This window comes from Schistocerca americana, chromosome 1 (assembly GCF_021461395.2).
Source record: "Schistocerca americana isolate TAMUIC-IGC-003095 chromosome 1, iqSchAmer2.1, whole genome shotgun sequence".
NCBI classification, from domain to species: Eukaryota; Metazoa; Arthropoda; class Insecta; order Orthoptera; family Acrididae; genus Schistocerca; species Schistocerca americana.
Window position 1 is genome coordinate 994159666 of NC_060119.1, and position 288358 is coordinate 994448023.

The 288358-nt window shown below is 42.3% G+C and overlaps 1 protein-coding gene across 1 annotated transcript; it reads left to right on the plus strand.

Moving 5' to 3' along the window:
* The first annotated feature begins 1106 nt into the window (after nucleotides 1-1106).
* Nucleotides 1107-202386, plus strand: LOC124548628 (delta-1-pyrroline-5-carboxylate synthase). Its single transcript, XM_047125184.1, has 15 exons — nucleotides 1107-1289; nucleotides 34789-34962; nucleotides 45698-45841; nucleotides 59206-59313; nucleotides 65989-66156; nucleotides 97713-97928; nucleotides 115180-115348; nucleotides 122273-122482; nucleotides 135497-135648; nucleotides 153259-153396; nucleotides 155832-156027; nucleotides 159606-159730; nucleotides 165051-165237; nucleotides 182929-183024; nucleotides 202027-202386. Exons 1-15 carry the CDS (start codon nucleotides 1143-1145, stop codon nucleotides 202191-202193), a joined length of 2397 nt encoding a protein of 798 aa, XP_046981140.1. The 5' UTR covers nucleotides 1107-1142; the 3' UTR covers nucleotides 202194-202386.
* The last annotated feature ends 85972 nt before the right edge of the window (nucleotides 202387-288358 follow it).

Genomic DNA, 288358 nt, shown 5'->3' on the forward strand with positions numbered 1-288358 from the left:
CCCCTAGAACTAGTTAAACCTAACTAACCTAAGGATATCACACACATCCATGCCCGAGGCAGGTTTCGAACCTGCGACCGTAGCGGTCGTGCGGTTCCAGACTGAAGCGCCTAGAACCGCTCGGCCACTCCGGCCGGCAACTAACAAGGGATGTTGCATGTATACAGAGAAGGGCAGCACGAATGGTCACTTATTTTTTATCCATGGGAGGGTGCCATAGAGATTCTGAAGAAACTGAACTAGCTGATTGTTGAAGGTAGAGGTAACCCATATCGAGAAAGCTTACTTACTAAGTTTCAACAAGCGGTTTTAAATGATGATTCTAGGAGAATGCCACAACTCCCTACGTATCGCTCCGGTAGGAATCGTGACGACAAGATTAAATTAGAGCACACACCGAGAGATTTAAACAATCATTCTTCCCGCGCTCATTTCGTGCGTGGAACAGAAGAAAACCGTAATAATTGTTACAGTGAGGCGTAGCCTCTGCCATGCACTTCAAGTGGTTTCCATATTTTACATGTAGACTTAGATGTGTACATGCCAACGCCTCAAGGAGAAGATGAGGAGGCAGAGGAGCTATATGAAGATATTAACCGGCTAATGAGCATATAAAGGGAGACTGGAATCTAATAGTGAGTGGAATCGGAACACTGTAGCAGAGGAAGGAATGTAAGTTATTAGAGAATTTAGGTTCGGTGGTAGAAATAATAAAGGAAAAAGACTGATTGATTTCTACAATAATTTTCAGATGTTTCAAGAATCTGAAGGAGAGGAATACTCTCGGAAATGGCCGGTAGACACGTGACGATACAAGCTGATTTTCATCCTGGTGAGAGAGAGAGAAATTCTGAAATCTGTTATTGGAATGTAAGGCGTACGCAGGACGCATATGGACTCAATCCACACGTCTTCGGTGTGGAGTGTACTGGATGAAGAATACACATCTGTCAGTGGACGGGAATCGTGGTGTCATCTTTCGATAGCAGGAAGAGTGGCCGAGTACGTCCGTGAGTGGTCGGTGCCGCCGTTGATAAGCGAGCGCGGCTCAAGGGTCCGCGCTACAAAAGCGGCGCCGGGGCGCAGAGTCCAGCAGTGGGTCAGCCAGCGGGCAGTAGCCAGCCGGATACAGCAGCGACACCATGTGGAGAGCGGCGCGAGCGGTCACGGCCACCGGCGGCCTGCGGGCCTCCGCCCCCACCCACGCCTCCACCCCCGTCCCCGCAGCCACCCACGCCATGGCGCACAGGGGCCACCGCACTGTCGCCCCCCGCCTCATCCTGCCGCAGGTACGAACGCGCACTGCCATGATCACACTTCAAGTAAACAAGTCGTCAAATAGTGCTAGAGATTACACTTCAAGTAAATAAGTCCTCAAATAGCGTGCTAGAACGAACACCACAGTGGCACACAGAAGCCGGATGGCATTGGAAGCTATGTAGCCTAGTCGTCTTCTTACCGGCTCATCTAGAATCGTACAACGGTATCGGATCCACTGATGGCTTACCATTTTTTAAATACGTGTAGCATTGCCATAGCTCTAGGCTACTTTAAACGGAGTGTAAACCTTGATGTTTACAGAATAGTCTACATCCACTCTTACGCTTGCACATACAAGGCCATAGTTTGGTGTGGATGTTATGTAGTGTATCAATATGGTTTTCTTGCCCCTTATACTTTACAAAATGGTGCACTAAAAGAATCATTATACATACGTCATGGTGCAAGTGATAAAGTCTCTAATTTTGCTATCTCGATCTTTACTCAAAATATAAGTGAGAGAAAAGAATTGATCTCTTGTCTTGAAACGTAATATATCAAAATTTTAAGAGTAAGTGTCTCCTTAATACGCAGGACAATCCTATAGCATCTCCATATACAGTTTGTTGCTCTTTTCTACGACGCTATGGCCCGGACTCTGAACCTCCTCTGTCTCCTCCGTTAATCCCAACTGGTTCCAGATTGAAAAACAAATATTGTTACCTGTTCGAACGTATCTGTCCTTCCAGAAAATTGTTTTGTGTAGTTCTACCATCTTCAGTAGACGAAAATAAGAAATTCTCTTGCCTTGGAAACCAAATAACATATGACGGACGAAGCAAGGAGGATATAAAAATAAGACAACTACAGGCAAAGAGGGCATTCATAGCCAAAGGAATCTATAATTATCAAAAATAGTTATAAATTTGAGCAACGAATCTGTGAGAATCTAGATTTGGAGCAAGCATTACATTGTCGAGAATTGTGAACTACGGGAAAACCGTATAAGTAGAATCAAAGAATTTGAGATATGGTACTGTAGAACGATGCTGAAAATTAGTTGTACTCATCAGAGGTTCTCGGCAGGGTCGGCAAAGAAAGGAACATATGGAAAACAAAAACGAGAAGATGAGATAAAATGAAGTAGGAAATGCATTGAGACATCAAGGAATAACTTCCATGGCATAGAGAGTAAAAACTAAAAGGGAGGGCAATGATTGTAATGCATCCAGCAAATAACTGAGAACGTGGGGTAAAAGAGCTACTGTGAGATGAAGAGATTGACACAAGAGAGGAATTCGTGGCGGGTGGCAACAAACCAGTCACACGAATGACAGGCTTAAAAAATAAATCAATAAAACAAAACCTTAAATTACTCCAGACGAAATTATATGTGGTCCGTTTGTCACTGAGTCCAGTGGCAATTAGCGACGATGTACCCGGAACCCTTGAAAGCACCAGGTGCAGAAAACGAGTCCAAAATCGGTTATGCAACACTTCTTCTTCCTGGTGTTATTTCGATTTTCTTTCGCAGATTTCAGGCCTCAAGCTCTCATCTTGAACGGAACACCTCACGTTGATAATTTCTTTTTGTTCGTGGAGCTACTCTTCTTCTACATTCCTTTTCTTGTTGCTAAAGAGGTTAAAGGTGCGATGATAACATTGTCTAAGACTGTATCACACAACACAAGTAAAGCAAATACATCCCGGCATAAACGACGTACTCTCCAACTATGAAATGTACGTCCGTATGCCGTCTTTTTAATTTATACACGAAGAAATAAACCGAAACCCGCTGTATGAAAAAAGGATTAAAAACATTTGGTATTTCATAGAAGGCTGTGTTATTTAAACCGTTTGCAAGATATTGTTCATTACACACAAAACAATTTATTTCCAAGTATCTTACGACTAGAGGCAATAAAATTTACGTGGAAACGCATGCGTCAATGCTTAGCCGTCATGTGGTGGAAATTTAATGTTTATGTTTGTGTATGTCACTGTACCCTTTGCTGAATCATGGAAAGCTATGGGAGGGGAGGGCTGGGGAGATTTGAGGAGGAGGACGAGGGAAGATGGAGGGAGGAGGAAAGCACCCACGTGAGTATACAGAATCTCCCCAGCTATAAGGCTTCACGGTGATACATTACCCACACCAACACAGCGAATGTATCGCCATACCCGAGAACTAGGCACGGTGTTGGGAGTATACGTACCTTTTGCCCATGCTACAAGACTGATAAAAAAACACCAGTATGTACTTAAACTCTTAAACGAATTTTGAAATTAATGTATGTAAAGGCGTACCACATTTCATCTACGCACAACCGATATTTATGATGACAGCAGTTCCTGTTTTTAATGCAGCCCGGTATTGTAAAGCACTCATTATTGACATTTCTGTTAGGTATTAGGACGTTAAACGCATCGAATCTCAGTTGATGTAATCGCTTAGGATTTTTTTTTAAACTGGGAATACTTGTATCGTTTCGACATCTAGTTAACATACTGACAGTTTATCTTCTTCTTTTCCTTCGGCTAAACAGCGTTTTTTGATTGGCAACTTCAGTTTCTTCATTAGTCTCTGCCACCAAGGTCAGTGTTCTCAGCGGCTTTTAAACTGCAGGAGGCAGATATGATCTTCTGGAATAAAACAAGTGAGCAGCTGTCGTCGTGGCACGCACTGACCTCTGGCTGTCTCGGGACGCAGAAGGAGCAAAATCAGCTCTTATCTTCCGCAAACAAACAGCTTAGCCTCACATACATACACACATCGCTGTTGTGCCCTGGATGATACGAGAGGAAAGTTTCCTCTGCAATGGACTTTTGTTACATCCTCTACATAATACATTTACTCACATCAACGCGAGTTCTACCTGTACAGCACCATACAAACTGGGTTAACAAAAGTATTACGGAACATTTGTCCTGCCTGCTTTTCGTTGCGTTTTTCGAGTATGGGACATGATCGTGGAAAGAAACATATAGTTTCTGTATCTTCTATGATGCTAACGTTGTAATATCAGTATGTTACGTATAAAATAAGTATTATCCATTTTGTAGTATGAATCGTTTCAGAGCGAAGACATGATCACAGAACGTTTATCCAGTGAAGTTGGGCTCGAAGTTAAATATTACTCCAATGTCACCGTATCTTTTTTCTTGTAAGTACACGGTGCCATTTCATGTTATGGACACTTCTGTGGCAGCTATCTAGAGACATTTCAATCAGTGCCACGTTTTCCAGTCTGATTGCTCAGCGTCGCCAAAAGCGTGTCAGCCGTAATCTCTGTGCAAACATATAATATCAACGGTCGTCAACAGATTAAACACCGGTAAATGCTCGAAAACGATAAGAGGGCTTCTGACTGATTGACAGTAAACCTGAACAGATAGCCAACAAGTTAAAAGTTCCGCAACAAATAAAATATTTGTCGAATTCTCATCGTCACGTCAGTTATCGATTTAAGTAGGTAATTAACATCTAACTAGCTAGAATGCGACAAATAAAGGATGAGATGGGTCATTTTAAATGACTCTTCGAAGTTTCTTAATGGCGTTATATGAAGAAACAGATGACCCATACCACAACTGAAAACTGTCACATCTATGACACTTATGTCAGGAGCGATTATATCAGTACGTTGAGAGGAAATTATGCAACAATAATGGAGAAACGCATTCTTAAATGCAAGTGAACTTAATAAGAACTGAAACTACGATGAAGCGTGCATCTTCATAATGATTACGAGGTCGACAATAGTACAATTGAGATTAGGTAGCCGGCCGGTGTGGCCGTGCGGTTAAAGGCGCTTCAGTCTGGAACCGCGTGACCGCTACGGTCGCAGGTTCGAATCCTGCCTCGGGCATGGATGTGTGTGATGTCCTTAGGTTAGTTAGGTTTAATTAGTTCTAAGTTATAGGCGACTGATGACCTCAGAAGTTAAGTCGCATAGTGCTCAGAGCCATTTGAACCATTTTTTGAGATTAGGTAAAGAGGTGACATCTGTATAAAAAAACTTAAATAAAGCACTTAAATAAATGTCACTATATACAGTACAACAGATACTAACTAGAAACAGAAAAACTAGTCATCCGATGTAGTACGATAATTTCCCGAAAGTGTTGGAATATATCAGAGTTTTTCACAGTCTCGGAGAAACATCTTCGAGCACCAATTTTACACACATCAGAAAAAGATATGCATCACCTCGATTCTGAGAGTTCCGGAACCTGTACAGAAAATTGGAACAGAGATCAACATAAAACATCATTTCCGCCGTTTTTATTGCTCATGAAAGCCACAAAATGGTTCACACGGATCTGAGCACTATGGGACTTAACATCTGAGGTTATCAGTCCCCTAGAACTTAGAACTACTCAGACCTAACTAACCTAGGGACATCACACACATCTATGCCTGAGGCAGGATTCGAATCTGCGACCACAGCGGCCGCGCGGTTCCAGACTGAAGCGCCTAGAACCGCTCGGCCACAACGGCCGGCTGAAAACCACACATTGCATGTTGTACCACCATTCAGGGAGACCTTCAGAGGTGGTGGTACAGATTTCTGTACATGCCAGTACCTCTAATACCCAGTAGCACGTCCTCTTGCATTGATGCATACCTGTATTCGTCGTGGCACAATATCCACTAGTTCATCAAGGTACTCTTGGTCCAGATTATTCCACTCCTCAATGGAGATTCGGCGTAGATCCCTCAGAATGGTTGGTGGGTCGCGTCGTCCGTAAAAATCCCTTTTAAATCAATCCCAGGCATGTCCGGTAGGGTTCATGTGTGGAGAACATTCTGACCACTCTAGTCAAGCGATGTCTTTATCCTGAAGGAAGTCATTCACAAGATGTGCACAATAGGGGTGCCAATTGTCGTCCATGAAGACGAATGCCTCGCCATTATGCTGCCGATATGGTTGCATTATAGGTCGGAGGATGGCATTCACATATCGTACAGCCATTACGGCCTCTTCCATTACCACCAGCGTCGTACGTCGGCCTCATGTAATGCCACCCCAAAACAGCGGGGAACTTCCACCCTACTGCACTCGCTGGACAGTGCGTCTAAGGCATTCAGCCTGACCGGGTTGCCACCAAACTCGTCTCCAACGACTGTCTGGTTGAAGGCATATGCGACACTCATCGGTGAAGAGAACGTGATGTGTATCCTGAGGGGACCATTTAGTATGTTTTTGGGCTCATCTGTACCGCGCTGCATGGTGTCGCGGTTGCAAAGCTGGACCTCGCCAGTTGTGAATCTTGCAGCCTACTGCGCACAGTTTGAGTCGTAACACGACGACCTGTGACTGCACGAAAGCGTTATTCAATATGGTGGCGTTTCTGTCAGAGTTCCTCTGAGCCATAATCCGTAGGTAGCAGTTATCCACTGCAGTAGTAGCCTTTGGGCAGCCCGAGCGAGGCATGTCATCGACGGTTCCTGTCTCTCTCTGTATCTCCTCCACGTCCGAACAACATCGCTTTGGTTCACTCCGAGACGCCTGGACACTTCCGTTGTTAAGAGCCCGTCCTGGCGCAAAGTAAGAATGCGGACGCCATCGACCCGCGGTATTGACCGTCTAGGCATGGTTGAACTGCAGGCAACACGAGCCGTGTACCTCCTTCCTGCTGGAATGACTGGAACTGATCGGCTGTCGGACCCCCTCTGTCTAATAGGCGCTGCTCATGCATGGTTGTTTACATCTTTGGGCGGGTTTAGTGACATCTGCGAACAGTCAAAGGGAATGTGTCTGTGACAAAATATCTAGAGTCAACGTCTATCTTCAGAAGTTCTGGGAAAAGGGTGATGCAAAAAAAAAAAATTGTTCAAATGGCTCTGAGCACTATGAGACTTAACTTCTGAGTTCATCAGTCCCCCCAAACTTAGAACTACTTAAACCTAACTAACCTAAGAACATCACACACATCCATGCCCGAGGCAGGATTCGAACCTGCGACCGTAGCGGTCGCGCGGTTCCAGACTGTAGCGCCTAGAACCAAAGGGTAATGCAAAACTTTTTTTGATGTGTGCAATTTGGTTTGAGCACCCATGTCCAGGAAACGGGTACCAGCTTCGTTTATAATTTGATGATAGAGACAAACAAAAAATGTTAACGAAATGGAAGTTCTCCTTCGACAGCAATGCAAAATGAAATCCATCACAAATTGATCATATACACACTTGTCTGCTCTTAGCACAATGGCTTTGAAATCAGATGTTTCACCACTAGCAGAAAAATGCAAAAGCATTGCGTAAACAGATCTGCATGTCAACTCAAGAAGTTTACATAGATGGTGATTTTTTTTGTGAAACAAAATAGATGGTTAAACAGTAGTAATTCTCGAGTTCAATGGTAAACGCTCTGAATTCTGAGGAAGAAACTTTCTCTAAAAGAATCCGATTGTTAAGGGGAGTACAGACATTGAAAATCAGGCTCTACAGAAATGTCTCTGCATTACGAAAAATAAATCTGAGATTGTTTTTAAATACATAGTGTTCGGAAATTGCCGATACAGGCTTCTAGAGCTTGTAGAGGGGTTTGAGTAAGTACTATTTAGAATTGGAAGCCACGTCCGTAAACGTACCGTTTCCGTGCTGCAGCTGTTTGAAAACATGTTTGCTATGTTGGTATGCAACAGGGTAGTCACGGTGGCAGTGCGAGGGGGGGTGGGGGTTACGGCGGATCGGCTGATGTCCTGACGTCGTTTCACGTCTATCCTACCTCTCTGACCTGGTTTGAGCCTCATTCGCGTGTCTGTGAGTGTGAACGGAGAGGCAAAGCTCACGATAATGGAAGAGCTGCTCGCCACCTTTGTCAATATCGTTCTCCACAACGTCCGACTCCATCGCATATACTTTTTGCCACAATTCCACAGCAACTTCGAAAAGGAGTACCCTCACCTCCAGCAGGCGTGACTGTGATGCTCCATGGAGACGCCGCAAACTCAAACTGGAAGAGACCGTACTGTATCACGTTGAAGAGAAGCCGAAACGAGTACACGAGCAATTTCTTTGACTATTAATAAGTGGAATTTTAAAACAAATGGTGTGCTGGGTTACGCCTAATCGTTTACTTGTAAAAGTGGCCACGTTACCAATATATTTACAAATGGCTATAGCACGGAAACGGTGCGATTCCGGGCAAGGGTTCCAATTCAATATATTATCTAATCGCTCCCCTCTACATGTCTGTAACGGGAATTTTTTAACACTCTGTTTAGCCTGGTGCATGAACACACAAAATTTAGAGGCTTGCCGCGCGGGATTAGCCGAGAGGTCTCGGGCGAAGCAGCCATGGACTGTGCGGCTGGTCCCGGCGGAGGTTCGAGTCCTCCCTCGGTTCTTGGTGTGTCTGTTTGTCCTTAGGATAATTTAGGTTAAGTAGTGAGTAAGCTTAGGGACTGATGACCTTAGCAGTTAAGTCACATAAGATTTCACACACACATTTAGAGGCTGTCGCGGCGGCATTAAACGACAGTTGGCTCTGTTTTGGCACAAATTTTTCACTTTTGTCCTCATTTCGATATTCTTAATCATCGTTAACAAACAAAATGTTGCACCACACTATGAAAGCAACTTTTTACGAATGTAGTACCTTCCAAAAGAAAACGACAATGAAGTACCTGTACTTCGGTTTACTCACGAGCGCAATGAGGCGAATCCCAGTTGACACTTTGTACAGTTAATGAGCTGCGTAATTAGCAACTTTTACAAACGATACGTTACCCAAAATTTCGTATACGAATCGAAATCATATATCCTTCTGTGCTATTGAAAATATGTTAATGCTGTGTAGGATCGCTATAGCTACTGCATCATTGTCCAGCAACTAACAAGGGATAATATACATGGAAATATACAAATGTTTAGGGCTACAGAAATTCAGGATCCAGTGTCACAAGTTGAAATCAATAGCATCCGAAACCGCCACGTTTGGTGGTGGTGGTGGTGGTTAGTGTTTAATGTCCTGTCAACAACGAGGTGATTAGAGACGGAGCGCAAGCTCGGGTTAGGGAAGGATTGGGAAGGAAATCGGCCGTGCCCTTTCAAAGGAACCATCCCGGCATTTGCCTGAAACGATTTAGGGAAATCACGGAAAACCTAAATCAGGATGGCTAGAGACGGGATTGAACCTTCGTCCTCCCGAATGCGAGTCCAGTGTGCCACGTTTGGTGTTTGTTTGCTATGCCACTCAACAGTGCAGCCTGACAGTTCGGTCATCACGGCATTAACATGGTCATTACTCCCTGAGGTACTTGTGGTTCCTGGGTAAACGAAGTCGACCCAGTGGCATGAGTTCCATCAGTCCACTCCACACAGTCGATGCACACAGGTCCGAATATAGAGCAATGCACCAGCATCAAAACGACATTATGAATGAAAATATATACTCTGTTAAGTCTCTACGTGCAAGATGAGGGCCATTCACTCCTCATCTATTCTGTAGTCATTTTGTTGACTCCAGTGTACGTACGTCTCAGTGTACAACACTCTTCTGTACACTGACCCCACGCATCAATCACTACTGTATATGGTACCAATAGTTGGTGTGTTATATTAAATGACGTTGCTTCCCTCGTCATTACGTAAGTAACTTGGTTAAATGTTTCATTTTTCTATTAACTTTTAGGAACTAGGCAATGAAAGTTTTGACTGGGTTAATGCTAGCTCATTTCGAAACCAACTTAACTACACCCTGTTTTAGGCAGATCCCACTTGGCACGGATAAACAGCCCGAAAACATGATAGTGAGCTCAGCTACCAAATGCCGACTCAATACCGCAATTGTCCACTGACTACTGTGTTGCCATGCTAAGCAACAACAGTCACTGCATAAAAACGGAATGTCAACGAGCCAGTGCTGAATTTGGCTAAACCAACGGTAGCCTTGCGGGGATATAGGATCCTCACACACCCTGGACCTAAAAAACTAAATTTAGTCTGGATATTTATGGCAACATAAAGTTCCAGTGTGAAATTAACTAGAAAAGAAGGGCCCCAGCAGATTGAAAGGAATCAATGGTTAAATACTACAGAATGATAAATTAATAAGCACATGAATTACATGAACTTAACAGTCACCAGACGTAAACAGAACTTAAAGAATAAGTACATATGACAGAAAAGAAAAATCTCTAACGTAGGTATACATGAAAATATGACTGAAAAAGTAACAAAAAATACAAAACAAAATAGTATGTGTCCAATATTAGAACTGTATCACCTAAATCCCTCTTTCTTCAGAAAAATAAGAAATTATGTTATCAATATAATTAAATGTGTACAACAACTAAACAACTATTTACTTATAGCAATTAATATCCTTTACAGAAGAAATTAAATCAGCACACCCTGGTCTGTCTTGCTAGTGTGTCTGTAAACAAGCTTCATTATGTTCAAAACAATGTATAATGAATTGGACAACTCCTCTAATTTGTACTATTGTGAAAGACAAACAGCAACTACTTACATAATCGCGTAACTGTGTACACAAAATACGTACTGTTCGGAAGTGAAATACAGAAATGGTAACAGCTATAAGGTTTGGAAACTAAGGAGGACAATAGAAGGCTGCAGAGCTAGATCTGTGACCCACAGTTGACGTGGCTACCTCTGAATTCGAAATATCCAGATGTAAACATACCTGGAGTTGCGCTATGTCATCTTTATCAATCACTGCACTAGGGGATATTGTGATTTATAAAGAACCAAATCAGCAACTGAAGATCTGTCGCTCCGCTCTGTGCGGCTTTGTTGACATAAGTATCAATTCCATACCACTTAAAGTAGGCAGACAACTGCACTGCATGGTCCTCGCAACTTTGACCGGCAACGCCCCTTGGCAGAAGGTAAGTCGATCGCTGGGATTGCGTGAAAGCATGTAGGGCTACTTCCACGAATCGGTTGTCTGCAATGGATCATGTTGCCGTGGCATGGTGGTGATCTATATCTGCCGTGGCATCGTGAATGAGAAAGAACAGAATCACTCCCGAGACAAAACTAGTTCCGTCACATCATAAAACACATGCGTAATAGTCGCATGTAAATTAGTACAAAGGTCTAATTTTATATACATCACTCAGTTTACTACATACTGTTTTCCGCAAAAGAATTTCTCTGAACACAAACATATTTACACCGTAGTTCACTGATCACAGGGAGCATGCTTAATCAGTTCGTTGTGCTACATTACGGGAAAGAACACTCAACTAGACAATCACATCCTAGTAAAAGCACAAAATGAAAATTTCATTCCTATAGCACTATTCATTTTCTGTTTTTTCTGTTCACTAATGGTACACCTTAATGGTCCCCATACGACGAAATTCAAAATATTATGCGCCATTATGTCTTTCTGTTAAACAGGAATTTGGCTATACTATCGTTTGAATTCTAAATTTCTTAATTTCGTCCTTTGCCCTCCAAGACTTCAAAAGCGAATTTATCAGATTTATACACAATGGTTTTCACTAACTGGTCGTGTTTCAATTTTCTAGCCAGTGGTAGCTTCTACATCTACTGTAACACCACTCATTGTCTCTCTTTGGCTGTCAACACAGTTCGCGATGGAAAATAAATAATCCCGAAGAAAATGTTGTCCGGCTCTTTCTACGGAAAACCTTACAAGGTGGCAGAACACTACTATCATGAGCTAAAATGTTCATCAAATCTTCAAAACCGGACAAGTTATTAACCCAGACCTTACATTTCTTTTTCAGTATGCTTGAAACAGTCTGTCAAGCTCCAGTAATACACACACAGCTGGATTAGATGCTGGATGATACATACATTGTTATTTGACATATCTCCTCCTCTTCAATGAATGAGTTCCACATTTTAGAAAGAAATTGTGGTTCATTCTGAAGGGATACGTTATGGGCAAATGATATTCAGAATGATACCTTTCTTTAATTTTTTATCTATGATTTTTCTATCAACTTGTCTCAGCGGCAAGCAGTGAACAAAATTTGAAAATACATCCAACAAACACTACTAAGATAGTGGAGATTTTCCACAAGACATCGGAATAGGCCTATTGAGGTCCAAAGTGATGTTTTTCCTTACTGTTTCTAGGAGAATATTGTGCCTTAATTCTTTATGGTGCACTTTTGGCTCGTTGACAAAAGCCACATTCTTTTACAATTCTTCATAGTTACTGAGACGTGTGATCTAAGATTACCTGTTTCTGAAGTTGTTGTAAACACTTCTTGGGACCAAAATTTGTGAAACTGGTATGAATACATTTAATCAGATCGTCATCATTGTGTTTTGGTACGCAAGGTCTCCATGATTCTAGTCTGTTCTGCGGTAGATGACGTCATACGGAATTTTAGTCTCCGTTTCATCTTGAAAGATTGTTTTGACAAATTTTAATATTTCATCTGCTTGCAGCTCTGTTTTGATGTTACGTATACCTGCGAATTTTTGACTCTCCAACCACGTCTCTTATAATATTGAGCTTGACCTCTCATACACATGCTTCTCGGTGCAAAAATCTTGTAACAACTGTGGAAGACGTGTCAAAAACTTTTGGTACCACATTTGTTTTGCTGGGAATGTATTGGATTTCAAAACTAAATTCCTGGAGGACGAAGGCCCAACCAGCGAGTCGATTATGCATCAACTCACACTGAAGTAAGAAGTACAGTGGCCATGGATCTATCTCCGCAATGAGATGCTGTGTGAGCAGAAAATAACGAAACTGATAGAAGCATCAAACTTCGCACTCTATCATGCTGTATCTCCTTTCTCACAATGACAAAACTCGCCTTGTGAACACCATCTTATGGTGTTGTTCCTGACCGTTCTCACTGACTATTTAGTATAAAAGTGCTCGTCTAAAGACACTGTCATCAGCCGCGTATATAAAATGCTTTATTATGATAAGCCAGTTGTAATAGTGAAGCTTCTATGAATTGCTTCTTGATTTCATCGAAAGCATCCTGTTATCGTCCCTCATGTCCAAACTGAATTATTTTGAATTAATTCCAATAATGCAGGTGATGTAGAAGATGCCAGTACTATCCACAGAATCCTATATATGACTGAAGTTGTTTTTCACAGATTGGTTCCGGAAAATTTTGAATTGCTTCTAATTTTTTCGGATCTGGCTCAATACCTACTGGCAAATGACAAGTCCTAAATATTGTAGCACATTCTTCCTCACGAGTTCTAATTTTTGCAGGCTGAGAGGGATTCCACCCAATTTAAATGTAGTCACACTTTATCCAGCACATCTCTGTGTTCTCCCCATGACGTAAATGCTATCAAAATATCGTTTACTTGTAGTATTACGTTCTCAAAAAGTTTCTTCCCAAGAATCTCGTCGATACCTTGAGCAAATGCTGCTGATGAAATGTTTAATCCTAACAGCATCGGCTTGAAAGGTTGTAACGTCCATTGTACAAGAATGTGGTGAAAGAACAGCTTCTCTCCCCCAGTTGCGGGTGCCAATAGCTACTTGACATATCCAGACACATAACCAAACTACAAAGATAACAACTGACACTGAATTTCTGCAAAATGTCTTCTATTTTTCGATCTGATTCTACTGAAGCAAATCTTTTTTTAGTTACTGCAAATATCGGATTCCAGTATTCACTGTCTGATTTCTCAATTGTATCACCTTCTATCATATACTTGATTTCCTTTCCTACGGGTTTTCTTCTAGCTAGCAGTACACGATATGATTTCATTGTCAACAATTCGTATAGTTGCATCTTAATTTGACATTGATGTTCTTTCATCGGTCCAGTTTTTCTTGAAAATATCTCCATGTGCATACATAAAATGTTTGCGAATTCTTCTATAAAGGATGTCGGGAATTATTCAGTTCATCGATCTTTTCCTGAATTTTTTACGTGATTTGTCGAACGTCTGCTTCTCAAAATGTGGACACATGGTGCTCCGATCCCATTACCTATCTTTTTCATAAAACTCCCAACTCCTAAACCCGCAGAAACTTCTTCTTCTCCAACAAATCCGACAAAATTAACTCCCAAATCTCCGTAACTATCAAAAGTACTTAAACACTGTCTCCCAAAATCAATTCTACATCATCTCTCAGTCAACCAGTCATCATCAAAAATCCAGTGCACAGTTAAAGAGTCAATGATCACTGCAGTCTCATCGAAGTATCTTTTTAATGTACAATACTTAAAGAGCGCTTGCCTAGTAACAGCGCGACTTTTATGACCACCTGCTAGAATTATATGTACACAATATTTACGGAAATACCGGTATCTCTTCTGTTTCCCGAAGCTGTTTGTATAAATTCTGGGAGATTTCAGTAGCTTTCAGTAGCATTACTTACTGAATCTTGAAATGCTGCTAGAATTAAAGCGTCATTAACATTTTGTACGTCTTTCCATCACAATTCTGTTTTAACGTTTAATTACTTCTAGTTTCCCGGCGTCCGCTTCTTTTCTCGGTGTCTGTCAGCCGTATCGTGGAGAGACAGACGAACGATCTCGAAATCTTCTGTTTTCTACGATCTGCTGGTTCCATCTTCTCGTCATTTCTACATTAATCATCTCCGGGTGCGTAAATCTGCGACTGTTCATGCCTTCATGCATCACTGTATCTCGGCAGATTATCGTTGTGTTGACTCCTCGGCTGGCGCCCAAAATTAGCTTCATGCGGTGCTTTGCATAGCTGAATATGTTGATTGCGACGTGCTGCACTTCGATTCACCTGGTGCTGCTTCATTGTCGATCTCTTTTAAATCATCAACAGCTCCTAAAAGTTCATCGAAATCATCGATGGTCACGAAGCTAAATGTTTTCTTACTTTCCATAACAAACTTTTTATCAAAATTATAATTATATAATCGTAGCTCATGGGACCGTCCAGATAACTATTCAGTATCCAATGATTTTCCGGGAAATTTCACACCGACCCATCGTTGCGGTCGCAATTGTGCAAAGAAAATAACTTCTCTTTGATGCTTCGTTGTTTCTCTCGCGACCAATACTTGTGAATGAAAGTGTTTTCGAAGTCTGCAAATGGAGTATATTGGTCAGATACAAAGTTTCCCCACGTTCGACCACCTGTGACTATGTGCCGTGTATAAATATCAATTTTTCCTGACTCATTCTGAATTTGTGCGAAAGAAGTTCTACATTGTTTTAGGAAAAGTAACTGGGTGTAATTTTACGTGCTGGCCAAAGTCCTTAAACCGTCACTGACTGAGCTCACTACCGACGATAAAATTAGTGCAGCAGCCCTCCCAGCGATTGTCTTGCATTAGCATTTCTACTTCCTGTTCATAGTGACCTGCGTGTTGCAAATTTTTACATCATCCATTGGTTCTTCCAATTCCTGTACCTCTGATTTTTTGTTCTGTTCGCACGCTTCTTTATCACAAACTACCTCACTATTTTTAATGCAATGTCAAGTAGAAGTTGTTTCACAGTTTCCTATTGTAAATTTACTTGGGCTTCTGCTTCTGTCTTCCGACAATGTGACTTAACCTCACACATATATTCAGACTGTTGCACACCGGGTGCTACATGCTTCCGTGATTTATTGAACTGAAACTGTGTCTTATTACAAACATATACTACATTTTGATCCAAAATTTTGTTCAAATCTCTTTTCAATTTTTGACTAAGCTCATTGAGTATTTTTCCCATATTGGCGCTCAGTTGTTGCTTAGTACTATCTAGTACAAATTTTGATCATCTGCCTTCAAATCTCTTAACTTTTTATCATTCTCATCTTGTTTTTTTATCTAATGTTTGCAAAATTTGCATTAATACATAATCTCTTCCTGGATTACCAACGCGCTGCTTGTCTATCGCTGCCTCTCGCGGTTCTAGGTCTGCTTTGAACTATCGTTTCCAACAGTCTTTACAATTTGGATTCCGTTAATTAATTCTGATTCATTAATGGAATCCATATAACCACTGTCCTGATTAACACTATCCTCGCCATTGATTACGTTATGATCTTCTCTCCGACTGTTATTCAGATACGTATATCGCACACGTAATTTATAATCAAAGTAACAGTTCACTGTCTATATCTTTTTCCCTGTCCAACGTTACTTGAAACACCAAGGCGCCACTGAAAATTCAAAATTCAGTCACCATACGTTGACGCTGGCTATCGGGCTCTGGATCCGAAAATTACCGCAGATGTCCGTGTATAACACGACTAGCTGGTGTCCTATATTAAACGATGGTGCTTCCTTCCTCTTTATCTCGTTAGTTTTATTACACGTTTTCTTTTGCTGGTAACTTTTAAGAAGTAGAAAATGAAAGGCTCTGCTGCTAACTGTTAAGATAGATCAAACATTGTGGATTTATGAAAGCGATAACTCATTTCAGAACCAACTTAAATACACTCAATTTTATCGAAGTTCCACATGTCATAATAAGGCATTCATCACATCACACTGAAGCCTTTAGACTATCAGAACACGGCACGGTTAACTAGCCCGAAAACATACGAGCGAGCGCGACCGTCCTGTGCCGACTCAGTACTGTCCACCCGTTTCTGTGTTGCCACACTAAGTGCACGCACAAAGCAACAACTGCCACTGTATAACAACGCAATGTCAGTGGGAAAATCCAGCATTCGGCTACACTAGCGGTAGCTGCAGTAACAAAATACATAATCTGCGATTTAGCTGAACTGTAAACTTAGGACACATGTCACAAGGAAAAACCGCTCATGTGAAACTCAGCTTGCCCATTCCTCACATGGCATACTGCGAACTATGGATGAAGGGCAACAGGCAGATTCCATATTTCTAGATTTCCGGAAAGCATTTGAAACGGTGCCCCATTGCAGGTTGTTAACGAGCATATGGAATAAGTTCAAAAATATGTGAGTGGCTTGAAAGACTTCTTAAATAATAGAGCCCATTACGTTAGCCTCGACGGCGAGTGTTCATCAGCGACAAGATTATCGTCAGTAGTGCCCCACGGAATGTGATAGGAGCGCTGTTGTTCTCTATATTCATAAATAATTTGGCAGTGAGGGAGGGCAGCAATCTGTGATTGTTTGCTAATCATGCACTGGTGTACAATAATGTATCGAAGCTGAGTGACTGTAAGTACATACAAGACGACTTAGACAAAATTTCTGATTCGTGTGATGAATGGCAGCTAGCCCTGAACATGGACAAATGTAAGTTAATGCGGATGAGTAGGAAGATCAAACCTGTAATGTTAGGATACGGTAATGCTAGTGTTCTGCTTAACACAATCAAGTCGTTTATATACCTGACCGTAACGTTGCAAAGCGATATGGGATGGAACGAGCACATGACAACTGTGACACGGAAGGCGAATGTTCGACTTCCGCTCATTGGGAGAATTTTAGGAAAGAGTGGTTCACCTACAAAGGAGACCGCATATGGGACGTAGGTGCGACGTATTCTTGAGTACGGCTCGAGTGTTTTGGATCAGTACCAGATCGGTCTAAAGGAAAACATCGAAGCAACTCGTAGGCGTGTTGCTAGATTTGTTACCGGTAGGCTCGAACAACACGTAAGTGTTGCGGAGATGCTTCGGGAACTCAAATGGGAAGACCTGGAGGGAAACCGACCTCCTTTTCGAGGGACACTGTGTAATCAAAAATATCCGGACACCTGGCTGAAAATGAGATTTACAAGTTCGTGGCGCCCTCCATCGGTAATGCTGAAATTCAATATTGTGTTGGCCCACCCTAAGCCTTGATGACAGTTTCCACTCTCGCAGGCACACTTTCAATCAGGTGCTGGAAGGATTCTTGGGGACTGGAAGCCCATTCTTCATGGAGTGCTGCAATAAGGAGAGGTATTGATGTCGGTTGGTGAGGCCTGGCACGAAGTAGGCATTCCAAAACATCCCAAAAGTGTTCTATAGGAGTCAGATTAGGACTCTGTGCAGGTCAGTTCATTATAAGGATGTTATTGTCGCGTAACCACTCCGCCAAAGACCGTGCATTATGAACAGTTGCTCGATCGTGTTGAAAGATGCAGTCACCATCCCCAAATTGCTCTTCAACACTGGGAAGCAAGAAGGTGCTTAAAACTTCAATGTAGGCGTGTGCTGCAATAGTGTCACGTAAAACAACAAGGAGTGCAAGCCCCCTTCATGAAAGACGACCACACCATAACACCACCGCCTCCGGGTTTTACTGTTGGCACTACACACGCTGGCAGATGACGTTCACTGGGCATTTGCCATGCCCACACACTGTCATCGGATCGCCACATTGTGTACCGTGATTCGTCACTCCACATAACGTTTTTTCATTATTCAATCGTCGCCCCTTACACCAAGCGAGGCGTCGTTTGGCATTTACCGGCGAGATGTGTGACATATGAGTAGCCACTCGACCATTAGATCCAAGTTTTCTCACGTACTGCCTAACTGTCGTAGTACTTGCAATAGATCCTGATGTTTTGAATTCCTGTGTGACGGTCTAAATAGATGTCTGCCTATTACACGTTACGACCCTCTTCAACTGTCGGCGGTCTATGTCAGTCAACAGACGAGGTCGGCCTGTACGCTTTTGTGCTGTATGTGTCCCTTCATGTTTGGCTTCACTATCACATCGGAAACAGAGGACCTAGGGATGTTTAGGAGTGTGGAAATCTCGCATAACACAAGTGACACCCAATCACCTGACCACGTTTTAAGTCCGTGAGTTCCACGGAGCGACCCATTCTGCTCTCTCACGATGTCTAAGGACTACTGAGGTCGCTGATATGGAGTACCTGGCAGTAGGTGGCAGCACAATGCACCTGATATAAAAAACGTATGTTTTGGGGGTGTCCGGATACTTTTTATCACATACTATACACTATTGAGAAAATTTAGCGACCGGCATTTGAAGCTGACTGTGGAACAATTCTTCTGCCGCCAACATACGTTGCGCGTAGGGAGCACTAAGATAGGATACGAGAAAGTAGAGTTCATACGGAGGCATATAGACAGTCATTTTTCAATCGCTCTATTTTCGAGTGAAACAGGAAAGGAAACGACTGGTAATGGTACAGCGTACCCTCCGCCATGCACCGTACGGCGGCTTGCGGAGTATATACTTAGATGTAGATAAGAGATATATCAACGACGGAGGATACAGGCTTATTACACGTAATAGCATGATGTTGTGGAGCCGAAACGACTCGCTGTGACAATCCATTTTCCCTGTGGAAGTCACATCGTGATACTGAGATTTTTGATAACGAGGCATATTTATTTCTTTCAAGTTTCCTCTGGGTTTTGTGACACTTCATGTACTGAGCTTGGCTACATCCTTTGCAGTCACCTGCAAAGGGCGTTACAGTCTTTCATGTACGCTATCTGTCTTCAGTATCAATTACATATCCCTGGTACAGGGTTCTAGATAACATTTAAGCGTGGATTTATTTGGAGAATCTTTCCTCATCATACAGTTTTCGCAAGTATTACTGCGTTACTCGTTTAAAGTATCCTATTTGTATATCACTTCTAAATTACTTAGCTGAACATAGGCTTTATAACCCTCTGGTAGTATTGCAATTGAAGAAAGGTCGTCATCGATGCACGTCTTGATGCTTGTCTGAAGGGTAGCTCCTTTGCTCCGTTACGTATAAAGTAAGACGCTTCTCCTACCTTGGTGTCCTCTCAACCTGTCTATCAGAATACTTAAACGCATTCTATTTATTGCCCACAAATACACCTTGTCAATATTGCACAACGTAATGATAGAATAGCTGCTTATGTTTAAGCATAGATTGCTACTTAGGATTAAGTGGCTATGCCTAATATGAAATTTTAAAGTAAGTAACTGTACGGTGGTGCATAGAAAGCAGTTTAAGTTACGGCATGTACTAAGAATATGGTCTCCCACGCACAAGTGAAAATGAAGTTAAATGTGTCAAGGAACAATCACGTAAAGTTCTGAAACGTGTTGCTATGTGTGTTGACGAGGGGGAGGGGGGGGGGGGAGGCGAGGCACTATATCAGATGAATGACGATGAACAGTAAGCTAGAGAACTAATGCTTTTGAAAGAAAAAGTTTTCTCTGCGATTCAGCTGGAGCAGTATATTGTCTTCTCATCAAGCGTTCGTAATAAACATCTATTAATCTTACCAAAAAGCGTAAAAGAATTTGTTATTTGTTACCGTATAATGTTCAGTCGAGATTAGATATTACAGAAACCACAGGCTAAAAAAGAATATTTTTCCATAAAACAATTTTTTGTCTTGTCATATTCGTTCTTAAGGCATCCACAGGTAGGTGAATTCCAACATTCAGAAGCCTGTCGTTCACGACGCGTAAATCATTCTCCATTTTCTGCCGTCGTTACCGAATGTACTTGCCGGGCGCTGAAATCGTGCGAATCGCGCTCCCTGAGGTTCTCATAATGTGATCTATTGAGCTACGCTACATTAACCACAATAATGTCGCGTTAAAGGGCTGTCGTCAATCGCCCAAACCATTACAGAAGCTCAGGAGAATTTTTTCTGAGATAGGGAAATCCCTTTTATTATGACAAAGGACCATAAATGGTCCCTCGGAGAGCATATGCACTGCAAGAAGACCCTGCTAAATCACGCAGACGGATTTGAGCAGTTGCAAGAAGACGTCGATAAGCTCTCGATCATTCTCTCAGTTGTTAGCGCCAAAGGCAAATACCAACTGTACATTTTCTGTGTATTTCTAGCATTCGTTCATATTCAGCAATACATTTTATGTGTTTTACAGAATTCAGCTCCCAACAAATGGCAATTAGAGTTTACAGTAGAAAAAGAGACTGTTTGTATGTTAACGTCTTTTGAAATGTATCGGTCAGTGCTATTTAGTTTCAATGTGTTGACGGCTTTATGTTGTATTTATATTGCTGGATATACCATTGATTACTAGTCATGTCATAAAATAACCTCTGCACTGGACTCGGTGTAATTTTCACAAAGCTTTGTTACAGATAGCTTACGTGCTAGATAATGGCTTAGTAGAGACACCTGCGAGTAATCAGAAATAAATGACGTCATAATACCACCACGTTAAGAAAAGATTTACCTTTTCTATTTCGTGTTAATGAATGTGACTATAACTGCACCTTTCTCGGATACGTGTCTTATTAATGACTCTATTGAACTCTTTAGCCGTAATTCCTCCTTTAAGAATACATATACTTCCATTCTTTACAAGGAACCTTACAGTGCCTGGTGGAAGTATTTCTGATACACCAATTACTTTCCTACCGTTTGTTGAATGTGGTCATTCCACTTTGGATCGCGCGGGAATGTTTCGCCAAGATATATGTTGTTTCTGTTTCCAGTCATTGTCGTCAATAGTATTATTGAAGGATATGCTTGAGGTTCAAAAAGGAGTGTGAAACTTCCACCCATTTACAGAATCATTTCCATAACATTTAGGTAGTATGGCACGTAGCTCCTGTACGGGAAGTCAGATGTACACTAAAAAAAAGGAAGTTAAAGGTTGGTTTAAAACAACTGTTTCGTTTATCCGATAGTTTATACCCAGGAGATTAAAAACGCATCATCTTAACAGATCTCCTGCTCTCTTTATAACTAACGTACTTGCAACTACGATGTTAAAACGCACAAAAATTTTTCTGTTATCTGATTTGTGCGCCATAAACAGCCCCACCCATGCCCGTATCAGCTAAAGCATTCAGTCGCTTCATAATACCCATATTCGGACACAATTTCTTCGCTACATGTACCTTCGATAAGGATGATGAAATGCATCCACCTGTCTTTTGGTAAGGTAGATGAATGTCATCAGAAAATTCCCCATTTAGAAAGGGAGCACTTATGGAAATTTTCGTTTCTTTAGTTACTTATCTTGACTAAGTCAGGTCCATGAGGCCCACACTTAAATCTAACAAAGACATTCTGCATAATTTGCATTACATCTGCTACGACCAGCATGTTATAAGTGATCTTGTATCTAATTCAGAAATAACTATTATGTAAAAAGAGAAATCAGTGGTAGCAGTAGCAGAAAAAGCCATGGTTAATGTTCGCTCCTCAAAAGTAGAGCAACGAAGACAAATAACTCGTACATGCAGATAGTCTTAAACTACGCCGGCCGCGGTGACCGTGCGGTTCTAGGCGCTCCAGTCCGGAGCCGCGCTGCTGCTACGGTCGCAGGTTCGAATCCTGCCTCGGGTATGGATGTGTGTGATGTCCTTAGGTTAGTTAGGTTTAAGTAGTTCTAAGTTCTTGCAGCGCCTCTCCTGGGCCCGCAACCGTATCGGTTGGACCGTAGACGACTCGAAAACCGTAGCTTGGCCAGAGGAGTCCCGATTTCAGTTGGTAAGAGCTGATGAAGGGTTCGATGTGGCACAGACACCAAGAAGCCATGGATCAAAGTGGCTCCATAACGGTGTGAGCTGTGCCTACAAAGATCATTGACTAGAAATGGTTATGATGGGCTACTTGGATACTATTTGCAGCCATTCCCAAACGACAATCGAATTTTTATGAATGACAATGCACCATGTCACTGGGCCACAATCGCTCGCAGTTGATTTGGAGAATATTCTGAACAGTCCGAGCAAATGATTTGGCCACCCTGATCGGCCGACACGAATCCGATCAAACATTTATGGGACATAATAGAGAGGTGATTTTCTCACAAAATACTTCACCGGCAGAACTTTCGCAGTCATGGACGGCTATAGAGACAGCGCGGCTCAATATACCTGCAGGGGACTTTTAACGATTCGTTGAGTCCACGCTACGTCGAATCGCTGCACTATGCCTGGCAAAAGGGAGTCCTACACGATAGTAGGAGGTATTTCATGACTTTCATCGCCTGACTAAAACACCCTTCCCAACCGAGTCACACTGTTAAGTGGCCTCACACTGCTAAGTTGTCAGTAAATAGGGCTCTATTTCGTAATCACTAAAAATAACATCACATACCATATCAATCCGTGAAGTTTCATTCAATTTGCTCCTCCTCATGTGGGTGCTTTACCTCATTTCTCATGTAGTGCACTTTAGGTGGGAAGTGTCGGGGTTAGTTATGTAGTATAGAGATTGAGAGCTGTAGTTTTTTTTGCAACATAGAAGCTAACTGTTGCTAAAAGCATTCGTTCAGTTCTTCAGGAAAGACAGTTTCTAATTTTTCATTTCTGACTATGAAGTTATGGAGATTCTTCCACACAATAGCGGATGTTGCATCATTGCACACAAAGTCGGTGCCCGCTTTCAGGATTTCTTCGTAGGGAGCACGTTGCACATGCTATCTTCGATGCAGAATCATTGAGAAATATAGAATTAACTTCAGGGCTGCCCATGGATATGTAAGTGGACCCATTTTGTTCATGTTACTTATTAACCCTCTGTTACTCGCGCGAAAATTCGTGTCATGGTAACTCGGGCGGATGACAGGTGTCATCCACAAAGCAAGCGGTCTCTTTGTATACCTTGAACGGTCTTTATGACTGATTTTATGATTTTTTACTAAATCTAAATATAATACATTTAATATTCGTACACAGTATAATATATTCTATCGTTTGAAACAGTTCGACCATTCGAAGGACAATATCTTCACCTGAATTACTGGCATTACATGGTCCGTCTGGTTGCTTACCGACGTACGGTTCTGAATTCAAAGTGTAAGCTGTTTTTACATCAACCAAAGCAAACACTTTTAACCCGTACTTTGCTGGTTTGCTAGGGACATATTGCCTTAATGGAATGGGCAGTTTCCTCTAAATGCCAAAAGCTGTTCGTCAACAGTAAGATATTCACTAGGTGAAAAATATTTTTCGTAATTGTTCGTGAATAGTTCAAGTACCTCTCTGATAGGAGCCAGCTTGTCAGTCTCTCCGCGAACACCTCTATCACGGATATTATCACACCTAAGATATCTCGACAGAAACCTGAATCGGTTTTAGCTTATGCATATATAACGTGATTCAACTCCCTTTCCCTTTGAGTTATCCCACAATTTCGATATACTCTTGCTAGAACATCTCAAAGATCCACACAGATATAACAAACCAATGAAAACTCTGATATCTATCGCATCTGTTTCTTTGGCATCCCTTTCCCTAGAGAAGATACCACCAACTTATCTGATGGATATAGTAGGGCATGTTTAGTTATTCCATCTTTCCCTAAAAGAAAAGAATCCTCTTGAGTTACTTCTTCCTGTGACTCATGTTCATCATTCTCTGGCACTTCTTGTCCTGTTTCTGAATCATGACAGCTTTCATGAACACAGTCCTCAGTCTCTGAGTCAGCACTATCACTGTGAGCATCTTTATCACTCAGCTCATTGAACCATTCCAACCATACCATTAAGATCTCTATTAAAGTCTGTCAGAGGTTTTCTTGCTTTTGACATTTCTTCCACAATCTACAAATAAAGAGAATACTAGGTAACACGGAAGGTAACTGCAGTCAGTTTCAATAAGTCCAACTTTACGCACATGAAAGATCGATTGAATATAGGAAAGCAATAAAGTAATACAGATTGTGGCAGAAGGGCTCGCGCGGATGACTGCTATCCTCCAGACTATAATAATGTTTCATAAACAATGTATCTTTAGTAACTGAAAGCCAACAATGATTGGAGCTGACTGCTGGAGAGATAACAGAAAGGTACTGAAAATGGCGCCATCTCAATCTTGCCCTGTTAGGCAAAATTGAGGGGGAAATTCTTGTGAATGACGAGTGTCATCCGCGCGAGCGACGGAGGATTAATGACTTTGAAGAAAATATTAATAGTAACCTTAGACTTTTCGCAGGTAATTCAATAGCCCGTAATGAAATCTGCCTGAAAAAAGCTAAAGGTCGGCAGTTTGCTTTACATGATTAGTGATGTAAAATTGTGCACTTCACAAAACACCAAAATGTTGCATCCTACGACTACAATATCAGAGGGTCTTATTTGGCGAAAGCTGACAGTGTTCTCTTTAAATTTTGTTTGACGTTCTGTAACCGTCTCTCGTAGTCAAGTCTCAATCACGCCCATCAAGTTCGCCTCCCTGCATGTCAGACACATGTTACGTAATACGCTATGTAATTTGCCAAATACTTAATAGCAGATCTACTTCCGATAATGACAATAGGAATTTACCGATTACTGTATGGATATGCAGGATGTGGGGAAAAATAGCGTCGCTAACAGTGCAATACTCTGTGTGATCGAGTATACTCAAAACTCTTATTGAGTTAATAAGTCTTAGTTGGAGGGGGGGGAGGGGCGGTGAGAAGTGAATGGGTGGGAAGGGGCTTATGAACTAGGTGGCTATCATTAGTCATCTCAATATTTACTGATCAAGATATTACTTTATTTGTTATCATCAATACTGAAATATTTGTAGGATACGATGCCAGGCTAAGGCTTATGAAAGCAACTATACCATATCTCATTCTAAATGAGCACTTACGAACAAGATACGTATAAAATATCGAAATATTGTAAGTAAAATAATCTAATACAGTTTGCTATGTGGGGATCGAAGGTTCAAGTAGTGATCAGAAGGGGTATGTTCGAATCATTCATACTTTAATCTCTGCAGGATCTCATCAATCCTAATATAACTCGCTAAATAATCGTCAAAATCGTACGATGGAGAGAACCAGTAAGGTAAGTGTAGGTGGACTAGTGGAGTTGACAACCAACAGATACAAGGGCACAAAAATATAAAAATCGTTAATTGTAGGGAATGTTTCACAGATAGACATGGCCATGTTATATACTCTGCAATGGTTACAAGGGACAACTATGTGGCTGGCTGATGACCAAACTGCAGTGTACTCTAAATAAATTCAGAGTACACGGATTACTTCAGAATTTCGCATGTGTGGGGGTATTAAACACACCAGAATCAAATCTAACATTTTATCATAACCACTTCTTGATAATCTTTGGCTGACAACCATGTAGGTGGCTGGTGGCCTAAATGCTACTTCGATAAATTCAGAAACCATGAAATGATTCATACACTAAGTGATCAAAAGCATCCAGGCACCCTCCCCCCCCCTTCCCCCCCCCCCCCCCCCCCCCCCCAGAAAACATTCGTTTCTCATATTAGGAGAATTGTGCTGCCACCTTCTGCCAGGTACTCCATATCAGCGACCTCAGCAGTTATTAGACATCACGAGAGAGCAGAATGAGGCACTCAACGGAACTCATGGACTTAGAACGTGGTCAGGTGATACCGTGTCACTTGTGTCATACGTCTGAACGCGAGATTTCCACACTCCTAAACATCCCTAGCTCCACTGTTTCCGATGAGATAGTGAAGTGGAAACGTGAAGCGACACGTACAGCACAAAAGCGTACAGGCCGACTTCCTTTGTTGACCTACAGAGACCGCCGACAGTTGAAGGAAGAGGAACGTACTATGTAATAGACAGACATCTATCCACACCTTCAACCAGGAATTCAAAACAACATCAGGATCCATTGCAAGTACTACGACAGTAAGGCGGGAGGTGAGAAAACTTGGATTTAGTGGTCGAGCGACTGCTCATAAGCCACATATCACGCCAGTAAGTGCCAAACGACGCCTCGCTTGGTGTAAGGACCATAAACATTGGCTGACAGAACAATGGAAAACCGTTGTGTGGAGTGACGAATAACGGAACATAATGTGGCGATCCGATGGCAGTGTGTGGGTATGGTGAATGCCCAGTGAATGTCATCTGCCAGCGTGTGTAGTGCCAACAGAAAAATTCAGAGGCGGTGGTGTTATGGCGTTGTCGTGTTTTTCATGGAGGGTGCTTGGACCCCTTGTTGTTTTGCGTGGCGCCTTGTTGCTTCCCACTGTTCAAGAGCAATTCGGCAACGGCGATTGCATCTTTCAACACGATCCAGCACCTATTCATAATGCACGTCCTGTGGCGGAGTGGTTACATGACAATAACATCTACGTAATGGACGGCCTGCACCGAGTCCTGACCTGAATCCTACAGAACACCTGTGGGATGTTTTGGAACACCGACTTCGTGCCAGGCCTCACCGACCGACATCGACACTTCACTACAGTGCAGCACCCAGTGAAGAATGGTTTGCGATTCCCCAGAAAACCTTCCAGCACCTAATTGAACGTATGCCTGCGAGAGTGGAAGCTGTCATCAAGGCTAAGGGTGGGCCAACACCATATTGAATTCGAGCATTACCGATGAAGGGTGCTACGAACTTGTAAATCATTTTCAGCTCGGTGTCTGGACACTTTTGATCACATAGTGTAATTACACATGCTTGGGACCGACAACACAGTTCGACAAGGGTTGTATTTCTGATATTTAAGTGTTTGCTTCTGAGCCAGTTTACCATGGGAAATTCAAATATACACTCCTGGAAATTGAAATAAGAACACCGTGAATTCATTGTCCCAGGAAGGGGACTTTATTGACACATTCCTGGGGTCAGATACATCACATGATCACACTGACAGAACCACAGGCACATAGACACAGGCAACAGAGCATGCGCAATGTCGGCACTAGTACAGTGTATATCCACCTTTCGCAGCAATGCAGGCTGCTATTCTCCCATGGAGACGATCGTAGAGATGCTGGATGTAGTCCTGTGGAACGGCTTGCCATGCCATTTCCACCTGGTGCCTCAGTTGGACCAGCGTTCGTGCTGGACGTGCAGACCGCGTGAGACGACGCTTCATCCAATCCCAAACATGCTTAATGGGGGACAGATCCGGAGATCTTGCTGGCCAGGGTAGTTGACATACACCTTCTAGAGCACGTTGGGTGGCACGGGATACATGCGGACGTGCATTGTCCTGTTGGAACAGCAAGTTCCCTTGCCCGTCTATGAATGGTAGAACGATGGGTTCGATGACGGTTTGGATGTACCGTGCACTATTCAGTGTCCCCTCGACGATCACCAGTGGTGTACGGCCAGTGTAGGAGATCGCTCCCCACACCATGATTCTGGGTGTTGGCCCTGTGTGCCTCGGTCGTATGCAGTCCTGATTGTGGCGCTCACCTGCACGGCGCCAAACACGCATACGACCATCATTGGCACCAAGGCAGAAGCGACTCTCATCGCTGAAGACGACACGTCTCCATTCGTCCCTCCATTCACGCCTGTCGCGACACCACTGAAGGCGGGCTGCACGATGTTGGGGAGTGAGCGGAAGACGGCTTAACGGTGTGCGGGACAGTAGTCCAGCTTCATGGAGACGGTTGCGAATGGTCCTCGCCGATACCCCAGGAGCAACAGTGTCCCTAATTTGCTGGGAAGTGGCGGTGCGGTCCCCTACAGCACTGCGTAGGATCCTACGGTCTTGGCGTGCATCCGTGCGTCGCTGCGGTCCGGTCCCAGGTCGACGGGCACGTGCACCTTCCGCCGACCACTGGCGACAACATCGATGTACTGTGGAGACCTCACGCCCCACGTGTTGAGCAATTCGGCGGTACGTCCACCCGGCCTCCCGCATGCCCACTATACGCCCTCGCTCAAAGTCCGTCAACTGCACATACGGTTCACGTCCACGCTGTCGCGGCATGCTACCAGTGTTAAAGACTGCGATGGAGCTCCGTATGCCACGGCAAACTGGCTGACACTGACGGCGGCGGTGCACAAATGCTGCGCAGCTAGCGCCATTCGGCGGCCAACACCGCGGTTCCTGGTGTGTCCGCTGTGCCGTGCGTGTGATCATTGCTTGTACAGCCCTCTCGCAGTGTCCGGAGCAAGTATGGTGGGTCTGACACACCGGTGTCAATGTGTTCTTTTTTCCATTTCCAGGAGTGTATAAACAAAACATCCTTGTCAGGGATACTTTTTATGTAATATGTATACATATATATGTGTATGTCCACAATTCTTGGCAAGCAAAGGGACGTTATAGAGAAATGTGGGTATGCTGCCACATCCAGTAGTGATGGAACATGACAATTTCTTGTTCAACAGCAGATGGGAAGAATCAGACGTCATTGGGTTATCCCCCGCCACATCTATGTCATTAAGACCCGCCGGCCGGAGTGGCCGTGCGGTTCTGACCGCTACAGTCTGGAGCCGAGCGACCGCTACGGTCGCAGGTTCGAATCCTGCCTCGGGCATGGATGTGTGTGATGTCCTTAGGTTAGTTAGGTTTAATTAGTTCTAAGTTCTAGGCGACTGATGACCTCAGAAGTTAAGTCGCATAGTGCTCAGAGCCATTTTCATTAAGACCACCTGCAATAGCTCATTAGCTCGAGCGGCGACCGCCGGCCCCTGGCTCGGCAGTAAACCTTAACGCTTCCCAGAGGCAGGTGCATCGAGTTTAGAACAGTGGTGTTAGCCGCTATGTGTGTCAATCTTAACGAGTAGGTGTTTTGGCTGACAAGAAACCGTCTCTGTCATATTTCCGAGCACAGTTGAACTTGTAAGTTCCTGTGTGTACATTGATTTGTCCTGGTGCTGAAGGTAAATTGACTACTTTTTTTTAATATATCAGCGTTTCTCTAGTTCTCTAGTATTAATGTAGAACAGGTGTATTACTGAAGAGGTATTTTAAATTTTCAGAAATGCCACGTCGTCGTGAATGTCGATATAAGCCAGACAAGTTCTGCTATATCTGTGGGAAGTTTACCTTTGCCAGAAATAGGAAGAAAATTTCAACAGTCATAAAGAAAACATATAAACATTACTTTGGAGTAGAAGTAGCAGACCAAGATAAAGAATGGTCACCACATTTCTGTTTTTCTACATGCTACTGCAAACTAATTTAGTGGTGGAAAGATAATGTGGCGTTTTTCGCTGTGCCGATGCTGTGGAGAGAGCCCAAGGACCACGTTACTGATTGTTATTTCTGTCTAACAAAAATTAAGGGTTTTACAAACAAAAAAAGTCGAAGAGGCACATTGTTTACCCGGTTCTGCCTTCAGCGAGAATGCCAATGCAGCGTTCTGACAGCCTTCCAGTACCTTCAAGAGCTCCAGGTCAAATTCGGAGTGACAGTGAAGTAAGTAGTACTGAAGAAATCACAAATGATGATCCATTATATCACTGCATAAGTGAGTCATCGCCACATTTGTTAACACAAGCAGATTTAAATGATTTAGTGCGTGATCTAGGGCTAAGTAAACAAAAGGCGCAGCTGCTTGGTTCAAGATTACAAGAATATAATCTGCTCCACAAAAGTACTAAAATCAGTGTGTTCAGGCACAGACAACATGCCTTTATTTCCTGTTTTGCAACTGATGGAGCACTGACATTTTGCAATGACGTTGCTGGCCTAATGAGAGTGCTGAACTTCACCTACATTTGACAGGAGACTTTTCATAGATACGTAGAAAACAAGTCTCAAGGGTGTTTTTCTCCCTAACGGAAATAAAATACCCTCTGTTCCAGTAGCTTACGCCAGCTTGACCAAAGAGAAATAAGAATTCGTACAAACGATGCTAAATTCATTAAAATACTATGAATACAAATGGAAAATATGTGCAGATTTCAAAGTAATTGCTATGGTACTGGGAATGCAACAAGGCTACACGAAGTATGCCTGTTTTCTTTGCGAGTGGGATAGTCGAGACAGAAATTATCACTACGTGAAAAAGAAGTGGCCTAGACGGAGATGGAAAGTGCGCGAAAACAATGTACAATGTGGAGGTCTAGTAGCTCCTGAAGATAAACTACTTCCACCGCTTCACAACAAACTTGTCCTAATGAAACAATTCGTAAAGGCCATGGATCCAACAGGCAGGGGCTTGCATATCTAGTTACCAGATTCATCCGTCCTTCAGCTGCAAAAATAAAGGAACGTGTATTTGTAGGCCCACAAATCAAGGAGGTGCAGAAAGAAGCAAATTTTGAGACACGTTTAACTGAGAAAGAAAAGAAAGCATGGAACTGTTTCATGATAGTGTCAGAAAACTTCCTCGGAAGAAGAAGAGCTGCTAACTTCAAAGAAAAGGTGAATGACTTTATCAAAGCATGTCAAGATCTGTGGTGCAATATGTCTCTGAAGGTACCTATGATGGACTCTCATCCGGACTGCTTCACAGAGAGTTGTAGTGATGTATCGGATGAACATGGCAAATGATTCGATAAAGACATTTCTGCCATAGAAAGGCGCTATGATGGGAAATGGGTACCTTCTATGTTAGCAGATTATTGCTGGAGTGTCATTCGAGAGAAGAAAGATTCACAATACAAGAGGAAAAAGTGATGTGCATTACAATACAGTGGCTCATTTTTTTGTCAATATTCTGTAATTTGTCATGCCAAATAAATGCTACAAAGCGTATACACAAAGACTGCTGTGTTATATGTAATATCTCACCCTCCATTAATGTGATGAATTTGTAACATCATAAAAATGTGAATTTGTTTATCGAATTTCACCTCATGCTTGATGAATTATATCAGAAACAGAAGAGAGAAATAAAATTGTGATTGCACATAAACTACCCTGACAGAAAAAAAACTAAAATTGTTTTTGAATTCAGCACTCGAAGTACATTTAGGATCACAATGTATTTTTTCAGAAATAGAAAAAAGTTTTTTGTAGAACAGTGTAATTTCGGACTGAGGATCACGCGGTTGATCTATGGCCAGGATACAGTCTAACATTCCCAAAGGGATCCACAATGAAAACAGAACAATTCCAACAGAAACACTCCAATAAGCGAATAGTAAGAACACAGAAACACATTGCAAATAGCACCACCCACATTACAGCTTCACAAACGGCTCGTAGTTACAAGTGTAGTGTTCATTCTCTCAGGACAAATCAATACCTACCAAATGCACAAAACTCATGAAAGTACCACAAGAAATATTTACAGTAATGAAGATTTGTGAAACCATTGTACTGACACCCTAAAGAGCTGTACTAAATTAAATGCAAACTCACAATGAACTCTTGTAACTGAGTGCTTTCCTCACTATGCGGTAGCAGTACTTGCAGAGGCAGGTCCCTTCCCTACTGAGTCGCGCCGGGAGAAGGTGCCATGTCGTTGTCCGGCTGCAATATCACCCCAATTCGGTGGTGCGGGAAAGACCTGTTGCAGACTAGCCACCTGTATCTCGCGGAACGGGACTTCGACCCTCTGTGATTGATCAGTCTCAGTGGTGACTTGGTATGATACTAGAAAAATGCAATCAGCCAACAGAGAAGATTGCTTTCAAAACATTCGTCACTCCTATATTAAGTTGGAATAACAGAGGATACTAAACGTATAGACAGAATGTTAGTACGAACCAATCGAACAGTTTCACGAAGGTGTTGAAAAAACTAAATTTGTAGACGCTTGAGGATATATGGAAGCTGTCCCGTGAAAGTGTATTGACAATATTTCTAGCAGTAGTTTTCAGTGAGATGTTCAAACAACTTATGAGAATGCAACCAGATGACTTATTCGACAACCACCAATATGTCGACAAATGCCGGCCGGAGTGGCCGTGCGGTTCTAGGCGCTACAGTCTGGAGCCGCGTGACCGCGACGGTCGCAGGTTCGAATCCTGCCTCCTGCATGGATGTGTGTGATGTCCTTAGGTTGGTTAGGTTTAAGTAGTTCTAAGTTCTAGGGGACTGATGACCACAGCAGTTAAGTCCCATAGCGCTCAGAGCCTTTTTTTTTTCTTTTCGACAAATGAACACCCCGTCATTTCCAAGGCAGAAATGCTATGAGAGAGTACTATGCAAGTATTTATTTATTTATCGTTCGGCAACATTTATACAAAGATTACTAAACTGCTACACGCCAGCATTTAAATACAGCTCTCAAGCATAAAACAACACAAAGAGTAACAGATTTTATTACATCATTCCTCACTCTCAAGAAATCTTCAAAAGAATCCTTGCAGACTCGTGCAGAACATGCTGATAAAATATGAGAAACTCACTGTCGTTCTGCACGCAAGTTACAAGAAGCTGATGAAGATCTGCCTCACTTGTCGATGATGTCTGCAGAAAATTCCATGACTAGTTTGGATACGGTTCACGGTAGTCCAAATTTCAGAGGCTGCTCAAATCCAGGGGATCTTCTGGCTGCAGAGCAGTTTCAAGCATTGTGGAGGACAGTTTTGTTGCCAGTAGTGTTTCCATTCGTCGATGGCACTGAATTCAGTTTCCAGGAGGTGAACGACTGACTGTCCGTGACATTCTTTAAGTCGCACGTGTTCTCTGGGTGTTGCTATAGGACCGTCGCATTAACTTTAAAGCACTTGTCTAAAATTTGTAGCATTCTTTACCGTTAATTATTTCGAATTAAAAATTCGTTTTTAGTCAAATATGTATATTTACTTTTTAATGGGAATTTGAATACAACTGAGGCCTTTTACTGGAAGAAAGCTCATAGGAAGGAATGGTTATTTGAGATAGGGGAGTACTTGCTTTCAATATATTTGAATGACGACCTGCTATTAAGTAAATCTTTCCAAATAACTATATATTTTAACCGACGTCTTTAATGTGGAAAACAATATTTCTGATAAACAGTTATGGGCCCTTTTCCCATAAATCAGGGTCAGGAGGTTTAATGAGCAGACATTTCTTAATATAATGTTATTTTAAGTCATAACACACGAAAATGTAACAGTAATGTTGTCTGTAATAATACCTACCATAAGGGGATCCTCGGAAAGGTACAGGAATAAGATAATAGGAAGTAAAATGATAACAAAATACAAGCATACGAATAAAATACCACTAATTTGTGCTGTGTCCACATATTATGACGGACAGTGCCTTTGGTATAGTTGCTAGCTGCTGAAGTATGTTTTCTTTCTCTCCTTCTTATTTCTCTTCATCTTCCTGTCCTGCATGGATACGTATTTTCTAAATAACGTCTGGTTGCTGGTCATAATCTGCAAGCTTATCGTGTAACCACGACTGCTTTCATCATCCATGCTGGCATCCTTTTCTTTTTCTGGTTTCGCTGGAGTAAAAGGCCACTGTTGATAGTCTCAGGTTCTTCAGTAGTCCAGTCTGCATTTCTGTTTCCAAAGCAGAAGTGATGAATATGAACCTTCGTATAGTAGTGAGCCTAGTATTGAGCTAACTGCCGACGCTCCAGGTAACCCGCTAATCAATTTCAAACAATTTTCCGAAAAAGGGGACTGTAGACCTATGGACCTGCCTTGCGAAAAGTGCTTCAATTGATTTTTTACTGGGAAAATGAAAAATTCTCTTTCAAAAAATTCAAATGGGCAGTTTAAATTGATGACAAAATGTAATATTTATCAGGAACAATTATATGAGAACGATGAAAATCTTAGTAATAAATTAATCCATTGGCCAATACTTATTGTCCAACGTATAGGCAAGTAGCCGTTTTGTAACGTGTTGATCTGTAAGCTGACACCGTTTATGAGAAAAAATATCATTCAGAGACGACACCAGTCTTTCAGAAGCCACAGAACATCCTACAAAATTTATGTAAAAAAAACAGAAAAAAAACCACTGCCATGGCAAATTGATGTATTGCTTTTATTCAAGGTTACCAATGAAAAATGAAAATATTTGAAATAACCGCGACCAAACATATACAGTAAAACTGTCATTCAGAAGGAAAATACCGGTACTGGTTTTAACCGGGTGATTTTTCCCACACATTCGTTTAGCACAGCTGGTTACGGTGTGTCGGCAGGTGCAGCCGGCGCGCCGCTGGGTGCAGACAGGCGAGCGCCGGAGACCGTCGTTCACGGACCGCAGCCAGTTCAAGTACGCGCGCCGGCTCGTCGTCAAGATGGGCAGCGCTGTCATCACCAGGGAGGACGAGAACGGCCTCGCGCTCGGCCGGCTCGCCTCCATCGTCGAACAGGTGAGCCAACAGCTGCTCTCTCCCGTTCGTCCCACTCTGTAGCACGTGTATAGGGCAAAAGTGGATATTTTATATGTAACTTCTGCAGCCACTTCTAAATCAGTTATCTAAGGCAAAACTAGTTTTAAGAGTTCACCTCGCAGTCTCAAATGTTACGGAGATCACCTGCTAGGAAGCTGTACGACATGTTGTGGTTTACATTTGGTAGACTGGTTTGACGCAGCCCTCTATATTATTCTTTCCTGTGCAAACTTCATCTCTGTAACCTGTACTGAGGTTTTCTCACCATGTATAGGTTGCAGAGATGGAGTTTGCACAAGAAAGCCTAGTATGGATGGTCAGTCAAACCAGTCTTCCAAATGTAAACCACAACAACATGTCGTACGGCTTCCTAAGAGGTGATCTAATACTATGTCAGACATCCTTTTACCCAGTGTAGTGCAGAAACTCGACGTGCCATAGACTCAACAAGTTGGCGGTATCCTGAAGTAATATTGAACCGTGTTACCCCTGTAGCCGTCCGTAATTGCGCATGTGTTGACGGGGCAGGATTTTGCGCACGAACTCACCTCTCGGTTACGTCCCATAAATGTTCGATGGGATTCACGTTGGGCGATCTGGATGGTCAAATCATTCCCTCAAATCGTCCAAAATGTTCTTCAAACCAATCGCAAAACAACGGTGGCTCGGTGACGTGGCGCAATGTCATTCACAAAAATTCCATCGTGGTTTGGGATGAAGAAGGCCATAAAGAGCTGCACGTGCTCTGCAGGTAGCCGGTTATAACCATTACGAGTCAATGATCGGTTCAGTTGGACCAGAGGACCCAGTCCATCCTATGTACAAACAATCCAAACAATTATGGAGCCACCATCAACTTGCACAGTACATTGTTGATATGCGTCCATGGCTACGCGGGATCTGCTACGCACTCAGACTCCACCGTCAGCTCTTGCCTACTGAAATCGGGACTCATATGACCAGACTACTTTTTCAGGTCGTCTAGGATCCAAACGATATGGTCACGAGCCGAGGCGAAGGCACTCGCGTCGGTCGTCTGCCGCCGTAAGCCATTAATGCCAGATTTCACCTCACTGTCCTAACTGACACTTTCGTCCTACGTCCCACATTGATTTCTGTGGTCATTACACGCAGTGTTGCTTTTCTGTTAGCACTGACAACTCTACGCAAACTGTGCTGCTCTCGGTTGTTAAATGAAGGCCGTCTGTCACTGCGTTGTCCTTAGTGAGATACGAGAATGCCTGAGATTTGGTACTTTCGGCACTCTCTTGACACTGGATCTAGGAATCTTGAATTGCCTAATTACTTTCAGAATAGAATGTCCTGCGCGTCTAGCTCCAACTACCATCCCGCATTCTATGTCTGTTAATTCCCGTTGTGCGGCTCTAATCACTTTAGAAGTCTATTCATATGAACCACACGAGTACAAATGACAGCTCAGCCAATTCAAAGCCCTTTTATGCCTTGTGTACGCTATACTACCGCCGTCTGCATGTGTGCATATCGCTATCCAATTATACCCAAGTGCATATAAATTTCAAAGCTGCTTGCTCCAGTCAAACTTTCGACTCCCTCTTCTCTCCATCAGCAAAATGATGACTTCTTCATGCCTCATGATAAGCTCTATTATTCGATCCCTTCTTTTAAACAAGCTGCGCCTTAAATACATATTCTTCTCAGTTAGTAACTTCTCACTACTTCAATGATCTATTCATTTAATCTCCAACATTGTCCTTTAGCAACACATTTCAAAATCAAAAGCTTCAACGCTCTTCTTGTCTGAACTGTTTATCATGTACGCTATACTTATTTATCCTCATCGGAGACATCCTAGCATTTAAATTTATATATAATCTTCTTGCAACATTCTCTTTTCGTAAATGCTCTTCTGCCTATTCGAAGTCTGCATTCTATATCTTCTCTACTTGGGCGGTCGTCATTTATTTTGCCGTCCAAAATAACGAAATACATATCTACTTTTTCTGTCTCTCATTTCCTAAACTAGCGTCTTCATCCTCACCTAATTTCATTTGACTACCTTCCATTACCCTTATTTTACTATTAGAAATATACTGAGTTATTCAACCGACTGACGTGATCCCAAATTCATCATTATCATGAATAAAATCATACAGAAAAGTGCCTATTTCACTTAAGTCATTGCATACTCATAGAAGTAATGTAGTCCCACAATTTATCCCTCTGCTAACAATTTTAGTGCCAAGTAAACTAAAGTGGAAGCCTCGAAAGATGTCCCACTTTTCTGCTAAGAATTTCATATAGAGTTCATTCTTCGCCCACTTCTTGTCAGGCATTGATTTCTAGCCATTTTATACTCTCTCTTTCTCTGTCTCTCTTTCGTCATCGGTCTTCTGAATGGCTTGATGCAGCTAGCCACGAGTTCGTGTCTCGCGTCCCCATCTCGGAGTAGCAGTTCCTCCACATGTGTTCAATTATTTGTTGGATGTTTACAAATTTCAGTCTTCCCAACAATTATCTCCCTCCACAGCTGCTTGTAGTACCATGGAAGTTATTCGACGTTACTGGTCTTACCGTTCCTATTAGTGTTGTACTGCTTACATGTCAATGGCACGTTAGATGGATATGCCGTATTCGGCGAATATTTACTATTTGCACGATGTACGACAGAGAATTGTCATAGCATATACCTCGATAAGTGCCAATATGATGAGGAATACCACTCAAACCATGATAAAAGGTTGCAGAACTTCATTGATACCAGTGGTAACCACTTCGAACGCCTTCTGTAAATGGACGTTCATGCCACCTTTTTGACCTTCCTTCACCTTCAAAGACCTTACTGTTACACATCATTGGATTTGTCTCGATAACCGCTATCATAAAATAAGTACCAAACTATATCATCCCATTAAAAAAAACCGTTGACATTCATATCTCTGACGCGACCCCACCTAGCAACAAAAAACTGACGTCATATGATGGCCCCCATTGTCCCATTCAACATTTGTCCCACAAATTATTCAGCTACTGTCATATTTTCGGAGTTATTCTAGGTGGCAACGGTTAGTGACTCACCCTGTGTGTTAAAATAAAAATTCTAGAATACTTTACTCTCTTTGTCATAACACAGTTTTTAACAAAAAAAACAATCCAACAGAATCATAGAGACAAATATTTCAAATTTCACTGGTCAAACTCTATTGTTACGCTCCTCGCAGCTAACATGTGTCTTATACATATTTTACATCGATTTATTTTAAGAGGTCCTCTATTTGTTCACTGAAATATCAGTACTAATAACGATGCTTCATTTAATCCATGTCAGGTTTCGAACTACCATCTGCTCCGTATCTAATGTTTCACACTCAATTTGCATACATTTGCGCCGGAAATAGAGAAACACTTCCCCAGGCATTCACGTATGCACTTGTTTGCATTTGTATAGGAGCCACTGTGTAATTGCATTTTCCAATAGACACGCCTGTCTGTCTGTATTGTTGTCTTTCTGATACCGAATGTAAGGGAGGATACACTTAATGCGAAATGTAGTTTGCCAATCATGAGTCCTACTTCAAATAAAAGAGAAACCCTCAGAGGAAACTAATATTAACGAGATCTGGTTTAGAGCAAAGAAAAATACGTGGCGTACAAATATCCGTACATCCATTTGGTGAAGATATTGACGTAAAAAAATCTACAGATCCGGTACCACAACAAGATTATTATTATGATATATATATTTCTGTTAACTGCTTATCTAATGCGGAAGGAATACACTTTGAAATTTTCATTGTCAGGCAATAGACTATGATACATCAGTAACACAATCAAAAACTAATAACCGATAATCATATTCTGCTTGCGTATATTTTAGATTTTATGCTCAGGAAGTCATGCAGATATAAAAAGAAGCGGTGTTAGCGACATCGGTCTTGGTGACTTTTGTCTTTCCACAGAGACGCGTCTTTTTATTGCGAAGTAATACTGACAGTGTATCAGTTAAGAGTGACCTCTATTAAATAAATTTTTAATATATAATGATTGAGGTATAGTCGTATGTGACCTGGAGGTTTACAGCACTGCTACGCTGATTCGCGGGATGGAATTCTGAAAACCTGGGTGTCAGGCGTAGCAGTACTTTCTTGTGTTCTAGAAATCGTCATGTTTGTGTCACACGTTTTGAAAGGAAGTTGCTGTGAAGGCACCAGAGTTAGTGTCCAGACACTCACAGACCAGACAGGGTTTGAAACTGAGGGTAACAAAGCAAAAGCATAAATGCTTAAAGAGTTTTCAAGTATTCGTTTACAAAAGGAAGCCCAGGAATATTGCCCTAATTTACTTCTCAGTCCACTGAAAGGATGAGAAATAGATAGTAGTGTCAGTGGCATTGAGAAACATCTAAAATCGTTAGAACTGAACATAGCTCCAGTTCTCGATGGACTATCTATCAGATTCTACACTGAATCTGAGGCTGAGTTAGTCCCTCTTTTAACTACAACCTACTGTGGATCTCTCGAACAAAAAATTATGACCAGTAGTTGGAAGAAAGAACAAGTTACACCTGTCTGCAAAAATGGTAGCAGGAGTGAGCCACAAAACTATCGTCCATTTTCCTTGACATCTATATAATGTAAAATCTTAGAACACAATCTGAGCTCAAACTTAATGAGCTGTCTTGAAAGGAACGACCTCTACCATGACCATCACGATGGATTCCGAAAACACAGACCATGTGAACCCAACCAGCACCTTTCTCGTATGATATTGTGACAGCCATAGAACAAGGCAGTCAGGTATATACAATAATCTTCGATTCCTGAAAAGCATTTGACTCAGTACTACATCTATACTTATTATCGGAAGTACGATCGTCTGGGGCATCAAGTGAATTTGTGACTGGATTGAGGAATTTTTGGCAGGCAGGATCCATTCGTTGACAGAAGTCGACTTAACTCCGGGTGTTCATCAGAGAAATGTGTTAGGACCCTTGCTATTCGTGTTGTACACCGCCACACACCGTCAGGTGTCTTGCGGAGTATGGATGTAGATGCATATTAATGAATTTGCGGAAAATATTGATTGAACCTCAGAATTTTCTCAGACCATGCATTTATTTGTAATGTACCATGCTGCACAGATATTCAGTCAGATTTGGGGGAAGACTGCAAAGAGGTGCAATGATTAGAAACTTTCTTTAAATGTTAACAAATGTAAAACTGGCCACTTCAAAAAATTGTAGTATCCACGAGCTACAATTGGAGTCTGTCAACTCATATAAATACCAGGGGTAAAAGTTTGTATGGATTTGAAATGGAACGACCAAATGGTGTGATTCGCAGTTAAAGCAGGACATTTTAAAGCATAAATAATTGGTGTCATGTGTGGTGTCACCGCCAGACACCACACTTGCTAGGTGGTAGCCTTTAAATCGGCCGCGGTCCGTTAGTATACGTCGGACCCGCGTGTCGCCACTATCAGTGATTGCAGACCGAGCGCCGCCACACGGCATGTCTAGAGAGACTTCCTAGCACTCGCCCCAGTTGTACAACTGACTTTGCTAGCGATGGTTCACTGACAAAATACGCTCTCATTTGCCGAGACGATAGTTAGCATAGCCTTCAGCTACGTCATTTACTACGACCTAGCAAGGCGCCATTACCAGTTACTATTGATACTGTGAATAATGTACCGTCAACAGCGACGTTCAGCATTAATGGATTAAAGTTAAGTATTCCACCAGCTACGTCCGTTTTTTCTAAATTCTAATTTCCTTGTCCTGTTCCAGACCTCACGCCAGCCTGCGTGAGCTAAAACGCGTGCCTTTCGGCTTCCTCTTGTAACCCGGTGTTGGCTCTCCTGCCAACCCACAGCATCATGTTATGGTGTAGATATGAAATATAAATATGGGGTTGTGTCGCACATCACAGCAACGTAAGCTACAGCTGTGTTCATCAGCATAAGTAACATAATTACCAAATCCCTTCCTTATTTCATAAATTCCTTTTCTCCCGAATTCGATTCAATACAGTCTCATTTCTTACTCGATATACACACTTAATCTTTGGCAGTGACATGTAGCTTCTACTCCCTTTTTGCATGAATTGACTATCGTCCATGTTTCACTACCTCAAAAAGACTGCTCTCCAGAGAAATACACTACTGACCATTAAAACTGCTACACCATGAAGAAATGCAGATGATAAACGGGTATTCATTGGACAAATATATTATACTAGAACTGACATGTGATTACATTTTCACGCAATTTGGGTGCATATATCTTGAGAAATCAATACCCAGAACAACCATCTCTGGCAGTAATAACGGCCTTGATATGCCTGGGCATTGAGTCAAACAGAGCTTGGATGGCGTGTACAGGTGCAGCTGCCTATGCAGCTTCAACACGGTAACACACTTCATCACGAGTAGTGACTGGCGTATTGTGACGAGCCAGTTGCTCGGCCACCATTGACCAGACGTTTTCAGTTGGTGAGAGACCTGGAGAATGTGCTGGCCAGGGCAGCAGTCGAAGTTTTTATGTATATAGAAAGGCCCGTATAGGACTTGCAACATGCGGTCGTGCATTATCCTGCTGAAATGTAGGGTTTCTCAGGGATCGAATGAAGGGTAGAACCACGGGTCGTAACACATCTGAAATGTAACGTCCACTGTTCCAAGTGCCATCAGTGCGAACAAGAAGTGACCCAGACGTGTAACAAATGGCACCCCATACCATCACGCCGGGTGATAAGCCAGTATGGCGGTGACGAATACACGCTTCCAATGTGCATTCACCGCGATGTCGCCAAACACGGATGCGACCATTATGATGCTGTAAACAGAACCTGGATTCATCCGAAAAAATTACGTTTTGCCATTCGTGCACCCAGGTTCGTCGTTGAGTACACCACCGCAGGCGCTCCTGTCTGTGATGCAGCGTCAAGGGTAATCGCAGCCATGGTCTCCGATCTGATAGTCCATGCTGCTGCAAACGTGTCGAACTGTTCGTGCAGATGGTTATTGTCTTGCAAACGTCCCCAACTGTTGATTCAGGGATCGAGACGTGGCTGCACGATCCGTTACAGCCATGCTGATAAGATGCCTATCATCTCGACTGCTAGTGATACGAGGCCATTGGTATCCAGCACGGCGTTCCGTATTACCCTCCTGAACCCACCAATTCCATATTCTGCTAACAGTCATTGGATCTCGACCAACGTGAGCAGCAATGTCGCGATACGATAAACCGCAATCGCGATTGATTACAATCCGACCTTTGTCAAAGTCGGAAACGTGATGGTACGCATTTTTCCTCCATACACGAGGCATCACAACAACGTTTCAGCAAGCAACGACGGTCAAGTGCTGTTTTTGTATGAGAAATCGGTTGGAAACTTTCCTCATGTCAGCACGTTGTAGGTGTCGCCACCGGCGCCAACCTTATGTGAATGCTCTGGAAGGCTAATCGTTTGCATATCACAACATCTTCTTCCTGTCGGTTAAATTTCGTGTCTTCAGCACGTCATCTTCGTGGTGTAACAATTTTAATGACCAGTAGTGTACCTTAAGAAGAATGTTCCCTACACTTAAACATGTATTTGGTGTTAGCAAATTCCCCTTTTTCATAAATGTATTTCCCGCTGTAACCAGTCTGCATCTTATATCCATTCTACTTCATTCATTATCAGTTATTTTGCGGCCCATATCTGTTACTATTAGTGTCTCATATCCTAGTATAATTCCCTCGGTATCGTCCGATTTAGTTCATCTTCATTTCATTACCCTTGTAGACTACCCCTTTCGTTCAACTGCTCTTCGAAGTCCTTTGCTGTCTCTGACAGAATTAGAATGTAACTGACGAACCTTAAAGTTTGTATTTCTTCCCCTAGACTTTAATTCGCTTTCCTAATTTTTCCTTGCTTTCCTTTATTGCTCACTCATTATGCAGAATTCATAAGATATGTTATAGGCTAGAGCCATATCTCGCTCCTTTCTTAATTACTTCTTCACTTTTACCTTCTTAGAATTTTACAACTGCAGTCTGATATCTCTGCAAGTTGTGAATAAACTTTCGCTCAATGTATTTTACTCCTTCTAACTCCAAAATTCCTAACAAATACAAATCGCAGCATCAGTATTGCGCCGGCCGCGGTGGTCTAGCGGTTAAGGCGCTCAGTCCGGAACCGCGCGGCTGACCAGTAGTGTACCTTAAGAAGAATGTTCCCTACACTTAAACATGTATTTGGTGTTAGCAAATTCCCCTTTTTCATAAATGTATTTCCCGCTGTAACCAGTCTGCATCTTATATCCATTCTACTTCATTCATTATCAGTTATTTTGCGGCCCATATCTGTTACTATTAGTGTCTCATATCCTAGTATAATTCCCTCGGTATCGTCCGATTTAGTTCATCTTCATTTCATTACCCTTGTAGACTACCCCTTTCGTTCAACTGCTCTTCGAAGTCCTTTGCTGTCTCTGACAGAATTAGAATGTAACTGACGAACCTTAAAGTTTGTATTTCTTCCCCTGGACTTTAATTCGCTTTCCTAATTTTTCCTTGCTTTCCTTTATTGCTCACTCATTATGCAGAATTCATAAGATATGTTATAGGCTAGAGCCATATCTCGCTCCTTTCTTAATTACTTCTTCACTTTTACCTTCTTAGAATTTTACAACTGCAGTCTGATATCTCTGCAAGTTGTGAATAAACTTTCGCTCAATGTATTTTACTCCTTCTAACTCCAAAATTCCTAACAAATACAAATCGCAGCATCAGTATTGCGCCGGCCGCGGTGGTCTAGCGGTTAAGGCGCTCAGTCCGGAACCGCGCGGCTGCTACGGTCGCAGGTTCGAATCCTGCCTCGGGCATGGATGTGTGTGATTTCATTACGTTAGTTAGGTTTAAGTAATTCTAAGTTCTAGGGGACTGATGACCACAGATGTTAAGTCCCATAGTGCTCAGAGCCCTTTGAACCATCAGTATTGCGTCGCGTACTGCTACATTTCCTCGGAACTGATATTCCCCGAGGTCTATTTCTAGCAGTTTTTCCAGGCTTCTGTATGTAATTCATGCCGGTATTTGGAGCCCTAACTTATTAAATCGATGTTAAGTTGTATTCATACCCATCAGCACCCATCTCCTTTGGAATCTAAGTAATTACATTTTTCTTGGTTATGGTATTTCATCTGCAACACATGTGCAGTTCAGACGTAATACACTAACGGCAAAAAAACGCAACACCAAGATGCAGTTGTGCCGCAAAACAAAAGTTGGTAAGCGTGTTTCTACATCTTAAAGATGACGTCTATTCAAATTTCGCGTCAGTAGCGTAAGAGTGGCTTTTGTTTCGCCAATATCAAGATGCAAATCAGGTTTGCTTTAAATATACTCTCTAATGGTCGTGAGCGTTAGTTACCTTTGAAATTTGGTGTGATGAGTTGATGTTAGTCAATAATGCCTTTAGGGCAAAAAAGACACCATTATTAACAGTTCGCAGAATTTGAACGAGGTCGTGTAACAGGGCTACGAAGAGGTGGATGTTCCTTCAGCGATACTGCAGAAAGACTTGGCAGGAATGTAGCCACTGTACATGGTTGCTAGCAGTGGTGTTCACGAAAATGTAAGGTCGCAAGAATGCTAGGTACCAAGCGGTCACGTTTCACTAACGAGGGATAAGACCCGTCATGTTCGGCGTATGGCTTTGGCGCATCGTACTGCATCGGCAGCAGTAAGATGAGCAGCAGTTGGCACCACAGTGACACAACGAGCTGTTACAAACAGGTTCCGATCCAGACGTCCTGTAGCGTACACTCTATAGATCCCAATCTACAGCCATTTGCGTCTTCATTGCTATCAAGCGAGAGCACATAGGACAGGGTGTTTTCTGATGAAAGCTGGTTCTGACGCGGTGCCAGCGAAGGCCGTGTGTTGCTTACAAGGATGCCAATTGAGGGCCTAGAACCAACTTGTCTGTGTGCTAGACAAAGTGGACTTACAGCTGGAGTTATGGTCTCGGATAAGATTTTCTATGACAGCATGAGCACTCTCGTGGATATCCCACGCTCCCTGACTTCAACTTTTTCGTCAATCCGGTGATTTGACGGGTTGTGCTGTCATTCACCAACGGCATTCCAGGGGATGTTTTCCAGCAGGGTAACCCTCGCCCGCTGTTGTATCCCAACACGCTCTAGAGAGTGTGCTGCTCACTAGATATGTCTCTAATTGCACATATATGGAACACCATCGGATGCCAACTCCAGCGTTATCCACAACCAGTATTACCCGTCCATGTGTTGGCTGACCAAGTGCAACAGTTATGAAACTCCATACCTGTACAACACAATGCATGCACGTTTGCATGCTTGCATTGAACATTCTGACGGTTATACCGGTACCAGCATTTCACATTGGCAATTGGTTATCTCACGCTTACATTAAGCAATGTTAATCACTTAAATATGTTACCTAGACAAATGTAATCCATAAAATTTGTTAGTATACATTACTTACCTTTTGGTGTCACGATTTTTCCTCTCATTTTAGTTTTGTCGTGAATCTCTGACTAAGTGAGGAACACTGCTTCCCTTTCTCCTATTGTGTATGTAATTCGAATCGCAGAGACACTATGACACATTTATAAGTTAATGGTGAGCGAGAGGCTGGCGTGAAGAGTTCGCGTAGAGCCTGGTAGCGCAGCTGAGTGTAGCGGTGTTCACGCGTGTGCTGCAGGTGGCCGAGTGCCAGATAGAGGGGCGCGAGTGCATCATGGTGACCAGCGGCGCCGTCGCGTTCGGCAAGCAGAAGCTGACGCAGGAGCTGCTCATGTCGCTCAGCATGCGGGAGACGCTGTCGCCCAAGGACCACACGCGAGAGGTGAGTACCCGCCGTGCGCGAGCACCAACGCTTACATCTTTGCGTAGGGCTGTGATTTCTGCTACTTTATTACAATGCTCATTGCTCTTTATGTACGTCGGCATCGACAAAAAACACTTTTCAGCACAAATGAAGGAACACCTTTTTAAAACCCCTTAAATGTCTCAAATTTCAGTGCAGACGTTTGAAGTTTGGTTCAAAGGTGCCTACAACCTTCCTCTGGAATACGAAGTTACAGTACCTGTGTTGTGAAGAAATAAGGCACAATGTTCCTTCGGGATACATGCATCTCCGAAGGAATACTGCATCTTACTTCCTCGAAACACTGTAATTTCGTATTTATCGGTCAACACTGGGCCTGCGACTTGCAAATAAAATCAAAATAAAACTTCCTGGAAGATTAAAACTGTGTGCCGGACCGAGACTCGAACTCGGGACCTTTGCCTTTCGCGGGCAAGTGCTCTGCCAGGAAGTTTCATATCAGCGCTCACTCCTCTGCAGAGTGAAAATATCATTCTGGAAACATCCCCCAGGCTGTGACTAAGCCATGTCTCCGCAATATCCTTTCTTTCAGGAGTGCTAGTTCTGCAAGGTTCGCGGGAGACCTTCTATAAAGTTTGGATGGTAGGAGACGAGATACTGGCAGAAGTAAAGCTGTGAGGACGGGACGGGAGTCGTGCTTGGGTAGCTCAGTTGGTAGAGCACTTGCCCGTGAAAGGCAAAGGTCCCGATTTCGAGTCTCGGTCCGGCACACAGTTTTCATCTGCCAGGAAGTTTCATATCAGCGCACACTCCGATGCAGATTGAAAGTCTCATTCTAAAATCAAAATATTTTATACTGTGGTCATCTGCAGCTGTGGAAAGTCATGGTTTTAAGAAGAAACATCATTCAAATAAAATTTGTGCCATGAACAGGACTAACGTTAATAAGCTGTTCGAATACAGGTGTGACACATGGATGACGACATATGGAAGTTTGGGTCTGGCCGTGAGTCGTGCTCGGATAGCCGAAGTGGTTAAAGCTACTGCTCGCGTGAAGTGGAAAATGTGTGTTCGAGTCCCAGTCACGCAGAAATTTTCACTGCCGTCATTCGTTTATACAGCTGAAAATCGTTCATATCTGCAACTACGAATACATTTCACGTCTTCCCCTGCGTGGTGTGGAGGCGTAGCGTCATGCGAAGTCACACTCGGACTCGGTGACGCTTCAAACAACAAGGACTCGGCAAATCGAAATGAAGTGCCAGAGCTCAGAAGTTCTTGTGAGTTGCAAGGTGAGTTAATGACGTCACATTGGCACAAAATTTCACCATAATTCTCCCCAACGCCACCGTGCACGTGTCACACGATGGCAAGGTCGTCACGCCCCCTCTCACCCACTCCCTTCTCTTGACGCATCTGCGATTGAGATCACAACCGCTCAAACGTTTCTTACGGGCGGCCGAAGAAAACATTTGAAACATTCCGCCGCTCAGAATCGACACGAAAATAGCTCAGGATGCGGCATAAAGAGCGTCAATGAAATCACAGCTTCACCAATCTCTACTCGCGGGTGGGGCAGCCAACATGCTCCATGCGACCGTCTGTCGGCCACTTGCGAGATCAGCTTCCTTCTCGTTACGTCTCCTTCTTAGGACAATGATGAACTGGCTGGTGAAACCGGAAAGATATTAAGCTCATTATTCTTCGAGTATAGCTTTCGCCCTGGAATATCGAAAAGAGAAAATGTGGGATGATATTAGTAAACTGCAGGATTTTTCATGATAAAATCTCAGGATAAAAATTGCCTATTAAAAAAATTAATGCTCAAATACTATTACGCACGGAAAGATGGGAGATATCAATAGTGAATCGCAGCGAAATTCTAAATACACATGGAAATATACCGCGTGAACCAAAACTGACGCACTCCTATGTCACAGTGCAACTGACTGCATACTAACGTTGAACGGCAGCGTTGACCTGGCGCACGAACGAGTAAGTGCGGGCAGTGTTTAAGACACTCAGGCCGTACCTAGGAAGATCAGAGTTCATAAATCCGACCAGATGTCCCGATTTCGGTTCGTGAACTCAGATCAGTGGTGGAACGGTTTCTTGGAAATCCCAGCACTTCAGCGTTCATCTATACCTTCCTCCCACTTAGGTAATACCACATCGAAAATCCAGTATCCTCTCTTTAGTGAACCAGCATTTCCCTAAATCATTCCTTCAGTGTTTTCTTCAATTTCGTATGATACTCATCAGAGATGCGCTGAGAGAACCAGCGTTTTCTCAACACTGTCGATGCTGAATTGTGGCCAATAGCGCGCTTGTTGTGTACGGCGTAGTGCGCCTCAAGCCAGTGGCGTCTGTGCTGTGATGGCCATTTCTGTCCTTTGTGTGCTGCTGAAAATTACCCACAGAGCGGAGGAGAGCTCTCTTCTGTCATCGTCCTCTCCTTCGCCATCGTCATCAGTCTCGCTTCTAAAACACGAGCGCTGGAAACTTGATGATCCATTTTTCGGCCTTGAGTTACTGAAAAGGCAGGATCGACGACAGCCACAGTACCTTCAGTCGAAGACGACGTAAAACTAATTTCAGTCACTAGTCATACTTTCCACTTCCACGGTGGGTAATTTGCGCTTCGACACCTGCGAAATGATTCATAACACGCCGCTACGCAGTAATTCCGCCAAAATTACCAAAAGAGACCTATGAAAGCTTATTCTGTCATACCATCAGTTTAGTTACTAGTCTGATTAACAAATTCATAAAGTATTCGTCTATTCATGTTGCATTGAAACATCGAAACGTACATATCCAATATTCTCACTTTTGACTCTATTGACTCCTTTAGCATATACACTCCTGGAAATTGAAATAAGAACACCGTGAATTCATTGTCCCAGGAAGGGGAAACTTTATTGACACATTCCTGGGGTCAGATACATCACATGATCACACTGACAGAACCACAGGCACATAGACACAGGCAACAGAGCATGCACAATGTCGGCACTAGTACAGTGTATATCCACCTTTCGCAGCAATGCAGGCTGCTATTCTCCCATGGAGACGATCGTAGAGATGCTGGATGTAGTCCTGTGGAACGGCTTGCCATGCCATTTCCACCTGGCGCCTCAGTTGGACCAGCGTTCGTGCTGGACGTGCAGACCGCGTGAGACGACGCTTCATCCAGTCGCAAACATGCTCAATGGGGGACAGATCCGGAGATCTTGCTGGCCAGGGTAGTTGCCTTACACCTTCTAGAGCACGTTGGGCGGCACGGGATACATGCGGACGTGCATTGTCCTGTTGGAACAGCAAGTTCCCTTGCCGGTCTAGGAATGGTAGAACGATGGGTTCGATGACGGTTTGGATGTACCGTGCACTATTCAGTGTCCCCTCGACGATCACCAGTGGTGTACGGCCAGTGTAGGAGATCGCTCCTCACACCATGATGCCGGGTGTTGGCCCTGTGTGCCTCGGTCGTATGCAGTCCTGATTGTGGCGCTCACCTGCACGGCGCCAAACACGCATACGACCATCACTGGCACCAAGGCAGAAGCGACTCTCATCGCTGAAGATGACACGTCTCCATTCGTCCCTCCATTCACGCCTGTCGCGACACCACTGGAGGCGGGCTGCACGATGTTGGGGCGTGAGCGGAAGACGGCCTAACGGTGTGCGGGACCGTAGCCCAGCTTCATGGAGACGGTTGCGAATGGTCCTCGCCGATACCCCAGGAGCAACAGTGTTCCTAATTTGCTGGGAAGTGGCGGTGCGGTCCCCTACGGCACTGCGTAGGATCCTACGGTCTTGGCGTGCATCCGTGCGTCGCTGCGGTCCGATCCCAGGTCGACGGGCACGTGCACCTTCCGCCGACCACTGGCGACAACATCGATGTACTGTGGAGACCTCACGCCCCACGTGTTGAGCAATTCGGCGGTACGTCCACCTGGCCTCCCGCATGCCCACTATACGCCCTCGCTCAAAGTCCGTCAACTGCACATACGGTTCACGTCGACGCTGTCGCGGCATGCTACCAGTGTTAAAGACTGCGATGGAGCTCCGTATGCCACGGCAAACTGGCTGACACTGACGGCGGCGGTGCACAAATGCTGCGCAGCTAGCGCCATTCGACGGCCAACACCGCGGTTCCTGGTGTGTCCGCTGTGCCGTGCGTGTGATCATTGCTTGTACAGCCCTCTCGCAGTGTCCGGAGCAAGTATGGTGGGTCTGACACACCGGTGTCAATGTGTTCTTTTTTCCATTTCCAGGAGTGTAGAAGAAGTAGTCACAAAGTTCTAATTATCACCTAGAAAAAACAAAGCCCTGGCACACACCGATATCTCCGCATTACAGTGACCCATTATGCCGCTAGAGGGCAACAAATTTACCGCAGCCCATTATTAAAATGGGAGTATCGTGCAGAAATTCGTTTTCGGTGTAAGTAGGCTATATAGGTTTTTATGTTGGTAACGTTACGTACTGCTCCGTATGAAAATCGATGAATGCGCTACGGGCAGTCTGCGGCTGGTTGGACTCATTGTTGGAATACTAACTATGCCTCTCAGTAGTTAGTGGCTTCAGTAGTTAGAATCTTTTATTTAGCCGGCAGTATTGGCGCTCGTTGTATTGCAGTAGTTCGAGTAACGAAGATTTTTGTGAGGTAAGTGATTCATGAAAGGTATAGGTTATTGCTAGTCAGGGCCATTCTTTTGTGGGGATTATTGCGTTGCGCTAAAAATATTGTGTGTCAGTTAAATGATGATCAGAATAAGTAAAGAGAGAAATGTCTGAGTACGTTCAGATTTGCTAAGCTGTTTGAAAAACAAATAACGCAAGAGTTTTACAAGCAGAGTAATGCATAATTTTCCAAAGGGGACGTTTCACCGGCAGCTACCTGAATGTTGCAGCGTTGCCAGAAGAATCCAGATGTCTTCTTCAGCTGTCTATATATTGGTCTGACATAGCTGAAAGAATTCGGGTGCTGCTGAAAACTAACTACTGCACCAAACTCTACTTTGTCAACGGGATGCACCGTTGAGTTTTCTTTCGTATAGCGATATGCTATGGTTGCGTGCTACGCGGATTTTGATGTGTGCCAGGACGGCAGGCATGTGTCTGCAAACAAACAATGTAATAATTGTGTAACCTTAGTTTTTCGAGGGGACGATTAAAGCGTCATGACTATTTTCCCTCGTTAGCAAAGAGCGCGAATGTTCGCGATAGTTGTATATGTTCCAAACAGTTCCAGGGTTCAGTAATAATATGGATTTCTCATTTTACGTAAGTGGGTAAGAGGACGAATACATTTTAACTGATGATCCTGTTAGCGTGAAGTAGCTGTGCTTAGCTGTTTCTTGCTTCAGCAAATCCTCGGTGCGTTGGAAAAGTGTGAGAGATTGAGGGCGCGACAGCCACTTTCTCGACTTCCCGTTCGGTGCCCCCTTGATTCATTAAGGTTCCACTTGGCCCATTCGTATTGGGATGACGGCTTATGGCCTCCAGTTAGAGCAGAGAGCAGGCGAAGAAGTTTTATGTCGGCCATTGCCCGAGAGCCAAGTTGTCGCCCGACCCCACCTGCGCTACGCGGGAAATCCATTGCGCCGCGGCGACGCGCCCCGGACAGGAGTGCTTTGGCGTGTACGTCGCCGCCGTGTCTGCGCGCGCTCGCATCACGGCTCCAGAGCCGCCCCCGCGTTTTTTTCTGGCAGCCAGAGAGGGCGGAGCCGGTAACGCTCATCTGTGACGAACGCCATCAGTCACAGCCGATGCGGTAAGAGAGTCGGGAGAGAGCTTTAGCGGCCCAGCAGGTCTCCAGGCAGTTGATTTCGACTTTCGTCTTGGCATAAAACATCTTTTTCTCAGCGACTGATCTATGAAATCTGAAAGTTTTCAAATTATTGAAGATTATATTCAACGATATTCAATAAAGAGTAGAACTAGAAATTATGAATTTATTCATAGCATTGTATTCCCAATGTTAAACACAAATCTGATCATTCCATCATCTCCAAAAAAAAAAAAAAAAAAAAAAAAAAAAAAAAAAAAAAAAAAAAAAAAAAAAACCATGAAGCTTATTTGAATTTGGCTGACTGTCCCGTATAGTGGAACATGCCCTTAGTGAATTTTTGTAGGACATCGCAACATTAACCTCCGATCTTAGCTACAGCGAAACGTGAAAAGACTGTCGGTGTGACGAGCATTTAGACGAATTATTTTGCTTGGAACACGGTGCACAGCCACCACGAAGTGTTTGACAGATAATACACCACTGGCTTCTAACACAGTATCGCAATTATGGATTAAAAATAACTAAATTTCATTTATAGTACAGTAGGAGGAATACGTTACTAAATTTATGATTTGGAGGTTAGCGGGATGTGAAATTTAGTATTGAGAGCTGGCAGCAACCACAAGGTTATCCGGTTGTGTATCGAGCCGAACTGGTAGGTTACCAAACACAATAGAAACATGAGTATCGTCAGAAGCGCCCACATGTGATGTGTGATAGGACCGTTCTTGTCCTCTACGTATACAGGGTGATCAGAAACATTCTGAAAAGCTTACAAGGGTATTGCAGATTGTACCGTATTGAGAAATAATTATTGAGAAAAAAATTGATACGTTTCGTCGTTTCCGAGTTAACTAACATTGAAGTTAGCCAGTCAGATCGTTCGGAGAACACATTCAAGCGTCCCTCCTGAGACAGTGTGCCTAGACGTGTTCTTCGTTTGGTTTCCTGAAGCCCAACAAGAGAGAGGTACAAAAATTGGACTTAGGATGGTAGTAAGGATGCTAAAAGATCAGCAGTCTCCGTGTGCTATCATCTACGCTATGAGAACAACTGACATTAATTCTATCTGTCAAGCCACTTTGAGCATGCTAACTTCAGCGCTAATTAACTCCGAAACGATGCATTCTACCGAATTTTGTTTCTTATCAACTATTTCTCAGCAAAACGTGCCGTGCAACACCTTTACAAAGCTTTCAATACTGTTTCTGGCTACCATGTTTAAATGATCTAGCCGGTAGAATGAGCATCAATCTGCGGCCGTTTGCCAATGAGATTGTGGTGTATCGGAAGGTGTCGTCGTTCTGTGGCTGTAGGAGGATACAAGATAACGTAGACAAAGCTTCTGGTTGGTGCGATGAACAACAGCTTACTCCAAATGTAGAAAAATGTCAGTTACTGCAGATGAGTAGCAAAAATAATTGTGCAATGTTGAAATAGCTCATATGTGACGTAGATGGCGTATAGAATACTAGCGTGACCCATTCTTGAGCACTACTCGAGTGTTTGGGATCAGGGCGGATCAGAGTCAGACATTGAAGCTATTAAGAGACGTGCTACTAAATTCGTGAACGGTAGGTTCGACCGACACGAAGATATTACAATTCACTATTGACAAAATTTAGAGGACCGGCATTTGCACCTGGAACTATTCCGTTACCATCAACGTACATTTCTTCTAAGGAGCATGCAGAGAAGACAAATTATGGCTCGTACTGAGGCATATAGAACCTGGTTTTTGCCGCGCTGCATTTGCGAGTGGAACAGGAAAGGAAATGACTAGTAGCGGTACAAGACATCCTTCGCCATGCACCATACGGTGGCTTGCAGAGTATCTATGTAGACGTAGATGCAGAAATTCCGTGCGGCTGCAACTATCTGCCAGAGTTCATCAGTGGCGAGTGGCGTCGTGCCATTCTCTCTGGACGACCACATGCTTTCCGTGGGTGAGAATGTGCTCAAGAACGCGCTGACTGGAGCAACATCCAAACACCCTCTATATCGAAGAGGTTCAGGGCAGTACACATAACATCTGGTCTTGGATCACCTGTTCAAAGATAACGTCACGAATATACCGAATATAGAGCACAGACACTGGCCTTAATACGTCTTAAATGTAACGTCTGCTGTCCAATTACCAGCTGTGCGAACCAGAAGTGATTGTGTCGTGACCCAACGGCACTGCACGCCATCACGCCAGGTACTGGGCCCGTACGGCGATGACGAATGCAATCTGGCAACGCTCGTTCTCCTCGAACTCTCCACACACGGTGGCGTCCATCGTGATTACGAGCACGGAACCGGGACTCGTTTGAAAAGACGATGCGGTGCTTGCCGCTCGTGTAGATGCTGATGAGGTCGGCGCGCCCTTCTGCTGCCGCGTCAGTGGTGCCGCAACACGCCGTAGTCGCATTCCGTGGTGCTCCTGTTGACGTAGCCCCCACTCACGTCGACATTGCCGTGCAGTAAACCCATTTTCTGAGTCACAATTCGATTTTTAAGGTTGCATTGAAGTGCCAATTATTTATACATAACTGGCGTCCGGGAGGTAAGGACAAATTTGAATTTTGAGCCATTTTGTCATATGACGGTTGGCAGACGTGTTTTTTTTTCTTTCATTTTTGTGACCTGCGATACCTCTCATTAGTTGTCTGGCAGCTTTTGTGTTCGTGTTTGATGTTTGTCTTCGTCATGGATCCGATGACCAGTAAGCAGCGCATTCAAGTGATAAAAAGTTATTACAAAAACAATGAAAGTCCCACGGCAAGCGTTCATGAATTGCGTGTGACACTCGGACGTAATGTTGCACTAACCGAATCATCAATTCGGAAGTTGATCCGGAAGTTTGAGACCACGAGTTCTGTTTCAGACGTTAAGATAACATGACGACCACTTCCTCTTCGAACACAGTAACACATTGCTGTCGTGCGAGACAACGTGACCGTAAGCCCCAGAAAATCGTTCCCAACGATTTAATTTACCACCAAGTTAACTGCATGAAATCCTTTCAAAATATCTGAAAATGTGTGCGTACAAGATTCAACTCTCACTAGAGGTGAGGCCTGTAGATTATGGAAAGAGACATCGAGTTGCTCGATGTGTCTTGCCTCGATAAGCGGAGAACGAGATCTTCACAAAAAGAATAATTGTCTCAGATGAGGCGCACTTCCGTCTCAGTGAGTACATCAATAAGCAGAGCTGCAGAGTTTGGGGTAACGAAAATCCGCGAGTGACAGTGGAACATGAGGTGCATCCGCAGCGCACGACTGTATACGAAGCGCCGAAGCGAATACGCCTCCAGACCACGAGTACCCAACATATCAAAGCTTTAGATTCACCAATATTTTTGTTTCACAACATGCGTCACATACTTTCCCTTATCCAACATATACTGACATTGTACTATACAAGGTGAATCACCTGAAACTTGCACCGAAAATATTGAAGAAAAGGAAAATATCATTGATGTGTGGTTTTCACAGAATAGACTGGTAGTCAGTGGCTTGTATTGTTAGCCAATAAACAGATAGTAATAATTCTTACAAAGTGTATTTTTCGTGCAAACATACACTTCTTTTAAATGGAACAGCGCCTATTGACATTAACAAAATAAAAGTAGGATAAATTAGAATGTCAGTGGTGTTTGTTGCATGATTCTAGCGTGAATCGTTTACGAGATATCGTAATTTGAAAAGTTTCCCCCCTGACACTTGTTTGTGCGTAGTTGCTAAGCACGAAGTTGTTTTGTTTGCTTACAGTCTGCTTGTGTACTCCTTGAGTGTACTGCAACTTGATTGTCAGTTGGTGTGTGATAGTTCAAGCAGTAAGTCGTCAGTAAACGATGGGATTTAAAAATGGTTCAAATGGCTCTGAGCACTATGGGACTCAACTGCTGTGGTCATCAGTCCCCTAGACCTTAGAACTACTTAAACCTAACTAACCTAAGGACATCACACACATCCATGCCCGAGGCAGGATTCGAACCTGCGACCGTAGCAGTCGCACGGTTCCGGACTGCGCGCCTAGAACCGCGAGACCACCGAGGCCGGCAATGGGATTTACAAACCACGGCCAGGTAAACTGCCGAGACATGCACTATTGTCCTGTTGACAATTCCCTTAGCTTCCTCAGGTGGAACGTCAGCATCGATCTAGTGTAAACGTGTGGTGTGGGATTGTGAACCATCAGCTCATAGGTCCGTTTTTCATAGACGGAACACTGAACGCGCACAAGTTCGAATGGTTCAAATGGCTATGAGCACTATGGCACTTAACATCTGCGGTCATCAGTCCCCTAGAACTTAGAACTACTTAAACCTAACTAACCCAAGGACATCACACACATCCATGCCCGAAGCAGGATTCGAACCTGCGACCGTAGCGGTCACGCGGTTCCGGACTGCGCGCCTAGAACCACTGGACCACCGCGGCCGGCAAGTTCGAATGGTTCAAATGGCTATGAGCACTATGGGACTTAACATCTGCGGTCATCAGTCCCCTAGAACTTAGAACTACTTAAACCTAACTAACCCAAGGACATCACACACATCCATGCCCGAAGCAGGATTCGAACCTGCGACCGTAGCGGTCACGCGGTTCCAGACTGAAGCGCCTAGAACCGCACGGCCACACCGGCCGGCCGCGCACAAGTATTGCAGGTTGCTAACAGACTATCTTCTACGAATGACAGAAGACGTGCTTCTGCAGGCTAGGGGAAACATGTGGTACCAATGTGATGGCTGCCCAGCCCTTAGTGCACGAAGTACTACACCATGTCTGCACGAATTCTTTCGAAATGGCTGGATTGGGGCAGAGGAATTGTACCTCGGCCGGCCCTTTCACCATATTTATCGCCTGTAGAATTTTTTCTGTGGGGAAAGTTGAAGGACGCTGTCTACAAGGACATACCAACTACACCCGATGACACCCACAGACGTATTACTGCCGCCTGCTCAGACATTTCTGCTGAAATGCTAGTTCAAAAAATGGTTCAAATGGCTCTGAGCACTATGGGACTCAACTGCTGAGGTCATTAGTCCCCTAGAACTTAGAACTAGTTAAACCTAACTAACCTAAGGACATCACAAACATCCATGCCCGAGGCAGGATTCGAACCTGCGACCGTAGCGGCCTTGCGGTTCCAGACTGCAGCGCCTTTAACCGCACGGCCACTTCGGCCGGCTGCTAGTTTATGTGGTCATTTTGAACTGGTCAGAATTCACATAACTAGTGTAAGCACTTGTGTTGTTGTTTAGCGAGTGCCATCACAGTTATTGTACAAGTGGCAAAGTGGATACTTTGCAAAATAGATAACTCATCAATGACTCGCACCACAATCCTGCAACAATTTCCGCTGACGTTCTAATTTTCCCTACTTTTAGTCTGTTAATGGCGATAGGTATTGTACCATTTAAAAAGTGTATGTTTGCTCAAAAATACAATTTATAAGTATTATTACAATCTTTGTATTGGCTAACAACACAAGCCCCTGACTACCAATGCATTCTGTGAAAACTGCTCACCAATAGTGCTTCCCATTTCAGCAATGTTTGCCGCGCAAGCGTTAGTTAATTCGTCCTCTATATGACCACGTTTCGTTTGAATGTACCATTGGACACTTTAATTCCGATAATTCTCTGTTCTTTTCTTTTTTACACTTAATGTAGATTTCCTTTTTAGAGGATATGTAATCTCGTTCGCTTGTAATAACTTATATATTCTGGCACACTTTGGAAGTAAATGTTACAGACAAAACAATTTTTTGTCTTAATTTTTTCCCTTGTCTTCAGTCCAGATCTGTGTGACAAAAACTAAGAATCTTCCCCAATGTAGGTATTTCATTATATTGTTCATAACATCGCGAGACTTGCGGCGTAATAATAAGCTTCTCTATATGGTCAACGGGCTACTTATGTTGTGTATTTTTCTGCTCCTCCTCCGGAATAGATACTAGTTTTCCGGTGAACACTGTGTCCGTCCTGTGGCAACTTGCACACCCAGATTTTGACATTTTGCTTCCACGTCGGGTCATTTTTCTGTCTGCGCTGTCACTTCCTTTTGCTTCATATTGACTTTAGCAGCAAACTGCAGTGGCTGAACGCAAAGGCACTTTCTGCTTGCGCTTTCCTTACTTGGCCTTAGAGGTAATAAAACAGCTCTAATTTGAGCTGTGGACTTTTTCACTTGACCGTGTAATTTCTCGCCATGGCCGCTTTGTCGAGCAATAAGTAAGTTAGGTCACAAGGAAGAAAGACCTAAAGGAAAACCAAATATCGTAAGTTCAGCAGTTACAGAAGAGCAAGCAGAATCAGTGACGGTCCACAACTGGAGAACTAGATATACCATCAGATGAACACAAATATCTGTGACTGCATGAAACGTGGATTTAGAAGAGGATAAGTGTATTGTTTTTAATTTGTTTAGTAGTAAATTTATGAAATACATGACGAAGAGGAAGACTTTTGAATTGTTGAAAACTCCACTTACTCCGCTTGGTGAAAGACTGTCTTCCCCCCAAGGCAATGCACTAACCTCATAGGTATACTTACAGTGGCCACATACAGTGGTGATAAGGGGTGTAGGACGTCAAACGGGCCGACTTCGAGAAGGAGAGGCACCACAGGACATTTTAATTTCCACTGTCTACACTTTTACAAATAAATTCATAAAACTTTGTCAGCATGGCCAGGAAGGATTCAGGATTCACACCCACAGCAGTGGAAGTTCAGAAACATGAAAAAATAATATTTTTTAAAAGTGAAATTTCATGATTTTTTTCACTTACTGTCGGCTGCATTTGTTGCCATAGGTACACTTTTCTTCATAAGTAAGAGAGATTCCTCGATGAATTTTGCACAGCCTACAAACCATACTTACAGGTGTGTGAAACTCTATAATTTATTTAATCTATGAAAAAATGAATGGGCTGTTACATTTTAAACTTCGTGTTTAGAGAAAACTCGAATTTTTTAGTTAATTATCTAAATTTTTAGCACAGTTTCTAACAGATTTGGGAAATTCTAGAGTTTCATACACCTGTAAGTATGGTTTGTATGCTGTGCAAATTTCATCGAAGAATCTCCCTTACTTACGAAGAAAAGTGTACCTACAGCAACAAATGCAGCCTATACTAAGTGAAAAAAATGATGAAATTTCACATGTAAAAAAAGTTGTTTTGTTATGTTTTTTGAACTTCCACTGCTATGAGTGTGAATTCTGAATCCTTCCTGGTCATGCTGACAAAGTTTTATGAATTTATTTGTAAAAGTATAGACAGTGCAAATTAAAGTGTCCTGTGGTGCCTCTCCTGCTCCAAGGCCGCCCGTTTCATGTCCTACCCCCCTTAATACTAACAACTGCTATCTCGTGGCCCCATCCCTATCAGCTGATTCTTCCGATATGGCGCCTTGCCACCATTTTCACTTCAAGGTGATGAAACCTGAACTGTTGTTGGGTACAATGTTATTTTGTACAGATAACTCTTTTTTTTAAGTAAAGGAGTTAGTGTGCTGATTGAAAGGACTAGTGGACAGGAACTACGTAAGTTGAGAGATCAGGGGTTCACGATAGCGGCGGCCATGTTGCAGGACGCGGGGAAGCTGCTGGAGCCGCGCGCCGCCGCCGCCGTGGGCCAGTCTGGCCTCATGTCGCTGTACGACGCCATGTTCGCGCAGTACGGCGTCAAGCTGGCGCAGGTGAGTACCGGCACGTCACGGCACCTCACTTACTCTGGGCTCGCAGCCAAGCCTCGTTACCCCTTTCCTTTATCCTCCCCAAAAACCACACGTGCCTGTAGGAGTCAGAAATAGATGTGTTACCACTAGAGCCCAGTTTTGTATGTAATACTAGGGCTATTCGGAAAGTAAGCTACGATCTATCGCGAAATGGAAACTACTTCGAAAATCAGAAATATTTTATCTGCAACAGTTAGCTACAGTTTCCAGCCACTGCTCTACATAGTCACCACTCAGACTTAGACATTTGTCGTAGCGTTGTACCAACTTTCCAATACCCTCGCCACTGAAGGCAGCCGTTTGTGCTTCCCGACAATTCTCTACGCTCATCTATACTCTGTGCGAAAATATTGTCTTCGTAGCTAGTAGTTAATGTGAGTAGAGATGAAACACGCAGGGAGCCAATTACGGGATTAGTGCGGGTGATCAAACACTTCCCGTCGAAAACGCTGCAGGAGCATTTTCATTGCCCTGTAGTTTGCGACCGAGAATTATCACAAAGTAGCAACAGTATGATAGTTCTGTAATGATGGCTGCACAACATCAGGCTAAATCTCTCAACAGGACATCATACTTTGCGAGAGACACTATTTTCTACGCATCTTTATGTGTTCACCATGCACTAAGAACTGAAAAGAGCGAAGTGATATAACCGACAGGCATACTAGAGACACTGTCGAAAATATATGTCCAAAGCTTTATTAGATTTTCACAGTGGTTTCCATTTCTTGACCGATCGGAACTTACTTTCCGGATATCCATCGTATCAAAAAGCAAAATACGTAGGCATTTATGTAATGAAAACAATTACGCTATGTATATAAACATAAAATCTTACGAAAACATGTTATGAAATGTTTAACATAGAATAATAATTTCTCCTGAAATCAATTTCTGAATTACACCATATTATCTTAATATGCACTTAACGTACCAGAAAAAGTATACTTATTGGTTGGTTGGTTGATTTGGGAACAAACAGCGAGGTCATCGGTCCCGTCGGATTAGGGAAAGATGGGGAAGGAAGATGGTCGTGCCCTTTCAAAGGAACCGCCCCAGCATTTGCCTGAAGCGATTTAGAGAAATCATAGTAAACCTAAATCATCGTGCCCGGACGTGTCTTTGAACCGTCGTCCTGCAGAATGCGAGTCTAGTGTGCTACACACTGCACCACCTCGCTCGAGAGTATATTTGTAGGGTACATTTTATAGTAATAATTTTTAATTTGAAAATAATGAATGAAAATTATTTTCGATCACGCCTGTTTATTAAAATGCCTATTAACGTTAAATAAGAAGTAAGGTGTTTTTGCTCTGCTGACTCCTGTTTATTTCTAAAGAGTTTTCTGGTTATCGGTCCATCTTCAGGGAACAACCGACTAGTGTCTGCAAGGGACACTAGTTCTTGTAACCAAACATTATAAGCAAAGATACAGTCTACTTGCACAGAATGATGTGCACCAAACTTCTTTTTTAAAGTCGTAACTTAGCGTTTACGCAGTAGACAATATTAAACACAACAAAACAATTAAAAGATACAACATTATGTAATTGTGTACTGAGTAATTAAAGTACACAGTACTGTGTATTTTAATTATTTATTCTGTTTAATATTGTCTGTTCCGTAAAGTATAATTTACAACGTTTAAAAACATCTTTTGTGCACAACGTAAATGAAGAGTGCTTAGTGTGATAGCTTCTCAACCAATGTCATGGCCTCACTAACTTTACCATTAGAACTATGTAACACATATGACTGTAGTATAATGTAGTTTAATTATTTACTGAGTTTAATCTTGTCCATTGAGTAAAACGCAATTTTCAACGTAAAAAAGAAGTCTGGTGTACAATGTTCTGTGCAAGTGCTAGTCAGTTGTTTCCTCAAGATGACCCAATAAACCGAAAACTAGTTAGAAATAAGCAAAAATAAGAAGATCAAATACAATTTATTCGTTGTTCAACCGTATTATATAGAATTGTTCTACCAAGAAATCACGGAAGAATCCATTAATAAAATTTCTGTATTCACCTAAATTACTGAGATACAATACCTCACCTTTCATTTCGAACCACAATGAAACTCCAGGTGCTCCAAATTCTCTATAGTCGTAGAATGTTTGCGATCAGAAAAGACGTTTTTTGTAGCAATAAAATGATTTTCCATATCAAAGGACGCTGGTGGTACACATTTCAGAAGATGATATATTTGTGGAGAGATGTACACTGGAGGGTCCTTCCCCACTGAGGATATTGCAGATAGCAACAAAAGTGGAGTAGCCATCATTTCTCCTCAAAACTGAATTCAAAAATAGTCACTTCCCTCTGCCCTATATCGCCCCTAATGCCAGTCACCCTGCATTTGTCATTCTCAACAATTTGTAACTACAGTGCCTGACAAAAGAACTGTAGCACACAGAAGACACTGTCAGATCCCACTGCTGCTTCATACACGTACACAGCAGCGACGTTGGGTAAATGATTATAGTATAACGGCCGCCAGAATGCATTAATACTCATCATGTTTAGTGTTGTTACCAGGCCTGGTAGGGCAAATAAGGTACTTGAATAGCGTAACACATTGAGCGATCACTGCGAACAACATGGAGATTCCGCGTACCCGTGTGAGCCAACGTTGTCAGCCGAAAGGGTTCTCACTGTGATTCTTCATTTGGCCGGCTAGTTAAATCGTTCAGTGTCCATTTTTGTGGGACTTTGCGGTTTGGCTACGCTTTAAGGTCCCAATCGACCACGTCTGACCACCACAACGAAGGATCGCTGTGCTGCGCACCAACCACTTCGTAAACCATCCACTCCTGCGCCTACCATCCAAGAATAAGTAGTGGGTTCCCTGCAACATTCTCTGTCATCCCGAACCATCGACGGGAGACTAGTAACGCGTAGGCTGCAGTTAACACCTCAACACAAACGGCTGCTTTTGGCGTGTTGGCGTCACCAGGAAGCATGAATTGCCGATAAATGGTGTCGCGCTTTGGTCAGTGTGAATCGGTTCTGTACCACCCCAGATGATCATCGTCGGCGAAGTATGACGGTGATCTGTGGAGAGGACCTATTCTTCCAATGCTTTGGGGAGTCAGGACTGTGTTAGTCGTTCTGTCATGGTATGCGTTGGCTACATCAAGTCATGGCTAACAGTGACTGAGGGACTCTAGCAGCACAGTGATACGACACGGACATCCTGCGGCCTCATGTGTTACCTCTCATGAGATAGTTTCTGGTGCCATTTTTCCATAGGACAATTACGGCTGTATGAAAGTATAAAAGTGACTGGGGGAGGGGAGGGGGAGAGAAAATGCTGTGGATGTAAATGAGGGATTGTATCGAGTTCTCATGCTCTCAAATGCTATTCAGTCCCCACATTAATTCTTCTTTCGCTTACCCACCTCCTTGTCACCACGACCGACATGTAACTTTTTCATATTTTAGTGGAAATTCAGGACATGTGAGAAGCCTAGTCGTGTTCTGTCGCTTCAAGATAGGACACAGAAATTCCGTTACAGTTCATGACTCTGACACCTGTATATATGACGCTGCCCCACCGTAGTTGTAGTGCTGAGGTCGCGAGTTCGCTGTTCTTGAAGTGACGCTGTAACATAATTAATGATGTGGCTACGGCTCTGGATTCTACTACAAGATTTGATGCGTTCCAAATCAGGGATACTAATAGCTTTCCTGTTTTATTTACAACTGAGGAAGTAGGTAAAGCTATAAACTGCTCAAGTTCGATTACGAAGTCACTAGTTTCACAGTTCATATTAGAAATGATCACAATCAAATTACATTATTCTGGTAGGAAACATGTTCACCAAAACTATTCATTGTTACTTTATTCTTCTCTGCTCTGTGCTCAGAGTCGAATTATTTGAACACAACATAAATGGGCGCGCATCCGAGATTCTAATTGTGCGGCCAGTAACGCAAACCCTACCTTTCAACCTCTCAACTTCTCTTCGGAGCACATTGTTGAGCACATTGGGTTCCAACAACGGTATGTGGGCGAATGTTATCCTATTGGAAAACACTCCCTGGAATGCTGTTCGTGAATGGCAGTACAACAGGTTGAATCACAAGAACGACCCACAAATTTACATTCAGGTTGCGTAGAATGACCATGGAAGTGCTACTGCTGTCATACGAAATCGCACCCCAGACCATAACTCCAGGTTTAGGTCCAATGTGTCTAGCACGCTGGCAGGTTGATTGCAGGTTCTCAAGTGGTCACCTTATAACCAACACACGGCGATCACTGGCGCATAGGCAGAAAAAGCTTCCATCAAAAAACACAACAGACCTACCCCCTGACTTTCAATGAGCTTTCGCCTGACACCACTGAAGTCGTAAATGGTGGCGGTTTGGGATCAATGGAATGCACGCTACAGGGCTTCTTGATCGGAGGTGTCCCTGAAGTAATAGATTTATAACAGTTCGTTGTGTCACTGTGATGCCAACTGCTGCTCAGATTGCTGCTGCACATGCAGCACGATGCACCATAGACATACGCCGAACACGATGGTCTTCGCTCTTGGTAGTGCCACGTGGCTCTCCAGAACCCGGTCTTCTTGCGACCGTACATTCTCGGGAACACCGCTACCAGTCACCACGTACAGCGGCTACATTCCTGCCAAATCTTTTTGCAGCATCGCAGACGAAACATCCAGCTTCTCATAGCCCTATTACATGACCTCGTTCAAAACAATGAGGTGCTGATAATGGCGTCTTTGTCGCACTGAAAGCATTTTTGACTAACGTCAACTCACCACATCCACTTTCAAAGGTAACTAACGCCTATGACAGTTACAGCGTGTATTAAAACCAAACCTGATCTTCATCCTCGTAATGGTGCTGCTAGCGCCTCTTCTAGGCGACTGGCTCAAAATTTTAGTAGACATCCTTCAGATGTAGAAACACGCCTATCTACTTTCGTTTATATCGCACAGCTCCTTCTTGGTGCTGCGTGTGTTTTCCATCAGTGTACTTAGCGCTAGTAGCACAAATAAATTTAACGAAATGTAATAGACAAAATGTTTTGACTGTAGAAATATTATATATTACTTCAAATTTGCTGTTTATTTAAATGTAATGTATTTGAGGTCGTTCTTCATTTATCCTGTCAGATTTTCAGGGTGGTGCAAGCAAAAACGGCCCAATGAACAGAGTTCCAGGGTACAAAGAAACATAGCAGAGGAAAGGAAATACAGCAATATCCTAACTATAGCAGATGTTGAAAGTGACCAACATTCATCTCTTGGCACTTTTGTGCCCTGATCAGCAAGCTGCTGAATGCAGATCGAATGTGGACTGTTGGAATTGCTGCAGACTCATCCGAAATTTTTTGCTGCAGTTCTTGAAGACTACGAGGGTTGTTGCTATATTCACACAAAGTAAACGCACATCGACAGATCAAGTGACCCGAGTGGACAGCTAGGGCCGCCACCAGACTGACCTCTTCTAAAACTCTGCCAGGCGCGAAGACTATGTAAATGTGCTCGAAGGTTCGACTGGCTGTAATGGCAGTTGCCTCATCCTGTCGGAAGTAACTGTAGTTTTTTTCCTCCGCCAGTTGTAACGACTCGTCCGTGCCAATTTCATTTGCTCCAGTCCGTATAAAGCTTCTATTGTGTAAGATGTCCAGAGTGAATCCAAACTTTACCGAGGAGTTTTTATAGGTTGATCGGAGTTACTGCAGCGTTTTGGAATACAAAACACTTCATCTCCATTGAATGGTTGCAGAATCATTACTTCGGTTTATTAGCCTGTTTACTTTTGTGAATTTATTCATATGAGGATATCTGGACAAAAAAGTAAATATGAATAGAATAGTAGCATGTGTGGCAAGTTTTCGATACAGACATAAATGCAGTTAAAATAACACGGTGAATGTGTTATTTTGTGACAAGCTGCTGGGGAACACAAGTTCTTGTTTAAACTATGATCAGACTCTCAAACTCTGTCGGTGGATTTCGGACTCAGCCTGCACTATAAAAGCCAATATTTTTCTAAAACAAAGTTCAGTAACACGTACAAATTTAACTGTAAAGAAGAACTCATACTGATTTAAATGTCTACTAAGAAATCATTCATCTCTATCTCACTAGAAAAAGCAACTTACTGAAGGAACCGAGGCAGCTGCATTGGGATCCACGTTTGTACGGAATCTCGTAATATTCTTCATAAGTTCACGGATTTTGTGCTGGATCTTCATCTGCTCTTTCACTGCAATACCTACTTATCTGTCGTATTCTCTAAGAGGACATTATGCTACGAGACGTGGCAGAAAAATGTAATTTTCCTCTTTCCGTCGTCCGTAGAAGTAAAGGTTAAAATGACTCCTTCCAGCGCCATCCTGTTACGTGTCTTACACAACTGCGGTGAATTTCTGCCATGGCATCATTTTCATTGACTTCCTGTTAAATAGCACATATCGGTATGGAATTATTTGTTCTATTTTCATATTGTGGTTTCTATATAGTTGTATTTCCTTCCATAGGCTTAATTTTACTTACCGAATCGCTGAATTGGCTTCTTCAGTGTCTTAGCCTCATTCTTGTTCTATGCAAGTATCATATGGGTATTCATTTATAATGATGATTTTCGCTGATGCGTCGTGCCTTGTGTGCAGGTGCTTGTAACAAAGCCCGACTTCTACAACGAGGAGACTCGGCGCAACCTGTTCAGCACGTTGTCGGAGCTGATCTCTCTGAACATTGTGCCCATCATCAACACCAACGACGCAGTCTCGCCGCCCATGTTCACCACCAACGAGGACTTGGCTGGCGACGGCCGCAAGGTACGGTACAGGTCAATACGTTTTTAAAAATGCTTAGTTCACTGACACACAAGCATCGCACAGCCCTACAAGCGACAGTAATTGCGTTGATAAACGTATATCATCATTAAATGTAAGCTTCAATGATACAACTAAGTAGGGCAAAAAGAAGATCTAAAATATGTTATTTTTTTACGTGAGATAAACAAAACTGTTTATCTGATAATAGCCGGAGATATAAATACAAGGGTGGACCCCCTTGGCAAATGTTATAGATTCTGAATGGGAAAATGTAATAAATAATAGTGAATATAAACTGTAGACATTGTCATTAAATAACGAGATAAGGATAACGATCACTTATTCTTGCATAAACAGGTCCACAAATATAACCACTTAGTTAAAGGCTCTACCATAGTTGCAGGCTGTGTGACAACAAGTAAGAAGACACAACAAATAAGAAGAGACAACACACAACAGTATACATATGCCTTTTCAGACTATTTTCTGTAACTCACGAAATAAAACTAATTCAAAGATAGAAGGTAATTTCTAAACAGAAACAAAATAATCCTGATACAACATTTAAAGTACATTTACTTTAAGAAGAGAACATCTAGTTACTATAATAGAAAAGGCTTGGATAGTATGTAAGTTTAAACTTAACAATGGATAACTAGGAATGGAATAACATGAAGGGGGAAATAATTAAAGCAGCAGCAGAAGCACTTGGCACAAGAAAGAAAAGTCTTTTCAAAATGGGTCTGTCATACTGGATAGATAAAGTACATAGTCTAATTGAAGATAAGAATCATACCTACTTAACAATGTTAAATCCCCTAGATGATCAAGATTTGAGTCTAGATTGTAAAAGAAAAATAGTGATATACTGAAAAGAGACGTCAGGAAATTTAAAAATCATAGTTGGGAATATTTATCACAAACATTGAACAGTTTTTATGAGGAAGACTAGACAAATCATACGAAATAATGAAACATTTAAACAAAGAAGATAAAGACAATCTGTAACTAAGCACAATAGCAGAAGTTAATTGATGGCAATACCTTAAAACACTCTGGACAGATGTGCAAGACGCTCAGATGTTTCTGGCTTAAGTAGATAGCAATGTAGACTTAATAACGCTGGAGGAACTACAGGACACAACTTCTAGCAAGAACAGGATGACTCCAGGATGTGGTAAAATCAATATAGAACTGTTAAAAATGCACCAAATACTGAATAAGTTAGACTACTCGATTTTGTGAAATTATGTTTATATACTAAATGAACTGAGCGTGGTCCAGATACAACCTGTTTATAAGAAATTAAATAGACATGGAAGTGGGAACTACAAAGGTATTAAGCCTTCTAAATGCACATCATAAATTGTGTGCTACAATTAAAAAAAAAGACTATCGCCACTCACGAAACTATGATATCAGATGCTCAACATGGTTTTCACAAAAGAAGAACGTACCCGGACTGTAATTTCGCTATGATACAACTGATAGAAAAACACCATGAATTCAATTTACCAACTTTTTTTACCTTCACTCACTTCCAAAGAGGCGTTTGATAAAGTAAATCGAAACAAACTGTGGAAATTTTTAAGAAACATAGGAATGCCATCTCATTTTGTAAGAGCTATACAAGGCATATAAATGAATAACAAAATACAAATAAAAATAGCTGGTGGTAGACATAATTCGACTGAAATAAAGTAAGGAGTTAGACAAGCGTGTCCCCTTCCACCCACTCTTTCTAATATACTCCTATATCGGCGACGCAACCAAAAAATTGAGTATAGGCAATAATACATTTTAAAACAATATGTATGTTAGTACACTGCTTTTTGCTGACGACCAAGGACTTGTTAGAATGAGAATGACCTACAAGAAACTGCTTTTGATGTAAGTAGAATAGCAAAAGATTTCAACGTGAACCTCTCTATTATGAAGACAAAATCAGTGGCGTTTTCAGGATACCAGTCGATACTAAACAGATAATAGAGCAAGAAAATATATTTAAATACTTATGGTGCGACATGACATATGGGATAAATAATAAAATGTAAAATACATTAGACGTATTCCACTATTTGATGGAACTACTGGGTGGTTATAATTTAAGTGCAGCTGCTCACGGAAGTTAAGTGTGGCTTGTATGTAATTATCATACGGCAGCGACACTCGGTAGATATGCCAATGTGTTACAGCGGAACCGATTTGTATTGGAAAAAAATTAGTTCCAAATTTGGCCACCAGGTGCAAATCTGCCTCTATACAGCAAGCATCTCGTCGACGTCTCTAGTGCTCGTATTTAACAAACTGTATAAGCAGCGGTTACTAATTAAATCAAAATGATACTTTCCTCACTTGGTTGACCTTTTATGCCCACGTCCCCTTCCTAATCAATTACATACGGAAATATTTCTATACGTCTTATTGCATTCACAACGCCACATTTGCACCTAGTGGCCGAAATTGGAACAATTCTTTTCCAAAGTAAATCGGTTCTGCAATAACGCATTATAATATATACTTATTTAGCTGCGATATGAAAGTTACAGCTCACACTGGACCTCTGGAGTAGCTGTACTTTAATTATAACCGCCTATATATGCAAAACTTTGAGAAAGAAAATGGACAGAGATACACTACTAAAAAGAGAATAGAAGCATGCAAAATGAAATTTCCTTCATACCAGGCTACACATACTTTAATGGATAGAGGTAGAAATAACAACACTAGAGCTGGAGTGAATATGCGAAACTTGATTGACACAATAAACAGTTTCATCTAAGAAGGAAAAAACACAAAACATTATATCAGATGCCAGAATCACTGAAAAAATAATGTGATATGCACCAAGAGGCAAAAGATATTTAGGAAGACCAATAAAGAGATAGACTGACCAGATCTGAAAGACGAAACGGACCAAAAGTCCCAACGCATGATGTAGATTATTAATATTAATATTATTATTATTATTAGTATTGTTCAGCCTGAATACCGGAGAAAGCATTTTTAACCCTGTGGGGTCTTATGCCGTCACCTAATGTACATTTAGTGTCCTTATTTACTGAGACACTTTCAGATTAAACGCGCCTTGACTTACACAATTCACTTCCGGTGTCATTAAGTAGCTGTGACAGATATGAATAGCTGAACGAATTTTTGTAACAGCTTCGAAAGACCACAGTGCACTGAAAAAGACGGGAATTAATGTTGACATAGGCGGGTTCTTCTCCCAAAGGAGGTCCTGAATCGTTACGAAATGAGGCGACAGGAATAGCTCTAGCGGGGAGTTCAGTTCAAATATTCATGCAGCGCGGCGGCACTCAAGTGGGAGCTTATCGGCGCCAGTGGCGGACGATCTAAAGTAAACTCGCCGATAGCCGCTATCTCTCAAAGTGTTTGCCCCTGGTGGTGGAAAGTTTCTCCGTCAGGTTGACCCGATAGCAATAGCTCCTTCGCAAACAGCCTTCTTGTCATTTTGTGGCTCGGCTTAATAATTGAAATGCTAGCATTGTAATAGTGACATGATCACCTAAAGTTCAATGTAACTAAGGTAACTAATACAGAGGAAACACTACCTTAAAAGCAGTTATCTCATATCCACGAAGATCTCTCATCGTTTAAGTCAGCTTTCTGAGGAAAGCATCTAGAAGGCATAAAAAAAAAGACGTAAGCAATATTCGTTTGAATGGACATGGATACAGCTAGCACTAAGGAAAGCATACCCGACCTAACAGTAACACGTAACTGTGCTGCAAATGATGTATATGAAGCAGTCAAAACCACTGTGAGTGTTGACACAAAGAGTAAATCTGATATCAAACAGCTCAAGCGGCTTTAGAGGAGAAAACAGGGCACTTATGTGTCACATAGCTAATGTGTTTCTATCTCCTCTAAAAATTCCGTCAATCTTTATACGTAATTTCTTCACACCCTTCATGCAGTGAACCAAAATACCGACAAAATTTCTGAGATTGTTCAGGGATATTTTCTGAACATTTTGCTTTAAAGGAACTGTCGTTTCCAGTGGCTTGTGAAAAGGGAATTGTATCTGAACAGCAATGCAAAACATCGACGGTATGTGTTGTGTGTCTTGTTAGGAAACAAACTTATTCCCGTCACTCACGGATTTAGTCGACTACATTGTTATTTCGCTTGGTAGTGAGGGCGCTTCAATCGGTTTGTCGTGAGTTTTTATCGTGACATTTCACAAGGACACACTGAACCATTTCATAGTACGATGCCCAACTGTATTGAAACCATTCACAATAGGATGCGCTTTCCTTCGCCATCACTCTACTCGTTCACTGTAATGCCTCCGCGTGTTTCCGGTAGCGCTATGGCAATCCAAGTGCAGTAATATCGTGGTCGGGTAATACTTGCTGATAACAATGATGCCCACTTTATTTTTCGCCCTCAAGCTTGCAGTCAGTACTGCTTGTTTCTGCCTCAGATTTGCATTACTAGCAGTGTTAGCTTTTGAATGCGTCAACTATGATAGGTTTACCGATGAAGAGATGATTGCATTCATTGACGGGATGGAAGAGCGGTAATACGACGTTGCGCTGAGCTGTTCTCGCAGCAATGGAAGCCACACTACTTTCGCAGCTGAGAGTTGTTGCAATATTTCGTGTTTCGTTTTATAAGTTTTAATGATAGCCTGTTAAGGCTTTCTCAATTTCGTGAAGGAAGTTTCACAGAAACAAAGGTAAATGGGATAAAAAACCGAATAATCCATTACTGCAGTATTACTTTTTGACGAACCAACGGAGACCACGGATCCGTATACAAAAATACTCTGGAAATACGCCTGAGAAACATCCCAAATTTTTTCGTTGGCTTTTGGATTCATAGCGTATCCTGTAATCAGACATACAGAGTGAGTCAGGAGGAACGCTACATGCTTTGAAGGGTGATGTCTGAATAAAAAAAAGTTATATGAACGTAAGTCCTGTTCTTAACAATTTACAAAGAAATTAATCGTAACAATGGGCAACAGGACAAATGCGGATAGTAGTAAATGAAACATTGTGATTTAGAGAGGAGTATGGGAATACCTGATATGGGCATTGTGATAATAACAAACCAGCCACAGGTATTTTTGTGCCCACTCTCTTTAATGACGTGTTTCGAAAATATCATCAGATTCAATTAAGGGCACACACCATACAATGCACTGAGTCAACTTAAGTGTGTCATATTCCTACTCAATATGGCCCACTTGAGTTGACTCAGTACATTGTACGATGTGTGTTCCCTTAATTGAATCTGATGAGATTTTCGAAACGCGACATTAAAAGAGTGGTTACAAAAGTACCTGTGGCTATTTTACTATTATCACAGCGTCCAACATGGGGGCACACCTCATTCGCGATTTTATATCGCAAATGCAATATTATGATCTAACTTTTTTTTAACTGTGTGCATTTCCTCACAAAAGACGTTCCAAAAGTCCACCGTCAACTGCAATCCATTTTGCAGCTCTTGTAGACAGGTGTTCTGTTGCTAGTTTGAGCTCATTCGTACGGTTCTGTACTTGAGCACACGCATGTAAAATACGAGCTAAAAGTTCCTCCTTTATGTTCATGTTGCGCTCGCAGACTTCGCTCTTAAGCCAACCACACAAACAGAATGCAAGGGATTAAGATCGAATGATCTCGGTGGCCAAGAAACGACTCTCGGCGACGAATCCAACGTCGAGGATACTTTTCACTGAGATACTGTGTCACTGGCCGTACAGTATGTGCAGTCGTGCTGAAAGTACATACGACGTCGCGTTGCCAAAGGAATATCCTCCACGTATTCTGGTGAGACATTTTGAAATAGGTGAAGTTACCGTACCCTGTTAAGACGGCTATCTAAAGGAAATGGACAGATGAGTGGTGTCAGTAATCATTGAAATGGTCAGTAAAGAGTGAGTGATGGTGAAGAAGGAAATACGACTAACGCCCGTGTTTTTCAAACTGCTATATGTTAGATATGGTTAAGAAAACGGCATATGTTCATTTGAAGGCCTTGTTCAGAATCATCAGTACTATCGCGTATCAGAGGATGTATCTCTCCTCCTGACTCATGCCATATGTTGTTTGATGGAAGCTGCCTTGTGTTATGGATAGCCTATGTGTTTTATGATCCATGCGCGCTAGGATCGGGGCAAAACAACGGTCTGTAAGCTTCAACCAGCTCTTTGTTGTCTCTTACATTGTCCCTTTCATTCACATGGCAAATATTATAAAACTCTTTCAGAATTTATATGAACTAATGGTGAATTAAATACAGTCAACAACATTTCGGTTGAATATATTGCAACTCTTCGCATTTCGCTGCCTTAGACTTTTAGTTACTCTTTCGTACGAACTAAACACACAGAGTTCTACCATGCAATACTTATGAAACCTTAGAAAGTCCATCGTGTGACCACACGTCTGTACTCATTCTTTAACACCCTATTTTGGTCAGTTTTAAGATCATCTTCAAGTTATAGAAATTTTACTTCTTATATGACACAAAGACACTCTTAATAGTGACAAAAATTAGCAGTACAACAAATTTATAACTTAAAAATTGTTCAAATACTTACAGAAATATGTAAAGCGGTCATTCACATCTTTCTCTAAATTTCGGGGTGGTTTGAGAAACACTATAGCAATACTCAGACCTTTCCAGAAGTCAAATAAGAAATCGAAATATTTTATTAGGCACGCCAAACATCAAGCGCTAATACTCCTGAATGAAAACATTGAAATATTAGGACAGATGTAATTTAAAAGCACAAAGTGCCAAAGACGAAACAATAATTTAGAAACAGTCGTTTTCTGTAATTTCAAGGCTAAATACTTTCATACGCGTGAATATTACCTACACCTGGTACATAATGCGACAGTTATCAGTGGACATATCCATCTAACGCTCTATTCGTGCAGTACATAACCAATCAATTCAAAGACAGTTCACAGCAAAGCTATATTTGTTTCCTTCATAATTCCTACACTCCTGGAAATTGAAATAAGAACACCGTGAATTCATTGTCCCAGGAAGGGGAAACTTTATTGACACATTCCTGGGGTCAGATACATCACATGATCACACTGACAGAACCACAGGCACATAGACACAGGCAACAGAGCATGCACAATGTCGGCACTAGTACAGTGTATATCCACCTTTCGCAGCAATGCAGGCTGCTATTATCCCATGGAGACGATCGTAGAGACGCTGGATGTAGTCCTGTGGAACGGCTTGTCATGCCATTTCCACCTGGCGCTTCAGTTGGACCAGCGTTCGTGCTGGACGTGCAGACCGCGTGAGACGACGCTTCATCCAGTCCCAAACATGCTCAATGGGGGACAGATCCGGAGATCTTGCTGGCCAGGGTAGTTGACTTACACCTTCTAGAGCACGTTGGGTGGCACGGGATACATGCGGACGTGCATTGTCCTGTTGGAACAGCAAGTTCCCTTGCCGGTCTAGGAATGGTAGAACGATGGGTTCGATGACGGTTTGGGTGTACCGTGCACTATTCAGTGTCCCCTCGACGATCACCAGTGGTGTACGGCCAGTGTAGGAGATCGCTCCCCACACCATGATGCCGGGTGTTGGCCCTGTGTGCCTCGGTCGTATGCAGTACTGATTGTGGCGCTCACCTGCACGGCGCCAAACACGCATACGACCATCATTGGCACCAAGGCAGAAGCGACTCTCATCGCTGAAGACGACACGTCTCCATTCGTCCCTCCATTCACGCCTGTCGAGACACCACTGGAGGCGGGCTGCACGATGTTGGGGCGTGAGCGGAAGACGGCCTAACGGTGTGTGGGACCGTAGCCCAGCTTCATGGAGACGGTTGCGAATGGTCCTCGCCGATACCCCAGGAGCAACAGTGTCCCTAATTTGCTGGGAAGTGGCGGTGCAGTCCCCTACGGCACTGCGTAGGATCCTACGGTCTTGGCGTGCATCCGTGCGTCGCTGCGGTCCGGTCGCAGGTCGACGGGCACGTGCACCTTCCGCCGACCACTGGCGACAACATCGATGTACTGTGGAGACCTCACGCCCCACGTGTTGAGCAATTCGGCGGTACGTCCACCCGGCCTCCCGCATGCCCACTATACGCCCTCGCTCAAAGTCCGTCAACTGCACATACGGTTCACGTCCACGCTGTCGCGGCATGCTACCAGTGTTAAAGACTGCGATGGAGCTCCGTATGCCACGGCAAACTGGCTGACACTGACGGCGGTGGTGCACAAATGCTGCGCAGCTAGCGCCATTCGACGGCCAACACCGCGGTTCCTGGTGTGTCCGCTGTGCCGTGCGTGTGATCATTGCTTGTACAGCCCTCTCGCAGTGTCCGGAGCAAGTATGGTGGGTCTGACACACCGGTGTCAATGTGTTCTTTTTTCCATTTCCAGGAGTGTATGTTCTCGTGTCCATAGGCTGCATCTTAGCGTGTTTCTAAAACAAACATTCACTGATGCATCTACAAAGCCGGCGGCTTACTACCAACTTAGTCCCTATAATACCCAAGTCACAACTGTCCCTCGTCTAGAACAGACACAGTGATTCTTTTTCCAATTTTATTTCTAAACACAGACGATAACTTCATTTTTACTTTTATAATTTCCGTATCGAATCACTTTACAGATCAGTTTATAATATAATTCCACTTCAGGTTCTGTCCGTGCTTTTCTGACCACATTACGAAGTCTCTTCAATGTTGTAGGGTATTAATGTCCCACTGAAAGCCGTACACGGTCGTTAAGTGGTTTACTTAACGTAGCTTTAACAAGATCATAGTTGACATCTTGGGTTGTCGGGTGGTCTTCCGGATATCAGCGTCGTACTTGCACGATATTTCGGTAGCGTAACTCTTTACCTGAGTCTCAGGTCGCACCTGATGAAGCCTGAAGAATTACAACATCATAGTTTTCATTCTTCCTTATCTCAGAAACTGGAGTATCAACGATGAACATAAACTATAATACACTCCTGGAAATGGAAAAAAGAACACATTGACACCGGTGTGTCAGACCCACCATACTTGCTCCGGACACTGCGAGAGGGCTGTACAAGCAATGATCACACGCACGGCACAGCGGACACACCAGGAACCGCGGTGTTGGCCGTCGAATGGCGCTAGCTGCGCAGCATTTGTGCACCGCCGCCGTCAGTGTCATCCAGTTTGCCGTGGCATACGGAGCTCCATCGCAGTCTTTAACACTGGTAGCATGCCGCGACAGCGTGGACGTGAACCGTATGTGCAGTTGACGGACTTTGAGCGAGGGCGTATAGTGGGCATGCGGGAGGCCGGGTGGACGTACCGCCGAATTGCTCAACACGTGGGGCGTGAGGTCTCCACAGTACATCGATGTTTTCGCCAGTGGTCGGCGGAAGGTGCACGTGCCCGTCGACCTGCGACCGGACCGCAGCGACGCACGGATGCACGCCAAGACCGTAGGATGCTACGCAGTGCCGTAGGGGACCGCACCGCCACTTCCCAGCAAATTAGGGACACTGTTGCTCCTGGGGTATCGGCGAGGACCATTCGCAACCGTCTCCATGAAGCTGGGCTACGGTCCCACACACCGTTAGGCCGTCTTCCGCTCACGCCCCAACATCGTGCAGCCCGCCTCCAGTGGTGTCGCGACAGGCGTGAATGGAGGGACGAATGGAGACGTGTCGTCTTCAGCGATGAGAGTCGCTTCTGCCTTGGTGCCAATGATGGTCGTATGCCTGTTTGGCGCCGTGCAGGTGAGCGCCACAATCAGGACTGCATACGACCGAGGCACACAGGGCCAACACCCGGCATCATGGTGTGGGGAGCGATCTCCTACACTGGCCGTACACCACTGGTGATCGTCGAGGGGACACTGAATAGTGCACGGTACATCCAAAGCGTCATCGAACCCATCGTTCTACCATTCCTAGACCGGCAAGGGAACTTGCTGTTCCAACAGGACAATGCACGTCCGCATGTATCCCGTGCCACCCAACGTGCTCTAGAAGGTGTAAGTCAACTACCCTGGCCAGCAAGATCTCCGGATCTGTCCCCCATTGAGCATGTTTGGGACTGGATGAAGCGTCGTCTCACGCGGTCTGCACGTCCAGCACGAACGCTGGTCCAGCTGAGGCGCCAGGTGGAAATGGCATGGCAAGCCGTTCCACAGGACTACATCCAACATCTCTACGATCGTCTCCATGGGAGAATAGCAGCCTGAATTGCTGCGAAAGGTGGATATACACTGTACTAGTGCCGACATTGTGCATGCTCTGTTGCCTGTGTCTATGTGCCTGTGGTTCTGTCAGTGTGATCATGTGATGTATCTGACCCCAGGAATGTGTCAATAAAGTTTCCCCTTCCTGGGACAATGAATTCACGGTGTTCTTATTTCAATTTCCAGGAGTGTATTATTATAATAATCTTAGCCAAAGTAATACTAACATTAAAAGTAACTCAATAAGAAGTAGAGTATTGGGAAGGGGTGAGACCCCTGCCCTCCCCTCCTCAGGTGATCGAGTGAACCTAACCATACAAAGAAATACGATAGTTACGGTGTACGTGAATGAGATACATTAAAATTTGGATAATGTCGACATAGAATTGCAACATACAAAACATATGACATCCATAAGAGAGATTATAAGTACATTCTTCGAATGATTTACTATGCAGCGTGAGACTATATACCTTTCAATAGTCTTCAAATCACTGAATGCCTTGTCCTCCACATATCACGTAAATTGTTTAAAACACGTTGTTATGCCTTAATGTCAAAAATGAGAACAAATTCGAGAAGTCAGTATATTCTTGTATAAACACACATATATTCTTAGAAAGTAAGAAAAATTACCTATACCACAGAAGTAATATAAAATATGAATTTCAGATTTCTCATCTCATTCTGCTGAGAATTATAGAACACCGAATTTTGGAAATATATTATTTTTAAATAACTTCTCCATAAAATATATGTTTTTTGTTTATATCGAAGATGATATTATGGACTATGTATAGAATAAAAAATATATACGACTTGGACAGTAACGATAACAAACACAAAGAAACCACATCGGGCCCATAGTTGTTTGATGATACATTCGATTTAAAAATAAGAAAAGCAGAGCAATAACATAAATTTTTTGGATGTGCTGCTAGGATAGAATTACAACACACTAACGTATAAATGAGTTCACCGACGGCGTACATTGTTCAGCAGCTCCTGACTGTAAATCTCTTTCTTAATTTTGTGACCGTACAAGATTACTTAATCGTTGGTGCACTGCTCATCCATCTTAGACAACGTACAACTTCATAACATAAAGCAGAATAAAAGACTAACAGGAGTGCTTTAAAGCAGTCGATAGGTCGATAGGCCACTGAAGTGAGTAGCGTCAGAATTTAATGAAGGAGCTACCTGACGTGTAAGCGACGGTACACAGGAACGTCCGCCTGGTTTTCATGAATATGGGAGCGGGGTCCCAGAATAGCGCCGCCGTGCAGCGTTCGTGAGCGCAGCCCGCGCCTCCTCTCGATTCCTGAGGACAAGAAGCACCTATATCTACATCTACATGACTGCTCCGTAATTCAGACTGAAGCACCTGGCAGGCAGTTCACGGAACCACCTTCAGGCCTCTGGTTTCTCTTACTTTTTACGATGATAATTTCTCCCTGTGTAGGAGGGCGGCCGGCCGGTGTGGCTGAGCGGTTCTAGGCGCTTCAGTCAGGAACCGCGCGAGCGCTACGGTTGGAGGTTCGAGTCCTGTCTCGGGCATGGATGTGTGTGATGTCCTTAGGCTAGTTAGGTTTAAGTAGTTCTAAGTTCTGGGGAACTGATGATCTCAGATGTTAAGTCCCATAGTGCTCAGAGCCATTTGAGCCATTTGTTGGAGGGCATCAACAAAATGTGTTCTCATTCGGAGGCGAGAGCTGGAGATTGAAATATCGTGACAAGATCTAGATGCAAAGAAAAATGCCTTTAATATGATCAAGAATTATGACGTTCTCGGAAAATGAACAACTCTTCTGTAAAAATCAACATGGATTCCGCAAAAAGAGATCCTGCGAAACACAGCTCGCTCTGTTCGTCCATGAGATCCACAGCGTAGTGGACAACGGCGCTCAGGCTGATGCCGTGTTCCTTGATTTCAGTAAGACATTTGACACCGTCCCGCATTGCCGTTTAATGGAAAAAATACGAGCTTATGGGGTGTCGGAGCACACCTGAGATTGGATTCAAGACTTTCTTGCAGATAGAACTAAATACGTCGCTCTTAATGGAACTAAATCGACACATGTAAAGATAGTATCCGGAGTACCACAGGGAAGTGAGATAGTACCCTTGTTGTTCACAATATAAAATGGTTCAAATGGCTCTGAGCACTATGGGACTCAACTTCTGAGGTCACTAGTCCCCTAGAACTTAGAACTAGTTAAACCTAACTAACCTAAAGACATCACACACATCCATGCCCGAGGCAGGATTCGAACCTGTGACCGTAGCGGTCACGTGGTTCCAGACTGCAGCGCCTAGAACCGCACGGCCACTTCGGCCGGCTTCACAATATATATAAATGATCTAATAGAAAGCGTCGGATGCTCTTTAAGGATATTCCCAGATGATGCAGTTATTTATACCAAAGTAGCAACGCCAGAAGATAATAAGAATTTGCAGAACGACCTGCAGAGAATTGATGAATGGTGCAGACTCTGACAGTTGACGCTGAACGTAAATAAATGTAACATATTGCTCATGCATAGGAAAAGAAATCCACTGCTGCAGTACACTACTGATGACAAACAGCTGGAGACAGCGTCTGCCGTAAAACATCTAGGCGTAACTATCCAGAACGGTCTTAAGTGGAATGACCATATAAAACTGATAGTGGGAAAAGTAGACACAAGATTCAGATTCATCGGAAGAATCTTAAGGGAATGTAACTCATCCACGACGGTATTGGCTTGTAATGTGCCTGTTCGCATGATTCTTGAGTATTGTTCATCTATCTGGGATCTCTATCAGGTAGGGCTGATAGAGGAGATAGAGAAGATCCAACGAAGAGTGGCGCGTTTCGTCACGGGATCGTTTAGCTGGCGAGAGAGCGTTACGGTGATGCTAAACAAACTTCATTGGCAGACGTTACAAGAGAGACGTTGTGCATCACGGAGAGATTTACTATTGAAATTTCGGGACGGCACTTTTCAGGAAGAGTCGGGCAACATATTACTTCCCCCCATATACATCTCGCGTATTGACCACGAGGAGAAAATTCGAGAAATTAGAGCCAATACAGAGGCCTACCGACAATCACTCTTCCCACGCACTATTCGTGAGTGGAGTAAAGTTAGAGGGCTCAGATAGTGGTACCGAAAGTACCCTCCGCCACACAGCATTAGGTGGCTTGCGAAATATGATGTAGATGTAGATGGATGATTTAGTGATTGCTACGCCAACTCGTGTACCATACCCGTGACACTCCCTCCCCTATTTCGCGATAATACAAAACGAGCTGCCCTTCTTCGAAATTTTTCTCTCTTTTCCGTCAGTCCTATCTCGTAACGATCCCACATCGCGCAGCGATATTCCTGAATAGGACGAACAAGCGTAATGTAGGCGGTCAGTTTAGTAGACCTGTTGCATCTTGCAAGTATTCCGCGATTGAAACGCAACCTTTGATTCGCCTTCCCCACAAAATTATCAATGAGGTCTTTCTAGTTTAAGCTGATATTAATTGAAATCTCTAGGTATTTAGTTGAACTGACTGCTTTTGTATTTGTGTGATTTATTGTGTAACCGAAATTTAACGGTCTCCTTTTAGAACTCAAGTAGATGAGTTCACACTTTTCAGTATTTGGAATTCTGTTGTTGCAAGCTGAGACGCCGGTTCGAGTACAATGCAGACGGAATGCCCTATCAATCACCGTTTCCGACAAGACTCTTGTTATACCCTTGCTTGAAGCGACTTCTCACTGTAGACTTACGAATGACAGTATCATTTATTGTAAATAGGGATACACGCAGAGATATAGAGATATTTGAAAGCTTAATGAACTAAGAAATTGGAAAATGCCTACATAATCTGTTCTCTTGGAAATTTGATGGAATGGACAATATGTAAAGACTGTTACGATTGGTGGTGGTGTTTGTAAATATAAAGACATCGAGAACTGGAGTTAATCCCTTTTGGCATGCGGTGATCTTAGCTGCGGGCACTATTCGACTTACAACAATATTGTTCAGAACCGCTACGTAAATAAGGAATGTTGCGACTGCAATGATCTTTATACCAGAGGAAAGTACGTGATGGTACGCAAAGAATTAGTTTTATATAACTGTACCTCATCTTGGATTCTTGTAGTTAAGTATGGTGTGAAGGATTACAATTACGAACAATTTCAAGTGCAACCATCACAAACATAACATTGTGAGGAAGACGAACCAAAGACTGAATTTTATTTTCCGAACACAGATGCATCAGTTCTACTAAAGAGACTACCTACAGTACGCCTGATCATCATTTGCTGGTGTACTTCTGCGTGATGGGGGATCTGTACCAGACAAGATTGACGGAGGACATCGAAAGAGTTCAACAAACGGAAGCTCGTTTTGTATTATCGCGAATTATGGGACAGAGTATTATGATGTGACACGCGAGTTGGTGGTGGCAGTCACTAAAACAACGACGTTTCCCATTGTGGGGAGATCCTTTTAAGAAATTTCTGTCACTAACTTTCTCCTCATAGGGCGAAAATATTTTGTGACGCCATTTATCAAAGGGAAAAATGATCGTTGTAATAAAATAAGAGAAATCTGAGCTCGGAAGGAAGGATTTAAGTGTTCCTTTTTCTCGCGCGCTGTCCGAGAGTGGGACGGTAGAGACATAGTCTGAAGGCGGTGCGACAAACACTCTGGTAGGCACGTAAGAATAAGTTACAGAGTCGTAGATGTAGAAATTCCCAACTATTGCAGTCGAATTCTTTAAATGACGTGGTACAAAGATGTCATGGATGCGTTCCTGAAAAATCTCTCTCCTTGGGGTCTGATCCTACGAAGCGATAATATTGTTTCCGGAAGATGCGTAACGAACAAGTTATCGTCCAGTCGTAATCACGGATATTTGGATGAGTTACCTGTCAGTAGCCCAAGAAATAGGTGGTACCTGCTACGGTTCCTTCACATTCCTCGTCGCATATCTTGTGCATTACTCTGTAGACAGGTAAAGTGGCTTGGTTGAGGAAGAAGCACCTTTGGTTCTGAAATGTACCTGACGTTAGCCAAGCTGTCGACTGCAACACGGAAGAACAGTGATTACCATTCTGTATACAGACTGCAGCGGCTCCATTAAACTCTGGGATGTATGTGGCTAATACGAAAGCACAGACTGAAGCGGGTTTCGTCCGAAAATACTGCAGGTTGTCACACACGAAGCCAGCAGTGGCTTGCAGTCTGAATTGCACGAGGTTTTTTGACAATGAAAGTCGATGAAATAACGTACGCGCTACTGCTAATAGCTCAGCCCATATCACATAGCATCAGAAAGTCGACGCGGACAGGTCAACACAGGATGCAGCGCTCCATCAACCAGCCAGAGTTTTGACCGTCTCCGCCGTGACAACACGGTGGCGGTCATCTCGTGCCACTACATGGTCATGTACCAGTTCGTTACTACCAACACTCTTTTCCCCTGTTGAAAGGTACTAAACATGCATCACTGTCGCAGAAATAAGTCATGTACATGCGGAAATGCTACTGTGTGAATAACACAATTCAAATTTCCGGAACTCACTATCCCGGCAGAATCTGTCATCGGTTATGGCGGCCTTCTTTTGCGTACATGAGGCGTTTGACGTTTTTCACCTCATTTGAAGATTATTCAGAGGTTAAGCCTAGCTTTTCTAGGCACATAAAGGCTTCTTCATATCAGATCGTAGCTCCACTAAACGAGAAAACTGCAAGAGGGCGAATGTTTAGCTGATGATCAAGTTAACACAGCTGTCGAGCTCTCCAAGATGATTCAGAGAGCAACGGAGAAAATCTTTCAGCAAAGTTTATACTGGAAGAGGCAAAGGAAAAGATAAAAACAGCACAAAAAAGAAAAGAGGTAAGAATTGGTCGAAGAGTTTGCATGGAGCATCTCACGTGCTTCTTAACGAAGTTGTAGTTGAAGAACCAAACTAATACCTTTCCGTGCTGATAATGTGGTAAACGTATTTCAATTCTCCGTAATAAAGCTACTGAACTAAGTCCATAAGACATAAATTACCCGCACAATCAAAACTGTAAACTGACATACCCTCGATCATCGTATCGGCAATCCATCGAGCTACGTTGCCGATCCCGAATAATCAAATAACGGGCAAATTACAGCGGACCAAAGACTGACTTCTAACGCATTTCAGTAAACATACGGTGTTCACAGTTGCACAATGGCGTGACAGTACCAAGGTGGCAGAGTTGAGGCATGCTGCTTAACGTTTACTGTCCAACACAGTAGAGAAGCCATTTTATTAAACCACTTGACTAAACAATGACGTCAACTCACGATTGGTTACTAAATCATTCTGTACTCTAAGGGGTATAGAAAGCTCTTTGAGATCTGGTGCAACGTAGAGTTCCGGTTCTTCTCAATTACTAGGCGGGATGGCAGTGGTATAGATGGGTGTCCTATTCAGTATAATTCAGAGCAGGTTATCAATTTCAGTCCTGGCTTGACAACGAAGGAACCTCGAGAAACCGCTGCTCAGAACCAGAAGAAGATAATCATTTTAATCTATGTATTGAACAGTGTCGTCCGTTGATTGAGACAAATGTTAAATTGAAGACTTTCTCTTATGTAGACACGTATGAAGGTATGTGTGTGTGTGTGTGTGTTTGTGGTATAATATATGTACACATGTATGAGTGTGTGGTGTAATGTGTGGAACTGTGTGGTGTTAAGGGATGTAGACATAAATGAGGATATAAGTGTGTGATATAATGTTTGGAAGCGTGTGTGATTGTCGTAGACCTCTGTTAAGGTATGTAGACATGTATCAGGGTATGAGTGAATGGTGTAATGTGTGAAAGTGTGTGTAATGTTAGTTATTACTGCCATGTGCAGAAGAACTCGCCACTCCATTAAATTACTGCGCCAGTGCAAAGCAGCCTCAAGAGAAAATCCTGGATCTAAGAAGCACTCCTATGCGTCTTCATTCTACCTTTCATCAGTCTGCTGACTGCTTCGATGCGGCCCCCCACAAATTGCTCTCCTGTGCCAACCTCTTCATCTCAGATTAGCACTTGCAACCGACGTCCTCAATTATTTGCGGCATGTATTCCAACCTCTGCCTTCTTTTACAGTTTTCGCCCTCTACAGCTCCGCCTAATATATTGGAAATAATTCCCTGATGTCTTAACAGATGTCCTACCATTCTGCACCTTCTCCTTGTCAGTGATTTCCACATTTTCCTTTCCTCTCCGATTATGCGCAGAACCTCCTCTTTCGCTACCTTATCAGTCTGCCTAATTTTCAACATTCGCCTGTAGCACCACATCTCAAATGTTTCGATTCCCTTCTGTTCTGGTTTTTCCCACAGACCATGCTTCATTACCACACAATGCTGTGTTGCAAACGTAGGAGTACATTCTCTGAAATTTCTTCCTAAAACTGAGGCCTATGTTCGATACTAGTAGACTTCTCTTGACCAGGAATGCCCTTTTTGCCAGTGCTAACGTGCTCTTGACGTCCTCCTTGCTCCGTCTGTCATTGGTTATTTTGCTGCCTAGGTAGCAGAATCCTTAACTTCATCTTCCTCCTGACCGTCAATCTCGGTACTCTCATTTCTGCTACATCTCATTACTCTCGTCTTCCTTCAATTTATTCTCAATACATGTTCTGTACTCAACAGATTGCTCATTCCATTCAGCATGTGATTCTCCCTCACTTTCTCTGAGGGTAGCAATGTCATCAGCGAATCGTATCATTGATATCTTTTGACCTTGAATTTTAATTCCAGTCCTGAACCTTTCTTTTATTCCCATAATTACCTCTTCTATATACAGACTGAACAGTATAGGGGAAAGACTACTTTTCTGTCTTACACCGTTTTCTTCCGAGAGCTTCGTTCTCAGTCGTCAGGTCTTATTGTTTTCTCTTGGCTTTTGTACATGTTGTATCTTATCCCCATTTTTCTCAAAATTTCGAACATCCTGGACTATTTTACATTGTCGGATGATTTTTCCAGGTCGAAAAATCCTATGAACGTGTCTTGATTTTTCTTTACTCTTGCTTCCACTATCAATCGCAATGTCAGAATTGCGTCGCTGGTGCCTTAGCCTTTTCTAAACCCAAACGTAGTCTCATCAAAAACATCCTCAATTTTCTTTTCCGTTCTACTGTATATTATATTTGTCAGCAAACTTGGATGAATGAGCTGTTAAGCTGATTGTGCGATAATTCTCGCAATTTGCAGCTCTTGCAGTCTTCCGAACTGTGTAGAAGATATTTTTCCAAAAGTCAGATGGTATGTCGCCAGACTCATACATTCTACACACTAACGCTAATAGTGGTTTTGTTGTTACTATTACTAAACGAAATCGTACGTGAAGGTAAAAGAAACGTACGGAAATTAACCCATTCGTTTCCATTTCCCGGAGATGAGAAAGGATACGGGCAGTTATCACAGAAATACGGTGCAGACTTGCAGGCACATGGCAAACAGCAGTGGCTAAGTGGTGTCGGAAGAGAGAGCGCTAATATTGCGAGCTCCAGTGAGGAAACAGCCTTGCAGTTCCGCCATGCGTGCTCATCATCCGGCGCGACCTAAATCTCTGCTGCATTAGCGGGTCACAAATCTAAATTCAGAGAGGCCGCACAAAAAGACGAACGCCGCTCGCTTCCGAGTAGTTAGCACGCCATGACTATGCATCAGGCGAGTGAATATTCCACTGTACTATCTGTAAATGGAACGTGAAATTACACACCTCTGCTTCCATTTGTGTGTGATGTTTCCTCTTCCCTACTGTATATTAATGAAATTTCAACCATCTTCGCTACGATACGTCACTTTTAATTACTGCGGACCGTGCAGTCCAGTTTATCTGGCATGTCTGTGTTCCGCGTTTCCAAAGAGAGAAAAAATAAGAACCTTGCACGTTATCGATCAGTGTTTAGTGTAGTAGTTTCTCGCATACCTATTTCGGTTTCCAGACTGAGTATGTAGTCCTACAGTTTAAACAGTACACCTTTTGAAAGGGACAGTCCAAGCGTCGAGTCCTTGAACGGCAAACCGCTTTAATCGCTCCATAAGTTTTATGTTGCTCCAGAAACGTAGATTTTACTCCCTTCGGACGCATCCCGTATTGGGTAGCCCACAGCAGTAGTAAATTAAATTGATTAATATGAGTTTTAGAGGACGTTTACACCAATGTAACTTACAGATAACTTTCTACTTACGTTGCCATTACTGAAAAGCCGAAAATAAATTTATTTCTTAAAAAGCACATGACACAAAAGGCTTCCATCATCGACGATGCATTGCTGAAGACGATCGCGAAAGTTCTTCGTTAGATTTTCAATAATTTCCTTAGGAATTGCCTGTATGTCGACCAGGATTACGGCTTCCAACTGTTAAGTATCGTGAAGCCACCTTGAAAAATCTATGCTCCTGAGGCGACCTTAGAGAGAAAAATCATTCAACCTCCTGATTTTTCTGTGTCTTTATCTCAAGAACAAATGTTTTTTTATGGCGACTGCATGATACCACTATGTTTCAGCCCGCAGTCCGGACAGGGATAGAGGTCATCCATCAAGAAATGATTGAGAACGTAATGAGCAGCTTCTGCGATCGTGTTAAGCAACGCTTACCGATGATGGAAGCCATTTTCGTGATGTACATTTTGACCAATAAACTTGTGCTAAGCTTTTCAGTAATGGCAATACCTGTTGAACAATTACCTATAAGCTACATTGGTGTTAAAATACTATAAACCTCGTAATAACCAAATGAAAATGTGCTATGCACGTGGGCCATATTGTATAATCCGCTTTCGATCTTGTGTACGCATCATTACATCTATGAATAACACTTCTTAATCATACCTACCTTTCACAAGTGCTTCTGAATTTTTTTATCTCTTTGACGGTATTTGGAGAGGACTTTCAACTATTCGAATCCCTCACGGCAACACTTCTGAGAAATGATCACTTGCAATGGTTCGCGCGGCTCCCCCCGTCGGACGTTAGAGTCCTCCCTCGGGCATGGGTGTGTCTGTGTGTGTGTGTGTGTGTGTGTGTGTGTGTCTGTTGTCCTTAGCGTAAGTTACTTTAAGTTAGATTAATTAGTGTGTAGGCCTAGGGACCGATGAGCTCAGCAGTTTGGTCCCATAGGACCACAAATTTCCAATAATCACTTCTTACTCGGTAGTGACCGAGATTCAAATTAATGGCACAGAGCACTTTATAACCACTATAGCAGAGAACTTATTTCTTACTTTAATTGGATTTTTAGTGATTCTGAAGTCAGGATACAGACTATAGCTCTTTGTCCGGGGAAGATAGGAGCAGATATCCTTCTTTTGAGAACAGTGGTCTAGCAGTTGAATTGTCTTACTGTTCCAACAGTGTCTCACGTACTGATGGAGAGTGATAAAGCTGAAGACGCCCGCATTTCATTTCGACATTTTGTTAGTACATCAGTCAAGTTTCGAGGGATAAGGCACTGCCCCCTACTCCAGAGATTATATCGTGTGACTTCCAAGGAATATAGGCGCGAACTCCAGTAGTCTATTGCCAGACCAATACTCATTTTCACTGAAAGTTGGACAGAGCCACATATCCATCTCTTTGTCACACCGTACTTGGTTTCTAAAGAAGCAGTCTCCAAACGGACGCCATTGGAGATAACAGTATCAAAAAACAACATTGGCCTAAGAGGCCATAGAAGATAGCTAACCCCGTTGTCGTCGCCACCAGACGAATCCCAAGTACGTTTATAGCAAGTCAACTTGAATTTCATCATTTCTTGCGAGATATGTGCAAATATTGTTAAAAGAGAAGTGCTTTCATGAAAAATTCATTCATACACAGAATACGGTATATTCACGCAATTGAGATACTGAGAAACCAGTCGTCATCTCAGTTTGAGTCTGTAAACGAATACCCTAAATTTTTTGTTAAAAGAATTATTTTACTGTATATAACCTCTCATTGAACTGTGACTTTAGCAAAATTTGTCATTCAAAATTTTTCTCAAAGGTGATGCAATCTGGTCTACTATTCGGTTCTACTTCATTCCCTGCCAACAAACAGTCTCGTGACTGAATTCCAGAGAGAACGAGCACCACCTCCGTTATGAACGTGGCTGCTAAACATATCCTTACTGTGCGTCCAGTCTGCTGGCTAAGCTACTGAATTCCTCACACACAAACAGTTTACTTTGCCGTTACAAATTTTCCCACATATTTATTTCTCGTAGGTTTACGAGTATTTAGCGTACTGACTGTCCCCATACGACTGGAGGGATGGATATTGAAGCAAATAAACGATGGTAAAATAAAAACCTAAAAAACATTAACTAAACAAAGTGGAAGCTACTGAGTACTATTAGTTTGTTAGGGGTAATAGTTACAAGCCACACCTTAAAATGTGATACCTCGTCAATCACATCTCTATTATTATTTTGTGTTATTAGTATCAAAAACTACAGAAAAACGGCATGCATCGTTCTAATGATACCTCATAAGTCACAAATGAAAATTTCTGCGGTAAATTCTATTTCGAACTGGTACCTTGTAAATCTGTATATTAGACAGATTCTTGTTCAAAACAAAAAGTATTACAAATAAATAGTATCAGTCCTACCGTACTAATTATAATTTTACTTCTTAATATCTCTCAGTTTGTAAAAAAAATCACTCAGTTTCAATTTAGGCCCTTAAAAAGATACTTATAAGGTTTTTTCTCCCCCTGAAAAGTTGGATAGTTGCACTTAGGAGGTATCACAAGTTAAGGAGCGAAGGGTCACTTACAAGATGAATGGTTTCAGCCTATGCGACTATCTTCAGATCTTTTAGTCATCACCAAATGATCCTCTACACTAGGATAATAACTTCATCACAACTAGTTATGATTTAAATCATAGGTTACTGAATGTCTCTGAATAATATGTGTTCCCTAATGATACATATAATCCTTAAATGATTAAGGTTTTTTTCATTTATCGTCTACAGTAAACGTCTAGTGGTGAATCTCAAAGGCGAATTTAGAAAATGAGTGACAGCATGCACATGTTCGTATATCGCATAAAATCAGAACTAAAAGGAGGCTCTCCAAAATGCGTGTCATGATACGTTGCGGCGCAGTCGGCTCAGAAGCAGCGAAAGACCAGCGGAGGAGAACAACGAGATAGGCTGGATATTTCGTTTCCAGGACGTGGCCATTCGGAAAGACAATGTGTCACAACACAATGGACAACTCGGTCGCAGGCTGGCCACCTCATTCCATTCCAGTGCAACGATGGCACGTCAACACATAAAGGATACCTGTAGAACGCAACACATGTCACACAAGAACAAAAAGTGAGCTGAAAACAGAAGGCCGCCGGGGGATGGAGACTACCTCGTTATTTGTCATCAAAAACATTATCTGCAGAAATGCTATCCCAATGTCTCTAATTCCCGATTACCAAGAACTAAATGATTTGAGGCACTCCTACATTAATGATGGTTACTAATACATGCACATCAGTGGCTGTGGGCATCCCAGGATCCCCTGTTTTGTTGTACCAATAATCTGTAGTTAGCACTTCTCACCAGTATCCATGCAGATGCAAAGCTAACAAAATAATTTTGGCTGTACTCCGCCTCTAACAGTTCAAATTTCTTTGGTTTGTCATTTATAAGTTCAGTGGGTCCAAATATGAACCTTTTAGGTTGAGAGAAATTTCTTCACCATCAGTCTGTCATCCAAAGTAACAATCGACATTGCCGTTAGTCATTTCACAATGTCCCTCAGTTGTGATCTTCTCTGACTACTGTGTTGCCCTTGCTATACGTAACATTATTCTTTTTACCTCCCAGGCAGCCGATACTGAACAACCGAGCGAGACCGCACTGTTTTAACAGATCCGAATTCACTTGGGGTGATGTTTCGTTTCGATTTTTCGTGGATTTCCTGATTCACTTCAGACGAACACCTTGAATAGGTCACTATCAGACCACGGGAAATGTGATTTACTAAACACCAACTCGCTGGGTGTTATAAAAAGGTGGTTGATATTTACAAATAGCTTATCATTTTTGGGGTACATTATATATCCCGTGTGAAAGTTTGTTTTTAAAGTTACCGTATGTATTACAGGTATGTGCGACGCAAAATATTAGACGTTGCAACCGATGTAACCAAGGTCCTCGATAACTATAAATCTCTCTGTGTAAGTACGGACCTCCACTCATCCCACCAACATTTCGTCATGATAACTACACGCTCAGACGCGTTAAAGGCAAGTTAAAACTATTTGCCGGTACGAGACTCGAACACGTGCTACAGGAATTGCGCACACCGTGAGTTCCTCACCTGTAAACTAAGAATTTCGTCATGTTTTTCTCGGTTCCCAAGTACTACAGATCCTCAAGTTCTTGGGAGAACGGATACATCGAGAGTTCGACTTAACCACAGCCGCAGGTTTGTTACTAAATCGTTCAGATGGCTCTGAGCACTATGGGACTTAACGTCTTAGGTCATCAGTCCCCTATAACTTAGAACTACTTAACACTAACCAACCTAATGACATCACACACATCCATGCCCGAGGCAGGATTCGAACCTGCGACCGTAGCAGTCCCGCGGTTCCGGACTGAAGCGCCTAGAACCGTACGGCCACCGCGGCCGGCTTTGTTACTAAAATTTATTTTTAGAGGAGGGCATAGAACGATGAAACATTCAAATGGTTCAAATGGCTCTGAGCACTATGGGACTTAACATCTATGGTCATCAGTCCCCCTAGAACTACTTAAATCTAACTAACCTAAGGACATCACACAACACCCAGTAATGAAACATTCAACACGAGTTTAAACTTTATACCCGAGTATAGGTTTATGTGTCAGGAAGTCGTTTCTGAAAGTATTTGTATGGAGTGTAGCCATGTATGGAAGTGAAACATGGACGATAAATAGTTTGGACAAGAAGAGAATAGAAGCTTTCGAAATGTGGTGCTATAGAAGAATGCTGAAGATTAGATGGGTAGATCACATAACTAATGAGGAACTATTGAATAGGATTGGGGAGAAGAGAAGTTTGTGGCACAACTTGACTAGAAGAAGGGATCGGTTGGTAGGACACGTTCTGAGGCATCAAGGGATCACCAGTTTAGTATTGGAGGGCAGCGTGGAGGGTAAAAATCGTAGAGGGAGACCAAGAGATGAATACACTAAGCAGATTCAGAAGGATGTAGGTTGCAGTAGGTACTGGGAGATGAAGAAGCTTGCACAAGATAGAGTAGCATGGAGAGCTGCATCAAACCAGTCTCAGGACTGAAGACCACCAACAACCCGCCTAGCAGCCTGCGAGGCATACAGGGAACCAGCAAATAGTTTAAACTTACAGATGCTCCTTGCGACAGGAAAGAAAAATTGCGATCTTAACGTGTTCCGTTCGTTAGCCATACTTGTTCGTACACCTAAAAGTGTCGTATTACTGAAGTAAAATCCATAATACAAATAAAGAGTGTGATGTTGAGTTGTGAACGCTCAACCATTTGTGTGATTACTTCCATAATTCATCCACACGTTACTGCAATGAAGTGAATTTTGAAATTGCACTGTAAACGCAATATGCACAACTAGAGACAACCCTTTACACACTTTCACAAACCGCTGCGCGGTTAGTGGATACATGCATGCAGTTTAATAGATGCCACTGTCGTGTGATAGGCTATTTTCATTTGACAAAATGGTATCCTGCTTGTAAAGTACAAGAAATAAGGAACATACGTCTAAAAAAGAAAAAAAAGAAACCTAACGATGGTTCGAATTATTGCACTATGGTGGATACAGATTTCGTAGGTTTGTCTGCATAGCCATCTTCCGCAGCACAATTTCAGTTTGACCGGTAAAAGCAAACTGTCAATTATCGCTGTCATTGGTTACTTGAAACTATCCTCACACTGGCTACAGGGAATGCCGCGTTACCAACCGATGAGGAGTCCTGGTTGGCACTTGGATGAAGGCTATAGGCGACACAAACACATCTCAACCAGAAAAAGAATGATGGGAAGAACAATAAGAGCAATTAAAAAAGTCAATTCGATGGTGAAAATCACGCAGCAAAGTATTAGAAATAAGAAATACATTTGAATCAATTAATTGAATAAAAATGATAAAGTCTTTTGATTAGATTTAGAAAAATAAAAAGTTTTACTGCATTTGACGAGATTCGAAACTTAACCTTCTACACGTCAGGTTTATACACTAGCCACTTCGCTATGCCATTACACTGCAAAAATTGGTTATATTTACGACTCTACTGTCCCAGTACCAACGATTTATTGACGGCCTTCAAAACTCCAGCTTCACGCAATGTCGTGTGATGCTTATCTAATGTAAGAAGATCTCTGTGATTATAATTACTGTATTAACGACACTGAATTGCGTCTTGGGTGAAAGGATCCAGTAGTGTTTGATTAATGCTACGTGCGAAACATGTGCATTTCATTAGCACCATGTGTGTGTGTGCGTGTGTGTGTGTGCGTGTGTGTGTGTGATGAAAGAAGAAATAAAAGGGCCAGACCCAGGATTCGAGATCAAAACACATGAAGAAAGCAATCCGGACGAAGAATTGGAAGTGAACTAATTGTTGTGGCAGTTTGGCAACGGTGAACGTTTCGGGCTTGACGTTGAGCGCTTTGATGCGAGACCAGCTATAACGGATGAAGTAATTTTAATCGGATTATAGGTGAAGGCCACCTAGTTTTAGGGGGAGAAACGGTCGCTGGAGAGGGGCGAAGGAACTCAGTCGTTGCACGGAGGGTGGCAGAGAGTAATGCGGCAGCTTCAGCTCGGGGACGGTGGCTCCAAGGAGAGAGCCGTACACACCGCGCCGCGCGGCTCCCTGCTCGGCGTGCCGGCGCGCCGCGTCTTTTGATAACTGGGCGCCGTCAGACGTCACGGACGCCGGCGGCTGGCTATTAATCACTCCATGGGGCGCCAACACCTGGCATGATCGATCGCCCCAGCCTCAGGTGCAACTCCTGCCCCCCCCCCCCCCCCCTCTCTACTTCGACCCAAAAGCCACTGTTGCACGAGCGCACTCTTCGACGAGAAGGCAACGAACACACCACCTGTCATCCACGCGACTACTGTCAAAATTCAGTATCAGCCTTAATCCCAAACTTCCGAACAGCTCTCGGCACTGTACCGCTATAAAATCAAAGTTCCACAACCAACATGAAACCTTGACACCACGTGTCGATGACACGTTCATCCCCACTTCTACACATTAATAAACAGCAGCATTTTAAAGCTGAGTATTTCAAGTCCTGTCACCTTCTAAATAACATCCCTAACGTACTAGGCAAACTATCAGTCTGCTAATGCTGCATGTTGGACAGAATGTATGTTAAGTTCCATCTAGTTTTACGTGACCACTTCGACACTCCACTGAAAATTTTGGCGTGAAATGGATTCAGTTGTGCAACTGGATTCGTGATTTCCTATCAGGAAGGTCACAGTTCGTAGTAATAGACGGAAAGTCATCGAGTAAAACAGAAGTAATATCCGGCGTTCCCCAAGGAAGTGTTACAGGCCTTCTATTGTTCCTGACCTATATTAACGACATAGGAGACAATCTGAGTAGCCGTCTTAGATTGTTTGCAGATGATGCTGTCATTTACTGTCTTGCAAGGTCATCAGATGATCAAAACGACTTGCAATATGAAACTTCCTGGCAGATTAAAACTGTGTGCCGGACCGAGACTCGAACTCGGGACCTCAGTTGGTAGAGCACTTGCCCGCGAAAGGCAAAGGTCCCGAGTTCAAGTCTCGGTCTGGCACACAGTTTTAATCTGCCAGGAAGTTTCATATTAGCGCACGCTCCGCTGCAGAGTGAAAATCTCATTCTGGAAACATCCCCTAGGCTGTGGCTAAGCCATGTCTCCCCAATATTCTTTCTTTCAGGAGTGCTAGTCCTGCATGGTTCGCAGGAGAGCTTCTGTAAAGTTTGGAAGGTAGGAAGTAAAGTTGTGAGGACGGGGGTGAGTCGTGCTTGGGTAGCTCAGTTGGTAGAGCACTTGCCCGCGAAAGGCCAAGGTCCCGAGTTCGAGTCTCGGTCCGGCACACATTTTTAATCTGCCAGAGTGAAAATCTCATTCTGGACTTGCAATATGATTTAGATAAGATATCTGTATGGTGCGAAAAGTGGCAATTGACCCTAAATAAATAAAAGTGTGAAGTTATTCACATGAGTACTAAAAGAAATCAGCTAAATTTCGATTATGCGATAAGTCACACAAATCTGAAGGCTGTAAATTCAGTTAAATACTTAGGGATTACAATCACAAATAACCTAAATTGGAACGATCACACAGATAATATTGTGGGTAGAGCAAACCAATACTGCGATTCACTGGCAGAGCACTTAGAAGGTGCAATAGATCTACTGAAGAGACTGCTTAAACCACGCTTGTCCGCCCTATTCTGGAGTATTTCTCTGCGGTGTGGGATCTGCATCGGGTGGGACTGACAGATGACATCGAGAAAGTACAAAGAAGGGCAGCTCGTTTTGTACTATCGCGAAATAGGGGAGATACTGTCACAGACATGATACGTGAATTGGAGTGGCAATCATTAAAACAAAGGTGTTTTTCGTTGCGACGGGATGTTCTCATGAAATTTCAGTCACCAGTTCTCTCCTCCAATTGCAAAAACATTCTGTTGGCACCCACCTACATAGTGAGAAATTATCATCACGATAAAGTAAGAGAAATCAGGGCTCGCACAGAAAAATTTAAGTGCTCGTTTTTCCTGCATGCCGTTCGAGAGTGGAACGGTAGAGAGACAGCTTGAAGGTGGTTCATTGAACCCTCTGCCAGGCACTTTATTGTCAATAGCAGAGTAATCACGTAGATGTAGATGTAGATGTATTTTCCGTACGGAGGAAGTAAATATTTGTTTGTGAAGTAAGGTAACTATACGCTTATAGATGCGCAAAGTTTATTTATAATGTATGTAGCAAATAACAATACTTATTCAGTGATAATACAGCTCAGAAAAATTTTAAATAACCTTTTATGTACGTCTACAAACATAATCCGCAAGCCACTTAATTCTGCATGGTGGATGGTACTATGTACCACTACTAGTGACTTCCTTTCTTGTTCCACTAGCAGATGGAGAGAATGAAAAACAGCTGTCTACATGTCTCTGTGCGACCTCTAATTTCTCTTATCTTCCTGATCCTTACGCGAAGCCCACTTCGCCGGGGAACAATCGTTCTGCAGTCACCTTCAAATACCGTTTCTCTAAATTTTCTAAATGTGTTTCGCGAAAAGAACGTCGTCTTCCCTCCAGCCATTCCCATTTGACTTCACGAAGCATCTCCTTAACAGTCGCTTGTTGATCGTACCTAAGGGTAACAATTCTAGCAGCACGTCTCTGATTGTCTCGACGTTTTCCTTTAATCGCACCTGGTGGGATCAGAAACGCTCGAGTAACATTCAAAAATTGGTCGTACTACTGTTCTATTCGCGATATCCTTTACAGACGAGTTGCACTTTCTCCCAGTAAACTGAATTTGCCTTCCCTACTAGCGTGCTTACTTACATACTCGCCCAATTTCGTATTGATTTGCAGCGTTACACCTAGATATTTAATCTATGTGATTGTGCCAAGCAGCACAGCACTAATGCTGTATTAGAACATTACAACATCATTTTCCTATTCATCTGCATTAATGTTTTCGAGACGGAGTCGAGTCTCACAAGCTTGGTGTTTTAATTTATTATCATTTTTGCACTGACTCTATTAGCCTCAAATTTTGCAGACAGTATCTACATACGCCACTGAATGCATTGAAAAATTATATCATTGGATGACGAAGAATTCACAAGGTATGAAGACTATGGTTGTAGGCAAGAGCCCGAGAGAGACTCGGACCCATGTCGAAAGCGTCGGCGTAACACTTTTCTACGATTAGAGCAAGCTGCCGTTCATCACACCAACTAGAATTTTGTACGTCACCTTGCATCCTTCAACAGTCACTCAACGATGACACCTTCTCGCACAGAAGAGCGTCATCAGCAAACACCTGCTGATTGCTGCTCACCATGTCCGTCGGAGAATTTATGTATATAGTGACTGGGACGATCCTGCCACACTTCCTGGGGCACTACTGACAGAACCCTTGTTTCTAACGAACACTCACCGCCGAGGACAACGAATTGGGTTACATTACATAAGAAGTCTCCGAGAAACTCACATACCTGGGAGCATAATGCGTATCTTCGGACATTCGTCAACGGCTGCAGTGGGGTACCGTGTCGAAAGCTTTCCGAAAATTTTTGGATATTTAATCTGCTTGTTGCCCTTCATTCGTAGTTCGCAGGATATCATATGAGAAAAGGGCAGGCTGAGTTTCGCACGAGCGATGCTTTCTAAACCCATGCTAATCTTTGGACATAAACTTTTCCGTCTCAAGGAAACTTACTATAATGGAACTCAGAATGCGTTCAAGAATTCTGGAGCAAATTGGTGTTAAGGATATAGGTCTGAGGCTCCGTTCTTTCACTCTTCTGATGTACAGGAGTCACCTGCGCTTTTTTACAGTCGTTTGGAACTTCGCGCTGAGCAAAATATTTCCAAGAATGAAAGCTAAATAAGGAACCAGTGCCGTAGAGTATTCTCACTAAAACGAATTCTGTTTCCATTCGGATGTAGCGATTTAATTGCTCGGGACTCTTTCTGTTGCCTCTCTACGCCATGTCCTGCATGGTGAAATGGCAGCTAGAGATCATTCTTTGCCAGCCCCCACGTACCACTCACAGGCTATAGCCAAACTGGAACCTGACCACTGAATCCACACATTTTCAGACTTCGAGGCGACTGAATCCAATCCATAATCACAGGCTAGAAAAGAGGAAGAAGAAATGAGTGAGCAGCCAAGTCAGTAACTCCCACGAAAATCAAGACAAACAAATGTAAATTGTGCACTCCTGAATCCAACTCCCACAAAACATATCTGTAGTAGGAGCCTGTCAGTACACCACAAGCATCATCCCCTATCCAAACTCTAGAATAGGGGGTGGATTAACGTCATCTGTTGTAGAGATCACTTGTCGTCCTTACAAAAGGATGCTCCATGACAAAGAATCTGAGAAAAACAAAAGTGGATCTAACAAAACTAAAACTCGAAGAAACAAAAGTGATGCTAAGTCTTCAAGCTGGTTCTACATCTACATCTACATGGATACTCTGCAAATCACATTTAAGTGCCTTACAGAGGGTTCACCGAACCTTCTTCACAATTCTCTATTATTCCAATCTCGTATAGCGCGCTGAAAGAATTAACACCTATATCTTTCCATACCACCTCTGATTTCCCTTATTTTATCGTGGTTATCGTTTCTCCCTATGTAGGTCTTTTAATGATGTCCAGCCCAAATTCTGTATGATTTCTGTGACACTCTCTCCCATGTTTCGCGATAATGCAAAGCGTGCTTCCTTTCTTTGAACGTTTTCGATGTTCTCCGTCAGTCCTATCTGGTAAGGATCCCACACCGCGCAGCAGTGTTCTAAAAGTGGACGGATAAGTGTAGTGTAGACAGTCTCCTTAGTAGGTCTGTTACATTTTCTAAGTGTCCTGCCAATAAAACGCAATCTTTGGTTAGCCCTCCCCACAACATTTTCTATGTGTTCCTTCCCATTTAAGTTGTTCGTAACTGTAATATCTAGGCTTTTAGATTAGACTGATGTATTTAGTTGCAAGTCGGAATGGAAATGTTGAAGGCGTTTAGCGTAATTCCAAAAGTAGCCTAATAGTTTAGATAATAAACACATATGAAGAACTCAAATGTTTTGCTAATGTATTACAAATTAAAATGATTGTCTGTCAAACCAAATAAATTACTGTATTTTTTGCTATAGCTGAAAAAGTTTTGATGGTACAATTTATAATGTGGAAGACCATTTCACGTACTGTACCGCTTTGCTCTTCTCCACATTTTTTCAACTGTAGAAAATTTGTTTTCAAAGCTTTAAGCATGTGTGTTAAATAGAATGGGCTTACGAACTGCTAGTGTTACTTTTAGATTATGTACATTAGATTTCAGTAATATCAGAAAAATTCTGAAAGTGATACACTTGTCGACGTCAGAGCTTAGGATAATCACTCTGAGTGCGCCACCCAGGTTGCAGCCACAGATACTCTTTGTCGACTCTCTCTATTAGGTTTTGCTATTTACACTAAGTTGTGCATTTTGAAAAGGGCGCGTAGCAGTCACTTAGCACGAAATTGCCTACACATATCCCAGATGTTAGAGGCGGAAAAGGCGCAGACTGTTGTGAAGTAGTGAGGCGAGGCCGCGGCGTATGTTGCAGGTGATCAGCATCAAGGACAACGACAGCCTGGCGGCGATGTTGGCGGCCGAGGTGCAGGCGGACCTGCTGATCCTGATGTCGGACGTGGACGGCATGTACACGGCGCCGCCGGGCCAGGAGGGCGCCCGCCTCATCTCCACGTACACGCCCGGCCTCGAGGAGACCATCCGCTTCGGCAAGAAGTCCAGCGTCGGCACCGGCGGCATGGACTCCAAGGTACCCCACTGCTCTGCTTCCGCGCCTTCTCACTTCTATGCCACAGGATTATTCTTGCTACGTTCAGCTTTATTCGTCTCATAGAAATTGACTTACCCGCCGATGTATGGGGTTTCAAATAATTCTTCTGGGTGTGCATTTTTAACTTCTCGCGGCGTAAGGAATAATCCATTAAATTTCGGGAATGCAGCCGCGCAAATAAAATTTCCTCTATTGGTATTTCGTCCGGCCATCCTCAGAGCGAATCACAAGACTGACAACAAGTTTTTTTTTTCTTTATTGTATTTCAATTCCCCATTGGGGCGGGCTGGCAGCAGCATATGCGCTGCTCTTCAGCCGAAAGACATAGAATAAACAATAGAAGACATTTAAAAATAACAAAGGAGAGAATATGGTGAACATAGATATAAAAAAGGGGTGACTGTAAAATGGAGATAAAAAACTGTTTAAAAGTAGCACACACAAAAAGCCACACACTGCGACAATTAAAAGAACACAAGGCACAGTATGATTGAAGCATAAAAGGTATTGACGGATGGCGTAGCACATAACAAACACTGACAGCGACCCTCAAGGCAGTACACAATTAAAATCACACCTCTTGATGCACAGGAGAAACAGCACTAAACACAAGACTGATGTGGCACACTGATGATGATCAAAACAGAGGATCTGCCAGGTGCAAGGAGATGAGGGAGGCCAGAAGAAGGGAGGGAGGGGAAAGAGATGGGGGCGATGAGAGGGGGGCGCGCTGAGGAGGGCCAGGTAGGGAGGGATGTGGGAAGGAAAGAGGCAAGTATGGGGTGCAGGGTCTCAGGGGTGGGGGGGAAGGAGTAAAATCCGCTCTGGGAGAAGGAGGGAAGAGGAAAAAGGGGGACCTGGGGAGGGGGGGGGGGGGGGGGAACAAGGCCAGGTTATAGTTGGAAGGAAGGGTAGATGTCATGGCGAAGTTCGTATTCCGAGAGGGGGAGGCGTTGGAAATTGCCCTGATGAAGGAGATGGATGGTGTGGAGGTGGAGAGAGGGAGGGATACAGCGATAGAGGCGCGTCAATGGGTGGGGGATGGAGAGGAAGGAGGAAACCAGAGGGTGGGGGGATCAAGCCTGCAGACAATGTAAAGGATGCGGAGATGTTGGAGGAACAGGAGGAGGTGGGAGAAGGGGATCAGGTCATACAGGAGCCGTGTGGGGGAAGGAAGGCGGATACCAAAGGCAAGGTGGAGCGCATGGCGTTCTAGGATTTGGAGGGCCTTGTAAAAGCTGGTGTGGGCGGAGATCCAGGCAACGCTGGCATAGCAGAGAATAGGACGGTTGAGGGATTTGTAGGTGTGGAAGATGGTAGAAGGATGCAATCCCCATGTCTGGCCAGACATGAGTTTCAGAAGGCGGAGGCGGGAATGGGCTTTCTGCTGGATGGTCTGGAGATGAGGGGTCCAGGTGAGGTGTCGGTCGAGGGTGAGGCCAAGGTATTTCAGCGTGGGGGACGACGACAAGGTGCCAAGCGCGGCCTTATATGCTCCACCGCGGCGGTACTGCGCATGCGAGTCTCAGATGCTGATCGGTGGCAGAGACATACGCTTACACATGCGCCGCCTGTGGCGAAGGCGTACAGACAGCCGATTCGCTTATCGATGTATGATCGGCGGCGGTGACACGATGACGACTTCTCTGCAGTTTAATTACTCCAAGAGCCGGACTCCATGCTTTGTCCAAATTAAAACCAATCTCTCTGTTTATTAAACTGTTGGCTAATGGAATTTCTATAGCTTCCTTGAATACAGATTCCCAAAAAGAAGAGGTGGATGTTAAAATCTTCACATCACTGTAATTCATGGAATGACCCGTATCAATACACTGTTCGGCCACAGCTGAGTTGTCTGGTTGTAATAAGCGGGTGTATCTTCGATGCTCCACACGCCTCTCATGAACGGTGCGTGTTGTTTGACCTATGTATGACTGCTCACAATTTCCGCAAGGAATCTGATACACACCCGCTTTACGAAGCAGTAAATCGTCCTTCACAGAGCCGAGTAAAGCTGCAATCTTCGTGGGGGGCCGGAAGATCACCTTAACACAGTGTTTCTCAAGAATACGCCGTATCTTTGAAGAAAGAGCACCCACATAAGGCAAATACGCACTAGATCTGAAGAAATTACTATCTTCTTCCCCATTACATACCTGCTTTTTAGGTTTTGCATCGAAGCATATGTCTCTGCCACCGACCAGCATCTGTGACTCGTGCGCAGTACCGCCGCGGTGGGACATATAAAGCCGCGCTTGGCACCTTGTCGTCAGTCTTGTGACTCGCTCTGAGGATGGCCGGACGATCGCGGCCGAAATATCAGTAGAGGAAATTTTATTTGCGCGGCTGCATGCCTGATATTTAATGGATAATTCTTCTGGGTGTTTGACTGCGTCATCTGATGTACAGGATGTAACTAAATTCCCTTTATAGATTTTGAGGACTTGTAGTGGGGACTAAGAAGGTTTAGCATAGGCGCTCTTGTCTGGAAACGAACCTTTTTTCTCGCTGCATGCAAAGTATCACAATACTCGTTGGTCTCTGAGTCCTGTTGCTCATCGTCTAGGTCCACTTACACATAGGCCTCGATGTAATCACCACCGACATCAACACAGATACAGCACCACCGTACCATGCCCTGGTACAGACGATCACCAGTCACTGGTTCTCCACCGTCTTCCAGAGACATAACCGGCGCCAGTAGGCTTTCCTCGGATGCCACAGGGGTCTCGTAAAACAAGGTTCAAAAATGGCTCTGAGCACTATGGGACTCAACTGCTGAGGTCATAAGTCCCCTAGAACTTAGAACTAGTTAAACCTAACTAACCTAAGGACATCACAAACATCCATGCCCGAGGCAGGATTCGAACCTGCGACCGTAGCGGCGTAAAACAAGGATTTAGTGTGACCCAGACATATAGTAGTGTAGAGAGTTCAAGTCGGGAGAACGTGTACGCTAAGAAATGGGGCCACCACGACGTATCCACTGTTGCGCAAATCGTTGGCCCAGATGACCTAAGACCGCAAGTGAAAAATTAGGTAGTGTACCATCGTTCTGAATCCACATGTTTCAACGCACATGTAGTGGCACTTTTTCCAACAGCCCATTCAGTATGCAATCCAAGAGCCCATGCAAAACGCCTTCAATGAGTCACAAGCATGCGGCACCCATGAGATGTCGTGGAAGAAGGTATGGCCCAATCACACATCCATTTGGAATGCTGCCCAAAAATTCAGACCCATCCTGTTCCTTTTTCATCAGTCTTCTGACTGGTTTGATGCGGTCCACCACGAATTCCTTTCTTGTACCAATCTTTTCATTTCAGAGCAGCACTTGCGACCTAAATCCTCAGTTATATCCTGGAAGTATTCCAATCTCTGTCTTCTTCTACAGTTTTACTCTCTACAGCTCTCTAGTACCATGGAGGTTATTCCCTGATGTCTTAACAGATGGCCGGCTGGAGTGGCCGAGCGTTTCTAGGCGCTACAGTCTGTAACTGCGCGACCGCTACGGTAGCAGGTTCGAATCCTGCCTCGGGCATGGATGTGTGTGATGTCCTTAGCTTAGTTAGGTTTAATTAGTTCTAAGTTCGAGGGGACTGATGACCTCAGAAGTTAAGTCCCATAGTGCTCAGAGCTATCTTAACAGATGTCCTATCGTCCTGTCATTTCCTCTTGTCAAAGTTTTCCACATATTTCTTTCCTTGATGATTCTGTAGAGAACGTCCTCATTCCTTACCTTTTCAGTCCGGCTTATTTTCAACATTCGTCTGTAGCACCACATCTCAACTGTTCCATTCTTTTCTGTTCCGGTTTCCCCATAGTCCTTGCTTCACTACTGTAAAATTCTGTACTCCAAAAGTACATTCTCAGAAATTTCTTCCTTAAATTCACGTCTGTTTTTAATACTAGTTGACTTCCCATGGACAGGAATGCCCTTTTTCCAGTGTTAGTCTGCTTTTTATATCCTTCTTCCTCCGTCTGTCATGGATTATGTTGCTGTCTAAGCAGCAGATTTCATCAACTTCATCTACTTCGTAATCACCAATTCTGATGCTAAAGTTTCTCCGTATTCTCACTCATGCTACTTGTGGCTACTTTCGTCTTTTTTCGATCTACTCTCAATCCATATTCTGTACTCATTAGACTGTTCGTTCCATTCAACGGATCCTCTAATTCTTCTTCATTTTCCCCGAGGACAAAAATGTCATTATACCATATCCCTTCTGAAACCCTGAAGGCGGGCGGCATTTGAGTTTTCATCAGCCCACACATGACTGTTGTGGGAATTGAGAACACCTTGCCTGATGAACTTGCCTTCAGAAATGGTTCAAATGGCTCTGAGCACTATGGGACTTAACTTCTGAGGTCATCAGTCCCCTAGAACGTAGAACTAATTAAACCTAACTAACCTAAGGACATCACACACATCCATGCTCGAGGCAGGATTCGAACCTGCGACCGTAGCGGTCACGAGGTTCCAGAATGTAGCGCCTAGAACCGCTCGGCCACCCCGGCTGGCAACTTACCTTCATCTGCGAAAAGACTCCTCTGTGAGAAGTCGGATTCGTCCACACAACAGTGCTAGAACCACTTGCAGAAGTTGGCTTTTGACGTAAAATCCTGTGGCAGCCTTCTGGAGGTGCTAGGTGTATCTACTGCTCAAGCGTAACAAACCGGGCAGTTTTGTGATCAACTGTCAGTCTACCTGCTATGTTCCTGGTACTAGATGTCAAGTCCTCTTGCACTTCATGGAGTACAGCCATTTCAAACTAGGGCGTACTGGTGGTGAATGTACCTGTCTCCGAAGCCCCTAGTGCACCATGGCAAAAAGGGAGTGTGCAGGTGTCTGGTGATGCGGAAAACGTTCCGTGTACAACTGATAAGCAGCCGTCCCATTGCAGCTAGTTGCGCCGTACAGTAATATCATGTCGGAGTCTTCCGCAAACGTGACATTCACCATGGTCAACAGCAACACACTAAAAATGAAATGTACATGCAGCCTGCATTCTATACTGAAGTGAATGATTTCTACCGTCCACTGGTAGAGTGCGAACAGAGACCACAAGCACAACACCAAGTAAAAACCTCTCTCACCAGATCACAAACTCAACGGAATGGGATGCAAAGAAACCTGTTGTGGATATGAGACATCAGTTGAGCGGTGAATGACGTACGTAACACCGTTGTTGAGCCTGAAAATACCGGAGATTTGAACGTTGTAGAACTGTGTAGAAATTTCAACCTCAAAATTATGTCAATTCATTTTAAGAAAAAGAAACCTCAAAATAATAAACATGACGATCTGCCAGTAAGAATACCGCAATCTCGTATCCATATCACAAGGAAATTTTAACTATTCGAGAACTACCGAGCCAGACCACTACCTAACCAGAGTGAAACTACATTTAAAGACCCTTGTTATTAGCAAACGAACTCGACAAAACAGAAGCACAAAACTGGGAACAACTCAAAAAAGTTCATCAAAACTGCTCAAAATCAAATTCCATGACAAAGACGGGAAGATCACCCTTGGTATATTGAGAATTGTGAACAGGCAGTAAGACGTCTACACAAGGAATCACGTCGGATAAGAACTACTGCTACACCGGTATAAAAGAAACACTGAGTAAATGTAGTTGTAAGTTTGAAAAAACAAAGGGCTCTCAGAAACCAGGAGAAACTAGATACACTGCTTCTTTACGGAGAATGCAGATTGAACGTGAAAAGAACAGTTGAGTATCCCGCACGAAGGTATCTTGACAGACGATGTCCAACAAGACAGACATTTCAATGAATTCGAAAATCTTTTAACTGAAAGGGGGAGGGGGGTAGGGTGAGTATAACACTACCCCAAAGGTAAGGAGGAAACTTGCAACGAGCAGAACAGAAGAAGTGCAGATGTTTCTATTGGTGGCCGAGGACAGTGTACTCGACAACATGAGTATTTACGTGATTTACAGACTAATAGTCATATCAATTACAGGTATTAAGTTTTAGGTAGGTTATTACCTCTAAGTATGTGCGGCAAAAGCAGTCATTAATGCTTGTGTTCCCCTGGGCAGCAGGTTAGGTGTTGAAGTGTGGACAAATGGATGAAAATGACTTCTTCCTATTGACAGATATACTCCGCTTAATTATGACCCTGCAGAAAACGTTAGATCATGAAGGTTTTGACGTGTTTCTGAGAAGGCTGAGGCGCACACACACTTATGAGTGTGCATATTAAGGTACCATATACACTGAAGCGTCAGAGAAATCGGTATAGGCGTGCGTATTCAAATGAAAAGGTAAGTAAACAGGCAGAATACGGAGCGCCAGTAATAATGTGGGGCGTGCGAAGCTGGAGTGATATGAGACCCCTGATACGTTTACATACGACTCTGACAGGTCACACGTACGTAAGCATCCTGTCTGATCACCTGCATCCTTTCATGTCCATAGCGCATTCCGACGGACTTGGGTAATTCCAGTAGGACACTGCGACACCCCACACAGAACTACTACAGAGTGGCTCCTGAGTTTAAACACTTCCGCTGCCCACCAGAAACCCTAGGCACGAACATTATTGATCATGGATACCTCGCAAAGTGCTGTTCAGAAGAGATCTCTACTCCCTCGTACCTTTAACGATTTTTCCCTGTAGGATTCATGGTATCAGTTCCATCCGCCGCCCTCGATAGCCGCGCGGTCTGAAGCACGTTGCTACGGTTCCAGTGGCCCTCCCCGTCGGAGGTTCGAGCCCTCCCTCTGGCATAGATGTTTAAGCTAGCGTAAGCTAGTTTAAGTTAGATTAAGTAGTGTGTAAGCCTTAGGACCGATGATCTAAGCAGTTTGGTCCCATTGGAACTTATCACAAATTTCCAAATTTTCACTTCCCTCCAGCACTACTTCAGACGGTAGTCGAGTGCATGTCACGTCGTGTTGCGGTACTTCTGCGTGCTCGCGAGGCCCCTACACGACGTTAGTCAGGTGTACCAGTTTTTTTGGCTCTTCAGTGAAGTAAGTATACGCAGAAACTCTCTGCCCATGATTTACATCAAGGGGCGGATTGTTGCTCCTAGAATAGTTCTAAGTAAAAGTTATCTCCTTTCTCGCTTTAGTATCACATACAAATCTGTTGCGTACTATAACGCTTTGTGGCAGAATGTAGACACCGATGATTACGGTGCTTCAGGAACTTCGTGTCGAAGTGAACCTAACCGTAATTAACATTCTTCACAGGAACGCACAGACCTGAAATACGAAGAGACGCTATATTCACTGAAACACTCCTCCAGTGCTTCGTCTGACACTCAGCAGTTCTGCAAATCTCAAATGGATTGGAAATAACAGTGCGGTGTGAACATTCGAGGAGGAAAAGAGCCGCATTTTCTGCTTGAACCGCGTAACTAAACTGCCAGTTTGTGTGTTTAAAACAACTGTGTACCGGAGCCGGCCCGACAGTCGCTTGTTTCGCTTGTAAACAGAGTGTTATGAACAGTTCGCAGCGCACCACCCCCTCCCCCTTCTGCCACCAACCGCTTTTCCGCAGCTCCCCCTCCCCCCCCCCCCCCCCCCCTACGTCCCTTTCACCCATTGCGTAATCACAAAAAGGGCCGCACAAGGGCTGTGGGCCGCTTGCGTCCCGGTGGCCTGTTCCAACATACCGCGTAGATAGAAATTCGTACGGATTTACCTGCATGAGTACGGCGAGGCGTTTCTAAATCTAATCAACATAAAATACTCGCTATTTTCCCATTTATGGTTTCTCCAAATAAATATACTTTAAACCGCTGTTTACCTTGCGAGAAGAAATACAGCATTTTTTATTTTGTGATACGTCCTCCCTGCAAGAGGTGTCCTACATCAGTGCGGCGACAAATTTCAGTCCTCCGAAAGCCATGTGTTGCGCTACAAGGGCACTATGCGATATTATCTCGCTTCAGTTATCTACATCTACATCTGCAGAATGTCCCAGGAGGAATGTTCAATATTCAGGGGTATGAAAGGAACGATCATTCGAAATAAAAAAGTATAATAAACATGGGTTTTAAAATGCATGAGCTATGAACACATGTTCATCATCTCTACTGGAAACACATCTCTTCTACAGAAGAAGTACTTACAGCTCTTAGGTTATGCACTTCAGAGGCCAAATATACTGGGAAATTGTTCTTCTTGGATTGGTCCAGACTACCTTCTCACATAATGTGGAAAGCAACGAGTTTACGGTAGAGGAGATATGTTTCATAATATCGAAGATGAAGTGCTCATAAATCTTATGGAACGGATTTTAGAGCCAATGTTTACTAGACTTTTGTTCAAAAATGTTCAAATGTGTGTGAAATCTTATGGGACTTAACTGCTAAGGTCATCAGTCCCTATGCTTACACACTACTTAACCTAGATTATCCTAACGACATACACACACACCCATGCCCGAGGGAGGGAGGGCTCGAAATTCCGCCGGGACCAGCCGCACAGTCTATGACTGCAGCGCCTAAGACCGCTCGGCTAATCCCGCGCGGCTAGACTTTCGTGCATCGAATGATCGTTCCTGTCACATCCATGAATACTGACCATTCCTCCTACCCTGTATACTCTGCTAGTTACTAAGGTCTTGGGCGAAGAAGCGTAACCTCTGGTACCGTTAGGATTGCCCCGTCTCCCTTGTCTATTCCATTCCAGAATGGTGCCGGGAAAGAACGACTGCCCATAAACTTCTGCATGCACTCTAATTTAACGAGCCCGATTGTTAACAATGGCGGGTACACTCGATGCGAAACATAGTTATTGCATGGTACGTGGTATGCTTTATTCATATTAGCCCCACAATAAACAGAGAAACTGCAGCTCTATCTCTAATTTCAGATTCTCACTAACGACAAGTTTATTAAGATGTGCACATGTACACAGTGATAAGCGCCAAAACCATGGCTGTTAGTACCAAGAGTGTCCATACGATAGTTTATAGAGGGGTAGGAGGTGGCTAGACCAGGAAGACAAATGGAGACTTGTAAGTAGACATAAAAACATTACAGCTCTGACTCCGTTAAAAACCGGCATATTACCGACGTTTAAGTCATTTTCTAAAAATAAAACATTTGACGACACTATATTCTATTCTATCCCTGACAGCTGTCCCCCTTGCCCCAGGGCATAGGCGCCTTTGGCAAGTAATAGTAACGTGTAAGGTGTTAGTACCAGAAAAATGGGTTTCAGGGACGATTTGTAAAATGTCAGGATGGTGTGGATAACTAAAGGTCACAAAAATATCCTGAATAAGTTCCTGAACGCAAATTCGCGTCAAAAGTTGTTACTGATCAGGTAAATATGAATAAATCAATAAATAATGTTGTGTCGGGTACCATTGCTTACGTGAATTTACGTGGCAGTGTGATGGCAGAAATGGTAAGGAACATCATTAATATCGTTTATGTGCTGTCGAAAGGCGACAATAGATTGAAAGTTATATTGTGCTGAATCATAAATTAATTTTTTAGATTGTTATACCTCATTATTTCAAAATTTGCTAATGCAAATCTTAGTGTCATAAAATGAAACAAGGCGCATCTTTTAAATTTGTATTTTTGAGATGATACACAGAAATGTTTCCTTCTACAGATGCGTCTGCATCTACGAGGGTAGTCTGAAAAGCATAAACTAGAAAAAATGTTTGTTTCGTAAACACCTCTCCTTACATCTTGACTTGTGTATTGTGTATCGAACTGGGGACCTAGAAACGGCGGAGAGGCTTCGTCCCGCCGTAGCCCTCAGTGGTTCACAACCCCACAACAGACCACAGCTGTCCACCCGCTCCACCGCACTTGTAATCGGCAACAATTCCTGTCGGGCTTTGATGCGAGTGTCATTTACATGGCGCATACCTCTAGTCCCGCTCCTTCGCCTGGATCTTCTTGCGACCGCTGTTTTTAAGGCGCCTTCCCTGACCTTCGAGTACTACATGGAAGACACGTTGAACAGTGACCTGTAAGTACACCAACAAATCGGGGAATCCATTCCTGTTGTATTCGTGGACACATTGGAAATGTCTGGTACCTCTCCACGTGGACACGATCTTTAAGATCGGATCAAGAAGTTTTCGTTTGAGGGCGTTGCTGCAACGTATATGCAACGTAGCGTGACTCCGATGTGGTTAGACAAGCACTGACATGTAAAGAAAGGATTAATGGGGCATTAGTGTCTTTCCGACGTGCGTGCGGTAAACGCGGAGATTTATCTACTGCGACTTTATTACCAAAAAGAACCACGCATAATAGCTTTGCCAGTTTTAGTAAGTTCAGTCGTAGAATGGCTGGCAGTCTCGTATCTAGTGCATTTGATTCGACTAACACACTTACTCAAAATGAGCTGCCATTATCTCGAACCTAACGGACTCCTCTGCGTAACTTTTAATTTCTAACGGCTACGAAACTGACTGTAACTACAGGGGTTTTCGAGTGAGCTGTAGGGTCCCTTCGTGAGGCAGGGGAGACGATCAAGAAACTGTTAAGCATTGTTTACAGGGAAAAGCCAAGTGTGATAGCCTTCAACCTCATGTGATTCATCTACATCTACATAAATACTCCACAAGTCAACTTACGGTGCATAGCAGAGGGTACGTTCTGACAGCACCTCTGATGGTGCCCAGTTCTTTCCCCTCCTCAAAGAAGTGTTTTACAATGAAGAGTAATACTACGAACAGTTACCTGCCGGCCTCTACTATTTACAGATGGTTAAAATGTTCGAGAGATTTATAAAATTCACTAGAATGCATAAGTACGTTTAAGAATATTTCTAATGCAGTTTCGCAGGAGGGCTATTGCCAATGGTAGTCTCATTTTCAACCAAGGAAGACAAATAAAACGTTCGCATTGCCATATGTGTTACAATAAGACACGATCAATTTCTGAAAGCTTCTAAATCTATTGTTTCATTTGGTTCGCTGTTCTCTAAAAATCTTCTCTATCACATAGTTCTATAATAAATTTCTCAAACTTATGGTTATTCTATGTTCCGCAACAAAATCTCTGCCACTGCTGATAATCGTTTAAGAGATTTGGTTGACGACGTAGAATGTTCCCGCGCTTCTCAAGATCTTAATCTTGAAAAGACACATATGACGAACTTACCTCGTGCAGTGTTTACGTAATAAATAGAACTTGGCAGCGCTGGAAACTGATACTTGGCAAATCCTGTTAGAAGTGTAAATACAAATTACGACTTATCTTAGAAGGCAGATTAAGGAAAGACAAACCTGCGTTTCTAGCATTTGTAGACTTAGAGAAAGCTTTTGCTAATATTGGCTGGTATACTCTCTTTAAATTCTGAAGGTGTCAGGAGTCAAACAGAGGGAACGAAAGGCCGTTTATACTTTGTAAAGAAACCAAGTGGCAGTTATAAGAGTTGAGGGGCATAAAAGGGAAGCAGTGTTTGGGAAGGGAATGAGACAGGGTTGTACGTAAGTTAGAACTTAAATAGTGGCAACACTGCTGTAGAGACACTATGCAATGGAATCTACCATTGTCGCTGATAGTATGCTTTGTGGACCATACCTACCTTACCTCCCAGCAAATGGATTCGCCCATCCCACGTCACCGGCGTGCGCACGTCGAAGGGAACACAGTCACTTCTGAGCGAGCGGTCTAACGTAACGGTGTCACTATGTTTTTGAAACAGGAACAACGGAGATGGATCAAGATTGAATGCGCCAGAGGACGTACAGCACGACAGTATCATCAAAGTCTTCAAGAGGCGTGCGGGGAATCGGCATTGCCGTACAGAACAATGGCGCCTTGGGTAAAAATCCTTTAACGAAGGTCGGCAAACTGTGGCACACATGCATCGGACAGATCGTCCTAGCGTCTCTGAAGAAGAAGTACATGCTGTTGCCGCGTTAGTGGACAGTGATCGACGCCATAAGATTCGTGAGCTCACCCATGAAACCGGATTAGCGCGTACGACTGCGCTTCGCATCTTGAAGGAACGCTTGGACATGCGAAAAATTGCTTCACGATGGGTTCCGCATGACTTGACGGAAATGCAGAAATATATGCGTTACAAAGCTGCTCAGACGCACTTGAAGCGCTATGAGCACGAAGAAGAGACTTTCTTACGCCGTATCGTAAGACTGGATGAGACATGGGCCACATCGTACGAGCCAAAACTGAAAAGCAAATACAACTAATGACGTCATTATGAATCGCTGCGAAAGTCGAAAGTGCGTTACAGCCCCAGTATGGTGAAAGTTATGGTGATTCTCTTGTACGACTGTGATGCTGTTATCCTGACGAATTACGTTCCTCGACGGCAGACCGTCAATGCACAGTATTACTTTTCGTTTGTGGAGCATCAACTGCGACCATCTTTGCGAAAGAAGCGGCGACACTTTCTACCCAGTCCACCCATCATTTTGCATGACAATGCGCGGGCACATACAGCGCAAGCTGTGGCTGCTATGTTCGGTCGATGGGATGGTACTATCCAACATACTCCCCGGACTTAAGTCCTTGTGACTTTGATTTGATTCCGAAGATCAAGGAACCACATCGTGGCATTCGCTTCAGGATTGTTCCAGAGATTCGACAGGCCGTAGACCGCTCCATTCTCACCATCAACAGAACAGGCTCTGCTAACGGTATACTACACCTTCTACATCGCTGGCAACGGGTTCTACACAAAGCTTGTAACTGCTATGAAGGGTAGTAACAGGTGCAAACATGTAACTCTTTTGTATCGGTTATGAATAAACAGTTGCCCCTATTTAAGTTCCAACCTTCGTAAGATGAACATCAACAAAAGCAAAACGAGGATAATGGAATGTTGTCAAATTAAATCAGGTGATGCTGAGGGAATTAGATTAGGAAATGAGATATTTAAAGTAGTAGATGAGTTTTGCTATTTCGAGAGCAAAATAACTGATTATGATCGTAGTAGAGAGGATATAAACTGTAGACTGGCAATGGCAAGGAACGCGTTTCTGAAGAACAGAAATTTGTTAACGTCGAGTACGGATTTAAGTTTCAGGAAGTCGTTTCTGAATGTATTTGTTTGTAGTGTAGCCATGTATTGAAGAGAAAAAAGAACGTGAATAGTTTAGACAAGAAGAGAATAGAAGCTTTCGAAATGTCGTGCTACTAAAGATTGCCAGCCGGAGTGGCCTAGCGGTTCTAGGCGCTACGGTCTGGAACCGCGCGACTGCTACGATCGCAGGTTCGAGTCCTGCCTCGGGCATGGATGCGTGTGATGTCCTTAGGTTAGTTAGGTTTAAGTAGTTCTAAGTTCTAGGGGACCTATGACCTCAGAAGTTGAGTCCCACAGTGCTCAGATCCATTTTTTGAACTGAAGATTGCGGATCACGTTACTAATGAGGAGGTACTGAATAGAATTGGAGAGAAGAGAAATTTATGGCACAACTCGACTAGTAGGACATGTTCTGAGGCATCAAGGCATCACGAATTTAGTATTGGAGGACAGCATGGAAGTTAAGAATCGTAGAGGGAGACCAAGAGATGAATACACTAAGCAGATTCAGAGGAATGTAATTTGCAGGGGGTAGTTACTAGGAGGTGAAGAAGCTTGCACAGGGTAGAGTAGCATGGAGAGTTGCATCAAACCAGTCTTTGGACTGAGGACCACAACAACAACAAATACAAGTTTAGATAAAGAATCTGTGCTCCAGAAGATAGTGGTCCGTGGCCAGTTTCTCAGACTTGAAACAGCAGAAGAAAATGTTCATAACTGTACCTCATGTGCAAGTGGCGTTGTACATAGAATTCATGTGCTGCATCCACGGACGAAAGTATTCGTGCGGAAGCTTCTCTCGACTGGTACGAAGCTAAGTACCGAAGGCACTGATCTCGCATGTTGAAAGAGTGGGGTTCAAAACTCTTGCTAGTCATTCATAATTAGATGGTTTCTCTCAAAAACTCATGACCATATTTTAACATCACTCTTGTACAATCCGTCTAGCGTAACGCACCCACATCAAAGGCTTAATAAACAGCCCAGTAAGAGAAGAGACGATCTATACGACAAGATGCTGAAGTAAACCATTTATTGCTATTATCTTCCTTATCGTCTCTCTCTCTCTCTCTCTCTCTCTCTGTCTGTCTCTCTGTCCCTCTCTCTAACTTTCTCTCTTGCTCGCTCGCTTCCTCACGTTTACACAGAAGTATACCATGGTGTGCGTTTATACATAGTTTAAGTCCAGACAGGACCAACGTGCTGTTATTCTTACCGGTAGACAACCATCAGCGAATGAGGAATGTGTAGGGGCTAGCTTGTCTGTCGAAAACCACTGTTGTTGAATGATGCGCCATGCTCTGCGCTGGTCGCGATTCGACAGAAGACGCTGGTCAATATGCGAAGCCAGCCTCATCCACTGCGAGCCGGAGTTGGGGTGTCGACGATGCAATGGTGTCATCTGTTGTCCACTCGTCCCAAGACGTTCAAGAGCCAGCCATCTACTGGAAAGACACAAAAGAATTTGGGGAAAACTGAAAATTTGTGCCAGGCAAGGATTCGGTTCTAGGCGCTTCAGTCCAGAACCACGCTGCTGCTACGGTCACAGTTTCGAATCCTGCCTGGGGCATGGATGTGTGTGATGTACTTAGGTTAGTTAGGTTTAAGTAGTTCTAAGTCTAGGGGACTGATGACCTCAGATGTTAAGTCCCATAGTGCTCAGAGCAATTTGAAACCAGGATTCGGACCCGGGTTTCCTGCTTACTAAGCAGATGGCTGAGTACTAATCCTTAGGTCTGAGCAATTGCACGAATCACTCTAACACGCCTCCATTCAGACCGAAATTCTCAACATTCATGCACTACTAATGCAGTTCCCCTCGCCCATTACTCTCATAAATCGCGGCATTTCGCCTATTCCCTAAAGAGTTGGAATCTGATGTGCATCTGTACTGAAGAGATCATTGGCTGTCCCGCCTTAATTGTATGGTGTCTGTTCTTTCGAATATGATTACTGGAACCCACTGCTTATTGATTTCAAGGAACCTGGTGTTTCCATGGCGGGGAACGGTAATGGCAACGCTGGAGAAATTACGGCATGCAGTTCTGGCGAAACGTTCGAGAAATCTGCGAGAAGGGATGCTGCTGCTTCATGATAACGCGCGTCCACACATCGCAAATGTCGTAACACATAAGTTAGGCCAATTCAAGTAGAAGAACTCGAGCAACCGCACTATACTCCTGATCCCTTCCCATGCGATTATCACGCCTTCGATCCCTTAAAAAAAAAAAGACTTGAAGGGTCGAAGATTTCTGTCGGACGAAGGTGTGGAGCAGGTTGTCACGGGGCTCTTCAAGCAACAGGATACGGTGTTTTATCAAACGGTTATCCTGAACCTTTTGAATCGATGGGATGATTGCCTCAGTGGTCACGATGGTTTTGCGTCATTGGCATGCCGATTCTAGACTGCACTGCCTGAGAACGGAACCTATTTGACTGCCCCTTATGCAATAACCGATTGACATATGCACTTCAAAAAAAAGGCTCTGAGCACCATGGGACTTAACATCCGAGGTCATCAGTCCCCTAGAACTTAGAACTACTTAAACCTAACTAACCTAAGGACATCACACACGTCCATGCCCGAGGCAGGATTCGAACCTGCGACCGTAGCGGACGCACGGTTCCAGACTGAAGCGCCTAGAACCGCTCAGCCACTGCGGCCGGCTATGCACTTACGTTCGTTAACATCATCGGTGGAGGGGCACTTCCAGATACCAGTTCCACATCGTGTACAGAGCTCCAAAGCGTCCAGTACGCTCTTTTAAGTCAATGACTAATATCCTCTTAGCTTACGTTGTCCGTCATAAGATAATGGCGCCAAATTCCAGCCACGTTCCTCGCACTCAGAATCCAGTGCCGTTTATTTGAAGGTTGCCATCCTTACTCGCGGCTGTCCTTACTCAAGGAACGCGCCTTCGCAAATCGTAAATTGACGATACAACCCGTATCTGTAGATTCCGCTTTTACCCTTAACAGCTTGTGGATATTGAGTAACTGCAGGGTTTTGGAAGGGTAATATTGTATCAGTCTGGCATATATTGCATTGTTTTTGTGCTGAACGTCTTCCCAAAGGTAATGTAGACTACCTTTATTAGCTGTAAATCCAAAACTTCAGAGATATCTGCTTATTTACTAACTGTTGTCTACACAGTGACTGGTATTTCGCTGAGGTTATTTCGTAACTGTTCAGGCGCCATTGATGACTTGTGGACCTCTTATTTTGGTTCATAATACTATAAACATTTTAATTTTTGTTGCTTGAGAAACTAAAGTGTCATAATAGCATACAAAAGACTTTACTGCATTAAAATTAACCAAAATAATAAACACGTAGCTATGAAATCTAGAGTGAAAGTAACAATGAAAGCAATATTAAGACCACGATAACAAAGTGTAATCAGTTACTGCCTTTCGCAAATCTTCATACTGGGCAAGGCTGTTTAGCAGGAACCATAATGGCAGTCACCGAGGAAGAGTGAGGAAAAGTGTGGACAACACATTTCAGAATGGCAAAATCAGATAAAGAGAAATGTATCCTTGTCGTACTTCCAAAAACATTTTAATTACTAGTTTTAATAAAATGAGCAAGTGGAAGGTATCGTCAACTATTCCATTCATTGTGTCCCAATAGAATAATTAAGTTTACGTTATGTCTTCACTTCAGAAAGTGGGACTGGGTTTGGGTGAAAGCATTATACTTGGTATGGTCTCGCCCTCCTTAACGGCAAACTGAACTAATAAAAAGTTACCGAATTTTCAGTAGAGTGAAAATCCAGGCGCCACCCCGACACTTCGCCAAGACATGATGGGTGCCGCAATTGTGGGACAATCGCAACAATTCAACAAACCAACCCTGCTAGAAAAACGAGAACATTCAATTACGACATTCAGCCTGACCTGATGGCTGCTTATGTTCCTTTTAATAAGCTTCACATTTTCAACCACAAATATCATGAACGACTAGACGTACAGCAATATCTGTGTAAGATTTCCCAGCTCGTGTAATAGGTATTCGTCAATTAACAGCGTATATTTCCAAAATGGTTCGCTCTTGGACAAAAGTAGTCTTTCTGTTAGGACGAAGTTACATTAAATACCGAACGAAAGTCAAGGAACTACGCACCCATCGCTGAAATTTCCTCCCCCTCAAGCCCATGTGTTGCTAAGAACTAAATATATCTTTGTCTGCGTCAGCCAGTGACTTCTGTTTTCCTGGTTGCAGGTCAAGGCAGCCACGTGGGCGCTGGACCATGGTGTTTCGGTGGTGATCTGCAACGGCATGCAGGAGAAGGCCATCAAAACCATCCTGGCCGGCCGAAAGATCGGCACATTCTTCACCGACTGCAGCACCAGCACGGGGGCCTCCACCACTGACGTACTTGCGGAGAACGGTACGCACTCAAGATCTGCCCAGTTGTCACTCCTTCACTTTTATATATTGCACCCGAGTATTAGATCTTCTTCTGGTTTCTTATGTAGCTTATTCAGTCAGACTTTGGTTTTCTTTTTTTTCCTATTTTTCCAGTTTTCCACTGCGTTTGATGCTGTCCGACACGAATTCCTATCCTGCTCTAACTTCATCATCTCAGAGTGTCACTTGCAACCCATGTCCTCAATTATTTGTTGTATATGTTCCAGTCTCTGTCTTCCCATACTGTTTTTACCCTTGACAACTCCCTCTAGTACCATGGAAGCTATTCCTTGATGTCTTAACATATGTCCTATCATTCTGTCCCTTCATCTTGTCAGTGTTTTCCATATGTTCCTTTCTTCGCCGAATCTGCGGAGAATCTCCTTATTCCTTATTTTATCCTTCCACCCAATTTTCAACATTCTTTTGTAGCACAATACCTCAGACACTTCTATTCCCTTCTGTTCCGGTTTTGCCACTGTCCATGATTCACTACCATACAGTGCTCTGCACTAAATGTGGTAATCAATTAGCGAAATAGTTTCCCCTCTCGACAACATATTTCTCAAAGCTGTCCAATGCATCAATCCAAGCATAGCATAGCGTGCACCTACTACCAACCTGATTTTGAAGTCTAATGGTTTCCACGGAGTCTATCAGGCGATATAGGGGACTACTCTTGCAAGAAAATTATGTAGATTAGTGTCAATTCCTTGTACAGCTCTCTTACTTTCTCACTTCTGTTAAATCTCCACATCCCTTCCATCTTCACCCCATAGAAATGGCGATAGGTGGACTGGTAATGATCAAAGATAAAATTAAAAAAAAAATTAATATCGGATATAGAAGTTCTGAAAATGTGGATAAAACACATACCTTAATGTTGGTAAATAAGAGGATGATTGTATCTCTATTGTTAAATGAAGTGCTTAATTTCAAACCAAGTTAATTCTTATGTAGTTTGCTGGAACTGCCAACAGTTGTGAAAGACAAGCAAAATGGTATGAATTTCGAGAGAAGTCGTTTGCAGTGAAAGGTATGGAGTAGCATCATTGTTAGAGATCTAGGTTCAAGTTAGTATAAATACGTCATTATCTCGAAATGGAAGATATCGGGGCTGCGTTGAAAGATTTGGAATGGATCACGGATCGACATTACGATGGAATAGAGAGGAGTCCTGATCACGTGAGGAGTAGGAAGCGTATGCTGTTGATTCTCAATACTGGACTGAACGGGGCACAACGTTAAAATGGTTGCGATCCTCTCTTGAAATCAGTTTACGGATAACAGAAACAAGAACCATCACTACAGATCTAGGGAGACCAAAATCGAATGGCTAAACTTTTGTTTCTCTTTCTCATATAAAAAACATTCCTATAATTTAATTTTCATTTTGTCACCAGGTCTCTCTCTCTCTCTCTCCCTCTCTCTCTCTTTGTCTCTGTCTCACACGTGCGCGCTTAACCTTCAATACACACAGAAATAGTGGAACCCAGCCCATTTGGGGGTAAATGGGTCAAACGTATCAAACGTAGAACTAAACGTTTCAGTCTGGTGAGCAAACCGCAGTGACAAAGCATTTCCTCAAGTCTGCGCCATAGAAAGCGCTATAGTCTAGTTCCTCTCTGAAATGCTCATATCTTCCACTAATTCAGTTGCTGTCTAATATTTATCCGTAGTCATAGCCATTGGAATGTTGTTACCTTCGGATGTGTTACGTTATTAAGCGCTACATCACATGGCTTTTATAGTCGTCCTTACAAAACAAAATGTACCTAATTTAGTGGAAAGTACAACCTGATTACGAAGATAGGACTAGATTTTGCTGAAACGAACCAAAGAAACAATAAGGCATATTTTAGTTCATTCTAATAAAAAAAATGCCGTTTTACGAGACTTAGTGTTTCCACCTGTGACCCATTGCACCACACGTGCATTTAGTTTCAACAAATAGCAGATCGCAGCGATTCTGGGAAGCGCGAGGCATTTTAAATTGTGTTTATGTCTGTTATCTCAGTGAAACTGCTTTTTCGTAGAACATTCGATATGAAAATGTTGTAAAGGGGAATTTAGTCTATCTTATGTCCAAATCGTCTTGTGAATCTTAGTTCCCTTAAAAATAAGCTATAAATAAATGTACGCTGTATGTACACGCTAACGTAAAATTGTGTGTGTGTGTGTGTGTGTGTGTGTGTGAGTGAGAGAGAGAGAGAGAGAGAGAGGGGGGGGGGGCGGAGGAAAGCGAGGAAGAGGAAGACAGGGACAAAAGCGGTAAGGAAGATAGGAGCCATAATTCGTGTATGTCAGCATCTTGTAGTATACATCAGTTCTTCTCTTATTGAATTGCTTATTTAGTTGCTGATGCGGGTCATCTTCTTCACACCACTGGAAAGATCCGAGGAAGATAGATACAGTTTGACTCAGCATCAGTATTAGTGCAACACCAAACGAAATGTGCAAGAGTGGAGTTAAAAATGTGATCGTGTGTTTTTGAAAGAAACCATCTAAATATGAATGTCTAGAAAGGGTTTTGAACATTGTTCTTGCAGATTGCTAGACCAATGCTCTCAGCATTTGGCTTCGTATCATTCTAGAGGAGCTTCCAAACGAATGCTTTCGTGCATGGATGAGGCACACGCATTCCATGTTTAACATGGACGTGAGATACATTTGTGAACATCTGTGATAAATCTGTGACATGAGATGTATCTGTGAACATTTTCTCCTCCCATTTCATTTCTAAGAAGGTGGACATGTAGCAGTACGTCCTGGAGCACAAATTATAGTGCAATTCCGTTACCTAAAATTATGTCATTTACGCTTTCAAGTGATTTAAACGTATCTTAGCTTCGTTATCTAGACTTGTAGTTACACTTTTAAAGAGATTTGTCAAGTATCAATTGCCGGCGCTGCCAATGTATATTTATTGCATAAACACTTCAAGAGATAAGCTCGCCGTATCTTTCTTTTCAAGATTAAGTTCTTGATAAGCATGGGAATATTCTGCGTCGTAAAACAAATCTTGGAAAGGACTATTGGCAATGACAGAGATTTTGTTCTTGACCATCGAACTACAAACGTTTTAGACCCACACTGTCATATAATGACTTGAACGCCAGACGGCTAAAACAATGTCTTCATCGACCGTTGTCTACACTAGCTGACGCAAGAAAGCACTCGATCTTGCCAAGCCGAGTCTCTATAGGTCTGCTTCCCAGAGCGAACAGATTCCGGAAGCAAATGTCCATTAAACGTGCTTACCACATCCTGTTCCTCCCGCGATTACTGGGACTGAACAAGATGTGCTCAGAACGCTTCCACATCCAGTTGACCAGTGCTTCAAACCACTGTTGATCACATCACTTAGTCCACTGTGGGCTGCAAGCTAGTAGTCTCCTGCCAGCGGTCTCCTGCCAGCATATCGGTTTACTCTTGTGGCTCCATACTGACGGGGTATTCTGCGCTCAGAAGTATTCAAATATCAGTCATATGCTACTAAAAGAGACCACTTAACTTTCAAAAAATACACATTTCACCTTTAAAGCGACATGCATTGACTTAAATTAAACATAAGTACATTTTCGTAAGGCAAATTGAAAAATGTCCTCCCAACAGTATGACGTAAGTATTCAAATAAACAAATCACAGACTTCTAGTACTTAGTGGATTCGAAAAAGCCCATTGCCTCGCATCTGATCGCCGACCCTGGTATGCTGCCGCGCCTTCACAAACACATCCCACCGTCCCCGAACCTACACATACTTCGTATCCTATCCCAACGCAGCTTCAACCAACTTCCGCCCCGACATTTATCCCTCCTTCCCACCTATCCTACTCCACATCTCCTTTGCCCTCTCCATCCATCCCCATCCCTTTACTCTTGTAATCAGTACCCTACCCATTCACCACACTACTCCTCAACCTCCCTTTTTCCCACAGACTGTATTTTTTTACTGTCCTACTCAACTCATATGTAACAGACCCCTATCGTTTTACCCACATCCCTTCAGCCGCATAGAACAGCCTCTGACAATACTTCTCACTCAGTGCAGCACGTCAGATTTTAAGTGAATAGTGCAGTGCTTCAGTGTTTTTTATGAGTAGAATTTCATCTTTCAGCGGTGTGTTTTTCAAATATTTGTATTTTCGTTTTTTAGCTGTCTGTATTTGATTTTTAATTTAAAATAGAAAAAAAACAGAGCCAGATTTGTTTTTAATTCGCTTACAAGAAGAGCAGAATAATGTACCGCCGACAGCCCACCCGCAGCCCATATTGGGAGAGGGATATGTAATAACACTAAATAAAAATAAATCTACTACTTGGTTATCACGCTTTCCCATGAGTAACTGTTGCCAAATGCCTTGGCATTGAAGGTATGGGCTTGTTGCGTCCGAATCGATATTATTCCATTCTTGCAGAATGATGTCTCTCAGTTTGGTGTTTGCTGGTCCTAATTTCCAATTCATGTCCAATATTCGTGATCGGGTTCAGGTCAGGCGACTGTGGTTGTGTTTTGAGTGTGCTTGGTGTGTTGTAGATAATCAACAGCCCAGCTAATTCTCAGGCATGCTTAGGACCGCCGTCTTGTTGAAAATAATAGTTATGGCCATGTTTCAGTTTTTGCGCTCTCTTGTGCAAATGTTCTTGTAGTATATTTTTTTAAACATACTGATTCATGTTGCCATCAGTAAAAGCTAATTCATCCACACCACTTGGTGGTAAACTCTCCCCCATACCGTCGCGCTGTCTCCCACATGTTTGACTGTAGCGTCCATACCTTTTTCGTTATCACTCAGTATTCTACTGGCTTAACACCTTTAATCGACCAGCACTTCGGTATACATTGAATTTGCTTACATCTGACCATAACACGAGTTTTCTGAACTTACTTTCCTTCGTTACATACTCATTGGCGAATGGTAAATGCTTGAACCTGTTTACTTTAGTTACATCCGGTTTTCTTCTTGGTGTTCTTGAACTGTACCCAATACTGTTCAGAGTCCTACAAACTGTTCTTCCATGAACCGCCTTCCCAAAATAGTTTTCCAGATGTGCTCTAATTTCTGTTGCTGTTATTCTGGTATTTTGCTTCACCATTTCCAGCACTTGTCTTCTATCTCTAGAAGTTTTCGAGAGAAACCTATCTTAGCTGATTCATTACCCTATTCCTCATTTTACAGCGTTGGGTGACGATCCACACATTGAACTGATTTCTGTGTACAGTTCCTCAGACTTCTTTAAGTGTTTCATGTTATTCAGGCGTACGCAAGGTGACTGTTCTCTCGTCTAAGGTCGTCTCTTTCCCTTTCTGACCCAAGTGTACTGTGACCACTTGTAACTGAATTTGCTTGTGTACCGTTTGACAGCAGACAAGAATGACTACTGAAGGTACAAACGTCAATATTTCCAGCGTTTGTTGTGTTTATTGTCTTATCATAGAGCACATTTGAATACTTGTGATAAGGTACCGTACACGATATCACATGTTTAATAATACACATGTATTTTTATCATACATAGGGGACATCACCAGTTAACTGTATAAGACAGCTGCTGTTTCTCGTAATTCTAACTTCATTCCCTTGTTATTTTTATGTTTTAAAATCGCTTGGAATTGGTATGAGCTTTTTAAGGTCTTTTGTCTCATATTTTTTCGCCAAGTTTGGCGATGACGATTTTAGCTACATGCTGTCCTAGTCTTGCTGGTCCACAATAGGAATGCTTGTTATTGCATGATTGTTGCTAATGGTGATTTTTTACAATGCACATTCACCTCGTGTTGATGATTAGAGTGGTAGGTCATGTTAAATGCAGCAACGTATTACCTATCCAAACACTGTTAAGTGAGTTTATTATTTTACTGTTGGAATTTGTTCGAATTACATACTTTGTTCAGCTGTTGAACATCCTTTATACTCTACTATACTGTATAATATTTTCTTAGGCTATTTTCTCCTCTTCCTGTTTACAGATCTGAAGATAATTTTGAAAGCATCCGAAACTAATCATCAAGCTTTACTTCTATGACAAAATTGCGGTCTAGGCATTTTAAAAGTATATATATATATACCTGGGAGAAATCATCCAGCCATCAGGTATCAACCTAAAGGCAAATGACGAAATAATAAAAAAACTACAGAAAGCATATAAACTCACATGGAACTATTATACCAAAAGTTCATATCCAAAATTGAGGCACTACAACACTGACGTGCTTCCGGAGGCACTGTATGCATCTGAAACAACACAAATAGGTGGGCAAACTAAAATCAAAGAAATAGAGAAACAAGAAAGGAAAATTCTCAGGAAAATTTTTGCCCCAATACAAGAGCAAGGAATCTAGAAGAAGAGACCAACATCAGAATTATATAAATACACAGACAAGATTACGGATACAATAAGGAAAAGAAGAAGAAGTTCTATGGACATATCCACAGGATGAATGAAAACAGAATTTCAAAGCGAATTCTTAAAGTCATCAACTCAGGCAGAGAAAAATCAAAATGGATAAAAGAAGTTGAAGAGGACCTCAGACAAACACACATAACAGTAAACGACGCAGAAAATAAAACTGAATTCATGAACATCATCAAAAAACATAAATTTTACACCACAACACAGAAGAGACCAGGATGCAAATGGAAGCGGAGCGAAAGAAACAACACAGTGAACACATGAAGAAAATTTGGGCTCAGAAAAAACATAAACAATCATCATAAAGTAATTCAAGTTCAAACGCTCTCTTTGAATGGGAATAATCGAAAATAATAATATAACTGCGGAAACAAGTGCAGCTTCGTTGTGGTCTCATAACTTTAAGGTCTAGCGCCTACGTACCTATGTGCACTTAAACTATAGGAAAGTAAGGCACAAGAGCAGCTAATTTTTTTTCTTGTTTTCTAGCGAGAGTGGGCAGCCGGCAGCTGCAGGCGCTGGCGCCGGAAGATCGCGCGGCAGCCATCACGAGCCTGGCGGATCTGCTGATGACCAAGCAGCAGCGCGTGCTCGACGCCAACAATGCGGACCTCGCAGAGGCCACCAAGAGCGGGCTGGCCAAGCCGCTGCTGTCACGGCTGTCGCTCACGCCCGCCAAGATCAAAGGGCTCGCCGCTGGTGAGTGGGCTGCCTGTGTCCGCACTCTGCTGTCATCCCGAATGTCCAAGACCAAAACCGACTATGTCACTGCGTCGGGTTTTTCTCCGTATTAACGTTCTCTCGCTACATGTATTGAAACTCATTTGTTTGTCTCTGACGTACACGCCGCCATGCAAAGCTGGTTGATAAAGCAGGCCGCTACTGCTCGAACGCATCACGCCTGTCATGCAGAGTAGACTACATACTGGGGCCCAGAAACCTGTTTCTTGCCCTTGACATGTAGGCTGCCCGTCAAAGCAGGTTAATTTTTTGATAGGCTGATACTGTTCGCACACAACATGTGTTTCCTAGTAGGTAGGCTAGAAGAAACACGATTTTGACCATTTCTCTACATTTATTGGAGTTAGGAAGTTATAAAACCACTAATACTCGCAGGTCTTGCTGTTTCTGTGCTAAATTTAGTTTAAATCAATCCCAGAGTTTTGGAGGAGATCACGGATACACACACAGACACCAAATACACTCTGCATTATATAGAAACAGATTATGTGATTGCAGGACAGTGACTGGAAGCTATCACATCCATAACCTTTGTCAGAGTATGCATATAGACCGACTTAAAGCGCAACGACAACATTAAAGTAATTGCAGTTAAGGCAGGTGCCAGACTGAGATTCCTGGAAGACTCCTTAGTAAGTGCAATGCACCCACAAAAGGGGTAGCTTACAAAACAATCGTTTGAGAAATATTTCAACACAACTCGTCAATCTTGGTTCCATACCAGATAGGATAGATAGAGAAAATAGAGAAGAGCAGCGCTTTTTGTGACAGGTTCATTTACTAACCTCAAGAGCATCACGAAGATGAACAGCGAACTCCAGTAGCACTGAATCACGGTGTGGTTTAATGTTAATGTTCTGAGAACGAACCTTTCTTTAAGAACCAACGAATATATAGCTTACTCCTACATGAAGATAAAATTAGAGTCCAGCTCACACAGTGGCTTAACAACAGTTGTTCTCCCGCGAAACATTCACAACTGGAACAGAAAAAAGGAGAAGCGACACCACCACACAAAGAACCCTCCACCACTGACGTAGTATAGATGCAGAAGCAGATGTATGTTTTTGAAAATTGTTTTGCGTGTTCAGTAATGTTTTTGGCAAGATACTGCTCTCCTAGTCCTTCATGGAGGTATCTAGTGCTAGTCCATTTGTGGGTTCCAGCCATTTGTTCTGTAGGCGCTGTAAGTTTTTAATTTGGGGCCACAGGTTGTACCCCACCCCAGGACGTCACTCCATATAGGATTGTTGGCTTCTTTGCAGCTTTATAAAGCTTTAGCTCTTTAACAGGATTAAAGTTTTTACTGCCCAAAGAAGACGTCAGTGCGTTCGTTTACTGAACAGAATAGACATATGAAACAATTATGTGTTCTGTGCCCTCACTAAAGTATTGTTTAAAAATCAGTCACTCTACAGCGTAATTACTAAAAGACCCACATTCTCCCTCACTTATAGCTTACACATCATCCCTCTATGTTCCTTCGCTTGCAGACTATCAACAGCTTTAAGAATTTGGATTCACAAGTTCCTCACTCCACTTCTATACCCCTTTTTTCCTGTTAGTCTTTGAGTCATTCAAATCTTCATTTTTATACATTCGATGTCCAGAAAATTTCGCTGTTTTTTTTACTCCTCTAACTTATCTTCGACTGATTTTACACAGATATTAATCTCTCTGCGCATTGCATAAATACAACAGAAAATATACAATTATAACATTTACATACATACAAATTTACATGGTGCAGATAATATAGAATGCCAGCAAAAATTAGGGTCTCAGTCTAACAAGAACTATATGCTGCCCACACATATTCGCAACTTCTAACTGAAACAAAAATTTATATAGAAACAAAACAAAACCAAATAACACAACCCATACTTCAAAAATAGTTTGGGGATCATGAGTCAGTCTCCATCCCTAGGGTATACTGCAGCAAGTATTTCCCTAAGTCTAGCACAAACCCAGTCATCTAAACTCCACAAAAGCAGTTGTGCACCACCTATGCTTTTCTTTTACAGTAGTGCATGAAAGGATTAGGAGAAAAATATGCCACAGACCACAGCCTAAATTCTAAGAAGCTAATCACAAAGCACGCAAACACAGTTTGTAACTATAATATTTTTGTTTTTTCTGTTCCTTGAATTTGTTGAAGTAATTATGTATTTAAAAAATTGTACTTGCATGATTTTTCGCTCACAATGCCTCGCAGACAGTGTGACAGAACACTGTCCACGATTTCTTTACTTTTTCGGGTCACTGCCTTCTTTGAAATTTTCCAATTCTGTTGTTGTTTTATGATGTTAAGTATCTCAAGAATTTCTAATACAGGAGAAAACACGAAGATGTGTTACATACTTTCAAAAATTATGAAGGCGACAAGCGAGCTACTTCATTCTTGTTTCACATACATGGTTTCAGACTTTAAAAATTTTCTTCTGTAAAGTTTTTGAAAAGGAGATTTGCTCCAGCTGACTGTTCCATCCAACTGGAGGCAAACGTCTGCCGCAAATTTAATTAAAACTTACGAAAAAGGAAACGAAAGCGAACAAGTACTCCATGTTTCAGTTCAGTGAGTAAACACTGAAATCAAGAACCGTGAATGACAAATTCTAAAGCATTAATAGAAAAAGTCAAATATTTGATTGGTCAACGTTTATTTTTCCTGCACACTTGTACGCAGTACTGGCATTTACATGAAGCATACACTCTCACATTTCATAATACGGTTACACCACAACATACGACAAACAGTCGCGAAACTCTATGGAACTAAATAATGGAACCTTTTGACAGCTGCAGCAATGCTAACAATCAAAGTGGCTAGCACGTAGTAACAAAAGAACTGCGTGTTGAAAAACTGCATGGTATAAAACGAGAAATTACTATTTTTTATGCTTTTACTTCCACATTTCGTATTTCTCAAATACTAATAGGAAAGTGTAATTAAACTAATATCCCAACCCCTGCTAATATTAACATAAAATAAAATCCAAGTGCAATTTATCACGCTGATAGGAAAAAAATTGCAACATCAAAAAATAATTAATGAAGAGAAATGAAAATCTAGGAATACATCTGTGTAGGTGATATTAAGTGATTAAAATTGCAAGATCACTCGTTAATGTAAGCGCAGGATAAGCCATTGCAAATGTGAAATGCTGGTACATTAATAACCACTGTAACCGACAAAATGCTGAATGCAAACACGCAACCGTACATGCATTATGTTGTACAGGTGCCGGATGTCAGTTTGTGGGATGGACTTCCATGCCTGTTGCATTTGTTCGGTAAATAGAGAGACGCTAAATACTGGTTGTGGATGACGCTGCAGTTGTCGTTCAATGATTTCCCCTATGTGCTCGATTGAAGACTGATCTGGTGATCGAGCAGCCCAAGGCAACATGTCGGCACTCTGTAGAGCATATTGGGTTACAACAGTGCAGCAGTTCACTTTGTACGTATCACTGTCAAACACTTTGTAAGAAATAACAATTATAACACACCAAAGTTCTATTTCAACTGCTAGAGAACGCACTAATTTTCGAATAGGTGATCAAAAATTCCAATGTGACCTAGAATGGCGTTGGGGGAAGGGGGAGGGGGGACAAGCAGGTGCACAGGCACCTGAAGGGGGTTTCCTAGCCTGTGTCCATTACTAAATAAAATTCAAATGCAGGTTTTCAAATCTGCATCTGTTATTTTGAACGAAACGTGAGCACTGGAAGGGATCACTGCACCTGCTTGATTGTTTTAAAAAAACACATACATGTATCGTTAGTGGATAAATTAATACAAAATGCCACGTCCTGCATACAAGTCATGGCCGGTACTTCAGACATTGTAGAGCCACAAATATTATTACTACATCCATGCAAGATTTGTAATATTTATGAACGTATTTTAATTTCCATCAGCTGATGCCAGATTTTATGCAACTATAAAAAGCTAATGTAAGTAGGGATAATACTTTAATCATCAAATAAGTTTATTTCTAGCCATATCAAGCGTGTATGTTACGTGTTACGTACGAATCTTAAACTTCGAGCACCTCGTTAAGATCTGGTGTTGCAAACTAAGCTGAAGCGCTCGTTTTGACAAGTTTCATGTGATAGAATTCAGAGTGACATAGATTTCGGCTCGCGGGCTATGACTGGGCACGAACCCCAAAGTGTTCAGCCTCGCTGCACATTCCCCCCATCGCCACGCCAGGTAATCTGACAGTGAGGACAGGGAAGACTGGAAGACTGGAAACTCGCCACATCTAAATAGCAGTGCCGTTGCACTGCATACAAATTGGTTTTATATTTTACATTTCTCAGCAACATAGATCACAAACAAAACAAATTATGAGTAGTATTCAATTATTTTTGGCACACTGAAGACATAATTTTTATCTTACATAACCTATCCACATACAGACAGATGCAGACATTTTCAGAGTTTCACACTCATGTTCCTTCGTAATCGTGAATTATTTAGTTTCATAACAGAGAAAAGGTAATCCATGCAAATATGTCGATCGAAATAATGCAGCTCCTTAGCAGCCTCATTATGGAGACTTGGAAATTCTACCCAAGGAAAGCAATGTAGACGCCCTGTACGGTTTTAACGTAAAAAGATTTCTAATTAAAACTGGTATTACCATGCAAATCAGTCAGTTACATCTCCACATGTACAGGGGAGCTTTCAGCTGAAACGGAAAATGATCTTAAAAACAGCTCGAAAACGGTGACACTGTCCTCAAAACCTTTATAAAATTTTCTGTGTAATTCTTTCAAGGCTAAAATTAATTCTTCAAACCTCGCGTTTTCTTTAAAGACAGTGAGTTTAGGGAACTCGCCTGTCTTTGTCAAAATGTCTCCCACTTTTAAAAGCATCCTCATCAAAACAGAAAGAAGTTACATGTGGTGTCTGACTTCGGGCAGTTTGCAGTCAAGTCGGCTTAAAATGCAAAGTATGAAATCCATTTAGGATATTCTAATATTCGATCATAAATTCAACAATAGCGTGTTTTAAATCGAATAATCGGTACAGGGATGCCCCCTGACTTAAACAATGTACTTTTCAGTAATGTATGAAATCTTTACTCTCTTTGTTCAGTTCTATTACAAACTGTTGCAGCAGAAAATGTCACAATGTGTGCGATTTCAGGAATTTTATATTGGTACCACTAATTTCTTCACATGCTCCATGTCTGCAAATTTAGCACAAACTGTTCCTTGATGCACAGAAAACTGAATCCCATCTGTCGATAGTTATAATTTTTTCCTCTTTCATTGTTAACTAAACATTTAAATTCTCTCTCCTTGATTTTGTAATGTCGTTTTGCAGCAAATATGCAGTTGTTACGGTGCAGGTATTTAAGAACGACACTCTCGTGAAATTCTGCGCCATTTTTCAAAATTTTGCTGATCTTGATATACAAGAAAGTATCCGCAGTATCGGCTGTGCAGAGACGAGACAGTGAACTTGATAGTATTAGCGACAGTGACAGTGACAAAATGCAGTGGTGGCTCACACAAAAATATGCCAATGTGCGACAATATGGTGGCCCATATCCTTTCGGCTTATCAATGGTAATAATCGTAACTAAGTTGAGTGTTTCAATTTTACATATATAAATTGAACCGTTTAAACATATTTAAATTTTATAACGAATAGTTTATCATTGCGAGGAATAAAATGGAAAGAAATGTTATCGGCGGGAATCGACCCCAGGTCCGCAAATTACTAGTCTACGCTTTAGACCACTCGCCCATGTTGGAGTTGAAACAAGATGTTTAAAAAATCTGCGCTTGCGCCATACGATATGTGCAGTTTCATAGAAAAATACTGATATTTTGAATTCAGTAATCTGTGAGAAATGATTGACTCCAGATGCAATATTTGTTCAGAATATGAACTACCATTCCTAAAACCCCATTTATATTCTGCTAAATTACTCGCCAGTATCGTTTCTACTGTGTTTAGTACAGTCTTGGAAAATATGTTGTATGCATCTGGTTGTAAAGAAATTCTTCTGTTGTATTACATTTTGTTTATTGTCTTTCTTATGCACCGGATACATCAAGTCCTCCACTCTCCTGGGAGTTTTTCTATATTCCAATTTTTCTCCACGATTAATGTTAGCTCTTCTTTTTTACTTTTAGTAGAGATCCTTTCAAAATTTCTACTGTAATACAGTCTTCCCCTCAAGCTTTATTATGTTTTAATAACTTCTTGAACTCCTTTGACAGTTGAGGGAAAACATTCTTCTAGGTTTTCATCGATGTTAGAGTATTCGAAGTTACGGATTGGTTCTGAACAATTAAGAAGCTTTTCAAAATGTTTTGTAAGTATCTCTAAATTTTTAGTTTTACAGAAGCCAAATTGGAGAGCCTTATCCAACGCCCCTCTGTTGTAAATTTACATTTGAATGACATGTACCTAACTCTTTAAATCTCACCTTCTCCCCCAAACACTTACTGGAAAAGGGCCTCATTAGCATATCACCTACAGATCACATACAGAAAATACTTGCATACTAAATTTCCTTGTATGGTCGCTTGTTTTACTACCATCTAGACTCCAACCTTTTGATTTAAAAGTGTGGTAATCGTAAGTAAATCGAATATATTATTTTTACATATATAAACTGAATAGATAGTTTTAAATTCTGTAGTTAATAGTTTAACATTGTAAGGGAGAAGAAATGAATAAAAAATTAATATTGGTGGGAGTAGAAACCAGGTCCACAAATTACCCCGTTATTGTTTAGGCCACTCACCCACAGTCTAGTCGTGACACTGAGCTTTTAAAAATACCTCATGCTCTACTCTTGCTCAGTATATTAAACGCAATATCAAATATCGCTGCGCCGCTTCTCTGAGCTGATCGTAGTGCGGAAGGCTGTCACATTTTCGTCCGTTTTATTTGCTTACCAGCATACGTTCGAAGAGAAATGGCAGTTTTAGAGAGAGTTCCGGCTCGCATTTGAAGAGAAATGTCGTAAGTTTAGTGCAATTTCCGGCTCGCTTTAGAAGAGAAATGGCATAACTTTAGTGCGATATTTACAGTGAGCTGTAGCGCAGTAGCATATGATAACCCGCCGCCACTGACGAAATCATTTCAGAAACTGAACATGTTTTAATGGTTAGGTCGACAAGGAATGAGACACATTTCGAATAAGTCAGTGGAGTGGAAAAAAGGCCTTCAGCAGTATATAAGAAGCAGAAGCCGTCAGGCGAGGACATGAGCAAACACCGAAAAGATTGTCATGGGACTGAAAAGTAATCACTCTTTCGCTTCAGGGAAAATTTCAAAAAAAGACTGGTTTGGCAAGCAAGGAAGTTTTGTGATGCTTTACTTGCCAGTTGTTTTTGCGATGCACGAATGTTTCTAATATGACTCTGGGCTATGGCTGGGATTTATCGGTACGCCCAAAAAGATAAAATAAAAAATGAGTGAACGTTGAAACAGCTCTGATCATAGAACGTCCTATTTAGAATGGCGCATATTATAAAATGCCCTGAATAGTAGTTCACCAATAGAAAATCTCTTAGATCGATACATTGTAATAGGAGAGCAATATTGGACCGAAGCATATTGCATCGCTTAATCTAAGGGATTCTTTTTCTCTTGCAAAGAAGTTGAGCATTGAGATGTGATAGTGACTTGGTCGGAGATTGTCGAAATGATTGTTTTTTCGGCGCCTTTTCGTTTTTGGTGAAGTTTGATCCAATTATGAAAAGCATTTAAGGAAAGTTGAGGCTTCGCAACAAGGAAAAAATTGCATGTTTCATTATCTATCGCAGTCTTCATAACGAATTCATTTAAGTAGCTGGAGACTTCATTAGTCGAACTATTTTAACGCAGATAAAACGCTACAAATACTTTTTTCTGTAGATGCAACTCCCAATGACGCGCAAACAAAGTAAAACGTTTTTATATTGCATTACGATTATGTTGATGAAGGAAATCAATACAGAATCAGAGCTCGTTTTCACGACATAGACGACTATAACCAGAAGACTGGTCATTCAATCGCTGGTTTGCAATGAGCTGAACCGTTGAGGCTTACATCTTTCAGTCTGGCGTGGGTAGGGTTATAGAAATAGAAGTTATATGAGTGGCAACTATCAGGAAGCTCAAGCGCCTATATTAAATGAAAATCCATTGGTAATTTCTTCACCTTGCGGTGAAAATTGAAGCCTTTCTAGCAACCATACTCCGGAGAGTATCATGGATGTAGTCACTTTTTAAAAAATTGATTCAAATAAATAGTTTTTTCCATTCTAATGGCAAAAATTGAAAGTCTGTAAAGATCCTGTCTTCACAGCCTGTCGAATAGGAAATGGTCTGCACGAATAAATGCTGTGAATCTGCTTGCTAAATATTTACCAGGTTACAAAGAGTAGTTGAGCTTGCATTTAACTTTAACTAGACTGCAGAGGCACCTATTGAACTAAAGGGCATTCAGGAGTATTTGAAATATTCAATGTATCTTGTTGTTTTCATTGTGGTACAATGTGAGTGCAATAAACATACGAAGTTTGTGCTTCTAGCACCGTAAGTCACAAAAAAGTTGAAAGTGTCAATATTAAGAGTCTAATGTAAATTAAATAAATTAAGAAATATTTGGTATAGTACTTACGCAGAATGTTACAAGGTAGCAGCAAATATTGGAATACTACCCGACTTAAACGTAACGATTCGCAGCACACAGTAACGGAAAGGCAATAGAAAACGCTTTGTAGATGAAACACAAGGATAGATTCAATGCCGAGTCCAGAGGACAATTTTAAACGAAATGTTTCAAATGTTGTTCTAGATATTGTTGTAGGAAATTAAACTATAAGGTATGCCGCCTTAGACAGCATGATGGACACGTTTGGTTTATTGTGGATCTACATAAGCCTAGACGATTGTACACTACCAGAGAACACAGAAGGCATGGCATCTCTGTATAGCATAGAAGTTAACTAGAAATTTTGCGTTCAAAAAACTTCACACATCTAATATGGATATGTGACACTCCCCTCTGCGTATTCTCAATGCTCTTCTTAAGTGGAATTTTAATAGCATGTTTCTAAATACAGTGATAGCCTTACTGACTTTCTGCACTTCGCCTGTTACTGTCACCGAAACAAAACGTTCTTGCAACAGCTAAGAATTGTTTGAGAAATACAATGAGACAAGGGCGACTTGTTGCACTAGCTGTAATCGCAATGGAATAAGTCATCCCGCTCATGAGATTATACCGGTATTATAAAAGTTTGCATCTAGGAAAGCTAGAAGGAATTTATAATTTTGTAAAGTATCGAACTTTTGTATACTTTTTTCCATTACAATTTTTGCGACTTTATCCAAACAACTAAGTCTTAAAATAAAAAAATAGGGGATGGCCTAGGAACGTTTACCCAGGGCCTGAAAATCCTAGCTGCCCTGGACGTGACACAGCAGAGAATAAAACGCTCTCACTTGCGAGTAAATCAGATGTTCCGTTAGCACTATATAGATCAGTACAATCACATAACTATGCCAGAGTTGGGACGGAATCCTCTGGAAAATTCTGGTTTCTACAAGTGGATACGCTATCGTGGTACCTCACACCTCATGGTCATGGACCGTTTTCTTCACATCAGCAGAGTCCACATGCCCGTATGTTGGAAGAGTGCTTCTAGTCTCTTACGTCTTCTGGGCGCAGACACCCTACCGTCCTTCTTAGGTCTTCCACTGAGTCACCTGCTATTACTTTCCAACTGATACTCACTTTTGGTCACAGTAGGTTGCTTGGAGTCGTGATCATGCGGAAAAGCAACCACTATCCAGAGGAACGTCAACATTTCCTTAATATGGCAATGACTTTCAGAGACCGCTGTTGCTCGGTTCCGTAACGGATGCCCGACATACACACGCCGAAAAAAATGCAACACTCGCAACGACAAGGTTATTTCATTGACAAGTAATGTGTCAGGTAGTTTGGTATTGTACGAAGATATGGCAAAAAATTCAGGCCAAGTAAAACGCACATATCGCAGTAAGGGGTGCCCAAGCATTCTCATTAACACATAGTTTACCCCCATTGGCGACGGCGCAAACGTGTATTCCCGCTTGCAAACGACAGTAAAGGTCGTGAATGACATCCTGCGAGATATTATCCCAAGCACCTTGCAACCTCTGTTGCAATTCGACAATGGTTCTTGCACGCTCTAGAAAACGAGTAACTTCCTGCCTTTCCATGTCCCATACGTATTGAAATAGTGAGAGATCTGGTGACTTTGCTTGGCAGGGCTCATAAGAGCACGTTGCCTGGCAACAGCCGTACGTAGACCAGCGTAGCCGTACTAAAAAAGCATAACACATTCCTGTAGAAGAAACTGAAGTCGCATGCAGATAATCGCCTGTATAATGTAGCGGGAATTGGTTATTTTACCCTGTAGAAACACCAAATGTGACCATGAGTTGTAATTGATAGCCCGCCACACGATGAAGCCTGAGGTGGGTGGATACACTCCGAAATAGGCCGCACACCATGTTCACACTGTACACGTGTACGTCGCATACAGACAGAACTTGCTTTATCGCTGAAGACAGGAGAATGCCATACCACTCTCCAGTCGACTCTTTCCCGACACCCGAGTAGCCACACAAGGCGACGTGGTGATGTCAGTGGTACTTGGTTCAAATGGCTCTGAGCACTATGGGACTTAACTTCTAAGGTCATCAGTCCCCTAGAACTTAGAACTACTTAAACCTAACTAACCTAAGGACATCACACACATCCATGCCTGAGCCAGGATTCGAACCTGCGACCGTAGGAGTCACGCGGTTCCGGACTGAGCGCCTAGAACCGCGAGACCACCGCGGCCGGTGGTACTTGGTCAAAGACACGCGTGATCTTAGTCCTGCTGTAAACAGGCGGTTCCCGATGTTCCTCGGTGACCCATCAGGTCCTACATGTGCCAAAATTTCTTCCCTGGATGATGTTCGATCGGCCACTGCTACCCGTTTAAAGCATCAATCTTGATGTGCGTCTGCACTACGTGGACGTCCTGAACCTGGACTACGGGTGTGGGTATGATCCAAACGCATTGTGCCCAACACATGCAGCTCCATCTGCCCGCGGGCCAATAATGCGACCCGGTTCAAGTGGCTGCAGGTGTTCGACAGGAATAGATACTCATTGGCAGGGCTTGGTTACAACCTTGAATGACGCACTGTTCACTTTTAAACTCCCCACAGTTATGGCCTACAGAGTCAAACAGAAGGACCACAGACATGCGTGCAGATCGCCGTCAAATCGCCGAGACCATGATAAATGAATCACTAACTCTGAAACCCCTCAGTATGCCTGTATTACACATGGTGCCACTGAACACAGTGCTTGAGAGTGTTGCATTATTTTACCGGCAATTTATGTCTCTGTCTTCAGGCATATCGGCAAAAGAACAGACACCACGTACATACATCGATCGGACAGAACATTATGACCACTGACCTACTATCGGGCAATAGTAGCGTTACCTGGCGAGGAATGACTGCTAGCGGTCACGCGCACAGAGCGTGCAGTATCATGGAGCTTGCTGTCAGTATGTGGAATGGGACCGATAGCAGATCGTGATGACCTGGAGTCTCAGCATGAGAATTTTGGAAACTGCACGACCTGTCGCGTGTTCGAGGGGTGCTGTGGTAAGTGTCTTCAACATGTGACGAAACCAAGGTGAAACCACGTCCAGACGTCGTGTTGTTGGGCTGGCACCCTTCATCACAGATATTGGATGTCGTAGACCGGGCAGACTGGCAAAACAGGACAGGACTGTGGTGGAATTAACATCAGACTTTAATGCTGGGTAGAGTACACCACAGAGTGCACCAAATACTCCCAACGACAGATCTGTACAGCCAAAGACGACTGAAATGGTCACGTGACCATCAGCACTGTATGTTGGCGCAGTGCCAGAGCGTTGCATGGTCTGATGAATCCCGACACCTTCTTCATCATACCGACGGTAGGGCGCGAATCGGTCTCTTACAGGGGAAGAGGTTCCTGACGCCTATCTGGCGGGAGGGAGACAAGCTGGTGGCGGCTCTATCATGCTGTGGGGAAAATTCAATTAAGAATCCGTGGGTCTAGTGGAGCTCGTGCAAGGCGCCACGATGACCAGGGAGTATTGTGAAGTAGTTGCAGACCACGTATACCGCTTAAAGACGATCACGTTTCCGGACAGCAATGGTATTGCTCAACAAGATACTGCGCCATGTCACAAGACCAGGAGTGTGATGAATGGGTTCAAGAAACACAGTGTCCAGTTCCAATTGAAATGCTGCCCCCCCCCCCCCCCCAACTCACCAGATCTGAACCTGATCGAACATATCTGGGATGTCATTGAACGTGAAGTCAGATCTCATCAACCCCTCCCCTTAATTTACTGGAATTAGGTGACATTTGTGTGCAGATGTAGTGCCGACTCCCTCGAGCGATCTATCTAGACCTTATTGCTTCCATGCCACGACATGTCGACGCTGTTACCTCCGTCAAAGGTGGACATACCGGCTATTAGGTAGGTAGTCATATTGTTCTGGCTGATCAGTGCATAATTAAGATGGTGATTGCCAATAATCTCTTCAGTGAGAAGAACACCAAGCTCGAACTCTTGTGTGAATTGGATAGATGCTGCGAGTAATGGGCCTAATGTATAATGGCACTAAATCCATGTTTTGCGGTATAAGTTGAGAATTTTGTTCTGACGCGATGGGTTATAGGGTAGCCAGTACAGTTATGGTAACCACTGTGTCCGAATGACGTAGTGGTTAGCGCATCTGATTAGTACACAGGAGAGCTGGGTTCAGATCCCGCTCTGGCACAAATTTCAACTTAACCAGTTGATGCAAATCAATATCCACTGGCAGCTAATGTCTTTAATAGCTTTGTGTCTTGATTCGGAGTGACTTCAGGATCAAAATGGTGTCTGTTCTTTCGGTCAGGCCTGCGCCAGATCGCCGAGACGAGCCACCAGAACGTGAACCGCGTGCTGAGGCGCACGCGACTCGCCAACGGCCTGGAGCTCAAGCAGGTCACCGTCCCCATCGGCGTGCTGCTCGTCATCTTCGAGTCGCGGCCCGACTGCCTGCCTCAGGTACGGTACACTACTCATTCCGCTCCAGCAGAGGTTTGACGCAGCAGGTATCGATTTTTTGGTACGGTTCTAGTTTCTGGGGTGCATAAGCTACATATATATTAGTTTACCATTACTGTCCTGTCTTTATGTGTGGCTCACATCGGCAGGTACTACGAATATGACAAGGGTCATGGTATCATCGAACACGTACTTTTGCAGTCAATTGAAAATTTAGGGATGTGCTGCGGAAGACTCTAGTAAGCGTTGATAAGAACATAATACTAGTGAGTAACTGAAATTGGTGCTGTTCTGAAGACAAAGTGCATTTGTCGTTACGGCCAATGAAATACAGTTCGATTTACACTTGTCAGGATATACGCTGAGGTGCCAAAAGTCGTGGAATACCTCCTAATACCGTGCCGGATCTTCTTCTGCCCATTACAGTGCAGCAAATCAATGTAGGAAGGACTGAACAAGTCGTTGGTAGTCTCTTGCAGAAATACTGAGCCATGCCGCCTCTAAAACCGTCAATGACTACAAAAGTGTTGCTAGTGCCGGAATTTTTTTTTTTTTTTTTTTTTTTTTTTTTTTTTTTTTTTGCAGGAATTGACCTCTCGAGTATGTCCCATAAATCTTAAAAAACAATCTCAATCGAGACTGTTTTTATTGATTTTTAGCTTTTTATACCGATCGCTGCTGTGTTCCATTCACAGAATGCGTTCTAAAATTTTAATGTCCCATAAATGTTCGATGGGTTTCACGTCGGGTGATGTGGGTGGCTAAACCATTCGCTCGAATTGTCCAGAACTTTCTTCAAACCAATCGTGAACATTTGTGGCCCAGTGACATGGTGCGCTGTCATCCATAGAAACTCCATTGTTGTTTGGGAACATGAATTCCATGAATAGCTGCAAATGTGAATACAGCCCATACCATTATAAAGCCAGCACCAACTTGATCAGTGCCTTGTTGACAACTTGGGTCCTTAGCTTCGTGCGATCTGCCCCACGCTTGAACCCTGCCATCACCTCTTACCAACTCGGGAGTCGCCTCACCAGGCCACGGTTTTTCAGTAGTCTAGCGTCCAGCCGATATGGCCAGGAGTCCAGGACACTCGCGTCGACCGTCTGCTGCCACAGCCAAGTAATGCCAAATTTCGCAGCGCTGTCCTAGCGGGTACGGTCGTTATAAACCCCACAATGATTTCTGTGGTGATTCACGCATTGTTGCCTGTCTGTTAGCACTGACAACTCTACGTAAACGCTGATGCTCTCGGTCGTTCGTTAAGTGACACCATCGGCCGCGGCTCGTGGTGAGAGATGATCCGTGAAACCTGGTATTCTCGACACGCTTTTGACGCAGTGGATCTCGGAATATTGATTTCCCTAACGATTTCGGATATGGAATGCCCATGCGTCTATCTCCAACTACAATACCGCGTTCCAAGTCTCTTAATTCCCTACGACATTTATCATGTCGGAAATGTTTTCACACGAATTATCCGAGTAAAAACGACAGCTCCGCCAATGCACTGCCCTTTTATACCTTGTTTACGAGATACTATCGCCAGCTTTAAGTGTGCATCTCACTATCATGACTCTTGTCATCTCTGTGGACGGCCAGCGGGCTGCACCGCTCCCGCCCTCCAAATACTCGTACACCAGTTGGAGGCCGGCAGCGTGACGACTCCAAGTCTGCTGCCAATTCCGCTGAGTAAAGATTTGTTTCTAGCAGTTTTCAAGCAGGAAATCTTCCCAGACGCGAATATTTCGCTTATTCGAAGAAATAACTCCAGTCCTAATAAATATCAACAACAGATTTTAAACAAAGTTAGAGACATTAAAGAGCTCCAAACACTATGAATCTCTGTGTATGTAATTGATGCTTGTAGGAGATAAAGAGCTGAAGCTTCATACGTGCTTCGAGTTAAATACCTACAAAACTGAAAACAGAAACTGCATTCCGAAGCTTAAATATGGCAAACGCAAAATACTGTACGAAATTGTGGAAAAATCTTGACTAAGGAGCTATTCTGATAATGAAAGAACATAATTTCACTGAGTTCATTAGTTTTCTCTGTGTGATGTCTAACTTTAATTAACTGAAATATTTAGGAAGACTATTGACGTCTATACTACACGTAAAGTTCGGATATTTTTATGTGATTTTTGTAGTAGATTTTCTATCGCTGCTAGGAAAGGAGGAGCGCTTTTAGCGTCAGCGGTGAAACTTTGAACCTTAAACGTAAGATATTAACGAATTTAAATCAGACCATAGATCACCGATGTCTGATGGTCGAGTGCAGGAAAAAGCTCTTTGACAGCGTCTAGCTTGATTATTCTCGGCGCATGGGAGGCGAGACTTCAGTGCCTTCATGGAATAACTTTTGCGGTTGCCGACAGAACCACGATTGTATGTAAGCGGACACCTCTTCGATCGTAGTACGAATGTCTTTCTTCAGGTCCCCACAAATACGGAAATTGCATGGGAAGAGATCGGGATTGTGTAGAGTGTGTGTAAGGGGGTGTTTAAGGGCATTCCAGTGAAACTTGTGGGTGGACCTACGTGTGGGCAAGGTCATTCCGACTAAACTGCTGACGCAAAAACTAAATTAATCTCTCCCTGTGCCGAAACCACATAGTTGTGCGAGCACTGTGGGTAGCAGACGATGCGTCATATGAAATTTTGGGCCTGTCCGTGAAGCGTGCTCGTGTAGCCGAAGCAGTTAAGGGTACCTGTCCGGTAAAGCGGGAATTGGATTCGAGTCCTGGTCCAGCACAAATTTACATTGGTTTCTAGTATTTGTGTAGCTGTGGTGGTACCGTATTCGCAACTGCGTATACACTTCATGATTTAATACCGCTATAAATGATCAAAAGTATCTGTTTCTTTGGACATGCATGCGTGAGCAAAGGAACATTGCACCAGGCCTTGCAAATAGTGTGAAATACAGACCCTACACTACTGTATTTACCGTAGAGTAGATTTGCGGAACATCATTTTTTTCTCCTTAGTAAGCCACAAAAATATCAAAAATGACCCGAAAGTTTCAGAATGACTTCAGAGCTGTTAGACATTGTATGTGTTTCCATTTCAAGTCCTTATTTGTCCCAGAAGAATCTTATTCTCCGCGGCTTGCAGAAAGCCATACATTTATATGCTCCTTGCTTAAACAAACAGAGGTTGTTCCGAGATGACTTAATGCGAACATGAAAAGAAGCCTCAGTTTGGATTCTGGCACGTTACTTTGCCTCTGGGACCACTGAGTAACACGCGCTGCTCTCCAGCAGTGACCTGGATCTGCATTTCTGTCGTCGCTCAGGACCTCCCTTCATTAACTACGAGAAATGAACTTCCACTTCTCACTTAGTTATGCTGCTTCGTTAAGTTCCGTATTATCCTCTGAGGAATTATTAACATCTATTCATTAATCTCTGAAAATGAAAATCAGATGTTCGTTAGTTTTGTTCGTTAGTCTTCCATAATCGCTAGAGAATTTGTTAACGTTCCTGCGCAAAATCCACTATTCTGGTTATTCAAAAGCACTCTTCGTATTTCACTTGCATTAATCAAACCACCGGTATCGCTCAATTGTCGCTATGTCGTTGTTATCCACTTCTCTCATGCGCACGCCTGGGTTCCCGGGTTCGATTCCCGGCGGGGTCAGGGATTTTCTCTGCCTCGTGATGGCTGGGTGTTGTGTGCTGTCCTTAGGTTAGTTAGGTTTAAGTAGTTCTAAGTTCTAGGGGACTGATGACCATCGATGTTCAGTCCCATAGTGCTCAGAGCCATTTGAACCATTTCTCTCATGCGCTCATCGTTATCGAGCATGTTAATCAACAGGGAAGCAAAAAAAAAAAAAAAAAATGCAACAGCACGACGAAATGCACATCAAAAAATTGTGAGATTTACATCCAGAAATACTGTCATTGACAAGCCTACGACATCAGTAGACGAACCTAGGTGGGGGACGGATGGGGGAGGGGGCAGGGAGGAGGCGAGGGGGTAAGGGATGGGAGGGGAAGGAGGCAGGGGGGAAGATTACCACTGTGTTCTGTCGGTCTCCGCTGTCAGCTCCCGAAATCAGAGAACAAGTTCTGTGCTCGAGTACTGCGATCTTTCGAAAATCCAATCTGCAGTAATCAACATGCATCCTGCAAACAAAAATCGTGTCCGGTCCAGACAACTCTCTTTGTTCAGGAGACATAGAAGGGATTAGATACTGGCATTCACGTTGATACCGTGTTCCTTCACTTCCGGTTCCACACTTTCGCATTATGAACAAAATACGTGCGTACGGAGTATCAGGCCAACTTTGTAACTGAACTGAAGAGTTTCTAGCAAAAGGTTGTGAGAGAAGCTTCGAGCGTACTTTGAGGATATGTTATACAATCATTGTGTTTCATATTATAAACCACTGGTGACTCAGGACAGTGTATTTAACAACCTTACATCAGTATTTACTTCAGTTGCAGAACAATAATTATAGCTATTAGGGTTAGTATGTTTTAAGTTGGTTAGTACCTCCAGGTACATGTGGCAAGAGCACGCCATTAATGCTTATTTTCCTTTGGGCAGCAGGTCTGGTGTTGAAGTGTGGACGAGTGGACGCAAAACGGTCAGCCTCTACTGACACGCGTGGTTCGGTTAGTGGTGCAGTTACGACCGTGTAGAAAACATCAGGTAGTAAATTACGTGATGTGTTTGCGGGAAGACTGTTAGACGCATAGAAAAAGCAACGAACACACTGAAATAGGTATATACAAGGTCTGTTCGGAACGTAAGGTCCGATCTGAGACGCATGAAAAAGCAACGAACACACTGAATTGGGTATACACAAGGTCTGTTCGGAACGTAAGGTCCGATCGGCCGCGAAATGGAAACCACTGTGAATATCAAAAATATTTTATTTGCAACAGTTAGCTATACCTTAGCTATACCTTCAAGTTACTCCTCTACATAGTCGCCGCTCCGGCTTAGACATCGGTCGTAGCGTTGTACCATGTTTCAAATACCCTTGTCAGAGAAGGCAGCCAGCCGCCAGTGCTTTCCGCTAATTCTCTATACTGGTCTAAAGCTCGTTGTCTGTGTCAAAATGTTGTCTTTATAGCCATAGGTACATGTGAGCAGAGATGATACTTAGAGGGAGCCAATTAGGGGCTGTATTGTGGAAGACCAAACACTTCTCATCTAAAACGCTGCAGGAGCATCTTCAATGCCCCTGCCAAGTGCAGCCGAGAGTTTTCATGAAGAAGAAAACACATGACCGTTACACTACGTGGGCTGCGTAACATCAGGTGAAATACTTGGCGGGAGACAGTTTTCTAGACATCTTCACGTGCTCACTGTGGACTCAGAACTGAGAAGAGCGACGTGACGCGATCGACAGATACATTAGAGACACTAGCCAAGTGTGTGCAACGGTTCATCGGATTGTAACTATGGTTTGCATTTCGCAGCCGATCGGACCTTACTGTCCGAACAGCCCTCATACAAAGCTACCAATGATCAAATATCTGTATTTGTACCCATAACATCCTGCAAGTCACACCGTTATAAAATCGTAGATAAATGCCAGAAAAGCTGCCGAGGACAACACTTGGTGCAGAGTTTAGTAGTTGACCCCCAACAAAAACAGATGTAACCCACCGCCCATAAATAGCTGTGAAGACCTATTATTAAGTGATTACATTATTTCTGCACAATCACACCCATTGAATACCTGTGACTATGCGTACGGTGCAATTTGGAGTGGAATGACAATATAAAACTAATCTGTGAAAAAGGCAGATACCAGACTCAGATTCATTGGAAGGATCCTCAGGAACTGTAGTCCATAGACAAAGGAGGTGTGTTATAAAACTATAGACGAAATAAAGAAAAGCAAAGAGCAGCGCCTTTCGTCACAGGTTCGTTTGATAAGAGGCTCATCCAGCTCCAGTAACAGGTAGGCAATGTGCATCAAGGTGTTTACTGTAAACATTTCGACAGCATATTTTTCTAGAAGACCCAAACCGTTCATTGTTTCCTCCTACGTATATTTCGTGAAATGAATATGAAGATGAGGTTAGAGAGAGTCAAACTCGCACTGAGGATTACCAACAATAGGTCTTCCCGCACACCATTTATGATTGGATCTGGAAAGAGGGGGGGGGGGGGGCGGATAGTGACCTCGATACACAAAGTACCATCGACCACATACCATAATGTGGCTTGCGGATTATTGGATCCAGTTGCTCACACGACGCCCAAAAGTCCCCGTTCCAGTTATACCACAAAATAATAATCTATAATGGTTTCGGGTATCAAACACTGGCCCTTCCCCTGCCTACTCTGGTATATCGATGCTTAGGTATCACTCAAATTGTATGACTGAAAAGTCGGATCAGTATGACGTCCTAGATACACACGTATTTTAGAAGTCAGCACGATCTGCAGATTCAAATATATCTCCGTATGATGTTTAATGTAAGAAAAAAGCAGCTCTTCACTGCCAAGCGTGACAGGACCCGCTTGACAAACACTGTTGACATACATGTCGTTTAACTATAGAACAAACATACTCAACCTGTAATATGTATGCCAAGCAGTCTGGCCTTGGTGCGTACAGTCTAATTCAGCGCTGTTCGCAGTGGCGAGATAATCGGCCACAAGGTATCGAGGCAACGTCATCAGTTCATTTTCCGATAGCCGCTCAGATTGCAAGATGCCTCCATCTTTAAAGAACTGGATTCGCATTCAGTAGCAGTGGGATTAATATCACTGACGAGGCTGATGTCCTCCCTCATCCACATATATTCTGAGACTGTGCTCTGTCTATGATCATCTCGTTCTCGATGGGGCGTTAAATCGTAATGCCTGTTTTTATCGCAAGGCTGATCCGGCATCATGGTGTTTTTCTGATGTTCCCGGTGTGCAGAGTAGCAGTAATTTTCAAGTGCGGTTGTTTGATAGTAAAATATCCTAAAATAACACGAACAGATTGGCTAATTGTAAAACCATCGACTATGGTCGACATCCAGTGAAAGGGTCGTTGCTAGCATATATACTTTTAGTATGATCATGGCGAGATGTGTCACACATAGTTTGACATCGATAACAGAGATACAATGCTATTCCAGACTGAAGCTCGTAGAACCGCTCGGTCACATCGGCCTGCTGCGAGCTAGGATATGGGAGTGGTAAGGTGACGAGCATACAGTAAATAATCTTCAAACATACACTTAATTTACTTCAGTGGCCCTATTTAAAAATACAGTTTCCATACTAATAAAGATAATTTTGAAACTAAACAAATACTGTGAAGCATTAGAAGATCGTCTCAGGGGCGCTTGATGGACCTCACAACAGTTTTGGCCACTTGGAGGTTGATATTATAAAGACCACAATTTGACCGCAAAAACCTCTAAGACAACAGAACAGTCAAAATTACAAACACTCCTACAGTGGATTAACAATAAGAAGGACAGCATTAGCAAATCAACAGGCGTAATAATTCACAAGAGCAATCAAAGATAATTCCAAAACAATGGGGTTGAAACGAACGAATTAACAAACGCGCGATAACCGATACGAGTTCGGCCCACACCTCGAACGGTTACAGATTCTAACACACAGAGAATATACATTAAATTTACATAATCAAAACAGTACACCTGTCACCCAAACCATGACAGAGGAAACAGGGATGTACAACTCAAACTGTCTGGCCCACAAATATTTGTTTACAGAATAAAATTTACATAAGTAAATAGTTTACAAGGCACTCATGGGCCTTTTAACCTTATCTGATGATGAAAAACCAGGAGAGTGCACATACTAGTAGTACAGATAAAGGCAAATGTATGACAATGAAAAATTTTAAAGACACCCAAATCTAGAAAATATCTGCATCAGCAGTGCATCTAAAGATCAAGGTTATCAGACATAAACAATTAAGGAAAGACACACCAATAATGCAAGTAATAATCAAGATTAAGAGATAAAAATAATTATACCTAAACTTAGGAAACAGACGCACCGGTAGTGCACGTAAAAGCAAGTCTTTCACAAACAAAACGAGTCAAATCAGAACAGAATAAATGTTTTACTCAGGCACATACTTATTACCGGGATACTGATCCACGTTAAGGGCCTCGGCCAAAACAATGGCCAGCAGCACAAGCCTAATTAGCTTAGGCAGGAACATCACACGTAGATCAGCTACCATCATCAGTTATTTTGCTCCCCAAATAGCAAAACTCCTTTACTACTTTAAGCGTCTCATTTCCTAATCTAATTCCCTCAGCATCACTCGACTTAATTCGACTACAAACATTATCCTCGGTTTGCTTTTGTTGATGTTCATCTTATATCCTCCGTTCAAGACACTGTCCATTCCGTTCAACTGCTCTTCCAAGTCCTTTGCTGTCTATGACAGAATTACAATGTCATCCGCGAACCTCAAAGTTTTTATTTCTTCTCCATGGATTTTAATACCTACTCCGAATTTTTCTTTTGTTTCCTTCACTGCTTGCTCAATATACAGATTGAATAACATCGGGGATAGGCTACAACCCTGTCTCACTCCCTTCCCAACCACTGCTTCCCTTTCATGTCCATCGACTCTTATAACTGCCATCTGGTTTCTGTACAAATTGTAAATAGCTTTTCGCTCCCTGTATTTTACCCCTGCCACCTTCAGAATTTGAAAGAGAGTATTCCAATCAACATTGTCAAAAGCTTTCTCTAAGTCTACAAATGCTAGGAACGTAGGTTTGCCATTCCTTAATGAGTCAGATATCATGGTGAATTTTCACGTCGTTTCCTTGTTTACGAGGGTACCCCTGCGAGAGTCACTAGAATTGATTAGTCAGAAGTTTGACGAGAAGGCCACTGAACGTTTTAGGCATGTCTTGACTTCCACGTATTTTCTTTTTAATGGAGAATACTACGAATAAACGGAGGGAGTCGCCATGGGTAGCCCACTCTCACCGGTGGTAGCGAATTTGTACATGGAGAACTTCGAGGAGGAAGCCCTGTCGTCATCCGTATGGAAACCTACTTGCTTTTTCCGTTACGTGGACGACACGTTCGTCATCTGGCCACATGGTATGGATAAACTCCTTGACTTCCTTACACATCTAAACTCCATACACCCCAACATCAAATTCACTATGGAGACTGAAACGGAGGGTAAATTACCTTTCCTTGACGTCTTGGTCAAGAGAAGGGCTGACGGCACCCTAGGTCATGGGGTGTATCGGAAGACATCGCACACTGATCTGTATTTGCACGACAGCTGCCACCACCCTTCACAGAGGAATGGGGTACTTAAAACTCTAGTACATAGGGCGCGCACTATCTCTGACGCAGATAGTCTACCCCAGAAATTGGAACATCTGAGAACTGTATTTCGAAAAAATGGGTACTCAGAGTGGCAGATTCAACGTGCTCTCCGCTCAACCACTGCAGCACAACCTGTTGAGATGGATGAAGTCACGAGGGAGGAGGTAGGCATTGCATTTATTCCATACACAGGCGCACTCCCGGTGAAAATCGCCCGCATTCTGAAGAAACACCGGGTCGGAACTGCGTTTTGTCCTCCAAATAAAACTCGTGCACTGGTGGGGAGCGCCAAAGATGACCTCGGTTTGAGGAAGGCCGGCGTGTACCAGATTCCGTGTCAATGTGGCATGTCGTATATTGGTCAGACGATGCGTACCGTCGAGGATCGATGCCGTGAACACCAGAGGCACACTCGACTGATGTATCCGAGCAAGTCGGCGGTCGCTGAACATTGTTTGTCGGAAAATCACGCCATGGAGTATGACCGCACGAGGATTCTGGTACAGACGTCGAGATACTGGGACAGCGTTCTTAGAGAGGCCATCGAAATTCGCACCAATGACGACCTCATAAACCGTGACTGTGGCTATAATCTTAGCAAGGCTTGGGAACCAGCGATTGGGTTAATCAAGGTTAAATCGAGCAAACGTATAGTTGTGATGACCACGGCGGACAGAGCCATCACACCGACGTCATCTCAGACGCCGTCGCAATCTGTTCCACCGCGCGACCGTGGCGCGGGGCGCGGACGGCGGAGGGAGCGCGCCGCGGGCGGAGGGTATTTAAATCGGCCGCCGCCGCGATCGAACCCAGTTCCCTCTGAGCAGCCATAGCGTACGGATCTCCGTGCGGCACGTTCACAGGAGCTCAGTCCGTCAGTTCACCTGATGATGGTGACATATATGATCGCCGAAATATTGTGCCCGGTGGCCACTATAGACCGGCAGCACACCCGTGGATATTTTGACTATCAAATACGCCGGGAGAAACTCAAGAATCACAGTTATTATATTCTTCTTGAAGTCTGAGGGTATTTCACCTGTCTCATACATCTTGCTCACCAGATGGTAGAGTTTTGTTAGGCCTGGCTCTCCCAAGGCTATCAGTAGTTCCAATGGAACGTTGTCTACTCCCGGGGCCTTGTTTCGACTTTGGTCTTTCAGTGCTCTATCAAAATCTTCACGCAGTATTGTATCTCCCATCTCATCTTCATCTACATCCTCTTCCATTTCCATAATATTGTCCTCAAGTACATCGCCCTTGTATAGACACTCTATATCAGGGGCGGGCAAACGTTGCACGCGGCTCATGAGCGCACAGCGCTGCATGTGTGCTGCTCGCGTGCAGGCGACAGCCGGCAGGTTGCGGCAGTGTAGTACCAGGCTAAGCTGCGGACGTTGATGCGAAGCGAGCACTATGTAGTGAACGTTGTATTTCAAGAAACGGAGAAGTGGAGATTTGCTATCTTTTAAAAAGTAATGGGAGAATCATTTTTTCTTTGTGCAAAAACGTGAAAATTCGAAATGTTTAATATGTGGCAGCATTCTCGCTGGTCAACGGAAGTTTAGTATTGAAGTCCATTATAATAAATTTCACAAGGACGAGTACAATTTATTTCGGATTCTAAGCGGATGGGTAATTGACTGAGCTTAAGAAGAGCGATCTGACGATACCAGATGAATCTGTCGTAGTTGGCCGGCCGTAGTGGCGGAGAGGTTCTAGGCACTACAGTCTGGAACCGCACAACCGCTATGGTCGCAGGTTCGAATCCTGCCTCAGGCATGGATGTGTGTGATGTCCTTAGGTTAGTTAGGTTTAAGTAGTTCTAAGTTCTAGGGGACTGATGACCACAGCAGTTAAGCCCCATAGTGCTCAGAGCCATTTGAATTTGTCGTAGTTGCTGTTGTCACGAGAGATCTGCGACTTTCTCTCGTCAGTCTCTCATGTAACTGACTTAAAATTTTATGGAGCACTGTTTTCAAGTTTTCAGGACGACAACAATAATAGCCCAGTAGTATGTGCAAGTTATCAGACTGAGCTTAATATAGCGAGAGCTGGAAAACCATTTGCTTAATTAATAAGTCTTGGTTAAGAGCAAACATCAGTGATGAAAATTTACGTAACTGTTTGTGTTTGTCTGTATGTAGAAATTTTGTTCCAGATATTAAACGTATTGTAAACTCCACCTGTGATAATTAAATAAAACGTATCGTAGGTAATAGGTTACTCTTTCAAACCATGATTTCCTTCGAGCACTCCTACTAACCTTATTCATTCACTCAATAAAGCAAGCTAGGAAACAAAACGCATTACAGAGGAAGGAGCGGACAGAGGGTATGGTGGGGTTGGGAGATAAGCGGGTGGCCAGCTTGCCCCTGTGTGCACGCGGAACACCTGTTAACTGCACGCGTGCAAGTGCACCGCACATGTGCAGGATTCCTGCCCGCCCCTGCTCTATATACTCCTTCCACCTTTCTGCTTTCACTTTTTTGCTTAGAACTGGGTTTCCATCTGAGCTCTTGATATTCATACAAGTGGTTCTCTTTTCTCCTTTTCTCCAAAGATCTCTTTAATTTTCCTGTAGGCAGTATCTATCTTACCACTAGTGAGATAAGCCTCTACATCCTTACATTTGTTCGCTAGCCATCCCTGCTTAGCCATTTTGCACTTCCTGTCAATCTCATTTTTGAGACGTTTGTATTCCTTTTTGCCTGCTTCATTTACTGCATTTTTATATTTTCTCCTTTCATCAATTAAATTCAGTATCTCTTCTGTTATCCAAGGATTTCTACTAGCCCTTGTCTTTTTACCTACTTGATCCTCTGCTGCCTTCACTATTTCATCCCTCAAAGCTACCCATTCTTCTTCTACTGTATTTCTTTCCCCCATTCCTGTCAATTGTTCCCTTATGCTCTCCCCGAAACTCTGTACAACCTCTGGTTTAGTCAGTTTATTCAGGTCCCATCTCCTTAAATTCCCACCTTTTTGAAGTTTCTTCAGTTTTAATCTACAATTCATAAGCAACAGATTGTGGTCAGAGTCCATATCTGCCCCTGGAAATGTCTTACAATTTAATACCTGGTTCCTAAATCTCTGTCTTACCATTATATAATCTTTCTGAAACATGTCATGATATAATCTGTAGCAAATACTTCGGTGTAAAGAACTGAATTATATTCATAAAGATAGATCTTTCTAATTGTACGTAATGTAACATCTAATGGCTCACTTCTACCATTTAGGTTTTATACAACTATTTACTGGTTTGTATTAAAGCCACTTCTAACGCTGATTGAAACTGGCACCTCGACTTCTGGTTACAGTATTACTCGATCGGCATCTACATCTACATGGATACATACTCTGCAAATCACACTTAAGTGCCTGTCACGGAATTCATCGAACCATCTTCACAATAATTCTATATTATTCCAGTCTCGAGCAGCGCGCGGGAAAATCGAACACCTATATCTTTCCGTTCTGATTCCCCTTATTTTATTATGCTGAACGTTTCTCCCTCTGTAGGTCGGCGTCAACAAAATACTTTCGCATTCGGAGGAGTGAGTTGATGACTGAATTTTCGTGAAATCCTACATAACGTCCGTGACTCTCTCTCCCCTATTTCGCGACGATATAAAACATGCTGCTTTTCTCTGAACTTTCTCGATGTACTCCGTTCATCCTAGGTAGTAAGGATCCCAGACCCCGTAGCAATACCCCAAAAGAGGACGGTCAAGCGTAGTGTAGGCAGCGTCTTTAGTAGATGTGTTACATTTTCTGTTCTGCCAATAAAACGCAATTCCCCACAACATTTTCTATGCTTTCTTTCCAATTTAAATTGTCCATAATTGTCATACCAAGGTATTTAGTCGAACTTACGGCCTTTAGAGCAGAATGATTTATCATGTAACTGAAGTTAAATTGGTTCCTTTTAGCTCGCACATGGTTGAAATCACACTTTTCATTATTTAGTGTCAACTGCCAATTTCCAAATCATTCAGATATCTTTTGTAAATCGTTTTGAAATTAGTTTTGCTCTTCTGGTGAGTTTACTAGAAAATAAACGACAGCATCATCTGCAAATAATCTAAGACTGTTGCTTAGATTGTCTCCTACATCCTTTACATACACCGAAGTGCCTAAGAAACTAGTATAGGCATGCGTATTCACATACAGAGATATATAAACAGGCAGAATACCGAGCTGCGGTCAGCAACACATATATAAGACAAGTCTCTCGCGCAGTTGTTTGGTCGGCTCCTGCTGCTACAATGGCGAGGTAACGATGAAGTGGGGATTTTCCCGTACGACCGTTTCATGAATGTACCGTGAATATCAGAAATCCGGTAAAACATCAAATTTCCGACATAGCTACTGCCAGAAAAAGATCCTGTAAGAACGGAACCAATGACGACTGAGGAGAATCATTCAGCGTGACAGAAGCGTAACCCTTCCGCAAATTGCTGCAGATTTCAATGCTGGGCCATCAACAAGTGTCAGCGTGAGAGCCATACAACGAAACATCATCGATATAGGCTTTCGGAGGTCCACTCGTGACTGCACGACACAAAGCTTTACGCTTCGCCTGGACCCGCCAACACCGACATTGGACTATTGATGACTGGAAACATGTTGCCTGGTCAGACGAGTCCCGTTCCAAATTGCATCGAGCGGATGGACGTGTACGGGTATCGATGGAACCTCATGTATCCATGGACCCTGCATGTCTTCAGGGGACTGTTCAAGCTCGTGGGGGCTCTGCAATGGTGTGAGGCGTGTGCAGTTGTAAAGATGTGGGACCCCTGATACGTCTGTATACGACTCTGATAGGTGACTCGTACGTAAGAGCCCTGTCTGGTCACCTGCGTCAATTCATGTCTACTGTGCATTCCGACGGATTTGGATTATTCCAGGACGACAATGCGACACTCCACAGGTCCATAATTGTTACAGAATGGCTCCAGGGACACTGTTATGAATTTAAACACTTCCGCTGGCCACCAAATTCCCCAGACATGAACATTATTGAGCATGTCCGGGATGCCTTGCAACGTGCTGTTCAGAAGAGATCTCCACCTCCTCGTACTCTTACGGATTTATAGTCAGCCCTGCAGGATTCATGATGTCCATTCCGTCCAGCGGTACTTCAGACATAAGTCGAGCCCATGCCACGTTGTATTGCGGCACTCCTGCGTGCTCGCGAGGGCCTATACGATAATAGGCAGGTGTACCAGCTTCTTTGGCTCTTCAGTGTAGATAAGACAGCAAGGGGGCCTATAATACTACCTTAGGGCAGGCCACAAATCACTTTTGTTTTACTCGATGACTTTCCTTCAGTAATTACGAACTGTGACCTCTCTGACAAGAAATCGCGAATCCAGTCACAGAACTGAGACGATATTCCATAAGCGCGCAATTTCACTACAAGCCGCTTGCGTGGTACAGTGTTAAAAGCCTACTGAAAATCTAGAAATACGGAATGAATTTGAAATCCCTTGTCAATAGAACGTTATCTTCGAGGTAATTCATAATGTTCGAACACAATATATGTTCCAAAATCCTGCTGCATATCGATGTTAACAATATGTGCCTGTAATTTAGTGGATTACTTCTACCACCTTTCTTGAATATTGGCGTGACCTGTGCGACTTTCCACTCTTTGGGTACGGATCTTTCGTCGAGCGAGCGGTTGTACATGATTGTTAAGTCTGGAGCTATTGTATCAGCATACTCTGAAAGGAACCTAATTGGTATACAGTCTCGACCAGAAGACTTGCTATTATTAAGTGATTTTAGATGCTTCACAACTCCGAGGTTTATTTACTTCTAGGTTACTCATGTTGGTAGCTGTTCTTGATTCGAATTATGGAATATTTACTTCGTCTTCTTTGGTGACCGAATTTCAAAAGGCTTTGTTTAGTAACGTTGCTGTCGCAGCACTTTCGTCGATAGTATTTCCATTGCTACCGCGCTGTGAAGGTATAGACTGTGTCTTGCCGCTAGCGTACTTTACATGCGACCAGAATCTCTCTGGATTTTCTGCGAGGTTTCGAGATAAAGTTTCGTTGTGGAAACTATTATAAGCCTCTCGCATTGATGTACACCCTAAATTTCGAGCTTCTGTAAAAGGTCTCCGAGCTTGCAGATTTTTGGTTCGTTTAAATTTGGCATGCTTTTTTCGTTGTTTCTGCAACAGTGTTCTGGTTATTATTCAATATTATGCATTTATAATTTGTTAAGCATTGGCACTGTACACACTTTGCTGTATCTTAAACATTTTACGGCTTTTAATTCTGACCATATTAATTTCCTTCCCATTTAGTAGGTCCTGGTTCAGCCAGCCCAGTTAGCCGTGCCCTCTAACGCACTGCTTTCCGGTCGGGGAGGGCGTGCCGGTCCCCGGCAAGAATCCGCCCGGCGGATTAGTGTCGAGGTCCGGTGTGCCGGCCAATCTGTGGATGGGTTTTAAGGCGGTTTTCCATATGCCTCGGCGAATGCGGACTGTTCCCCTTATTAAGCCTCAGTTACACTATATCGGCCATTGCTTCGCAAACACTTTCTCCTCGTACGCGTACACAATAATTACTCTAACATGCAAACATTGACGTTGCACTTGTCTGGTGCGACAAGGCGGGGGGGCGGTACACTGGGGGCCAAACCGCACAATAATCCTGAGTTCTGTGTGGGGCGGCGGTGGGGTGAGTGTATTGCTGTAACATGTTGTGTGGTTGAGGCGGGGACGAAGCCCCTTCGTCGTTTCTAGTTCCCCAGTTCCATACAATACAATGTCCTAGTTTTGTATTACTTAACTAACAGCTTATGTTCGGTACATGGTTGTTACAGATTGAAGAATCTCCACATATTTCCTACACCTGATATGGTGTAAATCTAATAGAAGTTCGGTTAGTTACAATTCTTCACCTTATTATAGAGGCAGGACTTTGTAAAACTGCCATCTGGAAGTTAGTATTCACGTGTAGCGCTAACGCTACATATGTGGCCAGTTCTCTGACAGTCGTAATACAGCTACTTCCCTGTTTCTGCAGCTAGCATTTTGAGTGATATGCAGTATTGACACCCACGCATGGACTGTATGATAGTTACCACTATCGATCTCCTTGCACTTAAACCGAAGTGTGGCACAATGAGCACTGGAGGCACGAATAGCTAACGTTGTAAATTATGTAAACATGATGACCTACTTTAGGAAAAGGGTCTACCTTAATACCAGTTACCTAATGTGTTTTGGATGTCTTTATTTTTGTCCTCTCTACAAAATTTTTCAGTGTATACACGACAACAAGAGCGATTCAGATCAACAGATTACGACGATGTGTAACGCCAGGTGGCTGCTACAGACTGGATTAAGTAATAATTTTTATTGATACGTATCGTCGCATAAAAGTTAAAATACAAAATGATGATACTGTTTCCACTTCTTTCATGCAATTTTCTGTATTTGATGTCTGAAGGTGGGACGTCAGTGGGTTAAAAGTAGTTATCAATGAAGGACTTTTATTGATCTTGTCATAGGATTTTTGTCCACAGATTTTTATATAACAGATCGCCTGTCTTCTGATTTGACAATGCCAAATCGAATGATGTGAGTGGAGACTGATTACTTGCCAAAATGTGGCAAGAATGTTAAAATATATTGTCATACCCTCCATGACCTTGGTACCAAATGACATATTCTAGAAGGATAATCCAAGAAGTAACAGTGCATTTCAACTTTGAGGAATGGCCTGCGGGGTCTCCTTATTTATCAGCCACACAGCACGCCTGAGGTGCAATAGAAAAAGTTTCGCCCCAACCTCCAGTGTAATAGAAAAATTTTCGCCCCACCCTCCAGTCAGCGTCTTCAAGAACTGAGAAAGCAGTTCTTTCAGACGTAGCAAAACTTCTTAAAGATGATGTTAGGAGGATTTTTCCCTCCATGCCACGATGAATACTGTGTATTCGTCCCTGTGAGAATCACACATACTGATGCTGATGACGGACGTTACTTTCGATATAATGAAAATTTAATGGTTTGATGCCTGCTATGTGTTGAATATCTCTTCAAAGATAGAGAAATATGAGACTGCTGCTTCACGGTGTAAAATTTTACATTTACGTCAGTGTATGTTCCTAACCTTCGAGCATATTACAGTTATTAAGGTAATCGAAGTGTCTCAGTTGACACTGTCACGTAGGCTTCACCCGCGATTCAATAATTCTGTTCGTAATTGCCTGACGGTCTTGCACCATTGGCGGGGCTGACTGAAACAGCTTCTTCGAATAATTTTTTTGTTGTTGCAGGTCGCAGCATTGGCTCTGAGCTCTGCCAACGGTCTGCTGCTCAAGGGCGGCAAAGAGGCGGCGCACAGCAACGCCGCCCTTATGGAGCTGGTGCACGAAGCCCTGCAGCCCTTCGGAGCCACCAACGCCATCTCGCTGGTAAGTGTTGTCTGCATACAAAAATTATTGAAGCAATCCTACACGGGAGAAGGAAGCTGTGAGCAAAGATGGAACATCAGATAGTTCTACGGGTAAGGTTCATGGGTAGTTTTCAATTGCACTCACCGATCAACCTATACTGGGCCAGGTCTGAATCGTGTGAATGTCCGCGATGAGTGATTGCATAGTTTTTTGCTTTACATAGCTGACTATCAAATGAAGACCAGGGAAAAGTGTGAGAACAACTAACAGAGTTCAGCGCAAACACTCCACATGACACCAGTGGGGTCTGTCGGAGTTAATGTCTCGTTGTGACAACCGGTCATCGAGAGAGTCAAAGCCGTCACTCGAAAGAACCGGACGTCTAGGCCTAGAGTTTAACTCAAGAGCATTAGGGCACGTTCTGGCGATCTGTAGCAGTTTGTCAGCACTTCTCCTCCTTTGGCTCTGCATTTCTACTGACAAAGTTTTCTTCCGACACAAGGTTTCGAACTGACAAACTCTAGTTCAGGTGCGTTAGCAAACTCGGACAAAGAGACTGGTAAAATATTGCCTGACATATTATCAAGTTTTCATCACAGATATAAATTTTCAGTCTACTAACAGAAGTGCGAATAAAGTTAGAGCTACAGTAATTTCATGAAATATCGACGAGGCTTAAAACTATTGCTAACATCTTTTATTTGCAGGGATACCGTATCCTGATTTGCTGTAAAAAAGTAAACGTTATTTAGATTAACATTAATAGAATACAAATTAACTGAATTGAAGAAATTGATAGAACCAATCGTGATCAATTAAATGTAATTATATAGAATAATACCACTGAGATCCGCTCCGAAAAACTGCACCTATATTTTAATCAATATATCGTGGCAAATGAAAGTTTATGGCAGATCGTTAATCAAATCTGGATCTCCTTTTTATCGAGAGTAAGCACCTTAATCAATTAGATCATCCAAGCTTCGTTGCAAAATCTGCCCAAACATTAACACTTACGTTTTTCCTCCTATTATTTGAATTAACAGCCGTCCTCCCTAGGGGAGGTTCATTGAAACCTCTGCCAGGCACTTTATTGTGAATAGCAGAGAAATCACGATGATGTAGATGTAGGGGTTAGAATCACCAGAAGGTTAGATACTAACAGAGGGCAAATACATAAAAGTAATCATTTCCGCCGAAATAAGAAGATTGCGCACAATGAGCAAGAGATATGGGTTAAAGTCTTGTTTTGGTACAAATTTACATTTGTCATAACATAAGCATTATTCAGTTTCTGGATATAACGTCCGTCAGTATACGGCAGTAACACGTCAGTGCCTGAGCCAAGTGATTTTCAGTTGTATGAAACATTCTCGGTTCTCTTGACACGTCGAATCTAATCTCGACATTTCGGCGAAATCCTCCACCGTCTTCGTCAGAAACAACAGACCGTCATGGGTACTGTTGTTGTGACAGCTTGCGATTAATAAACGGCTTGAGACAGGTCGGCGTACGTCATCGTTATGTCATGCTGCCAGAAATTGTGTCCATGTCAGCAATCTCACGGGAAAAGCGCTCTTAGGAACGGAGAGAACTCACGGCATTTGTCTGTGACATTGTGTCACTTATTATTTAGTTTATCTGCATTCCCTTCGACGGTCCGCCTACGTAGCTGGGAGGTTTGCGCGTCTAACTGCTTTCAGTTACCGGTATTGCTAGGGATTTTTCCTTCGTGGGAGAAAAGGAATGGGGTGCACTCAGCCTCGTGATGCTAGTTGAGAAGCTGCTTTATGTTACTGTGCCGTGACTCCAGCGTCCGGAAAGCTGACAACACGCGTCTCCACACGGCATTCACGTGACTCCGTATGGCACGAGATAACTCGGTGGACGGTTAGCATCGCACGTTTCACTGATGCTAACCGCGGAGTTACGTTTTATTTTCCTTTTTTTAGTCGTTTGTCAATAATTGCAGTGTAGGCTTCTGTAGCAGTGTTCTATTCTGCTCATCATGGATGAAAACGATATAAAAGAAAGAGAGGTCAATGTGCTAATATGTAGTCTGTTGCTGTGGCTACCCATCTAACTTAACGGACAGATCAAGTTCAGTAATGTCACATGCATGTCCCTCTGCATGAGAAAATACGGAGAGATTTGATGGACTTAAAACCTTCTGTCATTGATGTGATATTACTGTTAGTGAAAATTTCTTCCAGTACGAGAATTAAAGCTAACTACCAGTACTAAAGTGTGTTAACAACCTATCCAAAAAGGGAAATTGAATTTCGTAAGTAATGTATGCGTTACGGCGTAAGATACAACACGAAATACAGAAAACCGAACTTTTGTTGCATCTACCGGGTTCTCGGATAGTGTCTCAGTAATACAGGTACGTCATTATTGTTTGCACTATGCAATACCTGTTGGTATTGTTCAGCCGTGACGTTTACCGCCAGGTGTCGACGCGAGAGGAGATCAGCGACCTGCTGGCGATGGAGCGGCACATCGACCTGGTGATACCGCGGGGCTCCAGCGAGCTGGTACGCACCATCCAGGAGCAGAGCGGCCACATCCCCGTGCTGGGCCACGCCGAGGGCATCTGCCACGTCTACGTCGACAAGGACGCCGACTTGGAGCGCGCGCTCAAGATCGGTAAGCGGCCCAGCGCCGACGCCAGTTCACCTCACTCCGTACAAGTCTGCCGGCTTTCACGGCAGTTGTCATTGATGATAAAATCATCTGAGTCCTTAGACCGGTCGTGTTCCTCGCCAAACTTCTTCACAGTTCGACGTTTCAATCCCTCTGGTGGGAGTTTCTCCTAGATTCCATTGGTCTCCATCGATGACCGCCCATCCAGGGACAACATTGGAATCCTGAAGAAGATTTCGCCACAGGGATCGAAAAGTGAAACAGACGAGAAATACGATGCGTCGTAGTGACTCTTTATCATCCGTTCATTTTGTTCGTATTTGTCACGTTGTTCACCCAGGGTGTCTGTGAATTCTTGAAATATGACTGTGTTTATATCAGTCAACGGTCACACACACATACACACGCACACACACACACACACACACACACACACACACACACACACACACACACACGCGCGCGCACGCAAGCACACACACATACACACACAGACAGACAGACTTCTAGTACAAGCCTTGGGGATTTGCCATCGGCCAAGGAGCGCTGTGGGCTATTGACTATAACTGTAAAGTTGTAACCGATGTAGCCAATAATTCATCATCATCATCATCATCATCATTTAAGACTGATTATGTCTTTCAGCGTTCAGTCTGGAGCATAGTCCCCCTTATAAAATTCCTCCATGATCCCCTGTTCAGTGCTAACAATGGTGCCTCTTCTGATGTTAAGCCTATTACTTCAAAATCATTCTTAACCGAATCCAGGTACCTTCTCCTTGGTCTGCCCCGACTCCTCCTACCCTCTACTGCTGAACCTATGAGTCTCTTGGGTATCCTTGCTTCTCCCATGCGTGTAACATGACCCCACCATCTAAGCCTGTTCGTCCTGACTGCTACTTCTATAGAGTTCATTTCCAGTTTTTCTTTGATTTCCTCATTGTGGACACCCTCCTGCCATTGTTCCCATCTACTAGTACCTGCAATCATCCTAGCTACTTTCATATCCGTAACCTCAACCTTATTGATAAGGTAACCTGAATCCACCCAGCTTTCGCTCCCATACAACAAAGTTGGTCGAAAGACTGAACGGTGCACAGATAACTTAGTCTTGGTACTGACTTCCTTCTTGCAGAAGAGAGTAGATCGTAGCTGAGCACTCATTGCATTAGCTTTGCTATACGTCGCTTCCAGTTCTTTCACTATGTTGCCATCCTGTGAGAATATGCATCCTAAGTACTTGAAACCGTCCACCTGTTCTAACTTTGTTCCTCCTATTTGGCACTCAATCCGTTTATATCTCTTTCCCACTGACATTACTTTCATTTTGGAGATGCTAATCTTCATTCCATAGTCCTTACATTTCTGATCTAGCTCTGAAATATTACTTTGCAAACTTTCAATCGAATCTGCCATCACAACTAAGTCATCCGCATATGCAAGACTGCTTATTTTGTGTTCATATATCTTAATCCCACCAAGCCAGTCTATTGTTTTCAACAAATGATCCATAAATAATATGAACAACAGTGGAGACAGGTTGCAGCCTTGTCTTACCCCTGAAACTACTCTGAACCATGAACTCAATTTACTGTCAACTCTTAACTGCTGCCTGACTATCGATGTAAAGACCTTTAATTGCTTGCAAAAGTTTGCCTCCTATTCCATAATCTCGTAGAACAGACAATAACTTCCTCCTAGGAACCCGGTCATATGCCTTTTCTAGATCTATAAAGCATAGATACAATTCCCTGTTCCGCTCATAACACTTCTCCATTATTTGCCGTAAGCTAAAGATCTGGTCCTGACAACCTCTAAGAGGCCTAAACCCACACTGATTTTCATCCAAATGGTCCTCAACTAATACTCGCACTTTCCTTTCAACAATACCTGAGAAGATTTTACCCACAACACTGATTAAAGAGATACCTCTGTAGTTGTTACAATCTTTTCTGTTTCCATGTTTAAAGATTGGTGTGATTACTGCTTTTGTCCAGTCTGATGGAACCTGTCCCGTCTCCCAGGCCATTTCAATTATCCTGTGTAGCCATTTAAGACCTGACATTCCACTGTATTTGATGAGTTCCGACTTAATTTCATCCACCCCAGCTGCTTTATTGCACTGCAATCTATTGACCATTTTCTCCACTTCCTCAAATGTGATCCTATTTCCATCATCATTCCTATCCCATTGTACATCGAAATCTGACACATTACTGATCGTATTTTCACCTACATTGAGCAACTCTTCAAAATATTCCCTCCATCTGCCCAAGGAATCCACAGGATTCACCAGCAGTTTTCCTGACCTGTCCAACATACTTGTCATTTCCCTCTTACCTCCCTTTCGAAGACTGCTAATTACACTACAGAATGGTTTTCCAGCAGCTTGACCCAAAGCCGCCAACCGGTTTCCAAAGTCTTCCCAAGATTTCTTCTTGGATGCTGCAATTATCTGTTTGGCTTTCTTTCTTTCTTCAACATAACTTTCTCTGTCTACCTGAGTTCTAGTATGTAGCCATTTTTGATACGCCTTCTTTTTCCTTTTACAGGCTGCCTTAACTGTGTCATTCCATCAAGCTGTTTGCATCATACTACCTTTACACACTACTGTTCCAAGATATTCTTTAGCCACTTCTAGTACTGTGTCCCTGTACCTTGTACATTCCTTTTCCAATGACTGTAATTGACTACATTCAACTAACTGGTACCTTTCTGAGATCACTGTTATGTACTTGTGCCTGATTTCCTTATCCTGACGTTTCTCCACTCTTATCCTCCTACATATGGTCCTGACCTCCTGCACTTTCGGCCTCACAATACCAGTTTCACTGCAGTTTAAATAATGATCAGTGTCATCAAAGTATCCCCTGAATACACGTGTGTCCCTCACAGCCTTCCTGAATTCCTTATCTGTTATTATATAGTCAATGACAGATCTGGTTCCCCTGCCTTCCCAAGTATACCGGTGAATGTTCTTGTGCTTAAAAAAGGAGTTTGTGATTACTAAGCCCATACTGGCACAGAAATCCAAGAGTGAAGAATGAAAATGTCCTTCTTCTAGCCGGTCAGATGCAACATTAATGTTAATCGCCCTACCCATTTAGCACTGTAGCATTGTATGCTGTGTTCCCAAGCATGTTCTCTATGGAACAGTTTTCCGAACCTCTCGTGATCTTTTACATTTCCAGGAATTTTTCTGAGCCATCATCTGCAATTTACCTTGTTTTAGACACCTGCACACTCTCATTGCGCACTAAATTGTGACAAAAGTGAATTTCACGAGACAGTAGGCTTTTAGGTTCTACAAAAAGAGATGTAACTATCACGAGCCTTGTGTGAAACATCTGAAAATACCGTTAGTGTTGGGTTTTGTAGGACGTTTTGCCCAGCTGAGAAGCTTTGAGGCCATTGTAAGTATAGGTCCCCGTGATATACAGTCTTTTTACAAACATTGTATAACACATTAATTCACATTAGTTTACGAAAGATGTCCTTAGATGTAGAAAGTCAATATTCTCCATACTACTTTAAGTAATTTGCAATAACAATCTGTAAAGAGCGTTTGTTTCACATTTTCAGTGCGTGACTCGAAGTGTGACTACCCAGCAGCTTGTAATGCCATGGAGACGCTGCTCATCCATGAAGACTTAGTCAAGAACAGTTCCTTCTTCGTTGACGTATGCAGTATGCTAAAACAAGAGGGAGTAAGCAATCAAACCCAAGCAATTTGCTCTATGCTTTCAACTTTGTTTTACTCATCCTTAGAGAGTTCTAATGGTAAACTGTCTTTCATTTAATGCTTTAGAAAATAAGCAAGTGCTAGAACGTTATGTCTATCTTTGACGTAGCCTGCATGTAGTGCATAATCTCGTACCTAGAACTCTGCCCTTCGTAAAATCTACAGAGCATCAATACAAAAACCTCTAACTTCACTATTTTTATTGTTCAAGATCTCTGTAACTAAGACTCTCTAAAAGCAGCAAGATTCGATAAATTGAGATTTTTTTTTTTTATGCCGAGATAGTAACGTCGTTAGTTCTTCCGTCCCTAGTTATTTTGGACTAACTCTGCGGAATTCCATCAAGAGAGGCGTTATGACACAATGCATAAAGAAGCAATATAAATATCTTTGGCAGTGCAGATGACGTTGAAATAGTTCAGTATGCATTGTACTGTCGCTTTTCTCTGCGAAAGCAATTACCCGAGCTAGTTAATTTGTGAAAACGGTTTGCTTATTGCCTCATCTCGTAAGCAATTCAACCCTCGTTTGCTTCAGCAGCTTGAAGAGAACGTCTCTGGCGGCTCTTTGTGCAAGATTATAGCCTTAAAATGTATTACAGTAACTCATCTCTCATTCTGCAACTTGATTTCATTTATTCTCCTCTTCATGAGTGTCTCTGCGATCTAAGGCAATGGGCCGATTTACTGTCTGCTCATCTGAATTCAAAAATTTATCTCCACAATATAAACGTTTACACGAATAATTCCAATGTTTTAGTGAGTATGACTGTGTGACGAAAAAATGGAATATTTGTAATTGTGGTAGCATGGACAATATTAATCAACAGAACAGCGCAGTAATTAGAATCTCTGAGACCTTCGACAATATAAATGCGTTAGCCACAGGTTTCAACAAAATAACCAAACGGGGGCATCAGAAAAGCCAAATATACCTTTTTACTGGTGTCTCCCTAGTACCACACAAATGCAACTGATGAAATATGCAGTGTGCAGTTTGAATGACACAGATTTGAACTTTAGGAATAACTTCTGATATAATAATGGAAACCCTACTGTAGCTATTACACAACACAGACTCAGTGCAAAGGTTGAAACTAACTCTTTAATTTTTTTAAGCATTGACCAACAGAATTTTCAATGACAAAGACAACTCAAACTTAACCACTTCATTTATTACCTACAATATACAAGCCCAACGCAATCTGTCTGCTATACATTGACAACATGACTTCCAATAATTAACACAAAAACTAGCCCTGAATTGCAAAAAATTCTAACAATAACACAAATCCAAAAAATATGAAATTAAAGAAATATGAAACTACCTCCGACTCTGTTAATTATCTAAACTCAATTCAATTAATAATCCCGATAGTGGACACCCCATTCTATTTCATAAGTCACTTACCTCACAAAAAATCTTCACAACACCAACTGCAGCAATTACAGTAAGTAGCAACAACAGACAGCTAAAGAAAAATTCTAACTACTATACACTATGACTACTAGGAGGCATATGGATAGCAAAAGGAAGATTTTGTTAAAGAGCAAACAATGTATTTAGAAAGTTTTGCCTTACTTATGTGACATACAGTTCCAAAAATTATATAGTTGCCAATAGTTCTACTACCCAAACATTATCATACCCTTCCTTGAGTCTTTTCTTATAAGAAATTTCACGTCATTTTACAATTCGTGTCCTACCAACACAGAGTCTCCACTAAGAAAAACATCCTATATACTTCTCTATCCACTCGCTAACTGCTAGTCCGTCCAACCACAGAGTCTCTTGCCGTAGGTGCAGAGCGCTGTCAGCCATATTAACACACTCCACAGCGATGCAAACATACAGACAGGCTACTTACAAGGTTGCAGAAGCGTACTTTACAAAATACATCTTATCACATAAAGTCCAGAGATCTCATGCTTCATTATTATTGTTTGTGTTATTGAGGCGTAACCTTACTACCTCATGAAGTAGGTGACCCCAGTTCGAATCCTACCTCAGGCAGGTTTCAAATTGTCAAATGTGTAGTAACTGTGTGATCTAAAAACTGTATTAGAATACTGTATTCCAACACTAGGGAGGAAACACACAACACACAACTGTTTAAGGGAGCTACACAGAGTGTAAAACATCCACTTGAAATTAGTCCTTTTACTTTTTGTGTCCTTTGGCCTGAAGGCCATACAGCCATCCAGCCATAAATTGAAAACAGCTTGCGATAAAGCAACTAAAATTGACAAAAGTCACTGTCAAAACATTGCATGTCCTGTTGCATATAGGTATAAAAATACGACTAGCCAAATACACAGCATGCAGTTTGAATCGGAGACTGCTGAACTTCATGAACATCTTTGAGATTACTGATACAGTACACATGAAAAGGAACTAAAATAGTAAATGAGGAAACAGCTGTACTGAAATCGTTTCCACAAACAAGGGACACATAAAATGAACATGTGATTAACTTATGGTTAATTTAGTACTGGAAGCTGCAGTAGAGGGCCTAATTTTTAAGGATTTTAAGTGGATGGAATATGTGGGATATGTTGTCGACTTTGTTGGTTGTAAAAATGTCCAGGTGGAAAGGACAGACAAGTTACAACGATTTGAGGGCAGGAAAATCTGGCTGAAAGACTCATTTCTTGAACAGAAGTGAGAAACATGTTCACCCTAAAAAAAGAAAAATTCATTATTTGTTGTTGACTTATATTAACAACATACTTTTTAAATGCATATTGATGTGTAAGTTTGATTCAGAGCACGCAATACCTATGCACTTCCAATCGCGTGTACTGTCAGTGGAGTGGTACTTTATGACCATTGCAAATAAAATTAAAATTAAAATTTCGTTAGTTGTTGTTGACTTTTACGCACAGAATATTATTTAATCAGATACTGATGTGTAAGTATGGTCCTGAACCTGAAAATATTGAATATGACATTCCAAGGGGAAATGACATCTGTTCCTAAGACTTAAATTTTTGGGTTAAGTTTAATCTAAAAATTTAAAACGTTTATGAAATCTTGGAGAGAAATTCATTGAAACAAAATATACTTCTTCAACATTTCAAAATATAAAGTAACTGACTAGATTACAATATTGTCAAAAGGTGGACTAAAGCCCCCCCCCCCCTCCTCCTCCCGCACCTGCCTTAGTATTGCGGAAGTTAATTAAAAAATGTTCCAGTTTACACACACACATCAAATTTTCGTGCTAACTTAGTGAAGAGTGAGTACGTACTGGCGTACTAACGCAAGTAGATTGAGCAGAAAGTATTTGTATGTGACAAGCGATTTAAGAAATTAAATTTTCAGACCGTAAAAATTGTTGAAAAATCTTGATTTATCATTAGAGACGTGTGTCACTGTATTAAAACTCAGTCTGTTCTTATGCTTCACCTTTCAACATATTTACTAGTGTATATCGGCTACTTTCTTGCATTCTGTAATTTTGAGGCGGTTAATGGTTAACGTTGATCTAAGTATTTACAATCATGATTGGACATATGTCCCGAAATTAATAACGGTTTTTAATGTCTGAGAACGACCTGCAGTTCAAACTAGTGTGATAGTTACAATAAAATGACAAACAACTATAATATGAAATCACTGTTTTTTTTCTTAAATAAATTAAAATCTCTGAATCATTGCGTCCTTAAAATAAATATTAGTTAACAGGATCAAGTATGCTCAGACTGAGATGTAATTACGTAATTTGCATTCTGGATGTAGTGAAGACCCTATAGTAATAGTGGGTATCAGTATCAGACGTTATTAATATCAATCTAAATGCTGACGATTTACCACATTACGAGAAAGATAGAAGCGAAACAGTCGTTAAGATTTAAAAAGTATTGACTGTAGCATTTTTGTAACACTTATATGAAAGCTGCATCCCAGCTTCTGACCCAACTTTTCTGGCATGAGATTTCTACGTTTCATGTGGCGTCTAAATCACTCCTAGGAGGTAATAACAGTAATTATATCATAAATGAACTCAAACGATACTTACAACGTAATTGAGTCTTGTATTTTATACGACAGTAAGTGAAATTTATGATGGACATTTACTTTATAAACGTCCTTCTTTCCGAAACGCCACATTTTTTGAATTATTTTACGGCTATTGAAAAAGTTTTGCTAATACTGATTTGGCTTAAAACAACTAATTTACCACGATAAACTACGTGGCAGTTTTAATTTATGCACATTTCCAGAAAACGTCACTTTGCCTGCTCTACTGTTGTAGCAAATTATCACTTCATTGAACACAGAAGCACCACCTTCAGATTGTGTACGTTTCCTCTGTTGACGGATATAAAGGATCTAGAAAGACAGGTTCATGTCGGGAAGGGTGTAGCAAGACACGCCGTGTGTAAACACATCAAATATTTTAAGAGACCAATGCGTTTCCAAGGTTAATTTTCCTGCGCCCACACGTTGACTATCCGTGTATCATTTCACGTTGACGAAATACAGCTTGTTAGTCGACGCAGTATCAATCCGTTTTTTAACATTACGGAAAGAGTAGAGTGTTTGCTGCTGTGTTACATTGACGTGTTAATGGTTAAACTGCAGTATTAGTCCGAGGGGAAGGAAAGTTGGCAAGGGATGGGGTAGCGCCTTTATCGAATAATGAAAGAACTACTTTGCAGTCGTGGTAGATGTAGAGCCTCTTGCGAAATTATATGAACAAGATGGAATTTTTTGGCGTAAGATGAAAGATGCAAATACCTTTGATTTGCAGTGAGACGTTTTTAAAAGTTGTACGCGGTACGGCATCTTTTTTTTCGTAATATACAGCGATTTTCGCAGTTGAGTCCCATTTTCGAAATCTGTACCTGATATCGTAGTTAAAATTCAATTGCATATTCCACTCTATGCCATGTCCTGCACAATTACATTTCATTATGGCGATGCGTATATTCATTCTGGTAACATCATGATGTCGTTCAACGATGACAATCTCTCGCTGGTTTCGTCCTGCCATGTAGTTAGACAACACCCCCATTTTGACAGTTGCTGTCTCCAGCTTGTGGTATTTTTTTAAATCATTTTTAGCGTACAGTATGGCACATTTTTTGATTTCAAATAATTCATATACTTCTTGTCTACTGTTTAGTGTCATGTGTACGATATTGGTGAATGTGTACATTTTATAACCGCTTTCGGACTAAAGCAAAAATTTTACCGTTGCCCAGAAAACAGCATTTTCTCCATCTCGTTTGTACTTGTTCCTTCATCTACGTAATGCAGCGTTCTCTGGCTGCCCGCAGGTGAATATCTACGCGGGCCCCAACCTGAGCAAACAACTGACGTTTGGCCCGCCGCCAGCAAAGTCTCTCCGCACCGAGTACAGCGCCCTCGAGTGCACTGTGGAGTCCGTGCCCAACATGCAGGCGGCCATAGACCACATACACACCTACGGCAGCTCCCACACAGACGTCATCGTCACGGAGAACCGTAAGTACTGTTGTCGTGCTCCGGCAAATATGGTCGGCAACCAGAGCCGACGTCGGCGAGGACGCCGTATTGTGGCTGCCCGAGTTAGTTCCGAGTTCCTGACACCGCCCTCTCTCGGCACACAGTTCCTATATTAAGTTTGAAGGCCTGGCCACCCCTGCTCCATGTATTCTCAACTACTGAAGCTTTGTGAACATTTCCATGCTGCTCTCTAAAACTGCTCCGAACTGCCGAATAGATGCTTCGCAAAAAAGTTACGCGACTTACGAATATCAGACCAGTATCACTCCGAACCGAAAGAAAGCTGGCAACGGTAAACAAGTGCTCTGAAAGCTCCTCTAGCAGCTAGTGTGCTAACTAGTTTTAAATGTCGCATCTGTGGTGGCGTCTTTTCCTTCTTCTCCCGGTCCATGGTTAGGCCTTAAACCCTGTTCCTGTCTCTCTGTCTTCCTCCGCCTTCCCACACTTTCTCTTACAACACAATTGAATTCCATCGCTTGTCTAGGGATTCTCTGGGGTGAGGTACACAATACATGCTTTTCCAATCCTGCTTTTTTCGCATTACTTCCTCAATTATTGAGTGTAACGACTATTTCTCCATTTCTTGCTTTGTCTTATCTTGTGGAGGTTTTCACTGACCTCAGTAACAGCAGGCCTAAGGAACTTCATCTCCATGTTTAATGTTCTGTTAGCTCTTTTGATATTTATAACGTACAACTTTTTGCTCCAGGTCAGGTCACCGGGGCATTAGCGGCCACAAGGCATGAAAAATACCGCCGGTTGAACTTAACAAATAGTAACACACCGAATGCAGCAGTTAGTAACAAGAATCGAAAAAGCTAATTAGGTTCGCCTTCCGCAAGCACTCCACTCGCTGCACTTCGTTTCGGCGACACTGCAAGCAGCAACATGAACACATGTCACTGGAGAATCACGAGATCTCACAGTGGTGGAGGTTTCACTGCTAGGATTAAAATTCACTGAACGTAAGCTTGTTGGATCCAGTTGGCGATTAGGTCGTGTACCCTCGTGACCACAGCCCTTCCATCCAGCAGTGCATGCGTGCCACCAGCGGTCCCAGTGTGTACTCGCGCTGCCCTCTTGGCTCCTCAGGAGTCCCCAACCGAACCGCTCACTCCCACGACCCGGAAGAACAACGACGTCACCCCAAAGTTAAGGACACAGTTACTACATATCGATAACGCCGCTGCCGCCACTAGCGGACAGGCAACGCTTGCGAAACCAAGTGGCGCCAGTCAACACAAGAAGAATAGAAACAACCGCAACCATGTCAACTAAACGATACAGTTTGGCCTCCAACAGAGGACGGAAACCTACAACTGAACCAACGTGAGCCACAGCATGGCACAGTTCTCATTCTTTTTTTTTTGTGATTGTCAGATATGAAAACGGTGTTAACCATACAGTTTGTTTGTAGGAAAGATCGGTACAGCAATATCGCGTACTTGTCTGAAAGACTGTATGAAAGTAAGAGACTGTCCTCTAGATTCTTTTTACTCCCAAATTCTCCAGGAAACTTGTAAAACTCAAAAACAAAATAAATGAATCCAGAAGTTATCTGAAAGGAACTACAATATTGTTATTGGCATACCAATTGTTGCACTTCTTTATTCTGATTTGCATGAAATAATAAATTAATAATTCTATTCTTTCTTTAGTTTAGTTTTATCCAGTACATTGCATTACAAGAAAAATTATTAGTATAATTCACATGTAAACTCTGTAGAAAAGAAGTACAGCTATCAAATATCATATGAATAATTTAGTAGCTTAACTACAAAAACTAGTATTTAATTAAGAGTATATTCATTGACACCTTAAGTACTTTAAAAGACGACACCTCAGATTTTCAGTGATATATTTGTGGTAGTAAAGGTGCCATGTGGAATGTAGTGTTTATTACTTAATCTGGCATTTTATCTTGTGTCCATTTGATCAACGAGCAATCATGAGAGAAGACAAAAAAATGGTTCAAATGGCTCTGAGCACTATGGGACTTAACATCTATGGTCATCAGTCCCCTAGAACTTAGAACTACTTAAACCTAACTAACCTAAGGACATCACACAACACCCAGTCATCACGAGGCAGAAAAAATCCCTGACTCCGCCTGGAATCGGACCCGGGAACCCAGGCGCGGGAAGCGAGAACGCTACCACACGACCACGAGCTGCGGACGTGAGACAAGACACTTAACAATTTAAGGAATTCCAAACACATTTGTGTGGTAACGATTGCATACTTGGAAAAGTTATGAAAGTTATTATTTATCATTTTCTAATATATCAGGGCCTTTGTATTTCTTCCCGATTGCTTTTATTAATTCACTCAAACGGAGGACTTCGCACTTCACTGCGCTCACTTCAGTCATGATGTGAGTGTTCCAAATGGTTCAAATGGCTCTGAGCACTATGCGACTTAACTTCTGAGCCCGCATCTTGTGGTCGTACGGTAGCTTTCTCGCTTCCCACGCCCGGGTTCCCGGGTTCGATTCCCGGCGGGGTCAGGGATTTTCTCTGCCTCGTGATGGCTGGGTGTTGTGTGCTGTCCTTAGGTTAGTTCGGTTTAAGTAGTTCTAAGTTCTAGGGGACTGATGACCATAGATGTTAAGTCCCATAGTGCTCAGAGCCAACTTAACTTCTGAGGTCATCAGTCGCCTAGAACTTAGAACTAATTAAACCTAACTAACCTAAGGACATCACACACATCCATGCCCGAGGCAGGATTCGAACCTGCGACCTTAGCGGTCTCGCGGTTCCAAACTGTAGCGCTTAGAACCGCACGGCCACTCTGGCCGGCGATGTGAGTGTTGATGAAACCAGCGCTCGGTTTACCTGTACCTGCAGCCACACGGAAAGTGCGAACGCCCAAGCTCGTAGGCTGCGTAGCCAATTGAGACGACAAATATGGAAAAACTCCGTCTCCTGTGGGTCAGCTGATGCAGTGGCGATGGTCTGAAGCTTGTTTGCTTCCTGCTACGGTAGATGTGCACCAGCCGCTCCGCTGCAAGGAACAAACTCATTACGTAGCGTTTCAGTCTCCACTAGTGATATTAGGTACAGTGTCATAAAGACATCACTTTATTCTAATCATTGATAAACGAATCACTGTAACTACTTGAAAGTGTGCAAAATTCCTCTGTCCAAAACAAATTCTTCTGAAAACACTTCAGTTCACTACCGATCGCATATCAGACGTTGTCCCTCGCATTGCTATATACTCGTTGACCCATTCATCTATACAACCTCAAATAACTTTTTGTCTTGAAACTGTGTAAAAAATTTATCAAATAAATGTTGTTTAGCTAGGGAGACAATAAGCATCATGATTGAATTTCTTATAACTTTGTTCGTTAAGAACATATGAACAGCAATGTAAGGGTGTGAAAAAATATTGAAGTGCTACCATGAGCAGTTACTTAAAGCCTCGAACTGTCATGCTTTCCATAAAATATGAACCTTTATTCCCCAGAGACAATTGGAAGCGCTACCTGTTCACAAATATTTAGCATAACTGTCAGACATACACCCTTACGTTGTCTGGCCGCAACTGAAATGAATTTTACCTATTGAGTAATAAGTAATGATACATCAGGAAGGTGTCCAGAAATTGAATAGTGCAGTTGCTTTCGCTTTATAGCTACAGGCGCTGCAGCTGAGGATTTTCCCTCAAATATGCAACCATTGTAACTAATATTGCATTAGAAAGTCCCTTAGCATTTTATATTTCATAATATATCTCATTGATACCCGAGGTCACTCTTCAGTACATTTAGGAAACAGCGGTCGCCCTTAACATAAGCCGATGTCCTGCTTTTCACCATCTGAAATGCAAAAAAAATATTTATTGCTAGCGAATCACAACTGCAAAATGTAATCAGTTCCGTTTGCTGTCTGTGGCATCTTAGAATGTTTCCTGCCCCATTCGGCTTCAGTAAGAGTGCCCAACATTGTGGCGAGTCAGTGTGTTGTCGCTCGAAGTAAACATAATAAATTTAGTGGCTTGAATGGAGTCAAATGACTGAAAGAAGAAGTTATGAATGTAACTGTGCATTGTTCGCTTCTTCAAATGAATAACGAATAGACATGCTCGCAACACACTGCTTCCTGCAACACAATAACTCATTTACGTTTCAGCAGTGGATGACATTTTTGAATCTTTAACACTACGGGTTGAAAACATAATCTTTGCTCCTATAATCAGCTTCCATTGACCAAAAAGTGAGCGCACGTATGCGATTCCGTTTCGTCACTAGAAGCCACATCCTTCACGGCCTGAGCGAAGTATATCGTAAGTTAACTATGCAGAACTTTTGAATATATTTCCGAAATAAAGTATACGTTTTCCTAATAGTCACCACGGCAAGTAATTGAGCATATCTTATCCGATTTCTTCAACGTCACAGAAATTCCTATCCAGCTGAGGTCAACACCAGACAAATCCAATTTTCCTTCAAATCATACACAACACTCGACAAAAAACAGTACCAGAATGGTGAATGCAAGTTGGAGTACCTGGTTGTCCGAAAACCGCAAAGATTTCTCATTGGCTGATGCCCAAACCCGACCTCCCAAGACGCCAAATACCTCGTCAAACACACGAAGAGGTGGCTGAAAGAGCTTATTTCAATTAATCGAAGCTGGCTATCGCAGAAACACGCAAAACATCCTAGAGATAATGTTGTGATACAAAAATAGCAAAAATATGGTGGACGAAAAATGAAATTCAAAATGAATAGGCAACTTTCACAGTAAGTCTTTTTTTATACCAGCCTATATTTTTTTAATTGATAGCCCACATTTTACCTCGTGGCTTCCCCAAAACGTAGCACAATGTACTATCACATAAAGTGACGTTATGTCAAACGTAACACAAATTTGAGTTTGACTCTTCTGTACTAGCACACTGTGCAGGCGCCTGGGGTGAAGTAATTCGTCCACTTGCTGTAGATGACAGTCAACACATGGAAACACAAGGGAAATGCGCACTGATCGCTTAGTCAACCGATCATTCAGCCAGACATTTTCAATCGCAGGTTTCTGTGATTACAATTATTTAGTAAAACAAAGAGAAGGCAGAAATGCAGCTGATCTGTGAAAAATGCATGTTAGCTGAACTGTAATTGCAATAATGTTCTCTTATTTGCAATACAGGTACATATAGCTCAGTACTTTTAAACGATATGTTGTGTACAATAAAGGTAAACCTAGCTTAAAAGTTGCATCATCATTACTTTACTTTTACTGTTGTCGAAGGTAGGTGTAATGCTATTCATGCAGAGGCTGCAGAGAGCTATATACTAACAAGAACCGACCTTCCCAACACAAGATCCCTTGTCTTGTTGTGACTCAGGTGACGGGATATTGCAGCCCAAGGTCACACAATCGTCGTAGAAATCGCACAAACGAACCTGCAGAAGTTACCGTCATCACTTCTGTTTCAATGAATCCACACGTGAGCGCATTACAGCTTGGACAGAAAATTGCCATTCCTAAGACCAGTGTATATCACACTCCAGCACTCACCATTTCCTTCCTTGCACGAAGAATTGCATGGGAATGGTTTCCAGAATCGTGTGCTGTTCATCAGTAAGTATAGCAGAAAATCCTCACCACCCAGAACTTCTCATACGGTGTTCTTTTTACAGCTGAGTTTCTCTTCTCAAAAGAAGGACATGTAGATACAAAGATAATCCAGCAAAACCCACGACAGTTTAGACAAGTGGAACACCAGCTTCAATGGAAAGTTAATTTCTGGTAGTATATGCTAGGTATCATAATTATGGTTCCATATTTCATCGATAGTAACCTCAAAGGCAGAATATACTAACTTTCTCCTACGAATTCGTCCTCGTCTTGTGGGTGAAGTACTGCTAAGCACCCTAACGCTTATGTGGTACCAAAATTCGCATAACCTTCACATAATGTCTTGCGAACATGTCCTGTTCTGAAACGAAGTTATCCTGCCAGATGGTTTGATAGTGAACCGACAACAGGTTGGCCTGCTCGGTGTCCTGATTAACGGCTCTGAGGTTTCTTCTTTGAGGATGCATAAAAGACGTTACCTATCACGATATTCGAAGAACTCCAACGACATGCATGAGTTTATTGTTTGCTAAGTAATACACTACAGCAGGCAACACTGGAAGCAGCGAGGAGTTTTTTCATCAACGGTAGGATCGGGGCATCGCTGTCAATGGTCATAGCTGTCAATGGTCAACACTTACAACATTTTTAAATGTTCTATTCCTTTCTTTGCGCGCAGCACTACCAAATGGTATTAAAGATCCATTTTCTGTTTTTTAATTGAGTTAAGTGGTGTGTTTAATTAAACGTTATACGTTTTTGAATAGGTCTTCGGTCGCTATTTGGAAAAGACATACTACTGTTCATACCTCTGTAACGAACAAAGTTATAAGAAGGACAGTCATGACGGTTGATGTCCCCCTGATAGCTAAATAAAACTATTTTTTATTTTGTTTATGGGCAAAAAGATGCGTTGGGCTGTAAGATTAATGCGACACCCTCGATAGAAGCCAAGGTCACTTTCTGTTGCAATGGATTTTCAGTAATAGATTCTATCTTATATATTAATATGGTCACTTTCTTTACATTCGTAGGTGTTGGAATCAGGGGGCATCATTAAGCAAAGTATTGTTAAGACCGTTAGTGTCACTAAACGAAGCACCCTCCTAACCGTCGCCAGTAATACAATGTTCGTTCTGCGTTGTATTCTGCATTTGTTACTCCAGTCAAAAGGAATGTCTGACATAAAAGTTCCGTTACCAACTTATCAACTAAATTGCATGACACAACTCCAACTATAATCTGAAGCAATTTCTTTGGGCTAATCCGAACACAGCAAAGGTTCAGAGGTTTATTTTCACCTACGGTACAGGGTAATAAAAAAATCCATGAAACATCTCAAAAACTGCTAAAAGTAAATGAGTAAATATAACGTAACAATTGAAGCAATAAATGAAAGAAAAACTATAAAATTATTTTTTTAATGTGGTACCACCATAGTCTATGAAAGCGGCGGCGAATCAGCAGAGGAAGTATTTTGTGGGCTATAATTTGCTCATAGCCAATCGGTCGTTTGTTCGCACCGTGGACAATGAATGAAGAGGGTGGAACTTGGCGCCGGGAAACTGTTTATGCCTCTTGTATAACACAAAAGGGTCTGATGAGCCATTTTTTACTCTTGGGACGTAAACTGTTCAGTAACAAGATTCACATGATGCCACCAGTCTACAATATCATACTAAAGCGGTACAGAAATTCGAGGAAGATGGTTGTTTGTTCGATGCAAGACGTTCGCGATGACCTGGCGTGTCAGAGAAAACGTTTGACCGTGTGAGGAATGTAATGTTGTGAAGTTGCACGAACTCTACGAATTCAAGTAGGGTACAACTGAACATCCCTGAGCCAACAGTGTGGAAAATACTTCGTAAGGGATGAAGACTGAAGCCATACAAAGTGACTCCCCTGGAGTATAAACACGTGTTACTATTCTACATCTACATCTACATTGATACTCCGCAAGCCACCCAACGGTGTGTGGCGGAGGGCACTTTACGTGCCACTGTCATTACCTCCCTTTCCTGTTCCAGTCGCGTATGGTTCGCGGGAAGAACGACTGTCTGAAAGCCTCCGTGCGCGCTCTAATCTCTCTAATTTTACATTCGTGATCTCCTCGGGAAGTATAAGTAGGGGGAAGCAATATATTCGATACCTCATCCAGAAACGCACCCTCTCGAAACCTGGCGAGCAAGCTACACCGCGATGCAGAGCGCCTCTCTTGCAGAGTCTGCCACTTGAGTTTATTAAACATCTCCGTAACGCTATCACGGTTACCAAATAACCCAGTGACGAAACGCGCCGCTCTTCTTTGGATCTTCTCTATCTCCTCCGTCAACCCGACCTGGTACGGATCCCACACTGATGAGCAATACTCAAGTATAGGTCGAACGAGTGTTTTGTAAGCCACCTCCTTTGTTGATGGACTACATTTTCTAAGCACTCTCCCAATGAATCTCAACCTGGTACCCGCCTTACCAACAATTAGTTTTATATGATCATTCCACTTCAAATCGTTCCGCACGCATACTCCCAGATATTTTACAGAAGTAACTGCTACCAGTGTTTGTTCCGCTATCATATAATCATACAATAAAGGATCCTTCTTTCTATGTATTCGCAATACATTACATTTGTCTATGTTAAGGGTCAGTTGCCACTCCCTGCACCAAGTGCCTATCCGCTGCAGATCTTCCTGTATTTCGCTACAATTTTCTAATGCAGCAACTTCTCTGTATACTACAGCATCATCCGCGAAAAGCCGCATGGAACTTCCGACACTATCTACTAAGTCATTTATATATATTGTGAAAAGCAATGGTCCCATAACACTCCCCTGTGGCACGCCAGAGGTTACTTTAACGTCTGTAGACGTCTCTCCATTGATAACAACATGCTGTGTTCTGTTTGCTAAAAACTCTTCAATCCAGCCACACAGCTGGTCTGATATTCCGTAGGCTCTTACTTTGTTTGTCAGGCGACAGTGCGGAACTGTATCGAACGCCTTCCGGAAGTCAAGAAAAATAGCATCTACCTGGGAGAGGTGAGCCACCCACCAGAAGCGTACTTTAAGCTCGGCAGACCCTTTTGTGTTATTCAAGAGGCATAAACAGTTTCCCGGCACCAAGTTCCACCCTCTCCATACATTGTTCACGGTGTGGACAAACATACGGAAACACTTAAATACAACACATAACCATGCCTAACACAGTGAGGAACACTAGTTGTCCGCAGCTCGTGGTCGTGCGGTAGCGTTCTCGCTTCCCGCACCCGGGTTCCCGAGTTCGATTCCCGGCGGGGTCAGGGATTTTCTCTGCCTCGTGATGACTGAGTGTTGTGTGATGTCCTTAGGTTAGTTAGGTTTAAGTAGTTCTAAGTTCTAGGGGACTGATGACCATAGATGTTAAGTCCCACAGTGCTCAGAGCCATTTGAACCATTTTGAACACTAGTTTTCAGTCGTCTCGGTATGGATAAATACAGATTCTTCATGGTTTTTAATGGAATCTTATCCATCCTTCCTGCAAAATAGTGGGAAGTTTAGGTAACGATGATGGAAGTGGATAACAGTCTCGGACGCTTCTCTCCGAAGTAGATCTCAGATTCTCGATAATTCTGAGATCTGGTCACTGTGATGGCCGAGAGAGATGCGACAATTCATCCTCGTGCTCTCAAAACCAGGACGATGAGAACTGTGCAAACAGGGGCCTTGTATGTAGTCTTGGAACACAGCGTCACCACGGAGGAACGAACCTTGTACCACTGGATGCACCTGACTAGCCAGCATGGTCACATAATCCTTGGTAGTAATGCGTCCTTGTAAAGTATTCATGGAAACCAAGGAATAACACGATATGGCTGTCCAAATCATCACCGAACACCCGCCATGTTTCACTCTTGGGACGTTATCTCGGCCAGAAGTGAGAAGTAGTGTGAGACAAAACTCATACCCCCGAAAGGTATTTTTCCACTGCGCCGTAGTCTCAGTTCTCCTGTTACGGGCATTTCATCACTGATGAGTAGCTTTGGAAATCTAGCTCTCCCTGCAATGTCCTGCTTCTGTAGCTACCTTAGTGTTGTTTTGGTGCTTACAGGGTTCGCGAGTGCGACATTCATTTTCGTCACACTCCCCTTCAATAACCGTCTGTCACGATCACCCAACACACACTTTCTTCCGCGTTACGACTTAGCAATGATGTATTTCCTCTTGCCCTGTATGCGGTATAAATTATTCGATACGATACTCCCTGAAACACAAGACACTTCGGTTACCTTGGTTACGGAAGCCCCCACCATACGAGCACCAACAATTTGCCCACATTCGACTTCACGTAGCTCCTACATAATGCACTCAAAACTACACAGGACTCAGCTGTGAGCACGACTGACAGTAGCAATGTATTGAGGACATCGTAAACGTTCTGTTCGTGGTCAAATACAACAGAACAGCCTGCAGGCTTCGGTAGCATTTGCATTTATGTTCCAGCAGAAATTTTTGGCGGTGTTCTATTTGTCCAACTCCTGTACAACACAAACTTGTTACCGCACTACGTACACATCCATTAAAATCACTTTCTCTCAAAAGATGCAAACCACAACGGAGTGGGCCATTGATTGCGGTGGAAGAAATGTGACTGAACCTGCCCCTTGTCGTTGGCTGGCCATCTGAAGCAACCTCCTATCTGTGAACTTGTACGCCAATGGTTGCCGGAACCAGGTGGACTAGCATATGCACCTACCTTGAACTATCATCACCACAAATCATTCACAGCTCGCTCCTTCGTCCAGTGTCTTCGGTAGTTTTCCAGAATGGCCACCAACCTCCAACAGACCCACAATAAACTCTCTCTAAAATTCTTTTAATTCACTCTTGTGATCATCGACCCGCCCTGGCTTGCTCACTATGTCTTTTAATCCAGTATGGTACTGAAAACACTCGTTTTCAGCAAGTGAAATGCAGTTTCTGTGGGCTCAAGACTTTAAAACTCTGTACAATCCATGCCCAGCACGGCACTTTGAATGATCACCTTTTCTGCCCTTCATAAGTGCTCGATGCAACTACCGTCTACTCCAGGTCGTTATAGAGATAATCATTCTTCAGCTTTCAGTTGTGTTCATTCCCTGCGCGTTGCGTTATATGTTTGTCAAATGTAAAGTGATATTTAAATAAAACATACAGTTCATAGCCTTGGTCACGTTTCTCCTTACATCCAACATCAGATTTATAAGAGGAAAATACGATTAAACAAATTTCAGAATCTTTGCAACATGTGCTTGTTAGATAAAAATTAATTACTCATTAAAGATTTGTCATCGCAGCTGCCTCAAGCACCAAGATTTGTAACTATTGCGCATTATACAAGTAACTGTTAACGATTTCCTTACCTCTTTGTTGCTCCAGTATAGAATAAGAAACACACTCGCTTTTTCGTTTGTATGTAATATGTTACTGTTCTTGTTTCACAACTTCTAAAATTCTTACCTCTTTATCCCTTCTTATAAATCTGATGGAGGCTGTAAAGCCTAGACCTATTATGTGTTTAATTAACTAAAAATGTAACCAAGACTGTGAATTCTACGATTTATTCCGTTATCAAGATCATCAGTCTCTTCTAAAGTCAAGACGACATCGTTTCATATAGAGATACCGTGGGTTACTATACACACATACACCGTCTGTCCCAAAAGTTCCTAGAATGATTTTATTCCTGGCTTATAAGCGACATCAGCGCGGTAACTACGGTAGCAGCTTTGATACCAACAGAGAACAGCTAACTTACACTCGATCGGTCAGATGCGAGCACGCGGTGTTAAGTAGTGAACGACGTTGAGTTGTAGTGTGCCAGCGCTATTGCGTCACAAATTTGCAATGGAGTAACGTATCTACATCAAGTGTTCTACACGTTCATCCAGAATGTTTCGAAGAAGAGCAAAGTGTGCGCAAAGTTTGAACCTCGCAATTTGACTCTTGAACAAAAAAACGAGGCGTGGACACCCGCTGCAAACAGACTGCAATTCAGTATACGCACAGTTCCTAAGTAAAATCATCACGGGTAACGAGACATGGTGTTATCAACACAACACTACTAAAAATCGACAAAGTGCAGAAATTCACACGAAGAGCAAAGGCGCTGACAACGTAACTGACATTTAAGCCAATGTCAAGTGTGAGTTGAACAACATCCCGAAGAAGTATTTTTATGACCATTTCATATAGTGAACGTGCTAAGCGTTGTACTGAAGAGAGGGGGACGAAGTAGATCACCTGAAGCATTAAAGCCATCATCTTAACTTTTCTCTACTTTTTATTAATCCTGTCTCTAAACTTTTAGCGACCAGTGATAAATATAAAATGAGCCACGTCCTATCCTGGAAATTACGTCAACAGTCAACACACCTTGTAAAACGTGACCTTGTATCAGAAATGTCTACCCTGATTTAGTTCTTTTTGAATACGCTTGTATATCCGTTAACATCAGATAATGATACACGTAATGCCGCTTTCGGATATCACAGCAGCCATCTTCAGGTATTATTAAATTCGTGATAGTATACTGTACAGTTCAATTTTGACGCCGAATGTCTTTGCCTAAGCTGTCGTTCGTTAGTGAGGCGGTAATACGTAGCCTTATGAGTGAAACTAGTGATTGAGAATCATAATTGGGTGACTTTATCGATTAGATATGATCAGCACACTGTTCTTCGCCACACTGGCATGCTATTTATGGAGTTACTACGAAGTATTTCCCCTTCCCATTCACGTAGAGTTTTACAGAAGACTAAAAGCGTGACGATATTTCATATTCAAATTACGTGACATAGGAACTGCTGGCACCGTTATTTAGTATTAAGACTCAAAATAATAACGCGTGCGCGTTTTGAGCTTCGAAATGTATGGTAACCAGCCGACCACAGAGTTACATGGAAGCAGAAAAGATAGCATGTAAACAGTGGGGCAAGTGAGAGGAGAAAGAATATTCCTAGAAGTACGTATTCCTAGACACGAACGATGCCTTGCATTAGTACTCAGTTCATACTGCCGCCTCTGTATGTATCTAACCCCCCCCCCCCCCCCCCCTCTGCTACAGAAAAAGGCACAGATTCTGAAAGTACACACGGTTTTCTCAAATGCGGGCAAGAGCTGTTTGCAAATATCCGGCGGCGTGTACCTGAGGCATAAATGCGGTTGAAACTTCAGCAGCTGCACCAACTATGCACATCGGACTTGCAAATGCAGAAAAACCTGTCGCCAGCGGTGCACCCGCAAACAGAACTGCATGCATTCGCTCTGAAACGGCTCGGTTAGTGCAGGCTGTGTACACTGGAATTCTGCGCCTCAGGGCGCAGGGGAGCGCCGCTGATGCAGCGCCGCGCTGTGAAACAATAAGGTTTTGATACGCGCGGCACCAGCTGTATGCACGTACTGGGATCTGAATTTGTATATGCTGACCTGGTTTATAAGACTGCAGCAAGTACTGTATCCATTGTGAAGTAACAAAGTCTGCACGTAAGATTGACTCTACTGATGGGTATTCAATTTCAAACCTTTTAACAATCGTTTTACGCAGGTCATTAAGCTCAATACTTCTTCACTGCATAAATAGCAGTCTGTGCACTTACTGCCCTCTTGTTCTGTATTAGTTTTCGTCGCTGAACAGCTGTAATACTGCCTCGACGCAAAACGTTGTTTTGCGTATAGTTGAGGCTGTTAGTTCAAGAATTACTGTTTCTACACCCACATCTACATCCATACTCCGCAAGTCTCCTGACGGTGTGTGCCGCAGGGTGCCTTGAGTACCTCTATCGGTTCTCCCTTCTATTCCAGTCTCGTATTGTTCGTGGAAAGAAGGATTGTCGGTATGCCTCTGTGTGGGCTCTAATCTCTCAGATTTTGTCCTCATGGTCGCTTCGCGAGATACTGCTTGACTACTCGGTGAAGGTATGTTCTCGAAACTTCAACAAAAGCCCGTACCGAACTACTGAGCGTCTCTCCTGCAGAGTCTTCCACTGGAGTTTATCTATCATCTCCGTAACGCTTTCGCGATTACTAAATGATCCTGTAACGAAGCGTGCTGCTCTCCGTTGTATCTTCTCTATCTCTTCTAACAACCCTATCTGGTACGGACCCACACTGCTGAACAGTATTCAAGCAGTGGGCGAACAAGCGTACTGTAACCTACTTCCTTTGTTTTCGGATTGCATTTCCTTAGGATTCTTCCAATGAATCTCAGTCTGGCATTTGCTTTACCGGCGATCAACTTTATATGATCATTCTACTTTAAATCACTCTAGTGCATACTCCCAGATAATTTATGGAATTAACTGCTTCCAATTGCTGACCTACTATATTGTAGCTAAATGATAAGGGATCTTTCTTTCTATGTATTCGATGCACATTACACTTGTCTACATTGAGATTCAATTGCCATTCCCTGCACCATGCGTCAGTTCGCTGCAGATCCTCCTGCATTTCAGTACAATTTTCCATTGTTACAACCTCTCGATATACCACAGCATCATCCGCAAAAAGCCTCAGTGAACTTCCGATGTTATCCACAAGGTCATTTATGTACATTGTGAATAGCAACGGTCCTACGACACTCCCCTGCGGCACACCTGAAACCGCTCTCACTTCGGAAGACTTCTCTCTCTTCAATCCAATCACACAATTGGTCTGATAGTCCAAATGCTCTTCCTTTGTTCATTAAACGACTGTGGGGAACTGTATCGAACGCCTTGCGGAAGTCAAGAAACACGGCATCTACCTGGGAACCCGCGTCTATGGCCCTCTGAGTCTCGTGGACGAATAGCGCGAGCTGCGTTTCACACGATCGTGTTTTTCGAAACCCATGCTAATTCCTACAGAGTAGATTTCTAGTCTCCAGAAAAGTCATTATACTCGAACATAATATGTGTTCCAAAATTCTACAACTGATCGACGTTACAGATATAGGTCTATAGTTCTGCACATCTGTTCGACGTCCCTTCTTGAAAACGGGGATGACCTGTGCCCCTTTCCAATCCTTTGGAACGCTACGCTCTTCTAGAGACCTACGGTACACCGCTGCAAGAAGGGGGGCAAGTTCCTTCGATTACCCTGTTATCTTCTAAATACTTCTCTATTGAGCAACAATCCATACATAGTACTGCAGCAAACCTGTGCGTCCACATCTACAGATATATTATTAAGCGGCGCGTTTTGTCACAGGGTTATTTGGTAACAGTGATAGCGTTACGGAGATGTTTAACAAACTCAAGTGGCAGACTCTGCAAGAGAGGCGCTCTGCATCGCGGTGTAGCTTGCTCGCCAGGTTTCGAGAGGGTGCGTTTCTGGATGAGGTATCGAATATATTGCTTCCCCCTACTTATACCTCCCGAGGAGATCACGAATGTAAAATTAGAGAGATTAGAGAGCGCATGGAGGCTTTCAGACAGTCATTCTTCCCGCGAACCATACGCGACTGGAACAGGAAAGGGAGGTAATGACAGTGGCACGTAAAGCGCCCTCCGCCACACACCGTTGGGTGGCTTGCGGAGTATAAATGTAGATGTAGATGTAGAAGTATTTCCAGGATTTAAGATGACCAAATACGCCCGGATAGCCGGGCAGTTAAAGCGCCCGCTTCAGGGAAGTGGAGGCACGCCTTTCCCGTTTAGAACTCGCCCAGTGCATTAACTATGATGGTCGGTGTGCCGGTCACCCTGGACGTGGTACTTTGCAGGTTTCCACATCTTGCTAGGTGAATAAGTGGCTGACACTTTCGTCCCGCAATGCACACTACGCAAACATTGGAACACATTCTCACACTTGCACAGAGAATTTACTCTAGAGGCAATCTCATTAGCTACACTGCTTTCGTTCTCGGGGGGTGAATAGGACATTGATGTCTTCTCTCCTTAAACCCCAATTCAGCAGCACGGTGATTGCACGAAAACTAGAAGATATAAAGATAATAGGAACATATTTCTGTATAGAGCATCTCTCCAAACTTTTATATCACGTTTCAGGTACTAAATTTGGTCACCGTTTACGAAGCGGTATTCGTCAGTAAGTCAAGGAAGTCGCTGACACGAATTGCCTGGGAAGGCGGACAGCATCCTTTGGAAATTGTCATTTAGCTTGACTATCTACAGGCTCGAACTGTTGCAATGCGATGCTACGGAGCAGATGATTTGTCTACATGTTCTGACACGCCTGTGCCCCAGTGAAATTACGCCACAGCGCGTCTTACGAACCGAAATTTTGAGAGATGCTCCAACCACTGATATGTGAAACTCCTTTGCATATGTGTAATGAAGCGCGGACTATCCCTATAGGTAGTAACAAATAAGCTTTGATACCTTAATGGTATGCAGAATGTATATTTCCAGTGCCCGAGATAAAAAACTTATTAATGCTACCTCACACTCAAATTAAATAAACAATAGTCATGCAACTGTGCAGGATTTGGAGTGTATTTTCGATTATATCATCAGTATGGTTTTCAGTTTTCAAACGTAGAAATAATGTAGCGACAACCAGAATAATCAGTTGAGCTTCTTTCTATATCTGAAAAATCAAAACCACACTACTGATACAATCGAAAATACACTCAAAATCCTACACAGCATACCAAACGGTTTTGCTGTGAACATTCTTGAAGAATTGAAAACCTGTATAAACACGATAAAATGCCCACAAGCGAACAGCGTCGCGATTGGTAAAATAAACACTTAAAATCTTTCCGAGCGAGGTCGGATTTCTCCTATTTTATTATGATGATTATTCCTCCCTGTAGAGGTGGGCGCCAAAAAATACTTTCACGCTCTGAGAAAAAGTTGGTGATTGAAATTTCATGATAAGTTCTGCCTCAACAAAAACGCCTTTGTTTTAACGATTGTCACCCCAAATCACTCATCATATTCGTAGGACTCTCTCCCCTCTTTCGTGATATTACAGAATAAGCTGCCCATCTTAAACTTTTTCGATGTCCTCTGTCGATCCTTTCTGATGTGGATCCCAAACCACACAGCAATAATCCAGAAGAGGGCGTACAAGCGTTGTGCAGGCAGTACCTTCACTAGACCTGTCGCGTTTTTCTCAGTGTTCTGCCAATAAATCCTAGTCTTTGGCTTCCTTTACCCACAACATCATCTATGTTATCGTTCCGTGTTAAGCTGTGGTATTTAGATGAATTGAAAGCCTTTAGATTTGTGTGTTTTATCGTGTAACCGAAATTTAGCGGTTTCTTCATGTGGATGTTTCACATTTTTCAGTATTTAGTGTCAATTTCCACTCTTCGCACCATGAAAATATCTTGTCTAAATCGTTTTGCAATTTCTTTTGATCATCCTATGATTTTATAAAATGTTATGTGACAACATCATCTGCAAACGATCTAAGAGTACTATTCAGATTGTCTTCTAAGTCATCCATGTAGATCACGAACAGCAGGAGTCCTGTAACACTTCCCTGGAGAACCCCCAGATATTGCTTCTGTTTTACTCGTTCACTTTCCTTCAATTGCTACTAACCGTCGTCACAATAAATGTATTTAGTAGGTCTAATCCGATTCCTCATACACTGAAATGTCTGCTCAACAGCGTGGACGTTTTCCAGGCAAAAGCAGCTAAGATACAGGGTAAGAGCGATGTATGTGTAAAAATAAAGCACTGCATCAGGATAAAACAGTACAAATAAATGATTTTCCAATTTTTATCGTTACATTGTGTTTGTGCTTTGTTGCTTATCCATTTTCCTGAACTGGTGTATACAAGAGAGTTTCTTTTTTTTTATACTCTACGAGGTATGATAAGATATCGATATTGATCGCATATATATCTGTCTGTTGTGGCGTACTTATTACCATTTGATTTTCGACTAGGAATTGAAACATTACGCTATGAAGGGTTTAATGAAAATCAGTCCACAGCAGTTTAGAGAAGTGTGTTCTTGAGCTTTGCCAGAAAATGTTGCGTTTTAGGGCTCGCACAAGAATAAACGAGGACGGTAATGCAAAATTGTGTGCACGACAAACGGCCAGCCCTACGCTCTCGAAGTCTTAACCATTTGTCATAAACACCCATCTTGAACTTTCGATCTAATGTTGACAGATAATGCCGCGGAGGAGTTCCAGAGACAGGTGGACAGTGCGTGCGTCTTCCACAACGCCAGCTCCAGGTTTGCGGACGGCTACCGCTTTGGACTCGGTGAGTATTGAATAATAAGAATAAGACTAACATTTAGGCGTCCTTTGATCATTTTGTACAAATAGCTTCAAACAAGAGTTCAATACACAGAATTAGATAATGTAACAAGTACACAAATCTTTATCTCATTATATACAAAAGTAAGGAAAACATTCGTTTTTGACCCACACATCTCTTCTGGTGCTTGTCAACACACACACACACACACACACACACACACATACACACACACACCACACTACACTGACTATATCAGATTAGACTTAATCATATCATAGATGAAATTTCACTCATACAGTTATTGTTGCTCTTCACCAAGCTTACTTATACAGCTTTCTGGTTGCTGGGTTATCTAGAAAGATTAAAACCGAGAATCAGCAGCAGAAATATACTCTACACAAGATGCCCCAGGAGGAATTGTAATAATCAAGATTTTCAGAAACGACCTTTCAAAACAAAAAGGTCTAGTAAGCGTGGATTGTATAGTGCGTACATTAAGAGCTATGAGAACTTCTTCTGTAGAAGGGATGCGTTTCACAGTAGCGAAGATGAACAACATATCATAGTTCTTAACATAAGCATTTTAGAGCCCTTGTTTACTAGGCTTCTTCGCTTAGAATGGTCGTTCCTGTCACATCCCCGAGTATTGGCGATTCCTCCTGGGACACCCTGTATAAAGACGTAGAAAAACAGAATACACATACTCTGTGGCAAAGTGGATGACCTGTATCATTGTGAATACTTTATATATTCCTTCGCGTTACACAAACTATTTGGTATTACGAACTTTCTCAACTCTTTTCTTTAACGTACCTAACGTTTTGATGTTCTGTAAGTTTTCTGGAGACACTTTTCTTATATAGGGCTCTCATTGTGTTCTTCGCTATGAAAATCTTTCCTACTTTTTGGGTCATTATTGTTTATATGGCTGTTTAACGCTCAAAATTCCCTATACGATTTACGGTAACACACACATTTGCATACAGTAGCAAGCTAAATCATTATGACCACTGCCCACCGCGAGATCCACTGCTTCCTAGAGTTATTGCGGGCACGCAGCGCCGTCAGAAAATTATGTAAGCGGACCAGAGACGAATGGGGAATCATTCTAGCAACAACGAGGTCCGGCCGGGGTGGCCGAGCGGTTCTTGGCCCTACAGTCTGGAACCTCGCGACCGCTACGGTCGCAGGTTCCAATCCTGCATTGGGCGTGAATGTGTGTGATGTCCTTAGGTTAGTTAGATTTAAGCATTTCTGTGTCCTAGGGGACTGATGACCTCAGAAGTTAAGTCCCATAGTGCTCAGAGGCATTTGAACCATTTTGAACAACAGAGGCCGCAGATGGGGAAATCCACTAATGAAAGTAACTTTGACAAAGGGCAGATTGTAATGGCTCGGCGCCTGGGAACTAGCATTTCGGAAACGACAAAAATGGTCGAGTGATCGCGTGCTGGACATCTATGGAAAGTGGTTCTAGGACACAGAAACCATGAATAGGCGACAAAGTGTTAGACGTTAACGCCTCACCGCAGAACGTGGACGCTGAAGACTTGCCCACTCTCTAAATCAGGACAGGCAGCGATCTGTCGCACATCTGACAACAGAGTACAGTCCTGGTGCAGATATGTTTCGGAGTGCGTCGTTCAGCGCACAGGGGGGGATCCATAACACACGGTCCTAAGAGTATACATTTTGTCCGATAGAAATGCGTGGGACGGTGGAACAATAGAAACGTGTGACCTGGTTGGATGAATCACGTTTCTTGTTACACTAGGTCGCCGTGAACCAGGCGAAAGACTGTTCGAAGAAAGCAGGGAGGTCGGAGACGTTCACCTGAAGTACCATGGGACCTGTGGTAGTAATGGAAAGTACCATGGCAGCTGGGGACTACGTGAACCTTACTGCGGACCGCCTGCATCCCATCATGCTTGATGTCTTGTCTGACAACGATGATATATGTCAGGCATAGAGCGTGACCGCTTCACAAAGTCAGAATCGTGGCACAGTGGCTTAAGGGGCTTTATACTGAGCTCACGTTGATGTCTTGTCAAGTATACGCCAGATTTATCTTCAAATCCTTAATAAGAGAAATATGTTTTCAGCAGCTACTCTCAGTTTCCGAAAAATGGTTGTCTGTTTCATCATTTTTTCAGATCCATTTTGTTAGTGCTGGTTCAGTTATGTAAGAAACCGTGAATGGAGGTTTTTCTAGTTTTCTTCGTATATTATGTGGTAGCTGCACCCATTACGTCCATCCTATGAGTATTAGGATTCTGTAATTAGGCATGTATTTATTATAAACTTGATTAGCGCCCACTGCTTTGCTCGCGTAGACTGTATGTCCTGCAGAGATTTTTTCTGTTTTTATTTAATCGAATTTTTATGTTGTTCGCAAATTGCAACACCTTCTAAGCTTTTCACGCTAATTAAGGCCATATAAGCATGGTCTTTTCCGAATGTATTTGTGACCAAGAAGTGGTTCTCGTAGCTGGAGTCCAAATTTTTTGTTAATTATGCCTTTTGCGTTCATTTGCAGATATTTCCACAGTAAATTTCATCCCCTAATAAATGCTTCTTTGTATCTAACCGATAATTAAAATTCCTGTTTTCATAAATGTAGCTTTAAAATTTTATTGATGTAATGAAATATTTTCTTAAGAATTTTCATGCCCTGTTTCACTTCCTTGGAGGTTAAATTTCCAGAAACGGTGAAACACGTACCTTTTTTATTTCTAACCGAGAAGTCAAACACCAGTTGTCGTAGATGTAGTCTTAAAAATTTCTTAGTACTTCTTTAGTAACTACTTACTTTCAAAAAAACTTTCAACCACTATTTTAGCCCCTTAGTGGTTGAATTAGTTCTTATTTTCTGACTGAGAAACCAAATACCAGTTTTCGTAGGTCTAGCTTCAAAATTTCCTTAATAGCGACATACTTTCAAAAACCCTTTCATTCCCACCTCCCCCCCCCCCCCCCCCCCACATTAGGTGTGGACAAGCCCTTTTTAAACGATGCCTACAGTACAAGATCCACGCCGTCGCGAAATTTCAAGTTTCTGTCCGTAGCTGGGCTATGACGAGTCAGTGAATCAATCTGACCCTATTTCACCCTATTAGGCGTAGAATTTCCAAAAACAGTAGCACACCTATTTTTTCATCTGTAACGGAGAAGCCAAACACCAATTTTCAAAGATTTAGCTTGGAAAATTAAATATTCATAGATTTAACGTTAAAAATGCTTTCACAATAATAGAAAATTTCACCCCCTTAGGGTTTCTATTTCCAAAAACTGTAACACCTAATTTTTCTTTTTATTTATAACTCAGAAGTCAAATACCAATATCCATATATGTAACTTTAAAAATACTTTAGTAGTTCTTTAATAATCACACATTTTCAAAAAAAAAAAGCTTTCACTTACTTTTTCACACTGTATGGTTAAATTTCCAAAAATTCTGAAACATGTACCTCTTTACTTCTGACAGAAACCAAGTAACAATTTTCGTATTTCTAGCTTCAAAATTACCTTAACAGTGACATTTTTTTAAAAAAAAACTTACCTTCATCCCTTATTTCATCCCATTATGTTTGGAAGTTCAAAAAAATCCCTTCTTAAACGACGCGTGCAGTTTAAGATCCACACCTCCAAATTTCAAGTTTCTGTCCATAGCGGCTTGGGCTGGGCGATGATGAGTTAATCAGTCAGCCAGGACCCTCTCTTTTATATACAATGATTAAAGGGATGAAGGTCGCGCCCCGAAGACGGTTTGAGTATTCGTTAAAGGTCCATCCCAATCGTTTCAATTTGCAACTGGTGGTATTAAACTGTATCTCTAAAGCGGGTAGTGAGAGGTGATTAACCTATAGAGACTTGAAACTAAACTTTTAAAGAAATAATTCGAAAATTGGTAATATTTCACGTCTTAGTGTCACGAAAAGCCAATAATTTGTATCAAAAATTATCATTAATCCTTACATGACCTGCAGCTCATGTATCGTATGTGATACAGCAGGTCTCTATCAAGCATAAGTAACCTAACCAATTTTTCAAATGTGACACATCTGGCCTCTGTGAAGCTAAAGTAGTCAAAAGTTTAAAATGTTTATTTATTGCTGTTTATTGGAAATTTAAGTTAGGAAACATTAATGAACAGAAATCAGAGCTTGTATACACTATTTATTTATTCTTTCAAGGCTTTTTATGAAAATACAAAGTATGGAATGTGAAAATGCCAAAGATTCAATAATTTCAGAGACTAACTTTTGCAAAAGTGTGTTCATTACACCTTCTTATATAATAATATACGCGTTTACCTACCTATAAAGATCACTGCGCAAGAATGCCTGCTTCACGTAAGCTTTGTGGGAGTGAATTTTCAGTATCTTCGTGAATGGAAACACCCAAGCACTTTCTTAGAATGATCGAGATGAACCTTGAATTCCTTAATCAATAAGCGTAGAAGTACATTTGAACGCTGTTACCCACGAACAGGAGACGATCATCTCACCTACGAAACCTCATAGCATGGTCCTCGGTGAGTGGACCACAAGTGAGATAAAACGAAGGGAAAGCGGAACGAGGACAAGTTATCACAGTGATTCACCTTTATCTCGCACCGCTCCCAATAAAAGACGGTGTATCAACAAAGTTCTCTCCTAGATTATCGAGGCTGTATCCTATTTTTCTGCCAAGAGCACAAGTGTTAAAGCATAAAGTACAGCAGATATTGCAACTCTTTCTCTATCTATCTGCCTATCTATCTATCTATCTGTCTCGAACACCGTGGCTATAAACGTAACAGCCATAATACAAAGCAGTGTAAACATCCATTTCTCGACTGTTTGACGTAAGCAGTTTTTGTTGAGGGTATTGCATCCCACGTTGTGAGCTGAATGAAGATACATTTCTTTTTCCAATTTCTGCTATTCATGCTACATTCGCCGCCCTTTCCATTTTAAGCAAATGTCCTTTTGGTCTGTGCATTAAATCTGACTTCACACATTCGCTGTACTTTTGTCCGTTACCGGACTTCAGACGTATCTTTTGTGTACGCGTTAATGGCTTCCGCAACCTTCTAAAAAGATAGCATCTCAGAGCAACGTATAAAATTTTGCGACAAGGCTGGGAAGTAGTTGCAGTACAATTTTGTTAAGATTAGCGAGTCTAAGTGAGAGTAATGGCACAGTTGTTACGTTCGAGAACACGAGGAACTGGCAGCATTAGGTGGCGGAAACCACCGGGACAATGGAACCAGATCTGGCTGGCGGCCAAAACGACGAACGCTTGGTGCGGGGTGAGATAGGGGAGGGGGCAGGAAGTCGCCGTCCGCCGCGTCAAAATAACTTACCGGCGGCGCGCGGACGGTTTTGCATGGACGGCTCCCAACACGAATGTGGATGCAAGCCAAACCAGCGTCCTCGCAAATTTGCAGGCCACCTGGCAGTTTGATGTTTTTGGTCGTACACTAAGTTTCGTAGAGCCTCGCTGTTGTAGTGGCGTCGACCACGAGCTGATGGACTGGAATTAACTTCTCCGTACTTCTATGTATACTTTTTCCCGGGAGTAAGGGGTCTGGAAAGGTTCAAATTTAACTTACAGACTATGTCCGGTGCCCTTACGCAAATCAATGAGGTCATTACTGAAAGAAAGGCGACGTGTCAAAAGCATAATTATGGTTGACGACCGTGTTACTCAGAGAATAGATTCATGAGGTTGTACAAGAATTATGCAAGTGAATAGAAGCTTCTTTCCACTGAGTGTCATGCCGTTCAACACTTTCGCAGTTTGAGTGTACAGTGTTGGAATTACGCTCTGGTTCTGCGTAAAATTTCTCCTATAATTGACTGACGCCTGTCCTTCTGGCTAATTACGACAAAACACGCGGTTTACGAGCATGGTTTAATAAGTCAGGTAAGAAAGCAAGAAAAAAAATTTTTGTTTCTTAAACAACGCACCTTACCTCTCAGCATAGTCTCCATTGAGAGAAATACATTTGCTCCAGCGATCCTCCAGCAAAAAGTATGTTCTGTTAAACTCTGCAAAATACTCGCTGATTGGAATTATCACTTTCTCATTTGATGACAATTTCTTTTCCGTAAGCCTAAGTTTCAAAGTAGAGAGAAGAACAAGTCACTTTTGGCTAAATCTGGTGAATATGGCGGATGAACAACCGATTCGAAGCCCAGTTCATGCACTTTTGCCTTTGTTATGGCTGTTATGTGGTATGGTGCATTACCCTCGTGAAAGAACACACTTTGGCGTGTCAATTTCAGTCTTTTTTCAGCTAACGTAACTCTCAAATGATCCAACAACGAAACATAATAGGATCGTGTTATGGTTCTGCCTTTTTCCACGTGAATTATGAGTATTAGTCCTTGGCCATCCGAAAGAAACAGTTGTTGTCATCTTACCATATGACGAAATGGTCTTTGTCTTCTTCGGCGCGCTTCCACCAAACTTTGTTCATTATTTTAACTGCCGTTTTGACTATGGTGTGTAATGATAGATCCAGGTTTCATCAACAGTCACAAATTGGCTCCAAATTCTTGCGAACTGCGGTTAAATATCACCAGGTATTGGTTTGAAATGTTTTGCCGGATGCGCCTTTGGTCGACTGTGAGCAATTATGGCACCCACCTCGCACACAGCTTCCTCATAGCCTATTGTTCGTGCCGGATCTCATGCATTCGCTCTGTTGGAACGCCTACAGTCCCATAAAATCTCATTCATTTTTATTCGACGGTCTTGCATCACCATATTACGGATTTTGTCAATGGTTTCCATTGTAGTGGCCTCAACTGAACGGCCGAAGTTCACTTCGTCATTTGTGGTTGTCCGACCATGTTTAAACTTATTAAAGCAAATTGTGATGATGCAGAGTCCGCCTAAACTTCATCCAATTCTGTTTTGATCTGTGCAACAGTCTAACCCATCAAACGATAATGTTTAATAACAGCACAAAACTCGGTGTTCTCCATTTTAGATCTCACTAACACACTAATCAGTTCATATGCTGTCAACAACAAACTGTACGCTGTGCATTGTTGAAGTTCTTTGTACGATCGTTGGAATAATCAAGCTTACCAGACATGAAGTTGCAACAAAAATGTTCCATTCTTTCATGGAAATTTAGTAGACTGATCAAACGATCCTCGGAAACGTTTTCCTATACCACAGGATATTACTACATCGAACTGGAAACACTGGTGCACCTACTGCCCTCTAAAATCTGCTGTCATCTGTTCATAAATTCGTGTAACTAAATATTATCGTGATGACTGGGTGTTGTGTGATGTCCTTAGGTTAGTTAGGTTTAAGTAGTTCTAAGTTCTAGGGGACTGATGACCATAGCTGTTAAGTCCCATAGTGCTCAGAGCCATTTGAACCATTTGAAGTAAATAGCAAATAATTCCCCACAAGCTTTTTTCTCAGAATGCACCTATTCGAAGAGCCAGAGCTTGGCGACAGTATTATGCTACATAGTCCCCATCACATTCTGTGACCTTACGCCAGAGGTGTGTTAGAGCATGTACTCTCTGTTGGTGAAAAGCTATTTTCCTGTGCTCGTAGACATCTTTTCAGTGCATGAATTACGCTCTCCTCATCTTAAATGTGTGTCCCGTCTAGAGAATCCTCAAAGGGCCTAAACAGACGCAAGTCTGGGGGCGTCAGGTATGGGCTATAGGATGTAAGAGGCAGTGATGTCCGACCCAGTTTGCTGATGTGTTCTTGGGTTCCGAGACGTGTGGGCGTGCGTTGTCATTTTTTATTTCTTTTTTTATTCTTGTCAGACTGAAGAGCTCGGAGACAGTTCTTAAGTTTTTTCAGTCCTCACATATGCCTCTGAAGTCATGGTTGACCTTTTGGCAACGGATGCATGCCATCACCACTCCGAAAGACTGTCATGTCTTCGCCAGCAGAGGGAACTGCCTTGAATTTCTTATCTTTGGTGATAGCAGGTGGAGCCACTCCAGCGATTACCTTATTCGTTTATGGCTCAGTGTGAGGCAACCAGGTTTTGACCTCTCTGGTGACCTGCGAAACGAAGGTCTCTTCACTAGTCTCAGACTGCTCCATCAGTTCAGATGGATCCGCAGCTCGTGGTCGTGCGGTAGCGTTGTCGCTTCCCACGCCCGGGTTCCCGGGTTCGATTCCCGGCGGGGTCAGGGATTTTCTCTGCCTCGTGATGACTGGGTGTTGTGTGATGTCCTTAGGTTAGTTAGGTCTAAGTAGTTCTAAGTTCTAGGGGACTGATGACCATAGATGTTAAGTCCCATAGTGCTCAGAACCATTTTAGTTCAGATGGAATTTTGCTGTCTGTTGTGAGCATTCGTGTAACCAATCTTAAGCACAGCTTTAAACAAGTCTCCGTCACCCTACAGGCTTCTCCAAATGCTCACCGATATCTGTGGGGCCAATTCTCGAGTTGTGATGTACCGGTCTGTGAAGACAACAGCATCCGTACGGTACACTAAGTCGGGAGCAGTCGCTGTGAGTGGGTGCCCCAACGTGGTCGAACATGGAAAAAAGTTTCAGCACTTCCTGTAACTTTAACTCTCTTTATTGATCACCCAACAATACACCTGTCAACTGTAACACTACCACATATTGCAAATAAACGTTTATGGACGTTCAGAAAAATTTCTTTTTGTACCAACAAGAATTTCATTACAGTGGTTCGCTTGTAATCAGTAACTTGTGAATCCGCCATTTTGACCGTTCACTATGGCTATGTCATCTGTCGGAATCGGCCAAAACTCTGTACACGTACAGAAAAACCTAAAATTTGAAGCAGCTATGTACTGGGTAGTCAGGAACAGATCGGAAAGCTTGCAAGGGTGTTGCAGGGTAGGTTGTGCTGAGAAATAATTATTAACGAAAAAATTCGATACTTCGCTCCGTTTCCGAGTTGTTTCGTATTGAAGTTAGCAAATCAGGTCGTTGCACACGCAGATACCAACGGCCTGCCAGATACGGTGTCGTCAAACGTGTTCTTCGTTTGGCTTTTTAAAACCGAAAAAGAGAGCGGTACAAAAATTAGACTTGGGACGGTAGTAAAGGACGAACCCGAGCCAAAGGCTGAACTGTCTAGAACGCTGTCATCTACGCTACAACAACAACTAGCACCAACTGTATTGGTGAGCGGCTTGAATTTGTCCGCGCAACGGCCCGATTGGCTAACTTCACTGCTAATTGTCTCGGAAACGACTCAACGTATCGAATTCTTTTCTGAACAATTATTTTTCAGCGGAACCTATCCTGCAACAGCCTTATAATCTTTTCAGACTGTTTCTGAAAGTCCTGTATATTAACGGTTCTAAACAAATTATGGATGGTACGTGTGTGTGAAGGAGATAACGTGGAAAAACAGTCGTAAATTACCTGTAGACAGATTTAATTCCTTTCCCTGCTAATTCAAGATTCGCATAAATAAGTAACACGGCTTCACCGAGTGAGTAGATACTTATCTACAATTTCATGGAACTAAATTGAGCGTGCAGTCGGCGAAAACAGATTCCGCACCAGCAATTTCTAGGGATGGATGAACTGATAATGTGCAATGGTGTCAGCTATTGACGACAAGATGAAAGACAGAGATGTCCCACTTTGAAATTCGCGATAGCTTGGAGTTCAGAAGAACGGATCTAGGTGCTCTCTGTGTCCGCTTTTCATCATCTCTGTGCCAGATGCGGGTCACGTTCATACGCCCATCTTGTTATGCCCTTGGAAACCATTCTACCTTCCTACATCCTGCGAGACTACTGAAAAAGCACGTTTCCAACTTTGCATCGGCCAAAGACACGTTCGTGTAATCCGTTTCCTGGAAATACGAATAGGGGCACGGTAACTCACGACGGCATTTCACATTTGCGCGAGTGTTCTGTGTTGTGTTTTTCATTTTGTGAATGGCTAACATCTTTATCAGATACAATTTTCTTTGCTAGTCAAAAGGCACTCTTGCAGGGCTGCTTCCCCTTTCATTTCTTTAAATCGTTTCGCCCAAACGGAATAACGTAATAATTTCGGTTCTTCTACTTTCCTGGTTACTTCCTTTTTTTCGCATCCTTTCATCTTTTTTTCCTTCTATCATCCGTATTGTTTCCCTTGCTTATACTTTTGTTTACCTTTGGGTCCTAAAGTGTTGATCTAATGAAGTTTCTATTTGTTGTTTCCAATCATTTGACATTGTTTCATTTCATTTCTGTGACCCGAGTTATAAATGACTTCTTTTCAAAGAATGAAGTAGTATTCGTTTTGTTAGCTCGTCGTCTTTCCTACGGTAGAGATGTATAAAGCAGATTGATTCTCGTTATGCCGAAATTTCGTATATATTGGTAAAACTCTTTGATGCTGTTCATTTTCCGACAGTTATTTGTTTGTGCTGACACATTTTCCTCATAATTCGTATTTCAAGTCCATCCAGTTTGTAGGCCAGTCTTAATCAAGTGCACGCACATAAACATTGTGGCCTTACCCCTGTGGTGGAATGTTTTTGTTTTTCTTTTTTTATTTCTAGTGACGAATTTCTTGTAATTGTTTTAGTTAAAACGTGAGCTCTTTCCATTTTATTAATTCTTATATCAGTTGTGTATCTTTTAGTTTACTCAATTACACGGTTTCTCCAATACATTTAAATTTAGCGTTGTTTTCTATTTTATCTATTTGTGATTCTAAACTGAAGAGCCAAAGAAACTGGTACACCTGCCCCCGTGAAAACGCAGAAGTGCCACAACACGAAGTGGCGTGGACTCGAGTAATGTCTGAAGTAGTGTTGGAGGGAACTGACACCATGAATTCTGTAGGGCTGTCCATAAGCCAGTAAGAGTCTTCTGAACAGCACGTTGCAAGGCATCCTAGATATGCTCAATGATGATCATGCCTGGGAAGTTTGGTGGCCAGCGGAAGTGTTTAATCTAAGAAGAGCCACTGTGTAGCAATTCTGGACATGTGGGATGTCTCATTGTCCTGCTAGAATTGACCGTCAGAATGCAAAATGGACATGAATGGATGCAGGAGATTAGACAAGATGCTTACCTATGTGTCACCTGTCAGATTCATTTCTAGACGCATCAGGGGTCCCATATCACTCCAACTACACACGCCCCATACTATTACAGAGCTTCCACTAGATTGAACAGTGCCCTGCTGACATGCAGGGTCCATGGATTCCTGAGGGTACAAGTCCATCCACTCAATACAATTTGAAACGAGACTCGTCCGACCAGGCAACATGTTTCCAGTCATCAACAGTCCAAAGTCGATATTGATGGACCCAGGTGAGGCGTAAAGCTTTGTGTCGTGCAGTCATCAAGAGTACACGAGGGGCCTCTGGCTCCGAAAACCCATTTCGATTATGCTTCGTCGAATGGTTCGCACGTTGACACTTGTTGATGGCCCAGCATTGAAATCTGTAGCAATTTGCGGAAGGGTTGCACTTATGTCACGTTGAACGATTCTCTTGTCGTCATTGGTCCCGTTCTTGCAGGATCTTTTTCGGCCACAGTGATGTCGGACATTTGATGTTTCACCTGATTCCTGACATTCACGGTACACTCGTGAAATGGTCGTACGGGAAAATCCCCACTTCATCGCTACCTCGGAGATGCTGTGTCCCACCGCTCGTGCGCCAACTATAACACCACGCTCAAACTCACTTAAATCTTGATAACCTGCCACTGTAGCACCAGTAAACGATCTAACAACTGCGCCAGACACTTGTTGTCTTATAGAGGCATTGCCGACCACAGCGGCGTATTCTGCCTGTTTACATATCTCTGTATTTGAATACGCATGCCTATACCATGGACAGTGTCTTGAGAGGAGGATATAAGATGAACGTCAACAAAAGCAAATCGAGGATCATGGAATGTAGTTGAATTAAGTCGGGTGATGCTGAGGGAATTAGATTAGGAAATGAGACACTTAAAGTAGTAAAGGAGTTTTGCCATTTGGGGAGCAAAATAACTGATGATGGTCGAAGTAGAGTGGATGTAAAATGTAGACTGGGAATGGCAAGGAAAGCGTTTCTGAAGAAGAGAAATTTGTTAACATCGAGTATAGATTTAAGCGTCAGGAAGTCGTTTCTGAAAGTATTTGTATGGAGTGTGGCCATGTATGGAAGTGAAACGTGGACGATAAAATAGTTTGTACAAGAAGATAATAGAAGCTTTCGAAATGTGGTGCTACAGAAGAATGTTGAAGATTAGGTGGGTAGATCACGTAACTAATGAGGATGTATTGAATTGGATTGGGGAGAAGAGAAGTTTGTGGCACACCTTGACTAGAAGAAGGGATCGGTTGGTAGGACATGTTCTGAGGCATCAAGGGATCACAAATTTAGCATTGGAGGGCAGCGTGGAGGGTAAAAATCGTAGAGGGAGACCAAGAGATGAGTACACTAAGCATATTCAGAAGGATGTAGGTTGCAGTAGGTACTGGGAGATGAAGAAGCGTGCACAGGATAGAGTAGCATGGAGAGCTGCATCAAACTAGTCTCCGGACTGAAGACCACAACAACAACATGCCTATACCAGTTTCTTTGGCCCTTCAAGTATATATTTTGATGCTTTTTTTAAATTTTTACCTGTTCTGTTTGATATTTTCTCCAAACGATGTGTTCCAGATATTTCTTTCGCTTTAATATATTTAAAAGTAATACACTTTCCCTAGGATGTGTTCGCAGAGTACTGATAATAAATGTTGCAATGCCATAAACCAACAAACATTAACTAATAAGCGTAGCCCACATTTGACCTAGAATAATGATACAAACGATTAATATTACAAAAAAAACATACTGAGAAATTACTTTCTTCATAACTGTTTTCGTAAGGAAGACCATAGCTCAGTTCCTACTTTCCATTGTGATTCAAATGAGGAAAAAGGACAGTCAAAATTAAGAGAGTGCAGAATCGAAAAATAATTTAACGATGTAAGATACTGCGCGTATTGGAGTCCAATAGATTGAACAGGGAGCATGCGGAAGTACTGGTAACTCGTTTAGAGACAATTTATCGTAGGACAGAGGGACACTGGAAAGTTCCACGTCATTGGAAAAAGGTACCGGCCGTATGACAGTTTGTTAGAGGTTCAGTCCCAACTCAATGATATCAAGTTGTTGTGGAATTATAGATCATGTACTCTGATGGGAAAAGCTGAGTTGTTGGAAGCAGAGCTGATCTCTGAGAAGCAGCAGGGATTCAGCAAGTAGTGAATGTGTGAAACCCAGCTTGCTCCATACATTTCCACTTCATAAGACTGAAGATAAGTGATTGGATTAATGTCGTCTTCTTTTGTGGAAAGCCTTAGAAACATGTCCTGAATTAAATGAAAAGCATAATGAGCCATACCATGCATGGCGAGTAAGCTGAAAAAAGACGAAAGTGATGAGCGGTAGCAGAAATGAGAGTAGAAAACAAACATCAGATTTGGAGGCCAGGAATTAAGCAAAGTGACGGAATTCTGCTACCTTGGGAGAAAAATAACACCTGATCGTCTCAGTCAAAGACTCCTCAGTGTCTGTGACCGGTTAAGCGGTAGATTTCTGCACCTGCGCTGTAAGATGGAGAACTGTAGGACTCCGCCATTGGTAAGTCAGGATACCACTATACAAAGGAAGCAGCTGGTCGGGTAGCAGAGTACCAGAGCAAACACTTTTAAACTGTCAAAGTTTTAACAGTAAGTTATCGAAGTATACGTGGCAAAGTTCCTCAATTCTCTGCGCTCCATGAAAGTTGTCACACTCAAATTATTCTCGGAAACGAGGGCTGGCTGAAACGTGGAATAGAAAGCTCGAAAATATTTAACGAAGCATGGAACGTATACCGAAATGATAGATTAGACGCAATGGAAGGGGAAATGCTCATTGCAGTCGAATTAAATAGTGTGTCTGTAGAGGTCGACATTGAGTATAAGTGTGAAGTTGTCTCGACTCGTGTGAAAGAAGTAGGTGAATTCAAGTTAATCAAGAGAAGTTTCCTCCGTGACGGTAGCAAAATGATTCAAAGAATGATTCAGTAGCGCGGAAATACCCATATCATGCATATTAGCTGGAGGCGACTTAAACCTATCGAGAGTAGGCGTGGACGTCTGTGGATTCATTGCAAGTGGTACGGACAGACAGTCTTGTGAGGTGGTTCTGAACACGTTTCCCGAATGCTGCCTTGACAGCCTCGACAGCTCACATGCAATGGAAATATTTTAGGCTATTCAGCTACAAACAGGCAGTGTCAGTGTAGAGACTGGATTAGAGATCAAGATACCGTAGCGACGATCGTTACTCAACTTTATAAATCCATCAAGAAGGCTATAAAAGTATATGTACTAGAAAAAGTAGAGAAGCGGTTGTTGGTATCAGAGTTACATAATGTATTGACACCATTTCAGTCCAGTATGATGAATGTAGAGGAATTATGGACAAAGTTTTAATTGACTGAAAATTCTGATGAAGCAGAAACTGTTGCACTTCCGGTTCGAAAAAAAACGTGCAAATGTCGCCAGGACGAAGTTAGTATAAATACGTCCATCTGTAAAAAGATCGACGCCCGAAGCATACAACAGCTTCCTCCGTCATGCCTTAAAGAGAAATCTTGCCGAAAAATCAAGAAAATTCAGATCCTACGCAGTGGCGTCAACGGCCTTGCCGCAGAGGTAACACCGGTTCCCATTATATCACCGGTGTTAAACGCTGTTGGTCTTGGCTAGCACTTGGATGGGTGGCCGTCCGGGTCTGCCGAGGGCTGTTGCCATGCGGGGTGCCCTCAGTCCTTACTGAGAAGTAATGGCTCTGCTCACGAAAACTGACACCGTCCGGGAGAGCGATGTACTGGCCACACGCCGTTCCATATCCGTATCCAGGGACGCTAATGGTCTGAGGATGACACGGCGGTCGGTCGGTGAGATGGGCCTTACAAGGTCTGTGTGGTCGGAGAGAGAGTCTACGCAGAAGCAGTAAGTGGTTCGAAAGCTTCTGCCCAGTCACTCGTCCATCAGTCTCGTGTGAAAACAGAAGGAACCAAAAGCAAACGCCAGTCATTCACGTAGGACAATGGTACAACCGTCGTTTCACTATCTCACAGAGTCACACATAAGAGACATAATAACAGGCTTCCCTGACTTAGAGAAGCAGCTGAAAGAGTTAAAAGCAAATAAGTCCCAGTTCGATTTTACAGAGAATACTATACTGAACTGACCCATACTTACCTTTATTTATCACGAAACTCTCTCCAGCGCAAAATCTCAAGAGACGGAAAAATCGCAGGTGGCTCCTGTGCACAAGAAGTGTAAAAGAACAGACCCGCATAACTACAGACCAATACGCTTAACATCGGTTTGCTACAGAATTCTTGAACGTGGTCTCATTTCGATTATAATAAATTTCCTTTGGACAGAAAAGCTCCTGTCCAAAAATCACCACGAATTTTTTTTTAACAAAAAAACGTCACCCATAGCAAACTCAGCTTGCCCTTTTCTCACATGAAATGTCGTGAACCATGGCAGGCACCAGGCCGATTCCATATTCCGAAACTTTGGGAATGCGTTTGACACGGTGTCCCATTGCATTCAGTTAACGAAGGTTCGAGCACACGGAATAGGTTCCCAATTAAGTTAGAGACTACTCAGATAAGACTGCTTAAGTAACATAATCCAGTACGTTGTCCTCGACGGCGAATGTTCGTCAGAGTCAAGGGTAGGAGTGCTCCAGCGAAGTGTAATACCTGTAGACACGCTCTTGTTTTCTGACAGCAGCCTGTAGCTGTTTACTGGGGAGGATGTAGTGTGCGGGAGGGTGGCGTCATTAAATTAGGGGGCAAGATAACTTAGGCAATATTTTTAGTTGGTGTGACGTGATGTCAGATTGTTTTAAATGAAGAAAAATGTAAATTAATTGAGATGAATAGGAAAATAATCCTTCAATTATCGAATGTACTATTAACAGCGTGCTGCTTAATACAGTCACATCGACTAAATATCTAGGCCTAACGTTGCAAATCTAACGTTGCAAAGTGATATGAAATGCAACGAGCACGTATGGACGGTAGCACAGAAGTCGAATGGTTGACTTCGGTTTATTGAGGGAGTCTTAGGAAAGCGTAGCTCATCTGCAAAGGAAAAAGCTTAAAGAACACTAGTGCGACCTATTCTTGAGTACTGCTCAAGTGCTTGGGATTCCCAACAGGTCGAAGCAATTCCGAAGCGGGCTGCTAGATTTCTCACCGGTAGGTTAGATCAAAACGCAAGTATTACGGAGATCTTTCGTGAAACCAGATGAGAACCCCCGGTGGGAAAAAGGAAATTCTTCAAGCGAAACACCGTTGAGAAAATACAGACAGCCGACATTTGAAGCTGATTGCAGAACTATTCTACTGCAACCAATGTACATTTCGCATAAGGTCCATGAAGATATAATCTGAGTTCGTACGGAGGCGTATACATGGATGCTTTTCCCTCGCTCAGCTTGCAAGTGGAACACGAAAGGAAATGGTTGGCAGTGGTACGAGATACTGTCCGCTATGGACCACAAGGTGCCTTGTAGAGTATGTATGGAGATGCAGAGAGACAGAAGACGAGAACAGGAAAAGCTGGCACCTCTGGCCAAGTATCAATTATAGGCCTAACGTAGAACAATCAATTTCTGGGAATGTACGTTTGGAGCACAGCTTTGTACGGAAGTAAATCGTGGACTATGGGAAAATCCGAAAAAGAGAACTGAAGCGTTTGAGTTGTGGTGCTACAGAAGGATTTTGAAAATTAGGTGGACTGATATCAGATACGAGGAGGTACAATTCGCATTAGCAGAACTAGTAGACAATAATTTACCAAAGTTTGAATGACGAAATCGCATCAGAGGTGCCTGAAAAGTAGTTAAATGCGTGACGTAATCTTCCTGCCACGCCCGCTTTTTGAAGCAACACTTCAGTATCCACAGGCTCAGAGCAGTAACAACACTATTATACACAAGGAGATATTTCCAAATTGTATCCTAGATGTTGTCAAGCCCACTTACACGTTTCTGGTCGATACTAAACTTCTAAAAATGTGTGTTCGTGGTAAAATCCAGAATCCAAATTAGTCTCTAAATTCACTCATATGGAAACGATGACGTAAAATCACATTTTCATCTGTTGCAGTTGTCAGAATTGCACGTTACGATGCAGTTGTTGTATTTAATGATGGGAACACAGCGGGTAGGGGCTGGGGGTGGGGGGTTGAGTTGAGGATATTAGAGAGAATGACCTTTAAGATAGGAAATCTTACTGAAGACCCATTGTGAAAAATAGATTAACAGCGCTTCTCTGCTTTCTGGTAAAGGAAAGGTGGGAGAAAACAAGAAACCAGAAGAGAAACGTTGAAGAGAACCCTGAGTATAAATCTGAGGCCTCCTGAAGAGATGACATAAGAAAAAACGTTACTTTGCACTTTAAGTTGCATTTCTTGAATGTTACGTTTTTTAAGCTTTATGTACCTTATTTTCAGAATCTATGAAGGCTGGAATTTGAAATTTTGCAAACCTATTTCTACAAACCCAATAAATGCTGTCTCAAAAGCAAATTTTCAAGTTCTAAGTGTAAGCTGAGATATGGGGCAAAGTGCTTTGAATTTTGCATTCATTTTATATTACACATACAGTAATATAATTAAAAAATTATTAAGATTCTCCTGTTCGATATATTCAAAATAAACTCATGAGTGAAGCTTACTATATGAAAAGAGATAAAACAGAGAAAACTGTGTAGGAATATCTTGAATAGTTTGTGAGAAAAAGGTACATACATTACTATTTAAAGTAAAATTTTCCAATTGCAGAAAAAAAAAGTTCGTGGATTCAGGTCACCTTTTACGAGGGTAGTCCCAAAAGTAAGGTCTCCTATTTTTTATAAGTACATAGATTTATTTCTGCAGTGGTTTTCATCAGTTTACAGCTTGAACATTTAGCTATTTTTCGACATAATCACCATTCCTGTCGACGCATTTTTGTAGACGCTGTGGCAGTTTTTGTATGTCCATGTCATACCAGCTCGCCGCCATGCTGTTCAGAAAGTTATGAACCTCTTCTTACACCTCGTCGTCGGAGCTGAATCGCTGGGACCACAATTAACGCTGGCAGGTACTGTGAGACTCTGAAGAAGCTCAAACGGGCAATTCAGAACCGGAGAAGAGGAATGTTGAGCAAGGGCGTACACATTCTCCATGACAACACTCGTCCACACATCGCTCGGCAAACCGTTGCTCTCCTGCAACAGTTTCAGTGGAACGTAATCACCCACCGACCCTATAGTCCTGACTTGGCACCCAGTGACTATCACCTGTTCCCTAGGTTAAATGAAGATTTGGCCGGAAAGCGATTCAGCTCGGACGACGAGGTGAAAGAAAAGGTTCATGACTTTCTGAACAGCATGGCGGAGAGCTGGTTTGACATGGGCATACAAAAATGGCTCTGAGCAGTATGGGACTTAACATCTGAGGTCATCAGTCCCCTAGAACTCAGAACTACTTAAACCTAACTAACCTAAGGACATCACACACATCCATGCCCAGGCAGGATTCGAACCTGCGACCGTAGCGGTGGCGCGGTTCCAGACTGAAGCACCTAAGAACAGCTCGCCCACACTGGGCGGCACATGGGCATACAAAAACTGCCACAGCGTCTACAAAAATGAATCGACAGAAATGGTGATTATGTCGAAAAATAGCTAAATGTACACGATGTAAACTGATGTAAACCATTGTAGAAATAAGCACGCCTATGTACTTATAAAAAAGATACCTTAATTTTGGGATTATCCTCGTACATAGTGTATGTTTTTCATGAATGTGCCTCCTTTAACAAGGAGAAGACTGATGACCAAAAAAAAAAAAAAAAAGAATAAATCACATTACCATTTTTGCGCAATACATTACATTTATTTACGTTTTATTTGCGCTCTGCCCGTCCCTGAACCAATCGTCTTTGGACTACACGACCTTGTGCCGTTGCTGACGTGCTCCGTCACTGTTCCGCAGGGGCCGAGGTGGGCATCAGCACAGCGCGAATCCACGCGCGCGGCCCCGTCGGCGTGGAGGGCCTGCTCACCACCAAGTGGGTGCTGAGCGGCGAGGGCCACACCGTGCAGGACTTCGCCGAGGGAGGGCCCTGCACCTACCTGCACGAGCAGCTGCCGCTCCACTGAGGGCCCCTCGCCTCTCCGTCCTCTGCTCCTGCCTATTTATTCCGACCATTCAGACATCGGTGGCTGAGCTCCGGGCCAGCCGCAGCTGCCAGCAACTCAACTCCACAATGTTCATCACACATCACGTAATCATAATTCATGTATAATGTTCAGAATGCACTAAACACAGAGATAATAAACAACTCACAAATTATTATCGTTTGTTTTGTAATTCTGCCTAACACTGGGATCAGTGGCATGATACCAACGACTGGACGTATTATTTGAAAGGATCGATAGGAGCAATTACTACCGAAGTCAAAAACTCTTTAAAAAATAGCTTATTGCCCGATGCAGTCTAATGCGCGGGATTTTGGTGGAGTGGCGCTCTGCTGGGCGCAGTACAAACCTGGACTTACAATTAATATCTCTTTTATTAAACAATATACTACAACACAGAGCATTTCAGTTTCAAGAAGGAAAATTTCAGGAGTATAATGATACAAGATATCAAAATAATAACTAAAATACATCCATCAATTATACAGGGTGAAGAAAAACAATTTGAACAAAAGTGTAGGGCAGAAAGATAACACCATAGAAAGGAACTGGCGTACAAATGGAAACTGGAGGTCGCAGGTGCATAGTTTGGCGCTAGATGAACGCGATTTAATCTAACATGTGGACCTCTTCTCTCAGAACAAAATGTAATTCACAGACAATGTATACTCAGTCAAAATGATTGGACTAATCAATCGTCACAATAAGAACAACAAAAGTTTAAAATGGTTCAAATGGCTCTGAGCACTATGGGACTTAACTTCTGAGGTCATCAGTCCCCTAGAACTTAGAACTACTTAAACCTAACTAACTTAAGGACATCACACACATCCATGTCCGAGGCAGGATTCGAACCTGCGACCGCAGCGGTCGCACGGTTCCTGACTGTAGAGCCTAGAACCGCTCGGCCACTCCGGCCGGCAGAAGAAAAGTTTAAATCATACCTTACACTGACATATCGTACAGCACTTCATTACAAGACAAAACAATCACATGTCCATGTTTCATGCTTCCGTATGTCCTAAAAAGGTCAAACTAAATCAGAAATGAGTATGCTCTTGCACACAGACTTGCCACTACTTAACGTAAGTATGTCGTAGCTGGCATAGTGTAGCAAACGTTCATCTGCAACCCGCGGTTCCTACGCTCAAATTCCTCGTTTCATGTTGTCTTTCTGCTCTGCACTTTTGACCAAAATGTTTTTCCGCTAACTGAATATAAATCAAACTAACTTTCTTCGGCCCAGAATGATTATCAAAAGTGCTCCAAAATAAAATGACCATATGTTACTACCCACGATTAACTTTACAAGTGGGCACCAAACAAAGAACAAATCCAGCTTCTATCCATTAATAACTTTACAGGGGCATATTAAAACAAGCCAGGACAAGTAACTGAAGCATTATAATTGTATATAAGCTACCATTACCAACACGCCCCTACAGACAAGACAACCACACATAACTATGACTATTATATTGATCCCAAGAAATGGAAAATGTTCATAAGCAAAAAACACTACAGCTTATTACAAATACACTGTCATCGAACTGTGGTCTTGACATATTTACGATTGCACAGTGAAAAATGTTACACTCAGCACCACCATAGACATACCATCCAAACCACTTGACAATAGTTTTCACGTGATCCAATTCCTCGTGACTTCAACATGCATTCATACAACAAACTGAATCAGCTCGACTTCACCTATCCTGACACACACTGTCACATTGTATCCTACTTGGCCAAACTGAGATAACTATCACTGCTTGCCGACTGTAAATAGGACCAATTCTGCTCTGCACCCACCATTCCTTCTCACTGACTACGAGCTGCTATCTTCTGCTGGACATTGACAAGAAGACGCCATCCACTACCTCAGCTCAATGATACCTGCATTACAGTTTGCCACAGAGCATATTGACTAGAGATGGGCAAAACAGTTCTTTTTAGGGATGGGATCAGAACCGTTCTCTTACTGACATGAACTTTCTGATGATTCACCACTCGTCATTTACTTACGAAAACAAATAAAACAAATGCCCCTTCCCTTTTTAATTCAAGGTAGCTATAACTGTATTTTTACTTTATTTTCACCGTTTTCGAAAGAATATTGGAGAGGGTTAATAATTTACCACTGTATCCTTTGTAGTTTTAAGCTTTCCACAAATTCCCACATTTCTAATTTCCACGAGTTTCAACAAGTTTTATTAACGCAAAAATACTCTTATTGAAAACTTAACTGCTGTTTAAACCTCATCAGCAATTTTCTCTATTGACTTTTATATTATGTGTTGCACAACATGATGCAAATAGCGTGAAAAACATGAAACATATAGAACATTCAGAAGCATGGCAGCTGACTTCATGTTGCAAGTATTGCCCGTTATTATGATAGTGGTTTTAAAGAAATTATATTTTGTGGTAACTAACTTTACTGAATTTCCAATGTTTCTGCAGTGTGCCTTTCTTTAAATTGGATGCACTCTAGAGTGTACAACTTTAATTGAATCTTACTATCTACAAATTGTCACATGAATGCATATAGGCTTAACTATTTTTATTTATACATTCAATGTCTTCCCAGTTGCGAATATGGACAACCATCAGCTGTAGAATGAAATGACGACAGTGAAAATTTGTGCTGAACCGGGACTCGAACTCGGGTGTTCCGCTTATCACGAGTGGTCGCCTTAACATTTGGATATCCATGCATGACTCATGGCCAAACCCGAACCTCCATATTTCGCCAACCATTTGTTCCTTTGGACATGCAAGCCTTGTACATTTACGCAGAACACATTCAAAATAGCACCCATGTATACAAATACACTGATCTGCACGACGTTTTACCACTCTCGGAATGTTTCAGGCTCCATTCATCTCATTCTGCACAGTTGCACAGCCAATTCCAGTTTGCTGCTGTAGTTGTGGTACATTCTCAGTTGCAACACCATACAAGAGGGCCTTGAGATGGCTCCAAAAGTAGAAGTCCAAGGGGTTAAGATAAGAGATATCTCCTGAATGACCTACCCACTTATCGGGAAAAGCTACACTGAGATACTCTCTTGCCTCTGTCCTGAAATCTGCAGGGGCACTTCAGTGCTTATGCCAGTAGTTGGTGTAATGAGTGGGACATCATGAAGCAGACCACGCAATTCATGTTCCAAAACTTTCAGTATACTCTGCCAGCCACCTGCTTTGCAATAACTTGGGGTCTGATTAACTAGTTTTCCTCTGAACCCCAGTAAATGCTCAGTGCAAAACGGTCGCTGCATTCCCTTAAACGACTGTCCACAGCTGTGGAAACTTGATGGTTCGATACTCTTTTCTTTGGAAACATTTCCACGTACCATCGTCTTGCTGCTCGTGCATTGCCTTTTAATGCACCATGAAGGATATACATATCTACATATTCACAATTTCAGTATGCCATCATACCACATGCAACAACTGCAGTCTATGAACTATTGAAAACGTGAATGTATGTAATATGTCTGATGCCGCTACATTACAAAGAGTAAAACGAACCACACAGAAGTCAAGGCATCTCGTGCTAGAATCCAATGAGCAGTGTAGAAGGGTGTACAAAGCAACACCAGTAGATATACAGGCGAATGCAACACACCAAAAGGTTGTACCGGCTCATGATGTAATGCCTGCCACAAATGAAATTATGCATCGTAACTCGGAAATATACCAATTTCAGAAAAAGCTTTGCCATTTTACTCTTATTTTGATTCATACTTTACACTTGCAAAGTGTGTAGACTTACTTTTGAATCACTATGTGCTGTATGTATACATATATAAATGTTTGCATATTTTGTGTGTATGTGTGAGTTTTTTGGGGGGAGGGTGGTTGGTGTCTGCTTTTTGGACATGTTTGAACGAACACCCCCCACCTCACAATACACACACACACACACACACACACACACACACACACACACACATATATATACAACAAATACCTTGTCTTTTAGTCAGGATACAAACCATGCCTCATGTCTTGCAGGGATTAGAAATTACTTGTAAGGGGTTCATATGTAGGTGGATGCTACGACAGCTGTGTAACAGGCTGGGAATTTGGGTCAGTTGGGCAGCATGCTCAGATGGTTGAGACAGTTAAGGTGACTGCTCGTGATAAGTGTAAAATCCAGGTTCGAGTCTCAGTCTCACACAATTTTTCACCTGTTACCACTAATTCATTTCAGTGCCCAAATGCAGCTAAAATCATTGAAACCTTTGAAATTTGTGTTATGCTCCGTAGATGCTTTAAAAGGCCACAAATGAAGAAACTGCAATACTGAAGTAAAAACAAAACATGCAAAAACTGAATTTGACATTACAGAAAAAAATTATAGAAGCTCTTAACCCGTGGTTCAACAACTTAATAACTTTATTTAAAGTGGATTTATAGGATCGATAGATTCACTTACATGTTTTTGTATCAAAGTGAATGACAAAGCAAATCAAGATCTGGTTGTGAGCAAAATGACAGTGATAGGCTGGAAACAGATTGAGACTCGCTTTGATATCCTGCATTGAGAGATTATTCTCAACTGGAAACAGGAATCAGTGAGGACACTTTGCGAGAAAGATTTTCTCGAATTTACACAGAAATATCATCAGCTGATTAAGATACTGATGGGCTTCCTGGCCCACACCGATTCAGTGGTACTGCTGGATACTCGAACTTACGGTATGTATTCAGGTTTGACGAGGAGCAAAAGGACAGGACGGTATTGCTGCTTGTAACAGCATTTTCTTTTTTATCCAGTTTCCTAAAATTGTACTATATGTCACTTGAAACCCTTCTACGTGAAAGCAACATGGTTGTGTTGTGTCCTGCAACTTCGAAAAATACTTTATGGGAAAGAATTAAAACACTTACTATGATGATGCACTTGTTAAACAGTAGCACTGAAAATGTTGAACAAATGCATAAGCAGTGTATTCTACTTTATGCACATACACTTATGTATATGTAAACTTTAATAATGTAATAACATATCCTACGATGAACAGTATCCACATGGTGCTGAACTCAAATGGAGGTTGGTGAATCAAAGATTCAGTCTGAACTACAAGCTGAATAAGTGAACAAGACAAGAGCAGTGCGAGTTAATTCAGTGAGTGAGTCAGGAGTGTAAAGAGCAGGGTTCTCCATGAGTCACCTTGTGATGAACTCTGTTGGGAGTCAGGAGCAACAGGCAGATACCAGGATCTGAATCAGTGAGCCAAGAGCGCAGAGACTCATGAGTCATCTGCCATCTGCTCAATGCTGAATTGGAAGCTTTGTGGTAGCTAAGCACTCCTGTTCTGTAGAGCACCATCTTTCATAGTGAAGCACTGAATGGGCTGGCAGCTCCAAGCATGCTGTCTTTTCAAATAAAATAAAAGAAGGGGAAGTGCTTTTGTGGAAATGCAGTGTTCTAAAGGACTAACGAAGTGTATAAACATGTATACAACATATTTTGTACAGCGAACTTTTGCATCGTAGTCTATGTCATTGTGACCAATTCAGCATGCTGGGTGGAATGTTGTCTCAGCAGCCTGCAAACTGTCAATGGTGTACAATAAGCCGTTGTAGTCCATCATACACATTAAAATGCACAAGAGCACTGTCGCATATGAAACACGTATCATGACAGCTCTGCACAATATCAGTACAGCCTTTCAATAGTTCGCAAACTTCTAAGAAGCAACTGAAACACACATGACAATGTATGACCAGAAATGTGTTTTCCTTTAATCGGAAATTTTGCTTTCTCAGGCTGACAGTCTCTATATTTCTTATTTACACTTGACGAAATTTGACACCAAATAATGCACAGTTTTTTCATACCTCACGTAAACGCAGTGACGATTTCGGTATGATCTTTCCACAGAATCAAGCAGCTTCCACTGTAGGGTCGAAGCTCTATATGTTCCACAGATCTACGTTAATCTTTGTATGGACATTCTCGACGTCTTGCAGCTAACACTTCCAGCCAGCAATATACGTCCCCAGTGTTTCAATTGTGTGTTAATAAACATGATGACCTTCTTTGCAGCTTATTTAAGTTGGCAAACCTCAGGTGAAATCTCTGTCCGGCCGGTGGCGAACGCAAGTGCAAGGATATGTATCTACGTCCACCATATGATATACTTGTAATCTAATCGTAATGAACTTTTTTGCATGGAAATTACTCGAGTTTGTTGCCGTATGCCTTCTTACAGATAATTTGATGACAATAACCTTTTGCAGCGATCACACACACACACACACACAGGCGCGTGCGCGTGCTTACGTACGCAAGCATGCACACGGCAACAGTATTATCAGCAGCAACAGAAGCAAAAGGCTTGATGTACAAGTATACGACGCCTTTTCGAATCTCGGATGTATTAACAATAAGGAAAGCTGGAACATCAACACCAGAGAAAATGAAAATAAAAGAATTGAAACTCATTAGCAAATTTAATGCTGCCGAATGTTTTGTGATCTACAGTGATACAAAAGCATCAGCCCCGCTAATTCAGAGCGCTGTATGTGAAAATTCTAACTGCCAAGCCTAATTAACTCCCAACTACTGCAGGGCTGAAAGTGCCCTTTCGTTTTATGTGAAGTATAACGACTCTGCGTGTGGAAACTTTCGGAACGCGATAACGGAATTACAGCAACTTCAGTTATAGAATGAGTTCTGGAAATGCGCTCTTGAAACCTCGCCAACGGAAATCTCTTTCTGCAGGAATGAGAGCCTATGGAATTAATTTCGCAGGTAGTAGTACCCTTCACAATTCAGATGCTCCTGATGATAGTGGCACAGCACACATTCGAAACATTTGCGATTTCTAGGTTTTATTCGACTATGCTCTGAGAAGTGTTCACATGTTTCGTTCAGCAGGACTGTGCAAAAACGAACAGTTGCAGTTGAGTAACTCATCTGTGTACGTCACTCAGTAAGTAAGAGGAACAATACACAATTTGTTGTTAACATCTCCAACCATTCTTCCTCAGTAGATAATTTAATCCCTTTATGTTGTTTACAGAGTGTTCGAAAATTCCCGTTACAAAGTTGGAGGACGTGTAGAGGGGGAGAGTACATAATATTTTGGATAGGAACTCAAGTCCGGAAACATACCGTTTCTGTTTTACGACGGTTTCAATTCAGATGTTTAGTTGATCCTCTTCTGCTTGAGGAACAGTATAATTATTAGGTAACAATTCGAAAGGCAACATAACGAAACATCCAATTATCAATTAATCGCATTTGTTTGTATTACCACTTAAGAATTATGTATTTACATGATTCCAAAAAAAAGTATGCATTACAACAGCGGCTCGTCATGGTGACCACCAACGTTGTTACAGACAATGTACCTACGAAGGATGTTCTGGTACACGCCTACATCCCACGTGGTGTCTCTTCAGTGTAGCGGCCAGAATTCGTGCCAGCAGATCCTTCTGTCTTTACAGGAGTCTCGTAAATTAAACTTTGCATACTACCTCCCCCATCCTCTCCACCATATTGCACCCAGGACAAGCTAATCTGCGACGTTTCTCATTCCCTCAGCAGACGTGGAAGCGATACACATCTGAACTTAAACCGTCGCAGGACGGAAACAGTACGTTTCCGAAAATGGGTTCTATTCAGGATATTATGTACTGATTCCCCTCAAGAGTCCTAAAAGTTTGCAACAGGAATTTTAGAACACCGCCTACAAGAATAAATACACTACTGGCCATTAAAATTGCTACGCCAAGAAGAAATGCAGATGATAAACGAGTAGTTGCAAACTTCTTTATGGAGAAATTCGAAGTACAGGCCTTAGGTACTGCCAGCAAAAAAAAAAAAAAATGTATGGTTCCGATTTGTGGATGACACGTTTGTGCTGTGGAGACATGGCAGGCAGAAACTAAGCCGGTTCCACGAACATATGAATAGTATAAACTCGAGAATTCAGTTTACAATGGAGGAGGAAGTAGACGGCAAATTACATTTCCTCGATGTGCTTGTTTTTAGAAACGAAAATGGTAGTTTAGGCCGCTCAGTATACTGCAAACCCACGCACACGGACCGTTATTTGCACCGGGTTTCGAACCACCACCCACAACAGAAGCGGGGTGTTATCAAGACGTTAGCGGACAGAGCAGGAAATATTTGTGAACCTGAGTTTCTCGACGCTGAGATGCAACATCTCCATAATGCACTAATGAAGAACTAATATTCCTCCGCCGAAATAAAACGTGCGTTGAGACAGCTACGCAGAAAGAATAGGGAGGATCTTGACGAAGCGGAATATTACCGTAATTTAAAAGCCCAACAGGAACATACAGGAATACCTTAAGCCTGCCAAGGACGCTCGGAAACCATTGGAAAAAGCTGGAGTGTATGGGATCCCATGCAGCTGTGGAGATGTTTATGTTGGTACCACTAAAAGAACTGTTTCAAAACGTTTGGAAGAGCACAAGGGCAATTGTAGAAGAGGAGAAACGGAACGATCAGCTGTTGCAGAGCATGCTTTCCAACCAGGTAACCACCATATTCGTTTGGAGGAGACGCAAGTACTAGCGGCCACAAGCGGATATTAAGAAAGGCTCTACAGGGAGGCAATCGAAATCGCAAACACCCTAATAATTTCAGTCGAAAGGAGGAGGGCGTGAAATTAAACGGTATATGGATGCCGGTGTTGAAGAAGATGTGTACCACCCGTCTACCACTGGGTGATGGCAACGGCGATCGACGGCAGCGGCAGCGGCCAATTGCACTGACGTTTTCAAAATACGTGTCGTCACGCCTCGGCGCCGGAGTGCGCGGACACGGAATTTAGCGGCAGTCAGTGGCGAACCAGTGTGTGTGTTGGACCTTCCATATAGCTACAGACCCCCCTGAAGATGTCCTCCTCAGACGGGGACGAAACGTTGGGAATTAACACAGAATTCATCAACCGACCACGGCATAACAGCCTGGATAATTATAATGGACATGACATTTCCGGACGTGAAAGTCCACGTTTTAGTATTCTCATTACCGATACTTCTAATTACTTTCATCTTTCTTCGATTTACTCTCAATCCATATTCTGTACTAAACCCTGTTCGTTCCATTCAACAGATCCTGTAATTCTTCTTCACTTTCATTGAGAAGCGCAGTGTCAGGGAAACTTACCATTGATACTCTTTCATACCAGTCTCGAATTTTTCTCTTATTCCGTCCTTGCTTCACCGATTTATGGATTCAACAGTAGAGGTGAAAGACTACATCTACGACTTACGTCCTTTTTAATCTAGCACTTCGTTCTTGGCCCTTCTCTTGGTTCTTGGACATATTAAACACTAGCTTAGCACCCACCGCTTCGATCGCGTAGACGACTACATGGCCTGCTGAGACTTTTTTCTTTTTATTGTAAGTAGGCTGTTTAGGTTTCCTTATTGGTAACGCCACGTAGCGCTCTGTATGAAAAATCACTGGCTGTGCTGTGTGCAGTCTGTGGCTGGTTGGCATAGTTGTCTGCCATTGTAGTGTTGGGCAGCTGGATGCGAACAGCACGTAGCGTTGTGCAGTTGGAGGTGAGCCGCCAGCAGTGGTGGATGTGGGAAAAGAAATGGCGGAGTTTTGAAATTTGTAAGACTGGATGTCATGAACTGCTATATATATTATGACTTTTGATGATATTAAGGTAAATACATTGTTTGTTCTCTATTAAAATCTTTCATTTGCTAACTATCCCTATCAGTAGTTAGTGCCTTCCGTAGTTTGAATCTTTTATTTAGCTGACAGTAGTGGTGCTCGCTGTATTGCAGCAGTTCGAGTAACCAAGATTTTTGTGAGGTAAGCGATTTGTGAAACGTATAGGTTAATGTTAGTCAGGGCCATTTTTTTGTAGTAGGGCTTTTTGAAAGTCAGATTGCGTTGCGCTAAAAGATATTGTGTGTCAGTTTAAGCGCAGTCTTGTATAATTTTTCTAAGGGGACGTTTCATATGTCGACCCTTAGCCGAGGATACCTCACTGGAATCTTCTGATTTTTTCTTGTAGTTTGTGTAATTAGTGTAGCTTTTGTTTATTGCTAGCGCGTAATTATAGAGAGAATTTCCTTTGTAGTTGTAGTTTTTCATTGATGTACAGTAAAACAGTTGTGGCATGCATGTAGATTTACAGCAAGTATTTCGCAGCTGCGCTTGCAATTAACGAGATATTATTTTCAGTGCTATGTTAATGTATTTTCTTATTTTTGCTCTTAAAATTGTGCTTTTCTGTGTTATCGCGTGAAATATTGTGACAATAATGGCGTGTGAAAAATGTAACACAAGGCTCCAAAGTAAACTGAGAAATAATAGTGACGACGAGCGTAGCTTATCGGCACCACTGTGTAATAAATTAACAGACATTCGAAGTAGTAATTTGGTAATTGTACATAGGGAAATGGAGCGGGCTGCAAACAATGGTGTAGACAGTGAAACAATTAGTGAACAGGGAAGCATTATCGATCGATCGGTCGGCAACAGCTTGGCTCAGGAATCCGAAATGACAGGACACAATCTTGCAAATACTGTAGATTCAGGTTTTGCGTCCTCACCGTTTTCTCAAATAAGTCAAGACACATTTCCTGCTTTTCAAACTGCGAATATTGCCGGTTCAAATGCATTGCCGAATAGCTCTGAGGAACATGTTTCAGACACCAGTGCATTGTTATTACAATTAATGCAACAAATGGGACAAAAGCTTCAAAAGTTAGTCACAATGGAACAAAATCTTCAAAATTTAGACACAATGGAACAAATTCAGAGACAAACACAGCAAAAGCTTCAAAAGTTAGACACAACGGAACAAAATCTTCAAGTTAGACACAATGGAGCAAAATCAGAGACAAACACAGCAACAGTTAGACACAATGGAACAAAATCAGAGACAAACACAGCAAAGCTTCAAAAGTTACACAGCACACTTGAACAAACACGTGAAAATTTAACTACTGAGTTACATAACATTGAATCGAAATGTCAAAAAGTCTGTAATGACGTAAGAACACAGATTTGTGAGTATTTTCAACCTATTTTTTCGCGGCATGAAAATGTTACAGAATCACGAAGCAGCCATAAAAGAACTGCAAACTATTGTTCATCAAAATCATGAGACCCTGCAAGCTAAAATTGACTCAGTTGCATCTACCGATTCGGTTACGCAACTTGCAAAAACTCAAGAAAACTTAAAGGACACAGTAGATACTCTGAAAATTGGTTCAGAAAGACACATGGAGGAAATTAGTTCATTATCAGAGAAAGTAGTTGAACTTTCGGATCAGCTAAATAATTTATCTACGAAGGTAGATGATAATCTGAATGACACAAAACCGGTAGTCTTTAATGACACAGAGCAGTATCAACAAATTAAGAAATTCAAACAAAATCTGAATCAAATTAATACGCAACACCAAAGAGAAATCCGGGAAGTACAAGATCAGCTGACACAGGTAATACAAGAATTACGTATTTCAGAGGACACTCACGCTCCAATACGGGAAGAGGGACATAGAAATACGGAACAGCCACAAAATAATAACACAGGGCACTTCGGAAATTATGAAAGAAATTGGCAACGTACACCGAATTTTGAGATGGAACCGCCGAAACGACGTAACAATGACCGACATGCGACTCGCCGACATGATGATTTTGACTATAAGCAGTTCATTACTACATGTAAATTCAAAACATTTAAGAATTCTGGCAACGACATTCATCCACAAGCGTGGCTTCATCAATTCTCTCATTGTTTTCCTCCCAACTGCTCATTAGAACACAGATTAGAATTTATGTGTGGCTACTTAGAGAATGAACCAGCTGTAAGAATGCGATCGGTCATTCACGATTGTCACAGTGAAGGAGAATTTTATCATGCCTTCCTCTCAGCATATTGGTCTCAAGCTACACAAGACCGAGTAAAACATAGCATCATGATGATGAAACCCTTTGAACAATCTGAATTTTCTAGTCTTGTCACATATTTTGAAGACATGTTGCTTAAGAATCAATATCTTTCAAACCCATTCAGCCCTCATCCGCATTTGCTTAATCAAATTGCCTGAACATTTACGACATACTATTTTAGCAGGACGTTGCAAAGACGACATTGAAGCTTTTCAGGGACTCTTAAAAAAACTGGGTATTGACACTGACAATCGCGGAAATCGCGGAACACGAAAACGGGAACACAACAATTACAGGTTACATCCGTCACAATTCCGCGGCGAAAGAAATGATAACTGGACACGACAAGCCTATTCTCACAACACAAATCGTGACCAAAACAGACACCATCCGTATGACAACCGTTGGCAGAATAATAGTTACAGAGAAAGATCGCTTTTCCATAGTAATGAATGTGACAGAGACAACCATAGAAACAGACAATATGGGAACCAAAATAACTTCAGACGCAACGGTCCACCACGCAGTTACTATTCTGGGAGAAATTCTCCACCACATGACCGACAAACAAGAAACTATGTAAACTACCGATAAAACGACAGACCTGAATTCCATCAGAACTGGCGAGCTTCAAACAGGGCAGAGCCTTCTCGTCAAGGTGAATTTGTAGAAGTTAGGTCTCCTAATCCCAATAACGACTTGCGCCAACAAAGGAACAGACAATGACTCGCACCGCAGGCAGCCGCGTGCGCCGGCTGCCTCAGAGAAAAATAACATAGGCGCTAACCTTGAGAAAAATTTTAGCATTCCTCACCGACGTATACCGCATGATAATTCCGTTCAAGTTGAACCTCTGCATACTAGGAAGAGTAAAGGTTTACACCACATTTCACATGTAAAACCGTTTATTGAAAGATAATCTGCTTTTTAACTTTGTCTTTGCCACAAAACTTTTCACTTCACATTTCTAGTATGCTTTGTCAGACTTAAGAAATTGTTAACATGCAACAATGTTTGAAGTTAAATATACAGTCTAGAACCTAGGGAACATTTTTAAACAGAAATTACGAATGCATTGTTATAGCGAACAGACGACACAGTGTTGTATTTGAACATTCTTGCTTGTTAGTTGCACGATTACGTAACGACTATCAGGCTTACATACTTAGGACATATACTGGTACTGCTAATGAGATTTTAATGCAACACTTTGGTTTACTTGAAGATACATTCTGGATTTAAAGTACTTCCTGTGAGATACCAGATGACACAGTGGTTAGTTTATGTGACAACTACACGATTTTATCACGACGCTACTAATGAGTGACAATTTACAATTTTGCTTTTGCGGTGTATCTGTTTTATATCTGCACAGTTTTTCTGAATTATTATGGAAAGTAAAACATGTTTTAGTTGTAACTTTTGTAGTATAGGTACAATGAGACAGCCATTTCCGTAGCACAACAATACGTTACAGCACAGTACTTCCTTCATCACGGCAATAAGCGTAATAACTAAGATATCTATACGCAAAGCAATTCACTTCGTTTATTACGAGGTAAGTACATTGACTTCAGCAGAACTTTGCTTACAGAGGACGATAACTACGGCACTTCCACAGAATTATCTTACAAGACGCACATTTAGCGCTACAGGATACGCATTTGAGTGATTAATTTTGTACTTGAACCATTTATTTTTCAAGATTTTTGAATTACAAAGGTTTTCCATGATACATTTCATTCCATTGCTGTAATCTGTAACACCTGAGGGTATAATTACATTAATCCTCAGGGGGGTACACGTTTACTTTGTGTACCATGTGTTTGGCAAGCACAAGGAGCCCTAGCTAATATGGTATTTGCATATACAACTTTACACATCGGTACCATATTTCTGTAACACACAAATTACACAGCTATCTGATCATTTAACTGAGAGACAAACATTTTTTTTACTACATCAGTGACACATGTTTACGCAATTACACAGTTGGATAACTTCACACTTATGAAATTGTATTTTGTCTGTACTTTGTGAACTGTTCATATTTTTTGGAACCATTGTGATACTATGAGAGCTTTGAATGATGTATTTGGTAAGGGAGCATGATTATTCAAGTATGTTGGAGGAAGATGACACTATTGAAATGAGCAGAAAATTTTTTTTAGGTTTTGACATTATTGCAGAAAGCTACACCTTTTTTGAGATTTGGCTGAGGTTTTATGATGTTATGATGATGATGTGTATTACGCTGTTGCGGTATGTTTATGATCAATAAGCTGATGCTATATGAGGAATTTGATTATGCTACATATTTATTATGATGAAATATTGAAGAAGTGTCGACAAATATGTATATGGGTAATAAGGTAAGGAATAATGAGTCATGGTTAGGGACTCTGACTTGTGAAAAAGTATGTTGGAAACTAAGAATCGTACTTTAAGAGTTATGAAATGTGTCTAAATGTGTGAATGTATCACAATGTCGACAAAAATTTTTTTGACACTGTTATATTTATAGAATTTTGTTTCTACAGATTTGCAACGCAAATTCTCGAACTGTGAAATTTTTATATGAGACTGTCACAGTAGTGCAAACTGGTGTCGTAAATATTTCGGTAAGAAAGCCAAGTGACCTTGATGTAATGCGTCTTGAGTGGCCAGCTGTGTCAGACCCCTGGAGAAAAAGCCATTAGTGTGTGCCTTTTCAGAGGCACAGGTAAAAAAAAAATAGGGAGGCCATTATCCTCGCTATTGACATTTCTTTGTAGAAAGCATCGCAAATACGACACACTCAAACTTGAAAACATATGATTACACTGTGGAGCTCTTAATTTATGATATTTACTGAAATGCCTAATGAAATGATGAGAAACATTTTACATTTATTGTCTTTCTAGTTGAGAGATTCTTTTGCCTTTGGAGACACCATTTGCCTAGCGAATGACGTTTCATGCATTGCTCTATATAGGCTATATATATTTGCTCATTTCGTTTAATATCTAGTTTCTAGCTGCACTGCAGCATTGGTTATTATAAAATTTAATAGATGTACTAATATCACTATTTTCTGTCTACAGACCCAGTAAAGAATACGTTTCTCATATACTTTCTTAGAAAGGAGAGCACAAATAGACATTTCCCTTCACAGGAATTGCATAAATAATTTTTGTAATGACTTGGTAACTTTCTTGCAGAGTAAGTTTTTGTGATGCATCACCCTAATGTTAATATGTGACATAGGTATTAAACATGGCCATTTTTAGTGCAATATTTTTTCTGCTTGAGCTATGTCATGTTTAGATATAAGTTATTGCATTTGCTGCTGCTGTTTGCCAGGCATAGTGCTACTAAATTTCACTTTACGTTACTCTGTTAAGCCTATTTTACTACGAATTTATTTTTCTTGTTTGCTGCACATTGCCTTATATTAGTTGTAATATTGCATTTGCTTTGCTAATTTATGCTGCTTGCTTTGCCATTTGTATTTTTTATCATTGCTATTTGTGTTAATTGTTTTGTGCTGCTGCATTGCCTCATTCCTTAGTTTAGCATCTGAGCTCAGTAGATTTAAGTTAGCTTAAGATGGGGTAGGCTATATAAGAGAACGAGTTGTGATGACTTGGAAGAAATGCATTGAGAAGCTATAAGAAAATGGATTGGCCAAAAAAGAATTTTGAAAGAGGATATGAACCAAAAAAGTAGGGTTTAGGGACAACAGGTTTAGGTAGGATTTTCTTGGAAATAAATGATGATGTAAGATAATGGAAAATAAATAATGAGGGAAGAAATATGTGAACATATAAATACAGAAAACATGCTTGGATAGGATTTTTTTGGTGGAAACAAATGTTGAAATAAGACGAAAGATCTATGGAATGAAGTTTTAGGTTGTACTGCAGTACCAAATTTTACGCTGAAAACAAACCCTGTCCTTTCCTCCTGTGTTATTCTACTATATGTTTTTGTACTCTCGTGTATTTGTGTTTTTCCTGTCTTTATGTGTTTAGCTAATATGATTTATGTTGTAGAATTTTTCTGGTACTAAGCTACATTCACTAATGACTAGGAATTCTGTTATCCTCAAATATAATTTGTATTTATAATATATCATTTTCTTTGTAAAGATGTTTACACATTATTAATTCTGATCTGTTTTAATGCTCATGTGTGAAATTAATGTTTCGAAAACTATTCTCATTATTTTATATATGTGCTTATGTCATAATTCTTGTAATCCTGATGTACATGTTTATTCCTATTCTTTTGTAAAGCCCCTATTACTACAAATGTTATCTGTATTATTATGTTTTTAATGATGTATTTTGTACCTTTGTTATTGTATTCTTATGTTATAAAATTGTAATTGACACCAGTTCATCGAATTAAGTAACTTGTAAGTTACATTTCACTGCACACGTTTCTGTTGGTCATAGTATATGGACAATATGTGAAAAGTAGGGACTGATAGTGTTTGCACGTGTGTTAATAATTCAGCAAGGGACTGGTTAACAGCATTGCTGGTTCTAAGGACAATTAAAAAAAAAACTTTGTGAGTGCACAAGTGGTGGTTTATGGACTTGCTATATTCTCTGCAAGACTCTTTGATGGTGATTGTGCACCTGCACATTCGCAATAGATGGCTGCTGGCCGTCTCTACAAGGACTACAGTGGGTCTGCACCTTTGATGGCCCACCAATACCATTATTTCTACAAGGAGTACAGTGGGTCTGCATCTTTGATGGCCCACCAATTCCATTATTTCTACAAGGAGTACAGTGGATCTGCATGTTTGATGGCCCACAAATACCATTATCTCTACAATGAGTACAGTGGATCTGCATGTTTGATGGCCCACCAATACCATTATCTCTACAAGGACTGCAGTGGGTCTGCACCTCTGGTGGCCCACCAGTACCATACTCTCTACCAGGACTACATCACTTCCTCTGTGATGACCTACCTACCAATATTCTTCAAAACTTCGACTGGCTCTGCTGTGGGTTTGCTCTGTTGTGGCCCATTACCTGTCTGCATGTCGAGAGTCAGCACTATCTTTCAGTTGGAAGGACAACACTACTTCTTCAAGATTGCATGGAAATCCACTACTTCCGTGTGCATTGTCTTTTACTGCTCAGACTTTGAGAAAAGAAACGGCAGTTTTACTGTGATGAATGATCAGGACTGTCTTTATGGACTGTGAGAAAATTTTAGCTTTTGACCAACATTGTATTAACAAGTGTGTGCATTTGATATCTTTCTTACTGTAATTATGAAAAATTTTTTCGAATCTGTATTGGCCAGTGCCCAAAACAATTTGTAAAATTGGGGGCTATGTAAGTAGGCTGTTTAGGTTTTCTTATTGGTAACGCCACGTAGCGCTCTGAATGAAAAATCACTGGCTGTGCTGTGTGCAGTCAGTGGCTGGTTGGCATTGTCGTCTGCCATTGTAGTGTTGGGCAGCTGGATGCGAACAGCACGAGGCGTTGCACAGTTGGAGGCGAGCCGCCAGCAGTGGTGGATGTGGGGAAAGAAATGGCGGAGTTTTGAAATTTGTAAAACTGGATGTCATGAACTGCTATATATATTATGACTTTTGATGATATTAAGGTAAATACATTGTTTGTTCTCTATTAAAATCTTTCATTTGCTAACTATCCCTATCAGTAGTTAGTGCCTTCCGTAGTTTGAATCTTTTATTTAGCTGGCAGTAGTGGCGCTCATGATTTGCAGTAGTTCGAGTAACCAAGATTTTTGTCAGGTAAGCGATTTGTGAAACGTATAGGTTAATGTTAGTCAGGGCCATTTTTTTGTAGGGCTTTTTGAAAGTCAGATTGCGTTGCGCTAAAAGATATTGTGTGTCAGCTTAAGCGCAGTCTTGTATAACTTTTCTAAGGGGACGTTTCATTATTTAATCGAGTTTTTATGTTGTTTACAAATTGCAACACCTTTTCCGCTTTTCACTCTAATTATGTCCATATAAGCACGGTCTTTTCCGAATGTACATTTGACCAAAAAGAGATTCTGGTAGGTGGCTTCCAAAATGTTTGTTAATCATGCCTTTGCGTTCTCACGCAGATACTTCTATAGCAACTTTCATCCCTTAACACATATTTCTTTATATATAATCGAGAGGTTAAATACCAATTTTATAAATTCAGCTTTTTTTTGAAGGTGACGCAATATTTTCTTAAAAATTATCATCCCCTGTTGCATTCCCTTAGGGGTTGAATTTCCAGGAACACTGAAACACGTATTTTTTCCATTTCTAACCGAAAAGTCAAATATCAACTATCATAGATGCAGCACTGAAATGATTAAGTAGTTTTTCGAAATAATTATTTTCAAAAAAAATTTTCACAGCTATTTTATCCCCTTAGTGGTTGAATTTCCAAGAATGTTGAAACACGTATTTTTTATTTTCTCACAGAAAAACCAAATACCAGTTTTCATAGTTCTAGCTTCAAAATTCCTGTAATAGGTATATACTTTCAAAAAGCTAGTCACCCCCTATTTCAGTCCCTTAGGGGTGGAATTTCGGACAATCCCTTAGTAAACGTGGCTATAGTGTGAATCCACACCCTTCGCAAACTTCAAGTTTGTATCCTTAGTGGTTTCCGGTGGGTGATGATGAGTCAGTGAATCATTCTGGCCCTACTTCTCCCACTTAGGGGCCTGAATTTTGAAAAAAAGTGAAACACGTATTTTTTTTATTTGCAACCGAGAAGTCAAATACCACTGTTCATAGATGTACCTTTAAAAATACTTTAGTAGTTCTTTAATAATTGTACATCTTTAAAAAAGGATTTCACCATCTATTTCACCCACTAGGATTAAATTTCCAAAACCGCCCAAACACGTCCTTCTTTAGTGTTGAGAGAGAAATCAAATACAAATAGCTTCAAAACTGCAAATTACCTAGCTCCTATTCCACACCACTTACGGTTGGAATTTCGAAAAAATCAGTTCTTAAAGAACGCCTACTTTTTAACACCCACTCTTCCAAACTTCAAGATTCTGTTCTTAGCGGTATGGCTGGGTGATGATGGACTAGACAGTCAGTCAAGACATTGCCTTTATATGGAGGGTGAGTCACCTAACGTTACCGCTGGATATATTTCGTAAACCGCAATACTGACGAACCGATTCCACAGACCGAACGTGAGGAGAGGGGCTAGTGTAATTGTTTAATACAAAGCATACAAAAATGCAAAAAAAATGGCTCTGAGCACTATGGGACTCAACTGCTGTGGTCATCAGTCCCCTAGAACTTAGAACTACTTAAACCTAACTAACCTAAGGACAGCACACAACACCCAGCCATCACGAGGCAGAGAAAATCCCTGACCCCGCCGGGAATCGAACCCGGGAACCCGGGCGTGGGAAGCGAGAACGCTACCGCACGACCACGAGATGCGGGCTACAAAAATGCACGGAAGTATGTTTTTTAACACAAACCTACGTTTTTTTAAATGGAACCACGTTAGTTTTGTTAGCACATCTGAACATATAAACAAATACGTAATCAGTGCCGTTTGTAGCATTGTAAAATGTTAATTACATCCGGAGATATTGTAACCTAAAGTTGACGCTTGAAACCTCCGACGTTCAGTTGCGTGTTGTAACAAACACGGGCCACGGTCGGCGAGCAGCATATGCAGGGACATGTTTACGATGACGACCGTGTTTACGAGTGTGGCTGTAGTGCACTGTTGTGGTTTGGTCTAGCTGTCGCAGTGTCCGCATGTAGCGCTTGCTGCTATTGTTATTCTGCATTCGTCTCCGCACGCAGACCAACTGTACTACACCGTGTTACCAGATGTCTGTGATAGTGTAGTGTTGTAGGAACTGTGACCATGGTGTATTCGAACTCTGAAAAGCCGAGATGATACTCATCTATGGCGAGTGTCGACGAAATGCAGCTGAAGGCTGCAAAAAAAAAAAAAAAAAAAAAATGGCTCCGAGCACTATGGGACTTTGTGTTAGCTGCTGTTGCCATGAACCCACACATGAGTACACGGGACATTGCGAGAGCCGGTGGTCTGAGTCAAAGTAGTGTCATGCGCATACTGCATCGTCACCGCTTTCACCCGTTTCATGTGTCGGTACATCAGCAATTACATGGTGATGACTTTAATCATCGAGTGCAATTCTGTCAATGGGCATTAACAGAGAATGCGTTGCAGTTCTACCTGTTTACCGATGAAGCGGGTTTCACAAACCATGGGGGAGTGAATCTACGGAACATGCATTACTGGTCCGTGGACAATCCTCGCCGGCTCAGACAGGTAGAGCGACAGCGACAGTGGACTATAAATGTATGGTGCGGAATCATTGGCGACCACCTCATTGGTCCTCACTTCATTGCAGGGGCCCAAACAGCTGCAACATACATCGCGTTTCTAAAGAATGATCTGCCAACGTTGCTCTAAAATGTCCCACTGGAAACGCGTCGACCTATGTGGTATCAGCAGGATGGTGCACCTGCAGATTCCGCAATTAACACTAGGCTGACCCTTGACAGGATGTTCGACTGGCGTTTCATAGGACGTGCAGGACGCATAAATTGGCCAGCCCGTTCTCCTGATCTTACACCTCGGGACTTCTTTCTGTGGGGTACGTTAAAGGAGAATGTGTACCGTGATGTGCCTACAACCCCAGAGGATATGAAACAACGTATTGTGGCAGCCTGCGGCGACATTACACCAGATGTACTGCGGCGTGTACGACATTCATTACGCCAGAGATTGCAATTGTGTGCAGCAAATGATGGCCACCACATTGAACATCTATTGGCCTGACATGTCGGGACACACTCTATTCCACTCCGTAATTGAAAACGGAAACCACGTGTGTACGTGTACCTCACCCCTCATGGTAATGTACATGTGCGTCAGTGAAAATGACCAATAAAAAGGTGTTAGCATGTGGACGTAATGTGCTGTTCCAGTCTCTTCTGTACCTAAGGTCCATCACCGCTCTCTTTGGATCCGGTGCTTTCCGATACACACGATCGAACAGCGGAGGAATGGTACTCAAGCGTCAACTTAAGGTTACAATATCTCTGGATGTAATTAACATTTTACAATGCAACAAACGGCACTGATTACGTATTTGTTTATATGTTCAGATGTGCTAACAAAACTAATGGGGTTCCATTTAAAAAAACTTAGGTTTGTGTTAAAAAACATACGTCCGTGCATTTTTGTATGGTTTGTACACTCCTGGAAATTGAAATAAGAACACCGTGAATTCATTGTCCCAGGAAGGGGAAACTTTATTGACACATTCCTGGGGTCAGATACATCACATGATCACACTGACAGAACCACAAGCAGATAGACACAGGCAACAGAGCATGCACAATGTCGGCACTAGTACAGTGTATATCCACCTTTCGCAGCAATGCAGGCTGCTATTCTCCCATGGAGACGATCGTAGAGATGCTGGATGTAGTCCTGTGGAACGGCTTGCCATGCCATTTCCACCTGGCGCCTCAGTTGGACCAGCGTTCGTGCTGGACGTGCAGACCACGTGAGACGACGCTTCATCCAGTCCCAAACATGCTCAATGGGGGACAGATCCGGAGATCTTGCTGGCCAGGGTAGTTGACTTACACCTTCTAGAGCACGTTGGGTGGCACGGGATACAAGCGGACGTGCATTGTCCTGTTGGAACAGCAAGTTCCCTTGCCGGTCTAGGAATGGTAGAACGATGGGTTCAATGACGGTTTGGATGTACCGTGCACTATTCAGTGTCCCCTCGACGATCACCAGTGGTGTACGGCCATTGTAGGAGATCGCTCCCCACACCATGATGCCGGGTGTTGGCCCTGTGTGCCTCGGTCGTATGCAGTCCTGATTGTGGCGCTCACCTGCACGGCGCCAAACACGCATACGACGATCATTGGCACCAAGGCAGAAGCGACTCTCATCACTGAAGACGACACGTCTCCATTCGTCCCTCCATTCACGCCTGTCGCGACACCACTGGAGGCCGGCTGCACGATGTTGGGGCGTGAGCGGAAGACGGCCTAACGGTGTGCGGGACCGTAGCCCAGCTTCATGGAGACGGTTGCGAATGGTCCTCGCCGATACCCCCGGAGCAACAGTGTCCCTAATTTGCTGGGAAGTGGCGGTGCGGTCCCCTACGGCACTGCGTAGGATCCTACGGTCTTGGCGTGCATCCGTGCGTCGCTGCGGTCCGGTCCCAGGTCGACGGGCACGTGCACCTTCCGCCGACCACTGGCGACAACGTCGATGTACTGTGGAGACCTCACGCCCCACGTGTTGAGCAATTCGGCGGTACGTCCACCCGGCCTCCCGCATACCCACTATACGCCCTCGCTCAAAGTCCGTCAACTGCACATACGGTTCACGTCCACGCTGTCGCGGCATGCTACCAGTGTTAAAGACTGCGATGGAGCTCCGTATGCCACGGCAAACTGGCTGACACTGACGGCGGCGGTGCACAAATGCTGCGCAGCTAGCGCCATTCGACGGCCAACACCGCGGTTCCTGGTGTGTCCGTTGTGCCGTGCGTGTGATCATTGCTTGTACAGCCCTCTCGCAGTGTCCGGAGCAAGTATGGTGGGTCTGACACACCGGTGTCAATGTGTTCTTTTTTCCATTTCCAGGAGTGTATTAACCAATTACACTAGCCCCTCTCCTCACGCTCTGTCTGTGGAATCGAATCGTCAGTATTTGATGTGGTTTACGAAATATATCCAGCGGTAATGTTAGGTGACTCACCCTGTATAGAGGTTACTCGTCTTTCTCCGTAGCTTATCCCTATTTTTACGAGAACTTGGAATATCTTGTACAAATTTTGAACTGTCAAACGTTTTTTGCAGAACGACAAATCCTATCAACGTGTCTTGAATTTTCTCTAGTTCTACTTCCAATAGAAGTTCCTGTCTGATGTCTTTACCTTTCCTAAAGGCAAATTGAAAGTCATATAATAGATTCTCAATTTTCTTTTCCATTCTTCTGTATATTATTCTTGTTAATAACTTGGACGCATGAGATGTTAAGCTGACTATGCGACAATTCGCGGACTTATCTGCTCTTTCAATCATCAGAATTGCGTGGATGATGTTTTTCGGAAAGTCTGATGGTATACATTCGAAACACTAACGTGGATAGTCGTTTGTTGCCATTTCCTCTAATGATTCTAGAAATTCCGAAGAAATGATATCTGTCCCTTTTCCCTTATTTGAACTTAAGTCTTCCAGAGCTCTTTTAAATTCTGAATAAAACTGGATCCCCTCTCTCTTGCAAAGTGACTACAGCTCCTTCTTCTGCTACTTCATAAGACGAGTCCTACCCCTCACAGCGTCCTTCAGTCTACACTTTCCACCTATTCACTTCGTCATCTGCGCTTAATAGTGGATTCCCGTTGCACTTTTAATGTTAGCACTCTTGCTTTTAATTTCACCAAAGGGTGTTCTGACTTTTTTATATGCTGAGTCAGTCCTTCCGACAACCATCTACTTTCCGATTTCTTCACATTTTTCCTGCAACCATTTCCCCTTAGCTACCCTGCGCTTCCTATTTCTTCCCATCCTAAGTGATTCGTATCTCTGTGTTATCGAATTTTCCTGAACATTTGGGTTGGTTTTACTTTCGTCGATCAATTGAAATACCGTACCCATGATTTCCTCGCACTTACCTTCGGCGTAGCAATGCTTTGCTTTCTAACTTCCGTGGCTGTTCTTTTTAGAGATTTCCATTCCACTTAAAATTAACTGCCTACTGAGCTATTCACAATCGCAGTGGCTATAGCCTCAGAGAACTACAAGCGTACGTCTTCATTTCTTAGTATTTCTGTAATCCACTTCTTTGCCCAATGATTCTTCCTGACTAGTCTCATAAGCTGCAGTCCACTATTCGTCTTTAAGAAACTGTGTGTGTATACCTGCTCCTGGGTGAGCTTTACAATCTAATATCTGATTTCGGAATCACTGCTTGACCGTGATGTAATCTAACTGAAATCGTCCCGTACCTCCTGACCGCCGGCCGAAGTGGCCGTGCGGTTAAAGGCGCTGCAGTCTGGAACCGCAAGACCGCTACGGTCGCAGGTTCGAATCCTGCCTCGGGCATGGATGTTTGTGATGTCCTTAGGTTAGTTAGGTTTAACTAGTTCTAAGTTCTAGGGGACTAATGACCTCAGCAGTTGAGTCCCATAGTGCTCAGAGCCATTTGAACCATTTGAACCTCCTGACCATTTCCAAGTATACCTACTCTCCTTGCGTTTCTTGAACAAATTGTTCGCTATTGCTAGTTGAAATTTATTGCTCAACTCAATTAATCTTCCTCCTGTCATTACTACTACAAGCCCATATTCCCCCTTGGCCCTGTCTTCTGTTCCTTCCCCTACAATCGCATTCTAATTCCCTGTGACTATTAGATTTTCATCCCCATTTATGTACTGAATTACCCGCTCAGTATTCTCATATACTTAATGTATACGGTCATCTTCTGCTTGCAACGTCAGCCTGTATAACTGAACTGTTGTTGTCGGCGTTGGTTTTCTGTCTTCTCTGATGAGAACAACCACATCACTTTACTGTTCACATTAACACACTCTCTGCCCTACCTTCCTATTTCTACTCCCGTTTTACCTTTTCTTCCTGCTGTTGATATTACCCTCTACTAATCTGACAAGAAATCCTTGTCTTCTTTCTATTTCACTTCACTGACCCTCACTATAAGTAGACTGAAACTTAGCATTCCCATTTTCAGATTTTCTAGCTTCCTGCCCACGTTCACACTACTGACATGCCACACCCCGACTCGTAGCATTTTATCCTTTCGTCGGGTTTTCGATCTTTTTCTCATGGTCACCTCCACCTTAGCAGTCCCCTTCCGGAGACCCGAATTGGGGGTCTAGTCCGGAATGTTTTGCTAATGAAGATATCATGATGACACTTTTCCAATTACAGGACACATGTTCTGTGGATACATTTTGTGTGTCTGTAACGCAGTGGTTTCCATCGTCTACTGCATCCCCATGCTGTGATCATTATTGACTCTTCCGCCTTTTAAGGATAGTGTCCCATCCCAAGGGCGAGAGTGTGCCCTCAACCTCAGTCCGTTCCCAATGTTGATATGAAAGCTATATTGGTGATTGTCATTCCTCAAGAAAATGCATAAATACTGAAATGTCATTTATAAACGAAACTTAAGCCATTACCCAGCGTGAAGTATTTCGCTTCTTACTTGCTTCCCAATGATGTTCTAGGAAGCCATTTCACACGGTGATTCAGTAGACCTTGTTGGTAGATATATCTGAAAATGTATGTTTGGAGAACAGCATTGTATGGTAGTGAGTCATGGACTGAGGGAAAATCGGAAAATGCTATAATGAAGCATTTGAAATGTGGTGCTATAGAAGACTGTTGAAAATTAGATGGACTGGTAAGGATTGAGAAGTTTCCCTACAGAATCGACGAAGAAAGAAACGTAAGCGAACCGCTGACATGAAGACATGATGATAGGACGCGTGTTAAGACATAATGGATTAATTGCTGTAGAACTAGAGGAAAATGTAGGGAGAAAATGTGTGGGATGGCAGAAATCGAAATACTCCGAACAAATAATTGAGGACGGAGGATGTAAGTGCTAGGTCAGATCATAAAATACCGATATATCGATAAATACACACTTTTGCAAAAGATATTGATATATATTGGCGATATCTATCCGACAGATATAACGATAACAATAAGCCGATATCGAGCGCTGTTATTTATATTTTCTATTATAATTTTTCACAATTTTCGGTTAATATTTGGAGTTCATTTGAAATTGTAGTAGAAGATAATTTTACTGAGTGAAGGAGTATTACTAATTTTTGAGCTTCCATCACGTCCTACCTTTGTCTTTGATTATGTGAAGCAAGTATATGTGGCGCAAAAGAAGAAGTCCGACTGCATTGTGGGAGGGAGGGGGCTGTGAGAATGGAACAACATGATTTACAGTGTGAAGAAACAGTTCACCAGCTGCGTTAAAAAACAACAGAATTATTCCCAAACAGTTGCTGAAAATGATGAAGAAAAATCTAAACGACAAGATGATCTTTGCGGTAGGCCGAGACGTGTGAATGGAAATGCTGAGGTAATCGGCACTCGGAGCTACCAACAGAACCTGCAACGTATAGCTCATCACGCAATTTTGACACTAGGTTGCTGGCGTTGGAAGGCGACATGAAGTGTTCTGGACAAATCCGATACGTCACGAAAACGAATGATACACACATCGGACACCTTTTATTGTACCACTTAAATGCAATTACCATTGTTAGCAAAGTCGTTATCATCATGCGTTAACGTGCATTGTTCCCTTTCATTTCTTGCTCTTAAAGAGGGACAGGCAGACTACTGTACAGAATATCTACACTCCTGGAAATTGAAATAAGATCACTGTGAATTCATTGTCCCAGGAAGGGAAAACTTTATTGACACATTCCTGGGGTCAGATACATCACATGATCACACTGACAGAACCACAGGCACATAGACACAGGCAACAGAGCATGCACAATGTCGGCACTAGTACAGTGTATATCCACCTTTCGCAGCAATGCAGGCTGCTATCCTCCCATGGAGACGATCGTAGAGATGCTGGATGTAGTCCTGTAGAACGGCTTGCCATGCCATTTCCACCTGGCGCCTCAGTTGGACCAGCGTACGTGCTGGACGTGCAGACCACGTGAGACGACGCTTCATCAAGTCCCAAACATGCTCAATGGGGGACAGATCCGGAGATCTTGCTGGCCAGGGTAGTTGACTTACACCTTCTAGAGCACGTTGGGTGGCACGGGATACAAGCGGACGTGCATTGTCCTGTTGGAACAGCAAGTTCCCTTGCCGGTCTAGGAATGGTAGAACGATGGGTTCGATGACGGTTTGGATGTACCGTGCACTATTCAGTGTCCCCTCGACGATCACCAGTGGTGTACGGCCAGTGTAGGAGATCGCTCCCCACACCATGATGCCGGGTGTTGGCCCTGTGTGCCTCGGTCGTATGCAGTCCTGATTGTGGCGCTCACCTGCACGGCGCCAAACACGCATACGACCATCATTGGCACCAAGGCAGAAGCGACTCTCATCGCTGAAGACGACACGTCTCCATTCGTCCCTCCATTCACGCCTGTCGCGACACCACTGGAGGCGGGCTGCACAATGTTGGGGCGTGAGCGGAAGACCGCCTAACGGTGTGCGGGACCGTAGCCCAGCTTCGTGGAGACGGTTGCGAATGGTCCTCGCCGATACCCCAGGAGCAACAGTGTCCCTAATTTGCTGGGAAGTGGCGGTGCGGTCCCCTACGGCACTGCGTAGGATCCTACGGTCTTGGCGTGCATCCGTGCGTCGCTGCGGTCCGGTCCCAGGTCGACAGGCACGTGCACCTTCCGCCGACCACTGGCGACAACATCGATGTACTGTGGAGACCTCACGCCCCACGTGTTGAACAATTCGGCGGTACGTCCACCCGGCCTCCCGCATGCCCACTATACGCCCTCGCTCAAAGTCCGTCAACTGCACGTACGGTTCACGTCCACGCTGTCGCGGCATGCTACCAGTGTTAAAGACTGCGATGGAGCTCCGTATGCCACGGCAAACTGGCTGACACTGACGGCGGCGGTGCACAAATGCTGCGCAGCTAGCGCCATTCGACGGCCAACACCGCGGTTCCTGGTGTGTCCGCTGTGCCGTGCGTGTGATCATTGCTTGTACAGCCCTCTCGCAGTGTCCGGAGCAAGTATGGTGGGTCTGACACACCGGTGTCAATGTGTTCTTTTTTCCATTTCCAGGAGTGTATTAATAAATCAATATTTAATATCTAAAACCGGCATTATATCTATAATGTGCCCTCGATACTTTCATAGGCACGAAAGTCGATATTTTTTGTGTCGACATACCGATGTTTGAATCACTATATCGAGGGTCCGATAGTGACGTCTCTTTAAAAATCGATATATCAGACTCTTGATCTTCTAAAAACATCATCAGTCCTAGTAAGTGCTACTTTGACGTAAAGAGGTTGGCGCAAGAATAGGATACGTGGCGGGACGTACGGATCAGTCAGGAGACTCATGCCTGAAGAAAACGAAGGAGTAGATAGCGCTCTGAGGCCTGTTTTTACGGCTGTAAAGTGAGTTACACGGCGATAATTGCCTGTACTCGTATATAGGAAGTGATGACCCAACCATCAATTCGTTCATCCATATTTGAGCTTTAATGTATCGTACAAACATCAGACTAGCCATTCAGGAACTACCATTCTTCTTCTCTGAATCGTCACTCATTCCTAACCAAACGTGAACAAATTTCCTTTCTCTAATATTTCCGTATCATCCGGAATGTAATTCACATACACTACTGGCCATCAAAATTGCTACACCAAGAAGAAATGCAGATGATAAACAGGTATTCATTGGACAAAAATATTATACTAGAACTGACATGTGATTACATTCTCATGCAGTTTAGGTGCATAGATCCTGAGAAATCAGTACCCAGAACAACCACCTCTGGCCGTAATAACGGCCTTGATACGCCTGGGCATTCACTCAAACAGAGCTTGGATGGCGTGTACAGGTACAGCTGCCCATGGAGCTTCAACATGATACCACAGTTCTTCAAGAGTAGTGACTTGAGTATTGTGACGAGCCAGTTGCTCGGCCACCATTGACCAGACGTTTTCAGTCGGTGAGAGATCTGGAGAATGTGCTGGCCAGGGCAGCAGTCGAACATTTCCTCTATCCAGAAAGGCCCGTACAGGACGGGCAACATGCGGTCGTGCATTATTCTGCTGAAATGCAGAGTTTCGCAGGGATCGAATGAAGGGTAGAGCCACGGGTCTTAATACATCTGAAATGTAACGTCCACTGTTCAAAGTGCCATCAATGCGAACAAGACGTGATCGAGAAGTGTAACCAATGGCACCCCATACCATCACGCCGGGTGATACGCCAGTATGTCGATGACGAATACACGCTTGCAATGAGCGTTCACTGCGATGTCGCCAAACACGGATACGACCACCATGATGCTGTAAACAGAACCTGGATTCATCCGAATAAATGACGTTTTACCATTCGTGCACCCAGGTTCGTCGTTGAGTACACCATCACAGGCGCTCCTGTCTGTGATGCAGCGTCAAGGGTAACCGCAGCCATGGCCTCCGAGCTGATAGCCCATGCTGCTGCAAACACCGTCGAACTGTTCGTGCAGATGGTTGTTGTCTAGCAAACGTCCTCATCTGTTGACTCAGGGATCGAGACGTGGCTGCACGATCCGTTACAGCCTTGCAGATAAGATGCCTGTCACCTCGACTGCTAGTGATACGAGGCCGTTGGTATACAGCACGTCGTTCCGTATTACCCCCCTGAACCCAGCGATTCCATATTCTGCTAACAGTCATTGGATCTCGACCAACGCGAGCACCAATGTCGCGATACGATAAACCGAAATCGCGATAGGCTACAATCCGTCCTTTATCAAAGTCGGAAACGTGATGGTACGCATTTCTCCTCCTTACACGAGACATCTCAACAACGTTTCGCCAGGCAACGCCGGTCAACTGATGTTTGTGTATAAGAAATCGGTTGGAAAGTTTCCTCATGTCAGCACGTTGTAGGTGTCGCCACCGGCGCCAACCTTGTGTGAATGCTCTGAAAAGCTAATCATTTGCATATCACAGCATCTTCTTCCTGTCGGCTAAATTTCGCGTTGCAGCACGTCATCTTCGTGGTGTTGAAATTTAATGGCCAGTAGTGTAGAAGCAAAAATAACAGCGAGGGCGTGACTCAAACAAGATACCTTACATTGAATTGTAAATTTAGCTGTGAAATGATGTAGTCATTAAGCACGTTGCTTGTCAAGACGGAATATCCACTATTCTCTGCGAAACCTACACCACCAAAAAATTAATCCTCAGAAATTAATGATTTAGTACAGATAGAACTGAAATTCCACCGAAAAAGCAGGCGAAGAGAGGACATTAGTAAATCTATGCTGAGAAAAAAGCATTAAATGAAATTCTCTGAATCAATGACATCAGCGTTGAGTGCAAAGTATGAAACAAAGAAATATTTGAAACGTTAGGGAGTTGGGATCTGGTTGCGGTAAGGTACTGAGCGTAAAGAATATAAATCTTTGAACATATTTGTTTGCTAAAAAGGCCCATTTTAAAACCAAACAAACCTATGAACGTTAAAGCACCAAAAATACTTCCCCATGGACACTTACTAAAGTTCAGGTGGTTTTGGCCGGTTTGAAATCGATATTATAAATACCGTCATGTGTATACTAAATTTCCAGGGTAACAGAATACACAAGACAACAAATACTCCTACACAGACTTAAAAATAAGAGGGATAGCATTAGCAAATCAACAACCACAACAATTCGCAAGAGCAAACAAGGAGAACCCAAATCAAAGGGGCACAAACGCATGAATTAATGGACGCTCGGTAACTGGCTTCACTCATGCCTAAAATGGGTTCCCGAATCAGTACAGATTCTAAAACATGCACACAGAAAATACATTGAATTTACGTAACCAAAATAGTACAAAGGCCCCTGACCATGACAGCGAAAATGAGGGCAGAAAACTGAGTCCATTTGACCCACAATTAATACTTAACAGTGTAAAATTTACGTAACTAAATAAATTAGAACACAAACATGTACCTTTAAAATTTAACTGACAATGTAAAATATAAAAGGTGCTTAAACCCGAAGAGCGCACACACCTGTAGTGTTGGTAAAGATCAAGATTAACAGTCAATAAAATTTTAACGGTACTTAAACCTAAACAAGACAAACACTAATAGCGCAAGTTAGGATCAAGGTAATTAAAAAAAATTAAGATAGCAAAATTTCTGAGATGTACACGTCGGTGGTGGGGGTAAAAGCATGCCTTTCACAATCAGAAAGCGACAAACTGTACGCAGCTCGTGGTCGTGCGGTAGCGTTCTCGCTTCCCACGCCCGGGTTCCCGGGTTCGATTCCCGGCGGGGTCAGGGAATTTCTCTGCCTCGTGATGGCTGGGTGTTGTGTGATGTCCTTAGGTTAGTTAGGTTTAAGTAGTTCTAAGTTCTAGGGGACTGATGACCATAGATGTTAAGTCCAATAGTGCTCAGAGCCATTTGACAAACTGTAATCTAATAGATGTTCAATTCATGCACGTCCTTATTATCGGGACACTGGTGCACGTTAAGGAATTCAGTCAAAAGATTGTGCAGCATAGAAGGCAAATTAGTTTATGCCAAGAACATCAAACGAAATTTAGTAGTAAAGCACTATTTTTTTTCCCACAGACTGCAGCAGGCACTTAATTGCACATAAAAGTGGTGCTCACCGTTTTTCCTGCGTCAGGCCTAGAAGAATTAAAGACGGCGTAAGGAGCAACGTGCACCGACAAAGGCAGCAGGAAACAGGCCTAGTCCAACTCCGAAGTGCCGCACGCCACTGCACAGGTAGGGGGAAACGGCGACTCTTCAGTACGCGTTGGTGTTGGCATATCGGCCATCCAAATTTGGAGAACGGATCTCCACGGCTTGCAAGCTCAAGCTCAGGGGTCCGAAGTTCCTCTCATGCAAACAGTCAATCTCCAACATAAACACCTTTAGTGTGAGCGCTTCAATCTCGCTAGAAGCGGCACGAGGGCGCTACCTACAGAGACACCTGGGAAATCGTTGGTAGGTAATGCAACTTAAACACAAAGGTATCGATGTACCTTAAATTTCATGAATGCAGCCATATAAATTCCACTTATTCTTTTAATATTTTGGCCAGATACCGCTCGACCACCTTCAGACTCGTCCGAGCTCGTGGTCTAGTGGCGAGCGTTGCTGCCTCTGAATCACGGGGTCCCAGCTTCGATTCCCGGCAGCGTTGGGGATTTTCTCAGGCGGGGGACTGGGTGTTTGTATTGTCTTCATCATTTCATCATCATCTATGACAGTGGCTAGATTGGAATGGATAAAAAAATGGCCTGTGTAAAAATTGGGTCTTTGTACGTGCGCTGATGACTGCGCAGTTGAGTGACCCACAAACCAAATATCATCATCGAACCCTCAGACCGAGCCGAAAGGCTGACGCTACAACACTCACTCCATCCATTTCAACTCGCGGACAGCGCCACTGGGCATGTGGCCACAGATACACATGTGCCAGAGACATTGATCGGCGGCAAACAAGTACTCACATGCACGAATTAGTTCTATCGGTACCCGGTGGTTCCACGCGGAGAACTCGATGTTATCACTGTGAGCTGCACTGAAGCGGCGTCTTTGCAAGTTTATTTAAGAAAGCGATACATTCAGTGACTTATCCAAGATGAAACAGAATTTTCGTTAAATTCGTCGCCAAATGAATTTCAACCAGTCCTTTCACTACTGAGTCCTAAAATATGAAGTCGATGCTAGAATTTAGACGTTTACGTGTATGAATATAAGCACACAAGGAAGTAATATATCCGGCAGAGAGGGCTACACCACGTAAGCTTTACCAGTATACCCAAACGGTAGTTCTTCCGCCTGATAAAGGTAGCGCCACTATTTCAACGTTTCGTGACGACTAGCGAAACAAAATGTGCAGTTTACTAATAGCACATATCTGAAGACCAGTAAAGACCACTCCAACTAAATGGTAAGGAAGACTGCTTCGTTTCTGAAGGCCTCCCCATTTCCGCAGTACTTTGTGTGGAGACTGAAGCCAAGTCGTGCAGCCCCTCCGAGACATGATGGACTTCCAAACATCTACAAGAAAGATGTTCTTATGCGTCCAATAGAGAGTGAGATAGACACTCAAAATGTGACTGTGCCAAATACTTAGCACTGTTATAAAAACCTCTTATAGGAAAATCTACTCATCACATGACTGGTTCCACATCATGACAATTTATCGTGCAAAATGATACTTGGAACATGAAAGTAACTAACTAAAGTAAACAATTGTGCAGACTTCATTGGCAAACTAAAATCACTGAACCTGAACACTTCTGATATATCAATTAGCTTTGAGGGTGGTGGGGGTTAGTGTTTAACGTCCCGTCGACAACGAGGTCATTAGAGACGGAGCGCAAGCTCAGGTTAGGGAAGGATTGGGAAGGAAATCGGCCGTGCCCTTTCAAAGGAACCATCCCAGCATTTGCCTGAAACGATTTAGGGAAATCACGGAAAACCTAAATCAGGATGGCCGGAGACGGGATTGAACCGTCGTCCTCCCGAATGCGAGTCCAGTGTGCTAACCACTGCGCCACCTCGCTCGGTTAGCTTTGATGTTGTGTCCTTATTCACTACGGTTCTCCTGCCAGAATCGTTATCGCTTAGTGGCAAATTATGATAATGTCGTTTCACCTTCGTTTCAACGTGTTATGACCTCGATATATTTTTCATTTAATAATGAATTTTTTGAACAGATAGGCGCTGTCGTCCTTCATGGCCAGTTTGTTTATGGAGGACTTAAAGGAAAAGGTGCAGGAATCTGCTAGGTTCAAGTCACAGTGTTTTGGAGATATGTCGATGATACGTTCGTATTGGGGCCCCATTGTGAAGACACGTAACAAGAATTTTTAAACCATTTGAATTCTGTTCATAAACAAATCCATTTCACAATGGAAATCGAAAAGGAGGAATACCTTGAATTTTTTGGATGTTTTGGCTCGACGCAAAGATGATGGCACCTTGGGACATGCAGTATATCGTAAAGTGACGCATACGGATTTATATTTAAGTGCAAATAGCTGGCACTGCGGTTAAGTGACGATGAACGTCCTCAAAACTTTGGTTCAGCATCGTTACTGACGAGATCAGTCTGAAGGATGAGCTTGTACACTTAAAGAACGTACTTGAAGCCTGCATATACTCTCCACAACATATGCTTAGGGCGTTATGAATGCAATCAAATTTGGGCGGAAGGAATGCAAAAGAAGACATAGAAAGAATTGAATCCGTGGCTTTGCTGTCACAAGTCCGTAGTATAGGGATTTTTCGCCGTCCACCGAAGAAAGCAGCACTCTTGGTTCCCGTTAAAGATGATGCGCCGCACCGGAAGACTGGGGTGTACAAAATACATTGCGACTGTGTCCTTTCATACGTTGGACAGACGACTCGTTCAGTCCATGAAAGATGCACAGAATACCGTAGCTACACCCGGGTCTTACAGCCTAATATATCGGTTGTGGAAGAGAACCGCATAGATATTGGTCATTCTATGCATTACTTTGAAATTGCGGGACTCTAAGGTGAAAGAAACGGCTGAAATTCATTTGGCGACGAATTTAATTAATAGAGATAGCGGTTTTTGCTGGGCTAAGTCCTGAAATCCGGCGTTTTCTTTAATATTGCATAGACGTCACCACAGTGCAGCTCACAGGGATACATCAAGATCACAGCGTGGATCGACCACATAGTGACAGATCTAATTCATGCATACATGCACTTCTTTGCCTCAGATCAACGTCTAAGGCCACCTGTATATCTGTGTTTGCAGGCACAGTGGCGTGGTCTATGGATTTAAAAGGACGGAGCGAGTGCTGTAGCGTTAGTCTTTTGGCTCGCTCTGAAGATGGCCGAAAACTTTACTGCCGAAATATTAGAAAAAGTAGCGTAATTTATGCTACTGCACGTCCGAAATCTGTGGAGCAGTCACAGGGCCGCGAAAACGGGAAGATGCACGTCAAAGGTATCAGTGTGCACACGGCTCAATATTCTAGGTCGTAAAGAGTTCTCTAGTCACAGCAAACGACGCGATGAATGATTCGTGGAATTGCATATAGTTAAAAGAACGAAATTCAGTTTATCAAAGATGTGCATTGAATAGGAAGTTCTCAGAATCAAATTCTTTACGATCCAAGGAACATACTACAAAAGAATTAACTTAAAAAACTGACGCTGCATGCTATAAAATGAAATGGTGTGCGCTTGGGCTGTTACCTACGAAGTACGAATGAGAAAACAGATATTAAGCATGCACCCATAGTACGTGCTACAGAGAAGGACCTCTATTGTGCTGTGTAGAAAATGATAAGACGGATGGTGGGAAAAAGCAATTGAACCATGGCGGCGATCATATTTTGACAGAAAAGTGAATGATAGTCTCAAAAAAGTCAGAACAATCAGAAGTCACCAAAATCAGTGAGAGAAATCGCAACTACTCTGATACTGTCAACAAAGTTTATAAGACGTGTTTCGGACCATCATACTTCGAGAAAAAGCTTTTCGTATAGCGACGCATGTGGATACACGCAAACTTCATTTAACAACCAGCCAACTTTGTTTAACAATCAGCCAGACAGCATCGTGTTTGTAAATTTCTGTCTAAAATAATACACATAAAAATAGATAGAAAAAGTTACGCAAAATAATGTGATGAAGACAAATGAAGAAACATAAGCATATTTTCAAAACGATAAAATTTAAAAAAAAAAAAAGGTTTGTATCAATGAAATAGCGAATCAGAATTATTGAATGACCTTGTGGATCTGTTAATGTTAAACACAGAAGCGAAACGTACGTAGTGAGCAAATACATTAGTAAAACGTTAAGCATCTCTGGTATTATAGCGCTTTTTGGTATTGATAGTACTGATGCTGCAGACCATTCCACTTCCACGGCTATTGTGCAGTCAAGAAGTTTGCTTTGGTTCCAATTCAATAAAATGTGTGGCCTTTTCTTAATGGTCATCAGTGTTGCAAAAAGTACGTTAGTCACTTGAAACTCCTTGTCTCGATTCTCAATGAAAAAATATTACCAATGTCTTTCATACGTTAAACGATACATTAGATGCAAAAGTTAAGCGTCTTACTCTTTATGTGTCACACACTTCAGTCAAATATCACTGATCTATCCATGTACGAAATATAACTTTGTAAGACTAAGCACCTACATTTTTCTTCCCATTTTCGGTATCCTGTAAATCTGGTGGTTCAGATTCGACATTAAGTTTCAAATCCCTCTATGTGTCGTTGAGAAGGTTCTCCCATCATAAGAAGGTAACGGGATACCACCTCTAATAGGACCAACTCTAATACGGAACTGTGTAGAACTAGCAGGCTTTCGGTAGAACGACGGTTCAAATCCGTGTCTGGTCATCCAGATTTATGTTTTCTGTTATTTTCCTAATCGCTCCAAGCACAATGCCGGCGTTGTTCCTTCGAAAGTGCACAGGCCTTTCCTTCGCTGTCTTCGAAACTGTTCACGTTTGTGCTCCTTCTCTAATGGTCTCGACAAAGACGGGACGTTAAATCCTAATAGTCCTCAGTGCTCCCTTCGGGGTATGGTACTTCTGGATCCTTCCAGTACTGTGTTGCAGTTTATACTGCTCTACCCTGACATGGCAAAAGTCATGGGATACCTCCCAATATCGCGTCCACTTCCTTTTTCCCTGCGTAGTGCGGCATCTCGACATGGCGTGGACTCAACAAGTAGTGAGAAGTCCCTTGCAGGAACATCGAGCCATGCCGCCCCTACAGCCGTATGTAAGTTCGAAAGTGTTGCCAGTGCAAGAAATTGTGCACGGACAGATCTCTCGATTATGTCCCACCCATTTATTTGATGGGTGGCCAAATCACTCGTTCGAATTATACAGATTGTTCTTCAAACCAATTGGGAACAATAGAGGTCCGGTGACATGGTGCATTGTCATCCATAAAAATTAGGTAGCCGAACATAACAATTCCCAATCAATGATCGGTTCGTTAGGACCAGACACCCAGTACACTTGATGAAAAGAGAGCCCACACCATGCACAGTGCCTGGTTGACAACTTGAGTCCATGGATTCGTATGGTCTGCGTCACCCTCAAACCTTACCATCAGCTCTCACCATCTGAAATCGGGACTGAATGACGAGGCCACGGTTTTCCATTCGTCTACGTTCGCGGACGAAGGAGAGAGGTGCTGTAGGCGATGTCGAACTGGTAGCAGAGGCACTCGCGTCGGTCGTCTGCTACCATAGCCCATTAATGCCAAATTTTGCGTCACTGTCCTAACAGATACGTTCGTCATACGTCCCACGTTGATTTCTGGGTTATTTTACGCAGTGTTGCTTGTCGGTTAGCGCTGACAGCTCAACGCGAATACAGTTACTTTTCGTCGTTACGAATGGGCCGTCGGCTACTGCGTTGTCTGTGATGGGAGGTAATACCTGAGATTTGGTATGTTCGGCGCACTCTTGACATTGTGGATCTCATAGTAGAGTACTGAGTTTCCAACGATTTCCGAAATGCTATGTCCCTTGCGTCTACCTCCAACTATCATTCCGCGTTCAGAATCTGTTAACTCACGCGGTGCAGCCATAATCACGTCGGAAACGTTTTCACATGAATCTCCTGAGTACAAATGACAGCTCCGCCAATGCACTTCCCTGTTATACCTCTTGCACGTTACTGCAGTGCAAATTCTAGCCTTCGTCGTCGATGAACAACAGTCAACATGGGTGTATGAACCAGGCGCTGCTGCGGAGGCTCGTACGCAGCAATGTTTGCTGAATGGTCGTTGAGTAGACACTATTGATAACCCCTCGGTGCACCTGGGCGGTCAGCTGCTCAACAGTCGCACGTCTATTCGCCCTTACGCATCTCCGCAGCGGTCATTTACGCCTGTCATTAGTGGCCCATGGTGCAACACGGTTGCATCGCCGCCGGTTTTGGATAGCACTGTTTTGCCACGCACGGTGTACTTTAAAGACAGCTGTAGGTTTACAAGCATAGACAAACATAGTGCAGCGTATGCCACTTTTCCAAAACCGTCTGGGCCACGCCGTTACCGTAACTTTGCGTGACCGGCTAATAACATTAGTATCCTCTGCATGACGTCTCGAAATGCGCGAGGGCACCGATACCGCACACGCTACTGCAGTCTACTAAGACGAGAAAAAATCGTCACACTTGCCATGTCGTTGATTTTTGTATTTAGGCACCAGCAGGCAATCTATAGCATGGTCAACAAGTAAGTTGTTCGTGCATCTTTAACATCAATCATTTACACCTTCTTTCGCAATCATGCAGTCACTGAATGTTTCCTTAGCCAGTATTCCTTTACGGACATTGAACTTTCTTTTTACGGCGTGTGTGTAAGATATTACAGTTTTTACTCCAATTTATAAGACAGTATATATGTCTTCTGATAAAAAGTATCCTGACTCATCTGAGTAATACGAAACGTAACGCAAGATGTCATGAGAGGCGGACCCTAAGGTTTAAAAGGAGGCGGCGAGTTTTGCGTTGACATTAGGGAAGTAGCAACAAGGGAACGCATCGGTAAGGAAAGCTCAGTGACTTCGAACGTGGACTAGTCATTTAAAGTCAACTAAGTAACAAATCCATCAAGGACGTTTCAACACTTCGAAAACCACAAAGTCGATTGTTGGTGATACGACTGTAAAGTGGAACCGTGAAGGAACAATCACAGCTGAAGCAAGCCCGACAGACGTTATGCACTGACGAAGAGGGACCGTCAAATATTGCAGAATTATTGCACTTATTGGTGAAACATAGACCAAACTTTGTTGTGCCATCGATGGAATGCCCAAGTGGAGAGAAAAGTTTCGTGGAGCCCGCTGGTTGGTGGAGATAGCGAGGAAGGCTTATAATAACCTAACTAAAATGCAAATTAAAAAGAGACTATCAAACCATACAAACTGCACTGTTGTAATGTTATGTGAGCCCCACTGCCATTTTCTTAACTAATTTGTGCCTAATTTTATCCTGAGAAGCTCAGTAATATATGTCCATACCGTAAATATAAATTTGATTTAAAAACTACTTTAAGTGAAGTGAAGTGAAGCGCAGTGCAGAATCTCCGCAACGATAGTAGTTGTGAATCTTTGAGTATGGTCCCTTAAAAAAGACAATTGATTTATTAAAAAAAGAGGACTGTTAATCATCATCTTGTGGAAAGAGGACGTGTTGCTAGGCCGTCGCTCAGAACGTATTGTTACATTTAATGAAAACTGCTATTTCTGTGATAAAAGCGAGTAAAGTGTGTGTAAGAGTTGCCAAAACATTTATGTGTACAAATTTACTGGAAGTGAAGAATAGAAATATCTTGTATTTGGAAAAGGAAGTGAACTTCATTGTCGTCGCCCGCTATCAATCGACAGAATTGTAAGTGAACAAAGTTCACTAAAATACAGGAAAGGAAATGTATTCTCTATAGTTTTCATTCAATACGTAACAGCCTCTAATCATTTCTTAATTGCAGTAATTGGATTATGTTCTTGTATAATAGTATGGTGCCGAACTCCATTGATCAATTTTGATGCAACAGGATGTGTAGTTTGAAGGAAGTTTGTGTGCCAAGCAATCTCTTTTTCTCACAAAAAGCAGATTGCTGTTTGATCTTTATTACTTACAACAGTGGTCCCTTAGGTATGAAAATCTACGACAACTTGGACTCAAAACTATCCGCAATACGGCCAAGTATCCAACAGAGTCGTATTTTAAATTTAAAGTACAATAACTTCCTCCAAATTATAATACATCACCAACTGGTGAAGAAACTGATCATTTAAGGAGGCAGCAACCTAAATTCAGGTACCAGTTACAACTTAAAATCTCAATCAAAAATCAATCTCTCTCTCTCCAAATACACATAGATTTCTATTCATATTATTAAAAAAACGCCATTTTACACTGTTCGGTCAGATTAATGTGACCGTATGTCAAAAGCGCGGACAACACGAGACGTGCAGGAAAAGATTCACTGAGGTTCTGAAAGGTACAGATAGATATGTAGAGCGATGCAGACTTCATTGTCCTGCCCAGCTGCGAAAGGTTTCCCAGTTGAGGATATATGACGCGAACAGTTGGTCCAACGGATTATCGATTATGGTTTAAATCCGAGGAGTACGGTAAATCCATCCTGGTTCTCTTCGAACCACGCAAATGCACTGCGAACTGCGTGACATGTTGAATTGTCCTGCTGGTAGATGCCATAATACCGAGAAGAAAACAACTGCACATAGGAGTGAACGTAGTCCCCAAGGATAGATGCATATTTTCATTGATCCATTCCGCCTTCCAAAATGACAACATCATACAGGGACTCCCGCGAAAACGTTCCCAGGACCATAACGCTCCCTCCTCCAGTCTGGGTGTTTACCATAACGCTCCCTCCTCCAGTCTGGATGTTTGTTTTCAGACGTTTCATGTCGCACATGCCAACCGCCGTCTGTCCAATGGAGGATAAATGTGATTCATCTGAAAAGGCCACCTCTCACCGCTCAGTGGACGTCCAGTTTCGTTACTGCAGTGCAAATTCTAGCCTTCGTCGTCGATGAACAACAGTCAACATGGGTGTATGAACCAGGCGCTGCTGTGGAGACTCGTACGCAGCAATGTTTGCTGAATGGTCGTTGAGTAGACACTATTGATAACCCCTCGGTGCACCTGGGCGGTCAGCTGCTCAACAGTCGCACTTCTATTCGCCCGTACGCATTAGAGTGCTGCAACGCTCAGTGTTTGACCGGTCACGGCTCGCCTGTTGAGGGGGGGACCGAGCAGCTCGTGTCCGGTCCCATACGACTCGGCTCGGTCACGTACTCGCCCCATGTCTGTTGTCCGGATTCCGGACACGCGGATAACCGAGCATGACCGGTCACCGCTGACGTCTCACCTCGCTTCGCCCCGGCTCGCTGCACTGTACTTTACTGTACAAATCCAACGCCTCTCTTTCTCTCTCTCTCTCTCTCTCTTTTAATACAAAAGTAACATTTCCAAGAACGGGTATGTGACACAGCTAAATTCATAAAGCACCTGGAAAGTAAAATGGTATTTCAATACAATCGCGGATAGAAGACGAGTCTCATTTCCAAACAAAAAAGATATTTTTCCTTTCATTTATAGGAAACATTAAATAAGTGCTTTCCCTGTAATCTAGAAGACAACCATCTTCATAAAGAAAGCATACAAAGAACATTAAACATTTACAGACGCAACTTGTCATACGTTCAATTGTTTGCAACATAAACAAAATTATCGTTATTGTTGATCAGCAGGAAATTACTAACGCGTTCCGGATTTAATTGGCTGCGGCAATTTGTTAGTAACATGCCGGCTTTACTAAAGCACCTTTCACTAGGTGCGCTTGTTGCTGGGATACATTAAATACGTCTTGCAACTGCAGCCAAACCTGGCAGATCTGTTTCATGTCTGCTCCACCACTTTAAGATGTCATCATCATCTCCGGGGTGCATTGAAATGTAGAGATCTACTTCATCTGCTGCGGATGATCTGTTGTTCCTCCATTCCTTGAAACGAGCTCTCTTTCTGGGTGGTGATGACACAGTACTTGAAGGATCTATGATAATAAACAAAAGAGACAAGTAATACAGAACTGATACGGAAATCATCGAAACATTCCCGTAAGAGACCGATGACCTCGCTGTTTGGTCTCTCCCCCCAAACAACCCGACCCCCGTTTCCATAAAAACGAGATGTTTTACGTTAATGAAATATTATACGAGTCACAACATTCCCGTTTCTCTATAATACACATTCCACTAACTATGCAAAAACGATTATGTTAATGATTGAATGTTGTACCTGCGTACGTAGCACACATTTGTCGCACATTGTTAAGAATTTCCTGCTTTTCACTCATTTCAAGCATATTAAGATAACGGAAGGACGGCCAAAGAAACGATCTTTGTGAGGTTTCTTGCAACTGTGTTTCTTTAAATGAGTGGTTCCCGACTGGAAAAACAATAAAGTGGAGCAGTTTATGCACGATACGTACCCAGTAGACGCAATGTTTTCATCTACAACAAACAGAAATGTACTCCATACTTGGCTTCTTAGACCTTCCCGTTTCTTTAATGTGTAAACATTGGTTTCAATCTTACGTCTTACTACACTGGCTTCCTCGCGCTGCATGATTACAGAGAGAGACACACCACAAATAAGAAGCCCGTACTGGTTGCAGTGTCACACGGATAATAACACGTGTAATGTGTTTGAAGTTATGTGCTACGTATTCGGTCACGGCTTCTATGCTCGGTCACAAGAACTAGTGCGGGTAGCCTATCCCGTTAGGGTGTGCTCGCCCCACCTCGTATTTTGTGCCCGCTTACTCGGTCATGCAGGACTCTAGTACGCATCTCCGCAGCGGTCATTTACGCCTGTCATTAGTGGCCCGTGGTGCAACACAGTTGCATCGCCGCCGGTTTTGGATAGCACTGTTTTGCCACGCACGGTGTACTTTAAAGACAGCTGTAGGTTTACAAACATAGACGTTTCGGAAATGCTTCCACCCTCAGCCCGAAGCCAATGATCATGACCGTTTGGTAGTTAGATAAATCGCTCCATTTCAGCATTACGACAATGACTGCACTGTTTCCTGTGTACACCCGACACGCTTCATATACGCCCCTCTGCTATTGCTGCCACCTGCCGTCTGTGAGTGGTTATCGTACGTTGACGTCGAAAATAGGTTTTGGTCACATTAATGTGACTGGACGGCGTACATGTACAAAGGATTTCGAAAAGTAAGTTACACGTTATCAAGGCAAACTATGTTGCTTCAGTGCATTTCAAAGTGACACTAACGTAAAACACTATTGACCTGCATAGTCTTTAAGTCTGTATAAACAACGGTCGTAGCGTACTGCCAATCGTTAAGTTCCTTGACGATAGAAATCCACTCCTTGGTCACAGAGCCATTCAAGAATATTCGGGAAAGATGTTCTTTCAGCTCGCTGAAAATAAGGAAACTGCTTGGCACAAGGTCTGGACTGCCTCACCCACGTCTGTGCGACCTAGGTCGAATTGTTGAAAACATTACACTCCGTCTGGACACGACGCTGCATTTGGTCTACAGACTGCCAGAACTTCACTGTGCGTCTGTGCAAAATTTAAGCGTTTGCGGGACACCTGGAACATGTACTCCCATCTGCACAATGCTCTTAGTGTGGAACGACGTGTAACTTACCTGGCTGACGTCCCTAGGTGTGTTGCAATAGTGTACTGAAATACCTACTGAAAGAAAAGTTAGAAGCGAGCCAGGGTCGGTGAAACGAATAGCTTGCAGCCTTAGGGCATTGTGGAGTAGCGAACGGAAGTGCGAGCAAGGGACCTCGAGAGAAAGGGATGAACCACAGTGAAGGTCAGACTTGTTGCTTCGCGAGAGCGTGAAATAGCATCGTGACATGTTTGTTTTTCTTTAATTTTACTGACAGTCGATTTGAGGGTTGTGAGACGCCCTGCTAAATCCGCAGGACACGACAGGTAGTTTAAGTTGTGGAAAGAGGCCAAAATAACCGGCTGTCAGTTACACTCACGTTCAAGTTTTTATTTGATCAAACATTGCAAGAGCCAAGAAAAATTAAAAAAAAAAACAGCTTTAGCTTTGGAACTTAATTAGCGGCTGAATGCGCTGTACAATCTCATGCCTTAAGGGCGGGAGCACTTTAATTTAAAAACGGGTGAAAGCCAATAACTTAAAGCTCAACCAAAATCAGAAACATAAAAGGCAAAGTCTTATCGTAAAACAGTTCCTTAATTAGACTGAAGGTCCAAAGAATCTCACTAAGAACGAACAACTTAAATTCAAAATCGGCCGAAGGCCCAGCACTTAAGACTCAAACATTAATTTTAAAAATGCCAAAGGCTTTACGTGTAACAGTTCTTAAATTAAGCTGAAGGCCCAAAGAATCTGACTCTTTAAGAGCAAACAACTTAAATTCAAAATCGGCTGAAGGCTCAACACTTAAGGCTTAATAACATTAATTTAAAAAAAAATACCAAAGGCTTTACGTAAAACAGTTCTTAAATTAGTCTGAGGGCCCAAACCATCTGACACCTTAAGAGCAAGACAACCTTAATCTATAACTTGGCTAGAAGCCATACAAGTAATAACAACAAGAACAAACAAGAAAAGGCAGTACACCCAAGGGCGATCAGAAGTTCGGAGGGTTGGCCTGAAATTCAAACACTTACGCTTGCTTAGGTGAGACAGGCAGTCGGCCCAACTATTGTCGATCCGGCGACAACCCAACCGACAGACAATCAACGGACCCACCGAAAAGATAACCTCCGCTTCACTCGACCAGCACACAACAGGGAGTGAACAACGTAGAAGGTATTGGCGCCCACAACAAATTATACATTGAACTGTTAAACTACACACCGTGCCGGACAGCGACAACACAATGGGGAAAATACACTGCCTGAATTTACGTCAACGGGCAGGGCAGGTAACCAGAACGTTAACGGCCACAAGGCAGAGGATTCCGCTGGTGCACTTCAATTCAAATAACTAAGTACAGTTAAATTCCACCGGAGGGTGGCTAAAATTTCCCAACTTGAAAACACACGTTGTTGCTCGCGGGAATATCCCAACAGCCGACAACGAACTCCAAACGACACAATGTGAACAGTCGTGACTTGCTGGTAGATTAAGTGAAAACTCAACTTTCATGTCCAGGATCGGTGAGCCACGAACGTCGTAGCACTGGGAACAGCACCACGCATTCCGACACCGCATAGAGGCTGCCAGCGGGTCCAGCCAAACTACAATCCGCGGAGATTTCCTCGCTGCACCACGCCACCCGACCAACTGCCCGCACACAGCCCAGTCGGAAACTATAAGCTCCATGCCAAAGATAGTCCAAGGTGCAAAAATCGATACACACCGCTGCTGCCACCCGCAGAAAGAGAGGATGACAGCATAATCGCGATAACCGCGGGAGACTAAACACAAAATAACAACCAAGGCTTCATCCAACGCATAGCCTGAGCCAGCCACGGCTCAGGTTGGTAAAAGGGCGTGAGTAACGAACTTTCGTAAATTGATGGCAAGCGGTGACTGCGGAGAGTGTTCAACAGACTGTAAGTCGGGAATGTCAGTGCTAACACGATGTGACAGATGTACGAACAATGACCAAATTACGTAGCATCTAAGTCAAGGTTCGAAAAACGATGTGTCACGCTTTCGCGGGTGGAGAAGAGAAATCCGGAATTCGCATATCCTACGCAACTATCCCAGAAAGAAAACAAAGTTTATATGGTTATTACAATAACGGCGAACTTTATAGTGCGGTTTCGATTCCCGGCGGGGTCAGGGATTTTCTCTGCCTCGTGATGACTGGGTGTTGTGTGCTGTCCTTAGGTTAGTTAGGTTTAAGTAGTTCTAAGTTCTAGGGGACTGATGACCATCGATGTTAAGTCCCATAGTGCTCAGAGCCATTTGAACCATTTTTGAACTTTATAGTGGATGTGTTATGTCGCTAACAGTTATGCCATGGCATTCTATGAAAACAATGTATGGCATGCTTTGTCAAATCAGTCAATAGATATTGTTTCTGCTTCGTGATGAACTGTACAAGTGAAGAAATATGTTTAACTTAACACATTCTTTACTTGGCTCCGTATCATCTCAGAATATCCAGCTCAAAGCTTCTTTCCACTACGCGAATTGTATGGAAATGAAAACGGCAAGGTTACGAGTAACGCCGTCTGCTGTAGCTGTTGACAGTGAGAATACTTCGCCTCCGAACTCATGTAGAAGGAAGTAACTTCCAAATGACGGTCCAGTACCTGGTGGATGGATCATTACCAATGATCCGTAAATCTAAGTTCCATTCCAAAGCATAAACTTTAAAAGACAGGAATTTCTGAAACAACACTCCAATTTTCATTCTAAACCATACACTTTATCAAATTAAACTCTCAAGAGCGGTAATTCATATTCCATTCTAAGAATAACCCCGGCTATTATTGCTATTTTTGGAATCTCCTGACCACTGGGGCACTTTTTAGTTGACCGTAGCATTGCATTCACAGCATAAATGTTTATATATGCGTCAAAACTGCCTGAGTTGGAGTCGATATTCCGCCATTGTTCCTCCTCAGGTGAACTCAAATAACAGAGAGCATGGTGTCAGAACTATCTCATTTAGAGAAGGAAGATTATTAACTTTCTATAATTAAATGCTTAGTGAGTTACCTGCTCCCGTACTTTTCTTCCATGCACAGGGCTTTCAACGCAGTCTGCGCTGAAAGCCCTGTGCGTGGGAGAAAAATACGGCTCAGGTCAGCAGCTGCGTAGAGGGAGGCATTAGCCCACAGAGCTGGCCATAAAACACAGGTGAGTGCCACGCCTGCAACGGGCCAGAAGCGAACACGACGAGGGCCCACGTGGAGTCATATAATCATCCAAAATAGAACAATATACGAATACAAATTGGACACTTAGTGGATACCGTTGTAAACTCACCCTCAAAATGTCGGTTATTGTAGTGGCTCTTATAAATTCATTATGTATGGCAATAATACTATTTGATCTGATTTTTGAGGCCACCTCTTCTTGCACGCTTTGAATGATAGGCAGCAGGGTATTTCTTCATTAACGACACGACAAGCAAAAAGACAACTTCGTCTCTCGTTAAGACTGGAAAGAGGGTACGCACTGGATGATGTCCGTTGAACTTGCTTACATTCAGAGCGAGCAGTCTAGAGGGAGGGTGAAGTTTTTGCATTTGAACATCTGCTTTATAATTAATCGACTATTTTAATTTAGATCTCAAATTTATCTTTAATCATATGACTTGGCATCTGATTTATGCCAGTCCCAGGAGGTAACTCTTAGGTAATGACTGGGTTAACTTTAAATCAGGATCACTATGGGAGATTCGAGTATAATCACAGTTTATTTTCTATTTCAGAAACATTCTTTGTGTTCAATTCATTTTCTATGCGTTCAGAATTAATGGTTCATTACTTTATGTCTATTGTCAATGGGTTTCCTAATCCTTAACTAAGGGCGCAACAGTACAGAAGAATCAAGGGCAAAACATACTCTCTAATTGCATCTGACTGGTTATACGATCACTCTCGTGAACGCCGCCACGGCCGATAAATTACCTTGGATTGAAAATTTTTCTTGCATTTAACAACGAATATTGTTATTTTCAATCACTGAAACTACTGAAACTACTGGAGACATTAGAAGGGCCTGTTGTCCATCACGCTTCTTAGAACAGATGAACACAGATGCTCAAAATCTTACCAATGAATGTTACACACGACAACTGCGTTATCCCATACATTTATTTTCTCTATCATGTTCTCATAGCCAAAGCCTTTGCGCATATGCGCATAGCGCGCCTAATGGAAGCTGACATATGGGTGGGGTTAAAATTGTGCGTGTGGGGGGGGGGGGGGGGGGGCGGCATGTGGACCTCCTCTCTTCACGAAGAAATCACGCAAAATAAGCATTATAAAATTAAAATCATTCAAAAACACTCACTGGGCTGTAATTGTCTACAAACATTTCCTAACTGTACACTAATAAACACACTGGGGACATGAGCCATCTCAGCACTAACGGATTTCGCGCGAAGCGGGCTAAGTACAAAGAAAACGACATAAAATATCGAAAATTATCCCACGTTACATTGAGCTTGAATTCACAGCTATTTCTGGTAACTATTCAGGAGGTTCGTACCTAATGTCCGAATGCACTGTTCATTGTCACCACGTGGCACAAACCGCTATACCAGTATCCGGCACAAAGAAATTCTCCAAAAATTTCAAGTTCGTTGCTTTAAACCAACGATACTTCATTTTCACAAATAAGTAAAATATTTCTAGCGTATAACGGTGAAAGAAACTCGAGAATTTTGAAGGCTTGAGGCCCTCGACCTTTTTCTCGCCAATTGTACTCCCTGCTATTATACAAAGAAAGGTATGTAAAATTATCATTAAATGTTAACAAACCGCACACGAGCTATGCATTGAAAGACCTTTAGTTATTGATTATTGCCTTACCCGAGTATTAAGCCGATGGCCAGTGTTCCATCTCACGAATCTAAGTCTCTACCTTACTACCAGTTAATTAGTTCCAAATTGCCAAAACATCATATTATCACGCTTTTCTCCATCGAGACTGACTGTAAAACATACATTTCTCACAACATTAACGATTCTATCGCTCATTTACCGAACATTTTTCTTACGCTCGTGACCTCGAGCGTGGAAACGCCTCTCTTCTCAGCCGGCCTGCAACACTCTGCCAAAGGCGGCATAGCCCGCACCCAATGTTCTCTATGTTTCAGACCTCCCGAACAAGAAGTCTGCTATTGGCTGAGCCCCCTGACCCCCTCTGTAGCTACCGATACTCTCTACCCATAACGTCTGCCATTTTCCTTGCCCTTTTTCCCCTACAGTTTCATTTTTCCAAACCACACTCTCGCTGTATCTTTGGTTAGTCTTTCTGCTACTAGCACAAACACACCGTCATTCATATTTTCAGATGGTAGGAAGGTCAAAAGAAAAAAGAAAGTGTGACCACTGAAATAAAAAAAAAAGCAGTCTTTGCCTTTCCACGTACTCATGGCCCTGGAATGTGAGAATCTTTACATGTAGCAACATATTCTGTCATTACGAAATTATTTCCTCTCGGTATAATTAACTTCAAATGCAAATAACCTCACGGGCTTTAATGGAACGAAACTAGTTACGTTTCACCGTTCGTAGCGTTCGCCAGTTAGTTCGCAATGCGTTCTACTGCAGATTACCCCACCTGAATGGACTACTGGCTGATTATAATTTGTAATGAATGAAATTTTGCCATGTCGAAAGGTCTTTTGTCATGCCCGGGGCCAGAGAGAAGTTTTGGCAGCTGTTCGGTGTTGCATACCGCCAAACAGCTAGCTGTTTGCGCGGGCATTTGCGCCAGCCGGCCGCGGTGGCCGAGCGGTTCTAGGTGCCTCAGTCCGGAACCGCGCGACTGCTACGGTCGCAGGTTCGAATCCTGCCTCGGACATGGATGTGTGTGGTGTCCTTAGGTTAGTCAGGTTTAAGTAGTTCTAAGTTCTAGGGGACTGATGACCTCAGATGTTAAGTCCCATAGTGTTCAGAGCCATCATCATTTGCGCCAACGTGGGGGGAGGGGGGTGGGAAGGGCAGTCTGTGGACCAGCCAACAAGTATGTGTTCTGCGAAGCTAGGGTGCCGAGGTGCTGGGGCTTTGAATCCACACACAGTTAATGTGGGACGTGGTTGCAAAGTGTGGACACAACAGGGCATGAGGTTGCTGCTGTCTTTCCTGGACGAGAGGACGGCGGGTTGAGAAGATAAGCAGGCAGGCGCCCCCGCATTAGAAGAGGAACTCTAAACCGTGCTTTGGTGACCGATTTGATTCAGAAGTGTGTACACTGTACAGTGAAGGGTGCAAGCAGTTTGAGCTGAGTGTAAAGATTTTTGACAGAAATATTGCACACACTAGAACCGTGTGCACTGTTTTGTGTGTTTGCCTGCACGCTTGGTGTGCGTTTGTTGTCTCCAAACGAGAACTCTGTAAATCCCTTTGTAATCGTTACACTGTGAGCGTAGCCAACATTGTGTATGTATTTGTTCAGAGAAGGGTATTTGCTGATTGTGGGTAGAGAGTATTCCAATTGGTCGGCCGTAGTTCTGCGAGTAGAGAGTAGTTCGTGGAGAGAGTGGTTTTATTATAAACGTGTGAATGCCCAGTTATAAATCCTGAGGGCTGGTATTCAGATTTATTCTGATTTTACAGATCGTATTAAATTAACTGCGTTGAGAGCTATTTTTCGATTTGTGCTAATTGCATTTTTGGGCCAAGAGACCGAATATTGTGAAATGTTAGTATTCTTATTATTACCTCGGGTTTTAGTGTTACTGGTGCCGCACTAATCTCTAAATACTTCATTGTTGTATTGAAGAAATTTAAATTAATTTATTGTCTTGTTCCCACAACCAGGGCTTCAGGAACTGTAGGTAGACCATATATTTGAACTTCAGTTTGTTTAACTACTAACTTTTTATTGTAGAGAATGATGTTTTTGTGTATTAAATATTGTTTGTCAAAATAAGCCCACATCTGTATAATCCCTAGCTCAAACCGCACTCCGCCCAAATCCAAAACTACGAAGTCCGAGTAACTAAAAATAAATAAGAAAGCCGAGAGCGCCATTGTGTGCTCCGCTATATACCCAGCACGAATAGCATTCCTGGGAGGTGAGAGAGAGGCAATTGTGAACTAAAACTCTGTGGCTGGCTGATCAGTTGTGGCTTGACAACTCAGTCGGTAAGAGTTGTTGCCCGTTAAAGTCTTAAAAGTTTATTCGGTGAACCACGACCTGTAACACGAAGTAGTCATTGACTGTGGTTTCTCCAGATAAGACAAGAATACTTTTATCTCTTTATTCACTGAGCTCATATGTGTCTTACAAATATCCCACGGAAGTTGATATTTGAACAGTTAATAGCTGACGCCAATTGCTTATTCATGTTGCCTGAAGCGCATTTGGGACTTAAACAAATATACTTGAGCATGTAATTTTAGGTATCTGTTTCATTATTATTCGACCATTTCATACTCATTCGGCGTACGAAAATTATTAATTATAATTTAGTACACCACAGTTACAGAGTTACTCATCTGGGCTTACCAGCTGCTTGTGTCAAGAACAGAGAATTAATAATAAACTCAATCTGAAGGTTGCTCAGCTTCACCTTCAACATTGATATTTCCCGGCCCAACGTTTGTAACACTTACTAACATTCCAGCGCCTTCGAGTACGTTGGCATGACCATGTGAGCCGCACAGAGCCTTCGAAGCCTATTAACTCGGATAGCTGCTGTGTACACAGTTATTCAATCACTTAAGTTTTTCTGAACCCGAATACGCACCACACTGCTAACGGAAGGTTTAAGAAAACAGGATAAAGATGAGGACGTTTTGTAAACATCATTGTGAGAGATATTTCTTACTTAACAACAACAAAGTCATGCAAGTATTTATTTTGGAATGCAGTGCACTTCTAGGCAGACGGTTCTGAAATTCACACTTGACCTAGAAGGTTCTCTTGTAAAGTTTATTGTTCGATATTTATGTATTGTTGTTTTTATTACATTTAATGAAGAAAGTGGAATTTGACGCAGCTTTTGCGTTTCTTCTGTTCTCATTGTGTAGTCGCGTTCAAAGATGCAAGTTAAAACAAAGTTGAAAAGAACATTGACTTTTTTAGGTGAATATGCGATTCCTTTTCTCCATTAGCATCTCTTAAATGGTTCAAATGGCTCTGAGCACTATGGGACTTATCATCTGAGGTCATCAGTCCCCTAGAACTTAGAACTACTTAAACCTAACTAACCTAAGGACATCACACATATCCATGCCCGAGGCAGGATTCGAACCTGCGACCGTAGCGGTCGCGCGGTTCCAGACTGTAGCGCCTAGAACCGCTCGGCAACTCCGGCCGGCAGCATCGCTTAATTATTTGGCGTACATAAATGCAGAACGACGATACAACAATAAAATGAGGAAATCATGCAACTCGTCAGTCACTTAATTTTGCTTATCGAGGTCACAGACGTTCATTAGATAATACGCTGTCATCATTTGTTAATTAATAAGGCTAGACTAAGAAGCAACACAGAGATGGAGCATAAATCGACAATGATCCTAGAGTCCAGATTGGTATCCGTCTCTCTGGAGGGCAATGACAAAAATGCCGTCTTAAGTCCCTCGTTAACTGAGATACTAAATTCACTGTTTAAGGAGGGGGTCATTACACAGACTTCACATCTAATCGTTTTTTGATATCAAATGTGTGAGTATATCCATTAAGGTTAACTGTTGTTGTTGTTGTTGTTGTCGTCGTCGTCGTCGTTATTGTTGTGACGCTCTGCAGTCCGAAAACTGGTTTGATGAAGCTCTACACACAAATCTATCTTGTAGAAGCCTCTTTATCTTTGCATGACTACCACAACATACATCCGTTTGAACCTGGTATTTGTGCCTTGGTCTCCCTCTACAGTTTTTACCTCCACACTTTTCTCCATTATCAAATTGACGGTTCATTTATGACTCGGAATTTTTCCTCTCAACCGATTCCTTCTTTTCGTCGTTGTGTCATTTTTTTTACGCCGATACGATTCAGTATCTCTCCATTACCTGTTCGATTTACCCATTTAATTTTCAACATTCTCCTGTAGTACCATATTTCAAAAGCTTCCATTCCCTCTTCTTGTCCGAACTGCTTATCGCCTATGTTTCACTTCCGTACAAGGCAACATTGCATGTAAATATATTCAGAAAAGTCTTCCTAACACATAAATTTATAACCAATGTTAACAAGCTACTTTTTCAGAAATGTTTATCTTCCTATTGCCAATCTGCATTTTACATAGTCTCTACTTTCGCCAATTGTCAGTTATTTTGCTACCCAAACAGCAAAATTCATCTACTGCTTTTAGTGCCTCACATCCTAAAGTAATTATCTCCGCGTCGTCTAATTTAATTCGCCAACATTCGATTATCCTTGCTTTACCTTTATTGATGTTCACCTTATAATCTCGTTTACAAACATTATCCACACCATTCAAAGGCTCTCCCCAGTCCTTAGCGATCCCTGACAGGATTAGCTCACAGACAAATCGCAGTTTTTATTTCTTCGCCCTGAACTTTAATTCCCTTTCCAAAGTTCTCTGTGTTTCCTCTACTGCTCGTTCGATGTACAGTCTGAAAAATATCGAGGATAGCCTCACTCCCTACTAAACTGCTGCTTCCCTTTCATTGCCTTTGATACCAATCTCGTTTCTGTACAAGTTCTAAACTTTTCGCTTATTGTATTTTGCCCTGCTACCTTGAGAGTTTCAGTGTACTGCAACAAACACTGTCAAAAGTTTTCTCTAAATCTACAAATGCTATGAATTTAGGTTAGCTTTTCTTCAGTTTCTCCTCTAAGTCAGTGTAGCTTTGTGTTTTTCAACATTTTTCCGGAAACCAAAGTGATTGTCCCCGAAGACGGCTTCTGCCAGTTTTTTCATTCCTCTGTATATAATTCGATTCCATATTTGGGAACCACTGCTTATTAAACTGACGGTTTGGTAGCATTCACACTTGCGGCCACCTGCCTTTTTTTAGAATAAGAATTACTGCTTCGTTTTTGAAGTCTGTAGGTACTTCACCTCTCCCATGCATCTTGCCCACCAGATGGAATAGTTTGTCTTCGTTGACTCTCCCAAACACCTCAGTAATTCTGAGGGAACCTCACCTACTAAAGGGATTTGGGTAAATTTAGTTTCTCAATGTCATATCTTCCATCTCATCTTCATTTACTTCCTCTTCTCAATCTATAACATTGTCTTTGTTTCCACTGAGACGTACCGACACCCAAGTACATAACTACACCCACAAATTTTTAAAATGTTTCTTGAGTATATTGTGTTTTAAATATCAATAACATGACAATCGATATTTCACTTTTAGCTAATACTTGTTAAACTGTGTTATTATTTGATCTTAAACATCCGAAAGTTTTATTAGTATGTACAATAACTGTCGATTTCAACATCAAACGAATTCCTGGTTGGAGGCAAAATGCATATCGCCGTCTCACCATCAGCGTGGTTTTAATGTGTGCAGAGGCACAGAATTTTGGTGTTTAAAACTTAGGAGCTCGCACAACAAAGAGAATACAGACAGACGGATTTGAGTCGTTTCAAACCAAACTGCATTTAGTGTCGTTGCCACGGCAACCCTCCATGGTTTGAAATTCGAAGAAATCGGGAACACAGCAGCACAGACGGAAAGTGAACTCGTTTCTCGATGCTACATTCGGCAGAGCCACGGTAATTCTATCAAGCTACATCCGCTAACAGAAACCCCAATGTGTCCAGTCCGGATAAAGATCTAGATTTCGCTGACGTTCGCTGTTCCATTTCCACATGCGCATAATGCTCGTGCAGTAATGCAATCTAACAAACAGCTGCGCTGGCATGCCCACGCGATATATCATCGGGTATCGCATTGAAAGTAATGAAATCGTTTAGAGCGACCGGCAGTTTAATCAGACAGCAGCACGTGACGCCTGCGCTGGCCGCAACCCGCGACACACGCACCAGCCTACCCGTCCCACGAACATTAATCGCACGCCGACACAACGGCCGACAATAGACTGCCGCCGGCGCGACACGCCGCGCAGCCGGTCGCAAAATATTAATTTAACGAGCCTAGTCTCGTAAATGTTTGCCACCCCTCCTGGAATGTTCAACACGCCTCTGTGTGGTCCATTCAGCAAAAACAGTGAAATTTTGTAGTCTAGAAAGGCACTTAGCTTTCTTGTGGCCACGCTTACAACATGGAAAATATTGATCATCGAATAGACTTGAAACAAACTATACAGGGTTATAAAACATCTCCGGAGATTCCGCTGAATATGCTTTGTATGACGTCACTACGTATCCGACCTATTTTATATTCCGGACAACCGCAACTGTTTAAAGGCATGATGTTTGCAAGATCTCCGCTAACAACTGTTACATTGGTTGTTTATTAACACATAACACACATGTTTTCTCTCAGAAATAGTTAAAGGAGAGAAATGAGTGTTTTGAACGAACCTGGACTGCATGCGTTCCAAAGTTTCAGCATTCTGACAGTGAAATTTTGGAGGAAGTATATAGGTGGAAATGTCACAGAACCAATTACTTTTAACATCGTTGTGGTATGTCTCAAGCCTCAAAGGGAGTCATAAACTCTCTAAAGAATATTTTACGGCCAATCGTCGAACACTGTTGTCAACTTCTGCAGAGAAATTTCTTTAAAACTATGCCAAAGTGTGGAAACTGATAAGACCTGCCTTCCGCAATCGTACGGCATCCCCGATGTATATCACCACTTTACTGAACACTGAAATGTGTTTGTGGTGGTGGAAATGGGGAGCAACAAAAATGAAATTAGCGACAAACCTAACACCTAACATCAAAGTCAGGACCACCTCATAGAACAAATCAAGGATATTTCCTGCCTTGGAAACAAAATAATGTGTGACGAATGAAGCAATGAGGACATAACAAGGAGACTGCCACCGGCGAAGAGGATATTCCTCAAGGTAGACCTTAATTTGAAGAAGAAGTTTCTATGAATGTACATCTGATGCGAATCATTGGTCGTAGTGAAACACGGACTTTGGAAAAACCGGAAAAGAATCCAAGCGTTTGAGATGTGGTTTTGCAGTAGGATTTTAGACGTAAAATATTAAATAAAGATGTATTCACTGGAATTGGCCAGAAAAGGAACATATGGGAAACACTGACCAGAAGTAGGGATAGGATGACAGTATGCGCGTCAAGACAATAGGAAAAAAATTCCATGTTACTAGAGGGAGCTATAGAGCGCAGAAACTGTTGGGGAAAATAATGTGGTGGAAATAATGCTAACATTTATTTTTGAAATACTCCACACCTCTCCAGTGATACGGAAACAAATGGTTCAAATGGCTCTGAGCACTATGGGACTCAACTGCTGAGGTCATTAGTCCCCTAGAACTTAGAACTAGTTAAACCTAACTAACCTAAGGACATCACAAACATCCATGCCCGAGGCAGGATTCGAACCTGCGACCGTAGCGGTCTTGCGGTTCCAGACTGCAGTGCCTTTAACCGCACGGCCACTTCGGCCGGCGATACGGAGACAGACTCGGACGTTGGTGACCATGTTATTTGTACGGATCTTACCCTTTTGTTTCCTTTTTCAACCACACTAGTCACCGTCAGCTAAACCACAGTCATTCTAATCCACCGAAGTTCTATATTTTCTGCTGTGTTGCTCTGTGGGTGAGGCACTATGGTTCATGGTGCCAATAAATTATTGAACTATTCTTACTGTAAGCTGGTCATATACTGACACCACTGGAAAATCTATAGTTGTGAAACCATTTTTGGAAAGAAAGTAGCTACTCTGTCGTGATAACAAACACTCTAATATACTATCATACGTGGACACACTAAGAAAAAGCCGTAGATCGCAAAATAGTGGTACAAGCAGTGAACACAAGCAAGAAGAGAAAGTGAGTTGAACCTATTGTAATAAATGAGCTTTATAATTTTGTGTAGATCTTGTCACACTTTTTCTGTTTCTTTCTGATTTTGTACCAAATGAAACATTTCTATGCATACACTATGTGAAAATATTTTATGGCTTGCTGTTCCATGTAAACAAGTAAGGTCGAAATAATTGTTGCAATGGGACAGAGAAAGCCGGAGAGAATTCCCTCCTTGTTAAGGAGTCAAAAGCGCTCCAGCGAGAAAGTTGGGGGGGGGGGGGGCTACGAATAAAGTGCATAGACGGAGAACAAACAACCAGTCAGTCAGTCATGAGACTGTGCACTCGATGAAAGACTAATATCCATGTGGTTACATGGAATTAAAGTCTCGGAGGAGTGGGTTCCACTTCTTAAGGTACGTAATCATTATTTAGTGCTCAGTGGCTTTGGAAATTAGAAGAAGAACAGTGTGTAAGTTTCGTAGATTTTATGTAATATTCGACGACGTCTGCGCAGTGTTTCGCATAGTCGTCTCCAAGCAATGTACAGTTATCTTTAATATTTATACCACTTGGGCCAACATTTATTGTGTGTTCTTTCATCAGAACGGAAAGTTGAAGTGTGTACATCGGTTCTTATTCACACAAATCATCTTACCTGTGATACTTTCTTCACCTTAGGCCTAAAATTTGCCTTAGAGTCACAGTTATAATGAAAAGCTACCATATATTGCTAAAAAGACTGTCAGACATTTACATTTAAAGAATTCTTTACCGATTAAAAATTTTCTAAACTGTTCTGCAAATGTTGTAATATAATTTTAATTTCATGAAAAAGTTACCATTAAAGTAAAAGTAACTATTTTGGCAGTAATATTTGACTGACATTCATGATCAATGATTAAATTGTGTTTAGAATGTCATTCATTGGGAAGTGTGGCAGTGTATATTCATTTGAGTGTGTATGTGATGATGAGACATCAATGCAAAGAAATTATGGATGTAGATTAACTTCCATGGTATTTTAGATGTTGTTTTACTCAGAACCATCTACATTATATCAGAAATTGTTAATGTAAGGAAGTGACTTTTTGCTTAATTGGCGTCTCACAATCAAGTGTTTTCTCATGAAATAATTGACAATCACAGTTACGTATTGTAGTTGTGAATTTAACTGCGATAGTTTCCTTGCTCACTGAAGTGCATGTCCAATTTGGACAGGCAACCGTTATATTATCTTCCTATAACTGTAATTGTCTGTCACCTAACACAGGGCAACCATTACTGTCAAAATTTGGTGAAATGACACCACACGACATGTATAAAAAGTTGTAAAATGGAGTGTGATTAGGGTCTTGAGAGATCTTACGCAGTTATTGCAGCCAGAGAGGGTAAAGAATGCTTTCGGGTAGAATATTAGTTGTCGTGTACCGTCAGTGTAAGTACATTCACAGGGCAACACCTGGCCCTCTGCAAGCAGAGAAAATCTCACATCATAACAAACTGCTAGTCCTTGGCGTAGACATTCTCCGCTACACCTTATCTCTCTAGAGTGGTAGTCCAGTTGGGTACGCCGGGGAGCCTCTGTGGACTCCGTAAAAGTAGGAGAGAGTGGGAGACAAAATCTCTGATACATATTCTGATGACTGATATTTTAGGTCGTTACTAGAGAAAGCACAGCCCTGGTTTCCAGTCTCGTTCTATCGTTCATTTGTAACATACTAGAGTGGGAGTCACGTATCTTGGTGGGTGGTGGGGGAGTTCTGCGCAGCCAGCAGTTAGTGGTGGGGAGAGCCAGCTGCCAGCTGCGGCAGTGTAGCCACACTATGGGTTACCGCTCCATTCCACTATACGTCTATAATACCTATACGTCTTTCTGAGAAAGGCGTTGTCATCGAATCGTCTGCCTGTAAAATCGAAAGTTGTATAAAATGTGTAAAAACAAAAAAGCTAATGACATTGAACATTGGCAAGAATAATAGACAGACTTGCATTGTTTTTGTGCCTGTCGATCAATACAAGAATATCGTGTTGAATAACTGGGAAAACTGATGCGCATTTATTTATCTTTCCTATTCTGACTTGAAAAATATAAAATTTGAAAAGTTTAAGAAACCTCTCGAAAAAATGTGTACCTACTGATACTCAAATGATTTTTATAATACACAAAAATGTTTTGCAATACGTGTGAGTACTGGGAAAAGTTGTGGCACATACAGGAGCATTTATGTCTCCCTTTCGAACCCAGAGAATACGTTCACCCTGTGATGGCTTGCCATCTGTAGTCAAAATTATTTATTTGGATTGCATGGGAAATATTCACACATGTGAAATTTTTACATGCCAGGTTTTTACGTGGCCTAAGCAAACGTCTGAGCAGTATACATGTAGAGCATCTTTTCGGCACATAGCTGAAAGAATCATACTTCAGAAAATATAAAAAGAACCTGTCATACATTAAAAATCGTTATTAAAAGGACTAAAGGCACTTTCTGGTTGTAGACACCTCACTTATAATAAATAATTTAAAGTTGTTGATATTGTGTCTATTGCACATAGTTATTGTCATACATAATATAAAACAAGTTTGCACGTGCTGATTGTTGGGACTAATTTTTGGAAAAGTAAGAACAATTACTTTTTCAAAAATGAAGACAGCATTCCGACTAGCATAAATACAAACGAAATTTTACATATTTAAACGGATAATTCAATAAGAAAATCGACGAGTGTAATCACCGAAGATAAGCTTTAAACAAAGCCCACAACGAAATTGCCTAAGAAATTAAAATCTTTTTATAATTACTTTACCAGCCAGGCAAACTTATGCTCAAGTTACATAATATAGGCATATGATTTACGATGTATGTTTAAACGCTTACCGCAGCGCTGCAGTAATATCACAGGTATCCCAAAACATCGTCTTCATCCTCGCTGTCTGATAAAGACGAATCCGAATCGTGAAGATTAATTATGAAAGGCTCCATCACCGAGTCTCTATCGATTTTCTTTTTAAAATCTTCTTCCTGGAGTGTTTCCTAATGTCTGACGCAGTTTGCCCATGCAGATATGCTTACGTTGTCCACTGCTACATACGAGGGTCTTTCCATGTCAGCAATTCGGAAGGTGCTGTTTCTTTCTAAGATATGAGCTTTAACTTGCGCCCATACGAGCTCAATAGGATTGTAGTGGCAGTGATAAGGTGCTAACCTGATTACTCGGTGACCATGCTGTCTTGCCAGTTCATCTATCTCGTAAGTGCGGTATTTAGGCTTGTATGCATTTACGAGCATGAGTAACTCTGCCCTGGTCTGCGACGCTGTGTGAGGAATTCCATTAGACGACAACCATGAAATAATTTCATCCTTCCTGGTATTTGAAGTAGGAGCCTTATTCACTAGTACCGAGTGCACGCTTCCGTTGTCCTTTACGATAACAGAAATCTCTGCCATGTATGGAAGTATCTGTTGCACAAACAAACGCTTGAAGACAGCATAGGTCGTTTCAGAGTGATAGTCACCTGACTCCTCTGTCTTCGATGCTTTAAATTTTAATTTAATATCTGGTATGGAGCCTGTCTCTGCAGAACCAGCGTGAAGCACAATAAGGCGTCTCCCTTTTACCACAGGAATCTTCAGGCCACCAACATCATCATTCGCCATCAAGCACATTGGTCTTGAATTGTTCTGGTGAACATATGTTTCATCGAGATAATAAATACGTACTTTTCTGGTTTGTTTTATCTCATGCATTTCTCTCAAAAACACAGTTCTTGCAGCTACAATGTCACTTCTCTCTAAGATCAGTTTTCTTCCGTCATTGCTCTTTCCGTATTTAAATCCATCTCCCTTAATATTCTGAGCATGGTACATTTACTGCCGTTGAAACTTTCGGCTTCTTTCATGTAGAAACATAAATTATCTTCCCTAGGATATTCACCATGGCTATACGTGTCGAATATTTTGCGCCGTAACACATTCTTGCTGAAATCGTCGAGCTCACTTACGAATTTCTTTCGATTTCGGCACTTACCAGGCGACTTAAAAATAGGTGATTAGTTGTCTTCAGTAGATGCTTTGGCTTCACTGGTGATCCGTTGTACAGTTCTCAAACCGATACCACACGCCCCAGCTGTTCGTTCTTGGCATTTGGCAACACTGGGCGACGGTTTTCTGTCAGCTGTGGCTGCCGCTTCCAGCTCCCTTCTAAAGGACTGATACACGCGAAACATTATTTCTCTCGCCTGCCTGTGTAATACTGGATGAGATTTGTTGTTGCCATTCATATTACCACAATGCCTTGCAATAACATCGTAAAAAGCACCACACACAATGCTAAAACTAGTCGTAGACTTGCTCTGCACAGAATGACATTAAATCGGGCTCTCGCTACAGCTGACTGACTCCTATTGGTCGGCAGATCACGTGACTTCTGTGCTACTGCGCATCCACTCCTCACCCGCAAAGTTACAAGACGCCCGCTCTAGGAAGCTCTAATAATCGAAACGTTTATAATAGAGTGATGAAATTCACTTAGTCGCCGACTACTGAAAGTTGTGTACATGTTTAACACCACTTGGTGCCAGTGTACCCACTAGAAATATTATAATCTACATACAGAAATTAGGAAAGATTTACCTTACCGGTTGGTTTTTTGATACAACTATTTACACTCCTAAAAGTGTGCCGTGGATCGGAAAATTCTGCTATCAATCTACACTATGTATATCATTCTGCTCTTACTGAATCACGTGAAACCACCTACATCCAGCTCTGACTGTATAATCCTATCTCACCACACATACAGTATCGACCAATGTGTTGTTCTTCTGCCAGAAGAAACTATGTGCCAGGATATAGCCCTGGGATATGCGGATGAATAACACTTCTGACCCACTATGGAGAACACAGCTGTCCAATAGCCTCCTCCTGAAGAGCGTACCTTTGCAGAAGTTGTTCTAGCAGCAGGAGAGGCGCTCAGAGACACAACGCATAATATGGACAATATTTTTCTCATAAAAAGTTCGTGGAGCGTATTCGAGAAAATAGAATAATGTCTGCGGAACTTGAAAGCAAAGTATAATTTCGTTGATCTATAGTATTAAATTTTTCATTGCATTAAGCAATGCATCTTTCTTAGGCATGAGGGTATTCTGTGATCTAACATATTCAAATAATTGATCAATTAACAAAGGTTTATATTAGTGAAGGGATACTTTTCCTAGTACGTCAGCCATATTCAGAGTTTTAGAGTACAATAAATGAAGCGGCATTGGATGAATGGTCCTGCTTTGCGGAACGCATTGTAACGTGAAACTATATGAAATAATATTAAAGTTAGATAAATAAATACATTGGTGGAAAAAAATTACAGCACCAAGAAGGAGTTGTGCGACATAAATGAAAGTTGGTACGAGTGTTTCAACATTTCAAATATAACATGTATTCAAATTCCGCGCCAGTCGCGTAAGAGCGGCAGGCTCTAGGTGCACCACTATGAGGATGCAAATCAGATTTACTTTAAATGCACGCTGTAAGCTCGTGAGCTTTAGTTAACTCTCAAATGTCCACAGCTCGTGTTCTTGCGGTAGCGTTCTCGCTTCCCGTGCAAGGGGTCCCGGGTTCGATTCCCGGCGGGGGTAGGGATTTTTCTCTGCCTCGAGATGACTGGGTGTTGTGTGTCTTTCACCATCATTTCATCCTCATTTACTCGCAAGTCGCCGTAGTGGCGTTAAAGAACTTGTGGAGCGGCGACCGAACCGCCCCGCGAGGGGTCTCCCGGCAACCAATGCCATACGCTCTATATCATTACCTCTGAAATTGGATGTGGTAAGTTGTTCTTAGTCAAGAATACATTTAAGCCGACAAAGACACCATTATCAACACGTTAATAGGGTTACACGAAGCTGGATGTTCCTTCTGCTATACTGGAAAAAGACTTGGCAGCTATGTAGTCACTGTACATGAGTGCTGGCAACGTTGGTTACGAGAATCAACAGTCGCAAGAAGGTCGGGCTCCCGACGGCCACGTGGCACTATCGAAAAGAAAGACCATCGTGTTTGGCATATGGCTCTGGCGCACTGTACTACATCAGGAGCAGCAGTTTTAGCAGCAATTGGAACCACAGTGACAGAACGAACTGTTACAAATCAGTTACTTCAAGGACAGCTCCATGCCAGACGCCCTGTTGCGCGCATTCAATTGACCTTCAACAACCAGCATTTGTGACTTCATTGGTGTCAAGCGTGGCTCATTGGAGGGTAGGATGGAGATCTGTTGTTTTTTCTAATGAAAGCTCGTTCCGCATCGGTACTGATGATGACTGTGTGTTGGTTAGAAGGAGGCCAGATGAGAGCCTATAAACAACGTTTCTGCGTACTGAACACATTGAACTTACGGCTGCCGGCCGCGGTGGTCTAGCGGTTCTGGCGCTGCAGTCCGGAACCGCGGGACTGCTACGGTCGCAGGTTCGAATCCTGCCTCCGGCATGGGTGTGTGTGATGTCCTTAGGTTAGTTAGGTTTAAGTAGTTCTAAGTTCTAGGGGACTTATGACCTAAGATGTTGAGTCCCATAGTGCTCAGAGCCATTTGAACTTACGGCTGGAGCTATGATCTGGAGTGAGATATCATATGAGAGCAGGAGCGTTCTCGTATGCAACCTGACTTCAAATTTGTACTGAGTATGGTGAATTGACCTGTTGTGTTGCGAACCATGAACATCATTCCAGTGGGTGTTTTCCAACAGGATAACGCTCGCCACATACCGCTGTTGTGTCCCAACATGTTCTAAAGAGTGTCACATGTTGCCTTGGCCTATTAGATCACCAAATCTGTCTCCAGTCGAGCACAAATGGGAAATAATCGGACGACATCTGCGGCGTCATCCACTACCAGAATAACCGTTCCTGTATTGACCGACAAGTGCAAAAGGCAAGGAAATCCATCCCACAAACTGACATCCGGCACCTGTACAACACAACGCATGCACGTTTGTTTGGTTACATTCAACATTCTGTGAGTTACAGCCGTTATTAATGTACCAGCATTTCGCATTTTCAATGGCGTATCTCGTGTTTGCATTAAGCTGTGATTTTGCAGTGATAATCACTTAATCAGGTTACGTAGGCAAATGTATTCGCGAAGTTTCATTATTCTACATTAATTAATTTTTGGTGTTGTGATTTCTTTCTCTCAGTGTTTCTAGCTAAAGCTCATGTAAGAATTTTTTTTAATTAATCTTGTTGTATCTTAATTTGTTTGGACTTATCTACATCCACATGCATGCACCACAAGCCACGGTGGGCGGCGGGAATAGTGCGTGGCGGAGAATACCCTATGTCACTGCTCGTCATTCCCTTCCCTGTTCCACTTGCAAAGAGAGCGAGAGAAAAACGATTGTCTATATGCCTCCGAATGAACCCTAGTTTCTCGCATGTTATCTTCTTGGTCGTTACGGTCAATACACAGAATCCGTCCAAAAGATCTCCCATAAGACCTCCTTTATTTCAAAAAGTAATTACAAACAAATAAAGAAAGATACAGAGAAAATACATTTATTTGTGAATAACAAATATTATGGCATTTATATTAGCTCGTTTTTAAAATTTTGTCTGTAGAATGGCTTCCTCCATTGTGGACACAGTGACGAAGCCTTTCCCGAAAGTTGTCTATAGTCTTTATTGCCGTTTCTTGTGAAGTAGCAGTCACTTCCTGGGTGATTAACTCCTTACGTTTTTCAGAGTTGTGGGGCGATGTTTGGACCTTTAAAAGTTCCCAATGACTTTCGGGACCAGGCGATGTCTCCTAGCTGAGAGAGACGACGCCTAGGAAATCTCTCTCAAAATTTCTAGAAAATACCGATAAGTGTGTGCTGTGGCTCGGTCTTGTTGGAACCAGGCTTTCTCCTCTTCATGATCCCCGACATACTAGTTTAACTTAGGTCGGAGGATGGTCTCTATCATGATACAGAAGCGATGTGAATTAACCGATTTCTTCACGTCATCTTCTCCGAAAAAATATGCTGCCAACACCACATTCAGCAATGGTACAACCAGATGTCGTGCAATGGCTGAGAAGTGGTCGCTCATGAAGTTCCGGAGAGTTTTCTGCTGTCCGCTTGCAGAAACTTTATTTATAGTACCCGGAAAGTGGAAACGGGCTTCATCAGAAACGACAGTGAGAATGCTCTCAAGAATTTCTTCACACACAGCTCTGCGAGTATCAACGTCTCTTTTTTAGTTCTTGGGTAACCAACATTTAGTATGGGTATGCAAATGAAGATCTCTGTGGAGTATTCTTCTTTCACACCTATCAGACAATGCCAGGCTAGACGCATGTTAAACGCATGCTGAACGCTTTTGAGATTACTAGATGGATTCTCTCATACGCGCCACGTTTTCCAGCCTTGTTACAGTCCGAGGTCAGCCAGTAGATTTTCTACTCAGTGCAGAATCGATGCTCTAAAGTCTGACAGCCAAACTCGAATTGTTCTTCTATCAGGAATAAAATCATATCAGTGAATTTCGAACCGAGTACGAAATACTCGCTGAGTAGTAATCACAGAACGACCATTACGAACATACTCCATCACAACAAAAGCCAAGCCACTGAAAATGGAAGGTATACTGATATCGATCGATACTATCACCATCTCAGTATCCCCACCACAACTTACACACTGGTCTCTCCAAACACGGGAGGTCTTTTGCCGCACCCTGTATATTCCTCCACTGAACAATGTCGTCGGTTGGTGTTGTCGTAGTCGCGTTTCACACAGAACACCAATCGCCTCTGTAGATTCACATTCTCATGACCACTATACAAAATGGTTTAACGTACTCTAGACCACGAGGCTCAAAATAGTTTAACATACCATAGACCACAAGGTCATTAGAGACGGAGCACGAGTTCGGACTGGCGAAAAAAGGCGAACTAAATGGGCCGTGCCCATTTCAAAGGAATCAACAAGGTGTTTTCTTTTATTTATTCAAGGTAATCACGAGAAATCTGGGTGGGTGGACGGGGTTTTGCAGCACTGTCCTCTCACGCGAGAGTCTAGTGTCTGTCACAGTTTCGTCTCACCCGTTGTATTCAAAATAAAGTCGTTACTCCACTCGTTACCCAATTTAACCCCAGAGATAAGTGAACAGGTCACAAATTTTCTCGTTTAGGATACACTATCTCGCTTCGCTCTTAGGCTCGTGATCTTATTTTTTAGCAGGGATAAACACTTTCTTCACTCATTGCAACATTCGCCCAAATCTGTCCGAACTTTTTGTAAGTTACCTGATAAACTACTTACACATTAAGTAACAAACGCCTTGAGTATATCAGGCTAAAGAAGAATGCTGAAGATTAGATGGGTAGATCACATAACTAAAGAGGAGGTATTGGATAGAATTGGAGAGAAGAGAAATTTATGGCGCATCTTGACTAGAAGAAGGGATCGGTTGGTAGGGCATATTCTGAGGCATCAAGGGATCACCAATTTAGTATTAGATGGCAGCGTGGAGGGTAAAAATCGTAGAGGGAGACCAAGAGTTTAATACACTAAACGGATTCAGAAGGCTGTAGGTTGCAGTAAGTACTGGGAGATGAAGAAGCTTGCACAGGATAGAGCAGCATGGAGAGCTGCATCAAACCACTCTCTGGACTGGAGACCACCACAACATATCAGCTCTACGTATTGATCTAAACCGCACTGCCGGAAAAACGCAACACCGTCAATGACAGTGCATATCGAGGGGTTGTATTGTTAGTGATTCATTTGTCACTGTCATCGGCGATCAGGTTGTGCTGAGAAAGCCAGCCTGTGCATTCTCAGTGTTGACTCTGCAGGCAGTAACTGTACTGAGTTAAGAGGAGAACAGTGTTTGCAACAATCATTTTAGGGTACACTCCTGCCTCGCAGAGGAGTACGTACTCCTGCTGGCTTCAGCCACCTGAACGGGGTCGCACTGTGGGACTGTGGGAAGCTGAACAGACGTATCGACGGACTGCCGCGCGTGTTGGGTGCCTTACTCTTACTGGTGGTTTGTCGATGCTTCCAGCAGTGATCTGATGAACATTCCCACATTTTTAGACCAGGTTTCTGGATGTCTGAGTCGTGTAACGTACGCCAAGATTGACCCAATGTGCGAGCAGCAGTGGCCTCTCGAACATCACCCAGGAAAGAAATGCAGGGACATGTTGTGCCTGCTGTGTCAGCAAGGATCATTGGGTAGGGTCTGCTCGCAACGGTTCTACGATCACCTGAGTCACTGGCCAGGCTGATGTTGACACCACCTCACTGCCAAGCACAGGTAATCTGGTGTTGTGATAGACCCGACTGTAGAGTGAAATGGCGCTTTGCTGTCCTCGGAGGTGAAGTAAGCTTCAGTCTATATGAAAGTGGGGAGTGCACATGTACGGTGTAGATCTGGTGAGCGACCAATTCCGGAAGGCACTCCCCCACTACACACAGGTCCCATCTCAGTCCTCTTCATGAGCAACAGCATACATTTGGTGTTTCTGCAGGGTGCAGTAGCAGTGCCCGCTACAGTGCACAGTGTTATACCCCATGCCACTGGCATTTCACAGACGAGAAGGTGATGTGCTCTTTCAGCAGGCAAATGCGCATCCACATACGACTGTTGCAGTGCAAAGTGTTCTTCATGGTGTACAATAACTGCCTTGCCCATCAAGTTCACCAGATCTCTCGGCAATTGAATACGTGTGGAACTCGATGAAGCGGAAACTTGCTTTTCCTCCAAAGTATGCAAGAATTGTTGCCCAAATGAAACAAAAGATGCAAGATGCTGTGGATAATCCATTGCACGATGCCATTCACCATCTTTACGACCGTTTGCATGCTAGAATACGCCCCTGTATTGCCGCTCGAGCGGTGTACACACTGTATTTTTGTCACTGTTTGGGCACTCTTTGCTGTGTTTCACTTCGTCTGTATTTGTTGTCATACACTCCTACAATGATGAAACATCTGTCACATCACTTTTAGAATAAAATAACCTTGTCCTTCAAGATGATGCATTTTTTCCAGCAGTGAGTGTAACGTAATGATGTAACTGGAACATTGAAGACAATGAGAATGTAATGCATTGGTTATCCTAATCGTATAGTATCTAAGAAAACGGCAAAACATTTTCTGCAGGCAGAACTGAAGTTGATGTATTGTCGGCTGTTAATTTTGCACGCGAGACTCCATTTAAATGTTTTGCATTAAACTGTTTTATATATATTAAGTTGCGTCAGTTTTCCATCATATGGCTGTTCATTCTTTAATTTGATTTAGGTTATACTTTCAGGTAACTGAAACGACCAGGAAGTTTAAATTATCAGTTAGTACCCATAATAACAATGACAAATGTATTCCTACGTAGTCATCTTTAGCAACAAAAATTCAATGTTTCCTGCAAACTACAAGTCACACAAAGCAACAGGATCTATGCGGGTCAGTGGAACGGATAAGCAGCAGAACGAAGTCATTGACTGGCTGTTGTCGTGTTCTATAATAACGGCGAGGAATTCAGAGATTCTCGGCGAACAGTTTGATAAACTTCCACAGCGAAGCGAGACCGTGAAGCATGGTTGAGCACACTTCCACAATAGGAACTGCCGAGCGCGGCCGTGTGTGAGCATTTTCAGGCTCATTAACTTTTCTGTAACTTTTCAGAAAATTATAATAGGCGAAATATAACCGTGTAATGTTGAAAGATGTTTCTTCGTACATTCGTCTCGCGAGCGATATTTGCTATCTGTGACACGTTTAATGATTTCCGCATATTCGCGGCTACACCTGCAACATAGTGCATCTGCCTGAGGCATTTGAGGCGTATGTGGCTTCTGCCAAAGTCCAGCGAGACCGTGGTCGTCACACGTGGCTTGCCAATTTGGAAGGAAAACAAAGATTTCGCTTCAGTTTATTCCGCTTGGTCCACTCTGAAGTAACGATACTTTGCTCGTGTGTGATATGGAGCACTAATGAGTGTGGCTGCAGTAACATAACGCACACCGACAAGAAAAAATAGTACAAGTCCAAAAACAACGACTTCAGCGTATGTCACTGAAAAATGCGAGTGAAGTGCCCTAGCGTGCACGTTGTAATGGATTGTATTACCGACAGTAATTACTCTCAATTTAAAGGACGTTTACACTCTTTCATTATAAGTTTTAGTTCGAGTTTTCTCAAGTACTAATTTTATAAGTCGTGTCACCGATCTTGCCAGTGTGCGACATAATGAAAGAGAGTGTGTCATGCATGAAAGCCGCAATGGGCTTGTGTTGATGAAGTGGTAATAAGAAGCAGCATGTATAGCTCCGGTCTATGTGTCGGTTCTGAGGAACCAAAAGAATTGCAGCACCAAAAAATAATTAATGTAGTGTAATGAAATTTCTGGAGTGCATTTTTGTAGGTAACATTGCAACATCATAGGCTAATGTGATTGCAGGGTATGACACTGCTAAACTGAATTGTTGGTACATTAGTAACCAGTGTAACCACTAGAATATTGGGTGCAACCATGTAAATAGGTATGCGCTGTGTTGTGCAGGTGACGGATGTCATTTTGTGAGAGGATTCCATACCTTTCGCACTTGGTATATCAGGACAGGGCCGGTTAAGGCTGGTTGTGAATGACGCTGGAGTTGTCCTCCGATGATTTCCCATACGTGCTCGATTGAAGACAGATCTGGTGATTGAACCGGCCAAGCAAATATGTCGACGCTCTGTAGATCATGTTAGGATACAACAGAGGTATTCGGGAGAGCGTTATCATGTTGGAAAGTACTCCCTGGGATACTCTTGATGAATGGCAGTACAACAGGTCGAATTCTCACTCTGATGTTCACATATGCAGTCTGCTTGCGTATGATAACTATGACAATGCTCCTGCTCTGATACGAAATCTCACCCTAGACTAGAATTCCAGCTGTAGGTTCAGTGTTTCTAGCATGCAGACAGGTTGGTTACAGGGCCTGAACTGGCCTCCTTCTAACCAACACACAGTCATAATCGGCACCGAAGCAGCACCAGTTTTGATCAGAAAACACGTCTCCACCCTACCCTTCAACGAGCCTCGCTTGACACCAATGAAGTCACAAATTCCGATGGTTTTAGGTCAATGGAATGCACGCAACAGGGCGTCTGGCGTGGAGCTGTCCTTGAACTAACCGATTTGTAACAATTAGTCGTGTCATTTCTAACTGCTGCTCAAATTGCCGCTGATGTAGTACAGTGCGCCAGAGCTATATGCCGAACCCGATGGTCTTCCCTTTCGGTAGTGCCACGTGGCCGTTGGGAGCCCGATCTTCTTGCGACTGTTGATTCTCGTTACCAACGTTGCCAGCAATCATGCACAGTGACTACATTCCTGCAAAGTCTTTTTCCAGTATCGCAGTAGGAACATCCAGCTTCGCGTAACCCTATTACACGACCTAGTTCAAACTTATTAACGTGTTGATAATGGTATCTTTGTCGACTTAAATGCATTCTTGACTAACATCAATTTATCACATTCAATTTCAGAGGCAACTGAAGCTCACGAGCTTACAGCGTTCATTTAAAGTAAATCTGATTTGATCCTCAAAGTGGTGCTCCTAGAGCCGCTCTCACGCGACTGGCACGGAATTTGAATAGATGTTATATTTGAAATGTTCAAACACGCCCACCAACTTTCGTTTATGTCGCAGAACTCCTTCTTGGCGTTGCGATTTCTTTTTCCGTCAGTATCTTTTCAGCATTTATCTGTTCGAAGAGATATTGCGCTTGATTAGATAATCTTACGGAATGAGTAGCAGAGTGGCAGTGTAGGTTATGATTGGTGTGGGGCAGATCCCATTTCTTACCTTTTATTTCTGATCATGATAGTGTTTAGCGAACTGATATGTTATTCACCAAAAGCTTTTGCATTTCATCTGGTTTTTTTTTCTTATTCTTCTTCAAAAAGTCTTTGTAGCATTATGCTGCGAGCACAGCATTAATATGATACATCTATATAGAATCTATATAGATGTATCTATTTATAGATGTATCTATATAGAATCTATGTAGACTCATTATATAATAATCATAAAGTTAAAAAGAAAATCTCATGTCTTTATTGCTGTTTCGTTCTTTCCGCTAATTTTATTAAATGGAACACTACTTTTGAAAGCTTTTTTCACTTGTAAAGAGGGCGTGTGTAATGAGAGCAATTTCAAGTGTAACTCTGATGTTCACCACTAATACAACAGCCTTTATATTAAAGCCTTACGCAGACGTAATTACAGAAAAATTGTCGTGTGTTAATTCTATCGATTGCTCAATTGGAACCACTTCGGTTCCGAGCAATTTACTTAAATATCAAGCATTTCTTAGCATTAGTAAATTATTTTCAGGTTACGGAAAGTAAGTTTGTGTCAGGAGTTCCGACCCAACAGCTGTTTAGTCGTCACGTTATTGTACTCTGTTAAAACGTTACCTTAACTGGTTACCTTAATTGGTAGATCGTTTAAGATGCCAACAGAATTTTCCATTGAGTTGCTTATGGGTGCATGTAATGAATTATTCCTGTGGGTAGTCAGATCGCATAATAATACCATTTCCTTTCGGCTCTTTTCACTTGTGAAGAGGTCATCTTTAATCAAGACATTTTCAAGTAGAACTTTAATGTCCACTTATACTACTGCTAGGGAAGTCATCACCCAGATTATCATACACCGTACAATATTATGTTTAAGCAATTAAAATATCGTGCAAGTATCAGACTGATGTAAGCTTCTGATTTTCTTCAGGAATTAGTTATTATTTTGAAATACTTAGTGAAATGTGACTGAGTAGCGCCAAAGACACACTGGATAACATCTGAACCAAATCGTTCAACGGTTTGGAATTTTTCTCCGCAAATTACAGAAAGCACTGGACAGCCACATGCTTTTCACGGTCCGGTAAACTTATTATCACACAGATGTGGTACTGTTCGTTCTGAGAGCCATACAGCTATTCAGAGCAACCGTCTGAAGCACGCGTAAAACGCTGTCTGTCCTTGATATTCTTTTTTAAACCTTCCTCATCATGGCTAGCTATATGTATTTAAATAATTTCCACACAGTCAAGGGAATTTCTAATTAAAACGCTAAGTAATTGCTTACGTATAATCATCGAATGTTTAGAGCATATCGTTAATGGTCAACCTATTGAAAAGTTTAAATTCAAGTGACTTTCAGTTCCAGAAGTAATGAAGCCGTGAATATCTCAACATGAACACTACTCTCGTAACAGTGATATACAAGTGAAAGTAGCGAAACACTGAAAACAGATTGTTATGATCTGCTTCGCAGATATTTAGATTTCTTGGAATTTTGATTTATGCTTAACAAACTTCCATCCCCGATCATATGTCTAACTAGGTCCACTGATACTTCTTGCAACTGATAAAGTCACATGTTCGTTAAATGTGACCAAGTGGTCCTCGACAGAAGCATGTAACCATCACTTCGTTTTTCATCTGTATTTATTTAAAAAGGTTTAGAAATTTCACCAATGAACTTAGAACGTAACTGTTTTATGAAGAACTATACGATCTTTGGAGTGTACGCCAAAGAAAACTTAACTATTCGTCTATTCTACTACCATTACCCTAACAGGTCTTGACAAATAAAATGGTGTTGTTACTAACATTTCAGCAGGGCTCGATGAAGAAAATGTTACTTATACTTACTGACGATTGGAGCCGACTGCCTACGAAAAGTCCTAGCAGCGAGTAGAAATAAAAGATAGCTATTGAACTTATTTCTATTGTTATCTTACACGGCCCAGCAAATAAACAGTTGCCTTGGGGACTAAGTATATCGTACAGATTAATTATGATAGTCCAAATCCAAGTTCTTTCGTATTGTAATAAGACTCCCTAGTCCAGTTAATGAACTTTATGGTAACGACACATAACGATTTACGCACTGACCCCTTATCGACAATGACTAGTCATCAAACATTTCATTGTGGTCTCGAGTACCCAGTACACTCTGAACTGACGTTATCTCAAGTAACACATAGAACAGAATCAGTATGTTAAAGGGGGAATCTAGCGTGAGATCTTGAAAGGTAACATGTGGATTACTAAGAAATTCCACATGGGGTTTATTAAATAACAAGTGAGTGGGTAACGTTTAACATAAAGCATAGCCATTCATATAATTCAGGCTGGTCCCCTCGAGGAATGAATACACCTTAATTGAACACAATTTTTCAGAGTATGTATTGCGTCAGAGATTATAGGCTGGTCAAGTGATACAGATAACATCGTTGTGTAGAAGGAAAACTGTCATATGCATGTGCATTCGCCAAGCTCAACTATGAAGGGATTTTTACTTTTACAAACCAGAATCAGGAGAGCGGTACAGCACTCTCAGCAGGCAAGCTGGACTGCATTTCCAGACAAGTGCCAAGACGTGATAATTTAATTAATTAAAAAATCATGAAGCTGGATATAATTGGCTATGGATATAGGTATAAGATAAACATAAAGTGAAGTTCTACTTATTTACCGATAGTGGAGGATCTCCACGCACTCTAACGAACACGTGGGAGGACATCAGCAAACTGAATGGGTCGAATGGCTCTGAGCGCTATGGGACGTAATATCTGAGGTCATCAGTCCCCTAGAACTTAGAACTACTTAAACCTAAGGACATCACACACATCCATGCCCGAGACAGGATTCGAACCTGCGACCGTAGTGGTCGCGCAGTTCCAGACTGAAGCGCCTAGAACCTCTCGGCCACCACGACCGGCCAGCAAACTGAGAAATCAGATCTTAAATTCACATATCGGAACTGAATAAAAGTTGATCAGGGGTACAGGTATTAGATAGGCAGAAAATTGATATCTACATTCAGTGACACTTTTGGTTTCAGCAAACACTTTACTGGACATGTGGGAGAACATCAGCTAACTCAGAAGTGGGGAAACTAACTATTTCACCACAAAATTACGTTAAAAATCGAAACACACACAATTAGCAGTCAAGTACAAAAAATAGTAGCAATTGTTATTGATTTAGTGATTTGATCTCTATTTCGATAAACATGAGACCGACACAAAGACATAGTCTCCTAAGTTTCCCAGTTTGCAAAAATATTCTAAATTTCAATCCGGTGTTAAACACATATGCTTTCTTCGAGATTCCTCAATACAATGATACTGGCAATACTCTGATAACCATTAATCAAACGCGTTATTTCTTCGTACTACAGTGATACTTGGTTGAAACTTGACCTACACACAAAGCATCTCCTTCAGAAATTCCTACAATTCATACACACACACACACACACACACACACACACACAGACAGACAATTGTATTCAGACTGACTACTAATTTCGTTCGTACTACAGTGATACGTGGTTGAAACTTGACCTATACACAAAGAATATCCTTCAGAAATTCCGACAATTCACATACACACACACACAACATTGTATTCAGACTGATTACTAAATTCGTTACTATTATCCTACGATTGAAAAGAAATTGTTAATCACAATAATAACTCATTTAACTGACATCCCAATATCTTCGGTGTACCTTTGCAGAGTGAAGTGCAAATACGCCTGCCTTACTTCATGTCCGGAAGAAGTGCCAGGCCAACAGCCTGCTGTTAGCTGTCCAACTGAAGAAGAGATGAGTGTGTGACATTCACTCAGAGACACTCTGTTCATCCTCACCAACTCAACAGGGATTGTTTGACCAAAGAAAAGTGCTATGCTGGCACTTGCTTCTTTGCCTATTCGCTGCATCCCAATTACGGGCGAACCTGGTCTAGCAGATATCTGCTTCCTGTCACCTGCGAGAAACACATTAAACTCAACTTCATCATACATTTACTTTCACTCACAGGACTGGGATATAGGCATAACTCTGGCACAATTTCTAGAGATAGAAATAGAAAAAGAATATCTAGCACACCCCTTTCAGACTGCATTTTCGAGACTGTACTTGTTAGCGTGCCACCGATTAGATTCGCCCCTTTAATTTCATTGTATTGCTATTACTATTTTTATAACTATTATCACAATTTTTGTTGTGTTAAATTCACATACCTCATAGAATCTCAAACAAGGATAGAAGCCTTAGAAATTATGTTTGAAAAACTTATTTATTGTTTTACTTGTTCACTCAGTCTAAGGAGAACCTTCTAGACTCATTTTACATCACAACAGACACCTCGCAATTTAGTATCGACAGATTTATTTTTATGTCATAGTAATAGAGTTTCGTCATCATTAGATGTTAGACGGGATACAAAAAACACCACTCAGCTTTTCTATGCGTTACGATCCACACTGATATGCATCCATGTTGCTCTTGCATATGTGCTTACTTCATAAACCAACTTTCTGTAGGCCAGTCCTCACAGTCTTTTCTTATCCCTTGATATCCAACAAAGCGCATCCTTGGTACATCTTCCGTTTGGTTTCTGACCATCTGTCCTGCCGACTTCTACTTTATCTTAGTTTCTGTACGCTGCTGTAGTCTGTTCCTCGACCTATTTGCTTTCCTGCCTCTCCTTGTAAGTCTGGATACGCACATTTCCATTTCTCATTGAACAACATCCAGTTTTTGAAGGGTTTTAGTAATAAACGTAAATATTTCCCTGCCATTAGCCAACACTAGCAATACGTTTTAATTATCCTTTTTCAGACCCATCAGAAAATAGTGTTGAAAACATTGTTTAGTTTGCCAAAAACACTGTAATTAATTTTTACACTTCCGTTCATTTCTGTTCCTGTCCACAAATCAATAGCCCAAAATACAAAACCTTATGAACTACACTGAAGCCAAAGAAATTGTTACACCTTCCTAATATCGTGTAGTGCCCCCGCGAGCCCACAGAAGTGCCGCAGAACTATGTGGCATGGACTCGACTAATGTCTGAAGTAGCGCTGGACGGAACTGTCACCATGACGCTGCAGGGCCGTCCATAAATCCGTGAGGGTACGAGAGCCTGGAGATCTCTTCTAAAGAGCAGGTTGCAAGGTGTACCAGATATGCTCAATAATGTTAATGCCTGGAGAGTCTGGTGACCAGCGGAAATGGACTCAGAAGAGTGTTCCTAGAGCCACTCTGTAGCAATTCTGGACGCGTGGAGTATCGCATTGTTCTGCTGGAATTGCCCAATCCGTCGAAATGCACAACGGACATGAGTGGATGCACGTGATCAGACAGCATGTTTACGTATGTGTCACCTTTCAGAATCGTAGGGGTCCCACACCAAATTCACACGTCCCACACCACTACAGAGCCTCCACCAACTCGAACAGTCCCCTGCTGACATGCAGGGTCCATGGATGCATAAGGTTGTCTCCACAGCCGTACACACAATTCCAAACGAGACTCGTCCGTTTCCAGTCGTCAACAACCCAATGTCAGTGTAGATGGGCCCAGACGAGGCATAAAGCTTTGTGTCGTGCAGTCTTCAAGGAAACACTAATGAACCTTCGGATAGAATCGATGGCACTCCTTTTCACCATCGGAACTATGGAAATGTAGAGAATTTATATGTTTAATTATGTCACAGACAATCATATTCTTGTAACAGAATATTTCTCTATTTAACTCATTAATATCTTTTTCCGGTTTGCAATCGTGTCCTGGTTTTGTTAAGAAAAGCGAAGTGCAGAAAGTCTTCTTCTTGCTATCGCTCCCTTCTTCTGACCACCAAGCTATTAGGTCATTTGTTAGGTTCCGTACTCTTGCCTGAATAATAACTAACACAGTTTTAAATATATTTTCCTTTTTTAACCAAGTGCTTGATCCCTTTTACTAATATTGTATAAAACATTTGTTAATGTTTCAGCTTGTCAGTATCGTTGGAAGTGGTTATTTAGCGCATTATCGTTTAACCATTTTCATTTTTATAAGTCGAGTCTGCACTCTTACATTCTTTACGAAGTACGACTATCACTGATATTATCACGCACATCAAGCTGTTGTCAACGATGACTTTTGGATCTAATCAGACATTTCAATAAAGATGGCATGTATTTCATCCCTTAAAACTATTAGACAACGCAGGATAACGTGGTTTCAGATTATTTCCAAAACTTAGCTTTTCGTACTGTTACTGTCATGAATGAGATGTAACCTAAATTCACAAGCGTTTTACTTTCAGTTCTAAACATTTATAAAATTCACACAGGATGAACATAAAGCTAGCATTACTGAAATTCCCTTACATAAGACGGGAAAGGGAAAGGACACGTAGAAAGGCAGACCCACGATAACCACATCATTTTTGCTTTGACAGTTCACATTAATTTACAGAACACATTGCACTAACAAACCAAATACAATATTAATCAGGCCAAACAATGAGCAACAATACTATTAATTTATTCTAACACACAGTCGATATAAATCACTGATAAAACGGTCCCAAGCCACAAGCAAGAGATCAGTAATAAATACAAAGTTGTGAGATTTCTTAATTAAAGAAATTTACCCTTGGAGTAATAAAAGAATAATTCACCCAAAACTTTAAGAAAAATTACCACTTACAATTATTAAAACGGTTTTAAAAAACTTTAAATTACTTTAAATATTAATCAGAATAGCCTTTGGAGGAACGTCTGTAGCTGTGATTACTAAATACCAAATCACAAGTCCAGACATTCAGTTTTCAGAACAGACCATCCACGAAAGTTAAGTACCAACAGTTACAATTCAGCAAAATTTTCTTTTACATTTCGGAATGAATACAATATAGATGTGATGGAAAAATAATTAGCAAACATTGACGACTAGAGCAAGTAAGTTCAAAGTTTCCAAACAGTATTAGCACAAGAAGCACAGGCTGAAATAACTTGATTTAGGAAATTTGAAGGTTAATCATATATCGCGTAATATTATCCATTTAAGGAGAGGCATAAAATATTTGGAGGAAAATATTAACACAAGATCTTGTAAATAACAGCTTAGGCTGCTAAACAAACTTAAGAAATACGCTGCTAGCACGAATATCTCCTCTAACAAAATATCAGGCAGCCACGACTACTCCCTAAGAACAACATGCTATTGCGTGACTGTAACAGGTCCCTGCAGCCAAGTGTCGCCCCAAACAGCGGACCTGCAACTCGTAAAACTAAGAGCTGATAACAAACACCACTCAGATTAAACATGAGTCAAGAGAAACAAGTTAAGAATATGAAATTCACCCACGTCTTAATAAGTTAATGGCATAAAACCTTAAAATCGGCCATAATAATCAAACAATATACTCAAAACTTGACAGAGCAAACGATAAAACAGTAAAATTTAAGGGTGATTCATGCCACCTAGCGGGGCGCCAGCAAATGAAGAGCGGGGTAAAGATGAAATGAAGCTGCCAAAGGTCAATTACCCTGGTGACACAATGACTGGACCAAAATCTTGATCCAGTCTATGTGTCACCAGTCTAATGGTAGTTCAATATTCACCCGCGGAAAAAAATCTCAGCACCAAGAAGGAATCGTGTGACTTAAACGAAAATAGGTAGATGTATTTCAATATCAGAAAGATGACGTCTTTTCAAATTTCGCAACAGTCACGTAAGAGTGGCATTAGTAGCACCACGATGAGGATACAACTTCCTGTCGGGCTCAACAGCACTTCACTCTCAGTGGCAGAAGAATTTTTGCTGTAGACTAATCAGCCTCAACATATCACTCGAATCAGGACGACGGTTTGGACACATCTGGCTATGCATCGTTTTCTGATGGCGAGTGTGTCCACGTATTGAGTACTCAGAAGCTAATACAGCTTGTATCGAAAAGAAGTGGTTCTCGTATGGCTCGAAAGCAGGTTTCACTGTAACGTGCTGATTTACGGCCATTGTGTTGAATAAGAAGATGAATATCTTACTTTCCATGTTTTGTGATTTATGAGAAAGCGAAGTTATAACATTTTGTAATCCACCTGGTGAGGCAGGTGTTAGTGGCTGACATTTTGTGTTTAGTCTAAGAATGCTTTATTTGTACTTTAAAGCACCTCTTGATGTTTTCGAGCAGCATCACTTGCTTGTTCGACTGCATTCAGTTAATATTCGCCAGGCCCAGTCCTGGCTAAAAGTTAATTATCTTTAATAAGATTTATTGGTGTAAAATTATTTTGTTTATTATTAGAAACTTTTTTAAATGTTTAGGTCATGGCTGGCAAACTATTTTTAGACAATTCTATGATACCATTTAATGATTCTGGCCTGTTGGTTTTTAATTATTAAGAAAGTACAAGGTTAATTTGGAGGGCACTCATTGTGGTAGAGAACTTGTGTTCAAGATTGTTTTAAGGAAATAAATAGACGTTAAATCGTGATCAAAACTGTTACAAACACCTCTCGATCCCAGTACTACGACTCATAAAATCGTTACAAGAGTTATGTAATTAGTGATAGTGGTATTGTTGCAGGAGGGAAACTGTGACTATTACTACGTAATTGACCAAGTAGTCCTACACTGGTTGTATAAGTCAAATGAACTGACTACTAAGCGTTGTACCGTCTGTGTTAATAGAATAGTGTTGCAATGTACACCTAAACGTTAGTTGTTAGAAATGCAGAACCAAAAGGAATTTTGTGTTAATATGTATACTCGTACTACATTGACAGTACCGTAAGATAAACAGAAGCTACATGCTGTGATTCTGCACTACTTGAGAAGAATAAGTGTTCTGTAAAGAGAAGGAAGACATTTGTACATATATAAGGATAGGCTCCTTACTGTGAAAATAATACATTACACTAACTTCCTGGCAGATTGAAACAGTGTGCCGGCCCGAGACTCGAACTCGGGACATTTGTCTTTCGCAGGAAAGTGCTCTACCATCTGAGCTACCCCAGCACCGCTCACGCCCCGTCCTCACAGCTTTACTTCCGCCAGTACCTCGTCTCCTGTGAGGACGGGTCGAGAGTAGTGCTTGGGTAGTTCAGTTGGCGCTGGCACGGTAGCTCAGCGTGTTCTGCAATAAAAGAACTGAGTAAAGGCATCAACGATCAGCTTGAACGGATGTTATGCGACGTCCGCCCAGACCAAACGCAACGAGCAACACTGAACAAAAAAAAGGCAAAGGCCCCGAGTTCGAGTCTCGGTCCGGCACACAGTTTTAATCAGCCAGGAACTTTCATATCAGCGCACACTCCACTACAGAGTGAAAATCTCATTCTGAATACATTATACTGTTTGAAATAGCAATTATTTATTGGAAGTTATGTTCCATTATATAATTTTTTCAGTACCTATAGTAAAAATGAAAGGAAAGACTAGCACCAGAGAGGCATGACGTCATTAGCAATTATATACGGATTTAGTACATACCATGTTGCTGTATGATAGGGACGGGGAGTTTATTTACTATTAGCAGTGTTCAAAGCGAATGAATAGTAATATTAGCCATGTAAGCTGGCTTTGAATTATTACAGCTGTCCTAGCATCTCATGAGTTCTAAGAAAGGTGTTCTGCTCTGCTTTTAGCGTGTCTTTTGTTCTTTCTCTATGTTGTGCTGTATTTCGTGTGTGGTTTAGAGTTAATCGACAGTCATATAGAAAGGCTAAGTTTGTCCAAGTACAGACAATGTTGTCCTAACCTGCGTGAATGACGATTCATTGAGAACGCCGAAGTTTTACAAAATCAGTCCTGTCGTGTAAGAAAACAATTTTATTGACTGCAAATTCCTGTCTTTTTGGTAATAATTCCTACAGAACGATGTACCGATTGGTTCTATAATCGCTTTTAGTTGTAACTTGCTTTACGAAAGGCAACTGAGATCTTTGGGGGACACGAACTCTTGCTGTAAGTAATTTGTACTGGTATGTTGTGATATAGTGATTTCACTTTCGGAAAGGGCATTTGTGTTACTGACTACACGACGAAGGTATGGTGCCCTGCTGAACAGACGTCGTGAAAGGTTATGGAACTGTCAAACTAGCACTGTGTTAGACGTCACGGTGAGCATATGGCTGTGAGTTAACCCCTACGCTGGCGAATTGTCACCTGGGTAAAATTATTGAAATCATAAATACGGGCGTGGTAGGTGCTGAGTCAATACGAACACCCTGCCGCAGTCCAAGGTTAAGTGGGCACTGGTCGAAGCCAGGGGCCACAGGCGAGCAAGCGAGCAGTGCATGAAAAAGTTGGTTTTCCTTGGCCCTAGACGACAGGATAATGTAATGTAGTCAAGTTAACTCTGATGATGCTGAGGGAATTAGATTAGGGAATGAGACACTTAAAGTAGTAAATGAGTTTCGCTATTTGGGGAGCAAAATAACTGATGATGGTCGAAGTAGAGAGGATATAAAATGTAGACTGGCAATGGCAATGAAAGCGTTTCTGAAGAAGAGAAATTTGTTAACATCGAGTATAGATTTAAGTGTCAGGAAGTCGTTTCTGAAAGTGTTTGTATGGAGAGTATTCATGTATGGAAGTGAAACATGGACGATAAATAGTTATTCATGTATGGAAGTTAAACATGGACGATAAATAGTCTGGGCAAGAAGAGAATAGAAGTTTTCGAAATGTGGTGCTACAGAAGAACGCTGAAGATTAGATGGGTAGAACACATAACTAATAAGGAGGTATTGGATAGAATTGGGGAGGAGTTTGTGGCATAACTTGACTAGAAGAAGGGATCGGTCGGTAGGACATGTTCTGAGGCATCAAGGGAACACCAATTTAGTATTGGAGGGCAGCCAGGAGGGTAAAAATCGTAGAAGGAGACCAAGGGATGAATGCACTAAGCAAATTGAGAAGGATGTAGGCTGCAGTACGTACTGGGAGTTGAAGATGCTTGCACAGGATAGAGTAGCATGGAGAGCTGCATCAAACCAGTCTCAGGACTGAAGACCACAACAACAACAGAGGACAGGGATATGACGGCTGGCTTGTGAGCTGCAGGTGTGAAGAAGACTCAAAAAACTGCGGCTGTAGCAAATGGCCGACTATGACTACTTAGAAATATTTTAAAATTAAGTAGTAATTCACTGATTCATCAGATGACAGAACCAATCATATCAGTGTAATCACAGAACTGAGATGCGTGTGCTGACACTTTATTGTCACGTATATTTTAAAAACTATAGAAATTGCACTGGCACTAGAAGTGGATATATCACATAAACCTCTATAAATCAGTAACTGTTAACCACTTCAAGCAATCTTTACAAACAAGGTATTGAATGATGGTAAAGGACATTGGCTGTTATTACAGGTAGATGCCCGTATATATTTTATTTATTGAATTATACCAGGTTTTATTCCCTTTTAATTATGTAAATGTGACAGAACATCACATTCTTTACACTTACTCAATTCTGTCTGTAATTAAGATACTCGTCACTTCAAAGTGGATCTTTGAATGTAATATGTGATACTACCATTGAGGGTTCTATTGAACAAGTTATCTATACTGTTCATCGTATGTTAACAACAACTCCTTTGTCATTTATATTGAGTGTATGTTTGCAAATTTCATGTTATAATTAATTTTGCATAAACTATTACAATGTGTCTCTCAAGTGAGCTGACATGTGGGTACTTTTAAAGAACATCTGCCTCTCAGTAACCCTAAGACACAGAGCACTACTACAAAAACGGATTTTAACGCAAGTGTTTATAAAATATGGCCCTTGTAGTGAAACTGAAGACGACACATTGTACTTCTTACTGGAAGGCTACCCCCCCTTATCTCCCACATAAGTAAATAAAATAATCAAAACTGATGATGGGATCTTGTGAACTAGAATGATAGGCGGAATCAAATACCATGACAGATTTATTCATAAAAACATGAGTTCAAATGGAATATGGATCAACATAATACGTCGATTATACTCTATCTCAAATTCGTAAAGTAAAATGATGAGATTGGCAGTTGACCTAGTTGAACCAAGAGTGATGACTCTACTTTAATTGTGACTTTGAATGGATAACACCATCTGACTGTGTGAACTGAAGCCTAGAAACCAACTACTATAATCCACTTGAATCAGTCAACAACTGCCGCTGCTAGGGGTGCGCAGTACAGTAAGAGAATTCACTCTAAAAATTCATAGTACTGGTGCTGCGAAACAATCACCATACACATGTTGAAAACTCGAGATAGAATGCCCAATATGTCTCGGTGTCGAATCGAACAGTGGGCGGCCGTCGCCTCCTCTCAGATGAATACGCCTTCACTCCCAGACTCCAAGTAAACCAAATCTCCTTTGGAGGACTCGTAAGTGAGTCGCCACCGAATTCCGTCCCCACTCTTCCATGGATCGCGACGAATTCCGCTGCCCCTCGCACTATCTGCCAGCCTGCGGAAAAGCTCTGCGTGGAGTTTTCGCCAGCCACCTAAACCCGGAAACTCAAAACTCAGAAAACACTCCTATGCAAATTGCGCAACACTTCGCATACGTTACAGGCTCACTCCATAATATCCAGGAACAATCGCCGTTCTCAGATTTCTACCCAACTCTACGGAAGAAGTGACCTGTCGCAGCCGTGTCTGCCCGACAAGGAACAAGCGCTGAGCGCCTCCACCTGAAGTAATTGCATGTGTCTTCCTGTGATTGAATTCAGCGTTACAATAATTGTCACCACTTTGTAATAACCTCATTGACGATACAGCATGTGATTATCATTTTTATTGAGTAAAAAAAGTAGAAGAAAGGTGGGTCAAGAGGACCTGCCTACTCGTACTTCAACTTACGATGTTGTGTATGATATGATGGGGACTAGAAGACAATTACACTTATTTCAACGTTTATGTTGTGTTTTAGTATCATGTATATTTTAACTGTTGGTCCATATTCTGTAATGTTTGTTGATTGTAAGATCTGGCGGGCAAACAGATGGCTTCTAATCTCTAGGTTTCTGTGCTGGGTGCTTATTGGCGTAACATGTGTGTCGACGGGCTGTTAGCCTGATAGATTTTGTACGGCAATGGCCAAGTGACTACTTCAACATTCGTTCATACGTGGAAGGATTTCGGGCTGAGCGGGACTCAGAAAGGGAGAACCAGTTGGAAACTTACTTTTTCACAAGTGTCAGGTGATGAGAAGCTTTGAATTATGATCTATTTCAGCTGTGTTCCAGAGCTATTACTGGCTAGCCTGTTTAACTTTACTCACGATTGGGCGAGTTATAATGAACTTGATTTATTCTGGCAGCTATTTTATACATGGTTTAACAGAATGGGGTTCTATTTTAAGTGAACCAGTGGTGTTTAATTAATATTTGGAGAATCCACTCCCACTTAATTACACAAACATGCAATATTTACTCCAATTCATTGCTGCTATTTTATTTCGTGCTTAAACACATATTTGTATCTCCACCATTTTAATCCCATGTTTCATTTTGCTGATTGAATACATTATCAGGTCGTTCAATCTAAATCCTTTGGTGTTACCAATGATCAATTATTCAAAAGCATACAACTCTTTTATCCCCTTCTGTTGATATTTTATTTATTTCAGTTTTATTTTATTTAAATTCATAAATGCTACTAATACTTAGATACTTTAGACTGAAGGATCAAGAGTAAAACCAGTTTTAGGTGTTGAGCATGAAACTAGACAGTACACCACTCAACACTATTATGGTATCTAGTTACTACTATAAGTACATACATGCATTTTCCCAACTGCGTGTGTGTGTGTGTGTGTGTGTGTGTGTGTGTGTGTGTGTGTGTGTGTGTTTGTGCGAAGCGAATCATCACACTAGTAAGTTGCAACTGATTTTCTGATCTGGATAATGATTTATTGACACAAAGAAAGTAGCACAAACCAATAAACTCACAACTGGTTTCTCGCCAAGAATATGAATTCCGCTCCTTCCCACTCACAAATGAAGTTCTAATTAGCGTTGCTACTATTTCGTGACCTTGAGTAAGGGGCAGTTTTGCATGGAGGCACCAAACTAAATATTTTTCAGTATTTTTCAGCAGTTACGTGTATATTTCTAGTAGCAGTTAGGCATGGGAGAATGAAGGGCGTAGGGAAAGGTGAATTTTCATGAAACAATGGCTATTAACCGAAGCCTGCGACATATACATCTCGAATCTGCATACTGTAATGTATCACACCAAGTATCGGTAGCTAAGATAAGAGTATATTTTATAGGATATATAAACGTTTTCTGAATGCTTACATCGTTCCCGATTTTCCCTACCAAATGGGGTAAAGTTGCCACATCTTCACCGCTATTCCCAAATAGATTGTTTAGTTTTAAAAAATGGGTGGGCTTACAGTTTTTACTTCACCATTGACTATTATTAGGAGAACAATAATACAAAAGAGTGAGATCATGTTGCAATATATCGTTGGCACAAAAATTCCTAATTATATAAATTGAGAAATAAGCAATTATACATGGGTTATTATTTCAGTGTAAGTCATTCACAATTAATCCTCTCAAAAACAATATTAAGTCATATACAAAACTCGTTCGTGAAGTTGTGGTCCTCCACATCACACTCAGCGCACAATCATGAGCCCAGCATTTACAGCTCCGACATCTTATAGGCCCAGTTCTTGCCCGCCATTTCAAACTCTTCGTTGAAATGGTGTTGTATTTTGTTGTGCTCTCCCAACTGGAACGCTAATTAGGATTTCTCGTTCTTGCTCTTCGCTGAACATTGTCCTTAAGCTGCCCACAATCCTTTTACTGCCAACTGCACCTCTATTTTTCCCTAGAAATCTTCGTTTTAGATTATAACCTCGAATACTGAATTGTTTTACTGCTGTTGAAAAAGTTATCGTTCCGCATTGCTTCAATTACCTTTTGCATCGCAACAGGGCCCCACTGTTATTGCTCTATTTTCTACATGAATTTTCTCGGCATCTTAAAGCTGTTGTAAATCCATGCAGAAGAGCGGTATAACGGATACTAGTTTTGTGTATAAACTGGTTTCTAATGTTTTTATTTCAGATCTTATACTATGCATGAAATATGGAATCAGCTAATTCTCATTGAGACAAACAAATTGAAAATGAATTGTCGGGAATACTATTCGTTTGTCGGGAAAAGTTGCCAACTTGGCAACTTTTCCCGAAGTGTAGCGTGGTCAGTTTTCCCGATCGAACTTCATTTCTGTATCAGTGGCTCACACGCGAAACAATGCAACCGAAGGAAACGAAAGTGACTAATATTTGTAAGCCAAAAGGCCTTGCGTGAACCGTGACATCGCAAGACCGTATTACTCTCCATAAAAGTGAAGCAACTAAAATAATAGTAGTGACGATCGAAAAACCTAAATGTTTTGTCTACATTACACCCACGTGGATACTCTGAAAATCACATTTAAGTGCCTGGAAGAGGGTTCATCGAACAACCTTCACAATTCTCTATTATTCCAATCTCGTATATGGCGCGGAAAAAACGAACACCTATGTCTTTCCATGCGGGCTCTGATTTCCCTCATTTTATGATGGTGATCGTTTCTCCCTACATAGGTCGGCGTCAACAAAATATTTCTGCATCCGGAGGAGAAAGTTCATGATTGAAATTACGTGAGAATATTCCGCCGCAACGAAAATTGTCATCGTTCAAATGATGTACACCCCAAGTCCTGTATCATTTCAGTGACACTCTCTCCCATATTTCGCGATAATACAAACCGTGCTGCCCTCCTTTGAACTTTTTCGATGTATTCCGTCAATCGTATCTGGTAAGTATTCCACACCACGCAGCATTATTCTAGAAGAGGACGGATAAGCGTAGTGTAGGCAGTCACTTCAGTAGGTGTGTTACATTTTCTAATCGTCCTGCCAATAAAACGCAGTCTTTCGTTAGCCTTCCTCACAACACTTTCTATGTGTTCTTTCCAAATTAAATTGTTCGTTATTGTAATTCCTAGGTATTTAGTTGAATTTACGGCCTTTGGATTTGACTGATTTATCTTGTAACCGAAGTTTAACGGATTCCTTTTAGCACTAATGTGGATGACCTCACACTTTTCATTATTTAGGGTCAACTGCCAATTTCTGCACCACACAGACTTCTTTTCTAAGTCGTTTTCCTCAATTTGTTTTGATCTTCTGATGACTTTACTAGTCGATAAACGACAGCGTTATCTGCGTCGGCTCAGATTGTTTCCCAAATCGTTTATATAGATAAAAAACAGCAAAGGGCCTATAACACTACCTTGGGGAACCCCAGAAATCACTTCTGTTTTACTCGCTGACTTTCCGTCGATTACTACGAACTGTGAGCTCGCTGACGGGAAATTACGTATGCAAAGACATAAGTGAGACGATATTCCACAACCATCCAATTTCACTACAAGCCGCTTGTTTGGTACAGTGTCAAAAGCCTTCCGGAAATCCAGAAATACAGTATCAATTTCAAATCTCTTGTCAATAGCACTCAACACCACGTGCGTGTAAAGAGCTAGTTGTGTTTCAC

Bases quoted from the DNA above. Each gene is read 5' to 3' on its own strand.
- LOC124548628 (XM_047125184.1), top strand. From the start codon at position 1,143: ATGTGGAGAGCGGCGCGAGCGGTCACGGCCACCGGCGGCCTGCGGGCC. The intron at 115,349-122,272 runs GTACGCACTCAA...CTTGTTTTCTAG, and splicing joins TGACGTACTTGCGGAGAACG to CGAGAGTGGGCAGCCGGCAG. The intron at 153,397-155,831 runs GTAAGTGTTGTC...GTTTACCGCCAG, and splicing joins CCACCAACGCCATCTCGCTG to GTGTCGACGCGAGAGGAGAT.